The sequence below is a fragment of the Leuciscus leuciscus genome (genome assembly GCF_965113295.1).
Source record: "Leuciscus leuciscus genome assembly, chromosome: 6".
In the NCBI taxonomy this organism is placed as follows: Eukaryota; Metazoa; Chordata; class Actinopteri; order Cypriniformes; family Leuciscidae; genus Leuciscus; species Leuciscus leuciscus.
Window position 1 is genome coordinate 23,324,166 of NC_138730.1, and position 208,042 is coordinate 23,532,207.

At 37.5% G+C, this 208,042-nt stretch overlaps 10 protein-coding genes and 1 long non-coding RNA gene across 21 annotated transcripts; 6 read left to right on the forward strand and 5 right to left on the reverse strand.

The window, feature by feature from the left end:
- Window positions 1-1,009: 1,009 nt before the first annotated feature.
- On the reverse strand, window positions 1,010-28,601 carry plppr5a (phospholipid phosphatase related 5a). 3 transcript variants are annotated; one of them, XM_082172774.1, is made up of 7 exons: window positions 28,562-28,601; window positions 27,549-27,737; window positions 18,194-18,326; window positions 16,212-16,462; window positions 13,826-14,002; window positions 7,362-7,496; window positions 1,010-3,183 (listed from the first exon to the last, which is right to left on the reverse strand). In XM_082172774.1, the coding sequence occupies exons 2-7, from the start codon at window positions 27,726-27,728 to the stop codon at window positions 3,154-3,156; spliced, it is 906 nt and encodes a 301-aa protein (XP_082028900.1). In that variant the 5' UTR covers window positions 27,729-27,737; window positions 28,562-28,601; the 3' UTR covers window positions 1,010-3,153. The 3 variants fall into 3 exon arrangements, with proteins under 3 accessions (XP_082028900.1, XP_082028899.1, XP_082028898.1); XM_082172773.1 differs by having other exon boundaries at window positions 27,549-28,017; window positions 28,562-28,576; XM_082172772.1 differs by lacking the exon at window positions 28,562-28,601 and having other exon boundaries at window positions 27,549-28,161.
- Window positions 28,602-32,854: 4,253 nt separating this feature from the next.
- Window positions 32,855-51,484, forward strand: plppr4a (phospholipid phosphatase related 4a). The gene is made up of 7 exons (XM_082173336.1): window positions 32,855-33,268; window positions 36,534-36,719; window positions 45,051-45,180; window positions 45,482-45,677; window positions 46,477-46,534; window positions 46,667-46,840; window positions 47,874-51,484. The coding sequence occupies exons 1-7, from the start codon at window positions 33,191-33,193 to the stop codon at window positions 49,377-49,379; spliced, it is 2,328 nt and encodes a 775-aa protein (XP_082029462.1). The 5' UTR covers window positions 32,855-33,190; the 3' UTR covers window positions 49,380-51,484.
- Window positions 51,485-51,777: 293 nt separating this feature from the next.
- Window positions 51,778-81,680, forward strand: palmda (palmdelphin a). 2 transcript variants are annotated; one of them, XM_082172199.1, is made up of 11 exons: window positions 51,778-51,797; window positions 53,729-53,858; window positions 67,319-67,594; window positions 70,735-70,786; window positions 71,233-71,313; window positions 71,420-71,538; window positions 72,497-72,611; window positions 72,769-72,793; window positions 72,896-73,012; window positions 73,825-74,718; window positions 80,666-81,680. In XM_082172199.1, the coding sequence occupies exons 4-11, from the start codon at window positions 70,742-70,744 to the stop codon at window positions 80,704-80,706; spliced, it is 1,437 nt and encodes a 478-aa protein (XP_082028325.1). In that variant the 5' UTR covers window positions 51,778-51,797; window positions 53,729-53,858; window positions 67,319-67,594; window positions 70,735-70,741; the 3' UTR covers window positions 80,707-81,680. The 2 variants fall into 2 exon arrangements, with proteins under 2 accessions (XP_082028325.1, XP_082028326.1); XM_082172200.1 differs by lacking the exons at window positions 51,778-51,797; window positions 53,729-53,858; window positions 67,319-67,594; window positions 80,666-81,680 and having other exon boundaries at window positions 70,739-70,786; window positions 73,825-76,655.
- A 266-nt stretch (window positions 81,681-81,946) lies between these two features.
- LOC309500934 (uncharacterized protein) lies at window positions 81,947-88,873 on the forward strand. 3 transcript variants are annotated; one of them, XM_082172766.1, is made up of 4 exons: window positions 81,947-82,027; window positions 86,292-88,326; window positions 88,426-88,514; window positions 88,735-88,873. In XM_082172766.1, exons 1-4 carry the CDS (start codon window positions 82,022-82,024, stop codon window positions 88,828-88,830), a joined length of 2,226 nt encoding a protein of 741 aa, XP_082028892.1. In that variant the 5' UTR covers window positions 81,947-82,021; the 3' UTR covers window positions 88,831-88,873. The 3 variants fall into 3 exon arrangements, with proteins under 3 accessions (XP_082028892.1, XP_082028890.1, XP_082028891.1); XM_082172764.1 differs by lacking the exon at window positions 81,947-82,027 and adding an exon at window positions 84,414-84,714; XM_082172765.1 differs by lacking the exon at window positions 81,947-82,027 and adding an exon at window positions 84,414-84,714 and having other exon boundaries at window positions 88,708-88,829.
- Window positions 88,874-88,964: 91 nt separating this feature from the next.
- On the reverse strand, window positions 88,965-95,988 carry frrs1a (ferric-chelate reductase 1a). Its single transcript, XM_082172767.1, has 16 exons — window positions 95,790-95,988; window positions 95,163-95,398; window positions 94,890-95,029; window positions 94,236-94,330; window positions 93,955-94,099; window positions 93,673-93,855; window positions 93,455-93,553; window positions 93,141-93,288; window positions 92,015-92,128; window positions 91,656-91,771; window positions 91,387-91,473; window positions 90,633-90,730; window positions 90,486-90,544; window positions 90,239-90,382; window positions 89,959-90,017; window positions 88,965-89,792 (listed from the first exon to the last, which is right to left on the reverse strand). Exons 2-16 carry the CDS (start codon window positions 95,356-95,358, stop codon window positions 89,700-89,702), a joined length of 1,776 nt encoding a protein of 591 aa, XP_082028893.1. The 5' UTR covers window positions 95,359-95,398; window positions 95,790-95,988; the 3' UTR covers window positions 88,965-89,699.
- A 132-nt stretch (window positions 95,989-96,120) lies between these two features.
- agla (amylo-alpha-1, 6-glucosidase, 4-alpha-glucanotransferase a) lies at window positions 96,121-126,383 on the forward strand. 4 transcript variants are annotated; one of them, XM_082172752.1, is made up of 34 exons: window positions 96,121-96,215; window positions 97,283-97,429; window positions 98,398-98,608; window positions 98,715-98,884; window positions 100,733-100,936; window positions 102,698-102,879; window positions 102,981-103,092; window positions 103,849-103,975; window positions 104,256-104,358; window positions 104,433-104,530; window positions 104,778-104,917; window positions 107,684-107,871; window positions 111,042-111,165; window positions 113,787-113,950; window positions 114,036-114,137; window positions 114,235-114,390; window positions 115,768-115,918; window positions 116,666-116,790; window positions 117,084-117,196; window positions 118,414-118,548; window positions 118,867-118,997; window positions 119,788-119,924; window positions 120,353-120,486; window positions 121,029-121,204; window positions 121,415-121,517; window positions 121,807-122,032; window positions 122,453-122,564; window positions 122,645-122,780; window positions 122,914-123,026; window positions 123,345-123,556; window positions 124,913-125,010; window positions 125,108-125,195; window positions 125,288-125,421; window positions 125,781-126,383. In XM_082172752.1, the coding sequence occupies exons 2-34, from the start codon at window positions 97,351-97,353 to the stop codon at window positions 125,896-125,898; spliced, it is 4,602 nt and encodes a 1,533-aa protein (XP_082028878.1). In that variant the 5' UTR covers window positions 96,121-96,215; window positions 97,283-97,350; the 3' UTR covers window positions 125,899-126,383. The 4 variants fall into 4 exon arrangements, with proteins under 4 accessions (XP_082028878.1, XP_082028876.1, XP_082028879.1 ...); XM_082172750.1 differs by lacking the exon at window positions 111,042-111,165 and adding an exon at window positions 111,449-111,572; XM_082172751.1 differs by lacking the exons at window positions 96,121-96,215; window positions 111,042-111,165 and adding exons at window positions 96,279-97,041; window positions 111,449-111,572.
- Window positions 126,384-126,520: 137 nt separating this feature from the next.
- LOC309500533 (putative ferric-chelate reductase 1) lies at window positions 126,521-128,524 on the reverse strand (the record flags this gene model as incomplete). Its single annotated transcript, XM_082172143.1, has 5 exons — window positions 126,521-126,696; window positions 126,775-126,913; window positions 127,018-127,115; window positions 127,246-127,388; window positions 128,425-128,524. The coding sequence occupies 5 exons, from the start codon at window positions 128,522-128,524 to the stop codon at window positions 126,610-126,612; spliced, it is 567 nt and encodes a 188-aa protein (XP_082028269.1). The 3' UTR covers window positions 126,521-126,609.
- A 2,783-nt stretch (window positions 128,525-131,307) lies between these two features.
- LOC309501281 lies at window positions 131,308-135,262 on the forward strand. The gene is made up of 5 exons (XR_014206846.1): window positions 131,308-131,404; window positions 131,561-131,753; window positions 132,456-132,580; window positions 132,804-132,898; window positions 134,440-135,262. It is a non-coding gene; the product is annotated as an uncharacterized lncRNA (long non-coding RNA).
- Window positions 135,263-135,384: 122 nt separating this feature from the next.
- Window positions 135,385-159,937, reverse strand: LOC309500652 (ADAMTS-like protein 2). The gene is made up of 18 exons (XM_082172310.1): window positions 159,749-159,937; window positions 157,050-157,192; window positions 154,847-154,922; window positions 154,526-154,628; window positions 154,053-154,198; window positions 152,977-153,100; window positions 152,400-152,480; window positions 152,135-152,310; window positions 150,123-150,555; window positions 148,816-149,164; window positions 147,467-147,570; window positions 147,247-147,373; window positions 146,904-147,117; window positions 145,572-145,727; window positions 145,302-145,472; window positions 144,929-145,105; window positions 143,520-143,664; window positions 135,385-136,075 (listed from the first exon to the last, which is right to left on the reverse strand). The coding sequence occupies exons 1-18, from the start codon at window positions 159,845-159,847 to the stop codon at window positions 135,954-135,956; spliced, it is 2,946 nt and encodes a 981-aa protein (XP_082028436.1). The 5' UTR covers window positions 159,848-159,937; the 3' UTR covers window positions 135,385-135,953.
- Window positions 159,938-163,426: 3,489 nt separating this feature from the next.
- olfml2bb (olfactomedin-like 2Bb) lies at window positions 163,427-172,619 on the forward strand. Of its 2 annotated transcripts, none has more exons than XM_082171957.1 (8): window positions 163,427-163,916; window positions 164,218-164,484; window positions 164,665-164,772; window positions 165,174-165,335; window positions 165,759-165,951; window positions 168,266-168,715; window positions 168,825-169,001; window positions 171,693-172,619. In XM_082171957.1, the coding sequence occupies exons 1-8, from the start codon at window positions 163,773-163,775 to the stop codon at window positions 172,289-172,291; spliced, it is 2,100 nt and encodes a 699-aa protein (XP_082028083.1). In that variant the 5' UTR covers window positions 163,427-163,772; the 3' UTR covers window positions 172,292-172,619. The 2 variants fall into 2 exon arrangements, with proteins under 2 accessions (XP_082028083.1, XP_082028084.1); XM_082171958.1 differs by having other exon boundaries at window positions 163,429-163,916; window positions 168,269-168,715; window positions 171,693-172,618.
- Window positions 172,620-204,783: 32,164 nt separating this feature from the next.
- dusp12 (dual specificity phosphatase 12) lies at window positions 204,784-206,838 on the reverse strand. 2 transcript variants are annotated; one of them, XM_082172312.1, is made up of 7 exons: window positions 206,781-206,838; window positions 206,319-206,587; window positions 206,064-206,177; window positions 205,862-205,980; window positions 205,617-205,704; window positions 205,123-205,306; window positions 204,784-204,966 (listed from the first exon to the last, which is right to left on the reverse strand). In XM_082172312.1, the coding sequence occupies exons 2-7, from the start codon at window positions 206,579-206,581 to the stop codon at window positions 204,817-204,819; spliced, it is 918 nt and encodes a 305-aa protein (XP_082028438.1). In that variant the 5' UTR covers window positions 206,582-206,587; window positions 206,781-206,838; the 3' UTR covers window positions 204,784-204,816. The 2 variants fall into 2 exon arrangements, with proteins under 2 accessions (XP_082028438.1, XP_082028437.1); XM_082172311.1 differs by lacking the exon at window positions 206,781-206,838 and having other exon boundaries at window positions 206,319-206,774.
- Window positions 206,839-208,042: the final 1,204 nt, after the last annotated feature.

Below are 208,042 nucleotides of genomic sequence, written 5' to 3' on the forward strand. Positions count from 1 at the left end.
CCTGGACGTCCTGCTTTAATCTCCTCCATTAATGAAGCTCATGTGTGGTGGGTGAGTCCCAGTGCATATGCCCACCGCCTCCCCTCTGCCCCATTTACAGTGCAAGTCTCCCATGGACAAAATGTAAATTAAAAATGCACTGGATGTTTCGAATGACATTTCAAGAACGCTGTACCCAGGGGTAATCTTGATTTCATTTTTGAAGATTTCATTCAAGCTTCTCATAAAATTAATTTAATTCAAAGGAAGGGCATGACAAGGGCATGCGTCTTTGTCCTGATAAAAGAACACAGAACACAGTCTATGAGAGACTGAGATATATTTGAACAAAAACATTATATTTCAATATCATTACACATCACGGTTTTCATGTTAACACTTCACAGTCATCTTGATTTCCGTGCACTTCATCTTGATCTATTTTATTAAGTAGTGAAAACTTTACTCAATTATATTTCTAAGTAAATACTTTTAATAACTTAGATTTTAATTTAGAGCTTAAGGTACAAACAAATTTCAGTAGTCACTTACTTTTCAGTTGTCTTACTCAGTAAAAACAATAATATTGTCAAATATGTTACATTTTAAAAATGTCAGCCATTACTCCAGTCTGGGTTAGTTCACCCAAAAATGAAATTGCTGTCATTAATTAGTCACCCATGGCCTTGTGTCGTTCCAAACCCGTAAGACCTGCGTTCATCTTCGAAACACAAATTAAGATATTTTTGATGAAATCCGAGAAGCCCATGAACTGTTAAAAAGATGTTTCAATGATTCTCGGGCATTAATCACTTAAAGGTGTTAAAAGCCTCAGCGTGGCATTTTACATGATTTAACGTGTTGCAGCAAAAAATGTCAGGTAAATATTTTTGTTGTTTGCATTGTGATAGCCTTTTATATATATATATATATATATATATATAATACACTATTGCATTCAACAACAATCACTTATTTAAGCCATTTCAGAGAAAATATCAAGATATAAATTGACTATTACAAATTACTAAAAAAATGTTTTTTATTTTAGTTACATCATCCAGCTCAGACAAAGTTAACACACACAGTTCTGATTATTATTTATTTTTTTACATAACAGAACAGTAAATTATAAATTTAAAATGAGAAAATGCATCTTCAAATGACATATTATGGACATTAAAAAAAAATCACAGAACGCAAGAGATCATACATAAAAGATACAGAGTGACAGTGAGTCTGAGAGTAAATATTTTATTACTGTGACACCTCGGGCTCAGGGAAGATCTGCTTTCCTTTCCAGCTCAGTCTCAGAGGTCAATGATTCACTATCGACAAAAGCTGTTTAAATATACTGTCCAACGTATACACAATATGGTTATAAAAACATTTCAAGCTTTTTCACAATCAAAATTTCATTCACAATTTTGGGGTTTTAGGCATCAAATCCTATTGCAAATCAAATATGAAGGAAAGGTATGTAAACTGTAAACAACTTTTTAAAAGTTTGTTAAAAAAATCTCATTGGAAAAAACGAGGAGTTACCATTTAGCTTTCATGACTGGAACATAATCTCAAACATGTATATGCATATCACATACTGTACCAACCCAGGGGGGGGGAGGGGGTGAATCAAACAACTGTCATTATAAATAACCCTGAATTAAAGTCATTGTGCAGTTAATGCAGTAGCTCTATCTGCTTAATTTTCATTTCAATTTATATACTTTCACACAGTGCTTCCTCAGTTAGCCAGCCAAAAACTCTCACAGTAGTTATATTCACAAGCTTTCCATGATGAAAGCATCAACTGCTGACACTAACAGTGGACATAAAAGGGTTGGGGATGTTCAGTAGTACTACATGAATGAGATAAACAGGATAAATGATTTACATCATTAGGAGACACTATATTTAATGTATTCAAGCATTCATTTGAAAATCAAATCACATCACTGGCCAGTGAGAGATCAAACATATGCTCAGTATAGTGTATAAAATCACTCTGCAGAATGTAAATTCAACCAAACACTATTTTTAATGTTACGAGACCTGTCATACAATTAAAACACATATGTGTCCAAATGCAAACATTGCTTTATATTTGTATGAACTGACTGAGATGCACTGTTCTCCACACAATGAAGGTGTATCCCCTCTATCTATCTCCATTTCTCTCTCTTTGACATGTACAGGTATTATTCCAGTGAAAAAATGAAAAAAACAAAACAAAAAATAGCCTTCTCTAAGTAACTAGAGACCATGTTCTCACAGAGGCAACATCAAGGGCAGACTCACAAATACTCACACTGGCCACATAAAAGCACACAAAGCAACCCTTCATAAACAACCTAGCAGCCTCTTTGGACAAAAGCTTGAGCATCTAATCTGTTGTGAGCCCTGTTATGCATTGCCAGTCACAATTAAAGCACTCAGCTCTGCCCAAGGTGCTCTCTGCCATTATGACACCAAAATCAATCATGATTTCGGTTTATCACCTCATGCCCACATCAGCTCACTTTAAAGACCCTGTGAATTCTTGGTCGATTGAGACCATATGCTAATATAGTCCTATAAATTCCTGGAAATTCTCATCATGTACTACACTGAGTTTGGACCAATCAAATGCTTTCTATAATGAGCATGTCGAAAATCATGGTTCATGACTGTAACATAACTAAAACCTATTGGATATCAAATGTGCTTCAAAATACGGAGAATAACATCTGATGCAACAGTGATACAGTTTGCTGTTCTGAAAAGAAAAACTCTGTAAATGTGCTGTGATATATTTTGGCAAGCAAAAAAATACTATCATCAAAGAAAATATCAGAAGAAACAGATTTCTATGAGGATCTATGGACAGTTGTAAATGGAACATCAGAATTTGTTAAACACATTTCATTTGACATCATGTTGCAATTCCACGTTCACTCCATACCCACCGCACCTAAAAAATGCTAACAGTGATATGTTTGTATAAAAATATGTATGCGACCCTACCATACCTATTTTCAAAAAAACGAGTTACAAGGAGGACAACACATTTTTTCACACACTTGAAAATAGAAGTCTAAAAGTAGAACATATCGACGTTGCACTCAAAGTAAGAAGTCGCACCAGAGAGCAGCAACATTATCCACAGCATTCGTCTCGCTCGCAGGCTTTTCATTGTCATGTGATCTCAGCATAGGTGATGGGATTCTGAAAATCAACCAAAAACATACAGTTAAGTATCTGGGTCAATTACATCACACTCATTTTGTCCAGATCTAATAAATAATTCACAAACTTTCAAATGTAATTCATAGATACTATAACTACTAAACCCCTGTTCTATCCTGAGAATGTTTTAAATGTCTAAATTAAAATATTTTTGGTGAGCATAATGGCAGAAATATCAGGTTGATATAACTGTCCAAATAACAATTAAGAAAAACCCTCATAAAAAGATGAAATTCTTACAAAGAAAACCTTATTATCAAAACCTGGTCATTAAAAATAATGACATTATAACAATTCTTATTAAAGCATCACTGCTTATTAACTTAAGATACAAAAAAATACAGAAAACAAAAATTATATAATTCCTTATGACTGTATGTCCATATTCACTTAAAATATCAGATAATTTGACCTTTAAATGACAAGACGATAGGCTTGTTCGGAGCTGCACAGACCGACTGCAGACACGGCTCTGTATGCTGTTGAAAAGCTCTGGATACTTTAATGTCATACACCGATCGGTATATACAGCGCTGCTTCAAATCCAACAAATCTAATGTTTGTTTAGGTTGTAAAATGTGCATCCCCCTTGACATGTCTTTGCCCCACCCCCTCGTTTCCTTTTCATTAGTCTATTTGCCTCACCTGTTGTCTCTTATTACCCTCTTAGTTTGCTGCCCTATTTATTTCCTTTGTATGTGCCAGATAGTTTTTTGCCTCTGCTCTCAATATCCAGTTAGTGTTTTTGTCGGCTGTCCAGTTTTTTTGGGGGGCTCTAGGATTCTCTGCCTGTCCTGCATTCCCTTGTTGTCTACCCCTGCCTGGCTTAGTCTGCCTGATCTGGCCTGCCTGGGACCCTGAGGTTTTCTTCTCCTGACCTGGTTCTGTTAGCCTGGACTGGTAAATCTCTTGCCCCGGGCCATCAAGTCAGCACACCTGCCTGTTTCCTGGATTCTCCAGTGGTCAACTTTTGTCTCTTTGTGGTCTGTTAGAGGCCTGCCCTCCAATCTGCCCATCCACTGGTTCTGCCTGGCCTACTGACCCTTCCCTGTCCTGACATCAGTACCAGCCTTCCCCTTCTGGGATTTTTGCCTGCTTGTTTTTTTTCCTGCTATGTAGTGTCTGTTTTTTCCTGGCTAAGGATTATTTTTCTTCTGACCTTCTTGGGCTGGATTTAGCTGAGTTTTGCCTTTTGTATTCATCTGCATGTAGGTTCTCTTTCTGTAACTGGTCCTGACACACATATTCAAGGTGTAAAGATAATATAATTTCTAAAACATATTCGTGGTAAACATGGTATTTTTTTACTTGGTTACACAACATTTTTAGATGCCTTAAATGAACTTTTCTTGAAAATGGTATTTTAAAATTTTCAAAACCATTTGAATCCAACAACAGATTTGTCACGTTTCAAACTTAATGTTAAATATTTTTGGTCATTGAGACATGAGGAGCGTTAACAGCTGCATTTCAAAGCTGCTTTTTTACCTCTCCATCTCATTGCAAAGTTAAAGAACTGGTGCACACTTTTCTAAGGCTGTGGAAATGAGTAATAGCTACCTTAAAGATTAATGATGTATCCTTGAAATAACCAAGTGTAATGTGAGTGCTAGCCATGCATTGCAGGTGCACATGTATTGGGCTTATACGTAATCTTGATGAACGGCCTCATGGAGCCCCTGGGCTCACACTTATATGAATTCGAAATGAATCATGGGAAGTCATATTGAACTATTAATCAAAGATGGGTGGGACTCCTCTGATTTTGATGAATAATGGAATTCAAAGGTAACAATATCTGCTATCGGACTGTGGGTTCACCTAATGGGGACCGACTGCCTGTTGAATATTGTATGGCAGCCCTGCTGAACAATGCTGTTGAATACTGAAATAATCAGCAGTGTATATCTGATCTGTGGACATCTGTGATTTTATAATGAACTCTCTGAGGTGGAAAACATGGGACTTAAAAGCCTAATCCATGCAACCTGGAAATCAACAACAGAAAGGTGTGCACATCTAATTCATCGGTTTGGTTCAAAAGCAGGAAGATGAAATGATATATTCAGCTGCATGTGCCTATTTTTTCTGAGACTGGAAGATAAACCCACTGACTAACTCTGATCTCTTGTGACACAGATACAAGAAATTCTGGCCTGCAGCAAAGGAGCCAAATGAACATAATGAAAATAAATAATGGGATTTACTAGGGAAGAACGTTTAACATTCAGAACATAATATTCAGTGTCCAAAGGCTGTTCAATGTGATGGCTGTCATCAAAAGTACGTTATTATGCTTGAAGAAACTGAAGTGGACCGGGAATAAGTTCAGTACTCGAAGCTAAAAGGAAAGCTCTGTTTATCAAACAGCTGCATTCCTTGTGATTTCATCTATGATCTTTGACATTTTTAAGTCCCTTGACCAAAAATGTGTTTAATACCATTTAAAGTTTTATATTCATGTCCCTACAGTTATAAATTCAATGCTGCAAAAACTGAAAACTGCCACAGGGAAACTCATAAGATGACCCACATAAGGCTGACATTGTATTTTGCACATTTTTAAAGTGTGGATGAATGATCTGGTAGGAGACATATGTAAGAAGCTCATCTACATTAGAGTAAAGGACCTTTCACACCAAGGACAATAAATATAACAATAACTATAAAGTAGGGCTGTCAAAAGATTAATCGTGATTAATCGCATCCAAAATAAAAGTTTGTGTTTAAATAATATATGTGTGTGTACTGTGTATAATTAAATTTGTATCTAGAAATACACACACATGCATAGAAAAATGTGTTATTTATATATAAAAAAAAAAATATTTATATATAATATAAATGATCTATAAATATATACAGTATATGTATGCAAATATTTCTTAAATATATACATGCATGTGTGTGTATTTATATATACAAAATAATTATACACAGTACACACACATATATTATTTAAACACAAACTTTTATTTTGGATGCGATTAATCGCGATTAATCTTTTGACAGCCCTACTATAAAGATTAAAGGGATAGATCACCCAAAAATGAAAATTCTGTCATCATTTACTCACCCTCAAGTTGTTTCAAACCTGTATGAATTTCTTTTTTCTGCTGAACACAAAAGATGATATTTTGAAAAATGCCTGTAACCAAACAGTTGATGGACTCCATTGACTTCCATAGTATTTTTTTTTCCTACTATGGAAGTCAATGGGGTCCATCAACTGTTTCGTTACCGACATTTTTCAAAATATCTTCTTTTGTGTTCAGCAGAAAAAAGAAATCCATACAGGTTTGAAACAACTTGAGGGTGAGTAAATGATGACAGAATTTTCATTTTTGGGTGAACTATCCCTTTAATGATTGTTTTCTCTCTAATTCTATGAGATTTTCTAATTCTCTAATTCTAATTCTACTCTCTAATTCTATGAGAACTATAATGACACAGAGCAAATATATTGTTGGAATCACTTTCAAAGCAATTTTTTTCCAGCTGATGAACGATAAAAACAATGACAGCCAATCAGAATCCACACAAATTTAAGAAGCTCAATTTTGAATGAATGGCTGTTAATGCATCTTAATCCCTTTTCCATAGCACTGTGAAAAAAATGGCCAACCAATTAGATTTGAGCTTTTGGTCACATGCCCAGAGCTGCTGTTGTTACAAAAAATGTTTTTGACTTGGGGGCACTCCCGAAAAGAGTATTTTGCTAAGCGACAGTGAATATCACAGAAAGAATCCAGAATCGGCTCTTGTCTCTGTTCTCTTGTATTTGGTGTTGTGTAAAAAATACAAAAATAGTGAATACGACAATCTGAAATGTTTAAAAATGTGTAAATACTGCTTGACTGACTTCTCTGTGACAGACAGGTGTCAAAAAAGGAAAGTTGCGGAGTGCTGCTTTGTGTAAATCTTTGGTTTTCAATGAGTGCTTAGAGATCGTATGTTCAATCAACAGTCTAAAGACAAATCGCATGCGAAAAGCGGACAGAAATTTCTCGTAAAACATTTGTGATGATATAAACAGGCTTTAATGCTGTTAATAATCTCATTTTGGATAGAAAATGGCAATTACTTACTGTAATAAAGCACAAATGACAGAATTTTATGAATGATTCTAGTGTATATGAAGGCTTGAGGTTGAATACCTGGGATGCTATGTATTTCTCCATGGTGTGCTCCATCCTTGGCTGACTGATCATGGGACCACTGGACACACTCTCCTCCGGCGGTATCTCATCCAGTAAGGGCTTTCCTTTGAAATTTTTTACCACACACACCACCTAACACAAGAGCGCCCGTAGGGAAAGAGAAAGGAAAGAAAGAAAAGAGGGAAGTTTTACACCTCTGAAAGGCTTTTTGTAGCACACATACACATGCATAGCTTTTCTCGGAGTGTAAATGATGATTTATGTAAGTCTCGAAAGGGCAAAGACACTCGCATGACTTGTTGCCCAAAGTAAAAGGGCTCTGTGCTCTTTCGGGAAGGAGGAAGCATGCGAGTCCATGTCCTGGAGGAGATTCATCCATTATCGGACCAAAATGAGTACTTTCAATAAGAAACTACAGGCAATGCTCTTCTAGACTGCAGCATAACACAAGGGAGAGTTTCAGCGGAGGACATCACAGGGCGTTCTCATTCCCGGAGCCCTAAGTTGAACTAAACAGATGGAGAAATAATTTTCTGTGCTGTGTGTGCTGCCCTAACCATTTTCTAAACCGTACAGCAGGGCTGTACTATAAAAATGACCACGGCTCTGTCTGAGAGGACAGAGGAGAATTTCGCGTAGTCACTGTCTTTTGGTTGTTGATCATGTATATGTGTTTTTATGCCTTATAAATGAAAACTTTTTTTGTGATTTTTGGGATGTACTGAACATTGTTGTTCAATTGTACTTATGTAATGTCGAAGGTAATGTCGAAGGTAGTTCGTTCAGCTTGGCTAATATAGCTGTGATTTTATCACAACATAAAATGACATGTGATAGCATTAGAAGTATCAGAACTGGTTGAAACATATATCAATAATGTTTTTACCACATGCCACTAAAAGGGATTCATTTATGATGTCATGCTGCTACTTTTTTTTTGTAAAGAAAACTTAAATACTCAATTACGCAACAACTCTTACTGCAAGTTACATCGATAAGCCAAGACGAGTCTTCACAAGTGAGTCAATGATTCATTCACTAAAGTGATTCGTCCAGAAACAAAACAAGTAACTGGCTGCATCCGAAATCCAAGGATGGATTAACGGACGGCGAAGGAGAGGATTTGTGAATGGCAGTGAAACGACGTAACTGACACTAGAAGGTCACATGATAATGACAACATGGCGAATGAAGTACGTCCAGGCTACATTCATACTACTCACATTCATACTATATACAGCATACATTTTTAGTGGTTGCAAAGTAAGAAACTGTTCAAAATAATTACCTACTCAAGAGAGTATGCGATTTCGGACGTATCCACTGTCTTTAAGAGTGAGTCATTAGCCCTATCAGACACTCGGTGCAATGCAGCGCCAGGCGCAACGCAAGAGTTTATTGCTAGTTTCAGCCTGACGCAGTTTTCATTTTCACGTCCTGCGCCATATTGTTTAAATAGCCAAATGCATTTGCGCCCATTTGTGCGCCCATGTTTAGGCGCATTGTTGGTGCGTTACTATTTTGAGGCAACTGAAATAGACTGCGCCATTGACCAACTGAAACCTGGTGTAACAGGTAGCGCTATGTAGTGCAAAACAAATAGTCCATTGAATCCAACAATGAATCCACCAAATGTGAAAGTCTCTTGGTATGGTGTAGTGCAAAAATGTCTGAAGTGCATCAATCAGTTCTGTACGATACTCAGTGCTGAGAAATACCACTAAGGATGAATTCCACTTGTGGCATCAGATAAGGCACTGATCACTCGACGACCACGCTATTCAACATTAACCATATTTTCAGCTTTTTTGAGAAACCACAATGACCTGTTATTTGTTTTAATTCTTTCAACTCCGTTGAAATTCTATTCCACTCATGTGTTCCTGTAAAAGTCAAAGATAGCTGACCAAAGGTAGCTTTTTATCTAGGACCTTGAGAGTTTGTTTATATATGATTTCAACCGGTTTAAGAAATGACTTGCATGTTTTTGTCCAGGTAGTCATACAGTATGTAATATGTGTAATAATCATCGAGTTCATAAATAAGACTGCTGCTTTTGTAGCAGTGGCGGCTGCTGGCCTTTCAAAGAGGGGAAGCTCATTTTTGGCCTACATCATAAAATTTGTCCATTTATTTATATGTAAATTCTGCCCTATGTTCCTTTTCAAGAAAATGCTCTGTATGAAATGAATGAATGAATGAACAAACAATCTAAAACAAAGATATTAAACTCGACGGAGGAAATGTGGGAATTAGGTTAAACTGAAACAAGGAATGTGGTGTATAATTGTGTGAAATGTATGATGAGAATTGGCTAGCAATCTTCGCCAAGCAAATTCGCTGAGCTCGAAATGCTTCAGCATCAGCGACTTTTTATAGTACAAAATTGCTGTCAATCAAAAGGAGATGCAGTCTGACAGTCCCTCCAATCATCACACAGAAGCCCAGAGTCCAGGCCAGTCCACTCCTCCATTTACCCCCCGATACGCTGAGCGTCCGTGGGGGGGACATAATCGCAGCATTTAGCCAATGACCGTCTAGTTTCAAAGCACTGAAAAAAAAAATCCAAAGCAGACCCATTGAAGTCAATGGACTCTGGGCTTCAACAGGGAAATGCACTGTGACGCTACGGCAATGTATGAGAAGGAAATCGAGTCAGCCGACCTGCTATATGCAGCTGATTCTGAACAAACTCGTCTTCGAGATGAACGTTTTCTAACGCATTTTTAGTCAATAAAATATAACACAATAGTACATATTTGACCATTCATTTTTGACATTATAGGGGAAGCCGAGCTTCCCTTGCAGTCTCAAAGAAATCCCCACTGTTTTGTAGTCAAGCTATTTCTAAATCTAAATTCGCTAAGTTAAATTTCACTGTTTATCAATTTCTTCACATGTTTTTTAAAAGAAAGCTGAGAATCTATTATTATTCCTAAAAATTTTAATTCATGTACTACCTCAAGTTGATGAATGAATACTTATATTTGCCTTTTGATCCACTTTGATTTCACTCGCGATCTGTGAAACTCGTGCCAGAGCCCGTGAGAGAGCCTAGTGCCTAGTGTACCGAATATTGGTTGTAGTTCCACCAGAGTTCCACTGGGGGCGATCGCCCATGAGTGCAAAATGAATGGGAGTCTATGGAGCTAGACGGCTAAATTTGACTCTTTCACCCGATTGCCGTTGAGAAATCTCAGATTTTATTGTAGGTTTTGCGAGTTCAACAAGGGTTATAGATCGAAAGTTGAATGAACGAGTACTTGTGTCCTTTCGATTTCTTACAGGTTCAGTTGTTGTTGCCCATAACACGCAAATATTCTGCTAATGAACGCTGATTGGTCAGTGAAGGACTGATTACGACCAGAGATACCGCTTGATGGCATCGTGGCATCCAAAGCGGGACCAGAAACAAACAAAACAAAAACTCTTCTAGCACGTGTATTTACCAGTCAGCTGTGTTGTCGATGCCGCGAGAGAAAAGAAAGTGCAGAGCGCGAAAGCACCAAAGTGACTGAAGGATTGCCGTAAAGCAGTATCTCTGGTCATACGATGTGTATGACGTCATTGACATTTTTAAAAGACAATTTAAAGCAAATAAGTGACTCTAAAAAATCTAACACCCAACAATGTGTAATTTCTTTGCATCTCCTTTCGAATACAACATTCAAATTACTAGACCAAAAATTATATCCTGAGAAAAGTGGATTTTGAGGGGTATAGCGCCATAGACCTCCATTCATTCTGCACTCGTCCTGTGAGCGCCCTCATATGGAACCAGAGTGGAACTGCAACCAGTTCAGAAGCCGGAAGTTTACTGAGAGTGGAACTTCTCCCCTTATTAGACATTCTCTGCTCGTGCTCTCTGCAATTATGCGTCTCATTTCAGTGACGTCATACATTTCAGCGCCCGTCTAATGACCAACGTCACACTTTAATTATTTTTGTTAATTTAATTATTTTAATGTTCATGGCACAGCAGAACGACTTCGGCAACACATTATGTTACTTATTTCAGCATTTTGAGTGAGAATATAATTATTACAAATTATATAAAAAATGTTCTGATCAGCTCAATTTTGACCAGGGTTCCACTGGACACACACAAAGGTACACACACAAAGACGCCCAGCAGCACACAAACTAGTCAAATATTAAAAATAAAAAGATTACAATGTAAAGATTAATATTGTGTACATAAAGATATGGTGAAATCCGGCTTGTCCCATAGATGGTCTGCTTGCGTGCTTTAACCTCGCGCACGAGCATATCCGTTTGCTCTCTGGAGACACAATAAGTTAACTTGCACCGTGCGCTTTAGACCTTGCGTTTAGATCATTAAAATAGGGCCCATTGAATCATTCACTCCTATTCAAACTCATTCATATTCAGTGAGGAATTAAACAAGTGACTATCTTTATGGGTGAGTCATTGATTCATTCAAAACACTAATTCATTCAGAACCGAAACAAGTGACTATATTTATGTGTGAATCATTAAATCACTCACTCTGATTCAAACACTGATTCATTCAGGAATCAAACACCACTACCGTGTACTGCTTGGAGACGTTTTGCTTTGGCTTACTCCTGTTAATATTCGAGACAACAGCCCTCTTGCATGTATGATACTGGTTAAAAAAATGTTCCTGACACAAATAAAAGGTCAAGTAAAATCAGAGCTACTCTCCTGTCCTGACAATGTCACCGGGGGGAAAAACTCATTATTGAGACCTGAGCTGAACTCCACTGCAAAACAAACTGCTAGGGAATCAGAAGGAAACAGACATTAGCAAGAATACTGCAATGCATTTACCTAAGCACAAACTGTTGTTCCCCATTACTGCCTCCTTTCTGATGATGTGACGTTTAAGAGATTTGATCTGACCATGAGTTTGATGTGTATATTCACCTTCCTCCCTGCACCCCTCCCCCAACCTACCCTAACAGCAGAAATAGGTCAGTGCATATCTCATACAGTATGACTAAAGCACCACAAAAAATAAAATATTCACGCTTCCACAAACTCACTCACAATGCTGTTATGCCTAATGTGAGGCAAGCACGCATGAGCTCATGTGTGACCTTCCTCTAATGCGCACAATGAGTTTCTCATCTTCACTGTGCACTCTTCAAACAACAGTGACCAGCACTGTACAAACTGTTGTGTTTTTTTGAAGAGGAAGCCACACATGTGCCCTATCCTGTGGCCTGACCTAATTATCTAGCCATATGTCACATTTCTTCTTGAGTGTAACATTACTTTATGAATTACCATATTTGTTCATATAAATAATGCACATATATTTTTATGTATTTCTTGCTTTTACTGAGAAATACAACTGAAACATTTTCTCATAGTATGTAGGCATATGCAGTGTGTGTGATGGGCAAAAGTCTGCATAAGATCAGTGGTTTGCTGCTATGTGGCTTCTTTAAATTTCAGATGGCTTGAAGGCAACTCTGTACCGCAGATCTCTCAAACTCTCTGTCAAGATGCACTGTGCACTGTCAAAAGAAATGTTGTACAGTGAGTCAGGCACTTCAAAAAAAAAAAAAAAGTCTGGGGTATTTAAACAGAAGCTTGCATTTCTGTTAAAGCACTACGAAAATATTCAGTACAATAATGTTTATTTATAATTTGTCTAAATAAGGTGTCTTCAAACTTTTTGATGCCCACTTTCTCAACACTGCTTAGAAATGTCTGCCTGGTTATATATAGTTGGGACCAGATTAAACAGGAGTTGCAATGAAACATTTGCTTTTACTGTTCCACAACACATTATTTTAAACAGTTTTTATTTTAGTGTGTCGCATTTTTTGGTGACTTCATAGGCACTAAGGTTTGTGCATATCATGTAATATAACCTTTAGATAACATAATTTGCATGTTTTATCAATCACAAAATATAAAAACGCAAAAGGAACATAGTATATTTTACATTATTGTGTACAACTGTTCAAAGGTTTGGGGTCAATAAGATGTTTTTTAACACAACTATTTTCAACATTGATAATAATAAGAAATGTTTCTTGAGCATCAAATCAGCATATTAGAATGATTTATGAAGGATCATGTGACACTTAAGACTGGAGTAATGATGCTGAAAATCATCACAGGAATAAATTACTTTTTAAAATATATTCAAAAAGAAAGCAGTTATTTTGAATTGTAATACTTCACAATATGACTGTTTTTACTGCATACATGGTGAGCATAAGAGACTTCTTCCAAAAAACATTTAAAAATTCGTACTGACCCCAAACTTTTGAACGGTAGTTACTATAACTAAACATAATATTAATAAAAGGAATTCACAAATAAGAACAAACAGTTTGTTGGAAACACTCAGAACTTGTATTTGTAAATATTCGAGAAGATCAACTATATCAAATACATTTGTATTTAAAAATGAATTGAATTTGTATCTTTATTATCAGTGTTCTCATATGTGAGCTCACCATAAAGACAGCAATGGCTCCACCGATGATGAAGCCAGCGATGACATCAGACCAGTGGTTGCGGTACTCCACCACTCGATTAATCCCAGTTAGGAAAGCCAGACACATGAGCCCCAGAGAGAGCACCGGCTTGGCCAGCCGTGTCCCTTCGGCCTTCACAGAGAATGTGATGTACATCTGAGGAAGAATGGAGCACTCTGTAATACATCTTCATTCTAACCACTGTGTAAACGCTTTTCATAGTTCATTCATTCCCTGCTCTTGTGTGGACATGTTTGTCTAAATACACACAGGTTTCATTTTTACTGTTTAAATACCTGTTTAATAAACTGCACTCCAACATGCACCAATTACTCGGATCAGTGTACGCAAACATTTGAATGTGTCTGATGCTGCTGACATGCTGGTGCTTTTCAAATGAAATACATTTGCATGGTTCAGCTACATTGTTTCAATTATCCAAGACATTGGCATTGACTGGAAGGGTGGCATTTGAAGGCTAGTCTGGTGGTATTTGAAGAAAACCTGTCGCTTTAGTCCAGAATTAAGCCCTAGGGGAATGAGGGAAGGTGGACAAAGGCGGGATGGGGGGTAGACTTGTATTCAATTCACTGTAAGGGTTTGATCAAGTACAACTCTTAATGTCTTGAGCAGGGAGCACCAGCGACATTCAGACAGACGTTATTCTACCAAGCATCCATTTAACTGTTCCTGTGGAAGCTCACGTCTTAAAATTCTGTCCAATACCATAAGCCGATAATTATTTCCATGTTTTGCCCGTTTACGGATAAATGGATGATATTATATTTCTATACTATTTTGTCTAAATAGAATGCTGCAAATGGTTTAGTCTTTACCACAGTACAGTGTGACATTTAGATTTGCTAAAGATTACATTTAAATGATTTGTGTTTTTCAATATTAACTTCATGTGAGCATTAGATAATGCCAAAGATAATCTAAATCTAAAAAAGTAGCATGCGCAATTAAATATCCAATATCAGCCGATACTGATAATTTCTTCTTTTTTTTTATCTGTAAAATCGTATGATAACCAGTATGGTACTAATAATTCTGTCATTATTTCATCTCATTCTAAAAAAAATATCTTGCGGGTATTTTTTAGTGGAACACAAGTAGACATTTTTGAAGATTTGTTTCATAGAACTTGTCATTTTGGTGTCAAATATTAAAGTTGAATGATTTTTTAATCTGGATGCAAGCTAGATGCAAACTTTGTTATGGTGTATTTTACAGCTCATGAATTTGTACTTTTGTGCTACACTGGACAAGGATAGCAGAAAATGGGATTGTAATGGGTGTGAGTGTGTAAATAGTGACAGAATTTAGATTTTCAGGTGAAGTACTATTTTAAGATTCCATCACAGGAAAAACGAGGTGATTAAATAATAGAGCAGCCCTTAGTCATGGTAGATTGATTTTCCTCCTCTCCACTAACTCTTTGACACAATGCCATTTGGATATGACAGATGAAAGTTTTTCAGTCTATAGGTAAGTTATTTGTTTTATTATTGTAATAGGAACCATTAAATGGATCTTCTAGCATCTGCCTTGAGGCTTTTAAACGTGCTGACTCAGAATGTAAACCATTTCTGATGTATTTAATGACTGGAGTCATACAGAGTAATCAATTTGATTAGTATGATTAAGGTTTGAAGGTTGCAAGGTGAAATATGCACTAACATCATTGTTATTTATTTATTAAGACGATGCACAAAAATGTGAAGTTTGATGTGTACACTAACTTGTGACACTGCTTAAAGTTTAATGGATTTGACTGAGATGAAAGCCCTGAGTGAGATCTCACAGGTCACTCCAGATGTTAACATGATCAAAAATCAGAAAGCAAGGCAAAGTAACTTAAAAACCTTCAGAGAACTGATGGAAAATGAAAATAAATGTTCTGTGGCCAAAGTGAATTATGTGTGGACAGGCCTTGTAGCTTTTAGACTTCAAGAATAAATGGAAAATGTGTTTTTATGCTTTTTAAAAAAGGAGTACCATTTTTGAAAAACATGTTACGAAACCCAATTCATGCCTGGATCAATACGATAGTATGAATAAAAAGCTTCTCTCATCAGAAGTGGAAGGAGTGTTAGAACAAATCCTTTAGTCTAAAATATTAATTCTGACAAAAATGTTACTTTTCCCTGAGCAACACATCATTTTTTGCTGATTTAATTTATACATAAACAACCTCTTCACATGTGAAATAAAGTGCATAAAGCTTCCACAAACAGAATGCAAGTGTTTCCAAACCTTGTTAGCCGTAGAAAACCTGATACCTATTTGCTATTTGCTGTTTAGACTAAAGTGTGATCCTTTTCTACTGTGTACTGTATGTGTACAAGTAGGGTTTACTCACAGCAACATAAACAGCTGCATAAACACTGATGGCCGCCTCTTTGGACGGAAAGGATTTGCGAGCATGCAAGACATCATCCTCATTGCCTGTGCAGACTTCCTGTTGGTTGATGAAACGCACCACCTGTTGGCACCCCAGCGCTGTGTAGTTGGGTTTGCACACCGTCAGGAAGTGTGGGGACAGATTTCCCGTTACCACCTGCCCGGCATTTACAAAGATGTCAGTGGCAAAGAGGCCAAAAGCATACACACCTGGAGGGACACAAAGACACTATATTATCCAGAGGCAAATTTCAGTCTTACTAAAGGAATTTACACTACCGTTCGGAAGTTTGGGGTCGGTAAGATTTTACAATGTTTTTGAAAGAAGTCTTTATGCTCACCAAGGCTACATTCATTTGATCAAAAAGAAAGTAAACCGTAATATTGTGAAATATTATTAATGTTTGAAATAAATGTTTTGTATTTTAATATATTTTAATATGTAATTTATTCCTGTGATGGCAAAGCTGAATTTTCAGCATCATTACTCCAGTCTTCAGTGTCACATGATCTTTCAGAAATCATTCAAATACGCTAATTTGCTGCTCAAGAAACATTTCTTAATATACCAATGTTGAAAACAGTTGTGCTGCTCAATATTTTTTAGTGGAAACCGTGATACTTTTTTTTTTCAGGTTCCTTTGATGAAAAAAGAAAGGTCAAAAGAACAGCATTTATTTGAAATAGAAATATTTTGTAACGTTATAAATGTCTTCACTCTCACTTTTGATCATTTTAATGCATCCTTTCTAAATAAAAGTATAAATTTCTTTAAAAAAAACAAAACATTCTGACCCCAAACTTTTGAACAGAAGTGTGCATGGATCAGGGGGATGATTAATTGTGCATTATTAATCACACTAAATGAACATGTTAAATAGATAGCCCCAATATAAATATCTCACAATAGCAATGATTTAAAGATGACTTCTGTTGTTTGCCTGTAATGCCTATTCACTAAACAAATCCTGAAAAGCCCATTCAGCATTGGGTGAGTCTAGAGCTTTTTTTTTTTTCAACCAGAATATTGGGCAGGAAAGCAGAGAAACCAGACTTAAATCTTAATGTAAGCGTGGGCAGCTTTGTCACATTGAATGTTGTCTATGAGTGAAGCAGCAGACTGAAACTAGTTTACAATGAGCGCTACCACTGTCAGTTTGCTCACAGCTCCTCCGTCTGCCTCCACATTAACACGCTTATTCATTATGCTCCAGAGGACTCCATATTTAACCAGAAACCTAATGTGGGCACAGCACTGAATTTCAGCTGAGTTGTTCTTACAACAAAATTCAAGAGTAATCATATGGTTCGTAAAACCACATGATAGCACACTTAGATGAGAAGCGCGAGGTGCTGTGTAACAGACAAGAGCCAGTAAATTTACTATACAAAACTTTCTGAAAATACAAAATGAGAATTAACAGCACAATTACTAGAAATGTGTGCCTTGGATATTATACATTTTGCATACATGCTTTTTTGATCTGAAATGCTACTGTTTAGTACATTTCTTTACAATATTCAGGGGGGGACCAAACATATAAGTGGGGACGTAAATGTAAAATATTTTTGCTTCATTTTGTAAGATTATATAAATATAATGGAGTCACTAAATTAAATATATTGTGGGGGAGAGAATGCTTCCCTTTTAGTGTTTGCTGGAGTTTTGGGAGATAATATATAGTCTGGTGTGATTTCAGGGCAAGTAACATCCCATAGTTTTCCCCTTCAACTCCTCTCTGCACAAGAAATATTATAAATAATTTAAGAGAATGCTTTGACATGAACCATGAGCATCTACCCCACACAAGAAACTTGCAAGTACTGTTTGTGTGCCTGACATCTCGATTTGCCTTTTCTTCTGCTGCAGGCTCAAAGATAAGAACAAATCTAAATCTACATTTGTCCTAATTAGTGACGCTCCAGCCTGTGAAGACATACCAAGAAAGCGAAATGTCCTTCGGACCAGAGGGTTGAGGTAACAACAGTCGCCCATCACAATGATCTTCTCTCGGTTGTCTAGATCCTCAGAGACATACTGCAGCAAGAAGAGCACGGACTCTGTCACTGTAATCTGCAGACAAAACCAAAAACCAAACAAGGCTTTTAATGGCACATTTCGTTCGTAGACTCTCCCTCTCTCTTCTCTCTTTTTTGCTTTTTCCTTGATCTTTACTTAGATCTAAGATGTAAATTAAGCTAAAATCTAATTCTCAGCTTGAAGGCAAAATCAAGAAAACAGGCTGTATTTCAGCTATTTGTAACACTGGAAGAAGAATAAAGACCAATTCATGAACACAATGGAAATGATTAGAGGTCTGATTTTCTGCTGGCCAGATGCCAGTTCCCAGCAAGGTCTTGAACCTGATTTTGCCAAACTGGCAGGGAGCACCCGGGGCAAAGGAACTATGAAAAAAAAACACACTCGCAATTAGTGCTGGATAGGTTTGAAAGAATAAAGCTGTAGACGGCTATGGTGGTTTTGTGACAACTTGCGTTGATATATGAAAAAGTTAGAATGCCTGTCATATAAGGAATTAATCTAAATCTCTATATTATTTGTCATATATTTTGACAAAAAAAACATTTAATGGGAAACCCATGATGTTTTGCATAACCTTTATGTATTGACCTTTACATATTTTATACATCTACTGTATAACTTGTAATTTTCTATATTTGTATGTCAAGTTACTTTAAAGTCATTATGAAACAGAAGTTGTGATCGTCTTTTCTTCCCTATAGTGATGTATATTTGAGTAAAACGGCTTCTCACACAAGAAAAAAGGAAGGGACTTGATTTTGTTTATCGTTAATTGATTGGATCATTGGGTTTTTGCTATTGCTGTGATCTCATATGAGTGACAGGTGTGCCGCCCTTGCACCAGTCATCAGAAAAGAGACACCTTTTAGGGGTAAATAAGGAAAAGATTGTTGTACCCCTAAAGGTAAATTTTCTGAGATTGTGCCCAAATGAAGGTGAAACTAGTTGAAACTTTTCATCATGGTACCTCACCATTACGAAAAAGAAGTTTATTCAAGTGTTCTATTAGTATACTTCTTTTAAACTTAAAATAAGAAAATATACTTTCAGTCTACATTTTATATACTTCTCAAAAATATACTTTATGTACTTCTCAGAAATATACTTAAAATTACACTTAAGTGTACTTGACTTATACTGAGAGAAAAGTCCAAGTATATTTAGCCTGTACTTGTACTCAATCTTTTGATCGAGATATACTTAAAAGTATAATTAAGTATTCAAAGTATACTTGGCTTGTAGTTGTGTTAACTCTTTTGATCGAGTAGCCTATTAAATATACTTTTTTTTACATCGTTTTTCACATACAGTCTTATGAAACTTACATTGTTTGAAAATATTGATTAGAATATTGATTTAAAACATATGTTTCTAATTTTCCATATCTGAATTTTTGTGTAGGCTAGTCCACTGGTAGTGTCGAGTAATGATGCTCATTAAATATGCCCCTCGATCTGAGCTGCACCAATCACATCGGGTTATCTGATATAGGCGGGCCAGAGGCGAGCTAAACAGATGATGACAGCGCTGTGATGTCGAAGTCATTAGTAAACATTGCAAGATGCCTATGCATGAATACCAGTTGTTTGAAACGGCTTTGGCCGCTACAATGAACGAGTTAGACTTGGCTTTTTATCTAAAACAGGAACAGAAGACGCCACTCGAATCGTTCCTTTGCAAGAAGGACGTTTTTGCCGACCGGATACGGTAAGAGTATAATCTACCAGTTAGCTCTGCTGGTAGCGTAAGGGTTTTTTTGTTGTGATTGGTCATAGTGTTATCCAATTGCGTGCAGTGAGATTTTCAAATGCATGCTTGGTGCCGCCCCCTCGAGCTGGCCGATTTTCATTAGTCGACGCCAGACCATTAAAGGGATACTTCACCTCTGGAAAGATGAATGTATATTTAAAATTGGTCATTTATGTAGAAGAAATGTGAAATTATTTTTGAATTTGGAGCTTTCTAGACTGAGAAAAGCCAGAAAATGTATTTTTGGCTTATGTGGATAAAAGACAACAACTCCCAGAATGCACTTGCTTTGCTGCCCTAGGAGGCCACTCCCAAGCCACGCCTACCGGTAAGAGAGCGCAGTTGAAAACAACAAGGCTAGGCTTTCGAGATCGCCACAAAATGTCCGGGATTCGGCTTTTGCGTTCTACAGTCGCCATTCATTATGTTTACTGTGGCGAGCAGGACGAGGCTGAGGGCCGCGGGAGAACGGCGCGAGGCCGGTGGCGTGATTACTGAGACGCACTGGTCTCTCACGGAGGAGTGGAAATTTTCTTAGCAATGTTAAAACGCACATCAACCGATCACTTGTTTAGCGTTCATGTAAACACCACATTCAGATTCACCAATCGGAATGAATTCAGTTAGATTGAAACAAAAGGTGTGCATGTAAACAATGAATGGCGACTGCAGAAAGCAAAAGCCGAATCCCGGACATTTTGGACGATCTCGACGGCCGGACATGTCCGGGAAAAAGAGGATGGTAACCCCTACTACTCAGCTTTCTCCTACTACTCAGCTTTCTCCACAGAACAAGAGCCTGTTAGCTTAGCTTCCAAAGAAAGACGGCTGACATTGTGTGTACATTCTGTGAGTGAGATCCCCCTATGGGCGGGTTGAAGACATGTGGGACAGCCCCTCCTACTGGCTGTAGTCTTTAGCCTCTGGCCAAAAAATGTCATTTTGCGTCATCGGAGTCAAAAATACATAAATCTCTCATCTCAGGGGGATACGAGGGTGGAAAGCACGGTAATTCGAAAACACTACAGGTTTTCTACTAGTATCCCTTTAATCTTTTAGATTTCGGTCTGGATTTCCAGGCTACTTTTCCCCGCCATTGACTGAATTTTCCAGCTATCCATGTTTTCACTGTTATACGGTAGGGGGCGCTATGACACATCTTCTAGGACACAATCTCCGGATCAAAACACAGGGGAAGAAGAAGCTGAAACAAGTTATAGAAGATTGCTCTATAACGTGAAAATAACGTGATCATCAAACATTAAACAGTGTGTAAATCAAAACTGCTTAATGTTACCAAATGAAATGAAGCGTAACCCATGAAGAGAAAACGACTGTGAAGCTTTGGGGGTGTTGGACTCTATCTACTCCATCTGTGTTTGATCATCGTTCTGAATCTGATCAAGGCGTAGTCTTTGACAAACATTTGATTTTCTCAACTTTTTTGTTTAAAATGTTGCCTTTCTTTATGAAACTTACTGACATTCAAGTGCTGATTAAAAAAGATGCATGAAGCTAATAAATGTTTTTAAAATTAAAGTACAGTTAAAGGTATTTTTCAAGTATAAAAAATAATATCTACATTTGAACATAGTAGTACTGCAAGTGCAAAAATAATATAGTAAACTATAAGTATAATGTTGTTCACTTAAAGAAAACTTAAAAGTATACATGCAGTATAAACTGCTAAACTAGTTTACTGAGAGTACACTTCAGTGTGTATTTTCATAAACGAAAAAAATGTACTACTTGTATTAAAATAGTAAACTACTAGTATACTTCACAAGTTCACTTGTAGTACAAATGCATTACAAAATGAGAAACTTAGTTGTGTACTTAAAGTTTACTACTGTTATAGTACACTTAAGCGTATACTTTTATATACTAAAAGTGGGCCAATTTAGTCCCAAGCAGTATTGAAATAGTACACTTACAAGTTTACTACAAGTACACATTAGTATACTTACTACATAAAGTATTCTTAAAAATATACTTGAACATTACTTAAGTATACTTCATAAAATGAACTTGAAGTATACTTCTTTTTCGTAAGGGCAGTTCTTAAGCCTTGTTCAGACTCTTAAAGGGTTAGTTCACCCAAAAATGAAAATTCTGTCTGTAATCACTCACCCTCATGTTGTTCCAACCCCGTAAGACCTTCGTTCATCTTCGGAACACAAATTAAGATATTTTTGATTAAATCTGAGATCTGGATCACTCCTTCATAGGCTTCTAAGGCATTATAACTTGCTGGCCTTGAGTTTTTTCACATAGTATAACTGCGCAGCGCTTCTGTGTTGTACGTCACACGTAGGCTCACTATTGGCCGACGCTGGTCATGTGTGTGATGCATGTGACGTACAACACAGAAGCGCTGCGCAGTTATACTACGTGAAAAAACTCGAGGCCCAGAGAGAAGGAAATGAATAGTGGAATAAAGTGTTTTTTTTTTTTTTTTTTTTTTTTTTTGCACAAAAAGTATTCTCGTCGCTTTATAAACTTAAGATTGAGCCACTGTAGTCACTTGGACTATATTAACGATGTCTTTAATACATTTTCTGGGCCAGCAAGTTATAATGCCTTAGAAGCCTATGGAGCAGTGATCCAGCTCTCAGATTTAATCAAAAATATCTTAATTTGTGTTCCGGAGATGAACGAAGGTCTTACGGGGTTGGAACAACATGAGGGTGAGTAATTACTGACAGAATTTTCATTTTTGGGTGAACTAACCCTTTAAGTCTAAGTACAATTTTTTGTGCATATCTGATTGGAATCCGATCATTTATAGCAAATGTAAACAGAAAAAAAAAATCACATGAAATCTGATTTTTACAAATCTGTTTCAAGCTACATTCATATGTGGCTTGAAATCCTATTCAAATCTCCTTCCTGGTAATCTGTTTCAGTCGGACCGTTCTGATTGGATTTCGCATAGCTTTTCTTCCTATATGTCACTTTCTCACGCCACGTAAAATGTAAAGACGTCGACGTCGTTGCAGAAACATTGTTTCGTTGTGTTGTTGTCAATGTGCAAGTCACGCAGAAAATTATAAATGGAGACATCTCTGTGGTCCAGTGATGAGGTGTCTTCTTTCTCGGTAGCACGGAATTTTGCCGCTCATGCCAGCCTCCGTTTCTGCTGCTGCTTCATTAGACGTAGTAGTAGCTATTCCACCCCACGACTACACTTCATTACCATATCCCATTGCAAACCCCTTGTTGTTTTTTGACGTAGTTCTACCAACACAATGTCATTGCTATGGAAACCAACGCTGACATTCCAGAAAATGAAAGACAGCCACGGGACACATATCGGATCTGAACAGTTGTGATACACAGTGTGGACTGTCAATTATTTAGATCAGATTCCAATTGGAAACACAAATAATTGGATTTCAACTTACAGTCTAATGACGCTTTTCCACTGCATGGCACGGCTCGGCCCCGTTTGCTTTTCCATTGCAGTTTAGTACTGCTTCAAAGTGGGTGGGATTATAGACTGATTGTTATAGTTGCGCTGCCTCTACTGCCGTGACATAATCGTAAACGCGACACAAACAAACGCACAACACAGGAGCAATGGAGCATATCGATGGAATGGTGTTCTTGATTCTCGGCATGTGGATGTTTTTCACTGCAAGACGAAGAAGTTTGTTTGTTCGGGTTTGGTGTCTCGTGTCGCAAATCCAATGACGCTGGTAGTGACGATTCTCTCTGACAAATCAGTGATCTGCAGTAGTTACACGTCACATTTTAGTCTCGGTTCAGCTCGCTTGCAACCTCAACCAAGGTGGTACTATTTAAGTGAGCCATACCAAGCCGTACCCTGCAGTGGAAAAGCGCCATAAATGTAATGGACGTAGGCCAGTAAAAGCTGTTGTGTGTAAACCTAACTCCCCTGGCCTAAAGACACACGCTAGTGACTAACTCTAGAGGCTGCAGTCTTTAGCGTCCTTATTAGTGCACCCACCTCCCATGCCGAAGACCCCGGTTCGAATCTTGCTCAGAGCAGGTCAGGTAGGACTGGTAACATTTGGTGCAATTGACCCGGGTGGGAGTGAGGTTTAGGGGGGTTAGTGTAAAGGACGTAGGCCAGTAAAAGCTGTGCGTGTAAACCTCACTCCCCTGGCCTCAAGAGGTGCGTTAGAGACTGACGCTAGAGGCCGTGGTCTTAAGCATCCTTGTTACATGCCCATGCCTGTAACTCCCACGCTGGAGACCCCATTTTCGAATCCCGCTCGGAGTGGGTCGAGTAGGACCGGTTACATAAACAAGTAATTCAGTTACAAAAAAAAAAAAGGTCTTTCGTTAACCCATGTTTGTCGAGCCCTTTTTTCTGCGACTTATCAAAAAAACACCAGAACGTGTTTTGTTGTAACTCAAATACATGATTTCGTTGTTTAATGTGTACACTTCCTGTTTTCTTGCTACCTATAGCAGCCTCATAAAATGATAAGACAGGTTAACCAGTTCACAGCATGTGAAGAGTTAAGCTGCATCAGAACCTGGTACCCTTATTCGAATACTTATACCAATGTGAAAAATGACAGGAAGCGACAGGTGAACTTGTGAACTCTTGCACTAAACTCAACAGTGCAGCAAACTCCAGGTTACAACAGCAGTAATATCTCAATTATTAGCACGGCTGAGCGAGCTTTTGAAGTGGGAACTCTACGGCAAGAGTCTGAGGATTTATCACTTTGACATCACTTGTTAGTACTGCAGTATAAAGCTCTTCTATTTATTGATTACATCTGAGGCATGTACAATAAGCTCAGAAAGACAAATTGTATTTATTAATTATTGTATTTTTTATTAAAATAGAGAAGCGTTAGAGAAATTATGTTTGGTGGTTGATTCTTTCTACAGAATGATATTACAGAATGACAAATTTGTTATTTTTTTACTTCACTTTTATGACATGTTCCTTTAGATCATCAAAAGAAAATAATAATTCAATTCCATTTTAAATTCTGAGATTTATGAATGTACACATTTTCATAATTAACTATAAATAAGGTCTGATCTGTCAACAAATCCTTTCATGGCTTCTACAAAAGGAATTCATATTTCTTAACAAATGCAACTCGGGACTGTGAACGTGGATTGACATGACTCACAGTTCATTTCTAATAGACATCAAGCCACCCTGGCCCATATATGTCACACAGCCAAGCCTGATGAGTGAGACGGTTCCTCTAACTGTCATATGGGCCGTCCAAAAATTATTTTATTTATTTTTTATTTGTTTTCATATCTAATGAGGAATGTGAGATGCAGCATTATGTCATCAATTAATCATCATCATGTCATTCCCAATTCATATGTTTTCCTTTTATCAAACACAAAAAGAGAAATTTTGAAGAATACACTTGTGATTTTTTTCCATCCAATTACATTAACTTTGAGTTTTCAAGCTTCAAAAGGACACAAACGCACCATACGTAAATGTATCGTAAAAAATAAGCTATATATATACATATATATATACAGTATATGATAACTTTATGTGATGAACAAACCAAAATCTATATGAAATCCCATTTCCAACAAATACGATAAAGATAATCATAATTATGACATAAAACTCAAAATTATGAGACAAGTTGACATTTTGACAAAGTAATAATTATTACAAAAAAGTTGAAATTATGAGACAAAGTCATAGTCATGACAAAAACACAAAATTATGGATAAAAAGTATAAACATAAAAGCATAAATATTTTTTTTTATATGATAATCACAACTTATAATTATGACTTATGTGAAGTATGTCATCATTTAAACTGAAAACCAGACGGTAGGCCTACACAACTTGTACACAAAATTGTACACAAAGCTATCCTATAAATTCTGAATGAGTTGTAATACAGCACATGAGTCATTCACTTTTTTTATAGTACTTTTATAGTGATTTTGTGTTTGAAACTTAAAAGCTCCAGTCAGACTCAGCATTAATTATAATTTCATGGCTAAATGACTTACAGTTTCTTCAAAAGAAACTGTCATTTGTATTACACAGAAGAAAGAAAGTCACACAGTTTGAATCAACTTAAGAATAAGTACTTCTGCATAAAAGTCTGAGATACTGTAAACTTTTCAGTTGTCTTGTCAGAAATGGCCGCCAAGTTAAGCATGCCAGCAATATTTGGTACTACACTGAATAAGCCTTGCACTTTAAGAACCCGCCGGGCTGATAGCTGACCTTTACTCCTTCATGACCTCTTTACTGTCCACCACAGAGCACACTTGTTGAGACCAGATCGAAGTTTTCACTCCACACTTTGCTCAAAAGTGATGCTTTCAGCAAATGGGTTATAATAATAGTCATTTGGGGCTGAATTTGTATGGCCTTAATATAAGGCCATGCAGAGTGTTTTCAGATCGATTGAGCAAATCCATTGGAATTCTTATGAGAGATGAGAGCAGGGAGGCTCAGTAGTGATCCTGGTGCTCTTTAATTGATCCTCGGAGCTGCCAATATCTTGCTCATCATAAATTCTCTTTTAATATACTGTAGGCACACAGAGCTAGAGTCCAGAGCCAAAAGAAATGACTCTCGAAGACAGATTCCAACATTCAGTGTGGCCAATAGCAAACATTAAGCAATGGCAACCCTGCAGATGCAAGCCTTTCAACTTACTGATCTCTTTCAACTTACATTTCTCATTCTTAAAAGACCAACTCATCTGAACTATGCTATGTTGATTTAAATGACCATTTACTAAGTGTCAACTTTTGTTTGTTTTTTGTTTCTATTATTGCAACTTAAAATAAGTTTTCTTTTTAAATATATTTTTAAAATGTCATTTATTCCTTTAATGACAAAGTAGATTTTTTTTTTTTTTTGCAGCCATTACTCAAGTCTTCAGTGTCATGTGATCCTTCAGAAATACTGTATATCAATGTATATCATTTTTGTTCTCAGGGTTCTTTGATAAATAGAACAGTATTTATTTGAAATATATATATTTTGTAACATTATAGGCAACACGTCTTAGTTGACATTATAAATTGTAACAACTTAATGCATAATGCATAACTTAATGATGATGAAAGGATTAATTTATTTTCTTTTACTGACCCCAAATTTTATACACTGACCCACCATGAAAGGTGCAAAAATACACTTTTAGACTGTAATCAGAAACCACACTGGATAATTAATTTTAAATATAATATGCATAATCAAATATACATAATTTATGTTTTAAGCATTTCATGAACTTACACTGATCATTTAATAAATATCGGTACATCTGTTTACTTAATAGGCCACATTCTTTCAAAGTGTATAATTATTTATTTACATTATTTAAATCCTTACTTTGCAGGCTGGCTCAATATATGAGACCCTATCCAACAGGACATTTCAACTATCTATACAATTCACAAACTGATTGACATTAGGCTATTATATATAAATAAAGATCTTGCCAAGAACTATAGGCTATAGGCCTACTGCTCTTTCTTAACTCCTTTATCCTTAAACATACACTCACCACAAGTGCAGGGACACCTGCGACCACCGCGTACAGGACAGCTGGTGGGATCGCGCCGGACTCCTCTGGTCCGAGAAAGGGCTTCGTATAGGCATTATCATGACAGAAAAATCCCTGGATGTGCACGCTGAAAGTATCGGTGTACTCAAAGTAGTATGCCAGCATGACAGTTCCAGCCATGATCACCAACTGAAAGTAAAGCATTGTCGATAACGGTCAAACAGATCCTGGGAAATAAGTGAAGGTTCTTCGGCTTCGTCTCCTAGTCCTACGATAGCACTAGCATGATTTCCTCTTATTCCATTATCATTCTTCCTAATAAATCCGCCAGAAATAGTAGCGCATTGTGTCCGTGACAGAGCGCTTTAAAAGTGCGCTGCAGTCTATGAAAATGAATTGGGTTAGAGCTCGCGCAGGCTGGGCAGCAGCACGCGCTGTAGGCGTGCCTGTCTGTTAAGTGATGGGATGCCTGCACACACAAAAAAATGCACTTGAACTGTCTTAAATTATTATAGATTATCGAATCTTTCGTGCTGTTATATGACTCCTCCAAATATATCACACCTGGAGTTTCACTTTGCTGCTGCTCAATTGCATAAGGACTTGTGAAGCAAGTTGCTCTTCATTAACAACATGGTACGAAGACCAGCTTACAGATGTCTCAATACAAAAATACTGAAATAATGCCTAAAAAAAATATATATATATATATATATATATTTTTTTTTTTTTGAAAAATTAAATGTCTAACTTCTTCAGGATATTTAATTTGCATACTGTTGATGTAGGAATGTAGGAAAAGCTTCGATGTATTTTTGAAGACTTATGAGGAACTGGGAGCTGCTGCCCTCTTGTGAATGTATGTTAGACTTTGAAAAAGGTTTAGCTGTTTCACATTTTAAAAACAGATAACTTTTTTTTTTTTTTTTTTAAGAAAAGAAAAAGAAAACATTGATTCTACATGTTAAATAATAATGTATAGAGGTAAAGGTGCATATTAAGTTTACACTTACGTTTTGTTTGGGCAGCTGGCTCTTATTCCTCAAAATAATGCCAGAGCTTGTTGGGGTTTTGTATTGACACCTACTGGTCTGGATGCTTTGAATTTTGTTTACCACATGCTGAAGCTTCATTGTGAATTTGTTTGCTTTTCTTTTTGTCTGTTTCATACTAATCATTTACATTTTTGGATTCAATCCAAAATTCAATCCATGCTGTTTCAACAAGGTTTGTTTCATCGCTGCAGCAGGTATCCTACTGTTTGGACATTTTCTTGTTCCACTCTGTCGGTGTGTTTGATTTGCTTCTTTTGTTTACATTGTACTATATATTTAAATAGACCACTTGTAGTAACAAGTGTTACATAAAGTAAAGGTATTCTTGCCAGGGCCCAAGTACTAAAGGTGAGTCACTAGTAGGGCACCTGTCCAGTTGTAAGTCGGACCGTTCGGTTTTGAAATAGGCCTTGTCGTCGCAGCATCCAGAAGTAATTTTTTTTTCCTTTTAAGATCATCACTATTTTATACCCAACGGTGTATAAAATAATAAATAAATGTAAAAAAAATATGCTATGTTTTAGTTATTAAGTGACGTACATTTTATATTGTCAAAATTGACAAAAATAGAACAGTCACAGCAGAAAAAGTCATTCAGCGCTTTTGAACGAATCCAGCGAGTCAATGATTCAATGACCCATTCATAAAAACAGTCTTCGTTCTTAAATGAATCAGCCGATTTGAACAAATGGGTTGAAAGGAGCAGTGGCTGCATCAGAAATCACATACTCTCTTAGGTACTTATTTTGAATAATTACTTCACAACATACGTAGGCTAGGCCTACTTCACTATTCACAAATCCTCTCCCGCGGCTTCATTGAATAGAAATTGTCCATCGTATGCACACTTCAGAATCTCACTGGAAGCAGTAGGTCATCCAGGTACTTTTTGTCTATTCTTTGAATATTCTGTGAATTTGGATTTATTTAATAGGGAAGTGTGATTTCTGATGCACCCCAAAGACTCACTCATTATGATATTGACGCCACCTACTGTCAATTTTAGTTTCATAGTTTAAAGTCGTCATGAAATCAAAATTGACCCTATTTACTTTGTTAGTGTACATTACTAATCTTGTGGTGAACAAGTAAACCGTGCAAGTTGCAAAAAAATCATGGTAAACTTTAATCAAAATCTGAAAAGTTGCTTCCGCTCTGGAATGGCGTTCCTTCTCTGATGTACCTTTTGTCATGCCACCTTTTCTACCTAGCTGTCTCTTAAGTATTATGTTTAATAATACTTAGTAATACATTTTCATGCTTGCAAAAAAACAAAAAAACAAACATTTTCACATATTTTACACCTCTCTTCCCAGTCTGTCTGTAACACCAGAGATGGTCTTATTATTGGGAGATACCAGGGTTCTACCATTGGAGAAAGCGTAACGGCCAACTTGGTCAGAGTTGTGTGACAGTCAATCACTCTTTGTGTATAGCCTACCATCAAATTGAATGAGAACTGAATCCTGCCTGTCGCAAAATTGTCCATGACTTCTCTTATAAAACAGCATTTTTTTTCAGTGTAAACTGTAAACTAAATAGATCAATCCAAAGCAAATGTTTAATGGAAAACATGTTGAAGATTAGCTGGTAGGCTGTCGATTAATTAAATAAGCTTTTTTCCCACTGAGGAGTCCTAATTAATAAACGGTTGACTGATGATTCACAGTATGTTTATTGTTCTCATTCCGTAGAGCCATCACACAACAACGTATCATGAACCACTGTAAAAAAGAAATATGAAAAAATTAAACAAACATCAGGATTCGTTACACTCCCACCAAATCTTACCATGTACTTAAACATGAATGATTTCCAGATATAAAAGCCCTCAATTACACATTAAACATGAAAAGAAAATAATTTCATCCAAAACACAGGTGTTTAAATACTTTAAGAGAAAGTACTCTAGTTACATTTGTTTTCCATTAACAGTACCAGCTTTTGTATAGGCCTTTCAATTTGGTGAATCCTTTTCCTCAATGTTTGACCTTTTCATGATAATGTGCAATAATCACTTTAGTGACAGGGTGGTTCTTTGGAATGATGGATATTTAAGGATATTTTAAGGACTCTGGATAATCTGAGTAACAAAGCCTACCTCTGTCACAAGATGAAGATAACAGGTTCCAATACAAAATGTCTTTAATAATAAAATAAACTCAGGTACAGACAGATGGTGTAACAATGCGAGCATGTTTCAACAAACGTAAACACAGACATCAACTGACAACAGAGGGTATAAAAGGCTGTTCTTGTTTTGCTTCAGGCCAAAGTTTGCACACCCTGAAGAGGAGGCGGCACCAAAAATGATTCACAAAAATGAAATTCCTTCATTCGAAATTCAAGAGGATTTTGATTGAACTTCCCGTCATTCCACCAGAGAAAACGCAGGTAATCTCTGTCAGATTCATTCACATGAAATTGGTGATACATTTTTTCCACATCACACATGAGATCATGGGATGTTGACGAAATCCTTCTTTGCCACAGTCATTTACTTCCTTTGCATCCCCTCTTTGAATGATCTCACTCATAAATTCCTTATACCGTTCCTGTACATTTCATCCTTAGACATCCTTCTCTTTAGATAGTCAAGTCTAGCCATGGCCAATTGTTTATTACTTGGTAGAATAGAATAATGTCCATGCATGTTTATGAATGCTTTCCTTCATTTTTTTTGAGAAAAGGAATGTCATCTTGAGATACCTTCATTCTCTCTTTGTTAATGTCCTTGAGGTCCGTCTAGAAAACACAAATCACGTCTGTAGGAGTGACAGGAGGAAGTTCTTTGGTTGCAAGGTGGTGACATAGACTGCTTTCTTCAGGCAAATCAAGATGTGAAGATAAACACCCAACAATACTCCATCCCAAATCAGTTCACACAGCAAAGGGTTCATCTTTTCCAACAATCACCTGTCAATGAGCCATCGACTACTAGCCAGCATATTAACAGACCAATTTCACAATATTTTAAAGGTGGTACCTTATCTGCAATACTTGACAGATATGACTCCATTTCTTTGTGATTTCACGGTTCACATGTAATATCTGGTGTAAGCAGGAGGAAGCTCAATAAAACTACCTGATTCATATACTCGTGCTTGCAACCCTGACACTCTCTTGCTTTCCACAATTGTATCTTTACCAAGCATAGTAGTAGTTTCAATCTTACTTGATTGTGCCTTAAGAGCATTACTTACACCTTGAGTGACAAAGGTGGTATCACTTTTAGAGTCCAGCAGATCATGCACAAGTCTTTCACAGTTAGGATTCTGCATTGTTGATATCAGGCAAAATCATTGCTGTCTGCCCTTCTCCAGCTACTCAACGTTACTAATACATTATTATAATCTCTTAACATTATTATATTATTATAATCTCTTAATTCTTAACATTATTATTATTATTATTATTAATCTACATTATTTTTGTAAGTAGGCAGACAGCAAGTAAAACTAGCCGATAATGTAGAGTTTGTGAACTGTTTAACATGCAGACGATTAATTATTTAGTACCATAACCTATTTGACTCTGCTTTAAAGCTTATACTAATAACTTGATAAAGTTGGATGTGGGCTACATTTTAAAATGCTTGCGGTCGCCACTAATCCATCTATAAGATTGTCATCATGAAATATCCACTAGATGGCGTGTTTGCCCACTGAAACTAAATTCAAAGAAAAGTAGATTCATGTTGGAGTTTGTGCTATTTCTCATTTCTCTCTGAATGAGTTTAGGAGAACATTTAAGAAAACCCTGAGTTATATACTGAATAAAACAATTGTCAATTGTTGGCTAGTTATGTAGAACTCCAGACAGATTGTCATTTTATAATAGGCTCTTTATTACTTTGTGCATATTTGGCAGAAGGGCATGTTTGTATGAGGTCTGAGATGTTTATTTTAAGTGCAGTGGTCCGTGGCGCACTGCAATAATCGTTAAGGGATTGTTTCATGTTGAATGCAATATTGTTGAGAGACTCTAAAAGCCTACCAAAAACTGCATTTGTAATTTTCACGTCCATGCTATTTAAAAGACCAGCGGTGGATATGAGGTATTTTACCTCATGCCTAATGCTTCCAGTGTATTTATGGCTGGGAAAATCATTACAGAGTTATATAGGCTACATATAATCAGCTTACATCCTCTGAGCCGTATTTGAGCCATTTGACAATCATGATAGTGTGAACAAGCGTGAACGCCCCCACCTCTCACACACACACACACACACACGTGCGCGCGCTTCTGGTGAAAATGGGTTTTTAGCACACCTCTGACGTCATCTGGTCAGCATATTGCCTCTAATCAGAAGGTTTGAGTGTTGGTTTGAAACATTAATCGCTGTTGGACACTGTTAAGATCTCCATCGGCGCGTCCTCAGGGGATGGTGATTGTGTTGTCATGGTTTCAGTCATGATGTCGCCAGGTTTGAGACAGCATCTTTCCGTGTGTCTGTATCCGCAGTAAAGGCGCACTTGGGGATGGAGAAAGCGACAGCCTGAAGGAGCGCGTTTACTGCACAAGGGGACAAATTCACTATTCCTCTCTTCACGCACCGCGTTATAAAGGGACGTACCGTTTATCATGTCTGCGAAGGAAAGACTCAAAGGCAGGATGACCAAAGACAGCGTTACCTTGCTGCCGTGCTTTTATTTCGTGGAGGTAAGTGAGTCTAGTAGCCTACACATTGACAGAGATGTTTCTTATGTAGTATGTCTGATTAATAGACGAGAGTTAAGGGTATGGTGGTCTTCCTTCACGCGATGGTCACGTTCGAAATCAAAGCAATCAAGCGGATTGGAACCACAGTCTGTGTTCATTCTGCATGACTGCTCGTTAACTTTACATAGGCATATGCAGTTATGGTCATGAGAAGGACAAAATGCATTGCACTTGTTGTGTCATGTTAATGTTAAGGGGATAGCCAGGCTATGTGTGGGGAAATACGTGGAACAATTGTTTGCTGGCTTTTGCGCATCAAGTTTGGCTTGCTTTTTGATGTCAGCCATTCAAAAACACTCTTTTCCTGATTGTAAGGTTCATTGGCATATAGGCAACATGGCCTTAGTAAAGTAGGCTATTACTTCAAAGTCAAGGTAAAGGGAATAATCCATATTGCTTATAAAACAGAACGGGAAATATTCTGAAAATAAGTCTTGGTAAAAAAACAATGTTGTCTATTACTGAGTTAAGAGGGCACCATTGAGCATAAATGAGGTTAGAAAATAGGCAGTTATTAAATGAAGGCCAATCTGACGTGCCCTAGATATCACAAACAAATGAGTGCTGATGGCTGGTGTCGTGGAGGTAATGCTGGCAGTCTTTGATCTGTCTTGTTTACTTGTCAAGCTGCAGTACTGAATTCCCTATTTTTTTAATATTGAAGAATATTAAACATTCTGTTCTATGTATTAAACAGCATGATCATGCACGATTGACATTGTCTTTCTATTCTGCTTTAAAAGTAAATTTTCATTTGAGAATGTGGGAGCTAACAAGATGTAAGATAGCCTACATATAAAAATCTTTTTCCCCATATACTGTAGACAAGATTTGTGAGTGCCTGATTGTAAAAACTTAATGACTGACATAATGCTTTACTCATATTGTTATGCCTTTAACAACAACATATGTATTGATATTTACAGATATATTTATACAGATTATCTTTATCATTTTGACAGTGAGAAAGATTTTATGATACATTCATGCTCCAGATCCAATGTAAACCAAGTGTAAAAAGCTTCTGTAAACAGTTAACTTGGAATAGTCTCTGTTTTGTCAGATCAGACAGAATCAAAGCTCACTGGCTGCATTGACATTAATATCATGTCCCCAGGTGTGACCTGGTTGCCTTCTATAGAGTTTCCTTGCTGCATGCAGAGACCTTGTTTCTGTCCTAAGCAGAAAATGAATTAAAAACAGAGTAATTTAATCTGCTTCACTTCACTTATTTTGGCTAATTAACTTCCCCGTTTCACTAATGTTTCAGTTTACTAAATAAATTACAATATGGCCGTGAATTTTAACTTCATTTGAGAGAGAGGGAGAGAGAGAGAGGGAGAGGGAGAGAGAGATTGTTCCTGAAAACTTCATATTTAATGTACACAATGTGCTGACAGATCTCACTTGACTTTAGGTTGTAGTACATGCCCGCATTCTTACAAAAAGTTTCCACAATTACTTATAATGATGTAAATACCAAATTGGTTCTTGTTCATTTGCTCAGCCATCATTTTTTTTAACCCATTAATGCTGTTTGGAATAAAACGCGGTGTTTTGTATGTGACATTAATATGATTTTATTTTGGGTTTTAGACACAGATGTGCAGATACCAATATCAATGGCCAATACCGATTAGCATATTATTTCAGGACAATAACCAATAAATAGCTGATAATAAAATCCCATACCATTTTATAAAAAATATTTTTAAAAAACACAGAAATCTAAAATAAAGTGCTACAATAACATTAAACCATCAAAACAGAATGTTCATTATGTTTGTAAATATTAACATTAAGTGATCATTAGATGACAGCAAAGGTAAACGTAAAAATTGTGGATATCAGCATGCCCTATTAAATATCCATTTATGACAATATATTGATAAATAATAATAAAAAATCTCAAATATCAGCCGATAACCAATATATTGTGCATTCCTATATAAAGACATGCATGTGCACTCTTGAACATTTTTATATTTGTTGCAAGCAACAAATGTTGTTTAAAAAGTAAATTGTTTTAAAAATGTAATTTCAGTTGTTGCATTATTGTCATAAAACATGACAAGTTTTGATGAATTACAACAAAGTTTTGTTCTGGTGTATGTGCATTATAAGTCAAGTTTTAGTAACTTGTTGAAAATATTAACTACAAATGATTTAAGTTTAAAACCCTTTTAATTGCAAGTCACTGTTTAACATCTGTACAGTCAAAGTACAGAATTAGTAATGGTTATGACTGGTAAGAGTATATGCTAATCAATCCAGTACAGTATCATAGAGGTTATTAGTATCTGTGCTGTAAAATGTAGCATCAATAGGAGTTTAGACCACTGGGGCTTTTTCTGCAGATGCTATCCCCTTTTTAGAAGGGGGTTGATTACAGTAATTAAACCCCCTACCCCCACCTTTGATCTTCACGCTGTCCGTTCAAGTTTCATAATAATTCAGTACGTGGCACATTTCCACTTTGCATAGCACAGCGCAATATATTTCCTCATTGGAGCACTGCTGCTGCTATGACATTTCCAGCTGATCCTTGTTCACTGAGATACTGTTGGGTGAACCGTGTCAATGACAACAGCAATTCTACGATATTTAAAGACGTTCCATGCATATTCACCTGAGAATAACCTTCATTCTGCCGTAATCACACATCTTCTGTCTAACCTTAGCATGAACCTGGTATCGTTGAAGTGTGTAAAAAGCCTTAAGGGATATAACTCCAGCATAGTTTCATCCAAACCCTCATTACATGTATCAGAGTATGAAGCTCATTTACCAACGTAACGCTGATCTACACAGCCAGGTTTTTAGATGCAAGGATCTCCCAATGCATTTCCTTCTTCAACACCAACAGCGTTTTCGATTAATGAGAACAACTTTTACGGATTGCGACTTAAAAGGATAACAGCGGATCGAAAGCTTAATCTGTTATCACTGAAATCCTAAGCATGAAACCGTGGCAAAATACAGTTCAAAAGTCACATGATCAGACGCTGTGCTTCCATTGTGCTATAATTGTGCTGATTACCTTGTCAATGGAATAATTACTTTCTATCACGTTTGCAACGGTTTTCAAGCCTGGATGAGTCTATGGGACTGTGCTGTGCACCATTTGATAAATTTAGCATAATGTTATTGTTGTTCACTTCTCATCTTGCATATTTATCATATTCCCTCTGTTTTATCTCTTCAGCTCCCGATTCTGGTGTCCTCAGTGGTCAGCTTGTACTTCTTGGAGTTGACAGACATTTTTAAGCCAGTGCGTTCAGGCTACAGCTGCAATGACCGGAGTCTCAGCATGCCTTACATTGAGCCCACAAAGGAGGTCATCCCCTTCCTCATGCTCTTCAGTCTGGCTTTCGCCGGGCCGGCAGCAACGGTAAATGCCTTAGTGCCACTCTTGCTCTTATTTTGTTTAGAGGGCACTCTTACTTATTCATGCAGGCTTAGTGTTTGATCTCAGTTTCGATGGGCAAAGATGAATATTAAAGTGAATACTAAGTTGTCTATTTTTGATGGTATGACTCATAATGACATATGACAAAATGACAATTTCTATGTAGTCACCTGAAGTTGAACGTGGCAGATGATTTTTAGCTGTATTTGGTTGTAAATTGTTGCTAGTTTTGCATGTTTTTCAAGTCAAAAGGCCTATGAAATTGCTTGATGGCTTTAGTCTCATCTTAGCCATGAACAATGATTTGCAGCTTCCTAGTCTTTTGCAGGTGACACAAAGCCGGGGACACACTTAACGACTGTAAGGCTGATTATGAATGTAATTTGATACTTACGACTGATCATGCCCAAACGTCTGAAACAGTTGCGTTCAGTCGGTGTTCACAGTCTGTGTTGAATATCTGCTCTAGTCATTGGAAACAGTCTGTAAGTGTGTTCAGTTCTGTCTTAGAATGTTTCAGCTAGTCATTAAGTGTGTCTCCGGCATTAGGGGGAGGGACATTCTCATTCTGGAGAGGATCTGATTGGACAAAAGTCTGTGTAGTGTAGGATGAGTCATCAGTATATTTGACTAAGATGTCTTCAAAGCTAATATACAGATATGCCAATGTAAGTGTAAAAATTACGTAATTAAAGGTAGGGTTGGCAATTTCAGAGAGGCTAGCAGTAGCAAGCTAGCTTTGAAATCATAAGATCCCACCCTCCCTTCAGAGTGCTCTCCAAAGCCACGCTTTCTTCAAAACACATGAACGCACACAGCAGAGTCTGCAAAGTATGGAGCCCTGCACATGATATGCAGGGAAAAAATAGTTGGCTAAATCGTGCGCACGATTTACTTTTTGTTCTTGCATGTCATGTGCGGGGCTCCGTAGCAAAGCATCACGAGAGATGGCATTAAATTAACAAAGCACATAACACTACAATAATAATAAATATAAACCACTTACAGAGCTCTGACTTGTACCACCTGACTGCTGCAGATTCATTTAGCCATTGATAGTGTTGCCATAGAAGCACATAAATCTGAGTCTGAGGACATGAACAGCTCCGGGTAGAACGTCAGGGGTTGCCATCTTGTAATTACAGTTATGACATGGTGTGAACGCAGTGACTGTCTGTCTACAACTCTGCATAGCCTTACAGAACACACTGATGAGGTGTGATGTCTGAGCAAGCAGGGTGCGTGGAGGTTTAGAAATACATATGTTGACAGGCAGGACCGAATGCAATGACTGGATGAAAAAAAAATTGGTCCTGAGACTTCCATAGAATATGTAAATGTTTTAATATTTAGCCCACTTCTCTTATTGATTATTATAAGGATGTGAAGAGAGTCTCATCCAGTATAACAAAAAGTGTTTATGAAAAACATTGCCTACCCTACCTTTGAGTATGGCCCAGTTTACATGAGAACGCTTGCGGGAGAAAACGTAAAAATATTTTATCAAATGTGCCTTTCGTTTAGACGCCGACGGCGTTTTTGGGGCTTAAAAGCGCAAAAAAGTGAAACCACCCTCCAGAGTGGAAATCTTAAAAACGCTCCACCGTCGCGTTCCCGTCTAAAGGGTAAATCACAAAAGTCTGCTAGACTGCTAGGTTGTACGCAGGCGCGCGGACTTGGTGTTGTTGTGTGGCAGTGCTTCACATTGCCACCTAGCCGCCTGGAGTGCATACTACATCGAATTTCACACACTTTTGCGTCACCATATGCACGCAGATTTCCCCCCCATAATGCTCGTCTAAACGCAGAATAAAAAGTGATAACGCAACGCCACTTTTGCGTTTTCGGTTCAGATCGTTTCCTTGTAAACATAGCCTAAGTTTCTCAGCTTTCACCTCATCTAAATTGTTGTTAGCATATATTCATCTCTCGCTTTCTTTCTTTCTTTCTTTCTTTCTTTCTTTCTTTCTTTCTTTCTTTCTTTCTTTCTTTCTTTCTTTCTTTCTTTCTTTCTTTCTCTATCTCTTTCTTTTATGCTCTTTGCCTGTCTCTTTTGCATTTTGTCTTTTCCCCAAACTGTCACTGAAGTTTTGACTACCGCCTTCCCAGCATGCATTTCGAGCATTAGCTGGGCGACAAGGCTCTAAGCCTCTCCAGGCATGTTGTGAGTGTATTATCAAGACCCTGGGTGATGAACTCATGAGTCTAATAGATTGTCCTCAATTGCTTTTCACCATCTGTACATGTTGAGGTTTACAAGAGTGTCACTGCAAATTTAAGGCAACTCGATAGAAATATCTCCAATAGCTAATTATCACATTTCCTTTCAAACTTTCAAAACTTAGAAGTTTGGAAATGTTTGGAAAGTGTAGCTTTTGAGAGTCATACTACCATTTAAGGCCAGTAAGATTAAAAAGTTTAAGGCCAGTAAGATTTTTTTAAAAGAAATTAATCATTTTATTCAGCAAGGATACATTAAATTGATCAAAAGTGACAGTAAAGATAGGGTGAAAAAATCAATACATCATGCATAGTATCACAATGTTTTGCATGGGAATATTGTATTGATACACAGACACCAAGTATCAGTCTTTGCAGTGCCTGAATTTCAGCTCGTGATTGTGAGTATTGTGCATAATTTTACCATAAGCTCAGTGTTTACAATGCAGAAAATATTAATAATAGTTTGAAATCTTTTTTTCAGACTGTAATTTCACAAACAGCACGAGTAACATAGACACGCACAGTGAGCTGTGTGTAAAGGAAGCATATTTCTGAACATGAACTGCTTGGTGAAGGCTGAAATAAACGTGTTAATTTGATAACGTGTTAACATCCCATTACCATCACATTACCTGATAGCTCACCTGATACATTACTGTTACATACGGTTTGTGATAACGGTTATAGTCTTTTGAAATCATACTTGTTGTTTGGGTTTGGCTCATAAAGTGATCGAGTTTATGGAGTTAAAGGGTTAGTTCACCCAAAAATTTTTATTCTGTCATTAATTACTTCCTTCCAAACCAGTAAGACTTTTGTTCATCTTCGGAACACAAATGAATATCTTTTTAATGAAATCTGAGAGAGTTCTGTTCCTCTATTGACAGCTACGCTAATTAATTAATTAATTAATTAATATAAATTCATGATGAATAGAAATATGTGAATTGAATTTTAATGTTGTTGTTTTTTATTAATAGATCCGAGCCAAAAAAATATAGTTTTATGGCATTGTCCCAGCTGCTTATGTATTCACAATGGCTTTTTCAAAGTTTGTTATTCCACTGTTGGTCTCATCAACATCATCTTAAAAAATTGCCTCGCTCCACCTATATTCATCAGAGAGCAGATTCGTTTAATGTTTAATGACATATTTGTTTCATCAACTCCTCAGCATGTCGCTTGGGTGTTTTCATCACATTAGGTGCTCCACCATACTGGCCTAATTAATTTTGCAAGGCGGCTACGCTCTTTTAAGTGCTATCACTGTTGGTTATCCTGTGCCTTATGCATTTGTCAGCCACTGTAAATGAAAGGAGACTTGGGTCTGCAATGAAGCATGAGTACAAATCTCCTAAGGGTGCTCTGATCAGAATTGTTGGGGCCGATCACAGATAAACGATCAACCGATCACCAATAACAGTTACCGATACCGATCATGGGGTCTATATGAAACCTTATTTTTATCATGTAGAATTATTTATAGGGAGGTTCCAATCAGGATTTTACAGTCATAAATTCAAGGCCTGAATTCTGGCATAATCTAGTCTTCCCTGAATTAATTAAATACGGATTAATCCTTACAATTAAAGTTACAAAAGTTATTCTTTCAAGAACAGTGAGCGATTTTCTCTTTGTCTTTTGTTGTTTGATTACCATTAATGACACAGACAGCAACAGGTATTTATAGGCTGCTGTCACTTTAAAGGATTAGTTCACTTCAGAATTAAAATGTCTAAATTGCATTCAATGCAGCTTTAAAGGGCTCTACATGATCCCAGATGAGGAATAAGGGTCTTATCTAGCGAAATGATCTGTCATTTTCAACAACAACAAAAAATTATATATATATATATATATATATATATATATATATATATATATATATATATATACAGTGCTATGCATAAGTTTAGACACCCATGCTAAAGTTGACTAAAAAGAGGTTCTGTCAGGACCACTACCGTCAAATATGATTGACAATTAGCATACAGTTTGGATTGGCGGTATGGTTCCGTTCTGGGCAGCCTAGCATGGATAAGAGCAGGGAGAGCAGCAATAATCCCCCTTGGGGTAAACAGAACAGAACCAACATGAAAATTTGCAAATATATTTAATTCAAGATTTTAAAGTACAACATTATTAGATAATTATTCTGATTCAAGGGGAATCAGAATGTCAAATCCTGACTGGGCGAGAGGAGCTGGGGGATGGAGATGGGTAATTAGCTCCTGAGAAACGTGATAGCTGCTGCTGATAATACTGAAGGAGCTTATATATGTATATGGTGATAGGCGTCGTATTCCTATAGGTAGATGTGGATCAGCTGAGGGTCAGCTGATGAGAGCTTGACTAACGTGACCTGCCAGAACTAACGCTACGCTTGATAATAAAAAATCATCTTTTGGAAATTGAACTTAATGCCTTAATTAAAAAAATTAGGAAAAATCCAACCTTTAAGGACACTAATTTTCTTTGTGAATGAATAATGTATCGTAAATAAATAAATGTTCTTCCTTAAAATACAGGGTGCATAAGTCTGGACACCCCTATGTTAAATTCCCATAGAGGCAGGCAGATTTTTATTTTTAAAGGCCAGTTACTTCATGGATCCAGGATACTATGCATCCTGATAAATTTCCTTGGCCTTTGGAATTAAAATAGCCCCACATCATCACATAGCCTTCACCATACCAAGAGATTGGCATGGTTTTATTTCAGTTAGCCTAATAGCTGGTTTGATTTGCATTGAGAGATGATCTTATGGAAAGTACTACATGCCAATCTCTAGGTATGGTGAAGGCTATGTGATGATGTGGGGCTATTTTAATTCCAAAGGCCAAGGAAATTTATCAGGATGCATAGTATCCTGGATCCATGAAGTAACTGGCCTTTAAAAATAAAAATCTGCCTGCCTCTATGGGAATTTAACATAGGGGTGTCCAGACTTATGCACCCTGTATTTTAAGGAAGAACATTTATTTATTTACGATACATTATTCATTATTCTGATTCTATGTGACATTATTCATTCACAAAGAAAATTGGTGTCCTTAAAGTTTGGATTTTTCCTAATTTCTTTAATTAAGGCATTAAGTTCAATTTCCAAAAGATGATTTTGTATTCCTCTTTTTAGTCAACTTTAGCATGGGTGTCTAAATTTATGCATAGCACTGTATATACTTTTTAACCACAAATGCTCATCTTGCACTAGTTCTGCGATGCGCCACGCATTACGTAATCACGTTGAAAGGTTAGCATTTAATCAATTTAGTCTTTACACGTTCGCTTTGTAAAAAACAGGTTGGTACTTCCTAGTACTAATGCAAGAGGATCATTGTGGTTAAAAAGTATATATATATATACAGTGGGTACGGAAAATATTCAGACCATTTTTCACTCTTTGTTATATTGCAGCCATTTGCTAAAATCATTTAAGTTCTTTTTTTTTTTCTCATTATTGTACACACAGCACCCCATATTGACAGAAAAACACAGAATTGTTGACATTTTTGCACATTTATTAAAAAAGAAAATCTGAAATATCACATGGTCCTAAGTATTCAGACCCTTTGCTGTGACACTCATATATTTAACTCAGGTGCTGTCCATTTCTTCTGATCATCCTTGAGATGGTTCTACACCTTCATTTGAGTCCAGCTGTGTTTGATTATACTGATTGGACTTGATTTGGAAAGCCACACACCTGTCTCTATAAGACCTTACAGCTCACCGTGCATGCCAGAGCAAATGAGAATCATGAGGTCAAAGGAACTGCCTGAAGAGCTCAGAGACAGAATTGTGGCAAGGCACAGATCTGGCCAAGGTTACAAAAAAAAATTTCTGCTGCACTTAAGGTTCCTAAGAGCACAGTGGCCTCCATAATCCTTAAATGGAAGACGTTTGGGACGACCAGAACCCTTCCTAGAGCTGGCCGTCCGGCCAAACTGAGCTAGCGGGGGAGAAGAGGTGAGAGAGGTAAAGAAGAACCCAAAGATTACTGTGGCTGAGCTTCAGAGATGCAGTCGGGAGATGGGAGAAAGTTGTAGTAAGTCAACCAACACTGCAGCCATCCACCAGTCGGGGCTTTATGGCAGAGTGACCCGACGGAAGCCTCTCCTGAGTGCAAGACACATGAAAGCACACCTGAAGGACTCCAAGATGGTGATAAATAAGATTCTCTGGTCTGATGAGACCAAGATAGAACTTTTTGGCCTTAATTCTAAGCGGTATGTGTGGAGAAAACCAGGCACTGCTCATCACCTGTCCAATACAGTCTCAACAGTGAAGCATGGTGGTGGCAGCATCATGCTGTGGGGGTGTTTTTCAGCTGCAGGGACGACTGGTTGTAATCGAGGGAAAGATGAATGCGGCCAAGTACAGGGATATCCTGGACGAAAACCTTCTCCAGAGTGCTCTGGACCTCAGACTGGGCCGAGGGTTCACCTTCCAACAAGACAATGACCCTAAGAACACAGCTAAAATAACGACGGAGTGGCTTCACAACAACTCCGTGACTGTTCTTGAATTGCCCAGCCAGAGCCCTGACTTAAACCCAATTGAGCATCTCTGGAGAGACCTGAAAATGGCTGTCCACCAACGTTTACCATCCAAACCTGACAGAACTGGAGAGGATCTGCAAGGAGGAATGGCAGAGGATACCCAAATCCAGGTGTGAAAAACTTGTTGCATCTTTCCCAAAAAGACTCATGGCTGTATTAGATCAAAAGGGTGCTTCTACTAAATACTGAGCAAAGGGTCTGAATACTTAGGACCATGTGATATTTCAGTTTTTCTTTTTTAATAAATGTGCAAAAATGTCAACAATTCTGTGTTTTTCTGTCAATATGGGGTGCTGTGTGTGCAATAATGAGGAAAAAATGAACTTAAATGATTTTAGCAAATGGCTGCAATATAACAAAGAGTGAAACATTTAAGGGGGTCTGAACACTTTCCGTACCCACTGTATATAATATATATAATATTCTTTTTTTATAGAAAATGACAGATCGTTTCGCTAGATAAGACCCCTTATTCCTCGGCCGGGATCGTGTAGAGCCCTTTGAAGCTGCATTGAAACTGCAATTTGGACCTTCAAACCGTTGTACTCCATTGAAGTTCACTATTTGGAGAAAAATCCTGGAATGTTTTCCTCCAAAACCTTAATTTCTTTTCGACTGAAGAAAGAAAGACATGAAGATCTTGGATGACGTGCGGGTGAGTAAATTATCAGGACATTTGAATTCTGAAGTGAACTAATCCTTTAAGACCTGATGCATGGATCCAAAATACTGTTATACATGTGTTTTGAGACAGCAGAGATTAAGAAGGTATTCATCTCTATGTGTCCTCATCATGAGATTGGTTTCTGAGATCGGCAAATTGAGCGATTGCAGATTGAGTCATTAGAAGCGATTATCGGCCGATAGCAATCGTTAGACGATCAGTCTGAGCACCCTCAAAATCTCAGCACAAATATTTAAGTTATAATTTTAACTTTTGCTCCATGTCTAATCACTCAACAACACTCTCTTGATGTTAAATCAAATCACCCAGCTGAGTTTTGTGCCTCAGTGTTGTATGGGTATGATGGCTGAGCCTGTGCTAGCAGGCAGCATGTGAATGTGTGTCCTGCTGGTAGCTCCAGCTGTTACGGTAGTGCCTGCTACACTCGAGTGCTGCACTTGACTGTAGGTGTGTGGCAAGCGTGATCTCAGGGGGGTATGATCACTTGTTCATCTCTTTCACTCTCTATCTCGTCATTCACAGCAGAAGCATTTACATGTAAATCTATGGGTTTCTGCTTTTCATTTTTCATGGAATTAACATTTTAGTCTTTGCATTAGTGGAGGCCCGAACGACTTACAAGATACCCCCTTCCCCTCATCGGTTTTTACAGTTTTGGATGAAATCCCCCTCATATGGCTATGAATGAATGGATAGATGAGAGGGATTACTTTAATTACAGTAATGGGGTTGATGTGTCAGTGATTCTATTAGAAATGACCCCTGGAAGCCACGAGAGGAGGGATGGGAGTTTTATGACAGTGTTGTATGTTTGGGTAAACACAGATGACCATCTTCCCACAGATTATGATTGGGGAAGGGATCCTGTACTGCTGCTTGGCCAGAAGAAATATCAGCATCAAAACAGAGGCTAACATAAATGCAGCTGGCTGCAATTTCAACTCTTACATCCGACGGGCTGTGAGGTTTGTGGGTGGGTGTATATTTTTCTGTCCTTTGTGACTTTATAAAAAGCCATATAGCTTGTATAAATATTGTTTGGAATAATACACTCTTGATCTTGACTCATTCTGTCTTTTTTATAGTCTTGTACTAAATTGAGTTTACTAGTAATAATGAAAGTTCCATCTATTTTATTAAAAGCTTATGAATTCTACTTGCTACTTATGAAATCTAGTGTTTGAAAAAGGTGTGTGTGTGTGTGTGTGTGTGTGTGTGTGTGTGTGTCTGTCTGTCTGTCTCTGTGTGTGTCTATGTCTGTGTCTCATTTGCAGGGGTCCACGTGTTTGGCCTGTGTGTCACAGCACTCATCACAGATATTATCCAGCTGGCTACAGGATATCACGCCCCCTACTTCCTTACTGTGTGCAAGCCCAACTACACCAGCCTCAACACTTCCTGTGATGAGAACTCTTTCATTGTGGATGACATCTGCTCTGGGCCTGATCCAGCTGCCATCAACGCCGGCAGGTCAGAGGGCGGTATCTGTGTCATGTTGTAGTTTGTCGACCCAATGCATAATCAATGCTGCAAGACTGACCTTATGAAAAACTGGCTCAGAAACTCTGATAATGGTGTGTGGGAGATAACAATATAACCAAGCAAAGATGATTAGACATATTGTGGCTGACCAAATTTAATTGGACCTGCTGCGCAACAACTCCATTTACAGTAAAGGTCTAAATGGATCAATTGATTTGTATAAAATCATTGGTGTAAACCGTGTAGATAAATGTGAAGGCAGCAGAATGAATGTGGCGCTGTCCTCTGGCACATGGAGTTCCTGTAAAACCCACACAGGGTTGAGTCTTGATGCTTCACTCACAAACATGACTGCCCATTCCAGCACACCCACTCACATCCATTTGCACAGCTCTGCTTTTCAATCTTCCACTAATTTCATGCACTCTCATTAGCCACAATTATATGTTGTGCAGACATTTTTTATAACATAAAAATGTTACGCAAAGAGGGTCAGTGTGTTGCGTGTGTCCCCGAAGGCTTACACTACTGTGATGTGTATTGAAATGTCTCTCCAGAATATCAAGCAGACATGCATATCCAGACATATCTCTTGGTTTTATGAGAACATTTTTGGAAATCAAAAGCCCTGATTCTGTTTGCCACACTATAAGAATTGTGGCACTGTGGACTTGATCATCTGTGGCTTTCCGTTCCCATCTGTCCTTTAGCATGGTACAGTACCTCAAATGTGCTCAGTGTGAAAAAGATCTAATGATCTAACAAGGCGGTCTGTCTCTCTTTACAGGAAGTCCTTCCCATCTCAGCATGCCACTCTGGCAGCCTTTGCGGCTGTGTACATCTCCGTAAGTAATCCACTTGACTCATGGCACAGTTGACTCAAGCGATTTCTAACTGCTTGCCAAATAATCTCACTGTCCTTTCCACTATTAAGAATTTCCTAAAACTTCAGTCAAAAGGCTGGTCTCCTTCCACAGATGTACTTTAATGCCACTCTGACTGACTCATCCAAGCTCCTGAAGCCACTCCTGGTGTTCTCCTTCATCATCTGCGGCATTATCTGTGGCCTTACTCGTATCATTCAGTTCAAGAACCATGCCGTGGATGTCTACTGTGGCTTTCTTATCGGAGGGAGCATAGCCGTCTACCTGGTGAGTCCTGCTGTCACAGCAATGCAGAAACAAAGGCAATGTGAGAATGATAATTCATTTCATAATCCTATGACTGATCCATAAGTCTCTATTTAACCTGACTCTGGAGAAGAATCATAGAGAATTAGCAAGGTGCTATAAGACAATGCTGTTTTAATAGAGGTAAAAATAGCTCACACATGCAAATCCCTTGTGGCTCCTTTTCAGCTCTCCACCCACACACACCCCTCACATACCTCCCACCATTTCTTTCGTTTTCTCTCACTCTCTCTGCTTACTCTCTGCTCAATCTGCTCTGAGGGCTATGTACATCCCGTGGTTTCTAACACCGACAACAATGGCAATACACCTTTAGGAGAAATTAACGAAGCTGAGACAAATCAGTACATCAGGTCCTGGTTTTATTGTTTGCTTAACATAAAGTACATTAATCAGGCCAAGAGATTATCTTTGTAATGCTGTTTGATACTCTTGACTGTGAAGTCCCACATTCAGAGTGTAGACCATAGACAGTATGAGGAAAGTTCTCAGAAGTTAATTTAGGCTCATAATGCACCTTAGTCTGTAGGGGAACCGTACTGACATAAAAAGGCTGTCAATCACTCAGGTAGTATTAATGTTGAAAATATGTCTTGGCAAAACAATTACTGGTGACATTGGACCTTAGGACAACTCTGTTAGGAAAAGAAAAACAAAATCTTCTGGTCAGGCTGGTCTGTCGACTGGTCCTAGAGGGGTTTGGGTACTTTACAGGTGGTCAGGCTGGGTGTCTTGCCGGCTACTGAGCTTAATCAGCCAAACACCCACTTGGCCAGGCTGGGAGACCAGCTTGACCAGCTTAAACATCTAGAGGGTTTTTTCAGCAGGGAATACAACCTTTTGAACAGACTGTGCAAGTATCTCTCAGAGCCTTAATTTCATGTGCAAAAAAATAAGTATAGTATCACTATCCTGACTAACAACTTTATGGCATCTTAACTTTATCGGCATTGATTCATTGAAGTAAAAATGATACCTTTTTGCACTACTTTAGGGTCTGTATGCAGTCGGGAATTTTAAACCTAGTGAAGACACATCTTTGAAGACACATACACATCCTCCTCTCCGGCAACCACAGCCACCACAGCCTCCACCACAGCCCCAGCCAGTGGTGCCTCCACCTTCTATGCGGGAGCCTCTGAGACCTCTACCCAACTTGAACACAGATCCACCACGCTTACTGCCACCTAAGAGCCTGAGCATGCGGGAACGTCCCACCTCGGCACGCTCTGAAAGTATCCTGCTACGTGGCCCGTCCTACAGAGAGAACTCCATGTCCAGCTTGAAGAGGGCAAGCACAGAGGTGGAGTGCATTACGCCACCCAGTCCTCTCTGCAAGGAGAGCTTTGTGACGTTCAGTAACACCCTGCCTCGCGTGCACTCAACCGGATTTGAAGAACCAGTGCCTCGCCGCCACGCCGCTATCCATGCCTCCATGGACTCCACACGTTCCAAGCAGCTGCTCTCACAATGGAAGACCAAGAACGAGAACCGCAAGATGTCTCTGCAGGTGATGGAGAATGAGGCTGGACCACTTTCTCCCCAGCGAAACATGGAGCTCCGCTGCAGCTCTGAACCCTCAGCTGTGGGCTTGGATGGTGAACTCCGTGGTGGACCTCCCGGACAGTACATGAAGCTTGCCGCTAGTGCTGTGCCATTAGCCAATCATAATAACTCTGGTGGCCTAGCTGGTGGAGCCAGGGTATCTATCCAGTCACGACCAGGATCCTCTCAACTGGTGCACATCCCTGAGGAGGCCCAAGAGTATGTGAGCTCCTCACCTCAGGAGGATTGTGGAGAGGAGAATGATGGTGGGGGAGGGGGTGGGTCAGCACGGTCAAAATGGTTGAAGGTGGCAGAGAAGAGCACCGTCTGCCGGACTAACAGCCAGCCACGTATAATGCAGGTCATCGCAATGTCCAAGCAGCAAGGCATGTTGCATGGTAGTCCTAAAAGTGAGGGCAGCACCGTGAGTTGTACTGGATCCATCCGTTACAAAGCCCTGATGGATCAGGAACCTAACTCGGGCATTGTTCGAGTGGAGGCGCACCCTGAGAGCAAGCCCGTGGTTAAACCACCATCCACAGATGGCAGTGGGTCCTGGAGGTGGAAACCGCAGGAGCGGGTCAGCATCCGGCAGTCGCTTGAGCTCAACGACCTGAACCGGGACTCTGAAAGCTGCGAGTCATTGAAAGATGGCTACGGCTCCATAGATGGCAACCGGAGCCTACCTGACATCAGCAACCCCCATCATCCCCATTTCCACCATCACCACCGCCAACAGAGTATCACCACTATCCGAGTCACACCGGTGGAAGCCAGCAGTGAAGCCACCTCGGAAACTCTCTCTACCACCTCCAGTCGAGACTCCACCCTACGCAGGAAAGGCAACATCATCCTGCTGCCTGACAGAGGACCTAGTCCGGATAACACCAGGAACCTGCCTCACTTTTTCAAACCCTCCCCTACACCTCCCCCCATTTTGACTTTCAAAGAGTGACAGAAGCCCCTTTCCGTACCAATCCTAAGAGTTGTCCCGCTCTCTGAACTCTGAAGACTGGAGGCTCTGTTAAGGGAATGAGTAGAGCTAGTCATTCTGGGTAAATCTACATTCCCGGTCCTTTAGACACACATGAACTCTCCAGAAAACATAAGGCAACGTTGTGCATTTTCAATCTACATTCTGTAGGTCTCGTTACGGAAACATAAGCACAAAATAGAAAATTTGAGGCTGTTTGGTTAAGGTGATTGTTTGATTTGCCTTTGATTTTCCAGATTCATTTTGTTATCGAATTCATTGTCTTATCGGAATCTGTCTGTTGTCTCATGGCAACGTGGGTGCTTTTAAAAACGTTGTAAATTTATATATATTTTCTGAATATAAATATTTGTATGTATACTGGACCACTCAATCACATGCTTAAGGAAAATAACTGTTTTCACTATGTCGCTATGAAATATTTAATACGGTCTTTCAATCAGACTCATAGCTTTTAGACAAATAGGAGAATGTTATTGTGATGTTTACAGAAGGTTTTAGCGACAGCGTTTTAACCAAATGGATGTTTTGTTTGGTGGGCTTGTTTAACCATATGCACTGTGTGTTTTGGTGACCATGAATGAGCTATTTTCATTCAAACAGCTGAAAGCGCTCTTTGCTGGCATAGAGACAATGAATTTATAGAGACTCAGCCTTTGGCATTGTAATGCAGAGAACAATACATTCTTCAGATATTAATGTCGTATTGCCTTTGTGTAATATAGAACTGTTATTTGGTTCCACAGGCCAATAAGCACTATTTCACTCGTATATATTGATTTGCAAGCCCCTGTATTTTGTACTAGTGTGCTTTTAGCACAGGTATAATTGTGTTTTATGGTCCATTGCTGTATGTTTACAGTGATGTAGTGGGCATATTTTCTTGGTTGTCCCCCCCATTTTGCCTGGCAGAATGGGGTTATATAGCTATTGAGGTGCGTCGTCGTCTTCATTGTTAAGCGTGTGGGCATAAACAAATGACTCATACTTCACTGCACATTGCAGAGCAGCATACACAATATAAGAGCAATAGGAGGCCCCCAAAGGTACTAGTGGGAATTCATTGCTTATTTTTGTAAACAACTAAAAAAACACTAATAATCATATTCATAGAGTGCCTCAAAAAGAACTACATGCCTATTAGCTGGTGATTACTTAGCTCCATCTTGCAGTAACTGTACAAAAAGTTGCTGCTGTAATTATTATGGTGCAGAATTGACAGATGTTCATTGACTTTGCTTTAAATAACCACTGTCTGTGGCATTGGAAAACGGACACAGTCATTGCATAATGACAAGTGCTGCATAAACTAAAGTTTTAATAAAATCCACATAATAGACAATGTTAGGATTTGTCCTGTGTGGCATGTGTATTTCTAAACAGTTCTAAGCTCATTGTTTACATCCTTGTTAGGATCATGTTGTAATATACATAAATATTGCCAAATAAGAATGTATGTTGAAAAAGGGGACTGACATATTTACCTAATTCATGTACAGTGTCATTTATATGATGTTGGGTTTTTTTTAATTGAACTTAGATTTCAATTATATAGTATACCTATTTTAATGTGTCTGTTTTAAAAGAGTGAATCAGAACCAACACATTTTAAAGTTTTATATGTGCTTGTACAGTATAATTGTACCCCACATTATGGCTTTAACCTGTCCTTACATATGCATGGTGACTTAATACTGTATGTACTGTAACTAAAGGATTTGTTTAGTTTTGCTTTTCTTTTGTAAATGATGCCTTTTAATAGTGATGGCTGGTACTTTCTGCGGAATCAACAGGATAATCATTAAATCTTTTTATCCCTGTAAATAAGTATTTGTAACTTTGCCAGCAAACTGAGATGTGAAAGAGATCAGTGGGTTATAATTTGAGTGTTATTGACACACTTCCTTTATTAGTGCTCTAAACCAGATCCGATAAATCAGAGAAATGGCCTTTCAGTTGAACCCATTGACAGATATTTGGAAGTTTTGCCTTGTTGGGGTTTTGTTTAGCATTGTATTTTAACTGAGGATATGTCTTAATATATATTGAAATAAATATTTGGTATCATAGCCAAAATAAGCATTTTTCCTTTATTTCAACACTTTCACATTGTATCATAAAATATCAAAAAGTATATCATCACATTGTTTATGTGCCTTTTGTGAAGTGATCTATTTCTTCCACATTTACAGGAAAATACACCTTCTATATGTGACAGTATATAGTCTCAGCCTCAAACGACATGCCCACGGACCACCCACAGTCAGTTCACTAAACATCTGATGATATCATATTGTACACAAAACTAACTGGCTTTGCAGTTTTCTGTGAGTACGAGCACAAATTGTATCAGTCTGGAAAACAACAGTTGTTTGCAAGGTTAGTGACATCAAATCATAGTTTTGTTACACTGTATATATGTGCTTTGATTTCAGTTATTTTTGTGAAATAGTACTAATTTCCAATACTGTCCTGTCATGTTTTCTGCTATTTTCTTCTGTACAATCATTCATAGAGCCATGCCATTATAATTTTTTTCTATGCTAGTCTATTATTTTGGTTTAATAAACCTGCCCCTAAAGAGCACATATACTGTGATTAATTGTCAGTCAGGTGGCTCGGTTCCTGGCCAGAATAAACTCTCTGCCATGAGGCCAGGGTTTTCGGCATGGTTGCCAACCCTTTGCAATGCAGTTTTTAAGGTGTTCTGAGTGGTTATTAGCATGTTAGCATAATTATCCTGAAGTATTTATGGTTAAGTTTAATATGACAAATAGTAATAATGATGCCTAAAATGTACCTAAAGTTGACATCTCTGAGCCAGAACCCCATTCAGCCAATGCTTTTATTACATGTAGTTGCACATTGTAAATGAAAAAAAGTGGGGTACAGCTAAACAAAGAACCTGTTTTCAGCATCTTATTTCAGAAATTGCACAACAGCGGAAAGTATTTTCCCTTTGTATGTGTGCTTTAAGGTTGCTTCAGTCTGTCTGTGCTGAGTTGTAGTTTCCATGTCTTTGTACAAGTGTATTTATCCAAGCCTTGTCTGTCCTTAGGACACATCTAAAGTAAATGCACTGACCAGCTCTAACAAATGACCTCACATTATGTTCATAGCTAGAATCAAAGTTCCCCTTCCCTCACAATCACTTCATCTTTATTTATATCCTCTGCCAAGCTCAGTGTTTGGCTCAGAGTACATGTGGCATTTTGGATTAAACACATTCCTCTAGGAAGTGTTCAAAGCCGGGAAAAGTGGGTCTGGTTAGCATTGCTGAATCCAATCAGTGGGTCCTAAGTAGGTCAGAAAGCTGACCTAAATTGAGGAAGAGATTCTCACTCCCCATCATTTCATACAGCATCCCCTGAAGACCTAATGCATTGTTGAGAGGGGAGTAGAGCGTGAATAGCCGTGTAATGTATCAGAGACTATAAGACAACAAGGAAACAGAGACATCTAAGAGAAAAAGTTATTAATATATGCCTGATCCATTACTTTCGAGCTTGTCATTGGGCCGATGCACATCATGTTATTGCCCTGAAGCAAAGAGCCATTGCTCACTAAAAATACTGCAACATGAAAACATCTCTTATGTCACCTGGCTAATGCAAACCCCAGCACAGCGTCTTTTAAAATGAAGGTGAGCGATGTTTGAGTCCCTTATCATTCCAACATTGTAAGGTACATAATGTATTTTTTAATTTTTGCGTTTCTTCCATTTGTTCCATTAAGTTGTCATTTCAAACCTGAAAGCGCACATTGTGTTTATTCTCTGATATGTAGCTATGAGCATGTCATTTGGCAGAAAATAACATTGCATGTATACATCCAAACCATCTGTCCCCTATGGACTGCTTAACAAAATGGGCAACATGGGTTTACCAGCAGATTGTCTATAATAAGACTGTCTGATTTCAGTATAGTATTAATGTGCTCTTTTTTGCATCATGCTGTCTTATTTCAAGACTTTGAAGAGACCAATTTTGGTTTTCAAAAAAGGAGATATTTATCTGAATAATTGCCAGTGTTATCTGAATGTAAACTGATGGTTTAGATTAGAAGTTGATCTGCATCTAGACTAGACTAGATAATGTGTTACTTTCTATCAATACAGGACTGCAAGTAGCTGAACCCCACTTGTTGTAAGAGAAGTGTTCTTTTTATGATTTCTCTACAAATGGCCCATCAATTCACCTTGTAATGTCTCAGCTTTCAACAACAAAAACTTTTGAGATTATACATGCAAGAACGTCTAAACTTGCTTTGCATGATCTAAGCAATGTTTTTTTTTTTTTTTTTGAGGACAGCCTGAATGCAGTACACAGAGGGAGACAGATGGAGGGGTCATCTGGCAAAGATAATGCATCCACAGATCAGCTCCAAGGGGGAGAGACAATGTCAAGTTCATTTCATGGCTGTCAGGCACGACCTGTCAAGGTAATGTCAAGGTGGTTCCTCCAACAGAGAGGGATAGACATGACTGTCAAATAAAGCCTTCACACAGCAGACCTCTCGGTATACTTTGCATATTCTAGAGTACATTGTATGTTGCATTAGACCATATTAACAGGTAACAGTGGCAGCACATAAATATTATTTGTTCTTTTGATGCCCTATAACACAGAATGCGACTTCTTGAAGACGGTTTACAAGGCACCATTATGTCACATCGATCTAATGATGCATAAGACATAACCAAGCAAATATTTGATGACTGTGCTAATTTATCAGCAGAAATGCAACTTTAAAGGGAAAGTTCACCCAAAAATGTCAAATCTGTCATTTACTCACCCTAATACCGTTAAACACAAACTAATATATTTGAATGAAACCTGAAAGGTTTCTATCTATTTACTTATAGTCTTAATCCAAGTCCTGTGAATATATATCATCGCTTCATATTAACATATTTCATTTAAGCTTCTTTTTTTTTTACATCTAAAGAATAGTCAACGCAAATATATAGAGCACATCAAATATGGTAATCACGGAAGCTCAAATGCAAACCAATGAGTTTTATTTTAAAGTGTGATGCAGGCACATTTGAGCTTCCGTGTTTACCATATTTGATGTGCTCTATATATTTGCGTTGACTATTGTTTAGATGTAAAAAAAAAAAAAAAAAAAAGCTTAAATTAAATATATATGTATGTGCTTAGATGTGAATGAAAGCCATTAAATCTGATCATCATATAAGCCATCATATCTCCTCACAAGACTTGGATTAAAGCGCTCGATTCATATGGATTGATTTTACTATGCCTTTATGACCTTATTGGATCTTCTAAGTTTTCGTGGAATAAGTGGAGGGTCAGAAACCTCTCAGGTTTCAATAATAAATAAAAAATCCTAATTTGTGTTTCAAAGAATAAATAACCAATGTTTTATGGGTTTGGAACGACATGAGAGTAAGTATAACAGGGTGAACTATACCTATAAGCTGAATTAATGGGGGAAATGACATTCATGAATTAATTTACTTTCAACGTCTTCATCAGATGCTATTTGTAAATGTTCCACCGTCCGCCCAAACCGCATGCATGGCATGCTTCCTTCAAAAACCATCCATACAAATTCATCTTAGTTGACAGGATGTTAGGCTACGTAAACAGTGGATTTGGACGTGCTTTGATGCCCTCCTACCTCTATTGCCTCATAAAGCAGTATTTTTCCACAGTTACATATGTACTTTCATAAACACAGATATACACAGAGTCATCAGGTGCATGTACCTAACACAATCAGCTCCGTCCATCACACACTGTGCTATCAACACAGGACAACACACTGTCCTATTTAACCACAGCCAGACGATGAATCTGTGAGGCAAAGAACTGCAAGTTTTCCATCTCTGCGAGGTTGCCATGGCAACTCCTCAGCAGACTCTGGATAGAACGAGAGTGTTTCCAATCAATGCTTTTTTCCCCTCTATATGAGTGTGAGAGCACATTGTGCAGCCGATGGCCTTGGCGGTGCTGCTTCTGAATCTGAAAAACAAAATTTTAGACACTATTCATACTCATGCTTGATATAAGCAATGTGCAAAAAGCTTGTGCAGACATCTTGAGGTTACCAGAAGGACAGGACGCCTACGCTTATCCTCGGATGAAGATTATTAAAAAAAATTCAGCTCAAGCCACTGAACATTTGCATGTCTACAGTATTTGTCTCTTACAACACCTCATTGTGGCAACAGAGGCAGGCACATAAAGCTGAACTTTTAATGGAAGCCAGTCCATTATGGTGAGCCTGGGGTTTAACCGCAAAATGAAAACTCTCTCACGAGCTGAATGAGGAAATTGTATTTCTGTTTCCTGCAGAGTTTTTCCTAATTTAATGGGATCGCCCTGGGAGGCACAAAGAGCTGCTTGGGAAAAGTGGTGCGTAAATAAGTTGTAAAACTGTATTCATGCACAACCTGGCATGTAAATGAAGTTGTTTGGCTATTATGATATCATTAATTCCCGTGTGAATCTAAGAGACTGTGCATGATGATGTTAGCAGTATTATCAGTCTACAGTAGATGTTTCTCTTGGGATGCTGCACAAATTTTTCTCTCCATTGTATTTTAATTTTTATGGTTCCTCACAGCATGAGCAGAAGAAACAGTAAGTTACTTTTCTAATGATGACAGTATTGATCTGATGGGCTCTTGCTTATGGAAGCCTGGTTCGGCCTCAAAAATTCTTCCAATCTCATAATGTGACTTTATAATTACATTATTTCTAACCATTTTCGCTTTAAATCTCACAATAGATATAAATGTTGACTTTATATGTCACAACTACAACTTTAATTCACATAATATTGATTTTATATCTCACAATGTGACCTTATATCTCACAATTGCAACTTTATTTCTCATCATTCCGAGTCCGAGTCCTTAACATCCGAGTCCGAGTCGAGTATGGCCGAGTCCACAAAGATTTTAAAAAAGATTGACCTTTCACAAAGACCCACCCCTCTTAGTTACTGTTGCTACGTCCGACAAGCCGTTCCGCTCTCACTCCACACATGTTCTCACACAGTAAAAAATATATGACACTGACAATGCGCCAACAGACAAGACAGAGCATGTTACTTTTGGCATGAAATAAAGTCTCAGCTTTCAAATTTTGTAATTTTTATGAAATTCAAACAACAAATACCATTTTGTGGCGCTTTAATGTGTAGCGCCTCAGTTCAAGCAGCACGTGAAATGATCATCTCTTCTAGTTATGGCACGAATTAAACATGAATGAACATCAGAACTGCAGAAAGATGTCAATACACAATTTTTAGTTTGTTTGTCAGACAAAAATGGCGGATATCTGCATTATGATTCGTCAGATCGCCTGTCAATCAAACTGGTCTCAACACTGAGCTCTTAAATTAATATTTTAACCTTTACAAAAGGATTCCAATGTATAGTTGCAGTCTAGTATGTTTATCTACTGTACATCTTTCAGAACTGGCAAGGTAATGCTCAAGAATGCAACACGATGCATTAAGAGCCAGGGGGAAACCTTTGAGCAAGATGATGGTGATGTGTAATTTTTTCTTATTTTCTTTTACATGTTAATTTAGCCTCCGAAGGCTACTAAATGAATAAATGCATTTTTTCAACAAAATAAGAACAATTTACACCAATCATCCAATTCAAATGTTTACACCCCCTGGCTCTTAATGGATGTTTCCTTCTTGAGCATCACTGAATGTTTGCAGCATTTTTAATAGTTGTGTATGAGTCCCTCAGTTGTCACCAGTGTGAAAAGATGGATCTCAAAATCATACAATAACTGCCAGTAAGGAGTCAAATAGGCAGAAGATGCTGGAAAAGATAATGTGCTGGAGGATTGTTCTGAAGACCATTGGGCAGTTATAACTGTTCGGGACCAACAAGGGACTCATGAACAACCATTACAAAACAAAACAACCTTCCAATGACACACAATATTATAAATCAAGTGTAGGCTATGTAATTTGTCTTGTATTTTGTGTTTGTATTTTGTCTTGTGGACTAGGCTATAGGCTACTTAAACATCTGTTATGTGAAAAAGCTTTTTCTGGGCAGTACTAAATAAAAACAATGTTAATAACATCTTAATAAATAAATAAAAATAACATTTTGGAGGTTCTGCAAGGTGTATGTAAACTTATGACTAAAGTGTAAATGTAACAAAAATCTTAACATTATTAGACGTTCTCATGTTGCTATATGGTTATGTCAATCATCGCAATTTCATGACTGACAGGACTATAATTTAGCGGATTCACTCCCACATTTAAATGCAGTTATCACTCCTTAAACTTTACAGTGTGAACGTAACCACTGGTCCTCTAGAAGCGTGAAAAACAAAACTATTATTTAGATCATCAATAGGGCCACTTTAAGCAATCACTTAAAGGAACACGCTGACTTTTGGGGACTTTAGCTTGTTCACCGTATCCCCCAGAGTTAGATAAGTCCATACATACCCTTTTCATCTCCGTGCGTGCCGTAACTCTGTCTGACGCATCCACCGCTAGCCTAGCTTAGCAATAAGACTGGAGGTAAATGGCTCCAGCTAGCATACTGCTCCCAATAAGTGACAAAATAGCGCCAACATTTTCCTATTTACATGTTGTGATTTGTATAGTCACAGCGTGTAAAAATAACAAGGTCACATGAGACACAGCCATCTTCTAACCCTAACCGTATACATACTGGGAACTACTGTATATTCTCAGAAGGCGAAGCACTGCTACTTGGGCGGAGTGATTATTTGGGCAGAGGATGGATAATTTCAACGAACTTGATTATCCCCTGATCTTCTTCTTTGCGTAAAAGGAAACTAAGCGGACCATGGCTAAATGTTTTTTGTTGCTTTTTTGGCCCGGACAAAGGTCCGGCTTGTGTGAACAGCAGATATGTTTTTTTTTTTTTGTTTGTTTTTTACAGTTTTATAATTTTTGCTGATTTACTGGAAAAGTATTTTCAAACATTTGAATTAGATTTGACCAAGTTTAATATGTAAATGTGGTTATAGTGTAATCATTTACAGAGTAAATATGTGAAAACAGCTACACTGGTTTATCAGCTTCCAAGGTCCTCCCTTGACTCCAGTCTGGCTGCTGTCTGAATTTGTTGAGCCAATCCAAAAGCAAATGTGTTGGTAATGAAGTAGTAGACATCATCATTCAGTCTCATTCATTCTTTTGCAGGGTTGTTTTTCTCCCCTCCCTCAGCAGATACGTAGATCAATCCTGCTGCTTTATGCTTCTGACTGTTTTCACCTTTTTTTGAAGAATTATTTATGCTTTTTGTTGTTGTATCTGTTTCACATTTTTCTCTGGCTCTCATATGTAGCTGAAAGGTCGTAGCAGTGTGTCCTTTGGGCTGAAACACCTGAAAATGGTGATTGTGGAAAATGTAGGTCATGCCTTGTGAAACCCCCAAATCCCGTTACAACGATCCACACAGAGGCTTTGGGAATGCAAAAGAAACTGAAGTGTTAATGTAACAGAATCACTTCTATAAAATCTTGCTGTTTACTAAAATATACTGATCCACATAGTTAATATCTGGCTTATTATAGGCTATGTTGGAATATGTGGATTGTTATTGCATTTCCGGCACTTATTTTGAGGGAAATTCTGTTGATTGAAACATAGTAAATGTGTTAAAAAGATCTTAGAGTAATATACGCTCGCTTATTGTTAGATCATGATAACGAACTATTGCTTAATCTATTGATGTACATTTGTACATTTGAATGTACATGTTTCTGTACTCTATCAGAGTATTGACAAATCCATTTAAACAAACCAAATTTATTGTCAAGCATGTAAATGTGAAGCTGAATGACAAACCCTCTACCCAGCTTTTTAATGTTACTACTTGTTTCAGAATTTTCAGAAAACAGTCAAAAGTAACATTCCCATTATGTTTGCAAAATGATCAAATGGAATGTTCCCTTAACGTTCGTATAACCAATAAAAAACATTTAATAAATTGGACGTTTTGAACGTTCTGAGAACATTCAGAAAAAACTTTTTCAGTACTTAATGGGAACATAAGCAAAACATTCTTAGTTAGCTTGGTAGTTATTGTGAAGCTTATATGTCATGTTTTGTTTCTGCACGGACCCTCTGTAATATTGAAAAGAAATGTGTATATTGTTTGCTTGAGGATTGGAGTGATCAGCAGGCGGTTTCATTGCCTGCAGGGGAAGAAACTGTTCTCATGCATGTGAACGTGCAGCAGTCTTTTTGCAAAAAAACAAAACATTTGTGAGCCTCCCCCCTGCTGGGCAGCACACACAGAACTGCACAGAACTGGCAGAAGTTCAGCCTGTATGTAGGAAGTTACGCCTTGGCCTGGATGAGAGTCAGAAGAGTTGGAATTGAGTGGTAAAGTAAATGTGTTGTTACAGGCAGTGATGGGAGATCTCAAACCCACAAGGGCTGCATTACCTAAGGCAAAATGAATTTGTTTTCGGCAATTTTTTCAGTTTCTCCATGTCTTTTCAGTTCTGTATTATTTTCTTTCTTCGGTGAAAGACAAAAGGAGATGTTAGGTACTTGTTCATTTAAGGTGCCCCTATTAAGCTATTTTAAAGGTTTCTAATTTTGTTTTGAAGGTCTCCTACAACAGGTTTACATGCATCAAAGGTCAAAAAACACTTTAATTTTCTCATAATATATATTGCACATCATTACATTTTTCAATGATTCTCAAACGACTCGTCCGAAGATTCAGTCTCTCAAAATCCCTCCTTTCCGCAAGCCTAATCAGCTCTGGTTGGCCAGATGGCCCAGTCGGTTGTGATTGGTCTAGCCTACATCTTGCAGCACGTGTTGAAAGCTAAACGCCCATTACCATGACTGAATTTCAGCTCCGGAAGCTTCCTAAAGCTCAGCGATTGTACACACTGTAAAGACAGTACCAATGGCATCTATTTTACCATAAAGTGGGAGAGAGGCCGCACTATGCTTAAATATGTTTTTATTTTTATTTGCACAAACGCGTTTCGTGCCTTCCTCAGTGTGCAACCAATTGACAATTGACAAGTGTACACATTGAGTGAAGCCTGCTCCTATCCACATTTGTCTATTTTACCATATCAATTCGAGCGTGATGATGAAACATTGGAAGAACTATAGTTTTTCAATAAAAACACAAAATTACATATTTTGAACACCTGCTAGAAAATAAATAGGCCTACATCAATTATCAATCAATTAATAATTTTCCTGTTACCATAGTAAAGCTGTTTTGAAACAATCTGTATTGTATAAAGCGCTAATAAATGTGACTTGACAAGGTGACTAAGGAAAATCAACTCACACTTTTATTTTATGTAGTGGAGCAGCACTGAAATTCTGCTTAGTACCTCATTTTAAGTTTATGAAAATAAATGAAATAATATACAGTTGGAGTGAGACATGAGTGACCTAATTGATGACAGAATTATCTTGTAATGCATATACTGTCAGTTACAACCTACACGTATATGATTTATCACATGCATCACTATTAGAAATAGATGTGGGAACACAGAAATCAAGCTATTTGTGAAATATGAGTTCATCTAAGTACACTCAGATTGTTCCTCCTTGGCAAACTCAGTGATCTCCCTATAGACATGAAGTGGATGAATCATCTTCAGCTCATCCATGAATGACACTCATTAGGCATCGTCCTGACAGGGATAGAATCTTTGAAGAACTTACACTGTGTGCTTGTGTCTACTTGGCTAAAGCAGCATGTGCATCTGCAAGCATGCATGCTTGTGTGTCTGCTGTAAACCAGAGGTCTTCACAGGGGGTCTGTGGTGATACTGTAGGGGGTCCCCCAATTATTTTTTGCTCTCAAACTAAGTTTTGTGAAAAATGAAATATGCATAAACAAAAATTTAACAAAAGTTCAGCTCAATGTTTCAGTGTGGGCAAAATACATTACAGTAAGTTCAAGAATGTACACTACCGTTCAAAAGTTTGGGGTCAGTAAGATTTTTTTTAAAAGGGGACTGCAGCAAGACTAAGGGATGTGTACAGTCAGCAGATTGGTATGCAAAAGAAACCTCTTCCGGGAGATACAAGACCCTATTAGGGTCTTGACCTGGCAGAAAAAGTTTGGGAACCACTGCATTAGAGTATTGGTTGAGTTTTAGTAGACTAGGGTAGGGTTAGGGATAATATAGAATAAGGCGTTATGGCTAGTAGAATAAGTTGACCTGTACCAGTACTTGCAAAGTATAGTCAGTAGAATGTCTGTTGTGAGACATTTACAATAACGTGTTAGCAGATACTATGCAGACAGTCTACTCTACTATGAGTTAGTTGACTTGTAGGAACATCATTAATTAGTCAACAGAATGTCATCGAAATATAGTTTTATACAACATGAAGCCTAACAGTATGTGTAACAAAGATAGATCAGTTTGCCAATGGAAATCTAAACATACATGTTTGTGATGATCTATGATTCACATTAAAATGATCTGAAATCTTATTTTGACACACTGATTAAAGGGATAGTTCACAAAAAAATATATTTTGTGATCATATACTCACCCTCATGTTGTTCCAAATCTGCATGAGTTTCTAACTTCTGTTGAACAAAAAAGAATATATTTTAAAGAATGTTGGTCACCAGACATTTGATGGCACACATTGACTTTTTTGTTTGGAACAACTGGCTCGAACAACATGATGGTGGAAAAATGATGACAACATTTTCATTTTTTGGGTTAACTATCCCTTTAAAGAAACATGTGGGTTGGGGTGCCATGTGACATTTCAGGGGTGACTGCACAGCTGTTTTCAATCAATACATCCCATACTTACCAGTTAGTGATACAATTCCATTTCCTTTTGCAATTACATCCTTCTATTCTCGTTTGATTATGAATAATGTTCGTAGAATCTAAGAAAACTGCCTTTATAATTGAGATTCAGGAGCAGAGAGGCCCAAAGTGAATCATGTTTACAGAGAGAGGCATAAAATACCTTTGTTTTTTTCCCCATCCTCTTTTTTCAATGCATTTTTATAGTCTGCTGCATGACATACTGTGGAGGGCACTAGAGAACATGCAATCCATGTGAAAATTCACCATAGCAACCATGCCACTGAAGCAACTAGAGCGTCATTCACTGCAATAGACGACTCAGCTTGACACAGCACAGCCCGAATACTGTCACATCCTTGAATATTGCAGATTAATCTTTTAATGTGTACAGTATTCACCTATGCATTATTAATACAGCAATCAATTATGCATTTAATTCATGCATACAAATTAGCATGTACATTTTGGCATGTATTATTTGTGTTTCCTAATGTACAGATTTCAGTAGGCATGTTTTTAGCTGTGTGTCTGAGTGTGTAAGCGTGTGTGTAAATTTTAAGGTGGGTGTGCTGTTATCACAACCCCTATCAAAGAACATTGAAGTGTTATTTGGCGCTGCCCCAAAACCTTTGTTAAAGCAAACTGAAGTGTGTGATTAAGGCTACATCAGGGGCATTAGCATATTAAAACAGTCTGTACCGGTGGTGGAGCAAATCCATTGTTATTTTTAAGCTTAAATGAGTCTAGAATGAATGACAAAGGTGCATGAGGACCTTTTATTGAAGGTACCATATAATGTAATAGAATAATTGAGATGACTGAATTGTAGTCTTGCCAGCAATCTGTTTTCCTATATCCATGGGCCACGGCATGAAAATGTTTCAAAGAATAGCTCTTGATGCATCACTGGAGTGAAGCAGCTTTTCAAAATGGCAAGCTCTTTTCAAATTTTGCAAGGTCAACACACTTTCATTATGTGGGACGCTATTTATGTCTATGATGCTATTGCATAACTGAGTTATCGAAGTGCCTACACTGTGTGTCAAGATACTGTATATTAGATCTGCTACTGATTTTTCTTTATCTTTTGAGCAATCCACCTGGAATGAGCATCGGATGCAGAGCAATGCCATCTACTGGAACTTTGAATAAAACACAATTTATAAATCAATGCTGGGATATACAAATATATTTTTGATGTCCATTTTTTCTTTGAATTCAATCATGCATTTTACTTAAAAGTTTTCATTTTATTTTAGATAATTAAAATGTAGGTTCCACTATTATTTGACTTTAAACACATATTATTCCTGAAAGCTAAAACTAGAACTCTATTATATATATTACAGTATATTAATATCCCATTTCCCAGATATTGTTTTCCTTTAGGTAGCCGTATGTTTTTTGATAGAAATACAAGAAATTATATGAGTTTATGAACAAGAGATTGAGCTTTGACAACCACAATGATGCATCAGAACAAATACATTTAAGGTCAAAATCTAATACAGAGAAACAACATATCATTCAGGCTGGTAAAAAAGAGCTGCTCTATAGACAGGAATCCTTTCTCTTGTTCAGGCTTTAGATTCTAAATTTACGTTTAGTTCCTACTGTCAATGAACAGTTCACTGTGAGCAACTAATGACAGGCTGCTAGAATGTGGTGTAAATGGCAATATAATAACATTGAACAACAGGTTTGCCTTATTCTCATTTGCCGATTAATATGGGTTACACTTAAAGTATATAAAAAGCACTTTCTCACCTCTCATTACATTCCTGACATGTTTCTGTTCCTTCTAAGCGTTACAGCACTAAATGTTTTTTAAAAGGAAGGTCTCTTTGAAGTCATTTTGTATGACATGGCAACAGAGCTCGAAAATTTGCGCATTTCTCAGGTATCTATTTTTATGGGGTTGACCAGACCTTGGTTGTCTCACAAGAACCGCACAAATGCCTTTCTGCTGTGTAACATGTAGCACCCACAAATTTATGAGTTAAAAATGACAGGGTGTGGGAAAATATGATCTGGTCACAATAAATAATAACAACTCTGTGACTTTTGGAGGTACAGTATGTAACTTTTTTGCCCTCTAGCTGTTAAAAAAAACTGCATGCATTTTGTGGAAGAACAGTTTTTTGGTTGTGTGGATGAATATGACCCTTCACAATATGCTTTATAATGAACTCTGTAAGAGAGCTACATATGGCAATTTGTCTTTTCAATGAAATCACTTACCTGTTGAGTGGTTGACTTACCTAATTTTGAAAAAAAGTTACATAGTGCACCTTAAAATTTAATAAGCAGTTTAAAATGAGTATGCGGATCATGTGACTTTTGAACACACACACTCGCAACTTGTCTGATCAATACCCAGAAAGAATCACAGCCTTATTGGATTAGGACAGAAAAGTGGGTTAAGCATCTTCTTGGATGCCACAAATATATCAGACGTAGTGCATTCCGTCACTTCCCAAACACGGAAAAAAGGCCTTGAATTCTGTAGAAATTTGGAAGAGTTAAAAGTTATAGAGACAAACTAAAGGTCTCATCTCTAGAGGTCAGTAAATAATATAAGTTAGCTGATCTGATCAGTCAGTATTAGAACATCAAATTCACACTAATTAAATAAATATGCATTTAATGAAAATTAATTCATATAAGAAAGTTGCTGAAAAAAATATGTTTTACAATACAATTTACAATACATATATGGAATAAAATAATCACACTGCGATTACTCTGAATCATGAGCATTTTTTACATTTATATTTTTATTAGTTTTTATTATATTTGTTTATTATTTGTATCTATGTTTATTATTTAATAATATTTGACATATTTATACTTTGATGTATGATATTTTATTTTATGTGATATATGTGTCCCTGGACCACAAAACTAGTCACAAGTCGCACGGGTATATTTGTGGCAATAGCCAGCAATACATCGTATGGCTCAAAATTATCGATTTTTATATTATGCCAAAAATCATTAGGATATTAAGTAAATTTATATTAAAAAAAATATTTTGTAAATTCCTACTGTAAATATATACAAAATGTATTTTTGTGAGTGGATGCAGCAAAAGCGCGAACATAAATGGACAACTTTAAAAGGCGATTTTCTCAATGTTTCGATTTTTTTGCACCCTCAGATTCCAGATGCTCAAATAGCAACACATTCTCACCCCAAATCGTCACTTTTTCGTCACTTTCAACCATGCTTCAATATCCGACGCACAAAGCACCCTTTAGCGTCCATATGTGACGCTTCGGTTATGGGTAGGTTTAGGTATGTGGTAGGGTTATGCGTCTCATATGGACGCTAAAGGGTGCTTTGTGCGTCGGATATTGAAGCATGGTTGAAAGTGACGAAAAAGTGACGTTTTGGGTATGAGAATCTCAGCTAAATATTGTCTTATCCTAACAAACCACATCAATGGAAAGCTTATTTATTCAGCTTATTTATTCAATGTCAAAAAAATGACCCGTATAACTGGTTTTGTGGTCCAGGGTCACATATAGGCCTAATAATAATGCATAAGGACTCTCATTAGTGCATAGGACTCTCATACATAATTATATGTATATAATTATCCTGGGCCGTCCTTGAGGGGGTATATTTTATTTTTAGTGTAATGCAAGTTAGTTTTGTAAAAAATCATCAGTTAAATGACAAGTAGCCTAATCAAATTAACCAGAGTCTCTCTGTCTTAATCATTATACACTAATTATACACAACTAATACAAAGGTAACATATGTTATCAATATGCTATTTTTGAAGCAGGCTTACAGTCTGATGATTGTTGCTTTTTTCCCAGAGGTCTCTGTAAAAGAATTGGGTGCCCTCAGCTGTCACTAGGGCAAGAGCCTGTGAATGCCCCACCTCACACATACCCTAAATATCTAAATGCACGTGTCATTTGATCAGGAAGCAGAAAGTATGACAGATGCTACTGTAGGGAGGCTTGTGCAATATCCTTTGAATAGTTTTGCTTTACATTTGCATGCAGTGTCTGTTTCTCAAGAAATCATAAACTACATTCAAATAAAATATGCGTGTTATTGCTTGAAATGCGTGGGCCAATACATCAATTTGAGATTGATTTAAAAGATTAGATGAGAAAGATTTCAGCATTCTTCATTCTGTTCATTAGATGCAACAGTCGGAATGTCCCATCATGCTGTGGGTCTCATTTTCTACAGCTAGTGTGAACAAACAGGAGAGTGCATGTAGGAATGTCTGACACTTGACTGCAGCTTGTGAGTCGCCCCACGTCAAAATGATTTGTGACACTGTTTTTCTGCTCCAAAAGCAGCCCTGAAGATTTGAAGGGAAGGGAACATTTGAAGGGAAGAGACACTGCTCTAATGTGCACCCTTAAAGGCCAGTTAGAATTTGAACAAATTGGATTAAAAGAACAGCTTTGCAGTGAAACCATTTACTGTATCGTACTGTTTTCTGCCTTACAAAGGGCACTAACACTGAAACTGAGAAAAATGGCTAACAAGCTTTCCTTATATTGATTAATTTGATATCAACATTCACTCCATTTTGTTGTTCACTATTGAGCCATAGTCTAAGATTTTGATTTTAGTCAAAACTCAATTTAGAAAAAATGTAGACATTTACAGGGCCAATTAAAGGTGACATGAAATGAAAGATAATATTTGATTCCCTATTGTGACATATATCTGAGTGAAACGGTGAACAAGAACAAATGTATATAGGGCGGGACTTGATTTTGTCTATCAGGAATTGATTGGATTGTTGGATCAATGGAGTTGTCAGTTGAACATTGACAGGTTGTCCCACCCTCACGAGTCACCAGTAAGCACGTCATCAGAGAAGAGAAGAGATGTGGTTGCAAGTTGTTTATTAAGTTATTTTGATTTAAAAAAAAAAAAAAATGTAATGTGCCCAGACAAATCGTTTATAATAAGCTAAATACTGCAATAAAAAGTAACAATTGTCAATTTTGATTTCATGGTGACTTTAAGTGAAAAATACTTTTTAAAAACTTTTCCAGTATTTTATTATGTTTTTTTCCCACCCCCAAGACAATGTTGTTTCCAAAGGTTTGTTAACCTCCACAGACATCAAACAGAAGTATATATTGACACATTCAAGCCTGCATGGGTGTGGGCTGTCGTCATTCACTTCAAACATTCACTGATGAAACTGATGAGACTGAACAACTGAAACAGCTTACTGGCGTTTCATTGGCTGAGGGCAGAACTGTCAATCATGCCTACAGCACCTGCGAGCGCTGTGGCCATTTAATGAGCGCTGCGTGACGAGTGCGCGTGAACTCAGGAAACCCTTCTAGATATCCGTTCGTCTTCAGCAGCCCGGTAAGTGTGTTCTCTGCTATTTTACTTCTTCTTGTGGATTCACAGACAACATAGCGTGAAAGACAATTTAATGATGCCATAATATGCCTAGGGTTTGTCTAAAGTTTTGCAGAATTAATTCATTTATAAATTAATCGAGGGTCTCGTATCATCTAAATGTCATTAAGGCGGAAGAATTCTCCCGTCACTTCTACGAATCTACGAAAAGTGGGTGACATTTAGTTTGGAAAAAGTTAATATAAGGTGAAAGTTTACACCTTCCACAAGTCATTAAAAAGTTATAGTTAGCAATTAAAAAATTCTGACAAATGGAAACTTTTTTTTTCCAATCCGTTTATTATTTTTCTATACAAATGAACACACCTGCATGCTCACAAAAAGCATGTTTTTTCATTATTAATGTTATTGTGTGTGTGTGTGTGTGTGTCGGGGGACTTTTAAGTATTATTTTATAAAGTTTAAGATGTTCTTTATCTTTATTATTCAAATACAATAACTGTACAGTTCCTGGATGTTTGTCCAGTAAGGATATTGAGCAGATGCCACAACAGGAGATTTACATCTTAACCGACTTGTGATCAGATTAGAGGAGATTAGAGAGAAACTTCCTCTCTGCTAAAACTGACAGGAGAACTGACCATGTGCAGGAGGCCTGCAAAGAGTATCATATTCATGTGATTGTATCTGCCTATCAGCTAGTTCAGTTTGCTATGGATCTGTGCTGAAATGTTCCTATATGCCATAAAGCTGTCAGCTAGCCTGTAACCCAAACTGTTTATATAAGGAACTTTTATTGTCACTCTTAATGCATAGTTTTCATAAATAGGCAAATGCAAATGTAGCCTATCTGGTTATCTTTGCATTTATTTTGGGTTTTACACCATCAAAAACATTCAGATAAGGCATGAAGGTGTTTGTTACTAGCCTAATTTATTGCTCATGTTATCCATTCTTTACATCAGCTTCACAAGTGTTTTATCACTTTGGACCGTTTCAGAACAATTGGTGGGTTTCTGTGGCAGGGAGACGAACAGAGACCTAGTGCTGGTGTCCCACAACCTCAGACTCATTAGGCCATGTACCCCTGGGTGGCCTTGCTATTTTTAGATGTGCCTTAGTCTAGTGAAATTCTGGAGCATAAGGGGTTCGATAGGGGTCTGATGGATGTACAGATAGATAGATAGATAACTTGATAGGTTGTAATGGGAATTGTAGTTTTATGCTAAAAGCTTTTATGGTTCAGGGCCTGTGGTTCTTTAAGGTATACACTCTAAAATGCTTGGTTGTTTCAACCCATGTTTGGGTCAAATATAGACAAACCCAACTGTTGGGTTTAAAAATGTAATTTAAAAATGTAAAACAACAGTTTGGTTTGTCCATATTTGATCCAAACATGGGTTGAAACAACCAAGCATTTTTTTAGAGTGTAAAGTATATACAAACATTTTAGAAAAGTTTAAGATGAAATAAAATTTATTTCAAACTAAATGTACAACTTTTTTGATATTAAATAAAAGTATTAATCAGATGGAAACATTATCTTTGAACAATTGTATTTACACCATTTAATTTAAAACTAATTCAATTAAACAGAGCTGGTAACTTATCTAAAACTAAGCAAATAAAAAAAAATCTAAACTACTGTTTAATCTTACTTAATTTTTGAGTGGAAAGAAACTACTTTAATTTAGCAAGAATTAAGCATTAAGTTGATTAAAAAGTGACGGCAAATACTTTTACATGAACCTTTTTTAACTTTTGAAATTTCTATTCATCAAAGAATACTGAAGAACAAATGTATCACTGTTTCCACAAAAATTTAAGCAGCACAAATGTTTTCAAAGTTGATAATAAGAAGAAATGTTTCTTGAGCACCAAATCAGCATATTAGAATGATTTCACTGAAGACTGAAGAAAACCGCTAGTTTAAATTGTAATAATATTTCACGATATTACTGTTTTTACTGTATTTTGATCAATTAAATGCAGCCTTTTAAAACATTAATATATAATACTGACCTTAAACTTTTGAATGGTAGTGTATATATTGAGTAATGTTTTTATGGTGCGTTAATATTGATTGCATACATAAAGCGGTTTCTCTTGCGAGCTTTTAGAATATGTCACTGAAATTAACATTGAACTGTGGGCAGTGAGAGGCCTTATATCTAAAGCAGATGAGCAGGGTTGTGTTGAGTCAGCGCTGGATACTGTCTATGTATGAAGCAAGGACAGAGACATGAAGTCTGGCCTGGAGTCAGTCTCACATATCCTGGGAAAAGAAAGAGCAGCCTGGAGACCCACAGACACAGGCCCTGCTGTCACTATAACATGACAGTGTTACATTTTCAAATACTTGTGTTGGTCAAAAACTGAAGTATATTTAGCACAGAAACAACTGACAGGGTATAGAAGATGATGTAAATTGAAAGGATATAGAAAGTGATGGTCAACTGCAGTGTTTTCTGTTCTTTTTCACTGCTAAATCTACAGGGTCACAGCAAAAGAAAAATAATTGACCTTAAATCAGTTAAAAGTATGGCAAAATAAAGCAAAGACAGCATGTCTTTCAGTTCCGTTGTCTTCGTGGCCGCATGCCATGCAGGACAACCATTATAGATTTACGAGGTCAAAATGTCAGCATAACTTTCATAACTGTGGATTACACATGCTAATAAAACATAATCTTTTTATGCATAAGCATACCTTTGCAATATTTCATACTCTTGCATTGCACTGATGTGGGAATCACTACAGGTCACATCAGGCCAGTTGTAAGAGATATTTAACTCAATGAAGCATGAAGCTACTTCAAGAGGCAAGTTCTAGCCTAAGGCCTTACTTGGATGTCTATTAAACTGGACAATATCTACTAGGGGTCACCCACTCAGACACAGGCAACCAAATCCTGTCAGGCAGATAATTTATGGTGCATCGCAGAGACTGTTTTACCACTGCTGCTATTCATGGAACCACAGTGATCTTTAGAAAGCAGGAAGCAAGTGGTGATGAATGGACATTAACTAATGCATCAAAATATCAGTGTCACCGTATTGAGTTTGACCTACATGTCGGCCAACACCCTTTTGAGGCCCCACTAGTATGGATGATGATTTATAGTGTCATATAATTTTTTTCAGAGGCAGGATGGAGGAAGCAGAACTCATAAAGGAGCGACTTCAAGCTATTACGGTAACCTTGTCTACTTGTTTCAAAGCTCTCTGAAATACTTGATTGTGATTGTTTAAATGCTGCAATCTGTGCCAAAATATTTTTTAATGATTGCTAAACAGTATCAGTGTTACTTTAGTGTTATTCTTTCTTTTTCTTTTTTTTGCATTATACACTTATAGTATTTATTAATATTTTGAATTAACTAGTTTTAGATTTTCAGTTTATTTTAATTTGTTTTAGAAATTGTTACATGCTTTTTTTTCATATTTAGCTCATATTTAGCTTTATATATTTATTTCCGTTTTAGTAATTTTAGTAGTTCAACTTGATAAGACATTTATTTCAGATTTATTATTTTTCAACAATGAACTGTATAGTTGACATCAGGCAACCGCTTTCCTATCACATAGATGTGCTACTGTTGTTCCATGTCTCTATTTGGACACGTGTCCATTTGTCCACAGAATAAGAAAAAAATCCAAGAGGAAATTGCCCACAAACGGCTTGAGATTGACAGAGAGAAACTGAAGCTTCAGCATGTTAAGGTACCTTCTTGATGTTAGAAGTATAGTGTCATTTTCATCAGCATTTTTCAGAATTTTATGTTTTGAATTATAAGGTTCTGGAATTTAAAGTATTTGTCTTTTATAGAAAAGGTCCATGAGAGACCTGTGGCTCATGGATGGGATGAACAGCAGTAATGCACAGGAAACACAAAAAGCTCTTGAAGATGCCCAACAAACGAAACACCTCAAGAGTAATATATTTCGGTAAGACGAATTATTGTGTTGTGCCTTATCGTATTTTTAATTTCAATGGTTTCATTACTGTAGTTTTATTTATACCATATTCACCACAAGAGTGGCTGTTGATCCAAACACCATTTTGCTATTTAAGATTTTTCCATAAAGAATGTCAGCTAATTTGTTGAGATTATCATAGCATATCTGGCATTCTGGCATCTTCTGAATACAGTTAAAACATTTTCAATCTTTACTTAAGGGTCTTTTGTATTTAGCTTTAGGGGTTGGCCTGATGTTTCTCAGCTAATGTTTTTTGCCCTGTGGTGCCCTAATAAAATCTTTTAGAGTGAAGTATGAGGCAAGCGGTGTGCAATGCTTTGTAACCGCATTGCATTGTAGTAGCAATGAAGTCAGAGAAGGATGCTTAAAAAAGCTTTTCCCATGTCCTTGAGAAGCTGTTACATGCAGGTCACACCCTGGTACAAATATTGCTGTTGGTTTCATTCTTTGCGGGTGTGTTAAATGATTCAGGCCAATGGTGATTCTGACTGAACCTCTGTCATATGAGAGAATAAAATTCTAATGTCTGTTATTAAATATTTGTTTATAATGCTTTCATACCCTCTAGACAACTCAATGTGTCTTTAACTCATTGGATCTAGCATGTCTATGCAGCAAAAAGTACAAACAGAGTGACAGGCTTTGTCACTCTTGTGTGACTTAACCCAGTAACAGAGGTGTGTGTGAGTGTGCGCGTGTGCGTGCGCGTGTGCGTGCGTGTGCGTGTGCGTGTGCGTGTGCGTGTGCGTGTGCGTGTGTGTGTGTGTGTGTGTGTGTGTGTGTGTGTGTGTGTGTGTGTGTGTGTGTGTGTGTGTGTGTGTGTGTGTGTGTGTGTGTGTGTGTGTGTGTGTGTGTGTGTGTGTGTGACGAGTACGCTAAAAGACGGAAGCTTTAGAAAGCAATTATTTTTACAAATTCTCTGTAGGATAGAGAAAGAGATTGAAGCGTTGGAGAGAGAGGAAATGAACATCTCAACAAATGAGGGGCTGATTCTAAAGAGGCTAAAGGCCATTGAAAAATCTCCAGAGGATATCATTAAGGTACAGTACTTTTGTTATGGTTCATTTAAAACAATCAGAAACTCTGATTGTCTGTCTTTTGCTTGAACTATATAAAAAAAAAAAAAAAAAAGGCTTTATACATCTGAAAATTTAAGACACTTTATTTTAGAAAATTATTCTGTTTGTATCTTCACAGGCAGTGAATGCAGATTTCATATCAGGTAACTACTGTAAAATTACATCACAATCAGAATGTTTATGGACCATAAAACTGTTGTTTTGAATTCTGGATTATTTATGAATATTGTAACTTTTTTTTGCAGACCCGGTCTATATACATTCAACAATTCCAAATATGCTAAAGCCCAGCACACCTCTATTAAATCAGAGGAAGAAACGAGACCTGGAAACTGAAGCAAAAAATGATCAAGCCAAACCTGGTAAACTGAAAGAAGACTTCAAAAGTCTTCAATATATTTCTATAATGTAGAACTAGCAAAACAAATCTTTTAAAACAGGGTTTCCCAAACTGGGTTTCACAAATCCCTGGGGAATAGCAGGGAGTTTGTGAGTTGATTAATTATTTAAAGCTAATTAATTAAATCAAAATTTTGACTAAAAGTCCTAAATCAAAATCAAACTAAAATCAAAATGAAAAATTGTTTACCTGCTTGTCATGTGACCATTAACTAAAAGCAGAGAACTGTGAACATTATTACTGTGAACATTATTACAAACAATTACTGTGTTTTAATTTTTGAAATATTCACTTAAAATCTCAGGGTGTACTTCAAGTTAATATTTTGGTTCAAATGGGTTCTGCTGACAAAAAGGATTGGGAATCCATGTTGTAAAATGTTCATAGCTGAAGTGTGTCATTTCTGTGCCACCAAATGGGAAAAAACATAATGATAGTTTTCAAACAGGTTTCGTTTAAAACAAAAAGGGCAAATAAAGTTGATCATAGACACTATTGGTGCCAGTGGTTCTACGATCTATTTAGGCTTAAGATGCTTTTGAGAAACACAGCCCTGGTGTCATTGGTTGTTCAAACAGTTTGGTCGCCTCCAAAATCACACCACTGGTTGAGCGCTACAGCCACAGTCTTTACACTTTCATGGATATGGACACACAAATGTCTTACTTTCTTGTATCCAAGTTTAATACGCAAAGATAGTGGTTAATTTTTTAACACCTTAAAACAATCTTTAAAAATCGTATATATTACACTCATTCCATTTGTCTCTTACAGCTTTGTTTGCCATGGAAATTAATGTTCAGAAGGACTTGCGCACAGGTGAAAGCCAAGTGCTGTCCACCTCCGCCATTTCTCCCCAAGAGCTCCAGCAGAGAGGCATCAAAGTCTACGACGATGGCCGGAAGTCAGTCTACGCCTTACGCACGGACGGTGATCAGCCTGGTGCGAACGGAGTGGATGAACTCAGTCCTGTGGAGGTTGAGGAGCTGCTGAGACAGGCCTCAGAGAAAAAGAAGAGGTCCAATCAGGTTCAAATGGACCCTTCTTATCCTTACAACATCTCCCATGAACCACAATCAGACCCCAACAACATGGAGAGCCACAAACCCAACGGACACCAAGATCCCTACAGCATCGACTTATCTGCATGGCCCGAGCTTGTGTACAATGATGGTGTTCGCTATCCGGAGGATGCGGGTCATAGACTTCCACTCCTTCCAATGCCTGATTATAATGACAGACCAGACGAATACTATCAAAACGGCAATGGGAATAACTCCAGCCGTGAGTTATATAGAGGGGAAAGACACGCGCATGGACAATATTACAACCGAAGAGAGAGCAACCGGGGAACGCAGCATTTGGATTCTGACATCAGAAACCACAGCCTGTGCTCAGCCTACTCTGAGGACTCCAAAGTCAGCATCCTGAATGCCATGCCTTCGGATGAGCCCGTCACCATGATCTTCATGGGCTACCAGAATGCCGAAGATGACAGCCAGAGCTATGAGGGCTCAGTTCGGGCAGAGCTGGTAATCGTTGGAGACGGTGAAGATGACGCAAGCAAGAGCTTCCACCCTCATCAGAGCTCCAACGTCAACAACGCCTTTTCCTACTCTGCCAGATGGAAAGGCAAAAGAGAGAGCATAGAGGACCCGTCAACTACAGGTACCCGTAAGATTAAAAAAGTCAAAGAGAGACACAAGCACTGCTGTGTGCTGATGTAGTTGCACTAACACTCTATCAGCTCTTCTATGATGCAGCTTCTCACCAGACTGGCTTTCCTCACTCTGCATGCTGGACACTGCTGTGGTTTTCAGTTTTTCAGTGTCTTAAACTGTCCTTTATGTTGTCATTTGCTTATGTTGTTTGACAGCGTTTGTAAAAACACCTTGTCGTATATGTGTAGCTTTAGAGCAGGGGTCTTCAACTGCAGGGGTCCAACAATTATCATTTTTATGAAAATGTGTTGAACAAAGAAATCGATAATAAGTTAACTACAAACAAATCTAAGGTAATCTAAATACACTACAGTTTAAAAGTTTTGGGTCAGTAAGAGTTTTTAAGGAAGTCCAGGCTGCATTTATTTGATAAAAAATATAGTAAAACCAGTAATATTGTGAAATATTTTTTTCAATTCAAAATAACTTTCTATTTTAATACATTTTAAAATGTAATTTATTCCTCTAATGGCAAAGCTGAATTTTCAGCATTAGCTCTCATTCCCTCTCAAGGAACTGGGGTTATATTCATAACCTAGACACTCCCTTTGGAGGGAACTCAGCGCTGTGTAATAACGTTGACGCTATGGGAACGTTAATACCCACTTTGCCATGCTGAACAAGCACCTGCTTCACTAAGCTGTGAAGATATGCACAATCATAGTGAGCCAGTGTCAATAACTCAAGGGACTTACACCGGAATTAAATGTCAAAGTCTGTTCAGGCGCATAACCATGACATGCAAGGCCCTTAATACCTAGAAGATCTAGCAGCCCAGCTTGTGACATTCCTGAAGCTCAATGTTCTAACTAACCAGGTAAATTCCGTAACAGCCCAACAATGGATGAGATAAAGGATTGCTATTGCAACTCTAAACATCCTCAACCCCTTACTACCTCTTAAGCACTAGGAACAGCATTAGCGAAGGGAGCATGTGAGGTAACTCCTCAGCAGACTGATCTCCAGACTTAAAGTACTGGAGAGGGTGACAGATGAGAGAATGAATCACCAATTGCAATTCAATCTACTTCTGCTCTGTCAAGGAGCCTGCTTCAACCTTCACTACGCCTTTTGAAGAAGGGCATTATTTACAGCAACTCATACCCAGGGGAGCATGCAATGATGATTGGGGAGGGCCAAGCTCTATACCCTCAGCCTCATTGGCTAATAGATGCCTATTCCAACAGCTTTACTGAGGAGGACAGAAAGTGAGCTGCCACAGCGCAATGCCACCTTTATACTCCTCACGAACCTTTAGGAAACATGTTACATAGTTCCACTATGACCACACTATCACCATGTCCAAACTGGAGGGGCCGCAGATGAGATGAGGCAGTGAGACGCCCGTGGCGGTGTTGCCCAGTCTACCTAACCTGTACCAGCACTAAATCCAGCACTAGATGGATCTCTGAGGAGCGGAGGCTTTAACATGACAACCCTCTTGAGCGAGAGGAGGCCTGTCTATGCTCTACCCTAAAGATAGCTTACCAAGAAGGCTCACAGGGAGCCCTTCACACATGCTTGATATCACTGTCTAGACAGAGCTCTGGGAAGCAGAGGCCTCAGCATGATGACCCTCTTGAGTGAGAGGAGACCGGTCTACGTGTAATTGTCGTAGGCCAGTAAGAGTTGTGTGTGTAAATCTCAAGAGGCGCTCTAGCGACTGATGCTAGAGGCTGCGGTCTTTGGCCTCCTTGTTAGAGCGCCGTCTCCCACGCCGGAGACCACAGTTTGAATCCCGCTCGGAGTGGGTTGAGTAGAACTGGTTGCATATGCTCTACCCTAAAGACAGCTTACCAAGGAGGCTCACAGGGAGCCCTCCACACCTGATATCACTGTCTAGACAGAGCTCTGGGGAGCGGAGGCCTCAGCATGATTACCCTCTAGAGCAGGGATAGGCAACTCCGGTCCTGGAGGGCCGCTGTCCTGCAGAGTTTAGCTCCAACCCTAATTAAACACACCTGAACAAGGCAATCAATGTTTTCAGGATTACTAGATAGATACAGGCAGGTGAGTTTTTATCAGGGCTGAAGCTAAACTCTGCAGGACAGTGGCCCTCCAGGACCGGAGTTGCCTATCCCTGCTCTAGAGCGAGAGGAGGCCTGTCTATGCTCTACCCTAAATACTAGGAGTGTAACGATACGCGTATTCGTATCGAACCGTTCGGTACGAGGCTTTCGGTTCGGTTTTCGGTATGCATTACGTACCGAACGGTTCGTTGGACAATTTTTTTCTGCTGACCAAAATTTTGTTATTTCAAATGAAGGCGCGTCGCGGGTGGCAAGCGCGCTCATAGAGACTGGCGCGACCACAACATCAACTGGCAAATGCAATGTAAGGAACGAAACTGAGCTACTCTTATTGTGTTTGTGTGGACCGTTTATCAGTTTTGACCTGTGAAGCGGGACTCGCGAGCCCTATGCGCGAGCCTGATCAAGCAACACCGTACAGCACTAAGAGATCCAGACCAGTAAAGCATTTGAATTTCAAATGCTTTTTGAATTCGCCACTGAAGTAATAACATCGCTGCGAGATCTAGTGAGAAACATGCACATTTCTCTGTTATTAACGGATCAAACAGCGCTGACGTGGAAAAAACATCGTGCCATGAATGAACTGGCCGGTGTCCATAGATCAGCAACATTCACCGTGGAATGGATTTGCTGTAGTAACACTAACTGCAAGGTATGGAAGTTTGTCAGGAATAGTGGGCTATAATGCTTTCAAGTAACATTACGTCTGTTTTATTTTGACATTATGAATACAATTGCTGCCCTCAAATGTTAATCTGAACTAAAATAAACCTTTGTTTATAACTAGCCTACTACTACAATATTACATTTCATTTTGTCCAAGGAGCTGTTTTGTTTTATATGCTCATAAGAAGAGTCAAGTATAGCTCCATTATTGCTCAGTAAAAAAAGCAACAAAAAAAATATATTAAAAAATCATACTTTATGATGTTAGTTTTATTAAATAAAATAATAATTTTTTTAAAAATTATTAATTCAAGGACATTTCTCTGGCATTTATTTATTTTTGCTGTAGCCTATGGAAAACGTACCGAACCGAACCGTACCGAACCGTGACACAAGTGTATCGTATCGAACCGAACCGTGAATTTTGGTGAACCGTTACACCCCTACTAAATACACACTGGGGAGACAACAACTGGTGATGTCAATGGATCTAAATAGGAAAGCATAAAAAGGGAAAACTCCCCTGTCAAACTCATCCACCAGTTTATATCCGCGGTCCCCGTGATCAGAACCACCGCGGTGCCTCTGCAAACGCTGGGTCTAAAATGTGATGTGCAGACGCTCGATTCTGATCCCTCAAGAACAAGATCATGCGAGAGCAGAGCTTCCCCACCATGACTTATTGCAGTGCCTGCATACAGCCCCAAGAGCTGACAGCACTCACTCTGCTCTAAAGCTTACATTTACAGGCAATATCTTCACACACACACACACACACACTTAAACAAGCGGATCCTGAAGTCAAAGAGCTGATGACGTCTAAGGCAGGCAATTTTTTATACTCACGGGCGCTCCATGTGATGTCATAGGGCTGCAATCTGCCAATCAATTGCCATGCTTCCACACCTGCTTCAGACACCGGTCCTTCCTGGGGGGCGTTCGCATAGCATCAACTAGGGCTGCATCTCTGTGAGATGATGTGGCTTCTTACACAGAATAAGGCAGTTGTGTTTATTAGTCATGTTTAATCAATCTTCTGTTCATTCAGCTGCAGATAGTATGATGCCCGATAGGGATTTCCTGGAATAATGTGCGTTATCACTTCTCCAACGGGGCATATTTGGCGTGTCTGCGTTAGAGCGCCCTCTGGTTTTCAGATGGAGTAGCATTTACTACTGATCAGCTGTGCTGCACTGACAAGCTGTGCATAAAATAATTGCAGCCTTTGCCAAATCGCATGTGGTTTCATTGCGATTAATTGCGCAGCCCTAGCATCAACGTTATGACACAGTGTCTCATTCCCTCGAAAGGGAACAGTTGTGCTGCTTAACAATTTTGTGGAAACTGTGATACACTTTCTTCTCTAATGAATAGAAAGTGCAAAAGAACAGCATTTATTTGAAATAGATTTTTTTTGTTGAAAAAAATAAGTCTTTACTGTCGCTTTTGATCAAGTAGATGCATATTTGCTGAATAAAATCATTCATTTAAAAAAATAAATAAATACAGAATATCTTTGACGCCAAACTTTTGAACGGAAGTGTATGTCATTGTACCTCCCATATTAAGATGTATGATTTATGAAATCATTTACGTTTTAATTTCACCTAATACACTTAATATGTGATTCTGATCATTTTAATGAATTCGTAATGTAAACTTAAGTATGTAAATGCATTCATAAGGGCCTATACAGTATACATGTTGTTAATGGTCAAACTTAAAATACCTCAATTAAATTTTATGCAAAATGTGTCCACCAAGGGCTCCTTGAAAAAAAGACCCCTGATTTAGAGCTTTACCTCCCTCTAATGGTGAAAGGGCAGAAATGCACTTCTCTTTCAAAATAATACGTGAAATATGCAATAACTCTCCTTTGTTTTCACCTGCCAAACTTTCTATGCTATATTTCTTTTTTCATATTTTGCTTATAATTTCCTCCCTGTGCATTTGCCACTTGCAATAATAAGCATGAGAGCATGCCATCTGCTGTGACATGAACAGTCATGCTTGCTTTCATGGATTGTGTTTCTTTTCTGTCATGCATCCTTTATTTTGCTTTGACATTGAGTGTATGAGAGTGTGAAAAGAGTGAGAGATTAATCTTTGTAATAAAACTGATTGAATGAGTCTTGTTTTGTTTGTTTTTTTGTCTTTTTAATATCCCAATATGTTCTATTTAAAGAGATAGTTCACACAAAATGCTAATTAATAGTTTTTATTTTTTATTTAAATGCTATTATATTATTTATTAATATTTTGAATTAGATTTTTTTTTTGTAATTCTGTTATGTGTGTTTGTCTTGAGTTTTTTTTTATATTTAGCTTCAATTTATTTTTGAAGATAATCTTTTACTAATTTTAGTACTTCAACAGACTTATTTTGTTTGTTTGTCAAGACAACTTTGTTTTTACGGTTTTCATTTCATATTAATATTTTATTTCAGCTTTAACAAAAACTATTTTTAATAGTTTTAGTTTAAGTAAACAATAGCAGCTTTGTAATTAATCCATAGTTGTTTTTTCATGGAACACTAAAGGAGCTAAAGTAAATGTTAGAATATTCATTTAATGCAGAAAAACAAACTGATTACGACAGCATCCACCTACACAGATGTTGCATGAAAAGATAATTGACACACAACTTTTGAGGCTACACTAACTTAAAGCCATTATGGCAATATTTTGCTGCTAGACTCAATATAAATTATGTCGTTTAACAGTATGCTTTATCTAAAAAAAATAGGGGACACTCCCACACATGGCCCCCTCTCTGTCATCTCTTCATTGCAGAATACGCAATCCAGCCCTGTCAATCTTCTTCAGAAACACGCACACTCGGAGTGCTCCAGTGGTGGGCAGATAATTTGCTGTGCATGTCTTCCAACCTTAAGAGGCTTTTAAGAAGGCTGGCTGGTGTGCTTAAAACACTCTTATATAATCAATCTTGGGGATTATATAAATGGGGATAGATTGTTTCATGAGGACAAATGTCTTTATAGCTTGAGTTATTAAGATTACCCTTTTACTTAAACTGCCCTTGCACAAAAGATGAGTCAGTGAGGAGGAGGAGCACTGCTGATGTGTCTCAGAGGGAAGCTACTGGTGTGCATCAGCTGTCCATTAACTTCTATTTGGTTGGGAGGATTGAACTGAGCAGCTAAATCAATGTCTTTTCTCTCATGCTCCCAACAGCATTACAGATCCAGATGGAGAAACTGGGTCAAACCGCATAGTGCCTGACATCACTCTGAGAATCTTGTACGATTGTCCGAAGTGGCCAGGAAGACAAGAAACGTAGATCAACATCTCGGCGGAGACTTCTGAAAGTGAAAGGAGGATGTAATATTAACACTTTTCAGGAAAAATATTCTATAACTAAACCGTTTAACATTTTGTGCCTCTGTCAGTTTCTTTTATTCATAATGGTGCTTCAAAGAAATACAACACACACAGATATCTGCTGTAATTGACACTGACTGTTTGAAACGTCGAAAAGGGAAGATATTGTTGTCATATGATATGTCACCGTCTGAAGCTTCCTTTCAGATGTGTTCTCCTTGTTGAGAAAACCCCAGAATGACAGTCAAACCTCATGATGTGTGTGTGTATGTGGCTGACAGCTGTTTGGGACAGCTTTATTATCTGTGCTAATGAATGAATCTTTCTGTTGTGTTTTTGTGGGGATTTTATTTTTTTTTTTTCATTAGATGTCCATGTTACCTTTATCAAAAAAATAAAAAAATAATTAAAGGCATAGCTCACTCAAAAATGTTAAATCTGTCAACAGTTTTTCAACCTCATTTTATAAAACTTTCTCTCTTCTGATATTCTAAGCTGATAATTTATTTTCTTTTTTTTAAGATATCTTTCAATGTTAATTAAATATTTGACATTTCTGATATTTTTGTCATAGTGAAAGTGAATGGGGACACTCATTATCCATTCTCATTATGGAAAAGAGCAGATTGGACAATCTGCTAAATATCTAAATATACTTTTGTGTTTCACAGAGTCATACAGGGTTATTGTAATAACATGAGGGTGAGTAAATTATGATAGATTAACTGTCCCTTTTATGAAATAGCCTATCTGACAAATATTTTTGATGCATAAACACCTTATAATGTTGTTTTTGGTCCCCCTGTAGTTTTGCAAAAGTGATGGTAGAGCAAAAATAAATAAATAATAAAATCCTAAATCAGATTAAAGCTGATCCTTTAATACATTGAGCCTCTGTATTTAATTCTGTTCACCGGCGAAACTGTCTGATAACAGTCGTCTGGTGTGAGCTTTTTTTCCCAGAGCATTGAGGATTGTGTGCATGCATTTTTAGTTATATTCTCCTTTCTCTATACAGTACGTGTCTGTGTGTGTTTGAGCTTGTCATGTCTATCAGTGGAGTTACTGTGCTGCCATTGGTTGATTCCCACGCATTCAATCACAGCTGTGGCTTCTGTCAAACACATTCATACACACTAACACACACATACATGCACTCAAAGGAAGAAACGAGACCTTCACTGTTAAACCAGCCGACCTCAAAGCTCCATGACAGTAAGTATTCACATTTCAAACTTTTGTATTGATATGGAATTCACATTACTGTAGTGTAAGACATCGGTCTGGATGGGGAGAGTCATTGTGCACCTGCGTCTGGTGAGAAACATTTTTTATGCATCTTCAACAGAGTTTAAAAAAGGCTCAGATGTACACTTTGGAGTTTTGGCAGATTTATGCATTGTAGTGGGAAGGTCTTAAGTAGAAAAGACGGAGGAGAGAGAGATGATGCCTTTTTTGTTGTTACATTTGCAATTTGCTGGAGCGTACTCATGCTGCTTTTCCGTCAATTGTGTGGGTTGGAAGCAAAAACAGAAAAGATGGGGGAAAACATGCAGAGACTGAGCTACCAACACAGGCAGCAAACAGACAGAATATCCTCGAACAAACTTACTTTTGTTATTTTTACTATGATGCTCTGCAAGCAGATTTGAATAGCTTATTCTGAAGGAAAAAAAAAGCTTTGCCTCATTCCCTTCCACATCCAAAGGTAATCTCGGTTTATACAAGATGCATTGGATCTTTACATTTGTCAATTTGCAATCAGATCACCCAAAATGGGTGTTGTAAATATGGTCTAAAAACCATGATTAGTTTGCACAAAATTAAATGCATTGTCAAAACATTATCACTTTAACCTACGCCAATTATAATCAAGTCACTGGAATTGTTGTTTTACAAAAAGACATGTAAATATTTGGATATAAAGTTAGAGAGTGTGGAATTACACAATGAATAGAGTTTGCATTATACGTGACATTATTACAATAGAACAGATGTGGCAGTTGAGTAATACTGAATTCTGGGTTAGTCCTGGAAAAACATAATGATACATGAGGATTGGTTTGGCTTAGAGTCTAAGTGGAGGATGAGAGGATGAGTTTTATAGATAATAAATATAGAATATCAACATTTGTGAGATTTAGTCAGTCTAAACAGTTTTGAGGTTAACTGATTCTAAATCTCTGGAAACTATTATGTTGAGTTTTTTGTGTCTATTTGTTAATGAGAAATTAGTGGACACATCATTTTGTATGATACATTTGAGCAAAAGTTATAGTTTTTATTTTGGATTATAAAATATAAAATTAGACCCTTGTGGTATGATGATCCCCCTCCCCCAGAATTGGTGCCAAGTTGTTACTAGTGTTATTATTTTAAAATTGACTAATTATTGTAATTAATGGTGCTATTATTCAGTATTTCCATAAATTAGATGTACATATCAGACATCTTTGCTTAAAACCTATAGGTAAGTTCAGTGGAATCATTAAATATGCATTCCTAGTGTTGCTATCATCTTCAATTAATATATAAAATATAAAATGCCTGTATGTGTCACGGGTTGTAAAGGAACAAACCAGGAGTAAATCAAAACACTATTTATTTAAATACTGAGAGAACAACAGGAGCACACAACAAACACAAACAATACAGGACAGGGAACTAACTCAACTCAATAACTATAACAACCAATAAGGAGCGGGAGCATGGGAAATTAGGTCAAACTAAACAGGCAACATAACAGAATATAATCGTCATAGAATAATTTTACCTTTCAGATAAATCTTTTTTACTGGGATTCTGCTGTGTCATGGTTATTCAATTATTATCAACCAAATTGTCAGAATAAAATTTTAAATACAATAGTTGATTTAGTATTTACATTAATGACACTTTACAAAACAATATATAAATATTAATAAGAATTATATAAAAAGTTATTTATACATTCTGCAAAAGTGTATCCTGGGGCTTCTTACCCCAGGTGGGGAGGGGGTCAACTTACCTCAGTAGGGGCCATCTTATCCCTTTTTTAATATTTTACTTTTTGTGCTATAACAACTAAATAAGCAAATGTTTCTATTTATTTCCAATAATAACATTGACTGATGCATCATCATCTTGCACATGCTAAAGTTATCTAAATATGTTACAGTTTAAAAGTAAATCCACATTGTTGTTGGGGGAGGGGAATATATAAAAGAATATAATGAAGAGTTCAGATGCAAAAGTGCCATCTGAAATTTTCTTATAGAATGATCATTTTTATCAAGCTCGTATGTTGAAGTTCAGTAATTTCACTTAAATGACAATTAATAGGTCATTTTCATTGCCATTTAAGTGAAATTACTGAACTTAAATAGGCTATAGCCTACGAGCTTGATAAAAATTGTCATTCTATAAGAAAATTTCAGATGGCACTTAGAGGCTTTTGCATCTGAACTCTCTTCATATATTCTTTTATATATGGGTCCCCATCCTACCCATGTATAAAAGAAGAGTCCAAGAATGACCTTGCTTAGAATATGGACTGCATGTTCAAAAATCGCGTGGGCAAAACCAAGCGTTCAATAGTTGGTTGAGAAAGTGTGGGCGCCAGAGGGACAGAGCGGCTCCGTTTCAGTGCAAGCAGAGCTGCGGGGCTCGTGCATTCAGTTGCTGTCGTTTCTGTCAATATCTTTATCTGCTCTATTTCACATTTGACAATTGCTGACGGATCGATAGGTCTGAACAGGAATTTGTCGCGAGCTATATTTTCCCTCATCGAGTTCAACCATATGAATTACTCGCGACGCGTCGCCATTTGGTTACTCGCGTTATCAGTGCAAATTATTCAGGCATGTGCGTATTGCGGTAGATTGGAGATGATATCCGTTTGGCTCCTCTTTTTAAAGCTGCTGGTAGGTATCAAAATACTGAAGCTTTGTGCATCTGTTGCATCCGTATGCTTTGGTGAACATCTGCATGCGCAAGGCACGACGAGCGAGTGATGCAGGAATTATGTGTGCTGCATTTGTACCGTCGTGCTTGTAAGAGTGTCCAGTGTATTTAAAAAGAGTTATGATGATGCTGTCTATATCCGAAATCTCTATGACTGATCGGTATAAATTCCTTATCTGCTTGTAGTGTCAACACTGCAGTGATAGAGTAGAATATACCATTTGCCAAAGAGAAGTTTGACTTAAAGGGAAAAAATCACCTTCACCACAAATAGCAAATCCATATACGTTCTTTGGAAAACAAAATGAGATCAGTCACCATTCACTTTCATTAGATGGAAACAAGATGCAATGAAAGTAAATGGTGACAGAGGGTGTTAGTCCCTAACACATCTTAATTTTGGGGGGATCTTTCCCTTTAATGCAACAGTCACACTTATTGGATAATTAATAACTGATGACATAATTTTGCTATCTGCAGAATTCCACCTCTGGCAAAGTGGATGCGATGTTCAGACATCAGAAATCTATTTTCCAAAACAGACAGGGGTTAATGGTGGTCACAGCACCAGCAGGCATGCATAAAATAACATCATATCCGCTCGATATGAGCAATAGATTTGTTTCTCTGTCTCTCTTACTGGATAAACTCAGGCTGATAGCTCTAATAAACCAACTGCATCATGGCACTTTGATAAGGTTGTCTCTGACAAGTGAGTTGCTTATACATGGCTCTTACTGTATAATAAACAAGACAGCCTCCTCAGATGGAGCATGTTGCCAGGCAACCACTACTTTTCGGGAAAAAAACAGAACAGACCCTCTGAAGTCGTATCTTGCAAATAAATTATGATTATGACAGTATTAAATAAAATGGCATTTTGATCATCCACGTAATGTAAGCTCCTCTCAGTTTATGTTTCATGAGTGTGAGCACTGAACCAGCACAAAGAAGGGAAATTATAAATGATTAAGTGATACATTTTAAGGAAATATGAATTATTGTAGATTGTAACTGAGTACAGTCGTCCAATTAGCTTTTGGATTTGTAGTACTTTCAAGAAAGTAGTGTACTTTTTCAGTAGTGTTAGCATTCTCTTTATTTAAGCTTAGAGGGTTTTGTGATCACAACTTGAATGAACTCATTGGCTAACCCGAGTTTATTTAAAATGACATACTTAAAATTAAAGCAGAGGTCACATATTTTCTTTTAGGCTACTAAAACATCCTTTAATGTAGATTTTCAGCCCACTTTGCAATTGCCTGCGTTGTTAGAAACCACTTCTCATGGATATTTGGCATATCAAAGAGGTCCACCCACTCCTCACAGCATGGATGCCAGAATAGCTTGATGAAACTAAAGTGCCACTGTGCAATTCTGCAGAAAACAGCACAAGGCTGGTTGTCTATGTTCACTGGATCTGAGACTTTTCAAGGACCAAGACTGAAAAAAAATGTTAGCGTTTGTCATGTTTTGAGTCTTTCTAAGCTTGGTTCCTTTAATTCTAAACAGATCTGTTTCAATGTAACTTTCTTAGAGAGCCACAGCTGGTGTGGGAAGGTCATATGGAAGTGAACTAAATGAAGGCAAAAGCACCTCTGTAAATCAGCAACAAAAAGAGCAGAAATACCTCTCTGAAACAGTCACCATGGAGACCAGCCAGCTTTCAGAAATGGCTGATCTTACAGACTGTAAAATGGATCCTGGGTGTACAGAGGGCCAGACATGCCAATTTACTGAGGAGGTAAATGAATGTTTTGACACATATTTGTCAGAGTGCCTGGATACCAGAAAGAGCAACCCCCACGAAGACCTTGATGGGCAAGACGACAAAGGCATAACCAATGCAAGTGATAGCTCAGGTGAATCTGATGGGAGCAAAGAATCTCAAGATAGCGTTATGGTCAACAAACAAGAACAGCCGAATGGTAGAGAATCTTTGACCTCTGATTCTCATGAAGACCCTCACACGAATGACCAACCAGAAGAGGAAATGGAAATCAACAATTCTGATGATGCCCAAGAGGAGGAGCACAATGAACCTGAAGAGAGGGTGGATGCAGAAGAAGAATCTGTGCTGGAGAAGCATATGAACGAGCTGGTGATTTCTGAAGTCCAGACTGAAACTTGCCCAGATATGGATCGAGATGACCTGAGTGACTGTCTGCTTGTGGAAATGGCCATCATTTCATCAGACAGTGATGCTGAGGAGCCATGGAGATCTTTAGTTCCACCAGCTGTCAACAAAGAGGAGATTGAAGAGAACGGTGATCTCTTGGGTATGGATGAAGCAGAGGTAAACCCGGAAGACCAAGCAAGGCAGGAAGAAGTTGAAGTGATTGATAGCAATGCTGAACCTGAAGATGAAGCCCTAGCTTTGAACCTTAATGAAACTGAGATTCTAGAACAACCAGAGTGTCCCACCGAATGTGAGCTGCAAGATATTTCTTTGGACTCCTCTGTCCATTACTGCAGCTTAACAAAGATTGCAGAGGACGAAGATGAGCTTGGGAAAACCTCAAAGCACAACCTGCAGCGCCTGTCTTGTTCAACTTCAGAGCTCGACAAGAAGTTGCCGCAGGACTTCTGCGTGGTTCAGGAAATAAAGAGCGAGAATGTCAGCACAGAGCATCTGGATTTCAGGGTGGCTCGCAAGCAATGGCAGAAGATGGAAGAGCAAACCAAGGGTCTGGTGCACCGGCCAGTGATGAAGCAGGGATCTTGCCAGGGTGGGCACAGCTTAATGTATACACCTGTCCGCAACATTGATCGCCCTAGAAGAGACCCTGACATTGAGAGTCTTGGTCTGGGGGAGAACCAGTACACTCAATTCAGCCCTTGTTCAGAGGATTCTGGTCTGGATGACACAAGCTACAGGTCACCTTACGATGAGCCAGAGACTCCAGTGGAGCGGGAGATCCGTGAAGCTCTCGAGCGAGAGGAGAATTTCAGACGAGAGAGGGCAATGGCAAAGATGTCTGCTGGTGACGCTACACAAGTTCAACCCAGGCCTAGTGTTCTTCACCACAGCAGATCAGAGCCTGGGGAGAAAGGACGGATGTTTGACACACCGGAGGACAGATGCAGGTCTCAGAGGTCCCCTAGTGCAAGAACTCCAACTCTGTCCGTCACTGCATCTTCTGGAAGAAATCCCACATACCATGAAATGACCGCCAGCAATGTCATTATACTCGAGCCGGATTTGTACCCCACAAGTCCACGGAATCGAGGGAATGGTGGGCTTCTCTCTCCAGGGACCAGCAGTTTCCATGAATGGCCAGACATGAACAACGTGATAATCCTGGAGACATCAAATCTCATAATTCGAAGTGCCTCAGAATTCTGCCTGAGCACTGCATGTCAAGAGACACAAGAGAGCACGTTTCAGAACAATCCCTTCTTCAAACTGCGCTCTCACAGCACCCAGTCTCTGGTGGATCAGGAGATCAAGTTGGTGAAGCAAAGAGAAGAGGAGCTTAGGAGGCAGAGAGCACAACTATATGTAAAGGAGAGATATGACACAGTCCTCGTGTCCCCCAGCCAACTGCAGAATTTCACTTATGAGAGACCAGGTAGCACATTTTGCAACTAGTAAAGTATTTACTTCATTGATGTTATTATACAAAGATGTAGTTAAGCAAACGTCGTTCTTTTATTTGGACACTTTACAGGAGAGGTACCAGCAAAATCCAAGTCTTCACCATCATCTCCATCAAAGATGCGCAAAATGGATCGCTTCGCTTTGTCCTGCGACCACAAGGTACATTCAGTTTAGGCATGCAGATTCAAAGTTGCAGATTTTAAACTGTACATATTTCTCTGTTTGTCCTCTCATGAATCATATATAAGTGTTCTGAATTCCATTGCAAAGCAACTGTTTTTCATCTGTTACACATCTCTGACATCTCATTGATCTGTGCCCATTTCACCTTGAAACTGGAAACTGCATGCAGTTTTACAGGTGAAGTTTTCTCCTTTAGTTCCCTGAAGCTCCTTTCCCTCGAGTCAGACGAAAAAGTGCCCTGGCCCAGAGGTGGGAGGCAGGTATCTTTGCCAATCATCAGCAACAAGACTGAATGATTTACCTAAATGAAGCACCGGCGCATAAATCAAGTTTCCATTACAGTATACGCATGTAGAAATAGATTCAGAGTAAAACAGTCAATAGTACAAACCTGGAACTTAATAGTTGAGTAAAAATATTCAGAACTGATGTGATACCTTTTTTTATTTTTTGGATGCGAATAGTATTTTCATTTTGAATTATATCCTGGGTACACTTTTATATTACTGGAGATGGAAAATTTATACAGTAATGCATTCCTAAATTGCACTATGTACAAAAATAACGCCAAACACTGAGAAATATATTATTCTGATTTCACATAACATACATTGTTTAAAAAAAACAACTAATTTTGAGTCTTAACAATTTAGTTTCTTGTTCATAAGATATTTTGTCACTTTAGCCATACAGTGGAGAGCAGAAGTAAATAAAAAAATACATTTATTATTGATTTAATCTGATTAAAAGTGCAATTTCAGACAAGAGTAACCGCTTCTTGGAATGTCTATTACAGAGTATATTATGGATGTAGCTTCCAGAGGTGTTACAGATAAGTAGCTGGCTTCTGTACCATTATTACATTGTGAGCCTTTTAAATATTTTATGCTTTGATTGCCTGCTTATAATGTCAACATTTATTCCTGTGTGAAAATAATAATTTAAAATATGTGTGAATTTCACTTCATAATATTCATGTTTGAAATGGCATCTTAATAGATATGCTTTTTCCTTGCAGGATGTTTTCAATGCAAAAATACTGTTCAAACCTTGCAATAAAATGAAATGACAACTGATAATGATTTGTTCTGCTGTATATATAATTGTAGGCCTTCATCCCAGTTTATGTCCTGAAAAGCTGCCATGTGATTCATATGTTGGTTATACGTTCCCTATGGAGACGAGCACTGAGATACAGAAAGCTGAGTTTCCGAGCACAAAAACAGCAAGGACAGCCACTCTAAACTTAGTATCCTGTGGAAGCAGAAAGAAGGGCATTTAGATGCTTAGATGAACATTATGTAAGGTTGTTTTTTGAGCCTTATAATTTGACTGTAAGTTTTTGTTGTGTCTATTGCAATACACACTGATTTATTTTATTATTATTATTATTCTTTAAGTCAGAGTAAAGTTAACTTACCCAGTTTACATTCCCTGAAAAGTCTGAGAAAACTGGAAGTTCATCTTCATTGACACTTCCTGTTGAAACAAGAAAAATGACTAAATATATAATGTTACATATCTTTGAAAACATATTTTGCTTAATTTCACTCTCAATTGGAATCATCTTCAAATGTATGTCTGAACCACAGGAAGAGGGAACGTGACTGAAACAGATACTGTGTACTTCCAAATAAATCAGACTTTTGCTTTTGCACAGTCTTTCAGAGGAATTTAATGTAAAAATGATTTATACAAACCTTTTTTAATAACATCATGCTTATGAAGTTTTAACACAAGCTTTAACACAATGGTCCAAACCACAAAAGCAGAGAGAACCCCTGTGGTCCACGGGTAAGGTAGCAAAAGAGACTGTTGCTTTATTCCAAAAAATATGGAAATCACTGCAACAATAAAATAAAAATAAAAACGGAATTATTACAGATAGAAATGGATTTATTTGAGATACATTTTCTAAACAACAAAATTCCAAAGAGCGGAATTCACCGGCAATAATTTCAGCAGCATTTCCAACACCCCAGTGCAACCAATTGAATATCCACCTCCTGGGAAAATGAAATGATTATCCTGGTGTTATTCTACTCAGATATGTAAGCAGAAGATGTAAATATGAGTTCACTGATGAGTCATTACCTTGAGGAGTCTGGAGCTGGTCTGAATGCAGCCATTATAGGCTGACAGAAAGTGAGAATCATAACTGTGCAGCCTAGGTAAGGATGAGCACCTGCTCTCTGCAAAGACATTTGGTAATAGGATTGTTAACTAAAACCAAGTTCAGAAATTTAAATAAATCTGAAATAAATTAAAATCTAAATATTAGATGATGAAAACATTTAAATAGTCTCATTTGTTAACATTAGTTCATGCATTAACTACATGAACAATTAAGAATATTTTACAGCATATATTAACCTTTGTTGATGTTCATTAATAAAAATGTTCAAATTCATGTTAGTTCACAGTGTACTAACTAATTTTAAAAGATACAACTTTTGAACTTAAAATGTATTAATAAATTACTATATTAAATTAATAAATGCTGTAAAGGTATTGTTCATTGTTAGTTAATGTTAACTACTGTAGTTAACTAATCCAAACAAGTGAAACCTTATTGCAAAGTGTTACTCTTAAACTAAAATTGAAATAAAATAAAATAAAAGTTAATTAAAAATATTAATAAATACTACTGTACAGCTAAACACATATTATAGACAATACAACATAGGCTACAATATAACACCACACCATAATTATAAGACACTCTTTAAATGAAATAGGGCAAAGAGCGTAACTGTGGCATTTAATACATTGAATATTGTCTGTTTAAAATATGCATTGCATTTTATTGCAAAACATTGTCTAGGCAGAGAGAACAGGCTTTACTCACTGTGCTCCATTTTCCTCGGTAGATAAAAGGAAAAATGAAGCCCACAGCTGTGAGCAAAACTGTAAGGGACATCAACATGCGATGCACCTGTAAACAGAGAAAATGAAAAATATATGCAGTTATGAAAAGCTGATTACAAGTGAAATGTGCAGAAAACTGAAAAGTATTAAAGCATGAATAAGTAATAAGCAGCAACCAATAGATTGTTTCATAGATATTTTTTTTTGCAATAGACAAATAAATGTCCTATATAAAAACATAATTCATACCTGGAACCATATTTTTTGCCCAAACAATGTTCGTTCTGGCCAATCAGGTTTAAAATAGCGAGCGATTAATGTTCCAGTGCTTCCTGCTAGCATCCAGGCAATCAGCATTAGAGCTCCTGCATTTACAATGGAATTATATTTGTAAACTGGCAGCATTTTGCAATTTACACCAATCACATGTAGTAGTTTATCTAATTACCAAATTGCCATGCTTTTATTCCACAGGAGTTATAATACACTTTTCAATGGCACAATGATGATAATAGCACTTGCAACATTTCCTTTTCCTGACCATATATTTAACCATTCATGGAAGTCTCAGTATCCTGCAGTAAACTTAATTGCAGCAAAACAATTACCATGACATTTCATGAGCAGTGGAGATCGAGAACCTGTCAGTATCTCAGGAGGGCCGGTTATGATCTGATGGTGGGACGATATCAGTGGCTGCCACGTGTGTCTATGGATCATACCTGCAGCACAACAATAAAACTGATGAGATAACTTGGATAAAGCATAATTTGTGATTTATTATACAATAAAGATAGGATATTTTAAAAAATGATCTAAAATGTGAGACAATTGCAGTGTAATTCGTAGAACATCACCTGGTCAAAATGTTTTAAGAAATGCACGTGTACTCGTTTCCTTGTAAAGATTAATTCAGACTTTAGCAAACCAGCTGTAACTATATTATTCCCTGTGCACCCAATGACCCTGCCATAAAATAAATGAAAGGAAATGAGTACTGATTGCTCAGGCCTTCACAGACACTTGTTAAACAGTAAGGTCAGAAATCCGGATCTGTGGAGTAACACGCAGTGGGGAGGCCATAAAAACAAAGTTATACAGTATGTGACACTGTATCTGATGAGATGCATGATCATTTGCCAAAAGGAGAAATACAGCCCTGAAGGACGTGATGACCGGAAAGACAATTCCTGCTATTTCATCATGCTGTAAATGTAGCAGTTAAAAAAAGAGACAACACATAAGACAAAAATTCAATCTACAGTAGCTTATCTATTCTGTTATATATCATCAGTGTTATATTATTGTTTAATATTTTCAACTTTCATTTCCATTTTAGTATTATATTAAATTATAATTAGTATATTTTTTAATTCTTTAATCTTTATTTTTATTTAAGTTTAGTGCTTTTGTGATGTGCTTTTGCAATTGTATAAGGTTTTTTAGATTTCTATTTAGATTTTACTTTTAGTAATTTTAGTACTTCAACTTCAACTTATTTTATTTTATTTAGTTGCCAAGGCAGTGGTTCCAATTTTTTATTTTTAAGTTTATGTGTTTCATCTAATATTTATATATATATATATGTATATGTATATATATATATATATATATATATATATATATATATATATATATATATTTAGCTTTATTTCAATGAGTGAAAATGATTTTTTATAGCTTTATTTGACAATAACAACAATCTATGTAATTGATGCATTTAAAAAAGCTCACCGTTTTCCGCAGTGCCGTGTGCTACGAACAGGTAGTAACTGTTGTCAAGACTGAATCGGACCGGATCCTGAGGGGTGTAGATGGATCTAGAGAACTTGCACTGAATAACCCCATCGGAAACTCTCCAGCCTACATCAGTCAGCACAGACTGCAGAGGAAGGGCAAATCCTGCTGATTACATTTATGACTGACACTGCATAAAGTTTAGAGCACACAATGTCATCTTTTTGGACTATAATGTTTTTATGGTTTTAAAATGATGTTGTAACATACTGAAAACTAAAAGCAGCATTACAATCCTAGTACTCTCTCACCTGGGATGCCTCCTCTGGGTATGTCCTTCCTGTTGTGTGTGCAGACTCAACGCTTACACGACCCCCGTCATTTACGCACAAGTACGCATCATCATCTCCCTAGAAAAACAATAAGATCTTCAGGGTCACATTAATATAATATATCTAAAGTCAGTTCATTATAATGCACTGAATGCAATTTTAGGACAAAAATTTGAAATGCATTTGATCATGCTCACCATCCATTCATCCTTGGACAGGGCAAAGGAGACGTATCCCTGTGCAGGGCCGCTGAGCTCAAACGAAACGTTTTGACCCAAAGTAGAAAAAGAAAGGAAGAAGCAGTTTGTGTCTATAGAAGGGTTACAGCCGACAGGGTCAATGAGACAAGACTTCCACCTGCCACATCCCTCGGGAGTGAACTGTAAGAGAAGTGGCATCATGCAGGGTTTATTTTTACAATAAAAGGCTATGTAAAGCAGCTTATAAGAGCAGATTCTCTTTAGTATTTTGGCACGTACTGGCTCAGGTAGTATAGAGGTGCTTGCAGAGATTGTAGACATGACGGTGGTAGATTGAGGTGGAGCGGGAGTAACGTCACCCTGAGATATGACCGGACCAGGAAGTTTGAGCCAGAATGTCTTGTAGTGGGAAAGAACTGTGGCACTTGATGTGAAAAAAAAAAAAAAAATACATTTGAATATACCACAAATATTGGTTTGAAAAGAGCCAATACAGTGACTGAACTGTTTATGAGTATTTTCAACATTGAATGACAAAGTCAGATCAGAAACACACTCACAGAAACTGTACAGTGGGAGGAGCATTCGACGGGGCTTTCCAGATCACCTGAAGTTCGGTATGTTTGGAATTACTGGTGTGACTAACGGCAGAGCCCTTTAAAAGACATCATACTTTCATTGTACGGCGACTCTTTAACATTAAAAGCAGATTTTGAGACACATTTCAACATACTTTGTAATACCAAATAATTCATTGTAAGTTATTTATACAACAGCAGGGCTGTGACGAACCAACCAAATGATATTTAGTATAATATAACTTTTGCTCATGTGATATTTTTAAATACAGTACCAGTTAAAAGTTTCAAAATGTTTTTGAAAAAACTCTCATGCAAGGCTTCATTTATTAGATATAAAAATATAGAAATATTATATTATATATATTATAAATTGCTGTTATATATTATAAACATAACAGTAATATTGTGAAATATATATATATATAAAAAACTATTTAAAATGTTCTATTTTAATATGTAATTTATTCCTGTAATCGTAAAAAATCCATAAAAAAAAAAGTAAAGTAAAATAAAGTTTTCACATGATCAGTCATTGATTTGGTGCTCAAGAAACATTTCTTATTATTATCAATGTAGAAAACATTCGTGCTGATTAAAATTTTCGTGAAAACCATGGCCTCCACTATAAAGTACCTCAATGCTGTTGCATGTCAAACGCTGGGAAATCTTGGGATCTACCAATGCGAATGAGCCAACAGCTGATCCATCGGGGTTTGTGGCATCTCGGGCTTGAATTAGAAAGCCTTCAAAGTGCTCACTTCCAGAGAGAGTGACTATGGACAGTGGAAGTGTCAATAAATAAAGGCAACTGGCAAAAGGAAGCAACGTGATTGTTCAACTTCACTCAAAACATCTAAATTGGTAAAAAAAAATGATCATCGTTGTTTAATGTGTTTTCCCCCTCACCTCTGATGTCCATCCCTGGGCTGAATTTACTGGCATTCACAGTCAGTGTGTATGGACTGGCAGTAGTGTTGGGTTGGCTATGGTGTTCTGGCATCATGCTCTCGCAAGATTTCTCCACCTTTCCATTTTTGTATCCACTTACAGCTGTCAAACACAAAGTCCCAAGGATTGCCAGAGACGTTTGCAGATTCCACATTTCCAGCAGAGGCAAAGTTACCCTTGTCGGTGGATAGATCCTGAGAGGAGTACAACATGACCACATCATATTACATTACATTAGGGTTCCCACATTTATTGACAAATGAGAGTTTTTCTTAACTTTTCCAGTCATTTGTGATTTCTGTGGAAATTGATTTTCGCTGGGGTGAATTTATATTTGTATGTCAGTTACCATCCATTATAATTAATAAAGTTATATAAAATGTGGGGGTTTTTTCAATATGAAAAAATTTTCTCAACTCACTTTTTCTCATGAAAAAGCCATTATAATTTGCTGCCCAATTAATTGAATTTTCCATGACTTCTCCAAACTACTCAGTTTAACAATGACAAAATGTAGTATGTGTGTAAATAAAGATGTTAATAAAAAAGTTATTGAAGGTTTTGAAAAGAAAGCACTGCTCTTACCTTGTCAGCAACCTGTCTGCTCAGGACCAGGTAATGTTGGCAGATAATAGTTTTATGGTTTGGAACATGAATGGGCGGGTCATGTCGCATTTTAAGAGTCTGTAGGCCTGCCACCACACGATGGAGACAAAATCTGAAACAACTCCCAGCAGGTTGTATGTTTGTTTTCACTTTTCAGATTTTTTATTATTTGTTTATTCATTATTTATTTATTCGTACCTGTGAATTTAATGCCAATACGTGACTAGTAAAAAAATGTCTATCTAATCATGTGCATAAGCATACACTGTGTCTGGAAACATTTAATGTAAATGGCAATGTGTCTTTTATTAGTGGATTTACGGTAGAGGGAAGCAGCGACGTGCACACGCCTCCTTCACCAGCGACTGGAACGTCCTTAAGCCGAAAACAGGAAAAAAAATACTGGTGTGTCTTTTAACCCTACTGCTCTATAACACTGTATTGTCGTGCAAAACTGATCTAAATGTTTATATCAGTTTAGATTTTAGACTGTCGTGCATCAGAATAGGACAGTATGCATGTTGTAATGGCTTGGCAAATATTAGCCTGACATTGCCCCGATTACTCATTTAAAATAGACTTGGCCTTTATCCGCTAAATTCTTAACCTCGACCAGTCTGAGATAGAGGATACTTTTTGGCCGTGACTTTTAAATAGTATATCATGTTTACTGTACTGATGGGAAGTCCGATACATTTCCGCCAGTCGGTTCTTTCGAACAATTTGTTTCAAAGAACCGCTTTACAAAACGATTCAGTGATTCTTTTTGCATCTCGGTGTGGCCTAGTGATTTAGATGAAAATAATCTAGTAAACACGTACACATAATGCTGGTTATTATGGATGATTAGAATAATTTGAACAATTATTGTATTTTCATGTGTTATTAAGTTTTAGTCGGCTCATAAAACAAGTATTTTACAAGATAAATATAATTTGCATTTACATTAGACAAAACTAAAATGAATTCACATCTCTCGGGTGTAGCTAATCATTTCTGCAATTCGTCTCGGCAAACTTACTTTTCGCCCCAGGCACATTACCTTATTTTACTGTCTATGCACATTACGAATCGGACATGTTTTATCCAGTGAACCGGTTCAACCTATTGAAAATATCCGATTCATATGAACGATTCGTTCACGAATATCGGACACTGTTAAACTATCAGATGTGGTGATGGTGCATAGAGCGTATACTAACGTACGGATATAAATCTTGACAATATTGAGGTATATTCCGTATTCCGGCAGAGCTCTCTGTTTTGGTTGTTGTAATGCTGACTCGTTATCATGTTATGTGGCTCTTACATTGTAATGGTAAAATGTTGCAATCATTTTAAAGGAAACTGTTGCAATTCTGTGTTTTTTTTTTTTTTTTCAGAAGCTACAGTCTTGAATGAAGTCATCATCTATTGTAATTCTGTGTGTGTGTGTGTGTGATGATTTGCATATTTTTTGGTTCACTTCTCAGTGAATGGGGTCCCGTTGAATTCCTGTTCATCGTTGTATTAAGGACGTTCTAAAATAAGGAGGGCAATCATGACACCAAAACAAACAAGAGTGATGGTCCTCAATGACATGGAGAAACTAGACAGGACCCTGTTCCGTCTGGACCAAGGCAAGTTTCAGCTCATGTTTAACTCTTTGCATTGTCCTGAGGCATGACAGAAGTACTAGTGTATTCATTGTAATGTGATAATGGGCAGAAGTCTGTGTTACGTGTGGAACGTTTGTGCTTATTTATAGACGGTGGTGTTCTCAGGAGCCAACTTTATTAAGTAGGCTACCTATTCATTCATGCACTACTAAAGAGCATATCAGATTATAGCAGAGGAGTTTGAGTTACATTCAAATGTAATCTGTTCATTATACAATGAATCCAGTAAACAAATCTTGTTCAGAACTTTTCACTTTTAATCCCATGGATACTCTTATGAAGTGGTTGTCATTTGTATCAATGTATATGTATATGCATAATTTTCCTCAGATACTGTTAATGCATAATTTCAAAATAGATGAATATAGTTAGTGTCTAGTTTTTATCTAATTTGCATATGATAAAGCTATGAGATGAGATTCTTTTATTTGCCTTTATATTAATATTAATAATTCTATAATTAATATCAATGATAATAATTATATTATATTATTATTATTATTAATATTATGAGCCCTATAGATCCTTCATAAGTACATAATATGGTATAATATGTTTTTTTTTCTGATGATAACCCTTTTTTGGGGGGGATTGTATCATGATAATACAATGCTTATTTTAGAGACTACTATGATGGTAAAACCATGTTACACTTTAAGGAACTTTGAAGTACCATGTAAATATCATGGCATAATAATAAGGAATCAATACAAAGTACCATCATATTGCCTTCTGATACTGTTACTATGTTACCACAAGACATTGAAATATATTTGAAAAAAAGAAAGCTTGTTAATAAATACATCATGAACAATTTGTGCCAAGTTCCACCAGTAACCACCATAAATCAATTTCTTTTATTATGTATTTATTGTAACTCAAAAACGGCAAGATCTGTGTCATGAAGCTTATGTTGTGTTTCTGCTCAGGGTTTGAACTCCAGTTTCGCCTGGGTCCCACTCTTCAGGGGAAACACGTGCACGTTTACACCAACTACCCTGCAGAAGGGGAGCGCTTTGATCGCCACAAGTTTCACACCTTAGACTGGATTAACCCTACTGGAAGACAGGATGATTCGGACAAGTTCTGCAACCTTGACCTCAAGATTTCAGGCTCATACCAGTATTATTTTGGCCATGGGTGAGTTAGTTGCAGAAATATGTAGTTCTATACTGTCAGTTCTGCATTTAAATATTGTTAAAAACTGTACAACAGGTCCTTGTTCATTTATTTTTTTACTCTTCAGAGATAAGGAGAGGTCTGGTGGTGGATATATTGTGGTTGACCCAGTGCTGCGGGTAGGGGTGGACAACCACATCTTGCCCCTAGACTGCATCAGTATCCAGACATACCTGTCCAAATGCCTCGGCCCCCTGGATGAGTGGCTGGACAGGCTTAGAGTCGCCAAAGAGGAGGGTAAGAAGACAGCTGGTGCTATATTAGTTACACTTACAATTTTAACACTTACAACTTTAAAGGGATAGTTCACTTTGAAATTAAATTAATGATCTGCATTATATAGTCATATAATGCAGGTCTATGGTCACCACCTCAAAGAGCATGCACAGAGTTCAAATTAAACAATTCCCCATCGTAAGTACACATTGATGGCCTAAGACACGAAACGTGTACTTACGATGGGGAATTGTTTAATTTGGACTTCTCTGTGCATACTCTTTGAGGTGGTGACCATAGACCTGCATTATATGACTGACAGACAAGAACGGTTTGACTTCAAAATATCAAAATTGAAACTACTGCGGAAAAAAAGACACCTACATCTTGGATGCCGTTGAGGTAAGCTAAACCATACCAAAATTTAATTTAAAAGTGAACTATCCCTTTAACTCCATTTGAACTTCTCTAATCTCCTTCTCTGCAGTCAATTTGATTACATGATCAAATCAATAACCAATAACTATGCAGAACCTGATCAAATAAATTTAATGAGGTTAAGTTAGTCAAAGTTAACTTTGTTAGCCAAGTTAGTTAGCAGGCCTAGTTAGTTTGCAGGTCTAAGTTGTAGGCCAAGTTAGTTTTTCCAAAGTGAACATTTTTGAGTTCTTTATTTCAGAATAATGACCATTAGAGATGCTTGAGTCCGCTCTAACATCACCCGAATCTACTGTTAAAAATAAACCATCCACCCGCCACCCATCCGAACAATGATTTTCTCTGATTTAGATATCTGCACCCGAACCACACCCGATCATCACATTACAATTATTAAAATTCTCAGTTTTAAGCAAAATGATATGGTAACATATTACACTGAAGTAGGCTGGTTTTAAATGAACATTTGTTGATGTAAAAGTTATTCTTTGGCAAAATTACATTTCCTTAATAGTCTAAATTTAACACAGGCTTTACTCCCTTCAAACTTAAATTGCCACTAGTTCCCCCAACTTTCCGAACACAAACAGAAGAAATTAAATATGTTCAGTCCAAGCAAAGGCTGGATATAGGCTTTATTAGTTTATTGTCTTATACATACTGCGGTTTCACAGCCATTACATATCACATACCCACCACTTGATTCATCCTGGTTAGCTATTTCAGTCAAATGCTTCCAACTCGGATTTGTTTTGCTTCCACTAACCCTGCAATTGCATAGTTTATTGAGAGTCTGCAAACTGGTGCCTGACCAAAAAATTAAGCTTTTAACACTTTAATATTTCCATCATTATGTTGGAACACTCCTATCAGAATAATTTTGGTTACGCTTGTGTATATTTTTAGTTAAAGCTGTTAAGTTATTAAGCAATATCTTTTTTTCCTTTGCGTTTTATATAATGACCACTAGGAGGTGATTGATGCATATTATATGTTTTCCTTGATTTGTTTTCCCTGAAGAGATAAAAGTTGTTCCCACACGTTCGTTGCATTTTACCATGAAATTAGAGTTCCGTGTCTTATCGTATTAATGTCAACACATTAATGATTTATCTCTCATCCACCCGCAATTAATTGGTATGTTATTATCCGCAGTGCATCACTAATGGCCGTATATAATCATACACTGTAAGGTCTATCATTGAAATGCACATAGATCATACTTCTTAAAACTATCAGTAATGGTTTCTCGTTAGCAATATGCCTTCAAGGTTAATTTATGAAGACATATGGCTAATTTGGTATGTCATAGTTTGCTATAGATTGCATTTATGTGGTTTTATTACATTGGTAAATTAACTGAAATATATCTTAATACGTATTCAGTTAGTATTCTGTTTCAAAGTAACTGATTTCATTTCTATTTTTTAGGGTATAATATGATTCACTTCACACCACTGCAGACGCTGGGTGAGTCTCGCTCCTGTTACTCTCTGGCCGATCAGCTGGAGCTTAACCCAGACTTCTCCCCTCCTGGACAAGCTTACACCTGGACAGATGTTGGCAACCTGGTGGAGAAAATGAAGAATGAGTGGAATATGCTTTGCATCACGGATGTGGTTTACAATCATACGGGTGCGCGTTTTTCAATTTTTTATTATCTAGTTTATAGACAATTTTCAACAATGCTTTATGAATTTTTGGTACTTTTTAACTTTTAAAATATCCTAATAACTCAGAAAATCTACATGCATAACCGTTATAAAAGAATTGTCAAAAGGTTGTTAAATAATTTTAGATGAAGTATAACATATCACACCCACTGGACTTGCATGTCAGTTATCCATTTGCTGGGTCCAGCTATAGTGGGTTCTCTTATTCCAATGGAAAAGGCCACAGTTCCAAAGCGAATGACTGTAATCGCCAGTAAGCCCCCACTAAAAGCCTTTGCATTGACTTCAATTCTAAAAATAGTTTATTTGCAGAGGACAGGACCTATCGGTGAAACATTTAGCCTGTCTGATATAGTGCGGTTAAGCTGTTGTATGGACCCAATACGTGAGCAGAATATAAAGAGAAGCACTTTAAAACTTTCTTTCAGACAAGCTGACTGACTGTGAAGGTTTAGAGAAGGCTAATGTGTTTACAGATGAGTAACTGCAGTGGAATTTGAATTGTTTACTTGTTTTGCGTAGTCTTGTTACAGAGCTTCTTCAGCCTCTGTTTGACATCTCTAAGCATGTCACTATAAAATCATGTTTCTTTTTCCTTAATCTTGTCTTGCTGTGCATGCATGTGTTAGAGTAGTCAGGCTTCATAGAAAGCAAAGTTCATAGTTCATTTCTTTCTACCAGAACTCAGCACAGCTAAAGGTCAGGGGGTGTGTGATACCTTATCTGAAGCTGTGTACAAATGCCAAACATTTAAACAAGGGGAAGTCCAGTACGGAATAGTATATATTTGTGCAGGTTACATACAGTGGGGTCCAAAAGTCTGAGGCCACATTATGAATCTGGGAATCAAAGTCAAATATACATATATAAATATACAAATATACAAACATTTATTTGATAAAAAAAAAAAAAGTAAAAACTGTAACATTGTGAAATATTATTACAATTTTAAATAGTTGTTTTCTATTAATATATTTGAAACTATTATTTATTCCTGTGATGGTAAAGCTGAATTTTCAGCATCATTACTCCAGTTTTCAGTGTCACATGATCCTTCAGAAATTATTCTAATATGATGATTTACTGCTCAAGAAACATTCCTTATTTTTATAACAATTAATATACAGTTTATAACAAAAAATTGTTACTGCTTGATATTTTTGTGGAAACCGCAAGACATTATTTCATGATTTTTGATTATTTGAAAGAGAAATATTTTGTAACATTATAAATGTCTTACCGACCTCAAACCTTTGAACGGTACTGTAAATAATGAATAAATAATAAAATAAAGTAATAAATGTTCATTATTATTATTTTGAGGTCACTAATGGAATTAATATTGTTGCATTAAAATAGGAAAATGCAAAATAGGCACATTTTCATAAGAACTCTCAAACCTTTGGACCTCATTGTAAATTGCTTTTAATCTGTACATTTATTGTAAATACTGTCTCTTTAGAACCAACAACTTATTCTTAAAGTTGTTGTCATTTAAATCCAAAAAAGTCCATATTTTTTTTCATTTGAGGGGGTGGCGGGGTTGTTTCAGCAAAAGTAGAATCACCAATTCAGTGACTTGCAGTGACTTACTTATATAATGAGTAATATTACTCATATTACGCAAAAAGATGCCCGTTTCATCTTCTATGTCCTTTTTTATTTATTTTGCATTACAGTGTCACGATAACCGCTGTGTCTTTTAACCGTCTGCCTTTCTCAGCTGCTAACAGCAAATGGATTGAGAAACATCCTGAGTGTGGTTATAACCTGGTGAACTCTCCTCATCTGAAGCCGGCCTGGGTTCTGGACAGGGCCCTGTGGCACGTCACCTGTGCTATAGCTGATGGCAAATACGAAGACAGGGGTCTCCCTGCCCTAATCACGGATCACCCGCACCTCCATGTGAGTGAATCGCTTTCTGTGAAAGCCATAGAATGGAATTCATTTTGAAGTGTAAGGTGCTCTTATTTCCTTCAAAACTAACTGTAATGTGTTTTCACTAGGCCATTCGTGGAGTTCTCTGGCAGGATGTGTTTCCCAAGATTAAACTGTGGGAGTTCTTCCAAGTCAAAGTGGAACCGGCGGTGGAGCAGTTCAGAGCTTTACTACAAAGCGGTGAGTTCCTGGATGCTTCTCAGACACTTACTGTAGGTTAAGAGAAATTAACATGTTAAAGTCGGCATAAAATGGAAGTCTTTTGTTCGCTTTTGTGATGGATATCCGAGTGAAACATGTTGGATGGTTTATTGGTTGATCTCATGTGAGCGACAGGTTGTCCCTCGCGCCAGTAAACGTCATTAGAGAAGAGAAGAAATGTCTCTGCAAGAGGGGGAGGAAGATATTTAGATTAAAGATTATTTTTAGGGCACATGAATTAAAAAAATAATGATGTGCACAGATAAATCATTTGTAGTAAATACTTCAATATTCCATTTGATTTCATGGTGACTTTATAGGATTAGTTCACCCAAAAATAAAAAATATGTCATCAATTACTCACCCTCATGTCGTTCCAAACCCATAATACTTTCCTTCATCTTCGGAACACAAATGAAAATATTTTAATTTTAAATGAAATCGGAGAGATTTCTGTCCCTCTATTGAAAGTCTATTCACCCAAAACTCTGATGCTTCAAAACTTTCATAAAGAAATTGTAAAATAAATGAATATAAATCGAGTGGTTTTAATCCAAGTCTTCTGAAGAGACACGATCGTGTTATGTGATGAACAGATTTAATTTAGGCTTTTATTGACATATGAACATTGACCAGTCTCATGGGTTAGGGCATGAGTATGAGTAAATGATGACAGACTTTTCATTTTTGAGTGAACAAATGTATTTAGTGGTTTGTTCTAAATTGTCTGTACAGGAGCCAAACCTGATAGGATCAAGACTGATGGCAAACAACAACTGAAGATCATTCAGGACCCTCAGTACAGGCGCTTTGGTAACACAGTGGACATGAACTCCGCTCTAGAAACCTTTGTGCCCCATGGGTTAGTATGCTGATGCACATTTGAGCATGTTTTCAGTGTAGACCAGGGGTGCAAAACTCAGTTCCTGGGGGTCCTCAGCCCTGCAGAGTTTAGTTCCAACCCTTTTCAAATAAGCCTGAAGGACTTGATGAGCTGGATCAGGTGCGTTTATTTAGGGATAAAGCTAAACTCTTCAGGGCTGTGGCCCTCCAGGGAACTGAGGTTTGCACCCCTGCTGTACACTGTTTATTATGCTGTATTTGGTATTCTACAGATGAATTACACATTTATGTTGTTGTAGGAGCAGTCCTGGTGCCATTGAAGATTGCTGTAACTGGCTGAGGAGGAGACTAGAGGAAATAAATGGTGAACAGTTTCATGAAATTAAGCACCATCAGGAGCAGGTGAGTCTCTCTCTGTAGCATTACCTCTGATTTCAATGTAGTCCAGTGCAGTAATGTCATTTCTTTACTCTCAGGCTACCAACTGCATTGATGGAACCGTGAGCTATGAAAGACTGGCTGACCATGGACCCAAGTTGGGCCCCGTCACCAGGAAGCATCCTCTGGTTACCAGGTAGCACAGTTCCTTCCATCAGCCTCTGCTGAAGTTTTAGCATCATGTTCCTTTGTTTAATAAAATGAATGTATACATAAGGGCCGTAGCTAAGGTATCCGGAGCCCCGGTGCGGGTTGTTGTTGTTGTGGGTCTCCGTCAGTTGGGCCCTAGAATCGTCACCAACTTTCGGCCCTCTAGCGATGTCCCTGAATACAATACAATATATGTAATTATGGTGCTTCTGAAAACTTTTGTCTGTATGCAGATATTTCACTTTCCCATTCGGGGAGGCAACTTTGGAGGAAGATCTGGAACTGGTGAATCAACCAGAAAAGTCATGTCACTTCCTGGCCCACAATGGCTGGGTCATGGGGGACGACCCTCTGAGGAACTTCGCAGAGCCAGGTCTGCCTTGACTAACAGAATTTTTTTACGTGTAATGTGTAATTATGTAAATATAGTAGTTTATATACGGACCGTAAAGAAACTTTTAAAATAAAGTTGCATGTTGTTTTATTAGTTTGTTCTTCATTGAAATGGCAATTTTGAAAGAGCTTTGAAAAATACATTACCATTAAAAAGTTTGGGGTCAGTAAGATTTAAAAATTAAATTAAATAAATGAATTATTTTATTCAGCAAGGACACATTCAATTTCTATTTCCAAAAAAAGCTATTCATCATTGAATACAAAAAAAAAAATTATCACGTTTTCCTCAGAAATATTAGGCAGCACAACTGTTTTCAACATTGATAATAATAAAAATGTTTCTTGAGCTGCAAATCATCATATTAGAATGATTTCTGAAAGATCATGTGACAATATACTGTGAAAATTCAGCTTTACCATCACATGAATAAATTACATTCCTTAAATTTACATTTATTATACATAATATATTTACAAAGTTTACTTTTATTTTTGATAAAATAAATGGAGCCTTGGTGAGCATAAGAGACCTTTTTAAAAAAAACATTTAAAAAAAAAATCTTACTAACCCCAAACTTTTAAACAGTAGTGTAATTAAGTTTATTGTTTAAAAAGGTAAAACTATTCATGGCTAAATTAAAAAAAGTTTGCATCTACCATTAAAGGAACACTCCACCGTTTTTTGAAATAGGGCTTATTCACATTCTTTCCTACATTTAGATAGGTGTGCAAATGCATTTTTGTCTCAGTGCATGCATTGTTTTAGTTTGACAGGGTCGGCGTTAGCTTAGCTTAGCACAATGAATGGAATCCTTTGTTGCCAGTTAGCATGGCCTGAGTAAAAGTGATCAAAAAAAAAAAAAAAACCCACGTAATTACTTCTTGTGGCCTGCGTATTCACAACGAGTACAAGAAGCGATCCAGATTAACACTAGGCGATTTCCTAGGCAGATATTGACTTGGGACTATATTAGGGGGAAGCACAGGCGAAGCACTGCTGCTTAGGCGAAGCACTGCTAGTTCGGCGCTGAGATCTCACGCAACACATGAAATCCCACGACTTCCGTCAACATACCGGCGTGAATAGTTGCTGCCTGACTATTTAGCTTACAGTATACGAATGGCGATGAACATGGCTGATTTTGTGAAAGACGAAGAGGGTGACTTCTCAGACAGTCAAGAGCCTGAACCATACCTATTTGAACCAGAGTTTACAGAAGACGAGCTGCGTGCTTTGGAAATAGAACGCCAGGAGGAGGAGGTTGCGATCGTATGTGTGTATGTGTGTGTGTTACATAAACAATGAATACTGTTCTGCTACATCCTTTGGTCAAAATGCTAGTAGCCTTCTCCTCTCTAGTAGTTATACTAAAACTCCTGAGTCTAACTCGTTGAGAGAAAAATATAGAAAACTTAGCCCTCAGTCATTTCATTTTACAGGTCACGATAACAGCGATTTTTATTTTAGTTTGTTTGTTCATGCTAAACAGGTTGAATTCAACATGAGATTCGTAGTCTAGTCTAGATAGTATTCTAGTCTATCCGTAGTCTAGTGCAGCATCTATTTTACAACCGAATAAAGACAGATTAACATAAGGAAGACAAATAAAAGACAACTTACATGTGCACTTTGTTCTGCCTGTGCTTTGAAAATAGATGGGACGGCCGTATCTTTCAGACGTAGTACTGCTACCGTCTTTCTGGACCCATATTCCATTTTTTCTAAGTAGTCCTCTGGTGCAAAATGTTCTTCGCAAACACGATACTGATTTATTTTGTTGAGAGGCGTTGAAGTACATATCTCCAGAGCTGCTAGCCATTTATTTCTCAGTTCCAGATTTGAAGGAATTCTGTGAAACATTACATTCGTGTATGTCCTTTGCTTATTCTCACAACCTTTTGCTACGCAGGTAATTACCATGTTTGCTGTAACTTCACAAAATAAAGAATCCAAAAGCGAAGACACTCGGTGCAGGTCACGCTGGTATGTTCTTCTTCATCTGTTTTTTTGACGCGTTGCACGCCGGTATGTTGACGGAAGTCGTGGGATTTCATGTGTTGCGTGAGATCTCAGCGCCGAACTAGCAGTGCTTCGCCTAAGCAGCAGTGCTTCGCCTGTGCTTCCCCCTAATATAGTCCCAAGTCAATATCTGCCTAGGAAATCGCCTAGTGTTAATCTGGATCGCTTCTTGTACTCGTTGTGAATACGCAGGCCACAAGAAGTAATTACGTGGGTTTTTTTTTTTTTTTGATCACTTTTACTCAGGCCATGCTAACTGGCAACAAAGGATTCCATTCATTGTGCTAAGCTAAGCTAACGCCGACCCTGTCAAACTAAAACAATGCATGCACTGAGACAAAAATGCATTTGCACACCTATCTAAATGTAGGAAAGAATGTGAATAAGCCCTATTTCAAAAAACGGTGGAGTGTTCCTTTAAGACTTTAATATTCTCAGTTCTGTAGTTTAACGCCTTTAACCATATTTAAATCCACTCCCCAGAAATACATAGATTTCCCCCCACAATTACTGGGAAAAAAAGTTTTTATAAAGTGTGAGTATTGTAAAAATGAATTCTGTCACAGTGGATTTGTAAGATGGCAGTGATGTCATTCTGACTTTAAACACAAGGTGGCGATATCAACCCATTTCTAAATCCTAATCATTGACAACATCTGCCAAACCTTTTTGGCAGTGAGGTGAATCAAAGTTGCTTTTTCTTCTTCTCCTCATTCTGGTCAGGGTCCAATGTCTACATCAGGAGGGAGCTGATCTGCTGGGGTGACAGTGTTAAACTGCGGTATGGCAACGGGCCCGAGGACTGCCCCTACCTGTGGGCCCACATGCAGAAATACACCGAGATCACGGCCAAGCACTTTGTGGGAGTGCGTCTGGATAACTGCCATTCAACTCCACTGCATGTGGCTGAGGTACAGCGGCAGTGTCAAAAGATGGATTATTACTTTTGGCTAGATCGCAGATAAATAACCTGTTTGAGATTAACTATGTGTAAAGATGAATATTAGACATGGGGGGCAGGAATGTTTTTTTCCCCTACACATTTTTATATGGCGAGCTCGTTAGTTACTGTCTTGGTTAGTACGTTTTGGCTGCTGACTGTTCCCCATCCACCGATAGCTCCGTCACTTGCTGTACTTCACACTAAGAAATATTAAGTGTGGCTTATTCTCTGTCCTATGCTTATTGATAAATCAGTGATGGTATAAGAGTCATGCTGTGCAACTGACGCCTTTTCCAGTTTAACATGGTGATTTTTAAATTACAAAAGTTGGTCCCGCTTTATATTAGGTGTTTTTAACTATGTACTTGCATTTAAAAAAAATGGTTTGGTACAATAAATGCACTTATTGTGTTCATGTTGAATTGCAAAACACATTTGCTGCTATTGAGGTGGGAGACAAGTAAGGTTAAGACAGGTTTGGTGGTGTGGGTAGGTTTAAGGTTGAGTCAAGGAAAGGCAAAGAAAGGTCAACAGTGTAAATATAGATGTAATTACAGAAATTAATTGCAGCTGTAATTACATGCAGATATTTACAATGTAAAAACATGTATACACAAGAAGTACATTGTAACAAATGATTTATAAGGTAAAATCAGATCAAAAGCACGCACATCCAAAGCAATATGTGTGTGAGTCTATTATTAAATTTTCGCATTTTTGGTGTGCCGACCTTTTTTTTTTATTATTAAATTTTTTTATTATTAATTTAAATGCTAGTACATAGTAAAGACACTTAATATAAAGTGGTACCCAAAAGGTTTCATACAATTATAAATCTTTTATTACACAAATGTATTTGTTTGAATCTTAATAAATTGCATTATAAGTCATGTTGGGATGTAGTTATGCCCTCAGAAGGATAACAGGGTTGGCATGATGTTTTTTTAATTATCAGTTTACTACACACAAACATAGTAACAGATTGTCTCTTCAGTGTTTAAAAAGAGACTGACTTTCCCTTAGTTCCAATAGTTCACTTCTTTAAAGTGATTCTGTCATTGAAATAATGTTGCATAAGCATTTATTGAAAATTTGAAATCTGGGGACAACTTAAAGTCTGCTTTGCTTAAGACTACTGAAGAAAACTTTAAGATTTTACTAAAATGTAAAAATACAGAAGGCACAAAGACAAATTGATAGCTTTCAAAATGTGCATATTTGCTAATACAGTGAGAAGTCGAAAGTAAAGGGCAAAAGTAACCTCATGAAAAAATAAAAAGATGAAACATGAAATAAAGCTGGCGCGTTTCTAAAAATATCTATAATAACACAATATAAATTTGGAAACAGCTGTTCGTTGTTAACCCTGGAATGCATAAAGTGGGTCAAATTGACTTGGAATGGTGTGATTTAAAAAAAATATATTTTATCAATGAAAACAATTATTTATTTGATATTCCATGACCCTCATCAATGTACTTTTCATATTTCTTGATAGGCAAATTATTATTTTAATTTTTTGTATTACTACCTCTAGAATGCATTAAGGGGGTCAAATTGCCCTGTATTCATTTCCTATGGAACTTTGATTCAATACAGTAACTTTGTATTAGGGGTGTCCCCGACTATGGATTTTCATAGTCGAATCAGAATCGTCAAGTCTTGCCTATAGTCGACTAATAGTCGAATCATGTGTATGGGGGCGGGGCTTTAACAATTCAAAGCCGCGATGTACAGAAAATCACACAAAGATATAGAAGAAAATGTATAAAAACATTTTGGATCAATAAAACTAAGAAATAACATAAATAACTCCAGAAAGGCCACACTGCAGACAGGATTTACATTTCACATGCAAATCAAATTAAATCGGCTAAATTACCTGTGCGAGCAGGCTCTAAGTAGGCTACAGCACAACATCGATGCACCGAAAAAATAAACAATTAATTTACTGAATTAAATTAGAACAGAATATACCTTTCTTATAAATAAAAAATACAAAACGAAATAAATCAGAATCAAGTCACAAGATGAGGAGCAAATGTGTGCAAAATGCCTAAAGTGCAGGGGAACATATATTCAAAACACAAGCCACAAATAGTTAGATTAGATAACCCTGACAGATCAATAAATAAAATTAAAATAAAGAAATTATTATATATATAATTTTTTTTGTCAATAATACTTATTTTCTTAAAATATGGATTACTTAAAAATATGTTTTTGCTCTGAGCCAAGAATTTACCTCAGACACCAACCCTGTGTCTCAATACGCATATGACACCTCCCTACTTTATAATAGGTGACAAGAAGTATGTTAAATGAGTAGTATGTCTGAGTTTACGGCATTCACAAAACAGTAGGCAAAAAAGTATCCAGATTACCTACTACTTCTGCCATGATTGTGAAGATCACATCCAATGGACACTTTAACATTCAACAGGGAAATGATGCAACTCACTCTACAGCTCACATTACAAGTGGCGGATGTAGTACATTCAGACTGCATTAATACTACACATTCATGCTTGATAATATTCATATACACATGCATACTTTTGTAACAGTCATGTAGTTCTTCATCAAATGTAGAACCTACTCAAGACAGTATATGTGATTTCAGGCTATAGGAAAGGACAGCTGAAGGCCCAAACAAAGGTGCAACTGCCCAAAAGTTCTGCTTAGAAAAGGTGCAGATCTCATGTGAAATGTTCTGTCTTTGTCTGAAATGATCATTTTCACAATATTCTCTACAGTAAATCTATATTAGATAAGAGTTTAAGAAAAAGTACAACTGCATTTAAAATATCATCTTTTATAATGCATATATACAAGGAAAGTGGACACATAAAATGTTTGATATATTAAAACATTAGTGTATCATCAATTCTTTTAATTATTCTATTAATAGGGCACCTATTTTTGAAGAAAACCATTCATTCCAATACATGTCATTTTGACCCCCTTCATGCATTCGTGTGGATTATTTTATGGTTTATGCATTCTAGGGTTAAAGTTATTTTTACACACATGTACTATATTTAAGGGACATGAATGAAACCCGGCTAAATTTAACATCAGTTGATGGTTTTCTAGGCAGCAACACTTCTGAATTTTATCACATGTTGTGCCCTGCAGGCCATGCTGGCGGCGGCCAGAGCCGTCAGACCCAATCTCTATGTGATAGCCGAGCTCTTTACAGGCAGCGAGCTGATTGACAATGTGTTTGTAAACCGGCTCGGAATAACCAGTCTCATCAGAGGTACTGATGTCTGTAAGCATGACACTAACAATGTCTTATCTGTTTGTTTTTCTCTCTTTGCTCTGCATATCCTGTCATTTCCTCACTGAACTATTATTCCTGAATATTTACGTCCTAAAACTCTCTCCTGGACCTTGTTTCCTGTTCACTCATTTTGGCTTCATTTGAGGCATGACTCTCCTCCTTTTCTGAACCCATTTTTTTGCCCCTCACCTGACATACTAACACCCGTGGTTTGGTTTCCTCTTGGCTGTGTGTCATGCACTAACCCTGCTTGCTGCAGTTCATGCTGGATGCCGCCCGCACACTGAGGCCTGACCTGTACGTGGTGGCCGAGCTCTTCACGGGCAGCGAGGAGCTGGATAATGTCTTTGTGACTAGATTAGGAATCTCCTCACTCATCAGAGGTATGGCCTTCTAATAACCCAGGTCTTTGACAAAATTGCATTGTAGCTCTTTTATTATATTGTTCGTACATAAGTGTATAGTTTGAAGTCTAACACTATTATCAAACATCCTGAATTGTTACCATTCAAAAGTTTGGGGTCACTGAGGATTGAAGGTTTTTTTAAAGAAGTCTCATGCTTAACATGGCTGTATTTATTTGATAAAAATGCAGTAAAAACAGCAATGTTGTGAAATTGTATTTATATTCAAAATAAGTGTTTTCCTATTTGAATATATGTGACCCTGGATCACAAAACCAGTCATAAGTCGCACAGGTATGTTTGTGGCAATAGCCGACAATAGATTGTATTCTTTTATGCCAAAAATTATTAGGATATTAAGTAAAGATCATGTTCCATGAAGATATTTTGTAAATTTCCTACCGTAAATATATAAAACATTTATTTTTGTGAGTGAATGCTGCACAATAGCGAACATAAATGGACAACTTTAAAGGTGATTTTCTCAATGTTTTGATTTTTTTGCACCCTCAGATTCCAGATTTTCAAATAGTTGTCTCTCGGCCAAATATCGTCCTATCCTAACAGACCATATATCAAAATCTCAATGTAAAAAAAAATTACCCATGTGACTGGTTTTGTGGTCCAGGGTCACATATTATAAAATGTAATTTATTCCTGTGATGGCAAAGCTGAATTTTCAGCATCATTTCTCCAGTCTTAAGTGTCACATGATCCTTTAGAAATCATTATAATATGATGATTTACTGCTCAAATAAACATTTCTTAGTATTATCAACATTGAAAACTGTGATACCATTTTTTTCAGGATTCATTGATGAATATAAAGCAATTATTTGAAATAGAAATCTTTTTAACATTATAGATGTCTTTACTGTCCGTTTAATGCATCCTTGCTGAATAAAAGTAGTAATTTCTTTCAAAATAAACATCAGTGTTTTTTAGCTTTTCATCATTTACTCGCCTCATGTTGTGCCAAACCTGTATGACTTTCTTTCTTCTGCACTAGAACTTAAAAACTTTAAAAGGACACAAAGCACCATACAACTAACTAAAACTACCCTAAAAGTAGAGCACATGACTTGTGCACTACATTCCAAGTTGTCTGATGTCATACAATATAGTTGGGTAAGAAACAGACTGGATTTGAAGTTGTTTACTGAAAATCTTGACATCTAGCACTCATTGGCACGTTCATGAGAGGCAGCAATGTCCGATTCATTATGAATCACTTTTTTCAGTTGGATCTTTTCAATGAATAATTTGATCTGATTAGCAAAACTGGTATGAATGATTTTTTGTGTACAACTTTGAAAATGAAAGTACAGGTTTGCAGTGACATGAATGTGAGTGAATGATGATGAAGTTTCTATTTTTAAGTGAAGTAAGTAGCACCTATTAAAGTGCCCCTATTATGCTTCTTCAGATATTAACTTTCATGTAGTGTGTAATATAGCTGTTTGTGATCATAAAAGTTCTGCAAAGTTTCAAAGATCAAAGTGCACGATAAACAGAGTTATTGTCTCCCAAAAGAAAGCTGCAATTCTGAACTGCCTGAAATGAGTCATCAGTAATTCCAGTCTCACTTCCTGCACGAACCTATGTAGGTTTGTAAAATAAAATTGCATTATCTCAGCCTATAGTCATCATTGGCTTACCTCTACTTTAACCCAACTGTAGTTGTAGCTGAGGCCTGGAAGTGTTTGCTTTGTGTTTTGAGATGAGAAGACGCTGTTTTCTGCACTTTAAAAGCGAATCCACTTTGTATGCACTTTCCAAAGGATGAGGACTCGGGCTCAAATTGGTAAAACCGACGCCATCGTCAGTCGTTACTGTTCGTTTCACTTTGTATACAAATGTTGAGGAAGCCTTCGTTTTGTTTGCGATTCAACCAATCAAAACAGACTGGGCCATCTGACCAATCAGAGCAGAGTAGACTCTCGGAAACGTGGAGTTTAGAGAGAAAGAATCTCCAAAGTAGCGTTTTCAGAATCTTTGAGAAATGAGGTGATGTGCAATGTATATTTTGAGAAAATGAAAGTGTTTTTTTTATTTTGGATGCATGTAAACCTATTGTAGGAGACATCCAAAACAAAATCAGGAGACTTTTAAATAGCATAATAGGGGCACTTTAAACTGATGGAGTATTTATACTTTGCATTGCGTTACTTGTCATTCCTTGTACTTTTGTAGAGGCGATGAGCGCAGGAGACAGTCATGAGGAGGGCAGGCTGGTGTACCGGTACGGAGGGGAACCGGTAGGGGCTTTTCTTCAGCCCAGTCTCAGGCCTCTGGTGCCCAGCATTGCCCACGCCATGTTCCTAGATGTCACACATGATAATGAGTGCCCTATTCAGGTATAGCATTTTCAAACACGTTGAATTACATTAATGTTGATGGAGCTTCTTGAAAGAGTTCTTATATTGATGTTCTGTGTTGTAGGTCCGCTCTGTATATGATTCACTGCCCAGCTCTGCTGTTGTTTCTATGGCCTGCTGTGCCACTGGTAGCACCAGAGGCTACGATGAGTTAGTACCCCACCAGGCAAGATATCAACTTCACACAGACTTACAAAACATGGATTGAGTTCCTTTTTTGAGTACATATTGAAAGCCCTTCTTTTTTTTGTCTCTACCATTAGATCTCAGTGGTTACAGAGGAGCGCTTTTATAGCAAATGGAATCCTCAGTCTAAGCCATCATCCCCTGGTGAGGTCAACCTGCAGTCAGGAATCATCGCCGGAAAGCTGGCCCTCAATCGGCTACACCAGGAACTGGCTGCAAAAGGCTTTAACCAGGTAAATATAGCCCTGGGGGTCCACAGTGATGGTTATGCCACATAAGGGGCTTTTGCACTGGAGGAATGTTTTCATAGTTCCTACAGTATAACTATTGGCAGAAGTACCCACTTTTTGGCGTTTTCACACCGCAGGAACTGGGAACGAATTTAGTTATAGGAATGCCTTTTGGGGGGACTAAATTAGCTCCTACTTCAGAGTAGGGTCTAACCCAGCACAATAGGAACTACCAGTGACAAAACTGTACGTTGATTGGCCAAACACATGCTATACGTAACACACCGGCAGCGATAAGACATAAGCATACAGAAAGCTAATGTTAACGGCATTTACCTGTAGCCTTGCATTATGTTCTTTTCTCAGCCTCAGTGATATGTAGCACTGCAAGTTGCTGTAGGAGATTTTGTCTCTTAGCTCTCCTTTTTGCTCTTTCAATCACTTAACTTATATGTCTACATTCCATCTCCATTATCACAAAGACCACGACACGCAACAAAAACACAGCTCAGATCACGGCGTCCACCATCCTCCAGTTGATGACGTTGTTGAATGCCACGGTAGATTACGGCACTTCAGAGTTACTACTGGTGGTGCGAATGCAACCAGGAAAATTGCCCTAGGGGAAAATTTAGTTCTCGGAGGACTGTCCTGGTGGCTAGTTTCTGTAACTACCCTATGGGAAAGCCCCTATAGACAAATTAATAAAAAAATAAGAATGACCAACAAAAAAAGATTTTTATATATATGTATGTGTATATATATATATATGGCGATATGACACGTGACACAAATAAGATTGTCAGTACTTGTTTTTAAAGTTCATCTAGCAAGTTTTGCCAACACATTAAAATGTTATGTAAAAGTATACATTTAGATATAAATTTAAATATTACATTTTAATTAGAAACTAAAAATAACCTGCATTTTATAATTTAATAAAAATAAAAACTACTAACTATATGTATTAAACGCTATATTATTAACTAAAAATAACCAGAAAAAATGTTGGAGTAAATACATTTACAAATAAATGGTATTAAAATAAAAATTAAATAAAAAATGCAGAACTATAATAAGCTTGAAAAAGTTTAATCAATTAAAGGTGTAACTAAATAAACCATTGCTGAAACTAACCAGCTAAATAAATAAATGTTAAATATTTATATTTTTATAGATAGTATTTCATATATTATATATTTTATGTATAGTATGCTATATATAAAAAATGCTAAATGCTATATACAATTATGAACTAGAAATGACCTGAAAAGAATAGAATACATTTGTAAACACGATTAAAATAAAAACAAAACTGAAGTTCAAAACTATAAAAACCTTTGACAAGATTTATCAGTATGTCTTTGGGTCTTTTCTTAGGTGTTTGTGGACCAAGTGGATGAGGACATAGTGGCGGTCACCCGTCATTGTCCCAGCACGCACCAGTCAGTGGTGGCTGTGTGTCGCACTGCATTCAAGAACCCCAAACACCATCGCTATGCAGATGAGGTTCCACCGATGTGCATCCCAGGTGTGTCACAGGCTCACTGCTGCTTATCAGAGATGCTGAACCTTCTTTGTGTTTAACTGGATGAGATATCCTCTCTCACTCGCTCTCACTAGCTACTTTTACATGGACAACTTTTGTTTGAATTCATTCCAATTGACACTGCACGAATATACAGAGTTTCCCGCTGTTAGTGCATACTAACCATTCTCCTATATGTCTTCTTTTCTTTGTTTTAAAGAGCAGACTTAATATTTATATATTTCGTGTCCTAAATAGGAGACGACGAGCACATGAACCGTTGTGCCGTGCTGCTTATATTTATCAAGTAGTAAAAACGCCCTTTCCCGCACCCAAAACAAGGCATCCGTGGATGAGAACAGCTCGTTCCTCACGTAATACTTTGTTACACCATTTCTACGTCATTGCACATGCACAGTACTTTCCAGTTTTGGGTTTCAATCCCATCCAGTTTTTACATTTCCTCTCGATCGAATTAGAAAAGGTTTAAACCACCCCTTACTATCCGAATTAAATTTTAATCGTATTTGGCCAATTCATTCCGATCGACGCGGTTACATGTGACTTTTTTTTATTCCAACTGTGCTACTAGTTTGATTACAATCGGATTATCAGGGTCCATGTAAACGCAGCTACTGAGATTCAGTTCTGGTGTCTGGTTTTATTCTGTCTCTATTATGTGTCCTTTGTACTTAATGCCTGACTGGAAGCCAATCCCTGAAATCTCTTGGAACAAATCCTCTCTCACAGGTAAGATAGAGGAGGTGGTGCTGGAAGCGCGTACTGTGGAGAGGCAGGCGGGCTCCTACAAAAAAGATGAGAGGAGCATTAATGGCATGCCTGGGTACACGGTGGAAATTAAAGAGCACATCCAGGTAACTCGAGTGCTGTGAGACCACTCTAATTATAACCGTTCCAAGCCGACACAATGGCCTCAGCAGAGGGCACTCATTCACAAAATAGCAAAAGCTCTAACCCTACAGCCCTCAAAGAGCTCTCGTTTCATCTCAACAAATTGTTTTGGTAAACCTCCCCTTTCCTGCCTGGTTGTAAAAGTCTGCCGCCTGGACTTGCATGGCCTTTTGATTTGCTGTACTGTCAACACTGCACGAGTTAATCTTATCTTTTGGTCTCAGATGTTCCTTTGTTTGCGTCTCTGTCTGCTCAGCTGAAGGACAGCAAGGTGGTGCGGCAGGCTGGGGTGACGTCTCGAGGGCGCAGTGAATATGTGCAGGAGATCGTGTTTGAGCAGCTGACGCCTGGAAGCGTTATTGCTTTCAGGTTAGACTTCAACAGCTTTACTGTCCCTAATCCGATCTATGACAGTGGTTTTCAAATGGTTTTACATCAGGATTTTGCCTAGATTTTGCACTGGACATGAAGTGGTGATGCCAAAATTGTGTATCATACAAAAAGTTTAAAAAAAATAAAAAGTCCAATAGGGTCCTCAGACTATCGGCCCTAAAAAAACTTGAAATGTATTTGATATTAATATGAACTGCATAGGCCTGACAATATACAAAATAAACATGTAATAGGCGAAATAGGACAATATTTATAGGACAGCATTTATTCACTGGTATTGACGTGAAATACTTTTGAGAAATTGTTTTCCTAAACTCCATTTAAAATAATTTAAAAAAGCACTTTAAAAAGTTCAAATGGAGTTTGATTGGACACACAATCTTTAATGTCAACAACAAAGAACTGAAAAGTTTTGAAAAGTTTGGGGTTGGTAAGATTTTTCAATGTTTTTTAAAAGAAGTCTCTTATGCTCACCTCTGCTGCATTTATTTTATAAAAAAAATACAGTAAAAACAGTAATTGTCAGGTGTAGTTTAACACACGAATCCAAATAGAATCAAGAGTCTTTAATGGACGGAGAATACGCAGGAGAATCAGAACAGTAACTACACAATAATACATACAAGAACAAACAAAGAACTGAAGAAATAACTTTTCTATTTTCATATTGAATTGAATTGAATTGAATTGAATTGTTTCAAATCAGAAATCCAGAAATCAATCTAATATGCTGATTCAGTACTTTTAAAGTAAAACATTTCTTATTATTATCAACGTTGAAAATATAAAATGTTATAATAATTTTTTATCAATAAAAATTGTATCAATACTGAGAACAGATGTGCTGATGTGTTTAATGAATGGAAAGTAAAAAAAAACAGCATTTATTTGAAATAGAAATCTTTTGTCACATTATAAATGTCTACTGTAACTTTTGATCAATTCAAAGCGTTCTTGCTGGTTTTTTTTGTTTGTTTTTAAATCTTACTGACCCCACTCTTTTCAATGTTTTTTTGTAAAGTTAGTTCCATTTTATTACTTGCATTTATAATTGTTTCCTGCTATCCACACTCAGCTGATCCAGTACGGACTCCTGTGACCCCACCACTGAGAACCACTGACCTATGGAAAAAAGTTTTGACTTCTAATAACATTTATTTTGTAGTACGTAGTGAAATGTCTTTGTTTCTCAGGGTAAGTCTGGACCCCAAATCCCAGGAGCTGGTTGGTGTGTTGAGGAACCATCTCGTTCAGTTCAATCCACTGTATAAAGCAGGAAGTCTGTCTGATCCAAACACACCCGACATACTGAAGAGCACCCTGACACAGTGAGTTCACACTAACACATTTCAGCTTTTGAGTTTTTGATGTGATGTAATTGTTTTTTTCTTCTAATATATTCAAGACACATCCACATTTACCAGTTTCCACCACCATGGTGCCCAATCTAGATCCGTTCCGCACATATCCACTGACGCTAATGGACATCCCGTTCCTCTTTTGGTTGTGCTTAACAGCTACTGCAGCCTTACAGTCTTTTTGTCCCACGTAGATTTTCTTTCTGTGCACAGAGGACTGAACATGTATGTTTTGTTCAGTGTTGAGGAGTTCTGAAGACGTTTTTTCGTGTTTCTCCTCCACACCAGGATTATGTCTAAGATGACTCTGGCGGATATGAACATTCTGCTGTTTCGCTGTGACACAGAGGAGAAGGAAGATGGAGGGGGCTGCTACAACATCCCTGACTGGACGCCACTCAAATACGGTGGTCTGCAAGGTACAGATTGTATTTAAAAGGATTTGTATTGAAACTTGTATTCAAAAGGACAATATACACTAGGTTTGTATTTTGCGCAAAAAAATGCTTTCCAGATGTCTTAAAGGGTTGGTTCACCTAAAAATGAAAATTAACTAACAATTTTACGCTTCAAAAAGTCCATAAAGAGATCGTAAAACTAATCAATATGAATAAAATTTTCTGTAGAGACACGATCACTTTATAGGATGAACAGATTGAATTTAGGCTTTTATTTACATGTAAACCTTCATCAACTCAAACATCAGTTGTGGTAAAAGAAAGCTCAAGCATGTTTGCTTGACGTGCGAGAACCAATGAGGTTCATTCTCGTGTTACGCAGCACGTTTGAGCTTCCTGAAGAACCAATGAGGTTTGTTCTCACGCGTCAAGCAGGTTCGGTTGAGCTTCTGTTTATGTTCGCTGATCAATGTTTATATGTGAATAAAAGCCTAAATTAAATCTGTTCATCATATAAAGCAATCGAGTCTCTTCAGAAAATTTGGACTAAACCGCTCAATTCATATGGATTAGTTTTGTAATCTCTTTATGAAGTTTTTGAAACGTTGCTCAGCTGTCAACGGCGGGACAGAAAGCTCTCAGATTTCTTTTAAAAGATTTTCATTTGTGTTCCGAAGATGAATGAAAGTCTTACGGGTTTGTTATGACATGAGTGTGAGTAATTAATGACAGAATTTGAATTTTTGTGTGAACTATCCCTTTAAATAAGTCACAGTAACTGGCAATAACTGTTGTTATTTCACCCACACAGGTCTGTTGTCTGTGATGGCAGACATTCGACCCAAAAACGATCTTGGCCACCCGTTCTGTGACAACCTTAGGCAAGGGGATTGGATGATCGACTATGTGAGCAATAGACTGATGTCACGCGGGGGCACACTGGCCGAGGTGAATGAGTCAAGCGATTAAAATAAATACTGTATATACCTGATAATCTCAGGGTGTTCGTTAAAAGCTTTGGGAAGAGCCAAAGTTAAAAACTGCTGCTCCTACTTTTAAAACCAGTAGTTAGTTAAATTCAGGTAACACTTTGTTTTTAGAGTCCAATTCTTACTATTAACTAGTTGCTTATTAGCCTGCATATTACTAGGATATTGGCTGTTTATTAGTACTTAAAAAGCACATATTAATGCCTTATTCTGCATGACTATATTCTACATAATCCTAAACCCTAATCCTACCCAATACCTAAAAGTAACAACTACCTTATCAACCAGTAATTAGGAGTTTGCTGAGGCAAAACTCATAGTTAATAGATATGCTAATCTAATCTAAAGTGTGACCTAAATTTGACTCCAACTCTAATGTGTGCTTAGGTGGGTCAGTGGTTCCAGGCTATGTTTGCTTACCTGAAGCACATCCCTCGCTACCTCATCCCCTGTTACTTTGATGCCATCCTGGTTGGGGCCTACACCACTGCACTTGATGCGACCTTCAAACAGATGTCAAGGTCAGTGTCTAAACAAGACTGAGAATGATCAGCCTGGTGTTTGTGTCTATCCTAGCCCATCCTCAACTTGTTGGGCTGTATGATTATTATTATTATTATGATTCCACTTTCAAAAACAACTATATTACAGGGTCTGTGCATCACTAATTAAACAAACAAACAGTTCAGTCATGAAACTCTTTTGAGTAGCCGATTGATTCTCCTAATCCAGCAACCAATCGATCTCCATTTCCTATCTTATTCAGCAAGCTTATTTATTACCATCGCAACCTGGTTCAGCTCAATACTGTATGACATGGGAATTTTCTTTAGCCCTCCTCATCCTCCCCAGCACCACTTGTCTAGATCTGCTATGGGGTTCTACCTACTTTACCTTGCAGAAGCAGAGCGTATCCTAATGCCTGTAATTCTGAACAACATTGCAGATCTAGTCCGCCAAGATCTATCCACTTAAAATCGGTTTCGAGAGTTGTCGTGGGGTTGTTTTCTTTGGGCTGTTATAAGATTGCTATTTATTGTGTGCATGTGTGTGTATGTGTTAGTTTTGTGCAGAATGGCTCATCTTTTGTGAAGATGTTGGCTCTGGGATCAGTCCAAATGTGTGGCGTGGGACGATATCCAGCTCTTCCACCTCTCTCACCAGCCCTGAGCGATGTGCCTTACCGTGTCAATGAAATCACTGAGAAGAAGGAGCAGTGCTGTGTCTCCATGGCTGCAGGTGACTCTATAGTAACCCATAGACAATCCTAAATATGTCACAAGTTGCACAGGTCACCAGAGTAAATTAATTATTGAGTGTTGCTAGCCGAATAGCCAAAGTGTCTGGGCTGCTAACATAGGATTGTAGGTTTAAATTGAACTGTGTCCAGGTACAGTGTTTAAGCTCTGTGTTATCATTCTTGGCCTTGATGATTTCCTCATTCCATAGGTCTGCCACATTTCTCTGCTGGAATTTTTCGCTGCTGGGGTAGGGACACGTTCATCGCCCTGCGAGGACTGTTGCTGGTCACCGGCCGTCACCTGGAGGCCAGGTACTGAATTCAGTTCATTTCTAAAGCAATCAACAGAGACCAATGTGAAATAGGCATAAGAATCTTTAGGCACCTCACAATTTGATTTTGATTCAGGGACTTTTCAGGGAAGTATCGCTCCATCTAGAATCATTTGAGAAAGATTTGTGATACAACCGCTAATGGATTATTTTCCCCTTCTGCTAATATGGATGACCTCAGACTGAGAAAAAGGAAAAGGATTTTATTCTTGAGTGACTAATAGATTTCTCCCTTAGTTCTTTCTGTTTCTCTTCATCCTGCTTTACAGGAACATCATCCTGGCCTTTGCAGGCACACTGAGACATGGCTTGATCCCTAACCTGCTGGGAGAGGGTGTAGGGGCCCGTTTTAATTGCCGTGATGCAGTGTGGTGGTGGCTGCAGTGCATTCAGGACTACTGTACTATGGTGCCCAATGGCAATGACATCCTCCAAAGCCCCGTGTCCAGGATGTTCCCTACAGACGACTCAAAACCCCTGACACCTGGCACCGTGGTGAGCACACCACCAAAAAATCGTTTTCTTGGCCAGTATTTTTGTATTGATTTCCACTAAAATATATTTGAAAAGTATACATTTATCCTTAAAACAGGATAAATCATTCTAATATGCTGACTTTGTGTTCAAGAAATATTTCTTATTCTTATCAATGCTGAAAACAGTTGTGCTGTTTAATGTTTCTGTGAGAACCATGATCCGTTTTTTGAAGAAATTGATTTGAAATAGAAACCTTTTGTAACATTATAAATGTATTTGCTGAAACATAATTAAATGTATCCTTGTTGAATAAAAGTATCAATTTCAGTAGTCATTCAAAATAGACTATTTAATGCATTGTGAATGCACTCTATTAAAATGCTGGCTTCACTGTTAGCCAGATGTCACCAGTATTGCTTTGTTTTGATGATGCCACAGGATCAGCTGCTGTATGAGGTCATTCATGAGGCCATGGCGCGCCACATGCAGGGTATAGAGTTCAGAGAGAGGAACGCCGGACCACAGATTGACCGCAACATGAGAGATGAAGGTAAAGCCTTTTGAAATCATTTTTAGACTTTCCTTTTCTTTGAAAAACTTACGAATCTGTTTTATTATGAACTTTCTCAGGCTTCAATATAGTGGCCAAGGTGAACCCCGACACTGGTTTTGTGTATGGTGGAAATCGGTTTAACTGCGGGACCTGGATGGACAAAATGGGAGAGAGCGAGAGGGCCCGTAATAAAGGGATACCGGCTACACCCAGGCATGCACTGAAATCTCTTAAAGCCACATATACTCTATTTATAAGACACCATTTATAAGTGGATCTCTTTTCTTTGTCTCACATTCTATGTCTGTTCCCATGATTGAATATGACTCTTTTGTTCCTAATGCAGAGATGGCTCAGCGGTGGAAATAGTGGGTCTATGCAAATCTACATTGCGCTGGCTGGTGGAGCTACATAAGCAAGGGCTCTTTCCTTACAATACTATGACCATACACAAAGACGGTGAGCTCAGATGGCCCAGACAGTGCTCATAATATTAGCTTTGTTCCAAAACTTAGTCAGCTGCCTACCTAGACAGCATTTTTAAGGCATCATCAAGCACACTCCCAATGCAAGTGATGTTACCTTCTAAGATACCTTTTATCATTTCCTCCAATTATTTGTGTGTGTATATTGTTTGTGAGCATTTCAAATCATAGGATGCTGCCTTTGTGGACAACAAGGCAGCTCACTAAGCTTTGGAACAGAGCTAATATTTGTGACCGGTTCATTCTGTCATCCAGAACCTTTGAATCACAAATGTTTCTGTTATACCTGCAGGCAAACAGCTCTCTGTGTCCTATGAAGAGTGGGACAGAAAAATCCAAGAGAACTTTGAGAAGATGTTCTATGTGTCTCATGACCCAAATGACCCCAACGAGAAGCATCCTGAGCTGGTCCATAAGCAGGGGATTTACAAAGACAGCTACGGAGCCTCCAGCCCCTGGTGTGACTACCAGCTCAGACCCAACTTTACCATTGCCATGGTGGTGGTGAGGATTCCTTCTAAATGTAACACACTAGGGGCCCTATCTTGCACCCAGCGCAATTGACTTTGTACACCGACACATGTATCATTCCTATGTTGCACCCGCGCACAGTGGACTTTTCCCTCCACAGACGCACGTCTGTAAATTAGGAAATGAACTTGCGCTCCCGGGGCGGTTCAGCTCAAAGAGGAGGCGTGTTCCGGCGCAAACGTTCCCTGGTGCTATTTTGCGGGTTTAGAAAACAATTCCGCCACTGACCAGGAAAAACCTGGTCCAAAGCACGCATGCTTGGCCATAATCAATGTAGCGTGTGCACAACGCGCAAACACTTTGCTTATCTCATCTACACACAGACGCAGCAGTTCTCATTTTTAGAAAACCATACATTATTACAAGGAAAAATATTAACACACGAGGGAAATCATTGTGGTGTCCATGAAGATGTGAAAAAATAGGCATAAATCTAGCTTACACATTTACCTAAATTTTTATACGCCTGTTTAACCAAAGCTAATTTGGGTGGGTTTCTCCCATCCCCATACAATGTCACTTCTCTGTCTTTTACGGCCCTGACGAGAACGTCGGTCTCCTCGGCTGTGAACCGCTCCTGGCGCGCGCCTGGCAAATCCGCCGTTATAATATCAATCCGCCATGGAACAAGCGCGCCTGCTCTTAAAGGGAATGTGAGATGTCGTTCTGATTGGTTTATTTCACGTTACGCCAAAACCACACCTATGAGTAATGTAGCTACTTCAGACCAACCCATTTTAGATTTGCTTCGGGCGCAAGAGTCATTTATCCCGCCGGTATAATAGCAACAGCGCCGGAGATCCGCCCACAAAGTTACTTGTGTTTCGCGCTTGACACTTGCGTTTCAGATCGTTAAAATAGGGCCCTAGGTCTTGATCAGATCTAAAAGATCAAAGATCCCTTCACTTCATTTCGTGTGAGCAGGGGTAATAGGGGGATCATATACTTTATAAATATAATATTATTTATTTGCTTGTTTGCTTATTTATTTGATATTTTAACATTTGGTGTATTTCATGTTTTATCCTAATCTTTAGCATTGTCTAGAGCATTTAGAATAATTTACAGTTATTTTTGTGTTTTATGTTCATTTGATTTTTATATGTAGCATCAATAAATACTTAGATCGGCAGTTTATTTAAATGAGATCATTCAAGTCAAGTATTTTATTTAAATGGGCGACATGCTGAGTATTTATATGGGTAAGAAAAAAATGCCATAATTCTCAAAAGTGCCAGTGAAAATCAATTATAGGGAGCAAATTATTGGTTAGTTACTAAAAGATTTATAGTTTGTAATTTGTATATTTCTAATGGTTTCCCTTCCCAGGCTCCAGAGCTGTTTACCGTGAAGCGCGCTTGGGAAGCACTGAATGTTGCAGAAGAGAAACTGCTTGGACCTCTTGGGATGAAGACCTTAGACCCTGAGTGAGAGTCCATGTTTTCCTACCGGCTTACATTAATTATACTGCATTACCATTATTCCTGCTTCTTGTGAGTGACTCAAGATCATTTGTTTGAATAGTGACATGGTTTACTGTGGCGTTTATGACAATTCTCTGGACAATGACAACTACAACCTTGCCAGGGGCTTCAACTACCATCAAGGCCCTGTAAGATCCATATTATGTACTACTTCATCAGCACATTTTCAGCTTTTCAGTCTAAGGGATCACTTACCTTTCTGTTCATTTACCCTCATCAGGAGTGGCTCTGGCCTATCGGTTTCTTCCTCCGTGCAAAGATCTACTTTGCTAAGAAGTTAGGCAAAGACACTTATGACAAAACAGTGTATTTGGTGAAGAATGTCCTCTCTCGCCATTATATCCACATGGAACGGTAAACATTGCATTAACAATTATTGCTCTCCGAAGCAGTGAACAGTATTTTCTTTTAATTATTTTGTTGAACAAATTGGATTTTTAAATTACTGGTGCCATGACTAATGGCTGGTATTGTGCAAATATTACTTAGCAAATGAGATAGTAAGTTCATAAAGATAAACACCTGTTCAATAATCCAGTTTATAGTGAGTCATTTCAATACCACTGTAGTCATCAAAATGCGGTTCCAACAACTGAGAAACTATGCATGTGAATGGAACAATAAATGATTATGAAAACAGATGATTACATCTTATGCTGTATTTGGAGATCCCATGTCATCTGGATCTGATATATCTGTGTTTTGTTCCTCAGGTCATCCTGGAAGGGATTGCCAGAGCTCACTAATGAGAATGGCCAGTACTGCCCTTTTAGCTGTGAAACTCAGGCCTGGTCTCTTGCCGCTGTGCTTGAGATTCTTCATGACCTGTGAGCAGAGATCCTGTGCAATCTTATTTGTGTGCTCTTTACTTTAACAGGTCTGTGGACACATCACCTCCCTGAGCTACAGTGTAAAGTACAAGACAACATGCTGTACTTCCAGTAATGTTAATACGATATTTCCTTGTTTCACTGTCTTCCCTCCCTCAACCAGCTTCTACTAGACTACTAGAGACTGTGAATTTGCCCTTAGCTGAATTGAGGAGCATAGTCAAAATGCTGTTGTTATTCTGTCAGAATATTCAGAACCTGTCTAGTATAACCTATAATTAACCCATTAACCCATTGTTAGTGCTGTAAGTTAATGTGTGGTGTTAGTCCTTCTGAACACAAACGTCTTTCACGCTGCTGTAAGGTTAGGATGCATCTTTTAAAACTCAAAAAAAATGTTTTTGTTTGCTTGTTTGAAATGACTGAATAATTATAAAAACTAAAAACATGGATAAATGTGAAATAAAAAGGTTTAAAGACTGAGAATCTGGAAAATGTTTTTTTTTTTAAACTTTATAACTTTTTGTTTTTAATTCAGAAAGCGAAGACATTTTTGTTGCCAGCAATTTATTTTATTACATGTTTAAAGTATTCGCATTCTCCACAATTATTGCATGGCTATATTCTATAAATACTAATCTTTTATCATCCAGTTTTATTACCTTTAATCTAAAACATCAGAGTATTTTTCTATAGAACTTATTTATACTTATCAAAGGCTGATCGAAGTAAAAGTTAGTGCAAGGAGAATCACAGTGAGTTGCATCGCACTCAAATGTGTGTTTTTGTGGCAGGAATTCTGTCAGAAAAACAGAAAGAAAAAAACATTCAAGCACCTGATGATTTGAAAATGAGAAGCATGTCTCTGAATACTCACTGGTAAAGTTTGTTGAGAACCAGCCGGTGGTCTTGTTGTAGATGTAGTGTTGTTTGGAGGGGACTGATTGTCAATTGAACGAATTGTAGAGCTGTTCACCATGGTCCAGAAAACAGTATAGTCTCTGACAAATGTCACACTGTAAGGGCATTAAAATAATGGAGAATTATGATCAAGGAGTTTTAATAATTTAAGAGACTGCAAAGTATAATTTGGCTATTTAAACAAGTGTTAAATACATACAAAAACTGAATATCAACCAGGGAGGTGTTTGTCGGTGCTTCCCATGTAGCCTCAAATTGGGATTTCTTGACTGCAGATGCTTGGCTGAGAGTTGAATTCTGAGGGCCAAACCAGAGTGTTTCCATGACTCATGCCTCCTTTTAGCACTAAAGCAGCTAATATTTAAATGTCTGCAATGAATACGAATGAACAATGCAATACATTAACTCCATAATAACAATAAAGCACCTCTATATTAAAGCAGTTCATGGCACGGGATTGGACGGTATTTATTGATGTGAAGTGTCCCACTGCTGTTTTTCCGTCCACCTCTCGAGCCTGTAACATGAAGCCTTGGAATTCGGAGGCATTCTCCGCCGCCTGCAGGGTTACTGAGAGTTAAACACAGAGATGTGTGTTGACCTCTCCGGACCTGTCAGCGTAACTCGAGTTGACCCCTGCAGCTTACATAATCATGAGCTTTTCATTATTGGGGAAACTACAATGGTAGTGATGTGGTATAATGTGAAACCATGAAATTACTCTTAATAACGCAGCGTGATTTTAAGGCGTTAAGGTAGAATTACAAATAAAAGTCTTTAAGAAGACCCCATGAACTCTATAGACCTTATGTAACCCTGCCTCTTTTCAGCGATGCGCTCTGTCTTCCTGTTTGTATTTCCACAGCATGAAGGTAAGATCTTACAGATTTATGAATAAACTGCTTGTTTTAAAATCTTCTTACATATGTAATGACATCCCCTTCAAACATTACAATGCTCATGATAACTTTTGCTAACTCTACAATAAGTAAATCCACTTCACCAACTAATTACTCTTTGATAGCGATGCCATAGAAATATACAGAGCTACTGCAAAAACGCAAGTCCAAACACAAATTTCTAAAGATGGCTGCGCGCTTGTTTCTCTAGCGCATAAGGGCTACATGATCGTGCAAATGTTGACGAATTCAGTTTTAGTTGATATGGGCATTTAAAATGTATACACTGAAAAAAAAGTTGTAAATAAAAGATTATTGGGGTATATTTCACAAGAAAATCATTTCTTCTTCAAAATGTCACATTTAATTAATGTCACTTGCCGTGTCTTTGTAATTAACTGTGAAATTTACTAGCAATTTCTGATATGTAGTCTTAAATATGAATGACTCGTCCTGCACTGCACAGATTTTTGTCCAATCAGATGGTCTCTAGAATGGGAAAGTCCTTCCCTCAATACCAGCAGTTTGAATCTGTGATGAAACTGAAGTCTAATTGGCAATTTTTTTGAAAGGGACAAGCCCTTCGATATGTCCTGCCCTAACTTCCTATTTCAATAGGAAATACATCAGCATAGGATAGAAAACTGTGCATGACAGTCTTTTAAAAACCTATAAAGAAGAAGCAGCAGTTAGAAACTGCCCCTCACCAGTGACGGTTTGTCCTGGTGTGAATGTGGTGCGGTTCACAGAGACTGTGTAAGGAGAGCTGCTTGTCTGAGACTCAGAGTTCGAGTGATAGGGGGTCATGCTTTGACAGGAATCCTCCACTCGCCCATCAGGGAAAGATGTGAGCCCCCTCACACACACACACAAGAGCAGGCGAATGGAAACGTGCATCTAAAAAACACAACAACAAATGCTTTTCTAACAGATTTGATTGATTGATTGATTGATCGATCGATCGATCAACAATGCAATTACAGAAATTAATTGCAGCCGTTATTAGATGTACTGTAGATAAATATAAGTACAATGTGAAAACGTGTATGTACACAAAAAGTGTATTGTAACAAATCATTAATTTAAATGTTAGTACGTAGTTAAAGACATTTTTTGGTAACACTTTAGAGAATATGGTTCCGTCATTAATGAATAACTACAGGAACAAATGAGTAACACTATGTTTACATTCTAGTAACTACTATTAACTAACAAGAAGCTCTGATTAATGAACTAGTTAGTAATGCACTGAAAAAAACAATTAGTAAAATTTACTCACTTTATCTTTGGCAAGTTTTTGCACGAATATTTTTTAAGTAAATTTCACACGCATATTTATTAAGTAAATATCACATATGGAATTAAGTAAATTCTACTTAACTAAGTTAAGTGAAAGTAACAAAGAAAATAAGTAATTTTAACTTCGCTTGTAAAAGGTTGAGGTTTAACATTTATTTAGTTGAAAGTTTCCTTTGCAATACATTTCACTCAATCAATATAATACTGATTTAAGTTCATGCTTTACTTAAAAATACCTTAATAATTAATAAAATAGATATGGTATAAGACAGCATTTTTACATATCATATGTTAAATGTCATGTTGTGAACGCAGAGACCTCAAAACTTGGTAGACAATACACAATGACGGTAACATTTGATGGATCGTTTTTGTGTTTGAATGTGTCATTTTGAGTAGAAAATGAACTCCAAATGTCACAAAATGGCACGTTACTAATCCTAACAACAAAAGCAATGATGAAACAGTGTAAATACAGTTTAAAAAACTGTGAAAAATCAACCTCATTAATTATTCAAGGCTCAGTGCATGATGGGAACCCCAGTATCAGAAAGGTTGAGTAATTTTACTTAATTTTATAACGTTGATATTTACGCTTTCATTTCTACACGCTTGAATTGAGTACTAATATAGAATTTACTTATTTTTTTTTAACTCTTGCCTGAACTAACTTTTTCATGTAAATTACATTGTTTTTTTCTGTAGTATTTACTTTACCACAAAATCATTTTTATCAGTGTGGGCTAGTTCACTATTAACTATTCAGTAACTTCTATTATTTTCATAACTCCCAGAGGACTATAATAACTACTAAATACAGGTTCATAATTAATGAGAGTATGCACAATGTATAATTTATTCTAAAGCAGGGTTCCTCAAACTCGCTGTCCTGCAGAGTTTAGCTCCAACACTGATCAAACACACCCGAGCAAGCTAATCAGTGTCTTCAGGATCACTAGAAACTCACAGCTAGGTGTGTTTGATCAGGGTTGGAGCTAAACTCTGCAGGACAGTGGCCCTCCAGGACCGAGTTTGAGGAACCCTGTTCTAAAGTAAAGATCATGGTAACCTACTATGACTTAAGTATTACCAAATCCTTCAGAAGGAATGACTACTTATTTGGAACAGTATTCTGAAGTGAAAAGCATGATAACTTTTTAAGCTATTTGTTATGATGGTGTGGAACCAATAAAATATTTTAAAAAAATGTAATCTGCATGTTCTTCAGCTGTTAGATTCTCATTCAAAGACAGCAAAGTGAAACCTACTGCGTAAGAAGTTTGCTCCTCCAGAAACAGCAGCGATTGTGGAGTTGTTTGAATGCTCTTTATTGAGAGTAAGGACATTTCTATCCCATAAATACAGACTGAATACAGATTGAATTTCATGTGGGTGTATAAAAACTCTTTTGTATTTGTGATTGTGCATGAGTAATGTGTGTCGCAACTTTATATTGTGTTCTAGTTTTCCCATGTAAATTTATTTTGGTTGTGATTGGGACATTTACTCTCATTCATTTAGATTTACCATAGAGCAAAATTTGATTTAATCTACATTTAAACAAGTCCAAATTTCATTTATGCTGAGTATTTCCTAAAATGTATCTTAAAATTTGTATTAAAAATAAAATAGAATAAATCATAAAAAAAATAATTTTATAAATGTATAAATAAAAATAGAGAATATATATTCAAAGAAATAGTTGTTATACAAACTTCCTAAAACTTTATACACCAGACAACGGTGTGAGTGTGAAAGTGGTTTAAATAACAGTTCTTGAGGTGCAGATGGTTTATATTCCAGGGAAAGAGAACGAGTTGGTGGAACTGCAGGAGTCTGGTCCTGAGGGATTGGATGGAGTCATGCCAAATATATATTTACAGGCAGTAGTTCTTAGAAGCTAATATACCGTTGGCACTTGGCAACCAATTTACATGTAATAAATCTGATTTCTTATCACTTCGTGAACTTTGTCCAATAATAAATATTTATGTGTCACGTGAATACAATTTATGATGCACGTTCAGGTGATCTCTGTTAATTTTAGAAAAGCACTCAACTCTACTCATCCATTTTTACACATTTAAGAAGTACAAAAGACATGAAAGAGTGAAGATTTACAGAAGAGATTCAAATATCCACTTTTATTTTTCACAATTCACCACTTTTATTTCCTCATACATCACATATCCACTCCCTTTTCTTTATTGTTTTCCGATAGCGATAAGGATGCTTTTTTTAGCCTGCTCATTTACATTCCTGTTATCAAGAACATTGAAATAGAACATTCGAGAACATTGAACATTGTTATAAATCCCTCTTCTTCCTCAAATCAGATAGTGACATTTTCTGGAAAGCAACACAACATTGCTGTTTGGTTTTGTTAAGGTTGGTAACTCTTGGTTAAAACATTTATTGGTACAAAAATAGTGCACTTAACTTTATTGTTTTCGTTTAAATGTCAATAATTGTCATTAGGAATATTTATACTATCTATATGCTATTGAAATTGAAAATCCATCTTTTTGATTTATCCTGTTTTAGATGCAAGTACAGTTTCTCATTCTGGTTTTTGGGCTGAATCTTCATGCTATAACGGCATTCGGCCATGGACAGGTGACTCCAGCATGCATGTCTATGACTCCTGGACATGGGACTAACGTAGGCTCTACATTAGAACCTCCATATACTGTCACCTCAGACGCCTCAAGCTACACAGATGGTCAGGTGATCACAGGTTAGTGGCAACCCTATTCATCTGTAAAAAAATAAAATAAATTACATTTCATTAAACTATCTGCAAACACAGGCTTTTCTCAGAAATAACCACTTTTCCGGTAACACTTTACAATTATGTTCATTAGTTAACATTAGTTAATGTATTAACTACCATGACCTGACAATGAGCAATACATTTATTAATCTTTAGTTAATAAAAATCCAGGTGTTCATTGTTTGTTCATGTTAGTTCACAGTGCATTAACTAATGTTAACAAATACAACCTTTGATTTTAATCATTTAAAAGTAAATAATTTTTTAGTATTAGTAAATGTTGAAATTAATATTAACTAAGATTAATTAATGTAGAAGTATTGTTCATTCATGTTAACTAAGGTAGTTAACTAATGTTAACTAATTGTAAAGTGTTACCACTTTTCCTAACCTTTTTGGCAATGATTTTTAAGCAACAAAATCCTTGTTTTATCAAATTGGCTGTACAACTAATTTAAACTTAAATTATACTAAACTTAAAGAAATCGAGTTGAATCTCGTAAACAAAAACAAGTTGAAATAAAATTATTGTTAATGATTTGTTAATGATTGTTAATGATCATTCAATTATTTTAATTATTTATTAGTAGTCTTGTAAACTTTTGTATTGGATGTATGTGTCAATTTCCCTCAAGTTCACAGTTAACATCACTGTTTTATTGTCAGTGAGACTACAAGCAAATAATACCGGATTCATGGGCTTTCTTCTTCAGGCCAGGAATGAGAAGGGTCCAGTAGGAACTTTCACAGTCGTAGGAAGCAATGCTCAATTACTCACCTGTGGAACCGAGGTAAAACTTTTTTTAAAGGGACAGTGAACATTCCTGTTATTTGCTCACCCTCATGTCATTCCAAACCTCTATGACTTTGGGAAGCTTCCTTCAGTAAAGAAGATTTGACCTTGCATTACATAATTATAGCCTAAAGTGAATGGATACATATCTACATATAGCAAAGAAGGAATGAAGATAGGATTGTACTTGTTGATGTGAACCAGCGTACTCTGTCTTTCAGGGCTCATCTGTCAGTCACAATTCAAAGGATGTCAAATCAACTATTGTGGCTCAGTGGAAAGCTCCCAACAGTAACAACACAGATATTCACTTCAGGTAAAACTTATTAGAGGCCAAGCACCAAAGGTGTGTAGGCACCTATTGTATGTTAGTGTTCCTTCTTCTTCTTCCTCTTCTGCTCTTGAGTCTATGGCAGCCCATAGAACTGCTTGCGGGAAAATGATGAAATTTGGCACACTGAAAGGACAGTCTCAACATTAACCACGTGAATTCTGGATTCTCTAACTCAATCCCTCAAGCACCACCAACTGACTTATGTTTACGCTAATAACTTTTGAACCGTAAGGCTAGAAAAAAGGGAAAAAAAGGAAAAAAAAACCTTTTCCCTCTGATTGGCTCGAGAAGATTCGATTGCACGTCATGCAAATGATTTCATTTTCTGTCATGAACATTTTTCTGCTATTTGGAATTTTTCGGAGAAACCTTTTTCGAACTTGTCCAACACTGTTCGTCCAATTTTCACAGAAATTGGCTCAGATCATCTCCAGACCATGCAGACAAAAAGATATTAAAAGCTTTTTGATGAACCCAACCATTCTTGAATAACGTGCAAACGAATTTGACTAAGAGCACGCCAAATTGGATGCAAGGATATATCTCTGCATAGCTTTAGTGTATTGCGATGAATCTTGGTAAATGCCATCACTAGCATGACCTGAGGCAATGTTTCGGTACAGCATAACATTCTGGTTAGGAGATATTAAAAATGGCTAAGTTTGCTTATACAGTTTGCCCAAATATCATAAAACGGTTCTCTTTAATTCACTGCAGTATACCGAGTCATACGATTATATCCCATAGCAGCAATTTTGGGCATTGGCCATTTTGAAGATTGTCATAAAATTCTTTATTTTCTGAACACATTAGTGTATCATTATGAAACTCGTTATGTGTCATCAGGACCATGCCCTGAAGGTTTTCAAAAAGGTTCACCAATTATAATGAAATTTCAAATAATGCTAAAAGCTTTTGATTAATTTTGCCTATTTTAATGAAACTGGACTTGGTAGATTCCTTGAGTCATACCGATCGAACATGCTGTCCGCCATTTTGAATTTACTTGTTGAACTCATCCTAGATTGTTAGTCTGATTTTCAAACAAAAACATATAGGCCTATGTATATTCTCAGATCATCTTTAGACCATGCTGGCCAAATGTTATTACAAGCTTTTTGGTTGAACAAACCGTTCTTGAACATACACATAAACGAAATTGTTGGCATGGTGCCAAGCTGATTCTGAGGCTGTATATCTGCAATGCTTTGGCATATTGACACCAAACTTTGTACATGTCGTTGTCTCCACACACTAACCACACAACATCAATTTGGTAACAGCGGCACCTATTGGTCATAAGTGATAAGCAATTTCATCCTATTTCAAGTGATTAATCATATTTCAAGCATTTTTAAACATTGCATTCATAAGGATTTTCACTTCCCTTGCCTAATTACTTTGGAAATGACACACTGAAAGATGCTTTCAACAAAGAATTATGATATGCAGTGCTTTTTTTCAAGTAACTGCTTTTTCCTGCTGTCATTGCAAATGTAAATGGATTTAATTGTTTTTTGCAGGGCAACATTTGTGCAGAATCTCTCTCTCTTCTGGGTTGGGGTTCAAAGTGATTCTGTTAGATTTCTGGCAACAAATCCTCCAAACGTGACAGTCTCCCCACCGAACGTGACAGTCTCCACAACCAATGCGACCGTCTCCACAACCAAAGTGACAGTCTCAGCAACCAACGCAACAGTCTCCACAACCAACGCAACAGTCTCCACAACCAACGCAACAGTCTCCACACCCAACCGAACAACTAACGATAGTCCATCAACATCTCTCACATGGTGTCTTCTTTTTTTTCTACCTCTGCTGGCAATTATTTAAAAAAAGAAAAAACCCTGGACAAAATCCTTAATCTAATCAGTTTTATAGGCTTTTAGTTTAAAATTCAATTAGGTTTATATTGTTAAGTACATAAGTACAATGGTGTTAAAAAAAAGCCATTTTTATGGTCTCAAAATATATTACATTTTTCAATGAATTGATATTGTAATATAAATCATTTTTCTTTAAATAGGGCAACATAAAAGCCTCATTGTACCCTACTGTCATATTTGTATTTACAGTATATAATGAAGCTTGTATCAAATGTTAAGACTATGTAGCCTGTTAAATGTCAGTGTCTCGGTAGTGGGAAATTGTGCACTTTTTTTCCTATCAGATATTTTAGTAATTATCATAAATTAGGTATCATTTGAAAGCTTAAACACTCAAAACTTGAAATTAGACATTGCCTTACCATGAAAACAGGCTTAATTTTTATCAACAACTTGGTTAGACATATGGCTTTGATTTTGTAGCAATATGAGAGTCCAATTTTATTTTGTATAAAATAAAATAAAATAAAATAAAATAAAATAAAATAAAATAAAATAAAATAAAATAAAATAAAATAAAATAAAATAAAATAAAATAAAATAAAATAAAATAAAATAAAATAAAATAAAAACATGTTTAGTTCAGTACATTTGCTTTCATTAATTTGACTTCTGCAAGAGTGTCTTTTACAGGTTAGTTACAAAAGCATGAATGTTTACAGTATGGGTGAACACAATAGTCTGGATGTATGAGAAAAAAAAGACAGCCCAGATCTCAAATCCGCTTCAGTTTTATTTCTTCTTCCAGACCAAAAGTGGACACAAAAAACAAACAAAACAAAAAACAAAAAAACTTTGTACATACATATATCATACGATGTGTTTAGAAGTATGTAAGAGCAGAATCAAGGCTTCTACAGTACACAGGAGGAGCCTGTACAGTTGTTTGATCAGAGAACAGTGTGTCTCTATCATCAGTAGACCCACGGCTCCTCCGCAGTCCAGTTACAGGAGCTGCCTTTCCTGGGACCACTTAAGGGCCAGTGCCCTTTTGATATAGCACCTTTCTTTAAGGAGGGGAGTGACAGCAATGAGGGTTGGAGGGCTGGACTATGGACAGGCAGGGGTAAAGTTCTGGGTTCAGTGCGTCCAGTATATGGAGGAGGGTCTTCACATTAACTGCCAGGCCACAGTGAGGAGCCAGACAGACTCTACTGGCTCTTGTTTCTGCAGGACAGACAGCAGGCCTTCCTGTAGTACCAGTGAGTACACAACTTCACCCGCAGGACAAGGTCACAGTTGGCTGTCGCTTTATCCTGACAAGCATCCTCAGCTGGGGAAAAATAGAAAACAGACTATTTTAAAAGACATCAAAGATGTGAAACTTGATTCTTACATCATTAATTTGTATTAATTATATAATTATTATAACTTTTTAAATGTTAAAATCACAATAGCAATAAATAAATAAATAAATAAATAAAATGTTTTTTTGCTAGTTTAATAGCTGAGAAAGTAATATAATAAATACATAAAGTAGGCTACATACATTTCAATATTTACATGTACAGTAAGAATCAGTTTACTGTAATCTGTAATAGTGGAGAAAGCTATATAATAAATACATACATACATACATTTAAATATATATATATATATATATATATATATATATATATATATAAAATACATTAGTTAATTCGTAAAAAAATGTGTTGGGCAACGCCAATCTTCTGATGGTGTGTTTGCTCTTGTCTTTTGTCAGATCGTTGTGGTGCTCATGTCTGCTGGTTCTCTCTGTTAAGTGTGTTGTCAGTTCTCTGTGCCAGTGCGTTTGCTTCCTGTTTGTGTTCTGGATTTTTTCTGCCTCACTGTTTGCTGGATTACTAACTGGATTTACCGATCGGCTGACGACGCTCAGCCCATTGCAGTCTCCTCTCTGCCAAGGCCTACAGTTCTCCATTTTCAACCCAAGACATCTGACTACATTTCTTTGATTTTTTACTGTTTATTAAATAAACTATTGAACTGCATTCACGACTGGATCCTGAGTTATTTCCTTGGTATAATTAAGATTCCAAAAGATTGACCTGTTTGTTTGGTTTATTATATAGGACAGTGTAGATGAGACAGGAAAAAAGAAATAGGGAGGAGAGAGAGGGGAACAAGACAGGCAAAGGACCATGAACTTATCATTTCTTGAAATTGTGACTTTCATTTCACGTAATTACAATCACACAATATCTCATAATTGTGGCTTTATCACACAATTTTGCATTTATATCATCTCACATGACTTTATGGGCCTCATTTATAAAAACGTGCATATCATATGCGCACCCAGACAGAAACACTGGGTGCTTCTCATTTCTTATTTGTGCATCCTCGTTTCCTTTCCTCGTGTCTCAGCTCCACCCCCTGTAGGATGCGAGGGAAGGCTGCAAGGAAAGAAAATGAGGACAGAGGAATCAAATGAAATTTTTTTTATACATTGGAATTCTTGATCACTCGAGCGTCACTTCACCGCGTCAGCAGCGCTCAAAGGATCTGCTCTTATGTTGTTGCAGTTTATTTAAGAAATTCATAATAAATAATAATAAAGCAAGATACCCTGTTGAACTACACTCACCTAAAGGATTATTAGGAACACCTGTTCAATTTCTCATTAATGCAATTATCTAATCAACCAATCACATGGCAGTTTCTTCAATGCATTTAGGGGTGTGGTCCTGGTCAAGACAATCTCCTGAACTCCAAACTGAATGTCAGAATGGGAAAGAAAGGTGATTTAAAGCTATTTTGAGCGTGGCATGGTTGTTGGTGCCAGACGGGCCGGTCTGAGTATTTCACAATCTGCTCAGTTACTGGGATTTTCACGCACAACCATTTCTAGGGTTTACAAAGAATGGTGTGAAAAGGGAAAAACATCCAGTATGCGGCAGTCCTGTGGGCGAAAATGCCTTGTTGATGCTAGAGGTCAGAGGAGAATGGGCCGACTGATTCAAGCTGATAGAAGAGCAACTTTGACTGAAATAACCACTTGTTACAACCGAGGTATGCAGCAAAGCATTTGTGAAGCCACAACACGCACAACCTTGAGGCGGATGGGCTACGACAGCAGAAGACCCCACCGGGTACCACTCATCTCCACTACAAATAGGAAAAAGAGGCTACAATTTGCACGAGCTCACCAAAATTGGACAGTTGAAGACTGGAAAAATGTTGCCTGGTCTGATGAGTCTCGATTTCTGTTGAGACATTCAGATGGTAGAGTCAGAATTTGGCGTAAACAGAATGAGAACATGGATCCATCATGCCTTGTTACCACTGTGCAGGCTGTTGGTGGTGGTGTAATGGTGTGGGGGATGTTTTCTTGGCACACTTTAGGCCCCTTAGTGCCAATTGGGCATAGTTTAAATGCCACGGCCTACTTGAGCATTGTTTCTGACCATGTCCATCCCTTTATGACCACCATGTACCCATCCTCTGATGGCTACTTCCAGCAGGATAATGCACCATGTCACAAAGCTCGAATCATTTCAAATTGGTTTCTTGAACATGACAATGAGTTCACTGTACTAAAATGGCCCCCACAGTCACCAGATCTCAACCCAATAGAGCATCTTTGGGATGTGGTGGAACGGGAGCTTCGTGCCCTGGATGTGCATCCCACAAATCTCCATCAACTGCAAGATGCTATCCTATCAATATGGGCCAACATTTCTAAAGAATGCTTTCAGCACCTTGTTGAATCAATGCCACGTAGAATTAAGGCAGTTCTGAAGGCGAAAGGGGGTCAAACACAGTATTAGTATGGTGTTCCTAATAATCCTTTAGGTGAGTGTATGTGAGATGTGTGGTTTATATAAACTGCAAAGGTAAAGTATAAATTAAAATGATTGTGACCGATGTGAAGGGGGAGAAGAATTTATACGTGCGTCACGTTTAGTCGATAAAACTCTTCCGCATAGGATACACCTGTGTATCCTCGATCATAACTCCTCAGGAAGCCTCCTCACTCCTCGATCCTCGCCTCCTCGTGGAGCAATTAGAGAAATGAGATGTCCTTCAAGATGGCTGAGCTCGATCGGTTTCCGGGTCATAGGATGGAGGACGGAGGAGCGAGGAGACGAGGAGGGATAATGAGAAGCACTCATAGTGTTAGCCCAGATCCGGGCAGAGGTGGACAAAGTACACAACTTCCTTACTTGCGTGAAAGTACAGATACTACTGGTCAAATATTACTCTGTTACAAGTAAAAGTTGTAAAGACCGAATTTTATTTAAAGGGATACTTCAAGATTTAGCATTCAGCTTTGTATTAGTAGAAAACCTGTAGTATTTTCGAATTACCGTGCTTTCCACCCTCATATCCCCCTGAGATGAGAGATTTATGTATTTTTTGTCTGGAAAAAATCCTCCGATGACGCAAAAATCGTCATTTTGCGTCATCTGAGGATTTTTTGGCCAGAGGCTACAGCCAGTAGGAGGGGCTGTCCCGCATGTTTTCAACCAGCCCATAGGAGGTGGGATCTCACTCACAGAATGTACACATAGTTTCAGCCATCTTTCTTTGGAAGCTAAGCTAACAGGCTCTTGTTCTGTGGAGAAAGCTAGTAGGGGTTACCATCCTCTTTTTCCCGGACATGTCCGGCCGTCGAGATCGTCCAAAATCTCCCGCGCCCCTCAGTCTCGTCCTGCTCGCCACAGTAAACATAATGAATGGCAACTGTAGAACGCAAAAGCCGAATCCCGGACATTTTGGGGCGATCTCGAAATCCCAGGCAAACTCGTCACAGAGTTTCACTAGTAGATTAGCCTTGCGTGGCTTGGGAGTGGCCTCCTAGGGCAGCGAAGCAAGTGCATTCTGGGAGTTGTTGTCTTTCATCCACATAAGCCAAAAATAAATTTTCTGGCTTTTCTCAGTCTAGAAAGCTCCAAATTCAAAAATTATTCTACATAAATGACCTATTTTAAATACACATTCATCTTTCCAGAGGTGAAGTATCCCTTTAAGTAAAAGTACAGAAGTACTTGTTTTTAAAAGTACTTAAGTAACAAAAGTAACAAAAGTAAATGTCAATGCATTGTTTTATTATTGTTGCACTGTTGTATGTAATCCTTACAGTACCTTATGCCTCTGAATCTATGCCTGCCTGCCTACCTACCCTTATATCAATATCACATTTATTTCCAGAACACAGTTCCAGTAGTGGGATTGAATGTGAGATTGAATAAGTGCAATCAATAACATCCTCAATGGTTTCAGACACCCAAATGGCTGTTCCCTCAAATAGTGCCCTATTTAAAGTTTTTTGGCTTTTAGTATGAATGAATGTTAACTTTACTGTTATCTATAAGTTAGTGTGCTCCAAAACAATGACAAAATTCGCATTTAGAAGACCAAACCCAACGTTGAATGTCAGAATCCAACGTCAGATTGACATTAATCTCCAACGTTGGACAGATGTCGTGTTGACATCAGAAACCAACATCAAGTCGGGTTTTTCATTTTCAACCAAAATCCAACGTTTGTGCGACGTTGGATGTTGACGTCAATCTGACGTCGGGTTCTGACATCAATCCGACTTTCATTTCCAACCAAAATGCAACCCCTGCAACCAAAATCATCCCCTGACTGACGTTACTACTTTCTACTCAATGACCTTGACAGAAATGTAGTGGAGTAAAAAGTACGATATTTGTCTTTCAAATGTAGTTTGAAAGCTGGCATCGTGCTGCCCCCTCCACCCCCTGCATCTGTATTAAACATCAGACAATCGGATGTCTTTCACCTTTTTAGTCACTGTAATCCACGGAAAAGTCCTAGCCCTGACAAAATCTGTGGTAATATCCTCAAGCATTGTGCAGAACAGTTAGCCCTGTGTTCACTGACATTTTTACGCCTCTCTTAATCTCTGTAAAGTCCCCATCCTGTGGAAAACATTTACAATTGTACCCGTGCCAAAACTGCCAAGACTCACAGAGTCCAATGACTTCCGACCAATTGCGTTGACATCATTGGTCATGAAGTGCCTGGAGCGCCTGGTAAAGAGGTACATTGTATTACAAACCCACCATCTTATGGACCCCCTGCAATTCGCTCATCAAGCCTCCAGGGGGGTGGACGATGCAATTTTGACATTAATGCACCTTTTGCATAATCACCTTTAGAAACCTACTAAGACTCCTACTAAGATTTTATTTGTGGACTTTTCATCTGCTTTTAACACCATGCAACCTAAAATTCTTGCAGACATTTTAGCCAGTGAATTCTATTTTAATTCAGGTATTATTAATTGGATCATGGACTTTCTTACCAGTAGAGTCCAGCGGGTTAGAGTGGGCTCATTTCTGTCTGATGTGATGATAACATCCATAGGCTCTCCACAAGGATGTGTTCTATCTCCTTTACTATTTATTTTATACACAAATTCATGCACTAGCACTTTTAAAAACAGGCACTTTATTAAATATGCAGATGACACAGCTCTAGTGAGTCTGCTACAGGATGGGGACGTAGATCATGGGCCAGTTTTAGACTCCTTTTTAGAATGGTGCAATAAGTCACACTTAATTTAAATACCAATAAGACCAAAGAAATGTCCATAGATTTTAGAAAGTCACAGCAACCCACCGACACTTTTATCAATGGGGAGATTATTCAGGTTGTTGCAAACTATAAATACCTTGGCATTGTACTGGACAACAAGCTTAAATGGGACTCATGCACACTAAGACACAGCAAAGAATGTTCTTTTTAAAGAAACTGCTTGCTTTTAATGTCAATAAGAAAATGCTTCAGATATTTTTTACTGCTTTTGTTGAAAGTGTTTTAACTTGCTGTATTATCTGTTGGTTCGGAAATGCCACTGAATCACGGAAAAAGATGATCAGTAAAACAGTTACTACTGCCAGCAAATTATTTGGGATAACACTACTGAGCATTGAACACATTTACAAAGACAGAATGGTGAGAAAGGCCAATAATATTGTATGTGATTACACACACCCGTTGGCATCTTATTTTAAACTACTGCCCTCACCCCTTCTGACCAAGAACAGATCTAAATTTTCTTTTGTACCACAAGCCATAAAAGCCTTAAATCAGTCAAAATAAGCTAGATCTCCAGCTGGCCTGGTCAGGGTGTATAGTGTATTGCATTGTATTGTATTTGTTTGTGTCAAATGCCTGATGTCCTGTCATGAAGTGCCTTGCGACTGCGCCGCAAACCCAATTGCCCCACGGGGACAATAAAGTTATCTACTACTACTACGACTGCTAGTGAAGTTAAAGTAAAACGTTTCCAGAAAAAAATTATACTCAAGTACAGATACTCAAAAAGTGTACAAAAGTACAGTACTCAGGTAAATGTATTTTGTTACTGTCCACCTCTGGATCTGGGCCACATCTGGTACATGTGGATTTAACGCGTACCAGATGTGGGCCGAATCTGGGCCGACACTCTGTTGCTGTCTGGGCAGATTTCAACTTAGAGTGTTGAAATCCACGTCAACGTTCATATTTATAAAAACGGTCTTTAAAGTGTAAAAGTGCTTAGCGCCACATCAGGATCTAAGCAGACGTACACACTTTTCCTTGTGGCAGAGAGTCGAAGTCCTGCAGATATTTGGAAGTCTAAACAATTTTTGCTGTTCGCCATTCTCAATTAAAGCATTTGGATATTGACTGGTCCTCTTTTATATTTTAATGATATTAATTAGGCGGCATTTACAAGGTGGAGATCTGAAATCATTCAGCTGCGCAACATTTTAAGATCATTTGCGATGTATAGATTTCACATTTGGAAGAGAGGCGTACGCACATTTGCTGTGCAGACATTCGTTCTCTGAATCACCCATAGGACATTTGAGAAATGATCGTAAGATCAAATGCAGTATGGAAAACATTTTATAAATGAAAATATTTTATAAATGAGGCCCCATTTCCCATAATTGTGACTTTATTTCCAACCAACGTTGTGACATTTTTTTTGTTATAAGTATATTTGTGGCATTTTTATGCCTTTTTTAGAAACTAGCAAGAGGAGAAAGGGGACCGGGACAAGCATAGAACCGGTGTTAAGATTTAAACTCAGGTTCAAATCCCATGGGACTGTCTGTTTGACTGAAAAACAGTGGAATGGGTGGAGTGTTTGGGAAACCTGTTTGGAAACTATCATGATTTTTGCAGTACGGCTTGTTGCACAGACATTACACACTTCACCTTCATTAGGCAAGTCTTTGCAGAGATGTCGATAAAAGCGCTTTAAGTAGATCTCGATGAACATCAGCGACTGCAGGTCTGTACCATGTTCTCCCTACTAAATCTCTGACTGAGAACAAGGAATGTCACTGCTGTCCAAAAACACAAAATTGGCTGCCAAATTGACAACATGCATAATGCACTTGCCCTGCAAAGCTTAAAAACAACAAAGCATTAATCTGGTCTAAATTTCACAGGAATTAGCTTGTGTTGTGCCAAGATAGATCCACATGTGCTTTTAATTGAGCCAAGCGTTTTAACACGCACTCGTTGCTGTGTTTTATTAAAAGGTACAGCGTAAACTACTTACAACTGGCATGATCAAATAACAGCCTTGCCAGAGTGCGTCCTTATAGCATCTCTCCAAATAAAGATCGATTTTCTTTTCAATTCTCTCAGGGCCTGTCTTATTGAAAATCTGCTGTCCGTATCCAAGCTTAGACCATCTCAAGCTGCTCTAGAAACCTCAATCTATATTTGTATTGTAGTGCTGTGGTTTGCTTTAACAGTACCTGGTGGCTCAGTGGTGCAGGGCTGCACCTCACAGCTCTGTCTGGCCTCTGGTCTCAGTGTTGAATCACAGCTATGGCCCAGTTCTTCTCCTTGATAACACTTGACCTCTCGCACACGCACTCCAATCCCACATGTCTTACTGCACTGCAGGGCACAGACATACACACAAACACATGTGTGAGCGGCTAACATTTTAATGAACTATTAACAAGAACAGTAACAAGAACAGAGAAATCACAGCCTGTTTGCACTGATGACTTTCAAAGAGATGTGCAAAAGCAAATATTTTCTAAAATGTTGGTCTTACAGAAGCCCTTTATAATTAGGCTGGGTTACAGTCATGTGCATCAGATACCATACAGGAGTGTTTCTTAAAGTGCTGACACATTCATTTTCGGAAAAAAAGGTCTGTTGTCCTTGATGCATGTAGCACTCCTCACATAGAAGTCACTTTTAAGCCTGTTGGTCAATGTGGCAAATTTGTGTGACCAACCTGCACATGAGCAAAATCATCAAAATTGTGGGGAACTTTTACACCGTCACATGAAATTCCAGATCGTGCGGATTCCTATTTAAATGACTGGATTTCACTCGCAAAATTCCCCCAAGCAAATGTGACTGCACCTTTAGGAGGCGTTCACATAGGACATGTTCTTGAGCTCACAAGTGCGATTTCATGTCTCAGAATTGAGACTTTATTTCTCACAACTGCAATTTTATTTCTAGTAATTGCAACTTTTATCTCTTGTCATTTTAATTAAATCCCACAATACCTCATAACTGAGACTTTCTCTCGCAAGTTTGACTTTATATTGTCTCACAACTTAATTTCTCGTAATTGTGATTTTAAATGTCACAATTTCCTGTAATTGTGACTTTTATTTATTGTAATTGCAATTCAATTCTATACTATCTCATAATTCTGGCTTTATCTAACAATTTTGACTTTTATCATCTCACACACTTATTTTTGCATAATTGTGAGTTTAAATCCGACAATTTGTTGTAATTGTGACTTTATATCTCACATTTGTAACTTGATTTCTCATCATTGTGGCTTTATTTCTTGTAACCGAGGCTCCATTTCTCACGACGTGACTATGTCTCACAATAGTGACTTTATTTCTTATTTTAAACAGGCTTCCATAAATGACCAGTAGGATGTTGAACATCTACTCAATGGAAATCAAAATTATAACTGAGATTTTAAATTGATTTGTACAGTTTAAAAATGGCACATGACATTTTGTGTAATACCTAGAATTTTGAACGACACTGTCACAGCATGAGCCTAATATGTAAACATCCCAATGAACTTGCAACCAATGGCATAAATTGAATTCTATAGAACATATCAAATTTAATAATGAGTTTCCAAACCAGTTAAACTATAATAACCACTCCTAACCTGGGACCAGGAAGTAGTGAACCACTTGGAGCAGGGTCTCTCGAAACAGGCCACACTGTCTGCAGGCCTGAGGGATCTGTCACACATCCGTTCGGGGAACTCCTTGAACACACCACCCTCCAGCCCTGCACACACCACCTGACGCGTCTTCACCCCACGGCCACATGTGGCATTACACTGGGAATGTTCAAGACAAAATACTACAGTAAAAAACTCATACACATAGGAGCCGTGTTGTTATCGTTCACTAAAACTAAAATCGAACCAATTAAAAATATTGATAAATATTATAATAGTACAAAAATAATGCTAATAACACAGCATAGGAGATGGATGGGAAGAGTTAGCGTTCATAAACCGCAGTTCAGCTCACCTGTTCCCACTCTTGTTCCACCCAGTGGGCATGGCAGTTTTTGTCTCCGCACGGATGCACCGCCAGCGGCTTGAGCTCTGGATCACACTGCCCATCAGAAATCACCTTCCCATTACTGTTCTTACACACCACGTAGCGTCTCATCCTGCCCTCCCCACACGGCCCTGAGCACTTAGAGAGGGAGAAACAAAGACACATAATGTCATGTTTAATGGACAATCTATTTGAAGTTTCTATGTGATATTTTACAGGATGTTTTCTGAAACCCACCGGCCCCCAGTCAGAGACGGTCCACCTGCGGTCACAAGGCGGCCCCTCACACTCTCTCTGGCTGGCCGGTCTGGTGGATTCGTTACAGAGTCTGGCCTCCATGGAGCAGCGCACCTCACGGCTCCTCACCCCACGACCGCCGCACCGCGCTGAACACTGTCACAATGAAAAACACTACGGTTCCTGCCACATTCGGCTCACTATGGACACTTTTCATGGACTGTGATGACACATTTCCACAGTTATCAACATAACAGATCTAGTAAAGTGTTTAATATATATATATATTTTTTAAATACACATTTATGACTCTAAACTTTGTATTATACTACCTTGTCAGTAAATAAAAAATAAAAATAAAATTAAAAAAAGGATTAATGCTGCTGCGAGGGTGTTGTGATGGGAAATCTTTCTCTCTTCTGACTGCTGTAATCAATCTCTCTATATTTTTCCCTCTTATGGAAAGTCGTGGAAACACTATTTTGTATTTTTTTCTTTTGCTATTGCAAATGCAAATGCAAATGCAAAAATTATATTTGCTGTCTTGTCCCATTCACCGCTATAGATGTTTACCCAACTATGACGAATTTTGCTTCTGAGAACCCCGCAGATGTGGGTCCATTGGGTTTGAAAGGCACATCCCTTGTGAAAAACAAAAAGTGTGCTTAATTGTACTGAATGTGAACTTTTACTGTACAGATAATATAATATTAATTAAATAAAAGACCACTTAAGTGTACTTAAAGAGAGTATACTTTTATGACTGTTTCTTAAAACACTTGATCATTACAAATGTGTAGTTACAAATATATTTAAATGCATAACATACAGGTTTTAATAGATATTTCGTTTACGATAAATGTCCATTTGTTACTGTCCATTTGGCAGTACACTTTAACCATATTTCAAAGACAATAGAAGTATTGTAAAATAAATGACTTATTACATATAAAGATGTACTCAAGTGGGTTAAAAAAGTTCTCTAAAGTTCAGCTAATTGCATTTAATATAATTTTTAACTATAATACATTTTCATTTAATTCCAATTATCATGCAGTCAAGTGTCTGAAAACATTACATTCTGTACGCCTTTACAGGGACTTTAAGTATATTCTTTTAAAAGTATATTATTTCTGTAATAAGTACTCTTTTTCTCTTTTTTAATTTCCTTTCCACAAGGGTTTTCTGTAAAGCTGATTTGGAGCATACAAATAAACTGAATTAAGATCAATGCAACTAACTGTGAAGGAATACGTCACTTTTGGCATCTAATACTCAGTTCACATGCACATTTTAAATAAAGTCTTGAGACTAAAGGCTTTACACACTGACCTCAGACCAGTCTGAGATCTCCCACTGCGGGCCGCAGCTTTTGCTCTTGCAGGCTTTCCGTGTCATGGGCTTCTGCAGCTCCGCAGCCTGACACAGCGCATCATACACAGTGCTGTCAAATCCCGGCGCCATCATCTTCCAGCAGCGCACCGTGCGGAACTGAAACCCCTCCCCACATGTCCGGGAACACTCGCTCCAGCGACTAGTTTCCCACCTGCCTCAGAATACAGAATACCTATCATCAACAGCATCTGCATCTATGCTTAAGAATTTACTTACTGTATATATTAATGAAGCAAATTATATTAAACTCAATTCACAGCATGAAGTGTCAGTATCAAACCTGGGCAGGCACTCTTTCCCTGTGCAGAACTCATGTGTGGGCTCCGGCCTGGTCAAAGCGTCACAGTAGCTCTCATCCACCTCTGACCCATCATACTTCACACATAAGGCATAAGAAGTGCTTATACCTACAGACACAGAGCATAAGGTCAGGTTCATTGTGTGTTTGCAAATGTGTATCAGTGTCTGTGTATATGCTCTGTGTGGGCTTGTAATTTCACCTGTGGTACACGTTGAGCTGCAGGGTGCATACGCAGATACCTTCCATCTGTACATGTCGGACATGCTGATGTCATGATCCAGAGATTCCACCTCAAACTCATTACTGCCGGAGTAGGAGAAAAGAGAGAGGGAGAGAAAGGACAGAAAAATGTTTGTGAGCAGTGCTGGTTTAAATTACTGATTTTTTTTTTTTTTTTTTTTGGCATGTCACACAATTTAAATATTATGTATTATATACTATATTAAGCTTGTAAAGTGTTAAAATAATGTTTTTCATCAGTCAACATATTTATTCACAGGGAAAAAACAAGTATATTTTAACAAGGAAATAGACCTTTATATGCTATCATACAGTATAGACAAAATGTGCAGATTTTTGTTTTCACTTACACATTACAGTTATATTGTAGCTGAATAATTGTATACATGTTTTAAAATTGTCTTTTTTTAAAGTAAATCATTTGGTTTTAAGAATATTGTGTAATTTTTTTTTTCTTTTGTAAAACAAAAAGGCAAAGTATATAGAAAAAAAAATCCTAAAGAAAACTTAACACTAGATTAAAAATATATATGTATATTACATATATTATATTTAAAAATATATTGCTAAAAGGAAAATGTTCATTCTTTTGTGGTTAGGACAGTGAAAATATTGGCAGGCCAAAAAAAAAAAAAAAAAAACAGCACAAAAAAAATTCTGGTGTAGTTCCACAAGAGTTTATATGGAATTTGACTGAATAAGATGAGACTGGCATTGGTCAACTGAGTTCCAGTTCCAGCTCTTGGTCCTTTCCCTATCCTGTTCCTGTGATTCCTGTCTCAATTCAAACTGTCCTATCAAATAAAGCCAGAAAGGCACAAAAATATAGCTAAAAAAAAAAAAAAACTAAAGCCTGTTGTTTTAGATTACATAGGCTAAAATTGTGCACATAACTCATCAGACCTTGAATTCACCCACCCTGAAACTTTTGTCGCTTTTACACTTTTAAGTATGTTTAAGTCTGAACCAGAATTTGATTCATTGAACTACATTACCATCAATACAGTTACTACAGCAGAAAATGTAAATCCCCTGAGTTCCTGCATATCCATAATTTAAGAAAAGGCTCATTTATGTTTCATAATTTCATGTCAACTTGCCCTCTGAGAATAGAACATTGAAGGCTGGGAAAGGAAAAGCTTTCTACCTTTTTTCTACCCTAACAAGCACATCTGTGGAAAGGTTGCATTGACGTTTTGAAAGATTGGTGCACATTTCCATTCATAACAACTCAAGCCAGACCATGGCAATAAATATGTCAGAGCATTCATTAAAAGGCTCAATCCGCTCAAATGCCCTCTGTCTGACCTCTCACTGTGGGGGGTCTGCACTGGCTCCACCTGGTGGAGCAGGAGAAGGTTGGACTGGTGCTTTGTGGAGTCATTAGTCCTGGGCTCAGGCTGAGGCTCTCCATCTGAACCGTGCATGTCCAGGCTGCCCGGGTAAATCTCCAGTGTCAGGCTGTTGTCCAGTGAAGAGCTGGAGTTGAGCTTGATGATGGCACAACCTGAGAGCGCAGAACCGTCCTTACAGGGCTGTCTGGAGCCTGAGGGCCATTGCGCCCCATCATAGAAGAGACTCTTCAGAACTGGCATAGAGGTGTGATTGGAGTCACTGGAACTAGACGAATCACCGTCAATCAAGTTGGAATCAGGACCTGGACAACAGCAAAGCATGCTTTAATGTGAAATCTGTCAATTAGTCCATGAAATTTTAGAGATTAGATTTCCTTTATCTTATAAAAGTTCTGTACAATATTTACAGTATGTGCACTTAACAATTTGGATTTTTTTTCAATTACTTCTACAGAATGTACTATAGAAAAATTTACTATATTTAATAATAAAGTATACACTACCATTCAAAAGTCTGGGGTCCGTTTAAAAAAAAATAATCAACACTCCTATTCAGCGAGCAAGGATGCATTAAATTGATAAAAAGTTACAGTAAAGACATTTATTTTATAAAAGATTTCTATTTCAAATAAATGCTGTATCATAAAAAATGTATCACGGTTAAAAAAAATTAAAAAAAGTCAACATTGACAATAATAACAAATTATAATGAGTTCTGAAGCATCATGTGACACTGAAGACTGTAGTCCAGCTTCACAGGAATAAATTACTTTACATAAATATATATATATATATATATATATATATATATATATATATATTAAAATAGAAAATAGTATTTAAATTGTAATAATATTGCACAATATTAATGTGTATACCATGTGTATGCACATAATGTGTGTTTTGATCAAATAAACGCATCCTTGGTGAGCATAAGAGACTTCTTTCAAAAACATTAAAAAAATATCTTTCTGACCCCAAAGTTTTGAAAGGTAGTGTATATAATTGTACAATGAACAATGTTTGTTTCATATTGGCAAAATATTCCCGCATTTACATCAATCATGAACCATACTGTAGTTCACATGAACAGAACCCCCTTTTCCGAACAGACCCACGGGTAATTCCCAAGCTAAACAGCTTTTACACAAATCAGACTAAACTAAACTTTACCCTTGTCTGTACCAAAACCTCTAATGTGGAAGCAGAATGAAATGCCAACGAATGAACCCAAAAAGTTTCCCCCTTAAAATGACTTACCAAAACTGCCTTGTGCCTCAAGATGGTGCATTTCATCATCAAGCTCGTTCTGGAGGACCTCACTGGCAGGTCTAAACAACACCAGACCAGGGAGCTCACTGAAGTTTACAGAGGCCTGAAGTCCCCACAACAGCTCCTCATGGCCCACATGCACCTCCACGTTATCTTGGGCTACCAAAGAACTGCTCTGATTGTCTTTCTTTCCATATTCCTTACGAGCCTCGATTTCATTATGAGTGGAGAAGAGTTCCGTAGAGGACGCGTTAACCTTCTGCTCTGCCGATGAAGGGTCTTTGGATGTCTTTGACATCAGATTGCTTATTTGAGGTTGCTCAGGAGTGGAGGCCATGGGAGGTGCCGCTCTCAACTCTGGAGCTCGAGGAACTGTGTATTCATATGTGATGTGAGGCATCTTTCCATTGAGGTTGTAATACTGCACATAAACATACAAAGAAAAAAAAACAGACTGTACTTAAAAAAGTCAAGCCACATTTATTATCGCTTTATAGATTGTTTCAAAGCAGCTTCACATTATTAAACAGGAGAATAACAGTGTTAATGTAAAATTCATCAGTTATGAAACAAATTCAATTTTAGCTGTAAAAATATCCTACAAGAAGTTAATAGCGTCATTATTTAGCACAATATAATTCTATGTTGTTTCAGTTCAGTTCTATAAATGCCAGTGTTGCAAAGTTCATCAGTTATGAAACAAGCTCTGCTGAAGACAACAGTGTCATTATTCAGCTCACGTCAGTTCAATGTTGATTTCAATTCTGTTATAATAGTGTTGATGTTGCAAAGTTACAGTTATTATTCAGCTCAATTCTGTTAAAATTTTGTTCTTATCCGATAGTGCCAGTGCAGTTAAATAAATATTACTAAATATTAGGGGTGTAACGATACCCTCATGTCACGATTCGATACATATCACGATACTGAACTCACGATACGATATTATTGCGATACTCCAAGACATATGATTAAAGGTTAACAAAAACTTTACTGTTTATTAAAATCCTTAATTTGATATTACATTGTGGGTGTAAATGAATAGGCTTTGACTTGGTGCTGAAACCCAATGCACAGGACAATAGTGAGACCAGAATAAAAATATTGATGATTCTGAAGCTGAAAATACAGAATTATTTTTGATGAATATGCTTGCACTCTTTCACAGACTAGATATATTTAAAATAATGTTGTGTTTACTGGTAACATAAAACATTTGGCATTACCAGGACCCACAAATATTCCCCCATTGCATTATTATACATTATATTTAGTAGTTTAATGTAGTACTGATACTAAAACTCGAAACTTGAAATTTTTCTCACACAGTAATTTTTATTTTGGGTGAAATATACACAATACATATTGTTGCATTTTTGTATTGCGATATATTGTGACACAATATATTGTTACACCCCTACTAAATATTAAAGGATTAGTTCACTTTAGAATGAAAATTTCCTGAATGATTTACTCACGTCATTCAAGCTGTGGATGTCTTTCCTTCTTCATTTGAAAAGAAATTAAGGTTTTTGAGGAAAACATTCGCATTTTTTAAAAGGGAAACATTTGCTAGTGCAAGACGAACATTTGTGGTTAAAAAGTATATAAATGTAATTTTTTTTTAGGAAATGACAGATCGTTTCGCTAGATAAGACCCTTATTCCTCGGCTCGGATCGTGCAGAGCTCTTTGAAGCTGCAATGAAACTGCAATTTGGACCTTCAAACCGTTGTACCCCATTGAAGTTCACTATATGGAGAAAAATCCTGGAATGTTTTCCTCAAAAACCTAAATTTCTTTTCTTTTCGACTGAAGACAGAAAGACATGAACATCTTGGATGATGTGGGGGTGAGTAAATTATCAGGAAATTTTCATTCTGAAGTGAACTAATCCTTTAATTGTCTTTAATTATGTATGCTGTCTGAGATATTATCAGATGGTCACATATGAGATCAAATAAAAACATGGTTGTGATTTTTACATACCTATATACCTACCATGACATTCAGGGCCTGATGTGTGGGACCCTGAGCCATGATGTACTCAAAGCCATCAGAGAAGAGGTTAGCCGGCCTCCTATACTTGAAGACCGTCCCAGCAACATGGAAGTTCTGTGGATTGTCAATCACACTGTTCCCATTGAAGAAGAAGTGACCAGCTTCATCAGAGAGAGCTAGAAGATAATGAAAGATACATTTAATCACTCTTTATTGTTCTCTTTGCCCACCAGAATTTTGACTGATCCACCAATGAAACTCTGACCCAAAATATTTTCAGTTTTCCTCCGCTCTATGATTTGGATATCAGTGGCACCAACTGGTATATTGGTTATGAACACATAACCTAAAGACACAAAGACAAACGAAAACATTTTAAATTATTTGCTAAAATAATGCTTGTGTTTAATGACTGTGTCAAATGAAACATCTTCATTAAGGGATAGTCCATCCAAAAATAAAAACTATTGTCATTATTGACTCACCCGATCTCATTCCAAACCCATATGACTTTCTTTGTTCTGTAGAACATAAAAGATATGTTGAAGAATGTTGGTAACCAAACAGTTTCTGTTCCCAATGACTTCTATTGTATGGACAAAAAAACAAAAACAATGGTTGTCAATGGGAACCAAATCTGTTTGGTTACCAACATTCTTCAAAATATTTTTTTTCTGTGCTCTGCAGAAGAAAGAAATTCATACAAGTTTGGAAGAATGTGAGGGTGAGTAAATGATGACAGAATTTAAATTTTGGGGTGAACTATTCCTTTAATTTATTAAATGCATGGAAAAAAGGAAACAGATGGTCTAATCAACCCTTAATGCTAACATAAGATATACCTAACTGTGTGATCCCTTTCCGATAAGATCCTGAGACACGATAACAAGAACCTCCGTTTCCACCACAGACTCCACATTTGTCTATGGTTTTACTGGAATACAATTTCCCATCACACCCTACTACCTGCAACAAAGACAACAGAACAGTTAGCACTGAACTGAAAGTTTACAGTGATCGCTTTACGACACCAAAGAGCTTAAACCAGCCGGTTGCATAAACTGCTTAGACTAGTCTTAAAATTTAGTCACCTACATTTTTTCTTCAAGACTGGTCATAACTTTTTAAAGTCAGTTACATGAGATGGTAGATCGGTCTAATTTGAATTGGAAAAGTTAGATGGAGATTACCCGTTGGTTAACAGAAAGTTGGTCAAACTAGTTCTTAAGACATAGTCTTAACATAATTGCTAAGTTTATGCAACAGGCCCCCTCCATCCCTGATCTCTATCCCATTAGGACACACTTCCTTTTCATCTATTGTTACATTCAGATTACCTTTGCTGCTATCTAACACTAATTTAAAGTTAATCTTTAAAATCACTAATAACACTGTTAAATGTAATCTCTAGAAATACTAAAATGAATTTCTAATTTTCTTTTTTTATATTATAATGTAGTGATGCCTAAATACAATAAAATAAAATAGAAATCAGTTTTTTTAAAGGTACAAAAGGTAACTGGACAAAAGTTACATTTAAATTAATTTAAATATTGGGGGTTAGTTATTTTAATTGTCAGCCTTAACATGCAAATAATTATCGGTCAGAATTTTAAATATTAGTACATAATCAATTTATAATTAAATGTTAGCTCAACAGATTCCATGTTTCCATGTCTGGCTTTATTATAAATGTCGAATAAATTTAAGTGTGAGCTTATTGATGATTCATGATTTCTACACAAAACGGTTAGCTGAGACCCAATGCTATCAACAAATAAAAATTCAATTGAAAAACTGCTTTTGCTAGAATGTCAAGCATCCTACATATAGCATTAACGTAGCCTTCTCGCCTTTCAGAACCTTGGCTTCTTGAAGCTTGGAAATAATCTTTGCACCAAATATTATTCTGACACACCTGACACTGTCCCTCGATGCAAACGCCCTGGTAGATGCCGTCCCTGCAGAAGGTCCCGTCATGGGCAGGCACCAACAGCTGCCTTTCTCCTGTGGTTGTGGTGCACTGGAGGTCACATGGCTTATTGGAGATGTTGATGTAATCATCTGAACAGGAGGTGACATCAGCAAAATATCATTACGATCTAGGCTTTAGAGAATTCCTCTAGAGATAATAGGTATTTATGGCATTGAGAGGCCTCTTTTGTACATAGGGGACTATGGGCTGAGGAAATAATCCTAAAGGGGCATCTGTGAGCTATAATAGAGCTGGCCAGGGGCCAAGACAAGAAATTCAGAAGACTCTAGAACACTGAAAGGCTAAAAGATGGAGAAGGAGAGCAAATTAACTCAGAACACTAGATTTAAAAAAACAAAAAACAGAGAAAGAGAGTGAGGTGGAAAAAGAAAACACACTGAGGGACGTTTTTTTACCCGGATAAAGTGGAACCCACTCATAGTGCTTCCTGCCGAAGGCTTTGGCATTGAATTGAGAGCACTGGTGCTGTTTGAAGCTGATTCTGCTGTTTGGGCACGGCTAGGCAAACATCCAGACAACAATAAAGACACAGCTCGTGAGCCAGGCAGCAGGTCAAACAGCCTGCAGATATTAGAGCTTCAAGCCAACATGTGTAAAAATGCACAGTTATGCCAGTTGGCCTGGATGGAGTATTCCACCCAGTAAACACAGTCACATTATGGATTATAATTGAATTATACACAAGCATCTTTATGAAGATAAACTTTAGGTCATACCTGGTTTGTACACAGCTGATACTGTTTGGATGGTCCAGTGCAGAAGGAACTGTTGATGTTGTGGGTCGACGTCAGTCTGAAAACAGTTCATCTGTATATAAGTCCATCTTGAAGGGACGTAACATTTTTACTCATTCATGAAAGGATCTGCTATGGCGGACAACCGATAAATGGCCGACATTAAAATTCTTTACTATTCCCTCTTAAAAAATAAAACACTTTGAGATCTGTCATTTTAAATGCTACAAGTGAATTAAGGCATCGCAACATGATCAAAAAATGGAAATTCATTTTGAGATTAATTTAAGATTATATTTAACAGTGTTATTAGTGTTTTTAAAGATTAACTTTTAATGGGCATTAGATGGCGACAAAGGTGATCTAAATATAAAAATAGGGGAAATGAGCAACACAATTAAATATCTAATATCAGCAAATACCAATAAATCTTTAATATGGACTGATAACCTTTATGGATCGATATCCCAAGAAAATAGCAATGTTATTTCAGGTTTTTTTTGGGGGAAACAAAAAACTGACACCAGGACTGGACCAAACCGGTCAAGGCTGTTTTTTTTTTTGGGTTAGCACTGGTCTGGTGTTTATTCAGCTTTGGACCAGTGTTATTTTATTATTTATATTAGCCTATAGTTTTTATTAATATTTTGAATTAGCTTTAATTACATTTTTTGTCATTGTTTTACATTGTTGTTGTTTTTATTCCAATTTGGGTTAGTTTTTATTTCGGTTTTAGTTTCAGTTCAGTATTAGCATTTAATTATTTCCAGTAAGCAATTTTAGTGCTTCATATCAAACTTATTTAAATTTTCTAATTGCTGTTTAGTTAAAAGTTGTTCATCTAATATTTATTGACTTTTGTTCATTTAAATGAAGCTAAAATAAAATATAAAATAAATGTGTTTAATAGTTGTAATGTGTTTAGTGTTTAAGTTAACGATAATAACCCTACTGGGAACATTAGCACATCAGCATCCCATACTGGTGGTAACCAGCATGCAAAACAGCATATGCCACTGGGATCTCTCTAAACGTATCCATATATGATTCTCCTCATCTTTCTAGCTCTCTCCATTCCCTCCCCCCACACACACACCTTTCGCTGCCTCCACCATACTGGGAAGTGCTAATGGGAGCCAGCTGGACTGGCTCAGCCAGGGCCCTTATCTTCAGTGGAATCTCCTCAAAATGTTTGACCATTTGCCTTAAGAGCCATTTTATAAATATGTTTGTCATTCTGAGCAGAATTCCCTGTGTCGTGTGGGCCAGTGGATTGATTTTAATTCCACATGACATTCCTCTGGGTGCTCTGGAGGATATTAGTCAAAGGGGAATTCTCTCCCACTTCCCCCCTTTCTCATGTGAGGGTTCACTTGGGTTAGTCTGCGTTCTGGTATAGGCTGAGGAAGGGAAACTCTGTTTTATACACGCTTTATCTTCAATGGATGGGACAATTGTTCACTATTTTCTCTCTTTCTTTGAATAAAATAATAAACTCAAATAAATACTAAATATAAATTAATTAATTTAAAAAAAAATATAAAAAAATTTATAATTAAAGTCCCCATGGGGCAAAATTGACAATTCTTATTTTTCTGAAATATTGACGTATTTATTATTAATAATATATCTATGCATTATTTTTTTAAATCAATGTGCTCTCAAAATCTCTTCTCTGATGATGTTTACTGGCATGAGGGCTGGACAACCTGTCACTCACATGAGATCACAGCAATAGCAAACCACAAATATCAAAAGATCCAATCAAAATCAAGTCCCATGTCCTACATTCTTTCTTGTTTGAGAAGCCGTTTGACTCGGACATACATCGCAATAGGGCAGAAAAGACTTTCACAACTTCTGTTTCATACTGACTTTAAATGTAAACCAGTTACAGATCAAAATTGTTCATGAAATCAAAGTAAAAACGTTAAAGAGGGACTGAGCATTCAGGGCCAAATAATCCAACATTAAATGAATTTTGTTAGTTGATCGTGAGTGACATTACCCGGTGTGAAAAGTGGGTTCAGACCAGGGTCAAATTGACAGCTCTCAACCCATAGTGGAGAACCTTGCACAAAGCATCAGACTTGTCACTTCTGATTAGTACAGATTCAGAGGGTCTTTTTTCCTCGGGTGAGCTGGATCTGTATGAGCATGTGTGTACAAGTTAAGAGTGGTTTACCTCTGCTGCAGACAGTGACGCTCTTGAGAGCGCACTCCTCCTCCACAGGTACGGGAACAGGTGGACCAGCTGCTCCATTCACCCCACCACTGAGCTACCTCGTCTGGCTGCCTCTGGAAATCCTCCCTCCCCTCACTGCTGTCCTGGCAAAGACAGAGACACAGTGCTTCACTGCTGCACACTTGCATGATAACATGGAAAATCTGTAAACAATGGCAATTATTGTCAGACACAACGACTTCTCTGTGTAACTTGTGGGTAAAAGCTGTCATGACTCTCAAGGCACTAATATTAGTCAAATGTTGTTGCAGTACAGGTCTTGTTTACTACAGTATGTAGTATTAACTCAAGTATTAAAAACTTTTAAGACAAAAAGCAACTCAAGACACATTCATAAATAAAATAGAGAGAATAGAGAATAGAGAGCAGAATAAAAAAAGAAAAATAGGACAGTAAGGAAAACACTTTGGCTGAAATTGGAAACAGACTGGCTGTCTATGAATTCAGAAACTCAGACAAGCCTAGACATTAAAGATGAGATAGACTTTGTTACTTAAGAGAGAGAGAGAGAGAGAGAGAGAGAGAGAGAGAGAGAGAGAGAGAGAGAGAGAGAGAGAGAGAGAGAGAGAGATGAGTGGAGGGCAGTTTTAGGGAAGAGATGGAGACGAAGGTGGATGGAGCCCCCCTAACGGCCCAGATGAAAGGGCAAGCGACTGTAGGCAAATTAAGCAGACTCCTGTTGTCTAGACAGCAGGTTAATCACTCCTCTTCAAGCCGTGCATCAGTGAGCTTTAACACAGCACAGGCACGGCTCCTCTTGAAAGTCTTGTGAAGCTCTCAAAGAGAAGAGCTGCCCAGCATGGTTGATCTCAAACCAGCTTTAATGGTCAACGTTTGGATTTTGGTATAAGGAAGCGGATTTACACAAAGACCATTTTCTTCCTAGAGCTTTATGCACCCGTTGACCCATCCTGAATAGTGTGCTGTTCAGTCCACAACTGACATTTGGAAAGTTATGGTATATTTAAGCATGAAATCCACTTGTTTGAAAGTGACATTTTGTCAAAGATGTGCACATAGATGTGTCTTTTTTCACAACTGAGTCTCTTTAGAAGCATGATTACAGTAGAATACGGACTAACAGTAGAATATGACCCTTAAAGCAAGAACACTGACTATTACTGCAGGCTTGTAGAAATGCATAATCATGGGATGTTTTGTAGTAGGCTAAGGATTTTTGGCAGCCCCCCTCTACAAACCCAAACAGCTTGGCTAGAGCCACAGTATCCCCCGCCCCAAACGCAGGGGATCTTAAGGGGATCTTGTCCAAACAAGGGTCTGCATGCCCATATGTTTTTTATCTGAATGCCCTCTAGATGTTTATATTCTAAATAGACAATAGACTTTTCCCCACTTTCTAATGCAGTCCTGGAGACCCCCTATGGAGACCACATGGGCCCAATGAGTTTCGAAATGTCACTTCAGTTGAGTTTAGTCTGCTGATGCTAGAACACGGCGCCGGTTAGGTCGAACTTGTTATATTAACATTCTGAATGAGCATCAAAACATATTTTATAGTAACAGTATTGCTTTCAAACAGCATGTAGGCTATGGCTATAACGCCCATAAATGTTAGACCAAACAACTGAGCGAATAACAATGCTCTATTTATGGACAACCATAGGGATTCGTGAACGAATCGTTCTTTTGATTCGGATCTTTTTTAGTGAATCGGTAGAAAGACCTGTTACAAAACCTGTTTGAACCATTCACGAAACGGACTGAATCAGCGCCAGCGGTTCTTGAGTCAACATTGAAACCGCTCTATCGAAAATGTGGGAAAAAATAGGATGTTTAATAGTAGGAATGGCAGCTTTATAAACACAGATGTTGGTTTTAAGAAATAACATCAAAAACGTTTCCAGCCGAGCGATGTAAATGAATTTTAACCAGTTTAGTATAACGATAAATAGGCTACCAATTATATTTACGATCAAAACGACTTTTGTCCCGATGTGCTGAATAATGCCTGGAACAAAACGAACTGAACACAAGAAAATAACCCCCCCAGAGCAGAGCGTGTAAACTAACAGAATAATAGGAACGCGCGGTGACGTGAATGTCGACTGAATCAGTCTTTTAGCAAGGTGCTTTGAAAATAACTGTTCGAAAGAACCGATTCACGGAAATGAGTCGGACTTCCCATCACTAGATTCACCTCGAATCAACTCAAACATGCAACAGAAAGAAAAGTTGTCACCGGCACGGAGTACAGAAGGCAAGTGAAAAATACATTTTCAATAGGCAAATAAAAAATTGCGCTCACGATGTGTTATTCTCGCGAATGACTAAAACGTGCGTGTGGGTTAATAAATCGCGGAAAAAAAGTAATATTAATGTGTAGTTTTAATTTGGGAAATTCCAGACATAAAAACTCTGTCTGAGCTTTGATCTCAGAATCCGAATGAGCTCAAAACGCGGTATAAAAGAGCAATGCCGTGCTCGTGGACGTGGTCAAACCCGTGTTTTGGTGTGAAAGTTTGACGTTACTCCCGCCACAGAGGCTCTTCTCGCTTCCCGCATTTTAACCGGCATTTGTAACTGAGCGCTTATTCAAAGCAGCGTTAGTAGATCAAGCTTACGACTTCAAGCCCAAAGAGTGTTTCACAGCGATATATACAAAAATGAACGCGATTTACCTTAACATTTGCACCTGCTGCTGTATTAATAATCCATAAGTGTAAGACAAAGTAGTGTAGTAGAATATGTCCGAATCTTGCAGTCCAGAGACAGTACATGGTTCATTTGAGAACAAGGAGACCTCGCCCCCCTGATCTTAACCAAAGACTAAAGAGAGAGAGGGGCTCGCACTTTGAGGTCTAACGGTGAACCAAAGCCTTGATGCATTAATGGCTTTACAACCTGCTGGAAGAAAAGAAAGGGGGCTGGTCAGACCCACTGTGATTGACCTTGTAAATTTCAAAGTACAGCATCCATCTCTATGAGGACCCAGAAACAGAAGTTTGCCTACATTAGTCATGTAACTGGTCTGAGTGAACTACTACTAATAACAGGACAAAGTTCCACAAAGGCTACTAGCTCACTCAGAATCACCTGGCATGTTTTAACATGATATCCTGATCACAGCCTGTCAGTTTTATGCTATTGACATATTCTTTATAATTAATTCGAGCCATAAACATGTGTAGAAGAAAATGTTATAAGGGGTTAAATCTTAAGGGGTTACTGGACCATTTCCATGTAGCAAACTGCTTTTATAATGCTCAATGGCTGTAACATGATGCTTACTTTCCCCTCGAAATGAACATTGTCAGTCACAATATGAAATATAGCCTATTCAAGTCCATCTTTTGGATATTATGATGCACACCATTATGTGATGATCTGTTGCACTGGATGTACACTACCATTCAAAAGTTTAGTGTCAGTAAGATTTTTTTTTTTAAGGATGCATTAAATTGATCAAAAGTGACTAAAGACATTTCTAATGTTACAAAATATTTCTATTTCAAATAAATGCTGTTCGTTGGAAATTTCGATTCATCGAAGAATCCTGAGGGGAAAAAATCACGGTTTACACAAAAATATTAAGCAGCACAACTGTTTTCAACTCTGATAATAAAAAAAAAGTTAATCTTGATCAGCAAATCAGCATATAAGAATGATTTCTGAAGGATCATGTGCAAGTGAAGACTGGAGTAATGGTGCTATAAATTCAGCTTTGCCGTCACAGTAATAAATTACATTTTAATATATTAAAATTGAAAGCAGTTATTTTAAATTGTAATAATATTTCACAATATTACTGCAGCCTTGGTGAGCATAAGACACTTCTTTCAAAAACATTTGCGGCCCGAAACTTTTGAACGATAATGTGCATGCCCTAAAAGTCCATAAAAATGACACAATCTTAGTTTAATTACCTTATTAATTATTCTCCGAGTAATTATATTCAAACCAACACGCAAGGCATTATATATTGTTCTCATGCCACCATAAATCTAGGTTTCTGACAACAAGGCATGTTCAGACACTCCGCCAAAGAGCCCTGTGTCCTTCCACTGATTTCCCTGACTGTGCTTTCCACTTAAAAATAACAGCTGGATAACTAAAGTAAACCCACTATTCTGTTGCTATTAATTGCTTTAAAGTCCCAAAAAAGATGGCAATATCGAAAATTCTTGTCCTTGTGGAGACATTTTTTTGGTCCCCATGAGGAAACCAGCTTATAAATCAACAAAATCATTATAATAAAAATTATGTTTTTTGAAAATGTAAAAATGCAGAAAGTTTTCTGTGATGGGTTGGTTTAGGGGTAGGGGATATAATATACTGTTACAGAATAAAAAATCATTATGTCTATGGAATGTCCCCATAGAACATGAAAACCCCGCGTGTGTATGTGTGTGTGTGTGCACGCATGTATTTTTAGACTCAATTAAGAATTCCATCATTCATGATATAACGAGAATAAAAACTCCACACTGGAACAATGCCAGGTTGTTGCAAATACTTGATATATGAAACAATAGACACCTGTGATAAAAAAAAAAACATGACTTTTGATTAAAGACCTATAGCAGCATACTTGTAGGTGTGAGTCAATGTCAAGAACAGCTTCAGTGCTGCTTCACACTGCTAAAGGGCATTGTGCCTACACAATAGACTTTTGTTTGGAGCTGCCAAACTGTAGGAATCTTTTTCTTACAGACACTGACATATGGACATTCCCAGTAATATAAAATGAAACGTAGATCAAGCATTACCAAACACAAAGAGTTATCTGTCAGGCAGTATCCGAGACACCCTAAAATCAATGACACCATCATTGTGCTGATTTAATGTTAGACAGTTATGACAGTATTGGATTGGTATTTGTACATTTATTTAATCTGATGCAATCATGTATAAGGAGTTATGACATGCCTTTATCATGGAAGGGTATTTTTTTTTTTTTTACAAATTCAACATTTACAATTAAACTACAGCGACCCCAAACATTTATTTGGACACTTTTGTTGCATTAGATACATAATATCCAAGTGGTATCTGCACAAAAAAAATTAATAGTTGCTGGGACTTCTAGTTCTAACCGCTCTCAATATGATTTGCCTCAAGTTTACACAGGCATCCTAGACGAGGACATAACTGTAGTTAACTGTATGTTTCACAAATGTTGACAACTAGAAAGTGTAAATACTTTGTTTTATATCTTTTGGTTTATTATCTGAAACCTATGAAACATTGCCTTCTTATTATTATTAGTGCCCGAGCACCGATGGTGCGGGAACCCTCTCGGAAGAACTCTCTTTATTTGGTAATGTTTTGTCTTTCTGAAGTTTTGAGTTTTTATTCTTAGCTGCTCAAGTAGTAAATACTAACAAATGATATGCACTTTTTGGTAAGAATGGTTCTGCTAAGAACATAAATGTAAAATCTGAGGTCTCTGCAAAACTCTGGTAACAGTGGTCTAGTCTGGTATAGGGTGAATCCAGGACTCCCCCCCCCCACACACACACACTTTTGACTTCTGAAATTAACTGTTATGTCAACCCAACTCTTTATACCGTACAAACAATTTACATCTCTTTGAAATTGTCAAAATGTATATACATAACTTTGGTCAAAATAAATGTTGTTTGCTTTTGGTAATTCAGGACAGTTCACTTTAGGACAGTCTATATCCCCCTAATTCAAGTGTGTGCATTGTGCAAGAGTGTATGTGAGAATGAGTAAATGAGTGAGAGAGGAAGAGATTTGGAGAATGATATGGAGGGGAGATTTAAAATAAATAATTAGTTGCATATACTGTTTTATAGTCATTCATTGGATAAGGAGGGATACCTGCATCTTTTTTGATAGTATCATAAATGTATCAAATTGATTTTTGCTTAATGTTTTGAACACTTTTTTCATTTTGAAAAATAAACACATTATCCATAGTTGAAATAACCAATTAGTTTTATGATAATATTCTGACACAGGTAATTTGCACATTAACATTTTCCAATTTGTTTTGATAACTTGCAGTTCGTCTAAATGGCAGTAGATGGCGTAAACGCTCTACTTCAGATGCAGCTTCATTGGTATTTGGAGAGTTTCTTTCTGTAATCATGTCTTGCAAAAATAGATAGATGTTTTTTGACTCATTAACAACTGATCAATATATCTAAAACCTCTAGAGAATTATTTCATAATTAAGACATAATTAATTTCCACTGTGAAATGCTTTTGAATACTTTTACCATGAACATGCTATTGGGCATTTTAAATTATTTATATCTGTCTATTTTTTTATTTTTGTTTTTGCATTTATTTATTGTAGAGCAGTAAAAAGTGTGGGTCATTGATCCAATGGCAGAACTCCTCCCTGTCTTCAAACACTGCTTTAGGTTCCTGCCCACTGACTTCTGTTCATACAGCAAACCTTTCAAATATCCATTCATCACTGGCTATCCAACACACTGAAGGTCTTCTTTCTGTCTGTAAAAACCATAAGCATCTGCTTTCACCAAACCAAGGACCCTTTTGACGTCACCAGGGGCACTTTTTACATCTTCATTAATTAATGGACCATTGATGCATAGATTACATGAAGAATAATTGCATTTTTTTCTTGGACGAAAAGACAAAGAAAATACTTCACCTTAACATCTTCCTAAAATTGCTTTAGCAGCTCTTCTTGTCTGAAGAATTTTTATAATGGAATTATTGTTTTTGATTTTTTGCTGTGGCACGTTTTGTTTTACACGTGCAAGTGTGACGGAGCAACAGACTGCTGACAATATAGAAAACCATGCAACTCTAGAAGATGAAATGGACAATCAAGAAAACATCTTAACACAGGTAATTCTTCTTGGTTATCTACTTTTTTTTAAATCAAATGATTACATGAACATACTGTATGATAGTTAGTGAGTGTATTTTACATTAATAATAATATTATTAACAATAATTGTATTATATTATTAAAGAATTTGCATTACCAATTTATATATACACATAATATATATGTCAAGTCATATGTACATAATATAATAATCTATAAAGCACTATTTTAAAATATTTGAAAACTTTAATAAGGGTTAATAATTTTGTTTTATTTATATTTTATAAATAATAATGATTCCATTCTTGACTCTAATAGCTCATTGGGGACTATGATAAGGTGAAGACTCTCTCTGAGGGCTCGGACTGTCGGTGTAAGTGTGTAGTAAGGCCTCTGAGCAGGAGCGCATGCAAGCGCATTGAAGAAGGTCATGCCAAGGCTGAGGACTTCTACACAGTGGAGACAGTCACTGCAGGACCCAGCTGCCAGAAGTGTGCCTGCATCGCCCCTCCGTCCGCCCTGAACCCCTGTGAGGGAGACTTCAGGTTTAAGAAGCTGCAAGACGCCGGGCGGGACGATATCAAGGTAAAGGGAATCATCACAACACTGCTTTTAATAGATGATCCCTTATAATACTGGATACTGGATCAGTTTTAAAACCAGACTTATCCTATTTCTTCTGATGACTTGTTTTATACTTAAATAAATGCGTATTATAAATTACTTCTATTAACCCTCTAAACTCTTATTTTTTTAATGTTTCAGCTTTCAACCATAATGGACCTGCTAGAGGGAGCATTTTATGGGATGGACTTATTAAAGCTTCACTCCGTCACAACAAAACTTCTGGAACGGGTCGATAATATAGAGAAAGTGAGTGAGTTATATAATAGTACATTACATTTATTAATATATTACACACTCAATGATAAATCAATAAATTAATTACTTGCTGTGTGGGCCATAACTAAAAAGTTATTCTTTTTTTATTAGTAAAAAAGTGCTGTGATGGTAAAAGAAAAAAAAGTTAAGCTTTCTTTACCACATTAACAGACCAATCCAGTCATGGTTCATTAAGAACAAGAACAGGTTGTCACATTATTTATTTTTAATCGTACTGTTCCCTAAAACAACAATGTTTCTTCTGTGCACTATTCAGTATTACCATGGCAACAGAAATCACTGTTGCCACTGGACAAAGGGGAATTGAGTTCAGGTGGTTTAGGCGGAACTGCCACCCATGGATCTCTATTGTGTTTACATTCTCCCTACAGTCGTTTTCCGGAAACTTGACAAAGGAGAAAATGAGCGTGAAAGGTGAAAAAGCGCAGGGGAAGGGGCCTCGCTCCAACCAGCGGCAAGAGAAGAAGAAGCGTCTCAGTGTGCTGGAGCCCTCGCTGCAGAAGAATGTGGCCGCTGCGTTTGCTCACACCGAGGTACAGATACAGGACACACTAGCACAACCCATTACAAATGCCTTGATATTTGTCTCACTTCACATAGATGGCAACTGCCAACATATAACTAATACACACTGCAAATGTCATTTATAAAATTCATGCAAAGGGCAAAGCCACCAGTACTAAACCCTGCCCAGTGGAAACAGTGGTTGAATTTACTGTGAGCTTGAAGACATGTCAGTAGAGAAATAGTCGATTACAGCCATACTACTTTCCCACAGCATGCTCAAGTCATTAATACACCACAAATTCCCCCCATCTCATCCAGGAGATTTATGCAGCCACACAAAAATGGGCGGCTTGGAAAGAGACAATTAATGCTGCTTATTTGATGCAGCGATAATTACATACATTTGTGAAGATAATAATTTAACTGGCAATTTGACTGTTCCTGAGCAGAGGAAATATGAGGAGAAGTTTGTTGGGAATCAGGGCCCCAGCAAGCCTGTGCTGAAGAGAAGCAACTCTGGGGATCAGGAGGAGCCACAAAAACCTGTGAAGACCAAAGCAGGTCCCAATGACATGACCATCAGAAGCATGACCTTCTACAAAGCCAACACAATGGAGGATAGTGAGGGGGGGGAAGAGCACAGTGAGTGTCCAACATCTCATTTTACTCACCGGAATTTTTTACTTTATTATATCCATTTTAAAAATGTATGTTGTTACACAGGGACCTCAAGTTGCAGCTCCTGTGTTTATCAAAGATATTAGCAACTGAGGAAAAAAACTAAGAAGGAACAACAAGTTATTGTGTTTCAACAAGAAGCTAAATGAAAGTTCAACACCGATAATAACTCATTAGCTTTACATAGTGACCGCCCACATTATTTTAACAGCAACCTTGTTTCCAGAAGTACTACTTTCCCTATTTATTTTATCCATAGGGTTTTCAAAAAACACTTCAGTAATGAGTTCTAAACCATGAACTAAACCAACCAGTTTTGAAATGAATTACAACATTACAAAATTCAATGTAAAACAAAAAGGTATATGAAAATCTTGGGAAAAAAATTATATTATTCTATGAGGCAGTGAACTACTGCAAATGATGTAATCAAATTAATTTATAGCAAAATGTAAGTTTAAAATCAATATATTTAAAATGTATTGCAAAATATTTATGCATATAAATAAACTACCATTCAAAAGTTTGAGGTCACTGTTTTTATAAGTCTCTTTATGCTCAGCAGGGCTGCATTTATTCAGACAAATTTATATTATAAAGCTCGTTTTGAGGAAAATTGGGTTGTAGCTCATTGTCTACGTTACTATGATTGTAAATAGGTGTCATTTGTGTTTTAACAACGTTTAGCTCACGAATATTGATCCGGGAAGTTCGAATCTGTGAATATATTTCCAACTTTACTGAACTCCTAAGCACTCACTGGCCGCATTTCTTTACATTTGAGACCAAGTTCAAACACCATGAAACGCTTCATTGTTAACGTACGGAGCTCTGAAACACTGCCAGCGGGACATTAAACAGGAAGTGTCTGTCCGAGCTCACAACAGTTTTTGCGTGGGAACGCAAATATCTTTGCGAGGGATCGCAAAAGTTTTGCGAGGGAATGCAAATATCTTTGCGAGGGAACGCAAAGTTTCTCGGGGGTACGCAAAAGTTCTGTGAGGGAGCGCAAAAGATTTAAAAAAAATATTATAAAAAAAAATCTCCCATCCCAAATTTTTTCAAGACAAGTAAAGTGATGCCTTGGCAGACAGTATACAAATGGCTGAGATCGGAAATATGCTAACACGGGACAGTCCGTCAGTGGTCGTGGGCGGAGCATGAGCAATATGACATCATATTGCTCAGAAAATCCAAACGGCTTGATTATTGAGAGTGTTTAGGCTTTTTGAGGATTAAAAAAAAAGGAGTGAATGGATTTTTTTCATTCTATGGTGGTTGTGTCCACACACTGCAAAGACACATTTACATGCAAACACCATATAAAAGTGAATTTTGCATCTGATGACCCCTTTAAGGGGCTCTGTAAAATGTGATGGTGGAGAGAGACTTTTGCTCCATGAGGTTGGGCAGACATTCAGGATGCTGTAAGACCAGTGCTTCATTTGAGCCGGATCCTGTTTCGGAAAATGTCAGATTTGGGATTTTTGCATTCCGGCATTTGTTTTTAAACGATCCAGCATTAACAAGTGCATTACATGGTAATGTGAGAGACAGAGTCAGCGTTGGATTATGCAGATGTACTTGGAGGTTATCTTTTGCTATTGGCCCGCAGCATATATATTTTTGACCAATCAGCTTTTTTTTAAGTTCAAAATCACTCTCATTGGTTGGTGCATACTGCTTATTATTGTTTTGTGCGCAGTAAAGCGTAAATTTTGGAGTGCAGTGTAAAGTTTGGAGAGTGTGTATATACCTGACAAATGATTCGAATAAAAATTATTAAATATCGCCAAAATGTCAAAAAGACAGTCAAGCATATTTTCATTATCCAAATCCACGGGTAAAGCTGATGGTGTTTCGGATCAAAAGAGATCCCGAAGATGGAACTGCTAATACTAATCAGGATAGTGGGAGACACATGCAACAGGGGTTAGATCAGTCATATTCAGAAAGCGATGTAATGAAAGGCAAAACAATATCACAGATCAACAGAATAATATTTGGTCTCAACATCGCTATACACATGTTACTAGGGCCATGAGTTGTGAGATCACCATTTAGTGACATGACACATTCCAGGAAAACTTGTATGGTCTTGTACTACTTGTAAGTTGTATGTATGGTCAGTGTCGGTCACAGAGCCTTTTCATTGCTGTTTTTGATCTGCCAATTATTCATTTACAAATTAGGCACTGTGTAAGACCCATTATTTTCAGACTACAGGTGACATTTTTCAAACAAGTTCAACTTGAGCATTTTATGTTTCTTCTCTCAGTAGTTGCCACAGCAGCACATGAGGTTGTAAGTGGCGATGGCTCTGTGGATTTAATAATTGAGGACCAGCTCCATAAGCAAGAGGCATCTACATCTGTGACAAGACCTGGAACTCCTGCAGCAGTGACCCAGACACCCTTAATGAACCTCAACCCACAGAATGGAGACCCTTCTGCTGCAAACACGCCAAATGTGACAAAGCAAACTAAAGGAGAGACTGTAAAAGCCAAGAAGTCAGGCACAATTATAACAGCAAGGGCCATCCTGCCAACCTCAGTGACTTTAACTACCACAACGACACCAAGCACTGATACAACAAGCATTGCAACTTCTCTTGCAGTGCCAAAACAGCTGGCCAGTGTTACAGCACCCACAAAGAAGTCCAAACTTAGCTGGGATGAAGCTACGACTCAGACAAACACACAACCCCCAAAGAAGACCAAAGAACAAGGTAAGCTTGAATCTAGAGCCCACTTTGATGATTATTAACTAAAAGAGTTTAAAGGGGCTGTATGATCTGTGATATATAGATTCTTCCCATCTTTTTTTATTGTTGACAGGGATCTGCAAGGACACATTAGCAAGCATTGCTGATCCTGTTACACACAACACATATGGCAAAAATGAAGGTGCCTGGATGAGAGACCCAAAAGGCAATGGAAAAGTTATTTATGTGACCGACTACTACTATGGGAACCAGCTTCTGGAATTCCGCGATATGGACACCTTTAAACAAGGTACATCTGACTTTAAAATAGTGATTTGAAGCATACTGTACTGTATATTTTCAACTTGGGGTCTGCAAAGGGATGCTAAGGGGGTCTGCAGAATATTTCGGACAGTGTAAATAAAATAAAAAAAGTTTATTTTTATCAAATTGTATATTCTTACAGTTTGATTGGAACTGGACTGGTTGGAGCCATAACTGTACAAAATAATAACAAATCTGCATATAGCCTACACTACTGTTTAAAAGCTTTAGGTTAGTGCTTTTTTTTAAAGGAATGAATACTATTATTCAGAAAGGACTTATTAAATTGATCAAAAGTGACAGTAAAGACATTTATAATGTTACAAAAAAAATCTGTTTTTGAAAAAACACTGTTCTTCTGAACTTTCTATTCATCAAAGAGTCCTGACAAAAAGTATCACGGTTTCCACAATAAAAATATTAAGCAGGTTTCTACATTGATGATAATTAGAAATGTTTCTTGAGCACCAAATCAGCATATTAGAATGAATATATATTAAAATATAAAACAGTTATTTAAAATTGTAATAATATTTCATAATATTGCTGTTTTTAATGTATTTATGTCAAATAATTGCAGCCTTGGTGAGCATAAGAGACTTCTTTCAAAAACATAAAAAAATATCATACTCACCCTTATTTAGATTGAAACTTTTTCTCTTCACATTTATACATAGTAATACAGTAAATGTAATATAACATTACTTTAGTGGGACTACAAAAAATGTATGGTAAAAGTACAAAACACAAAGTACATCTACAGATAATATCTTAATCATTTCAGCTACAGTAGTACAGTTACAATATTATAAAAAGCCAATTATTAAATTTTGAAGACAACATATCACAAGATCATACTTTCTTTTCTCACATAGCATAAATTATTCTTTATACATGTCAAGTTCTGATTTATTTCTTGTGCAATTCCCCCACTTGAAAAGGACAGTCCCTCCACATGAAGATCTTAATAAACAGCCATGGGATCAGTTGTTTGTCTTTTATTTACCATTCTTTGGTGGGCAGTAAACAGGTGAAAAACCTCAAAAGAGAGATGACAAATACAAGTTATTATTTGAGTTGACAGTCAAATTAAATAAACAAAATTATTCACATTCAACTCAGATAAACACATTATTGCCATTAATATAAACAATATAAACTAAAAATTCCACTTTTTAGCAAATGTTATCCAAATAAATACCCACCATTTTAAATAAAATGATCAGAATCAGTATATTTTTAGCTAAATTCACATTTTAGCCAAATGCATTCAAAATATTTTCAGTAGTAAAAAATTCAATTTATTTTCTAATAAGTAGTTAAGCCGTGTGTTTATAGTAAAGAATTATTCTAAGGTATCATTGTAGCCACACAATTAGATATGCTTTACCAAAACAAATCAGTTGGTATTTTAATTTTCAAAATGTATATTTTCTTATCTTTTAACCAAGTATCTTTAGCCAAATAACTTTACCTTCAATTGGTTTAATATTTAGGTTAATTAATAGAGCTCATTATATTTTTTGCCAAACTGTGTTTCCATATTTTTTAGCCAAGTTACTTGATTTAAAAAAATTTAGCCTAAGATTTTTCGACTATACATTTTTTAACTGAATTAAGAACTTGGTTTATTAAGATTTCTATAAAGTTTAAATTACTTTTAACCATTTCAAACACATTCTTTGTCAAACAATGAATTTGGCTTTTCTTACTTTTCCTTTATACCCCACTTGTTTGATAAAACCAAACAACATTTGAAGTTACAAATACCACTGCAAAAGTCCTATCAAAGTCAACAAGAGTTAAGAGTCTGTGTTTTCCAGAGTATCATTAGCACTGCACTGCTTAAGTCAGTCTAGCCAAAACATGGCCAATATGGCGCTTACCGGCTGTCCTTCACAATTTCGTGGAGGGCTTGGTCTTGCACAGTCACCTTGATGACAAAGATGAAGTTTCCTTGGTCTTGTGGTGCTATAAATGCTCCTTTCACTGCGGTCTAAAGACAACAACAGAGCCAGGTACTGGCACCATAGATATCATATAAAGGCTAGATGTCTCGTCCGCGCTGCTGGCCAATGGAGCTCGACATCCGCACACGGCGGCCATCTTAAGACAGGGTGCTCGCTCACTCATAACATGGTGCATGTACTTTTAAATAACCATAACTTGCTAAATTTTCTACCGATTTTCAAACGGTTTGGTTTGTTATAAACGTCAGAGATGTAGCTATTATACTGCATACATATGAATAATTATGTTCAAAATGTTTAAGCATTCAGAATTATAGCCACGTTAATAACGTTTGTAAGAAACCAAACCGTTTGTAAATCCGTCCAGATTTCAGCGAGATAAGAGGATTTGTGTGCGTGCTGCTCACTCACCTTAATTCACAGAGCCCTGTCCTAAGATGGCCGCCGGTGATGCCGGAAGTGACTCCGCCTTAAGACATCTAGCCTTTATATGATATCTATGACTGGCACGCCCAGATTGCCTGGAAGATTTGTTCCACCTGGTTCACCACTGATTGAAGGGGAAGAGGAGCTCCCAGGCAGTTTGTCAGCACAATACATGCAAATATACAGTTGCCTTTATATTTTAGGAAGGGGGTCCCTTGCAACAGGATCATGATCGACCCCTGCAAGATATATTACATTTCTTTCTCTTCTTTTTCTCACAGGGCAGTTCAGCAACTCCTACAAACTCCCTTATAACTGGATTGGCACCGGCCATGTCGTCTACGGTGGCTCTTTGTTCTACAATAGAGCTTTTTCTCGTGATATAATCAGGTTTGATCTTCGTCTCCGGTACGTAGCAGCCTGGACCACCCTTCATGATGCAGTATTAGAGGAGGAGGAGGCCCCCTGGGGTTGGGGAGGACATTCAGATGTTAACTTTAGTGTGGACGAGAGCGGGTTATGGTTAGTGTACCCAGCTCTGGACGAAGAGGGATTTCACCAGGAAGTGATCATCCTAAGCAAGCTTCAACCCTCTGACTTACAGAAAGTGAAGAGCTGGAGGACGGGCCTGAGGAGAAACTACTATGGAAACTGCTTCGTCATCTGCGGCGTTTTGTACGCCATTGACAGTTTCGAGCGCACGAATGCCAATATTTCCTACGCGTTCGACACACACACACACACCCAGATGATTCCCCGTCTCCCTTTTATAAACAGCTACAGCTACACCACACAAATCGACTACAACCCTAAGGAACGCATGCTTTATGCATGGGACAACGGCCATCAAGTGACCTACAATGTAATATTTGCTTATTAACGGTAATTTAACACTTTATTAAGGTACATGCGTGCAGCACTTTCTGTATAAAATAGTAAAATGATTGTGTCTTAAGTGGGTTGTAGATCAGTCTACATGACAAATATTTTTATGAATATTTCATCATTTCTTTTTTTTTTTGTCTGTTGCATGTCTTTTGTATTTGCTTTTCAAAGGATGTTTCTTATTCTTAAAGGGGTACAAAAATATTATTGAGCTATTAGTGACAAGGTCCTCACTGCTTTCTTGAAGTGTACATGTATGTTGTATATAATGTAATTTAAAATAAACTTTATAGCAAGCTCTTTTAAATTTGTGAAGTGTCATTGCCTCAGACTAAAGTTATTTTAAGGTCAACATGAAACGTCATTCTCAAACAACCCATTAAACTTCCATAATATGGTGTATTTTTGAGTGAAACACTTAATGAGACAAAAAAAATGAAGATTTCCATCTGAAATTTATTGGATCATCAAAGAAGGTTTCTGTTTGGCAGGTGGCTGAAAAAGAGGAGATATTCAAATTTGATGAAAGAATATGACAAACATTTTTATCTTTGAATGACATGCACTGAGTAATTTTGCACTAAAAGACTAGGAATGTTCATTACATACAGATTTTGATCTCAAGGATTGACTGATACTACTTTAGTATAGGCTACATCTGTTATCAGAGTCCGCAAGCTCTTCTGAAATCTTTTCCTTGCCTCTTTCCTCTGAGAAATTCCTAGAAAAACCAGTTGAGAAAGAGGAAGGGGCTAAACAGCACCACATTTATCGTGGAATTGATAAATATCACCATTACAAATCACTAGTGTTGGCACGCTACCAAAATTCAGCCGCTACCAATACCAGTACGTCACAGTTCTCTGTACGGATTTCGGTACCATAGCAAAAATATTGGAACTACTTAGCCTAGTTTTATCTTACAATTTTAAAATAAAATATATTAACTAAATTAAATGTGTTAATTAAAAATGCTAATAATTATTAGTTCTAAATAACACTACAAAACAGCTCACACTGAACTTTGTGGCATTTTTATTTTAAAACATTTGATCGGCCATTGCATTTTGCTCTAAATAGACATGTCAGTGATTGGCTAAAAAACTCAATGCTTCAAAAAAATTGGGAATATTTTTGTTATATAGCCTATGCAAGCAAACAAACATTTATTTATTTATTTATTTATTTGCTGGTCTCTTTTTATTCCTTTAAACATTTAAGTCCCACAGCTCATGTATTATAAATCAAAGGGAGATCTGTGATGTGAATATCAGTTATAATAGAAGGCTATTAATAGTTATAATACTATGCAGACTCATTGAAAACTTTGGTCTCAATGAAAACATCATGCTCAGTGTTTCTCTTTATAAAACATGTGCAATCAGTTTCCTTTTTGGAAACCTTCCTGTGAAAGTTAAAGCTGCTCCATTAATGTCAGTCTGGTTTGAGAATATGTCTTTCTGAGTGAAAAAGACAAAACTTCACTCAATACCTGACAGCGTTTGAGTGTTAGACAAGCTGAAGTGACAGCTAGGGTGACCACCATCAAACAAACCAAATGTGGGACGATTATAAGTTTGTGTGGGACAATGTGGGACATGTTACCAACACTAAAACATAACCTGAAACTTTTATATAATGTTTATCTAACTTAATAAAAATATTTGTATTCTGCCTTTCAGCTGATAAAAATTCATTGTTCTTTAGTTCCTTCCAGAAAACAAAATTACATCACAATGTAACATAACATGTCTTTATTTTACATGTCATGTAAATTCAACATCACTGAGCCAAAAGGCAGCAGGCATCATGCAGATCACTATTTTTGAAACAGTTCTGACCAAGTCCAACTAAAATCCATCAAAATAAATAATGAACAAATAAAATATAAAACAACATGAAATTAGATTATTGACAGTCTTATAGCCTATATATTAAACCAAAAACGTTCATATTTTTTTTTTTAGAAAGGATGTGATTTAAAACAACCACAGCAGGCAACAAGTTGATCAATTCTGTTCAATTTAAATTGACCGAATAGAGAGCCTAAAGCCTGGAACACACCAAGCCGACACAGACGAACTAGCGCTGATGAAAGCCGACTGTGTTGTCGCCTCGCGTCGGGGTAAAAAGCTGCACTTGAACACACCGAGAGAACTACAGCCGACTGTCAGCTAGAATGCGCGTTCTGCGCCTGCGTGTAAATGAGACAGCTGTCTATTTCTGCAGATATATTCGTCTATATTCGTCATTCAAAAAGGGAAACCGGCGCTGCCGGCTGCAGTTACACAAACCGTAAACAAAGCAGTGCGTGCTTACCGTTTTGAATATCAATCCTGCTAAACACTGTCTTTATTCCACTCCTCTCGTGTTAATATTGAAATATTCGCCAAGGAACACTCAGATAAGATGACATATCATTAGAACAGCCTTCTATCTGTACCGTTTTGACTTTGCCCGCTATTTTGCTATTATTCTCGTGCACTGACTCGGTCACTAAGCTGAACAGCCAATCAGAGTTCCCTCTTTCACCGACGGCCCGACGCCGATTCAACATGTCGAATCGGCCGTTACAAAGCCGACGAGGACCAATTTCAGCCGACGGTGCGGAACACACTGAGAAGATTTACGCCGCCTTCACACTGGCAGTTGAAATCGGCTCCGTTATACGCAATACGCCCCCAGCGGACGTCGTACTACACCGTTGAAAAGCTTCGGAAGCGAGTAGAACAAAAATGGCGGAGAGATTAACGGTTGATTTTGTCAGTGTCAGAATGTACAATTCTGTATGATCTCTCTGATGAGGGTTATAGAGACATTAATCGGAAGGCTGCTGCGTGGAGGAAAGTTCCCCAGGACGTTGATATGTCAGGTCGGCTAAATGTGATATAGTGGTATATAGGGCTTTTAATTGTATTAACTGCCCTAATAACGTTAGAAAATCATGAAAATAAATAAATGACATGACAACTTATCGTTATAAAATCATTATTTATTTTCTCAAAAGTTGAGAATTCAGGTTTGTTTATCAGTACCATAGCAACGCTAACTTCCGCTGGAATTGTCAGATAGGAACCGTCCGTAGCCTTTCGCAAGAGTTCAATTTTTTGAACGCATCCGGATGACCAACGGACACGATTTTTTTCGCACCGCACTCGTTCGGACCCGGTTCGCACCCATTCGCATGCGGTCTGTGAATCTCCAAAGGAAATTAATGACTTCCTGTCGTTTCGTAGCCGTATCGGAGCTGATTTCAACTGCCAGTGTGAAGGCGGCGTTAGTCGGCCGACGCACGGAAACTGCCCGACGGCCGACCGTCGGCTTGGTGTGTTCCAGGCTTAAGTCCCTCCCCTTCCGGTGGGACCTTATTTCGGAAAAATATTGCATGGTAGTCAATGGCGAGAGACAACAAATATTTTGATCTCATTTGAATTGTGCCCTGAATTACACATTATGATGTTTGTCAATTTAAAAGATACATTTTAAAGTCAAGAAAGTCGCAGTTTGATGTAAAACTGTTGAGGTATAAGACTGTGAAAATACATAATTACAAAGACTACAAACCCAAAAGGCGCACATGTGACGTCATACCTTTTCTCTCAATGAATGAAGCTAACTTTACTGAAGCTAACGTCTGTAATTTTTATAATCGTAACGTTACGCCGTCATGCCTGAGTGTTTTGTACCAGACTGCACACATACGAGCAACGGTGACGTACATAGTGCGAGACGAGAGATGTAGTTCATTGAGCGATTTTCACATAAAACTAAATGTTACTCTTCTGTTTTATGACAAACTGCGACTTTCTTGACTTTCATAATTATCTTTTAAATTGACAAACATCATATGTGTAATTCAGGGCACAGTTCAGACGGAATAAAAAGATAAGTTGTCTCTCGCCATTGACTACCATACATATTTTTTCCGAAATAAGGTCCCATGAGCCCGAAGCGGAGGGGAGGGACTTAGGCTCTCTATTATCCATTTCACGAGTTCACACTTATATAATTTGAAGGGGTAAAGTTTAATGCGTATTTGGCGTGCTGTCCGGAGGGAGGGCTCCGAACTCGGCCCGAACCCAGAGTACTCCCCCCGTATGTAAGTGTTTAGGACTAGAAGCGTGGAGAAGGGGTGGTGGAGGGATGCTGCAAAAACTGTCAATGGAATGAGGTGAGACTGCTGAGTATATATACACCTCTTACCATTGATTGCTGAGTGCTCTCCACTTGTGTTAATTATCTGAACGTGCTCCTCCCGAACCTTGTTAATAAAACATCATTTGTTTTCTGACAGTGAACACATGGAACGAATCACCGCTCCACATTTTGATTGACAGCCGTCACAACCTACTAGTGACCGTGTTTACTCCTTTCATTTCAACCATTGGATATAGGATTTTAAAAAAGGCTGTTGTATTTGTACTTCTGACGAAGCGCTGTTAAATATAGGTGAAAAACTATGTCGCAAAAAGAATAAATAAAAGGCTTTCTTAAAAAGGCAAAAGAACGCATGCACGTTTTCTTCATATGATAATTAAAAACCAACAGACTGATGAAAATGCGGGACATTTTCTCAATATGCGACGGGCGGGACAAGGGGTGAAAATGCTGTGCGGTACAACGCAAAGCGGGACGGGGGCACTGATATGTGGTCACCCTACAGCACTGATATGCCATTGACACTCACTCCACATATGACAACTGAAAGACAAGAAACACAAATGCCCCTAGTGGTTTAAATGGCCTTAAAGCATTATGAGAATGGTAGAAAACAAATTGGCTGTCCAGCAGGGCTGTGGGGAATCATTCAGACAACTACATATTAACAGGGCGCTGAATGGCGGCCACATCTGCAGAGCTTTGGAGAAGTGGGATTTGAAACCCCAGAGGTCTCCACGGAGGCTTTACTTTGGCCAGGCCCACCGTCTGTCTGGGCGAGCTGACTGTGTCACGCTATACTCCAATGAGTTCATATGTTCACTCACTCCAATGTCAGCCAGCGCAGTCATTCATTCATGCTTTAACGTTGATGACGAGGTTCCCTGCTCTTATTCTTTGAGTTAGTTAATATTGGTCTGATTTCATTCAGATGGTTCAGGCTTTCGGTTGGATAACTCAGAATTATTTTACCATAAACCCCAGACACAAGACTCACATCAACCAAAGTCCAAAATTAACACTCATCAAGTCCCAAATAAGAGTAAAAATGGGCTTTCCCAAGTGAAGAAAACAGAGTTACCCGCCAGTTGGCCAGAACTTCACCATTTATGTGCTTTACCCTGTTAACTGTCAGTGTCCTGGTATTCTGGGATACCTGGTGCGCTGTTTTATTGCCTTTTCTCCTTATCACATATAATTAGGTCATTTGAAAACACAAAAAATTCATCCTGTGAAAGCCCTTTTGAACACTGGGCATTGCGGTACCATGGAAACTGTCCTTAAAATCCCTTTAGTGTGCTCAATTTGTGTGATTTTGGATCACAATTAGGTTAGACATACTGTATGGCTTTGATTTTCTAGCAGTTTGAGAGTCCAAATTCTTTCGTAAAATACATATTTTGTTTAAAATCTAAAATCAAAAATAGTTCCCTAAAACTTCAAATGACTATTTTAACTAAAACTATTTTTACACTTTCAGTGCCATTACTTCTGCAATAACTGAGTGTTGTCTTTAAAAAGATCAATCTTAGGTCTGTATTCCAAAGCATTCATGAACTACAAACATTTAGGATCAATGCTCTATGACAGGCTGTTAACAAGTCATAGCCTACTGGAGAAATGATAATCGGATCCTTACTAATGTAAGTGGCATGTGTGATTAAAGAAATCATCAGTGACTGTCATGACCTATGCATCTTTAGGCTTTCCCCTCATTTTAATATTTAATATTAAAGGTTTATCCGACTTAAATGAATTGAATAGGCTTTTTGCCTTGTATATCTCAAGAAAAAGTAGAGGAAAAAAACAAGATGAAAGACAGAGAGAGGTGAACATATTGAGGAGCTCCTCAGAGAGCTGACCCTTAACATATGAGAGGATGGTGAGGGGATGTTGTTGTCATGCAATGAGCCGGAGTGAGAAATGCTCCCGCTGGGCGTATCTAAGCCCATCATACATGCTTCCTCTTAAAAAGACATGTCTTCCCAGTAATGGGGACCACTGAACTTGCCTGGGTAATCCTCTGGAGCAAACCAAACACACAATAACAGGACAAAGACAGTAACCCACAGGTCAATTTCGGCTATAATTCTCTAACACACTTCAAATGAACTCCAAACGAATGAGGTTAAAAATGTCATGCAGAAAAAAAAGGTAAGATGAGAGAGGGGAGGTCATAAATTCCGCCATATTGTCAAGAACTTCTGGAAATACTTTTGGGGTTTTGACTGGACTGTGGGCCTCTTCAAACTCAAACTTACCAGGTGGTTTTCATGGACCACTAATAGTTTTAGAATTACAAAAAGTGTCTTTATAGACTGTGTGAAATGGCTTTACAATGTCCTTTCCTGTGTTGATGCATTTCCAATTGAAATAGGATGACGGGGCAGGACATACTGTATCAAATGGGCTTGTTTTATTTAACCCTGTAAAGTCTGACATTAAATAATAAGTGAAAAATATTTTTTTTTGTAATGGAATAGTTTACGTGTTGGTTTATGGAACATTTAGACAAAATATAAAAAAACATTTTAGAAAATTGGCTTTTATGGCTCATAAAATAGTGAGTTTGGAGCTCATACTCGAGGCCTACCCTTTTACCTGCCCTTTTATTCTGAGGCCCAAATCGAGCAAAATCTGCAATTTGGTGCAGTTGCTGATATATGGCCAAAAAGTAAAAGGATATTCTGATAGCTTGTTATACAAATAAATGAGGTCTTTATGACTGCATAGCCGATTATTTACATCAAATGCTTATAATTTTTCTAAAACAAAATAAAAAAAAAGATGTATGTATATGGAGTAAACCTAAGATGCTTCAGTCCAGTATGTACTCATCTTGAAATATTACTATCAATAAAAAAGTGAAAAATCTGTAAAGATTTCACAGCAAAAAAGCCACAGCCATGGACCATGATCTGGCACTCGCTATTGCTAATGGCAGGTAATATTAGGGAAAGGGACATTATCCTTCTGGAGAGCAGTTACCAAAGACATTTAGCACATGTTACAAGACTTGGGAGAAACTCTGAGCAAATTACTCTCAGCCATTATGGAAAACAGGGTCACATTGGCTGGATGTATTTTCACAAATGCTCTCCAACAAAGCCTTTAGGTCCAGCTTTTCTTTCCCACAGCAGCTGGGTTATTACCAAGCCTGTGCGGTCCCAGTCTGTGCTTTCTATCACAGCGTCTGTTGTGTATGTATGTGTATGTGCTCTGGCCGTTCAATCAGCCAGTGAAGGTTCTGGGAGCAGAGCTTCTTTTCTTTAGCTTTGACCCAAGAGGAACTGTATCTTGTCTCCTAATACTCTGACTCATAGATAAAACAACTGGTCATCCAGACCTGGACAAGTTTATTCTGTTTAGGCTTTGGTGCCATCGTGTTTACACTTTGTAGAAACATCATTCTACAAATGGTTTACTTAGTTGCCAGTTCAAAGTCAGCATGAAACAGAAGTTTCTTCCCTACTGTGACGTATATACCAGAGTGAAACGTCTTCTCAAACAAGAAATAATAGGGGGGATCTTGATTTTGTCCATCAGGAATTGATTGAATGGTTGTGGTTTGCTATTGCTGTGATCTCATTTGAGTGACAGGTTGTCCCGCCCTTGTGCCAGTAAACACATCATCAGAAAAGAGATGAGGGGAAGTCATTTTCATTAAAGATTCTTTCTTTTTTTCTTTTTTTATTGATGTGCACTGATAAATCTTTTACAATAAACACTGCTATTCCATAAAAATTAAAAAATAATGTCCATTTTGATTTCATGGTGACTTTAAGATGCAACTGTATGTTGCATAAGAAGTCAAGAGCATGAAAGAAAACACAAGTATCCACACACATAGAGGAACCTCATAGAGGAACTGCCACTCCTGGAGACTTAAAAAGTCCAGAGACAGAAATCAAGCATGGTGCTTTTATCTCTCAAGTTCCCATGAGCCCCATTCTGGCATATCATCAGAAACACATTTGTCTGCTCATCTAGTAGTCATCGGCTTGAAATAATGCTGAAAATCGGGTCTGAAACTTCAGAGGAGCTGTCTGAATAGGGCTAATTGTGGGAGTGTTATCCCTGCATGGCATTAGGACTCCTTTCACAGTGAGACTCAATGCTGATTTATCAGATTAGCATCAAGAGAATGCTTTTACCAAACCTCATCGGACTGTTTATGCAGCCATCAGACACATGGCATTCCTGGAGACCTTTCAGAGGAGAACTCAACACGCTGTATCTGTATTAGATCAGGCATTACAGATCATTCTTTGAAGTGAACACAATTATGCTCATTTGGTCTGAAAGGAAGGCATGCTTTTACCAGCACTAAGCACTGCAGGTTATAAAAGCCACACACAAAAAAGCTAGCCAAAAAGTTTTATTTTCCTTTTCAAACCTTGGTTTTTAACTGTGAACTTCGTTGTGAAATTTTAGAACATTTCTGACAAATTTCAGGAATTTTATTTTATTTATTTTCACATTAATGGGAAAAAATCTGATATTGCACCCTAAAAAAAAATATCTTCATATTGTTATGACAACACATCTTCTGAGATAAGTGTGTCTAACTCGATAATCATTAAATATTGCATCAATTGTACCCGAAGAACAAGCAAGTGTTAATAAATATATCACAACTATACTGTACATTGAAGAACAATTCTATTAAGGTAAGTCATAGAAATGTAGTAAATATGAGTGGGAAAGTTGGAATCTATTGTGTTGCATTACACATTTAATCTCCATTACAAAAGACTTTCGCAACCATTTCATAAAACCATTCAGTCAGCATTCACAGAACTCTCCATGTGAAAGCAATAAACAAAATATAAAATATTCCACCCTGAATGTATTTTATTTTTTTTATTTTTTTTACGTTCTTAAACTATGTTAATATTCCCACTAAAGTGACAAAGCAGTGATAAGTCATGACCATTTTCCACCGTCTTTCTGACCCCTAGAATTAAAAGGCCCGTTTTGGCAGGGGTATATTCCCAGTATAGCTTTTAACTCCCCACCCTTCAACAACAGCCTCTTCAGATATAGGCTGTGCATTGTCTGTATTACATTGTGACAAGACAACAATCCAAATCAGACTGAAATGAGCATACACTCTGTATATTGTTGAAAATAAACTTTAGTCTCTTGTTTCCACACACTCTTCTGTACCTTCCAACACAATACACCCAACAATGGCACATTTCAGCCCTTTATCTGAAACCAGATGTGTAGAGACTGAACAGGAAGGGGTCTGGGACAGTCCCCTGAGGGGCTTCTGTGCTACTGACCATTCAGTCAGCCTTACATACTGTATAAAAACCTGTTTCATGCGATGAACAGTTTTTCTAAAATACAGTGTATCAGTAGGGATGTTTTATCTGGAACTGGGAAACATTTCAGGTTAAACAGAAGATGGATTATGCAAATTACATGTATAACCTTTAGTCATCAGCTGGGAAGTTAAAATGGAAAGATGATTCACTGTTCTGCATGACAGCACAAAACAAAAGAGTAAAACCAAAGTAACTACATCGATTCAGTTTTTCCATAACTCCAATGCTTCTACAGTCAATTACTTGTTACAGTAGCTCCAGTGTCCATTTAATAAAGAAGTAAAATAAATAACTACATTCGTCTCAAGGGAATCACGTAAGGGCTGATTCTCCACATTTGCTCTTGCCTGTTTTTCATTTTTCCACATACTGTTTTTAAGACATTAATACTTTTATTCAGCAAGGATGCATTCAATTGATCAAAAGTGAGTAAATGATATTTCTGTTTCAAATAAATGCTGTTCTTCTGAACTTTCTATTTGATCAAAGAATCCTGAAAAAAAATTCATATGATGTTTGATGATATTGATTTAAAAAAAAATGGTACTTGAGCAGCAAAAAAACATAATAGAAAGATTTCTGCAGGAATATGTGACACTGAAGACTGGAGTAATGATGATGAAAATTCAGCTTTGCCATCACAGGAATTAATTTTTAAAATATATTAAAATAAAAAATAGAAATAAAACTGTAATTTTATTTCACTGGGCAGTCTGCATTGCGTCCCACTACTCTATTTGCCTCCCTCCCCAATGGTTGGGGCTTAAAGTACGAACCAATATCCCCTTGGGATGGGGGTTCTATTATTAATGAAGCCTGGTGATGAGAGTTGTCATGGGCAGAATGCCAGCGTACCATTTCCCTCTTTTACCACCCTCTCATGTTATATACAGGAGTTTCAGGTAGGGCTAATGGCTTCCTTCCTGTCATATTCTTCCTTAAGGGTGATACAAGGTAAATGGAACTGTGTTGGGGAGTCCGCAATCTCCATTCCCAATCATGGTTGGGCTTCAAGTAGGGATGTACGTTCTCCCTTTGGGTTGTTTGGTAGTATGAGTCATGATAGTTAGTTTTATTAACAAAGTTTGGGAGGAACACGTTCAAATGATCTATTCAATCAGCATGAGAGGAGGCCTATCCATACGCAGTCGACTCATGTAAGTTCCTCGACAGTTTTCAGCATGGGCTCCACCAGCCCGTCTCCTCACACTTGCCTGGTTACTATCCTAACCAAAGATAAGGGGGGAGTACTTAGGCTTTGGGCCAAAATATAGAGCTCGGGGCCCTCTTCTCGAACAGCACGCCAAATAGGCATACTACTTATTTGGATTATTTAAGGGTGAACTCATGAATAGCCTTTTTTCCAGGGTTTCAGGCTAAGACCTGTCTGGACTTCCCTCATCTGAAGTCAGAAGTTTTAGGGGTTATTCCCTAAACACCTGGAGACTGGCTTAGGGAGCAGATCCACCGTGCATCTCTTGCACAAGTCACATAGGATGTTCCCTGGTGCTGACACACTTTTTTGACTCAGAGTCCATTAAGTGCTATGCTCACTCTGTTTGTGCATACTCACAGCCTAGTGGGGCAGGCATTTCTTCATCGTGGGTATTGCACCCCCCTTTGCGCCAACACCTAGATCTCCTTCAGACAAAAAAGCTGATGACGTGCGACTCAGGCGCCCTTTTATACTCTTGGGCTGCCGTCTGCCAATGATTATTGGCGTTTGTTTACACATGCTCAGACATCGGTCATGCTGATGACGCAGCGTCTCTTTCTCCTTCACATCGAACTGTGTTGCATCTGCAACCTGAGACGTTACTGTCCGATAATAAAGATACTCAAGTCTCTAAATATAATGATATTTATATTATTATTTGCATTATTAAATCTAAAACTCATTGTAAGTCAGGGCACATACGGGTGCAGCTGAATCAACACACGGTCACTGATCTGCAGAAATCAGGCCTCATCACATCCAGGATTTCCACTGACATTCCATGACCCTCTCAGGACTCTCCCGTTACACAGAAGAGGGGGATTCTTCCGTCTGCAGCCGCTGGAGAATGATGTGAAGTGAGAACCACAGTGTGTGTGGGGTGATTAATGAAGTCACGACAGGTGGAGGAAAGGACTCCCATGTAGAGGAGAGGAAGAGTGGGAATTCTCCAGTCTGATGATTGTCTGACATAGAAAGCTCTAATAGTCTGTTTAAAATGAGGCACAATCTATCTGATAGAAGTGAAAGAGTTCTGCTGGCCAGCTGTGTGACACGTCACTACTGCCTGAATGCATGATTTTGCTAGCTATATATTACTGTTATGTTCCTGCTGGGGCACATGAGAATGTTTACCACGGATGGGAGTGTTTTTCAAGCTTGTCTGTGATATGAAGAACCACATGTGCATACGATTTTTTCTTTCTGCTCCTGCCCTCATCCAAAAAGCAATGTTTATGCTGATTTACAAAACTCTTTGAGTAGGAAACGAAAGAAACTCTCCAAGCCTGTACTTTACAGAGCATTTAATTGAGCTCATGTGGTGTTACAGTTGAGGAAAAAATAAAACTAATAGCTATAAAATATTCATTAAAATAATTTACAGGGTAAACTTCACACCTGTAAACTACAGAGAATTCAAATGACACAGATTAATTTCCAACAAATTAGTGGAAAGCCTGGGATGAGTTAAGAATGCAGTAAATGTCAGATGTGTAATTCACACAACAAAGTTGACGTTTCATAGTTGGCAAAAAAAATACATAAATACACGCCTGTGACTATTGTGAATAGCTTAAACAAGAACTTACATCACTCAGGGTATCCGTTCACGTAGAAATAATTTTTACCAATTAAATCTACCATATATATTAAATATAAAATCTAGTTTAATGCTAAAATAAGACAGTGGCTGTTTATGCAACTGGACTTCCTTGCACCAAAGTCTAATAAAAAGTCGATTTTGGTTTTGACAGATCAGCTCTGCTATTTATCTGTCTATTTAGGCTATCACAAATTAACATTTATACTGGTATTCTTTTTGTATTTTGCTTAGCATAAACTATCGGCAATAAGGAGTTCTGATTTGAAAGGAACTGCTGTTATATACTTTTGATTTGTATATAAGAAAGAGAATCATAAAACTAGGCCAAAAGGCTTTGCTGTAGTTCTGAGAACATTGTGCGCTGAGATGAGACTGACAGATGATGATGTCATTACACAACAGAGTGATCTGTTTACTTCTGCTTGACAGCATGCTTATATATTCTCTGGTGTGTGGAGAGCTGCTTACATGCTCTGAACAGGCCTACAAAAACACATCAAAATAATAAAGGGTTCCTAAGAAAAATGGGTCCAAAAGTAAGTGGACCAGTATAACCACACTTCTGTGTGCGGTTTCTTGAACAATACAGTTAACAGGGAAGAATTTACACCGAGACCTCTTGCAGCCATTTCCACTGTTAAATTTAGCTCCACTGTTGACAAATCAAACAAGTGTGGCTTTGAACAATATATCTCATTGTTATAATGAATAAACTTGAACTGTTTACAAAAAAAAACAAAAAAAAACACTAATAAGTTTAACCTGAAGGAGTTTGGGGATGAAAAAGAGAGAGAAAAGCAACAAGCCAAGGTGAACTTGTGACTTAAAAATTGCTATCATTGAGATTCCTGTACAGTATGTATGAAGGTCTGCGGTGGCTGTGGAGTTATTTTGTGCCGTCAGGGAGCAGCTCTACAGCAGAAGGGCTGCCAAAACTAGAAAGCTGGGTCATAACTCAGTGAGAGACTCACATTGGTTATATAAGCAGGTTCTGCTCTTAATGTGTTCTGCACACTCCACTTCTCCATCACCCGCGTTCACACAGACCAACTGCATTACAATCTTCATATGTCACCTCGATGCTCACTAAACGCACCACAGACAATTAGCATGCAGAGACTTACCCAATCTATCTATCTATCTATCTATCTATCTATCTATCTATCTATCTTACATTTTGATCATATGAGCTAAAAGTGTATTTGGAGGTACCATAAGTCAGGCCCCGTCTGGTGTTTCCTGCTCTGTTTTAGATGAGCGTGAGGTCCAGCAGATGTATGCTGTTATCCAGACTGTCTGTGTCCTGAGCATTTGAGGAGCAGTTGCTCTCCAGTGTAGTGAGGGGTGTAGTTGCAGAGAAAACCCACCAGAGAAATGAATGTACAGACAAAAATGACCTTCAACTTACTCAAGTAAAATTCCACATATCCTGTGGAAAAATACAGTTTGCGTCCCAGTCCAGTTTGTTAGGATAAAGCCAACAGATGAGTGGTAAGCAACAGTACATCAATATAATATCAGTTATATCACAATCGGCAACACTGTGCAAAAAGGGCCCATTAGTTAACGATAGTTGGTGCATTAACTATTCAATTAATCTAAAACATATCATATCAAGAAATCAAATATTTCCCTACTATATAGTATCTGAAAAACAGTACGCCAAAAGGGTAGTACGTCCGAATTTCATTCATACTACCCCATATTCAATATAGAGTATACTTTTTACGGTCGCAAAGTAAATCCAAATTCAAATGTAGTTCCTAGACAGTCCGGACGCAGCATATGTCCCTACAATAACAGACCAAAGTGTAAAATTCTTGGCTGTATTTTAAAGAGTCTATGCTGTAAACTACACACTTTTGAAAATCCAGCGTTTAGCTGATAATGATAAGCGCTCATTGTCACAAACACAACGGCTTTCTTCTTCCATAAGGGAGTTTGGCGTCACAGCGGCTTTGTTTCCAGGCGGACCATTAAAGAACATGGCACACATGTCTCACAGAAATCCTGGAGAATTCAATTCAGATGAAGACTTTGAAAATCTCAGGTTCAGCCAACGGTCCATGGGCATGAAGTCTGAAGCTTAGACTATGTACATATAGACAGAAGTCAAATGACTGACCTTTGGCTTTGAAGTAATCAAAAACACTCTTCTATTTGACTGGGGTACTTAACAAAATTTCTAATGGCAAACTCTGCAAGGTTTTGTTAATAAGCACATACTTGGCAGTCAGCGAAGAGAGCCAAACAACAGCACTTGCCGATCAGCAGCACAGCCAGGAAAAGCTTACAGTATATTCGTTCTCTCATTGTAGTTTATTTAACAAACATTGGAGATGGATTGGAATGGAAGTGGCAGCTTGGGTTCGATTGAGCACTTTGGTTCTAAATATAAGCGCGTTTGTTTCATTGAGCCGGCCCTGGTTGACGTCTCAGCGTTCCGAGAAGCCTCAGCGCATGGAAAGTCGGAGCAGCCCACAGCACCGGTGGGCCAACTTTCCAGAGCATCCATCAAAAAGTGCTGTTTCAAAGGTGGCTTTTCCACACATTTGTGAGAAGAAAGAAATGAAAATATGACTTAACTCAAGCAGTTTGTTCACGGAACAATGGACGACATGCAGCATTGAGCATCTCTCATTCATTCACATCACGACTGGAACAGACTATCAAGAAACCAAAGTCAGACTTGCTTGGACTTCTCTCAGGGTTTCCACTCTTTCATTCCATTAGCATTAACATTGCTGGCACAGGACCCCCGGAAATCTGCCATTTGAAATCTGCCATATTTTGCTCATGGAACTACTGATGTTTTCGAGCAAATCACCTGAGCTGCCATGTGACCATTCACTCTGGAGCAGCATGAAAGTTACATCATGATAATGTTAAGTGGTGGATGGTGGCATCAGAAGAACACACAGACCCAAACTCTACACTAGCAAATTTCCTGAGATGTGACATCAGACAAGGAAAAATAGTGATTCCAAGTCACTGACATATGTCATTCAAAAGCCTGACATATAAATAATAGTCTTTACTATTAATACTATTACTATATACTATAATACTTTTTTTATTTTTATTGAACAGTCTATTGAAATATATATATAAACTCTAAAAATCTTTGCATATGTCTTTTTTGTGTAGCTACGAGGAGGCCCCTCATTTGAAAAAGTGGCATCTACATCTGAGCTTATACTTCACCTTTCCACAAGGAGAGAGCGAGTAAAGCGGCACCTGAGGCTTCTCATTTCCAGGACACACATACAGTATTTCATCACTGGACTGTAATGAGACTTCCACGACACAAATCGGCACAAAGCCAAATGATTTTGTCTCATTATAACAGCAGAAACAACTTAAATTACTCTGTCTTATTCCGTAAAGACATCATTAGAAACTATGAAGGGTCTATTTTTATTTGTGTAAACTCACACAAAAGAGCAAAACATGAAGAAAATAAACAGGATGCCGCTTTCTGCCGTCTTAGTTTCTTTTCTGTGAAGTTTGTGGAGCGTCACTAAAATGAATCAAAACTTGTCACAGGTTTTTCTTTCGTTTTGTTAACCTGAAAGTTAAAGTTAAATATATTTCGTCATATTTAAATATATTTTAAGTTAAATATATTTATAAGTAAAAAAAATAATTCAGTTTTTCTCCATTTACAGAAGCACTGCAGGTGTGTGATGACAATGTGAATTTGCATGTTGTTTTTTTATATTGCTATTTGCACATGTAGAAACTGAACAAAACAAATGGGTCACAGACACTTATCCATTCAAATCAGGAAAATATATAGCTTGTAATGTAAATCAACGAGATCTTATAACAGTAAAGCAGACTACGTACTGTACATAAAATGTATATAAATATCAGTTGTCACTCTACATATCCCAATAATTTTTCTTAGTGAGATTATTTTTAAATGCATAGTTTTATGATCAAAGCTCTGTAGTTTTTTATTGTGGAGGGCAAAAAATATAATGCAATACAATACAATGAGCATAGAGAGATGTACAAATAAACATTCCTCAAGATGTATAATATTTTTATATAATAATAAAAATAAAAAAGATGTATAGATAAAGTAAACCTAAGTTGCTTCAGTCCAGTAAGTGTTCATCCAGAAATATTACTTACAATATAAAAGTTATCCTTGCGTTTACTTTATAAATATTAGTAAAGACTTAACAGCCAAAAAGTGTAACATGTCCTGAAGGTGGACATTTTACTATTATAACGAAATTATAGTCAAATTGTACTAAAATTGCCTTTTACTTGCTGAAAAAAACGATCAATCAGAGAGCAGAAGGCATGTAGAAGATACAACAGGTTTTTCAGCATTGTTTTAATCATGTTGATCATTTAGAGGCCTTAGAAAATGCAGAAATACGATACAGTTGGCTTTATAGAGTTAAGAGCCCTCTGAAACAGAATCAGACAATAAAAAACATGTACAATTATATAATCATATATTAACAAGTTGTTTAAAAATAAAAATAAAAATTAAGTCAGAAAACATTGCCTTTTTTGTGGATATTTCAGTAATTCTAGCATTTTCCATGAATGTAAAACTGTATTACTGCACCCTTTTCTTTGGGAAAGGTAGCTCAATGGCTTGTGAAAGGAGGAAATGTAACACCATCTCTCACTGTTCCACAATGTTCTCTATGTCATCTGGTTGTCAAGCCTCATTACAACAATCAGGTTGCATTAAAACCTTCCTGGCTAGCTATGCATTGGTGATAGAATCTCAAAGGTCGTTTAAGGTTCGTTTCATGTGGTCAATGTTTTCAGTTAGGGATCTGTGCTTGATGCAAAAGACTCCTGATAACTGGTTGATTACAAGAGACTTGAAGAATAAAGCCATGCACACAAATCAAAATCAGCTTGTACGGCAGGAAAATGCACAGCAAGTGTGTCTGACAGTGGTTTCGATGATTTCACTGATTACAGAATCTGAGCCTCCTGTATGATATGATGTGTGGTAGTGGACTCAACCAGTGGCAGAGCCAGGATTGTTCCATAGGGTTGGCCAGGCAAGGGCCAGCAACCAGTCTGGGGTGGCACAGAAATCTTAATTATTTTATAATAAAAAATTATTTGATAATGTATTGGACTGTTTTAGTGCCTACACAACTGAATAAAGTTAATTTGTACTTAATTGTAAGAGATAGTAGTGAATTAGGAATCATGGAATACTGAGTGAATTTTATATTTTTTTGTTATTAGGCTACCCACCACCTCATATTAAAAGTATATATATATAGCTAAAGTTCAACTTGCTTGCTTATTTTTTATCAAATAAATGCAGGCTTGATGCGCATAAGAGACTTCTTTAAAATAAAATAAAAACATAAAAATAATAATGTGTCAAAAAAATTTGAACAGCAGTAGTAGGCTACTGTACTATTATACTATTGCTGCATAATTATCAAAAATGTTAAAGTCCTTTCATGTCACCATTTCGCGTGTTTGTTGTCCACCTACACTTCACATAATAGGCCTGTAGGTGGCGCCTGGGCTTCATTTAACAGATAGTTTGATCAAATGGTAAACGGTGTATCAAAATTCATTGACTAAGTAAAAAGTGACTTTAATACTAGGCAGTGCTTTAATACTGTTTTGTGCAGTGCTTTGCAATTAGCATCCATTGTTTAAACGACGCAGATTCAGATCGCTTCATAAATGTAAATTCGTCTGTCCATCTAATTTTCAAACAATTTATGAATGACTGGAAAATTACCGCTCCACTTCACATTGTCGAAACAGGCTTAATTGAATTATGTAATATTTAAAAATATGTGATATGTTGATTTTTTATATATATATGTTGAATATGTGATATGTTGAATTGAATCGACACTTTTATTATTGGAAAAAAAACTTTAAAAAATTGGTCATTCCTTCCTGCCGTCGAGCCACATAAGCCTACTCACTGAAATAACTATATTTGCCTCGAGAGCATCGGTTCCCGAGCAGAATGTGTATACCTACGTTTACACTAGTGCATTTTCATTTAAAATAATTTAGGCTACTTTAGTTTTGTACACATTGTCATGTTAACCCCATGTTGATTAAAAAAATCAAAATATACTGTAAATCAAAAATACTGTAGGGCCTACTTAAAGGCACAATATGTTTGTTTTTTTTTTAAATATAAAAAATCACTATATCTATGTTATATATTTTTTTAAGTTGTGTATTTACATTATCCCGACAGTTCCAATTAACTTCTAAATCCAGAGAAATTAATATTTTAATTCGAAGACACAGACCGTGTCTTTATTTCCGTTTTGTCGCCGTCAATGCCGTCATATCCGTGTTGTCTCTGGTTTCCGCTCGTGCTGCCATGGCAACCAGAGCTATGAACCAGAGCCCTCTGATAGTAACCAAACTGACGCGGACAACTGTGTAGTTCGCAATGTCTATTTGCACGCTGTTGTTGTTTCGTTCAAACATTATGGACCATGGCAAGCAGACTTTGGATAAAAAAGGAGAACTAAACCGAGAATCAATATCAGCGCGGTGTTTTCGAGATGTCGAGAGCTCCCATAGACAGTATATAAACGAGAGCTCCACGTCCGAGACTTCGACAACTCCTACATGTACTTTATTAAACAGGTGAGCACATTTACATAAAACTAATCAAGGTTATATAGTTCAACAATGATAAAATGTTAGAATATGATCTGTATGTTATTCTAATGTTGATCTAGCTAGCTTACTGCTAGTCTCATACAGACAAACTAACGTTAACACATACATTTCAACACATTCAAATGCAGTTTAGAGTGATAGTGTAATGTTAGACCAAGTGAAACAGCGCTGCGTTACCTCACAAGTTTAATTTGTCTAATAAACTGACCTGTGAGTAGTAATTCTGCGTGTAGTTCGGTAGAATGAAATGTCCATATTCCTTTTATATCCGCGGGACTCGCATCGCGTTTGGAGCTGATAGCTGTCTCTTAGCAATCCCGACCTGCTTCATATCACAGTCATGATAAAAGCATTGATGTATTCAGTAATCCATATACATTATTAGATCGGTCGGCTTGACGTTGATGACAAAATCCATAATTCATAGCAAATGTTGCGTCATCAATCTACGCCTTTGTTATTGTAAATAGGTTAGCGACCCCTAGTGGAGAAAAAATCCCATACTGTACGTTTAATATTCTTTTATATAAAATATATATTTTACAAAATATTTTTTACTCTAAAATTATTATAAAATCAAAGCCATATATCTAACCAAGTTGTGTTCCAAATTTGAAGTTGATATCACAAAACTTGAAGTTCCCATGAGATTTTGTTTAGGCGTAATACCAAAAATAGCCAACGGGTGACATACATTCCATTGAATTTAATTGTATGCATTGTGCCATAACAAATTAATACATTTCTGTCTAAATATCACTTCTGTCACAAAATATCGAACCTTGAGACTCAGACCTTTCTGACAATATTTTGTCAAGATTAGAAAAGGTTTTGATCATAAATTATGAAACATGATTACGCCCAAAAGGGGAGGAGCCCGATAAAAGAATTTAGAGTACCGTTTCTATGGTAACGCAATGTCCCATTTCAAAACGGTTTTCACAGGATGAATTCTGAGTTTGTAAGCTTTCAAATGATACCTAATTTATGATAACTACTAAAATATGATGTAATAAAAAAGGCGATAAAAAAAATATAATATTACATTTTAGAGGATAACATTATATACTATACTTTTTAGAGGATAATATTATTTGATAATTTTTTTATTGACAAATACTAGATTATATGTTTTATTATGAACTTTTAGCATGAAAACCAAAGTTTCAATTATCAAAAGTGTGTGCGTCGACTTTTTGTGACAAACGCCAGAACTCCTGTTATGATGTAGTTTTTTTGAGGTGCACTCTTGTCATAAATTTATCTATTACTGTTCCTACATAATTTCTAACAAAACCTTTCCAACGATATATAGTTTGTCATGATTAGATTAGGATTTAGTTGTAATATAGTGAATTAAAAACTCAAAATACAAAAATGGTCAAAATGAATCCCTTTTTTATACCCTAGGCCTAAGGCAACGTGACTCCGGAGTCACATATATTTAAAAAAGTGCTAAATAACAAAATGGACAACATATTCATTAATTTTCTTCTTCAGCACCTTAAGACAATGTTCAAAATTAATGTTAGCAGTATTATTATTATTTTTCCAGAAGAAAAGTAAGTTTAATATATTACTTTCCTCAAAATCTGAATGTCCTGCATCACCGGTAGCCATGTTGGATTTAGGTCAGGCTGACTAATTTATCACAAAAAACTTGAAGCAAATCATGTGACCAGCATACTCAAGACAGACCAGGCTGTGATAAATGATGAAAAGGATTTGATGAAAAAATTTTCCTTATGCCCCAAAAAAGACAATAAAAACCATGTGACTCCCAGGTCACGTTGCCTGTTTTAGGGTTAAGTTGGCTATAATCATCTATATAAAATGTCTAAATATTTGTATTTAAGACATTTTATATATATATATATATATATATATATATATATATATATATATATATATTTGTTGATAATTAAAGCCTACTTAATTATATAATAATAAATTGATAAATAAAAACTAAGACAAATAATTTGTATATATTTGCTGATAATTAAAGTCTCTCTCTTTCTCTCACAGTTTTTCACAGATAGTTCACTGTTGCACACGAACAGCCATTCGGTTATACACTTTTTTTGAACATCATGTCTTGCAGCCATCAATTATGCTTATCCATTAAACTGAGCATGTCCACCATGCCCATCTGTTTAAAAGAAACAGAACCCTTAAGCCCCTTAGATGAGCATGAGCTCACCACAGCCCTCCTCGCAGGGAGGTGGTGGGCAATAATGGAGGTAGAGGATCTTTTACACTTATCATTTGAGAAGAACGGGTGTGAGTTCACTTCAGGCCAGTGGGAAATAGTGGAGGCCCCACAAGGAGCCCCAGCTCCTGCTAGTTACCAGCAGGGAGAGCTTGTGCCTGCCCAGTCCCCTGCGGGAGCACCCATGCCAGACGGGTCCCCACAGGGAACACCTGTACCTAAAACATTAGTGACCACTGTGTCCTCTGAGGAAGCACCTTTGCCCACCTCATTCCAAGAGGATGCACACGTGCCCACTGTTTCCCCAGGGGAAGCACATGTGCCTGCCTTGTCATCTGAGGAAGCACCCATGTATGCAGGATCCCCTGAGGAAGTACCAGTGCCCGCTGCCTCCCCACAGGGAGCACCTGTACCTGCCAGGCCCTCATTCAGGAGAAAAGTGAGGATCCCTAATAATATGAGATTGCATCTGAAAAGGGATGTCATCTTGACACCTTTGCCCTTAAGGCCCCCCATGGGACCACCTACGTTTGGCAGGACATCAAAAGGAGCACCAGTGCCCAGCACGTCTCTAGAGGAAGTACCTGTGCCCATCTCATCCCAAGAGGATGCACCAGTGCCCACAGCCTCCCCAGAGGAAATACCAATGCCCACCACATCCTCTGAGGAAGCACCTGTACGCGCCTTGTCCCAAGAGGAAGCACTCATGCATGCAGCATCCCCTGAGGAAGTACCAGTGCCCGCTGCCTTTCCACAGGGAGCACCTGTACCTGCCAGGCCCTCATTCAAGAGAAAAGTGAGGATCCCTAATAATATGAGATTGCATCTGAAAAGGGATGTCATCTTGACACCTTTGCCCTTAAGGCCCCCCATGGGACCACCTACGTTTGCCAGGACATCAAAAGGAGCACCAGTGCCCAGCACGTCTCTAGAGGAAGTACCTGTACCTGCCTCATCCTCAGAGGAAGCATCAGTGCCCACTGTGTCCCCTAAGCAAGTACCTGTGCCCAACTCATCCCAGCTCCAGACCTGGTTTCCTGGCATTGAAGGTAAGAACATCAGCCAGGTCCAAACCAACAAAAGATAGTTTTCTCTTAGATTATTAGTATATTTTTTTCACCAATTGTGTCACTTAATGATTTTTTTTTTTTTTTTTTATTCAGTAGTTTCTGACTCTAAACAAGCTGAAGAAGAGAAGGCTGAGTTCAGAAGGAAGCTCCAGACCTGGTTTCCTGGCAGGGCCGGAGTGGGGCCACTTTTCAGCCCGGGAGTTTCAGGCCCAAGACCGGCCCTCTTTTTCCATGGTGGAATTCCAAATTAGCACTTTTTCCAAATTGGATAAATGAAGCAACAGTTCAGCTCTTACTATTGTGTAGTTTTTATTAATAACATGGTTCAACAAATAATGTAAAGGTTAAATAATAATTCTTTAAGCTGAGAAGTTAACAAAAAATGTTCCACTATTCCACATGGGTAGGTTGATAAATTAACAGGGGAGGGGAGAACTCCCTCTCATGGTACAACCCATGCAGAGGCTGCGCGCTGCGGTGTCAGAATGCGGAAAGTGTGTAGCCTAATGTAACTAACGTGACAAATATAAAAAATATATAAAAATCCTCGACCGGCCCAAAAGTGAAGCGGCCCACCGGGAATTCTCCCGATTACCCACCCCGGGCCTGTTTCCTGGTATTGAAGGTAAGAACATCAGCCAGGTCCAAAACAACAAAAGATACTGTTCTCTTTTAGATTATTAATATATTATTTCCACCAATTGTATCTTAATTATTATTTTTCATTTCACCAGTATCTGAATCTAAACCAAGTGAAGAAGAGAAGGCTGACTTTAAGAGAAAACACAAGACTTGGTTTCCTGACCTCCGAGATAAAAACTTCAGCCAGGGCCGCAACTACCATAGACACTAAGGCTACGTTCACACTGCAGGGCTTAATGCTCAATTCCGATTTTTTGAAAAAATTCGCTTTTTTTGCAAGGCCGTTCACATTTCCAATTAAATGCGACCTTTTGTGATCTCCTGTGTGAACGTGAAATGACCCAGAAGTGACCCGCATGCGCAGAAGAGTACTCAACGGTCAACGACGTCACTTGTTGTTTGCGGAAGTAGCTAAACTTTAACTGTGATTCTGGCCCTGTCCCAAATGGCACACTCCGGACTTGTGGACTTCCTCAGAGTCCACACTTTGGTGACGTCATGTAGTGCAGACCTATAGGGCCCTTGGCGCGAGTCCACGAGGGCGCATTGAGAGGTATTTTTGGGACAGACTCGCTCGGCATGCCGGAAATAACGGTCTGGTTGTTGTTGGACAGGAGAAATCACATTTTTGCGCTCCGACGTCTTATCTGCATGTCCACTACACAGCCTAATTTTACAGTTCTATATTTTGATATTATGCATATCACCTGGGCATTAGACAATAGATAAATCATGCTTATTTAAATGATGTATACAGTTGTACATAATAATACATAATGTTCCATTTGAACTATGATTACAATTTTAAAACATAATTTAAATATATTTTTTTCAATTTACAGGTTTCAATATTCATACTATGTTTACATATGACTCAGTAAAGCCCTGCCATTCGGTTCTATTTATTTAATGAATCATAATGCGATCGTATTATTAAACACGCTATTATTATGTTTGAGACATCAACCACTGGTCGATGACCATAATGTTTGTATAAACTGTAGGTAACAACTGGTAAAATGTACATTTAGGTCATAAAAACAGTAATATTTTCTTCTCAGCCATGTCAACAATTATCCGTGAGTGAAATCTCCTCCCATCTGTTGTCTGATTGGCCTTTCGCAAGGATTCCTGGGTAGTTAAAGTGCGTGGAGCCTGCATCTATGCGGGCTTCGTGGAAGACCGCTTCAAGGGTACAAAGGGGGCGCTGCTGAGCACACTTCAGAGCGGTAAAATGCTGAATGGGACGGCCTACGGACTCGTAGACTCAGCGAGCACGCGCAATTCAAGTCCACGAGACCGAAAGTCCGCATGAAGTGCGCCATTTGGGACAGGGCCTCTCACACACACACACACACACACGAGCGCGCGCAGCGACCGTTACACAAGAGCCAGACAGCAGCCGCTGACCTATCTAATATCAGATCCAGCACAAATAAGTTAACATAACGTATATAATGGCCGTGGGCTTTTTTTTTTTTTTTTTTTTAATTAACGGGCTCGTCGAGGTCGACCCGTTCGGCAGATTTACCTCAGCTCGACGAATATGCAGTCCGTTTTCAAACCGACGACTACTTCAACGCAGGATTATGACGTTTTTCGCGTATCAATGACGTGCGGGTCGGATAAATGCGACCTGGCCGTTCAGACTGAAGTCGCATTTGAAAAGATCGGATATGTATCGGATTTGGGACCACATACCCAAGTGGCCTGGGTCGCATTTGAAAAGATCGGATCTGTGTCGTTCAGACTGTCATGAAAAGATCAGATACAGGTCGCATAGGGGCAAAAAAATCGGAATTGGGTCGTTTCAGCCTGCAGTGTGAACGGTAGCCTAAGTTTCCTTTCGTGGTCACACCGAGTTACGTCGTGACGACGAATGGGGTTTCGCTTAGAAAGCCTCTCACCTTCGAGGATTACAAAACGAGCCAATGGCACGGAAATGCCATGGGTGTGCGGAATTTGCATAGCGTAACTCCGCCCCACCTCGATAATAATATAATAATAATAACTTTATTTTTATATAAAGTTATTATTGTGGGTCCCATTCAGGGTAATTGTGGAACTTAACTGAAGAATAAACAGAGTCTCTGTTTCAGATGGCGGCTGGAAGATCTCAGGAAGAGGGCTGAAGACTGAAGAAGGCAGCCGGAGCTTCGGATGTAGTCAACTCACAACACTCCAATGCAATCACACACATGACATGTGATGTGAGAGACTTACATGAAAATCATTTGCATTTAGAAAAAAAAAGAATGGGTTTGAAGTCAAAGTAAGTTGGAAATGTAAGTCATGATGTCATGGATTTTATGTTAGCATTTTCCATTCTCCAAACTGCCCCTGAAAACTGTGGCCAGACAGCAGCTAAATGTCATGCAGCTGGTGGTTAATGCAACCGTCTATATTTTGCAAAGTCTTTACTTTGCACAAGTGTCAGAATATCAGAGTGAAACCAGAAATTTTGTTCATCGACAAACTACTATCGTCCTACTAACACGTGGTATGACAGGTTCCAGAGTTCTATTCTATGGAACATGCATGTAGCAGTGCTGTATAGACCTTGTGCACCAGAGAAACGAGGGCGCCGCCATCTTTAGAATATTGTCTTTTAACTTCCGTTTTTGCAGTCGCTCTGTATATTTCTATGGTGCTGCTGTCCAGGAGTAATTAGCTTTTGAAGTGGATTTACAAGTTAACGAAAGTTATCATGAGGACTGTAATGTTTAAAGCAGATGTCTTAACAAATGCCAGTCGACCGGGAAGATTTTAAAACGAGCCGTTCATTAATAAACACGCAAGATCGCTGTGAAAATACAGACCGGAAGTCAAAAGACAACGAGCGCAGCGCTGAAAAGGGGCGGGGCTACACAACACCATTATTGACCAATCAGAATCAAGGACCGTAAACTAACTGTTTTAAAATAAAGCCCAACACATGTGCAGTGATTCACGTTCCAGCTGCTGCCATCCACTGTACCGCACAGCTGAGAAAAACAACACCTAGCAAACAGGTGCAGCTGCGGCAATGGAAAGAATGACATGCAAACATTAAATAAATACTACCACAACAGCCTGTCGAAAAATAATTAGATGCAAACAAGCATTATAGCGGCACTTGCTGTCAAATAAACTGTGGAATAATGAGGTAATTTGATGTATTACTTAACTGGTTATCTAATACGGTCAAGTAAGGTAAAGAGAAATCACTAGATGGGGGGTAGTCACTAGTATGTGAGCAGTGTGAAAGTGGAAAAATGACAAAGTGTTCCTGCCGCATATTAAAATAACTATATTACTGTATATAAATATTGGAAATAAAATGTATACCATTTATAAGTTTGGGGTCGGTAAGATTTATGATTTTAAAAGAAGTCTCTTATGCTCACCAAGGCTGCATTTACTTGATAAAAAATACAGTAAAACAGTAATATTGTGAAATATTATGAAACGTTATTTCAAATAAATATTAATCCGTTTTAAAATGTCATTTATTCCTGTGATTGCAAATCTGAATTTTTCTTCAGTGTCACATGATCCCTCAGAAATCACTCTGATGCTGATTTGCTGCTCAAGAAACATTTCTTTTTATTATCAATGTTGATGAATAGAACGTTTAAAACAACAGCATTTATTTAATAAAATAATTTGTAACAATGTACATTTCTTTGGAAAAAAAACTTTTGAATGATCATTTATATATAGAAGTCAAATCTGCATGCAAATTTTATATGGAGTGAACTCTGAGAGGGGTTTCTCTCAACAGTGAATGGGGAGCAACAAAGGAACGGGAAATGGAAAACCCAGAGCGGAATGATTACACAACACTTTGGGAGGGGAGGACAAATTGCCGGTGCTCCACTTTACTCAAATGCTTTTGTGCGGAGGAGAAAAAGAAAAGGACTTAAACATTCAATTCTGTCCAAGCATTGGTCTATAGAATAAATCACATGACTAGCGCTTAAGTGGTCCCCACTCTCCTAACCATAAATACGTGAAAAAGTCACAAGAGAATGTCCTCAATGTCCTTGTGCAGCAGAAAACCCTCAGTCAGCTCATCTTCAGACCTGCTCTAGGGTCAGTTTGTGTAGGCCATCTAATAGCTTTGGCTTTATAGCAGTTTAGGTTCCAACCACAATGTTGTATTTGGTTTCCAAAGAAACCTTTTTAAATCTGGGAGCACGGCCATCTGTGAGGTCTGTAGGGGGAAAAAAAACGTTTCTGGAAATGGAATAAAGGACTGATATGTATGAGGAAAAACCCTGAGCGATCATGCTCAGCAAAAAACCTAATAAGGTTCCTGTCTTCATCTTTGCCATATTGACAAAGATGGAGACAGGAAACGTATTCTTCTGCTAATGCTTTTGTAAACACAGAGACGAACAAAACTAAAGAATCTATGCTGTCCAAATCGTAATTGCATTTTTAAATGCTAATTTGAGGTTGTGCAACATTGTGGCTCTTTTTGTTTCTTCTTTGCTCTGCTTACTGAGCAAAACCTTTTAAACAACCAATCCTCAATTGAACACACTTTGCAAAATCTCACACATATCCTCTTCTGGAGAGCCTGAGGCTCTCCAATGACCTGAAATGACCAATGACACAAGATCATTTTTACGGGATGTCTCTTTAGCTATTTAAACAAATGCCAGATAGCTAAATATTTAGACATAACTGCACTTTAAAAGGGGTGAAAGAGTTTTAAAGACCACCCTAAAGAACCCCTTTTTACACATGCATTCAGAATGATTTGGAAACTGAATCATTATTAATATACTGTAGTAGCACAATAACTAACTAAACCAATAGAAGTTTTCTGGCCACAGAGCCAAGATTTGTGTCAGAAGAAAATCCTTTCTTTAGAAGAGAGATTTAATTCTGGGCTTTGACTTCTACCTCCCCAATAACCACAGCAACAAATCTGCCTTTCAAAGACTAAGATTCTGTCAATTCGGAGAGCTTTTCCACTGACCGCATCCTCCATTAAAGATCAAACAGTCCTTAATAAAAACTAGACTGGACTATAAGATTAATAAGCCACGTAAACATCCAATACAAAAGGCAAAAATACACAAAAGCCTGCACGTTTCACTCAAATTAGCCTACATGAATGAGTATTAGTTGAGTGTAACTGGTGAATTTTTATATAATATTTGCATACATAAACACATGTATACAAAAAAAAACTACTTGTTTTAAAGAGATTATTTACTCTCTAAGGATGAATTACACTGAAGAAATGTAAAAAAAAATTGTTCTTTTGAATGTTCTCTTCATCAAAGAATCCCCAAAAAGATATGAATTAATGACATTATACTGGCTTGTGATACAACTATATTGCATAACTGCTCATTCACAAGAGAAGACAAAGAAGGAATCAATACTACTGATAGTTCATGTTTAAAAGGAAGCTTCTCGTTGCAGATAATGCTAAAGATAGAGGCAACGGATCAACTGTACAATATGTGCTTTGATTCAGTTTTCTGCAGCTGTTATGTGGCCACTTACAGTATGTGTTTTTAGATGAAAGAGTTATATCAATGCTGTGGAGACGTGGCATGAAGAGGTCAATCCCCCTGAAATCAATTAAAACTAGTCCAAGGTTGTTTCAGTTAAGACTGCGTCAATCATGTAGACATGCCATGTTTTTGATTCAGACTGCAAAGGAGAGCTGGCTCTAGACACATGGGCAAAATTAAATCTGCTAGACATATTTGAGAATCAGATCTCCTCTAGTTTAGCTGGATAATCGGATTAGAAAATCAACATTATAACATTTAACATGTTAAAGGAATAAACTGCTAATTCAAAATGTAAGATTGGCTCAAAGGAATAATTCAACCAAAAATGAAAATTCAGTCATTTACTCACTCTCAAGAGTTTCTTTGTTCTGTTGAACACAGATGATTCTTTGTGGGTAACCAAACATTTTGTGGTCCCCATTGACTTCCATAATATAAACATATTACTATGGAAGTCAATGGGAACTAGAAACTGTTTGGTTACCAACATTGTTCAAATTATCTTGTGTGTGTGTGTGTGCGTGTGTGTGTGTGTGTGTGTGTGTGTGCGTGCGTGCGTGCGTGCGTGCGTGCACACACACACACACACACACACACATTCTTGTACATCTATCTTTATGAGGACATTCATTAACAAAATGCAATCTCTAGCCGCTTACCCTAACCTTACTCATCACAACTAAGTGCCAGAACCCTGACCCTAAACCTACCCTTAACCTAATTATAACCTTATCCCTAAAACCAAGTCTTGACCCTCAAACCGGCCTTTAAAGGGGACTCAGAAAGTGAGGACCGGCCAAAATGTCCTCACTTTACTCTCTTTGTCCTCACTCCAATGGTCTAAAACTCAAACTGGTCCTCACAAAGATAGTTGTACAAGTACGCACGTGTGTGTGTGTGTGTGTGTGTGTGTGTGTGTGTGTGTGTGTGTGTGTGTGTGTGTGTGTGTGTGTGTGTGTGTGTGTGTGTGTGTGTGTGTGTGTGTGTGTGTGTGTGTGTGTGTGTGTGTGTGTGTGTGTGTGTGTGTGCGTGTGCGTGCTAAAGTGAACAAAGAAACTCATACAGGTTTAGAACAACTTGAGGGTGAGTAAATTATGACAGAATTTAAATTTTATTTAACCAAAAACATATTTAAAGCCATCTAGATCTCTGAAGAAGACCAATTTAGCAGTTAAGTCCATCCATGTGCTCAACATCTGATGCATAGACATCTGTGGTTTGCTACTGCTGTTACGCAAATGCATTCACTTCATAGATCTGCAGGAAATAGCAGGGAAACTGTCTCCTGCCTGTTTGTGTTGCTACACGGCCTCATCTGATCTGAGAAAAATAAATACGTGTCTTGCATATTAATTATTTTCAAATGTGGAACTACATAATGACTTGCAGGTCATTACATTTGCAAGACAAGTTGAATGAACATTTTGATTACTTTTGAAAATGCTAACATCTAGAAAAACAACCATTGTTTATTGATCTATTGATTTTAAACCTGTTTAAAAAGAGAGTCTTAACACTGATACACAAAGTAATAAAGGCAAACTACACTATTTCTGTTCAGTGTTACACACTCAACCGATAGCAATTTCACAGTTTAGGCAATACTGCCTGTTCCATTTCGGCATCTTTTCTCATTTCCAGATGTATGGCATGTCTGTAAAAACGGTTATTTACACTAACTACTCTTGAAAGGAAAGAATAAACAAAAACTGTGTATTTTAGGCCAAATTGGTACTTTTGAAAAGGTCAAGACTGTCACACACAGCTTAAGTGGGTCTCTGAACCAATCAGATGTCTAGCTTTTCCACACCTCCATCTCAGCTCTAACCAAGACCATGACTGCAACATCAGGAGTGCGTTGACCAAACACACTTTCCTGGTTTCTGCTTTATACGTGATCTGTGTACCACATATAGCCAACTCCAGCCAAAACTTTGATTTACCATTACATTGATATTTAATGTTCCTGAAAAAGCAAAAAACAACTGCATTGTGTTAGTGAATATCATTTTGAGGAGATACATTTAGTTTCCTCAGCTCCTCTGTTCCTGAAGCCCTGCTCCCCTCTCAACTGATGTCATCTCCCTTGCGCAAATACTCCGCGGGCGACTCTTCACACTTCACAGAAAGAGTTCAGGTCATTACATAGAGGATATGACCCTCATAAACACAACAGGATTTCACAACTCAATGCCATAACCACCCACAGTGAAATACAGACTCTCTCAATAAACATCATACAAACATGCGCTGGAGGAAACTACATGCCCATGAATCTGAATTAGTGCTACATATCATACAAATACAAAGTACATGATGACAATTTATGGACCAAAATCTGAGACAGCATACATTTTTTTCGTTGTTGAAATTTCTCATTTTGTGAGAAGCAGATTTAGCAAGTCAGGAGCCAGCTGTATTATATCGTCCTCATACATGTAGTACTTCTCAACCAAGTCAAAGTGTCTCACATTTCTATTAAATGATGATCATCTGTCATCTATAGTTCAGGTGTAACCAAGAACTCCTTAGTCCTTATTCTCCACTATTTTGAATAGCACTCAAAATATAGTCCAAAGCAATTGCTCAGTACTGGTTATTTGTCGCCACCTACTGGATTGAAAACCCACTTTTCAATATATGTAAGATCTTTGTTTATTTATGAATGCAAAAGTTAATCCAAATAAAAATGTAATTACTGGTTAAATTAACCATACATACATACATACATACATACATAAAATATAATATAATATGATTTTTTTTTTTTTTTTTTACTTTAATTTAGCAAGGATGCATTAAACTGGTCAAAAGTGACAGTAAAGGCTTTTATGGAAAATAATTTCATTTCTAATAAATAAAGCTGTTTTGAACTTCATATTAATCAAAGAATCCTGGACAAATTATAATAATAATAGTTTCTCGAGCACCAAATCATCATATTAGAATGATTTCTGAAGAATGATGTGACACTGAAGCCTGGATAAATTATTCAGAAAATTCAGCTTTACCATCACAGGATTACATTGTTTACATTTTAAAATAAATTAAAATAGAAAACAGTTATTTAACATTTTAATTTCACAATATTTTTGTTTTTACTGCTGATCAGTGTTGGGTGCAACTAACTACTAAGTAATTAGTTACTGTAATTTAATTACTTTTCCCTCGAAAAAGTAAAGTAAGGGATAACTCTTAATTTTAATATTAATTACTTCTGATGTAATTGAGCTAAATACTGTGTATAGACCAATCCGATCACACGGTAATTCGAAATGCATTTTATGAGGTGGCTAAATCCTACGACCTCGCTCGTACAAATTCGTATGAATTAGCCACCTTATAAAATACGTATGAAATGTCATGAGATCGGACTGGTACAAACCAGTGGTTCTCAACTCCAGTCCTCGGGACCCGCTGCTCTGTACATTTTGTATATCTCTCTTAACTGACACACTCAGTTCAGTTCATGAAATCTCTCCAAACGAGCTGATGATCTGAATCGGGTGTGTTAATAAGGGAGACACACAAAATGTGCAGAGCAGTGGAACCACTGGTATAAACTAGAACAATTCTATATAAAACAATAGTGGGTTTAACATCAAAATGTATTGTATGATGTTAAAAAGTATGTTTATTATGTAACCTTCTCCCTTTAAATTGTTTGGTCAGTTTGAGCATAATTCGTGCAATTTTATAGTATTTATTTGAAAGAATTAAAACAGTTTCATGTCTATCCTTTTGAGGTTGATATGGGGTTTAGAAATTAATTAGTAATAAGTAATTCAATACTTTTTAGACAGAGTAATTAGTACAGTAATCTAATTACACGGTTGAAGAGGTAATTAGAAATTAGTTATTTTAGAGTAACTTATCCAACACTGCTGTTGATCAAATAAATGCAACACTGGTGAGCATAACTTTTTTATAAAGGCCTCAAACTTTTGAATGGTAGTGTAGATAAAATAAAACTTGTATATCAAAACATTTAAGCAAAGTTACAATCAAAGTAAAGCACAAGGCTTTTTACATGGTATTTCAGATATATGAAATGTTATGAAATGAAGACAAAAAATATCGGAGCATACAATACAGATCTTTATTTGTGGGTCATCTGAGTGCAGATATACTGATGTGTTTGATTTCATCCACTCTGTTCTTGTGCATCTGGAAGGCCGGTGTCACCCAGCGCCCACACGAACACTGTTCACCGTACCAGTTAAACGAGCCCAGCTTTGAGCTGCACTTGGGACACAAAAGCTACAAGAGAGATTTTACAAAAGCTTTTACTTTGAAATATATTAAAAACACCAACAATGAAAAAAATATACTTGTAAAAAAGTAAATGGACATATAGGAACAACGTTTTGATAATTCATAATATTTAATTGTATGATAAAAGCAGTCAGGTACTACCTGTCCATCCAGAACACCTAGTAAGGCCTGCTCCATCCATTGCACCGGCTCTATAAAGAAAGATGTGCACTGTCTCTGATCTTCAGCTGTAAGGCTCACTATCCTCGTCTTCTTATGAGAGAACGAAGAGGCTCCTTCTCCCACACAGTGACTGAGAATGCTGGAGTGACGGAAAAGTGTGCGTCTGTTGGGAACGAAAGAAAACAGCAGGTTAAGACACTTTAGTTGGTGAACGTGCTTTCACAAAAGTACAACTTTGTTGATCCTGGAACAACATTCCAATCAACCAATCAGATTTGAGGTTTACAGTTTATGTCAAGTTTAGGCTTATAACCAGGGTTAGGTGCTTCTACATCAGTGTTATTCACCTATCACTTCCCTCTGATATTAGGGATACCTTATGGGTAGGGGTAGGTTTAAAACTACATTTTCAGACATGAATGTTGTTCCAGGATCAACATAATATGTTGTGTATAAACAAAATATAAATTTACCTGCACTTTCTACATCTGTATACCGCTTCTGCATTCTGGGTTTGTGCAGGGTCAACAGCGAAGACTTCTTTTGGCACATTTTGGAGCTCTAAATTGATCAAAATACTTGACTTTAATATAGGCCCTGGTAAGTTTCTTTCATTACTGTGTTTAATAAATATATAGACCATTTAACTATGGGTGTATAAAGTTGAAATTAACACATATTTACCAAATATATTAAGCAAGTTTAAGTATTTCCATACCTGGATATTTCTCTGTAATTTTCTTCAATCTAAACTGTTTGTATAAGGGATTTGTGGTATCTACTTTACAGTCCATTAATTCATAGAGAGCCAGCTGGTCCAGAAATTCTTCATTCATTCTGAGAAAATGAGCAGAACGTTCTTCAATGATAATGCTCTTCACAAACGAGTCATCACAGTATAAATCATGAAAAACACTCACTTAACATCTGGTTTTAAGTTTTGGAGTTTAGAATATGCATCATGTAGATTCAGGTGTTGTGTTTTCATCAGGTAAGCAGTCACCACAGCAGCACTTCTGCTTTGCCCAACATGGCTGCAAACAAATAAATAAATACCAAGGGAAAAAAGTTGAATTCCAGTTTCTTTAAATAAAGTAGCAATAGAAAAATTATATATAATATTTATAAATATATTTAATACAAATATTTTATTAATTATAAATGATTAAACCTACCAATGCACAAGAACTGCTGGTGATTTGGACTCATCTCGTGTGCTGAGAGCGTCACATATAAAGCTGACACAGTCATCCAGTCTGCTCAGGAGATCTGTGGACGCATCATCCAGAGCTCGGACAAATTTCGTGTGGAATCCAGACACAGCAGGTTCCTCTGAGTCAACGCTGAGTATGTGTGTTACACCGGCGTCTGTCAGGCTCTGAGCATCCTTCACATCGGACACAGATCCGATGTAGAGTCCAGCCTCCACTCCTATCATGGTTTACTGGGTAAACACAACAACACTTTTCACATCAATATGCACGGAGAGTGTAACTTCTTAGCAACATGTCTGTTAATAACTGCTACATTTTTTGTTATAAATTCATAAGAGAGTAGATTTTATTAATTCAAATGGATTTAGCCCGCAGTTTTTCTAATGATGACTTTAATGTAAACATCAACGCTACTGAACTCACGTGTTACTTGCTGTCAAGATGGAGGTCCAGGAAAATAAAAAAGTCCGTGGGAAACAAAAAGAACTTGTTAGTTCCGGACAGAACTCTGTTATATTATGGCTTCACGATGCCTCTAGATGGCGTAAATAGGAAATAAATACTCCGTTGACATTGCAAAATTGAAAAACGTGGTATGATTAATTTAGCCTTGTCATTCCTGTCTTTGCTCTTTATTTAGGTAAAAAAAAAAAAAGTAAAACAATTAAAATAAAAAAACATCTTCATGTTATTTTTTTCATTTGTGGACTTCAGTTGAGTTTGTAATCATTTAGGTAGCTTCTGGGGACTTTTTTTTTTTTTAAACTATAGTTAAACATAGGCATATATAGGCTAATTGACATTAGCAAATATTTTTTTTTAAAAGACCCCTAAGTCAGAAACACTTACAAACTTAAAATTGATCTACAGTCTGCTCTGTTTTTAGAAAAAAAAAAAACAACAACTAAAAAGTATGTTCAGCCAGAAGTTCCTCGAGATCACATGCTTGATTTATTGTAGAACCGTTTGGCTGTCCTGCATATGCTTAATGAAATCCAACACTATGACATTTAAACAGGAGTGAAGGAGTTCAGTCCACTGCACCTCATGTCTTTTTCAATTACATAAATGGCTGCTCATCTAGCCTATAACATAAAGCGTTAAAAAATTGTCTTAGTCATTCATGAAAATTGCGTCTTTTCTCAGAAACTGACTGAGATATTATAGTGTGATTAGAAGTATTCGGTGAGCATGATGGCGGAGTTTTCTCTATGGCATATGATGGGGTCTTGATGGACACAAAAACAAGTCACTGTCCCATACAGAGCAGATGCCTGTGCTTTAATCTGACTGGTCCTCTCAGGACAAGTCCAACTTAGCCTCATATGGTCCCTCAGAATCCCTGTCCAACCTGTTGCACGTATGTCTTTCTTGGAATACACAGCATTATCACATGAATCCCCAATCAGCAGAAACACACACATTGTCATATTGTTTCTTTTGCAACTCTCATGGGATGATTAGGGTTATTGATTTTGATAAGAACATTAGAAGTTTGCACCAGAATCTTCGATTTGTCTAGACCCACAAAGGCAGATTTAGGATTAAGAGCTTAAAGCAATGCAAGGACTGATGCTTCCTATTAACATCTGTGTGGACCATCTCCTGCACTCTTTGAGACATTAAGAGTTCTTCATTTGCTCTTGCAACAGGACATTTTAGGAAATGATTAGTACAGATCATTG

Coding starts and splice junctions, on each gene's coding strand:
- palmda (XM_082172200.1), top strand. CDS start 70,742: ATGGAGGAAGCAGAACTCATAAAGGAGCGACTTCAAGCTATTACG. Junction 71,539..72,496: donor CTCAAGAGTAATATATTTCG/GTAAGACGAATT, acceptor AATTCTCTGTAG/GATAGAGAAAGAGATTGAAG. Junction 72,794..72,895: donor GAATGCAGATTTCATATCAG/GTAACTACTGTA, acceptor TTTTTTTTGCAG/ACCCGGTCTATATACATTCA.
- LOC309500652 (XM_082172310.1), bottom strand. CDS start 159,847: ATGTACTGTCTCTGGACTGCAAGATTCGGACATATTCTACTACACTAC. Junction 157,193..159,748: donor CAGCAGGTGCAAATGTTAAG/GTAAATCGCGTT, acceptor TGTCTTTGCCAG/GACAGCAGTGAGGGGAGGGA. Junction 154,923..157,049: donor CGTCACTGTCTGCAGCAGAG/GTAAACCACTCT, acceptor AACTGTTTTCAG/ACTGACGTCGACCCACAACA.
- olfml2bb (XM_082171957.1), top strand. CDS start 163,773: ATGGAATTATTGTTTTTGATTTTTTGCTGTGGCACGTTTTGTTTTACA. Junction 164,485..164,664: donor CCGGGCGGGACGATATCAAG/GTAAAGGGAATC, acceptor TTAATGTTTCAG/CTTTCAACCATAATGGACCT. Junction 165,952..168,265: donor TGAGGGGGGGGAAGAGCACA/GTGAGTGTCCAA, acceptor TTCTTCTCTCAG/TAGTTGCCACAGCAGCACAT.
- agla (XM_082172752.1), top strand. CDS start 97,351: ATGACACCAAAACAAACAAGAGTGATGGTCCTCAATGACATGGAGAAA. Junction 123,027..123,344: donor TATGACCATACACAAAGACG/GTGAGCTCAGAT, acceptor TTATACCTGCAG/GCAAACAGCTCTCTGTGTCC. Junction 125,422..125,780: donor CATTATATCCACATGGAACG/GTAAACATTGCA, acceptor TTTGTTCCTCAG/GTCATCCTGGAAGGGATTGC.
- frrs1a (XM_082172767.1), bottom strand. CDS start 95,358: ATGTGGAATCTGCAAACGTCTCTGGCAATCCTTGGGACTTTGTGTTTG. Junction 91,474..91,655: donor GGCAAAAAATATGGTTCCAG/GTATGAATTATG, acceptor CTCTGTTTACAG/GTGCATCGCATGTTGATGTC. Junction 90,731..91,386: donor ACCGAGGAAAATGGAGCACA/GTGAGTAAAGCC, acceptor ATGTCTTTGCAG/AGAGCAGGTGCTCATCCTTA.
- dusp12 (XM_082172312.1), bottom strand. CDS start 206,581: ATGATAGGAGTGGAGGCTGGACTCTACATCGGATCTGTGTCCGATGTG. Junction 205,981..206,063: donor AACTTAAAACCAGATGTTAA/GTGAGTGTTTTT, acceptor TCATTTTCTCAG/AATGAATGAAGAATTTCTGG. Junction 204,967..205,122: donor TAGGTGTTCTGGATGGACAG/GTAGTACCTGAC, acceptor TCTCTCTTGTAG/CTTTTGTGTCCCAAGTGCAG.
- plppr5a (XM_082172773.1), bottom strand. CDS start 27,752: ATGCTTTACTTTCAGTTGGTGATCATGGCTGGAACTGTCATGCTGGCA. Junction 16,463..18,193: donor AAGGACATTTCGCTTTCTTG/GTATGTCTTCAC, acceptor GTGTCCCTCCAG/GTGTGTATGCTTTTGGCCTC. Junction 3,184..7,361: donor AGAAATACATAGCATCCCAG/GTATTCAACCTC, acceptor GTTGATTTTCAG/AATCCCATCACCTATGCTGA.
- LOC309500934 (XM_082172764.1), top strand. CDS start 84,592: ATGAATTACTCGCGACGCGTCGCCATTTGGTTACTCGCGTTATCAGTG. Junction 84,715..86,291: donor TCCTCTTTTTAAAGCTGCTG/GTAGGTATCAAA, acceptor TAACTTTCTTAG/AGAGCCACAGCTGGTGTGGG. Junction 88,515..88,734: donor CTTTGTCCTGCGACCACAAG/GTACATTCAGTT, acceptor TTTCTCCTTTAG/TTCCCTGAAGCTCCTTTCCC.
- plppr4a (XM_082173336.1), top strand. CDS start 33,191: ATGTCTGCGAAGGAAAGACTCAAAGGCAGGATGACCAAAGACAGCGTT. Junction 33,269..36,533: donor CGTGCTTTTATTTCGTGGAG/GTAAGTGAGTCT, acceptor TTATCTCTTCAG/CTCCCGATTCTGGTGTCCTC. Junction 45,181..45,481: donor ACGGGCTGTGAGGTTTGTGG/GTGGGTGTATAT, acceptor TCTCATTTGCAG/GGGTCCACGTGTTTGGCCTG.